Source organism: Capricornis sumatraensis, chromosome 10 (genome assembly GCF_032405125.1).
Source record: "Capricornis sumatraensis isolate serow.1 chromosome 10, serow.2, whole genome shotgun sequence".
NCBI classification, from domain to species: domain Eukaryota; kingdom Metazoa; phylum Chordata; class Mammalia; order Artiodactyla; family Bovidae; genus Capricornis; species Capricornis sumatraensis.
The window spans coordinates 60,908,214-61,160,834 of NC_091078.1; the positions used below are offsets into that span (position 1 = coordinate 60,908,214).

Below are 252,621 nucleotides of genomic sequence, written 5' to 3' on the forward strand. Positions count from 1 at the left end.
AGCACTAAGAGGAACAAACCAGAATCTTGGTCCTTGTGAGTTCATGATGCCCTTGGGGAAGAAACAGGGCTTTCAGTTAGCACCAGACGCCCATCTGAGATGGTGACGGGTCTCAGGGCGCTGCTGTGAGGTCCTCCTGAGAGTTCCAGGGACGGGGGAGTTGGGGAGGAGGTGCGGGAGGCAGAGGGGAGGAGTGTGGGGAGTGCAGAAGAGGAGCTGGGCAGCATTCGAGCCCAGGGTTCCTGTGTGCGCCACGGGGGAGAGAACAACAACCCATTGTTCTCCTTGACTGCTTTATCTCTTCACAGGGACTCCAGAAATTGTGGATTGGGGACCTGGAAGAATCGGAGGACCTGGGGGCACGGCTAGGAGTGTTTCTGGCTGAAACACCAGCCTTTGGGCGTGCGTGCGGGGCGGTAGTGGCGGGGGCGGTGGGAAGAAGGCGGAGTCAGCGTCCCATTGTCACTCCAGGAGCCCTGCTTATCAGAAAAGCCCTGTCTGGGTTTAATGCTCTGCTCTTAGTTGTCTTGAGAGTCTTGACACTTTTTAAGAGGGCCTGTGCATTCATTTTGCCCTGAGCCCTGCAGGCTATGCACCAGGCCGAGGGGTTAGGTCTGTATTCTGCAGGTATGAAGGAGGGGGTCTCTGCCGCGAGGATGGGAGGCTTTGGCGAGAGCAGAGGCCCACAGAGAGCAGCCAAGGCTAGAGACAGAAGCCCGGGTGCCGCCTCCCGTGTGGGGCTGAGGAAGCCCGAGGACGCCAGGAGTGGAGGCCGCAGAGCGGGGAGCAGCAGGTGAGCGCCGAGGCCGCAGCCGGCACTGGGGTGTGCCCGAGGCGAGCAGAGCTAGCGCGGGGCGGGGTGGAACAGCGAGCGTGTGGGCGTTACTCTGAGCGCCCCCAGAAAGGGAGGGGCAGGCCGGCCGTGGGGGCCCGGGGTCTGCCATTGGGCACGACACTGATCTCACCCCGGAGCCCGCCCTTGGGGCGCCTCCTACACGGGAACAGATGAGACGGTGGTTGACCTCTGACCTTCCAGAAGGCTAGGCCAAGCCCTATTAAACCTCTGGGCTATGGGGTCCACTGTGAACCGCACTAGAGCTCTTACACAGCAGATTTCTGTGCATCTCGTCGCCTCTCTCATTCCCGAATTGCCCCAAATTCGGTGGCACGTCTGGCCCTGAGGGGAGCACGTCACCCTCGTGAAGAGAAGGATCTAGACGCTGGAGGAGACCTGGTCTCACAACACGTCCTGGGGGTTCCAGTGGCTAAGGCTCCCCTGGGCCCCGCCATCTGGGAGCAGGTGGCTGAGGAGTGGGCCTGGGCCCGGGAGCCTGTGGTGCTGAGAACGCAGCGCCTTGTTTTGGAGTTGTGTTCTGGGGTTGGAGGGGCAGCGGCCACTGTCATTGGCCCGTCAGCCCCCCTTAGGGTGGAAGCCCTTGTTTTCCATGTTTATAGCCAGACAGCTATGTAAAGGGCGGCGTGGAGCTGTCTGCACCGTGCTTTTCCTGGTACTGAGCGAATGCCCGTCTTCACACCCTGGGCTGGCCGTGCAGGCCTGTGCCTGTGCTGGGGGCGGGGGTGTCGTGCTCCCCCCGGAGCGTCCGCAGACCTGGACTTGGCTGGCTGTGCCTTCCCTGCGTCCTCCCACAGGAGGTGATGGGTAGTGGCAGGAGCCGTGTCTTCCTGTCCCCGAGGGAGTTCACCAGCACCCAGGAAGGTCTGGAGACGAGGCCACATGTGGTCCACGTGATCTGTGCTGCAGCTCAAGGAAAAGCACCACCGTCCCTCTTCCTGGTCAGTTGGTGGCTAAGGTTCACAGACCCCTGAGCAAGGAGCCCAGCACCCCCTCTCTCCTGGGCTCCGCCTCTGACCCGCCCAGATAGCCAGGGGCTCCTGAGGGGTCGTGGGCAGTGTGGGTCATCCAGTGGCAGAAAGTGAACGGAAAGTCTCTTTGGTCGGAGAATCCCAGGCCAAACTGCTGAAACCCCGTTCCTCAGGCCTGGGTGGTGGCACCAAGCGTCGCTCTGATCAGGGGTGGGTTGTCTTGGGGGGTCTGCAGCTAAAGGCTGAGGCCCAGCTGCTGATGCCGGCCACACTAACCCCCAAGTGCCGGCCCTGGCTGGGGCTCCTCACTTGCTAGGCCTCCTGACTTGACTCTTAGAAAGCTGGGATGAGCAGCGGGCCCACCCTCCCCCAGTGCCTACTCCTGCACATTGGAGTAGGCAATGAGCAGCTCACCGTTGCTGTCCTTGTGGGGCTGTGAGTTAAACCGGGTCAGGAGGCGTCTGGAGCCCAGGGTTCCTGTTCTCGTTGCTCATTTCCTGCCGGAAGTGGGGCTGGAGCTTGGGGTCAGGACTGAGGAGAGAGCTGGGCTGTGCACCGTCCTGGCCACGGCTGCTGAGGTCGGGGAGGTCACTGAGGTCCCTGTGCCCCAGCTTCATCTATAAACACAGATGGGAGGAGGAAACTGGAGCTCGGGGGGCATACTGGGGATGGCAGAGGCTCCAGGCTGCCAGCTTCAGGGGAGTGCTCGGTGTGCCTAACTGTTTGCTGCTGGTTTCGAGCCTAAAACCAGAGGATAAAGGTTTGTTCTCAGATCTTCGTTCTGTTTTGGAGCTGCTAGAGGGGAGTGAGTGAGTGTGGCCACCAGGGGGAGGGACCGGGCCACTGCCTGCCCCCCACCCCACCCAGGCCTGACCATGGAGAGCATGGGGGCGCCCATGGGGGGGGGAATGTTGGCCCAGCCCCCACCCAGTGGCCCCAGCGGATGTCAGTGGCACAGAACTGAGTGTGCTGCTGGTGGCGTGAGAGGACAGCTGGGCTGAGCAGTGAATCCGGCCAGGGCCCACAGGCAGTGTGTAGACTCAGTGAGTCTACAGCTCACGCCTGAGGGAGGCGGGCGGTAGGGTGGCAGTCGGGAGAGGCTGCGGTGGGCTCTGCCTGGTCTCCCAGGGGCCTCTGTGCGGCTGCGCACGCCTCATTTGGCTGGGACCCTCCCAGCAGGGCGTGGACGGCGTCATCTCCATGTCCGGGCTCCTCCCCAGGGACCTGCCCACGCGGAGCCGTCTGGTGACCTGGCTGGGGTCCGGAGACCCCAGGTCACCACCGCATGGACAGGGCCTCGCACGCCCTCTGAGAGCCGAGGGGGCTGCGCACACGGGGGCTCTGCTTCCTGTCCGCCTGGTCCCTGCTTGGTCTGGACCCACTGTTGTGTCACCTCCTGGCACCGTCTCTTTCTGCGCCTTTTCTTCCGTGGCTCGGGCTCCAACTCGGGGGGTCTTCCCTGTTTCAGGCGGGCGATGCCTCAGCTCCTGTCAGCCCTGTGAGAAGACGCGGGCTAGGAGAAGCGGGAGGAGGCTCTCACCAGTGGGTGCTGGGGAGGACTGGGGCGCATGGGCGACGACCTGTGGGTCACCCCGGGGGCCGGAAGCAGCAGAGCCGGGTGGGGGGAGCACGAGGACCCCGACGCTAGCGAGGGGGGGGCTGGATCCGAGGCTGGGGTGGGGCCCCACTGGGAGAGGACGGGAGGAGACAGTGGCCTCGGGGGCTGAGGGTTCATCCGCTTCACACATAGGAGCCCAGTGTGCTGCGGGACAGCGTCACTGGGTCTGTCTCAGGTCAGTTACGGTGACAAGACCATAACTTGGGAGGGACACCGTGGTTTGTTCCAGCCCTGCTCCCGGGCACCTGCCAGGAGCCAGATGCTGCCCTCTCTGGGCACAGGACAGACGAGTTCCGGGGGCCTGGCAGGCCCACGTGGGTCCGCTTCCTGCCAGCCCCCGTGGACAGCACCTGAGCAGCTCCCACATCCGTCCTCTCCGCAGCCCAGAACGCACCCCAGTGGAGGTACGTCCTGTGCTTCCAGGCTGACCCCCGGGTCCCCTGCTCCCCGAGCAGGACTGCCTTAGTGCTGGCTGAGTGATGGGGTTCTGCCAGGTCAGGCTGAGGAAGGGCAGGGCGGCTTCTGGGAAGGACAGTCAGGCGAGCAGGGAACCTGGGTCCGCGCTGATGTGGGGCGCGGAGGGGATCTGCCAGGAGCAGCTAGGAGCCCACAGGCAGGAGATGAGCCCATGGGGTCCATGCCCAGAACCCACTGCCCCCCCACCTGTGCTTGTGTGACTGTCACCAAAGCCTACTCTGGGGGAGACAGAGTCGGGTCCAAGGACCCACCTGAACTTCTTCCTTTCCCAGGAAACACAGGCGCCTCGCCTGGGACTGGAGCCCACTACAGTGGAAGCTATCAGTCCCTGGTGTTCTGAGCCGGGAGCATGTTCTAGAAAGTATCCACCAGGGAGTACTTGTGCCGTGGAGGGGGCTGAGACCAGGGTGGGCAGGGCAAGGCTGACCACAGGTGTCCACACTGGAAAAGGTGGGCTGGCAGAACCCCCAGAACAGCCACACATGGCAGACAGGAGTCAGGCTTCTGAAAACCTGTGTGAAGCAGGTCTGCTGTGGGCACCCTGCCTTGATGAGAAGGAGGGGATCGAGGGGCTTGGCCCACAACAAGGGAGACTGGTTGAGACCGCCCACCCTCCCTGTCTTCCCCGACCGACCGGCTGCAGCGCCTGCAGCTTCCCACAGGAAGGTCCTGCTGGCCGTGACGCCCGGCTCTGCGGGCCCCGTGGGGCAGGGCGGGCTGGGCCCTCGGGTGGTTTGAGCAGCCATTGGTGGGAAAGGAGGCCAGGCCGGGTGTCCCAGGCAGGCTGGGGGCCGCTACGCCTGTGAGAGCGCCGCAGCCCCTCGGGCATGGCCAGGGGACCCCTGCCCCCACGCAGGTGTGTCCCGAGCACCCGGGGGCTTCCGCAGGCTCTAGGAGGGGCCCGGCCTCCAGGCAGGCCCGGCCCTTGGCTCCCCCAGGGCCCCCCGTTCCACAACCGGGCCCAGAGCAGAGAGGCTGCTCTGTCTACACACACGGAAGGAGGCGTCAGACGTGCACGTGGCCTTTAATAGCTCGGTGGGCACTGTTTCCGTCGATGAAGGGTTTGTGAACTTATTGCAGGACAGAGCCAGGAGTGTGGAAACGCCCGTCACTCAGCGGGGGCTCGGCTGAGGCCACCCCCGTTGGCCAGCCGTCACCATGAGGGTAGCGTGGGGAGCTGGTGGTCAGTCCATATGCGAGGCTCCGGAGCGAGGTCAGGCGGCCGGAGTGGGCATGGAGCTCAGGCAGGAGCCTGGAAGCGGGTCGGCCTGCCCTCAGGGCACCGTCTCCTTCCCGCCTTCCCTGCATTCCTCTTTCAGGTTCTCCGCGGTGAGCTTCATCTGCTGTTGAGAGAACACAGGACGCGCTGAGCCACGCGAGCCTGGGTGGAGGCACCTCAGGGGCGCCCCCGACATGCTCTGGGAGACGCCTGGCGCTGCTCCTTGAGGTCCGGGGATGCGCACTTGGAACCGAGGAGCCGGGTCCACTGATGGGGCCCTGAGGCTGCCCGTGGGTCCGGAGCCTGTTTCTGACCCAGTGGAGCGGGAAGCGGTGGGTGTGGGTGGAATGTGCTGAGTGCGCCCAGCTCGGTGGGGGTTTACAGACGATGAAGTGAGAAGCAGCTGGCACCTCTTCCTCCCTGGACCTCCAGTAGAAGGCGGGAAACCACAGGGCTGGGTGCTGGGGCCTGATCTGGGGCCAAGTCCTTGCTCTGCTCCTGCACACCAAGTGACCTCGGAAGTGTGACCGCTGAGCCTCCTGTCACACCTGCTCTGTGGGTGAGAGGTGTACACCCTGCAGGCTGATGCTGGGGTTACCGCCCCTGAAGTCCCTGGCCCAGAGCAGAGGCCCCAGAAGAGCGGACGTCTCACCACCCATCTGTCCCAACAGCCACATCCAGGAGCATTGGGGACATCCTGTGAAGGCTCAGAGGAAGGGGCCCGCACCCAGGACCACGGCCTGTGAGGAGGGAGTGCTCCAGCTCCAGTCCTGGGGCCCCACCACCTCTGCCATGGGCGCTGGAACACGTGAGTACAGCTGTGCACTGTTGACTGAATCAATTACGCCTTTGGAATTTGACTTCACGCACACACACAGATTTTTGATAACAGCTATTTACTTATGGAGCAAACACAACTCTGAGCACAAACACGGCTAGGGCCGGGTCCCTGGCTGCCCTCCTGGGAGCCCCAAGTGCCACACGGCTGGACAGGACACACACTCCCTCCGCTTTTGGGGAAGAGACCCCTCTGCAGACTGTAAGTCAGAGTCTGTGCCTCCTGCTCCACTCTGAAGGCCGCTCTAGATCTCCAGTAACTCAGGAGGCCCCCTTCACTTCAGACAGCCCTCATCTCTCTCGCCCTGGGTTTAGGAGACCTTTTCAAACGTCTTTTCATGAGAGAGAAAAGGGGTTGGGGGACAGAATTTGACAAGTAGCTATCAGAAATTGAAATCTAAACTGATGAGGATAAAATGTTCCCTGGTTTCTCACAGAATCATACAGCCAGGAGTCCTCCTCCACATGGAAAGGAAAATCATAATGAGGTTTTTTAAGTCTTTATTGAGTTTGTTACAATATTGCTTCTGTTTCTATGTTGTGGGTTTTCGGCCAAAAGGCATGTGACCTTAGGTCCCTGACCAGGGATCGAACCTGCATGCCCTACACTGGAAGGCGAAGTCTTAACCACTGGACCACCAGGGAAATATCCACAATGGGTTTTGATGAAACGAATTTTGATTTAAAGGTGCCTCTGAGGTTCAGACAGCCCCCCTCCCTCTGTGTGTGTGGCTGTAGATAGGCCCTCTCCCGTGAACGACCCTGCTCCAAGTGACCTAATTCTGGAGATGAGACTCTGAACCCACCAGGCTGGATGACTCCCACCTGCAGTGCCGGCCCCGCTGAGGGCAGCTCCTAAGGGCAGGGGTCTGTACTGGACTGTGTGGCTGGAATCAAAGGTAGGGACCTCAGCCAGGACTCTCCATCCCCTTGGCCTCTGGGTTGGGCCAACCCTCCCCTGATCCCCCCTTCCCACCCTGGGTCCCACAGGGCTCCATCTGTCTCATGGAGCTTTGTGATCCCCCAAAGGGCACATTGCCCACAGTGGGTGAGGAGCTGGGGCTCAGCCTGTCTCCCCCTTGTCTTCCACACCCCCAGCTGGCTATGCTGAGCAGAGAGCAGGGCCAGACCTTAAGACCCTAGAGAAAAACCTAAGAGGGAACAAACTGCCACAGCCCGCCTGCCCGAGGTGAAGTGAAACCGCATGTGAGGTCGGTGAGCAACGCACCAACCTTTCCCGCACAATCGGGGCGGGTCTCCACGGGGCAGGTCTGCTACCTGAGAGATGGGGTTGGAGGCCATCTGGCCCTGGGTCACCCAGTTGCTTTCCACTGCTCACAGGTCTGCATTCCCTCACAGTGTGCGGTCATGGAACTCGTCATGAAACTGCGCACATCCTCCTCGCCTTCCAGCAAAATGGGAGGCTTTAGCAGAACTAACTCCAGAAGCATGAAAGTTCTGATCTGAAGGAACCCTGGTGATTATCTGGTGCCATGGTCCCTGGACCTTGTTAAATGCAGACTCTTGGTCCCTCCCTGAGATGATAAAATGCCATCATGCTGGTGTGTAGAGGGAGCCAGGACTCTCTTGAACTTTTACCAGGCCCCCCAAGTTCCTCCACGGACAAACCTAGGCCTGGCAGTCTGGTTTGTGGTCTGCCATCTTTTACCAGAAAGCAAACTGGATCACTGGGCAGGTCCAGACCACAATCTGTGCTGAGGGTGCTGGGGTGGACCCCAGGCTGCCTCCCACAGCTCAGCTCTTTGGTTGAGGGCACTTCAGCTGCCCTGCTGAAGAGGGTGGGGTGGGAAGGAGCAACCTTATTCCCTTAAAAAAAAAAAATAGCTGGCTTCTTTGAGGACTTTAGCATCAAAACCTTTAAAAATATAAGCAGGATAATAATGCTGACTTCTTTCCCATTAAGAAGCATCAGAATGAAGAACAAATGAAATTTTCCTCAACTCATGAGTCATTAAAACACTCATGTTCCAAATTATTCTTTAAAAAGCACAGACTGATTTTTGGCATCATTATTAGCAATGATTATACAGGCAGACCCTTTACTGTGCTTCGTAGGTTTTTTTTTTTTACAAACTGAAGGTTTGTGGGCAGTCCTGTGTTGAATGAACAATTCTATCAGTGGCATTTCTTGAACAGCATTATTTTTTAAGGTTATGTACATTGTTTTTTTTAAAACATAATGCAATTACACACTTAATAGACTATAGTACAGTATAAACATTACTTTTATATACAGGAGAAAGAGAAAAATTCACAACTTGCTTTAACTGCAGTGGTCTGGAACCAAACCCACAGTATCTCGGAGGCCTGCCTCTTAACAGGAACCAACTTGCTAAGTGTGTTGGCCAAACATGCACCTTAACCTGAGACAAGGTGAGTGACAGGATCCCTTTTCCCTGTGGAGAAGTAGAGAAGCGCTGTCTGAGACCTGCCCTGCTCCGCACCTCCACAGACACGGCCTTCCCCTCCCAGACTCGGGGCTGCAGAGACTCCCTCGCTGAGCCCGCAGTCACTTTTGGGACCCTTCTCTTCACCTGACTCAGGAAGTCAGCTGACGACACCCTACCGGTTTCCAGTTTGGTGGCAGCTGCTCTGTTACCCCTTCCCCCAGAAGGACCCTGTGCATTCCTCTCCCCGGTATGCTGCAGGCTGTCTCAGGGCCGAGCACCTCCCCTGCCCCCTCCATTCTAATTTAATGGAAGGCTCCCTGGGTGATTTTCCCGTGCAGCTAGGGTGGAGAAGCACTGCCTGGAAGGAAGCCACTCGGCGGTTAAGGTGGGGGGTGGCGCGGGCAGGAGGAGCAGGACTGGGGCCTCGGTTGCCCACAGCTCTGCCTGCGCTTGCTGTCCAGCCTGACAAGCACGCACCTGTCTCCTCTGCCCATGTCACTAGCTTGAGATCATGTAGTTAGAGTCAGGGCAGACTAAGCAAGGGTCTGCCATTCCTTGAAAAAAGGAAAGGAGAGAGCAGGCCTTCTGACGTGCACCACTTTTTCACAAAGGTGAGCTTTGTCTGAGACCTAGAGAGAATTCCCTCCAACGAGCAGCACCTCCCCGTGCCCCGCTGCCAGCTCTCTCCCAGTCTTCCCCGCGCAGCCCCAAACTTGGGACATCATCACAGATGGCTCCCTGTCCCTCCCCGTCAGGTCCTGTGGCCTCCGCCTGCCAAGCACACCGCCTCCTCCCACCTTAGGACTGTTGCCCCTCCTGCCCTGAAACCACCTCCCAGAATCCCCACCCGTCTCCAAAGGCAGCCTGAGCCGTGTTTAGAACAGGGGACCAGAAACATGCTACTCGAGGGGCTTCCCGAAGACTCAGGGCTAAGGCTCAAGTCCCCCTTTTCTCTCTCACCCTGCAGCCTTGGCTTTGCCCCTCAGCCTGGCTCCTCCTGGAGGATGCGTCTCCTGTAACTCCTAGACTGTACTCGGGCTGTTGGGCTCTCCGTTCTCTGTGGAATGTCCAGCTCTCCTCTCCTGACTCCCCGGGGCCTCCAGCAGCTGCACCCCCAGTTCCTGCTCCGGAACTACCTGTGGGGGGAGCCCCCAGCACACTTCCAGCAGCAGCCCGAGAGAGGACAGCGCAGCCTCCAGGAGAGCAGCATGGGTGAGTGAGATACACCCGTCTTCCTGAAGTTAGCATCATTTTCTGAACCCAGCCACATGTCCGGTACCAGTGAGTACACGCTGTGATACGGCCTGCACGTCGAGTGCCAGGGCTTCCGAGTCCAGATGGTGACCTGGCCTGGTACCAGTGCAGACCTGGGTCCAGCCCCTCAGGCCTTCAGGGCTGGCTCTGGCCAAGGGAAGGGGGCTCTGCAGGTAGAGCTGGGGGAAGAGGAGGATGGAAAGACACCCGAAAGCAGCTGGGTCCCTGCTGGAAACCAAGACGGTCCAAACCCAGCTCCCCCACCCTGTGAGGTGTGGTGGCCACAAGTTCAGTAACTGCACGAGCTGACCCTGGGGAACGTAAGTGTCAGTTTGACTTAAAAAAGAAAACTAATGTCTACTTAAATCTTGGAAGGAGGTGATTGAAGTGGTGAAGTAGAAGAACGCAGAGTCCACTCCGCCCACAAATACATCAAAACTACACTTAAAACTGGAACAGTTTTCACAGAACACCAGCTGAGAGCAGCTGGGTATCTCAAATACCTGGCGCTGAAAGAAAGATCCCCAGTTAACCTGGTAAGACTAAAGGCAAAAACCAGGGCAGGGAGAATCCAGGTGGGGCCTGTGCCCCAAGGGAGGGAGCTGCGAAAGAGGAACCTCCTGTGCCAGGACAGAGGGAGGCTGCAGGGGCCTGGACTTTGCCCACGAGGAGAGTGCACTGGCCACCAGCAGAGAGAGAGGAGCCGAAACTGACAGCAGTCACATCCCCATGCTTCCCAGCCCACAACATGCGCCTGCTGTTACATGCCTGGTACTGAAACTCGGGCTTTGGCGGACACACCCGAGGAGGGGACTTGCTTTGGTGGTGTGGTCCAGAGCACAAGTGTGCGCATGCCAAAGGCAGATGGAGCTGATGCGCAACCTCTTGCAGTGAAGACGAGGTCAGTTTTGTGGCTGTGCATCGTGGGTGGCGGGCAGCGTCTCAGAGTTGCCTATCCCAGCAGGAGCGCTGCAGTCCCACCTCCCTCTCACTGCAGCTTAGACCCGAGTCTGGGGGCTTCTACTCCAACAACTGGGGAGCAACCCCTAACCCCCAACGGGGCAGTGACAAGCACCGAGCAAAGAGGAGGCCGTGATCATCACGGCACCGCCCCCACCCAAGGGGACAGTGGCCAGCACAGCCTGAGCCAAACACATGGCTGGTGTCCACAGCAAATACAGGCTTTGCACCAGAAATACTAGAGTGACATAGTTCTACAGAGGGGTGTGCCCACATAAAAACAGTCTTTCAGGACTATAGTACATCATGGTTTCTCCTAAATTTATAGAGAAAAAGAAATACATGTAAGTAGAGGAACCACTCCTGCCTAAGAGAATCCCCTGAAAGAGCAAACAGGCCCTTCCAGTCTGGCAGGCCCCAAGTTCCAAAGGGAGGTGTAAAAACGCTGAAGTGATTAAGAAGGCCATCAGTAGAAATGCAGATCCCTGTAACAAGGAACTGGAAACCATAAGGAAGAGCCAGTCAAAATCAGACAACTCAATTGCCAAGGTGAAAAACCAGCAAACTAAGTAATTCAGAAGAACCATTAAGTGACCTGTAACAGAAATCACCCAATCAAAACAGCAGACAGAAAGACAGAAGAAAAAATACTAAAGCATGCCAACCTATGCATTATAGGAATTTCAGGAGGAGGAGAAAGGGAAAAGTAGATCAAAAATGTATTTGAAGAAATTACGGCTCAAAAGAGTGAAGAAGGAAAAATGTATCCATAGGTGAAAGAAACAGAACACCAAACAGACCCACACCAAGATGTGTCATAATTAAAATGCCAAAAGTTAAACAGGATTCTAAAGGCAGCAAGAGAAAAAGTCAGTTACAAGGGAATCCCCCTAAGGCTACCAGCTGATTTCTCTGCAGAAGCGCTGAATGTGTCTTACCACTCTCTGGCCTACAAAGTCCCGAAAGGGAAAAATCTGCAACCTAGGACACTATTCAGAAGGATTATCGTTTAGAATAGAAGGAGATGGAAAGAATTTCTCAGATAAGCAAAAACTGAAAGGAGGTCTCTAGATAGAAAAAAGCAAGAACCTAGAGGAAAGGGAAAGTCACATTAGGAAAGGCAGATACATAAAAGGATTGAAGATCAATAATATATGCCAGCACATAATCATTTGCACACACAAAAAAATATCAACTACGAGATGTAATTTTGTGATTTTCTGTGATTCTGATGAATCACAAAATGAGGAGGGGAGTAGGAGAATGTACATCTTTTAGAATGTAGAGCAAAGAGTGCGCATGACTGTCAGTCAAGCAGATATAATAATTACTGTTATAATAATAAACTTGAGTTAATAAATTTGAAAACCAGGGTAACCACAAATCACCTCTCAAAAATCATTAAGAAATCAAGCATAATACAAAAGAAAATTATCAAGCCACAAAAGGAAGAAAAGAACAAAAAAGAAATTTAAAATGTCAGTAAATACTCATATATCAGTGGGCTAAATGCTTTGATCAAAAAACACGGAGTGACGGACTGAATAATAAAACGAGAACCTACAGCATGCTGCCTCCAGGAGACCCACTTTAGAACGAAAGACACATAGGTTAAAAGTGAGGGTGTCTTCTTCGGAGAAATGGCTATTTAGGCCCATTTTTTTCATTGGGTTGTTTGGTTTTTTTGATACTGAGTTGCATGAGCTGTTTGTGTGTTCTGAATATTAATCCTTGTTCGTTGCTTCATTTGCAAATATTTCTCCAAAGAAGACATACAGATGACCAATAGACACATGAAAAGATGCTCACCATCACTAATTGTTAGAGAAATGCAGATCAAAACTACAGTGAAGTATCACCTGACACCAGTCAGAATGGCCGTCATAAAAAAAAAAATCTACAAACAAGAAATGCTGGAGAGGATATGGAGAAAAAGAAACCCTCCTACAATTTGTACCAATTTACATTCCTACTACCACTACATAGAACAGTATGGAAGTTCCTCAAACTAAAAACAGAACTACCATGTGACCCAGAAGTCTTGCCCCCCCGGGCATATACCTGGAAAAAACCATAATTCAAAAAGATAGATACACCCCAATGTTCACTGCAGCACTTCTTAAAATAGCCAGGACATGGAAGCAACCTAAATGTCATCTACAGGGGTGGATAAAGATGTGGTACGTATGCACAAGAGGGTATTACTCAGCCTTAAAAGGAACAAAACAGTGCCATTTGCAGAGATGGAGATACGCCTGGAGACCGTCATACAGAATGAGTAAGTCAGAAATAGAAAAAAGTTGTATAATATGGATTCTATGTGGAATCCAGAAAAACTGTACAGATGAACCTATCTGCAAAGCAGAAACGGACAGTGCAGAGAACAAACTTACAGATTCTAAGGGGATGGAGTGGCATGAACTGTGAGATTGGCATGGACTTATACACTCTACTGTGTATAAAGTAGGTAACTAATGAGAACCTACTGTATACCACAGGAAACTGTATGCAGTAATATCCTGTGATAAACCATAATGGAAAGGAACATGAAGAAGAATATATATACAGCTGAATCACTCTGCTGTACACCAGGAACTACCATTGTAAATTAACTACACTCCAATAACGTTAAGAACAAAACAAAACGTGGTTACCAAAGGGTAAGGTGGGTGAGATGGATAAATTCGGAGTATGGGATTAATAGATACACATCACTATATATAAAAAAAGACAACAAGAATTTACTGTATGGGACAGGGAACTACATTCAATATCTTACAATAACCTATAATGGAAAAGAATTTGTGGCTGTACCCTTGAAACTAACACAATATTGTAAATCAGCTGTAGTGTAACAGAATTTTTAAAAAGTCATATTTTGAGCCTGTGTTCTCTGCATATTTGAATTTCAGAGCAAAATTCCCAGGAGCTAAAGCCATTTCAAACAGAAACCTCACAGATAACATCTTCCAGGTGAGAGCGGGGGCTCACAGAAGCCCGAGGCCTGGTTCTCAGCCGCCCTGGGTGTGCGCGGCACTGATGCTGCTGCAGCCAGGAACCCGAGCCACACGCGTTATCAGCCACAGGCGATCAGAGCTGTTCATCACTCTAGACCTGCCAGGGCTGCGGGCCTTGGGGTTCCACAGGTGGCGGCAAGGCACTGGTTGCGAAGATGGCGAAGTGCCACCAGGGAGAGTCTGCCCCACCTCCCTGGGTTTGGGAAACGTTAGGAACGAAAAGCCCTCATCAGAGCTGCTCTCTTGCTGGGCTCCCTTCCCACTCCACCAATATTTTCTTCAAGTTAAGTGATCCTTGGTTAAGTGACCACTTACCCAAAATCCGTATGAAATCACTAAGGGAGAAGTCTTAACAGACGCCTCCGTGGGTGCCCGGGCCTCCGCGTAGGGCAAACACACTCCGTATAGACTGTTTCCCTCAGGCAGTGGGGCTCAGGCAGCGTCCAAGTCCTCGTGCTTCACACATGCTCCTCTGTGCCAGCTGCATGGGCGTCTCGGCTACTGACATCCCTGCTCCTCCCCGTTTCCTGCATTTCTAACTGTGCTTCTATGTCAAAACCTCTTTTCCTCTTGCTTTGCTGACATAACTTTTAATGTCTATTACAATCTGTCACCCACTTGTAACTTAACAGTGACCACTGGCCACTTGATGTGAACAGCCAACTTAGTGGAAAAGACCCCGATACTGGGAAAAGATTGAGGGCAAAAGGAAGAGGGGAGCAGAGGATGAGCTGGTTGGATGGCATCACTGACTCAATGGACATGAATCTGAGCGGACTCCGGGAGATGGCGAAGGGCAGGGCGGCCTGGTGTGCTGCAGTCCACGGGGCAGCAGAGTCAGACCGAGGGACTGAACAACAAGCAACACTTAGGTTAACAGCAGGTGCTGATATTTTCCCCAAATTAAGTGATCCTGAACACTTATCCAAAAATCCACGCGAAATCACTAAGTGAGAAATCTTAACAGACACCTCTGTGGGCGCCTGGGCCTCAGTGTAGGGCGAACACACTCTGTATACATTGTTTTCCGCGGGCAGTGGGGCTCAGGCTTACTTACATTCCATACAAGGTACATATACTATTTGTTCCTCGTAACTGCCCTATGAGAGGCACACTGTTATCAACATTTTAAACATGAGACACAGGGAAGTTAAAATCCTGCCCGAGGTTGCACAGTTCAGAGGGGGTCTGCACCCAGTCCTGGCTCCAGGGCCCGCACTGTGGGCCTGAGCTGCTCGGCTCCTGCTTGATAACATGCCAGCTCTGGGCTGCTTTTGGACCACCTAGAACATCACCCCACTATCCACAGGGTTCACCCATGCTGTTTTGAGATTCTGACTCCAACGAATCACACTTCCATCCTGTGAAGGTTTGCCTGTATTTTGGAAATGCTAGGTGAGGCTGAAATTTTGTCCTGTCCCACCTGGCCCAGATTTTTTTCTGCTTTGGCTAAATCTCTCTAAACCAAGGAGTCCAGCTCTAGAACACACCATGGTTACCCTACCCTGACCTTTAAGCACAAATTGAATCAAGATTTTTAAAAGTTGCTTAAAATTCTGGAAAGTTTAAGAGTTAATAAAAAGCACAGAAATCCATTTGAGTATGTTTCAAAGAAAGGCTTCTAAAGGGCACAAGAACAAGAAAGTGTGGAAAATGTGGTGGGGAAGTTAATTGGCAAAGCACGAGCACTTGAGTCACTAAAACTTGGAAAAGAAAACTAGTGACAGGCAAACTGCTTGAGGGGGCATCCCCAACGGAGGGGGCATCCCCAACGGAGGGAAACGTAAAGAACGGCAAACCTAATGCTGGCAGCAAAGTGCCACTCAGCACCTGCAGCGGGGAGTCAAACTGTTCAGGAATCATCCGGGCACAGGAAAGGCTAAGATAAGCCATGTCTCCTTTGCTGGATAATGAGAAAAGCAATAACAGATGCTTAAAAGGCCACCAAGTGGAATGGATGTAATGTGGACACGCCCAGACATCAGAGTGGAGAATAAGAGCTCTGGGCTCTGGCAGGCCTCGAGGACATGCACAAGGGAGACAGCAGAGTGGTGGGGTGAGGCCAGCTGAGGTGGACCATGCCTTAGCCCTGCCCACTCGGGCCCGGAGCAGTGGGCCCCACCGTGTGGGCTAAGGTCAGAATGCAGATGGCGTCTATAAGAGAGGAGGGTATCGAAACAAAAAGAACCAGTGTCCATAAGATCAAAAACAAGCCACGACTAATCATGAAGAAATAATATATATAAAAACCATGATGAATACTTCTGGAACATCGCATCATGTAATGTGCATCGTGGCCGTTATCAGAGGCAAGGGACATCACAGGGATGGCCCCAAATGGCAGGACAGAAAAGTCAAAGGTGACGCCAATTCTGTGTAAGAAAGGGAAAAGAGCATTTTGTATTTTGGCAAGTAATGATGTAAAACTAATACAGTGACTCCCAAATCAGGGGACTAATGACCAAGTTTCTTGTAAAAAATGGAGTTCCTTTTTTAAAGGCAACACTCATTGTAGTAACTAGATCTCTGGGTGTGATGTTATCCTGCAAACTGAAGTGCAGGAGGAAATCATTCAGGCTCTGCTACAACACGATTCTGGGCTGTTTATCAGAAGAGAGAGGTCGCCAGTCTGATCTGTCACCATCAGCCCACAGCACCAACACTTCCACAATGCTGCCAGGACACTGACCCAGTTGTCCAGGCCATCCAGGTGACCCAGAGCATCTGGTCTGCAGGAGGCACTTCCTGGACAAGAGGTGCACAGGAAGTAGCTGCCTCTTGATCTGGACACAGGCCTGGGAGGAAGGGTATGCCCTTCCAGTCTGGAAGCCTGATGGCAGACGATGGGCAGGGGGCTCTCCTCCTGCAGCACGAGTTTGTTGAGGTCAGGAACCCCCTGTGGAGTTGCCAGGTCACTCAGGTTCCTGGGGACACGAGACCCAAGGAGTCTGGAACCAGCCAAGGCCGTGGCATGATCTCTCAGTCCTCATCTTTAATGGGCAGTAACACCCCCAGCTCAGGGTTCAGGCCGGGGGGCAAGGCATGGATGGGGGAGGACACAGGGGTAACAGCACCCGCCCACAAGGGGCTGCACCAAAGAAGCCTCCCTGTCCACCGGCTCCTTCCATGAGTCCCAAGTCTCATGAGATGCGACTTGGGGATGGGTCTTCACTGTGGCAGGAAGGAAAAACCCAGAGCTCAGAAAACAAAAGCCTGAAGTAAACAGTCCACTAAACCACACGTAGGAGACTGTCCACTGCCCACACCAGGGCTTCAACCAAGAATTTAAAAAACCTTAAGCATTCTTCCTAAATATCAAGGGGGAGTTGCGCTCCATCTAAGGAGACAAGGCTGGTCACCACCAGGAGAGAGTGAGGGGCTGCCTCTGTGCCCGTGGCAGCAGCACCCCTTTCTGGCCCCATCCCCGCTGCAGACGCTCCTCCCCCGTCACAGGCGTGACTTCAGGCCACAAGGCACCAGAGCACCCATCACCCATGGCAGCGCCCCTGGCACTGCTGGGCTTCTCCCATCTACATGGGGTGTGGCCCTTTGATCAACACAACATCTATATCCTCCATTCATGTCAAGGTAATATCTAAAAGTCAACATGATGACTAAAACCAAGGCCGTAATCACTGTTGACTCTGATTTTATTGCCTCCACCCCCAGGGCTAGGAATGGCCAGCTGGTGCCTGTTGATGAGCGGTGCTGCCGGCACTGACGCCCCTTCTGAAGCGCCTGGTCAAGGTGGGGCCAGAAATGGCTGATGCTTGATCTCTTTCTGCAAGAAAAACAACCCCTATTAGGCAGACACGTGAGTGTTCATTCTCTTGACTTCCTTTTTTTCAAAACAGCTACTTCCCACCTCCAAACCTCTTGAACAAGGACGAGGCCCCATGTTGTCTCTACGTCTTCACTGCACTTGAATTCCCCGTCACCTGCATCCCTCGGGGGGCAGGGGGGTGGCAGGAGGTGCTGGAACTGATGGCACTGGCCCAGCCCGGCCCCCACTGCTCTGTCCTCTAGAGCTGCAGCAGCACACCGCCGTGACATGCATCCCAAGAACCCACAGCATCCAACCGCAGGGGACACGTCTGTGGCTTCCCACTTCCTCTTTCATACTGATGCCCAGAACTGACCTTTCTTAGAGGAACCAGCTTAACAGTGTGTGTACACGGCAGAAACACCTGCCTCGGGACACAGCACAGCTTTGTTCATGAAGAAGAAATGACTTCTCTGCAGACCTGTACTCTAGGTGTTTGAGAGCGAAGAACCCAAGACCCCAGTGTGATCAGAGCATCCAGTCCATGTGGTCAGTGCTCTCTTTAGTGCGGCCTTTGGAAAAAGAGATCATGGTCCCCTCTGAGGTTAATCCATCAGCCAGCACAATCCTGCTTATGCCTTGGACTTTGGTTCTGACAAAAGTTCTAACCAAAAATCACGTGGTCTGGAGTGGGTCAGAACTCAGCCTCCTTACTTTGTCATTTAGAAACATGAGCTGCTACATACAATACATGTTGAATTAAACATGTCTTCACCTATTCAGTTCTTCCTCTACCATCGTCAGTTTTCTTGTGTGAAGCCAAGAAGAGCAGAGAGCATAAGAGAGAAGCTATTTGCTAACAGGGACTCCCCTGGTAGAAGTCATAAAATACAGATGATTTCTGCCTGTTACCCTGAATGACCTGCAAGTCATTTTGTTAAGACAGGATCAATGTTTTAGGAGCACTTGGCCAGGTTTGGGTGGAGTGATATCTGTTGTCTCCAGCAAAGCCCACGGCTGATTCACAGGTAAGTTATGCGGCTCTACAAGAGGCAATCAAACCAGTGTTTTCATAAGCTGTTTTGGACAATCAGAACAAACCAGCTTGTATCAAACAGTCATGCAGTTGTTCAGGTTGTGGGCATATATGTTTTTACCCTTTGAACCAAGCATTCCAGGTAAGTAAGTGGCAAGCCACGCAGATAAATGGCTGTTATTCATATAGGCTTAATTAGACAGGCATGAAATGACTAGAAGGGAAGAGGATAACATCCATAATGACTAATAAAATAAGCTTGGGGTCAAGGCCTCAGCATTCCTGATTTCACAAAGGAACTGGTGTCAGTAGGAAGGCTTCCCCTGGTGGGCTAGAAAGCTAGTGACGCCCTGGGTACACGCCTGGCCACGTGTCCTGAGCTGGGAGGAAGTGATGGCGACCGCAAGAGGAACGCACGTGCTGAAAGGAAATGGAACAAAACCAACAGCAGGTGAGTCGGGGCCCAGTGGCCTCGACCCAAGGAGATGATAGCTCTTTTCAAACATGCTGCACACTCAAGCTCGCCCCACAGCACCAGAGCCCCGCCCTCCTGGGACTGCTCCTCACCCTCCGGGAAGCCGAGTCCCACTGACCCACTGACGGTCTCCAACCCGGCTTGGCATGCTCTGTGCTGGGAAGAACTTGCAGCTCCTGGAAGAGGGTGGGAGACTCCTGGGCTTCTGGCCAGGCTGGCACACTGGACTGGCCCGTGAACCCGCCTCTCGGGTCTTCTCTCCGGGTCCTCTAGTCCCCTCCTCGCCTCCTTCTCCCCCACCCTCAACGCCAAGGACAGGGCGGCAGGCCGTGCTCGTTTCTCACCTCCCAGACTAGCACCTGGCAGCTGGTGGCCAGTCTCCAGGTCCCACCGCTTGACAGGAACCTGTGAGTTCCTGCTGCTCTTCAAAGACACACATGTGCTGCCCCTTCCACAAAGCCCCCTGGCTGCTAATGGAAGGTGCCAGCCCACACCCTGTGCTCCTGCTTCGCCATGCCCGGGCGCAGAGGCAGGCCCAGACGGCAGGCTCCCAGGGCAGGGTCCCCGCAAGGTGGGTGATCGAGGTGTCCCGCTCTGTAGGTGAGCCCGAGGGGCAGATGGAGCAGACGCACAATTCTGTGCTGAGACCAACAGCTCCTGCCCTTCATGGTGACCGCAAACGCCTCGCAGGGCACACTTTTATTCCCGAGGCTTCAGCATCAGAATCCCTGTGCCTTCAAAGGGCCATTTCTATGGCTCGGGGAGAGCTGAAGCTCTGGCAAGGGGATGAACAGCTTGTGGACGACCTCCTTTAGCACAGAAGCAGAAGCCCACTTACAACCACAGAGATTTGACAGCCCCTTTGGAGCAAAGTGTGGTGGGTTCTCAGGCAGTGAGACCCAAACCTGGACGGCCAGTCAGCATCAGTCTGTACCTGATGATCTTCCATAAAATGAGTTCTCACTTGCAGTGTTCATCTAGCAGATTTGGGAATTTCTTTTTACAAACTCTAAAATTTGCTGTTATTTCAAACTGACAGAAAAAATCACAAGCAGACTAAAGAGATCTTAAGTAAAATACCCTTACTCGAATTTACCAACTAGTTCCGCTTTGCACTCTGCTTTACCATATAATTACCTTTTTCTTAATCATTTGAGAGTAAGTTGTAGACAAGACACCCCTTGCCCCTAAGCACATCCATATATATTTCCTAAAAACAAAGTCTTTTTCTTACATAGTACAGGAGAATGTTCCCTGATGATTTTGAAGGGTGAGGTGATTGTTATTTCCTATTTTATCAAACTTTCCAGATGTTATCAAGTTGACAGAATTCAGAAAGTATAAAAACAGCTGGGAGCCCCTAAAGCTTCACCGCAGGATGATGAGACAGCAGCTGGCTCTTCTGAGGAAAAGCAGACAGTGATGCCCACACACTTCCCTCATGTTCACGGCAGATGTGATTTTGATGAGCTGGGGTACAACAGGACCATGTCAACAAGCGTTCCACTGAGCCAGGATCGACGGCCAGCAGCCTGTGAGAGCCCTGTGACAGCCCCTGCCTGCGCAAACCCCTCCCTTGGAGTGTTGGCTGGACCCAGGACTTGCCTGACCACAGAGCATAGCACCCCTCTGGGGTGAGGGGACGTCACTCCAGAGATGAGACTGCAGCGAGGCTGTGCTTCCGTCCTGGGGGCCCCTCTCTCACTCGCTGGCTCTGATGGGAGCCGGCAGCCGGGTACACACAGCCCCGTGGAGGGGCCCACACAGTGAGGGATGATGTCCCGGCCCTGAGGCTGGGAGCCTGGGAGGGGACCCCCGCTCCGGTCAGCCGTGAGATGCCTGCAGGCCTTGCCGACTCCTGGATTACAGCCTTGAGGGGCACGCTGGTGAGCCTGTGCAGAGACACGGACACTGTGAGGGGGCCAGTGTCTGTTTTGGGGTCACTTGCTATCCAGCAATAGATGCAGGGGATGGTCATGATGGAATATCACCAAATCTCATCTGAAGTAAAAATATGCTTGATTTCATGAAGCTCCGGTCGGTGGTGTAATCAAGGGTCTAGGAGTCCTGGCCACAGAGGAGGGAGGCGGTCACTTCGCTCTCTCCTCTTCTGACTACTCAGCCTCTCAAATGAATCCTTTTGAATGACTTTTAAGTTTATTTTTAAAATACAAAAATAGATAAAAACTTGCTGTATAACACAGGGAACTCTACTCAATACTCAGCAATGACCCATATGGGAAAAGAATCTGAAAAATAGAGTGGATATATGTATATGTGTAACTGACTCACTTTGCTGTACACCTGAAACCAAGAGAACACTGTTGAACAACCACACTCCAATAAAATTTAAAAAGAAACATAGAATACGAGGGCCAGCAGAAGAGGTGGGATGGTTTGCCTGTTTTGGTAACAGGTATAGATGCATAAGTGCTAGGACTGGTTTGTTTTTTTCTCTGTATCTTGCTAAGTAACAAAAAAAATGTTGGCCTGATTAATCATAAAAAAATACATGTTTACAGTTTAAAAGACTCAGGCATTAAGGGAAAAATACTGTGAAAAAAATTCATTCCATCTTGTGCCCCAGTCCCTCACCTTAGAGGCAATTTCTCAATAATTACCACTTTCATGATCATTCTCTCAAAAGTTCTCCCCCACACCAGAAAAAAAAAATATGTCAGCATATGTTACTATTGAAATATCTATCTCCTTGTTTTTAATACAAAGTGCAGCATAAAATACCCTATTTTGCATTTCCCAAAATAAATCTTGGGATGGCCTGATAACAGGAGTTGCAGAAAGTTCTTATTCTTTTGACTATCTGCGAGAACTCTAGTGTATGGACAGGACAATTCACTTAACCAGTCTCCCCAAACCAGGATATTTAGGTTACAGCCGTGTGGGTGTCCTTATGAACATATGCATACAGTGTTGGTCGCTCAGTCGTGTCTGACTCTGCGGCCTCATGGACTATAGCCCACCAGGCTCCTCTGTCCATGGGATTCTCCAGGCAAGAATACTGGAGTGGGTTGCCTAGCCCTTCTCCAATATGCATATATCTGGGACATAAATCCCTAGAAGTCTTCTCAGGCTACTAAACACCCTAGTTTCTCTCATTAAACAAAGCTCTCCCCTTCACCTCATATCCAAATGCTGACACTGTAGGTAGCACCCCCCTTTCCTGCCACATTTAGTCACGTGTCTATCCTGATTGTTTTCTCTCACTTCCCAACCATTTCAAGTAGCTCCCAGTTCTGTGAACTCACTGCAGCAGTCCCACTGAGGTCACCCTTGCATGCCATACCACTCAATCCAGGGGCATGCCCTGACCTTCATCTAGTGTTTTCACAGCCGCATCTGACATGGTGCAACTACCCTCTTCCTAACACTTCTGCCCTTGACTCTGAGACATGACAGCTCACCTGGCCTCCTGGCCTCCCACATCTCAATCTGGTCTTCTTCTGGCCTGCCTTCAAGAGCTGGCATTCTCAAAACTCAATTCTAGGCTCTCTCTCCATTCTAGATCAGCGCTGTCCAACAGAACTCTCACTGAGGATAGCAATGTTTTATTAAGCACTCCATGTGGTCAATGCAACTGAGGACCTGAGTTTTTTTTATCTGATTTAATATGAACCAATTTAAATGTCAGTAGCCACTGGTTATGAAATTAAAAGACATTTGCTCCTTGGAAGAAAAGCTATGACAAACCTAGACAGCATATTAAAAAGGAGACTACTTTGCTGACAAATATCCATCTAGTCAAAGCTATGGTTTTCCCAGTAGTCATGTATGGATGTTGAGAACTGGACCATAAAGAAGGCTGAGCACTGAGGAATTGATTTCAAACTGTGGTGTTGGAGAAGATTCTTGAGAATCCCTTGGACTGCAAGGTGACCAAACCAGTCAATTCTAAAGGAAATCAACCCTGAATACTCATTGGAAGAACTGATGTTGAAGCTGAAGCTCCAATACTTTGGCCAAAGACCTTGATGCTGGGAAAGATCGAGGGCAGGAGGAGAAGGGGATGACAGAGGATGAGATGGTTGGAGGGCATCACTGACTCAATGGACATGAGCTTGAGCAAGCTCTGGGAGTTGGTGAAGGACAGGGAAGCCTGGCATGCTGCAGTCCATGAGGCTGCAAAGAGTCCGACATGAGTGAGCAACTGAACAAGCCACCGGTGGCTAAAGGCTACCATGGACAGCGCAGTTTGACATGCTCTCCCTAAGAGAGATCATGTATACCATGGCCTCGGCTATTGGCTCTGGGCAGAGCACACACACAGCTCTATCTCCAGCCTGGATTTTCCCCTAAACTCATGTAACACACATAACCGAAGTCCACTTGACAGCTTCCTTTGGATGGTACTAAACTGACAGATTAAATTCAAGATCCTCTTCTGAAGCTAGGTTAGCTTCCCAATTAGGGAAATGCATGGATAAAGGAGTCTGGTTGACTCCATCCTCTAATCATTCCTCAGCTTGGTCTACCTCTCCACATCTTGACTCCCTTCCCATGAACCCACCATGGAAACTGGTGGAACATGCTCTTTACTGGACCACTGGTAACCTCTCTGGCTCCACCTCCCAGTCTGCCCTCTATGATGTCACATAATGTAACTAAGAAGATGCTCAGGCCCCTGCAGTGGCTTCCTGTCCTTTGGGGATAAGTGGGGAGTCCACTGTGCAAGGGTCAATGCTGCCAACCACTGGCCAGCTCTCGGTGGCCCTCCGCCCTTCCCTGCAGCCACCCTGGGCTTCTGTCTTCTGCAGTTACCCTGAGGGGAAGATACCATTTCTTGCTGATCCTTTTCCTTGTTTTCGACACCACCTTCTCTAACTCTGGGACGCAAACAAACAAAACCCCTCTGTTAGTCACACCATGAAGATTCCCGAAGAGCCTGCTCCTGAGTCCATGTCCCTTCCATAGCAATGCACAACTGGAAGGGACTGTGCTGGTTGGCCCTTCACCCGCCCTCTTGCCAGTTGGGCAGCAAAGTCTGCTTAGACATGCCCAGTCAGAGGGAGGGCACCCCTCATAAAGCAGAGCCTTCCTCCCCCTCCCAGGGCTAGCTCACGCTGATAGTTAGAAAGGTCTTCTTTATACTTTCCACATCTGCCCCATCACCCCTTCTGGCCTGATCCTAGGTCCCCCTGTTGGAGTCATAACAGAAGCGACAACAGTGCGAGTGGCTGCCACTACCACGCGCCTGCACCGCCAGCCTCGCGACCTCTCCACGAGCTGGTACTATCACTGCCGCTAGTTGCGAACACAAGAACCTAAAATGCAGAGCGACCAGCGATCCTTCCCCAGGATCAGAGCATTCTGATGGCTCCTGAACTCTTCCGTGTCTTTTCTGCAGTGCCTGGAATTTAACGACACTCTGGTCCTTGCCACGCCAAGTGTGGTCCAAGGAGCAGCAGCAGCAGCTTCACCTAGGAGCCTGTCCGGACACAGAATCTGGGGCTTATTCCCAGACCAGCTGGATCAGAATCTGCATTTTAACAAGATTTAGAGCTTGAGAGACACTAGTCTTTGTGTGCCCAGGACACACTGGAATGTTGTGCCTGGCACCATATAGGCGCCAGGATCCTCTCAGCCCTTCACAGCTGAGCTTGTGTCCAGCAGAGAGATGGGAGGCTAAGGGAGGGAGGAAGTGTCAGGCAGGAGTGTGGTGGGGGAAACAAGGTGTCAATGGGCCTGGGGGCCATGTGTCAGGGAGGACTGAAGGAGCTTGCACCTGATCAAGTGTTACATGAAGGAAGGAACTGGCTGGGCTGTCACTGAGATGGGCTGTCTGAGCAACGGGAGGGTGACACCAAACAATGAAGGTGGCAGAGAAATCCAGGGAAAGAGAGTGGGCAGAGACAGGGATGGGCCCAGGAGGCCTTGAGGTCGCACCCCCTTGTCCTGGAAATTATTCTCTTCCTGCAGCCTCTGGTTATGTAATCTTCTCTGGCCGCCTCACCTCTAGCTTATTTGAACTTGCAGCTAAGAAGACAGGCCTGCTTTTCCACATGTACTTGATCTGGTCAGATTTTTTTTCGGCCTGTACTTTTGTGATTTATTTTTTTTCTTTTAAAGCAAGACCTTCAGTTGATCCTGATTAACTTTTAACTTGTCCTTTCTGGCCATCATCACTGAAGCCTGCTATGATCTTTTTGATCGCCTTCATCCAGTACATCCCCCCAACTTTTCTCCCATCTTTCCTTTTTATCTTTGTTTCTTACAGCTCCCTTTGGCTATGCATTTTCCTAATACTCAGAGCTTCTGGCCGACTTTAATCTATCAGAGGAAACTATAGGCCAATATCCCTGATGAACACACACACAAATATCCTCAATAAAACACTAGCAAACTGAAGTCAACAATACATTAAAAGGATCATACACTGTGATCAAGTGGGCTTTATCCTAGGGATTCTTAAACATATACAAGTCAGTCAATGTGATACAACATATTAACAAACTGAGAATAAAAACCATATGGTCCTCTCTATAGACAGAGAAAAAGCTTTTAACAAAATGCAACACCCATTTATGATAAAAACTCTACAGAAAGTAGGCACAGAGGGGACCTATCTCAACATAAAAAGGTCATCTATGATAAATCCACAGCTAACGTCATTCTTAACAGTGAAAAGCTGAAAGCCTTTCCTCTAAGATCAGGAACAAGACAAAAATGTCTATTTTGCCACTTTTATTCAACATAGTTTTGGAAGACCTAGCCTTGGCAATCAAAGAAGAGAGAGAGAAAAAAAGAGGAATCCAAATTGGAAAGCAAGTAAAGCTGTTAGCATCTGCAGATGACATGGTACTAAACATAGAGAATTCCAAAGATGCTGCCAGAAAACTACTGGAGCATCAGTGAATCCAGTAAAGTTGCAGGATACAAAGTTAACACACAAATTTCTTGCATTTCTATACACTAACAACACAAGCTCAGAAAGAGAAATTAAGGAAACAATCCCATTTACCACCACATCAAAAATAACAAAATACCTAGGAATAAACCTATCTAAGGAGGCAAAAGACCCATAGTCTGAAAACTGTTTGAGACACTGATGAAAAAAATCACAGATGATACAAACAGATGGAAAGATACACCACGTTCTTAGACTGGAATAGTCAGTATTCTCAAAATGACTATTTTACCCAAGGCAATCTACAGATTCAGTGTAATCCCCATCAAATTACCAATGGCATTTTTCACAGAACTAGAACAAAAAATTGTACAATTTGTATGGAAACAACAACAACCCCTCAGTAGCCAAAACAATCTTGAGAAAAAAAAATGAAGCTGGAGGAATCAGGCTCCCTGACTTCAGACTACACTACAGAAACTACAATCATTAAAACAGTATGATACTGGAACAAAAACAGAAATATGTATCACTGAAACAGGACAGAAAGCTCAGAAATAAACACACAAACCTATGATCAATTAATTTATGACAAAGAAGGCAAGAATATACAATGGAGAATAAGGGGTGCTGGAAAAACTGGACAACTACATGTAAAAGAATGAAATTAGAACATTCTCAAACACCATTCACAGAAATAAACTCAAAATGGATTAAAGACCCAAATATAAGGCCACATTCTATAAAATTCTTATAGAAGAATATCATCAGAACACTCTTTGACATAAACTGCAGCAATATATTTTTGGATCCATCTTCTACAGTAATATAAACAAAAACAAAAATAAACAAATGGAACCTAATTAAACTTAAGTTTTTGCACAGCAAAGGAAATCATGAACAAAATGACAACCCACAGAATGGAAGAAAATATTTGCAAATTATGTGACCAAGGGATTAATCTCCAAAATATACAAACAGCTCATGCAACTCAATATCAAAAACACATACCACCCAATCAAAAAATGGGCCAAAGGTCTAAATAGACATTTTTCCAAAAAAGACAAAGGGATGTCCAAAAAGCACATGAAAAGAAGCTCAGCATCACTAATCATTGGAGAAATGAAAATCAAAACTACAATGAGGTATCACTTCACACCAGTCAGACTGGTAATCATCAGAAAGTCTACAAACAATAAATGCTGGAGAGGGTGTAGAGAAGAGGGAACCATCCTGCACTGCTGGGGAGAATGCAAACTGGTAACAGCCACGGTGGAGAACAGTATAGAGGTCCCTTAACAGATGACCGAAAACAGAGCTGCCACATGATCTGGCAGTCCCACTCCTGGGCCTATATCCAGAGAAAACTGTAACTGGAAAAAATCCATGCACCCCCGTTTTCACTGCAGCACTATTTACAACAGCCAGTACATGGACGCAATCTAGACGCTTATTAACCGAGCAGCGGAGAAAGAAGACATGGACACGCACACACAGGATGGAATATTACTCAGCCGTAAGAAAGAATGGAATAATGCCGTTTGCAACAACTGAGACGGCTCCAAAAGATGATCGTACAAAGTGAGGTAAGTCAGACAAAGACAAATATCACATGGTATCACTCACATGTGAAATCTAAAAAAAAAAGATACAAATGAACTTACTTACGAAACAGGTAAGTCTGTGAAGATAAGTAAACATAAACAAGTCTGTTATTTATCTCACAGACTTATTTATCTAACAGAAAAGATTTACAGGGCACATGTACACCCGTGCCTGATTCATGTCAATGTATGGCAAAAACCACAATATTGTAAAGTAATTAGCTTCCAATTAAAAACAAAAAAAAGGACTCAGACTTCAGAAACAAACTTATGGGAGTTCCCTGGTGGCCCAGTGGTTAAGAATCCACCTGCCATTAGAAAGAAAAAAAAGAATCCGCCTGCCAATGTAGGAGACACGGGTTTGATCCCCGGTCCAGAACTAAGAACCCACATACCTCAGGGCAACCAAGCCTTGTGCACCGAAACTGCTGAGCCCGTCCACTCCAAATACTGTAGCCTGCATGCCCTAGAGTCCACACTCTGCAACAAGAGAAGCCCACACACTAGAGAGTAGCCCCTGCTCGCTGCAATAGGGAAAAGCCTGCGTGCAGCAACGAAGACCAGTGCAGCCAAAAATAAATAAACAAATTTATGGTCACCAAAGGGGAAACGTGGGAGAGGGTGATAAATTAGGAGTTTAAGATAAACAAGCACACTACTTTACATAATCAATAAGGTCCTACTGTATAGCACAGGCAACTCTGTTCACTACTCCGTAAAAACCTGTATGGGAAAAGAATCTGGAAAAGAATGGATATAGGTATAACTGATACACTCTGCTGAAAGCCTGAAATTAACATAGCTTTATAAATCAACTCTAAAATAACATAAACCTTTAATCTATCAAAACAAGGTGCCTTCCCTTCTACTGCTGCTCAGCATTGTCCCTTCCCAGCCAGTCTTTACTTCTTCCTTCCTACCAGAGCCTGTCTTTGCCTTTAGAACCTGAAGATGCCAGGTGCTTCCAGTCTCCCCATTGGTCAGGGCATGAACCAGTAACCGAATTCTGGCCAGTGGGGCTTGAGGATGAGTCTGCTGGAGGACTTTTGGGTAACGTTTTCTTCCTTAAAATAAAGAGGCTCTGAAGAGCAGCACCGTTTTCTCCCTTGCCTTTGGATGCAGGTGTGAAGCCTTGATGCCTGGAGCTGTGGCAGCTGCCCTGCGACCATGAGGAAAGTCAATGCCCTGAGGGTGGCTGGACTGGAAGACGGAGAAGGCTTCCCTAGTTCCTTAATGATGTCACTGGCTGTTCCCAAAACCCTGGACCAGACCCACTTAGGGATCTACTGTTGTATTACACTTTGAATCCATTTAATAATATTTATTATTTATAAATAATATTTATACTTTATATGGGAACAAACCAGAAATATCCCAGGTTATGAAAGTTTCAAAATCTCATCATTCTTACATTCTCCTGTAAATTACTGGGCACTTTCTCAACTAAATGTGTCATCTGTACTGTTTATAATTCCACCTCATCTGAAGGCTCTGTCTGGGCACGTTTTTCTCCCTTAAATTATAATATACAGTTCTCTTAACTGCACCAGTCAATTTTCTGACAAGTTCATTCTTCTGGTGTATGTTGAGGTACTGTCTATGGTTCTTAGTTATACTATATTTTATATATTTCATACTGTGATATTTTAAGGTTTGTTCAGAAATCCAAATAATGTTCTTTGACATTCCAGGCAGCTATTATTTCCCTTTCTCTTTGGTTACAAGCTCTTAACCTCTCTCTGCACAGGGAAGCAGTTCTAGGCCCCTCTCTGCACACAGGGCTCCAACACAGTCCAGAAGCACCTTGAGGCGCTTCCTGTGAGCTGACCCCGGTGGCCCATCTCACTCTGCCCCACAACACAGCCCACCTCGGGCATCCCCAAGTCCCCCTCGGCCCAGTGAGTGTGCCCCGGCTCTGGTCTCTGCTCCCTCGTCCATTTTCAGATCTCCTTCTTCCTCGTCTGCTCTCATCGGTGAAGCAACCTGGCCATCGCCTCGGTCCTCTCTCCACCACACTGTTCTGCTCTGCACACAAGCCAGTGCCAAGCTGGCAGAGACAGGACCCTCCTGCAGGAGCTAAGGTGTGGACGCACAGGTATGACAACTGTTTTTTCGATCACACTTCATTTTCACAAGAATCAAGGGGAGTTTAGGGTGACGGGCAGGGTGAGAGGTGTTGGCGGATTTGCTTCTGCATCTTGGAAACACATTCCAAAGAGACTACATCCTTCCCACTTGGCAGTGCGGGCCTTATGCTCAGGTCCTCTGGTCCCACTTGGGCCAGTGGCCTGTGTGGTCAGTACCAGGCGTCCTCTGATGAGGCTGACGCTTCTTCTTGTTCCTGGGCCCGGCGTGCTGTTGCCTCTCAAGCCAGCCAGAATCTCCCGCCACGGGAACAGCATCTGCTGTAAATACTCTTACCAGTAGCTCTGCATTTTTCCTTTTCCCTCGTGTCAAATTCTTCCACCCTCACCTCTTGACTCTAAGCCTCCTCGGGATACTTGTTTTCCTGGCTTCCTTCTTGAATTTTTCCATCCTGCACAGGAATGTTTAATCCCTTCTGAAATGTTAGAGCCTCGACCTTCTCTTCTAACAAGGAGATCAGTGAGAATTTATAGGAAACAAATCACCTTTCACTTGCATGCACGTTCCACATGTGATGGGACTTGTTCTCAGGCTGGCCAGGAGACCCAGAAGCGTCCCTGTCACTCGGCACACCTGAGTGAAGAGGGGTTCGCTGAGGGCCACTGGTGCTGGTGTAGGGGCACGTGGCCTCCCCTTCTCTAAGTCTCACCAGGCTTCCCGCTTCACAGGTCGGGTAACTGTGCTGAGGTCACACGTCTGCAGCTAATGAGCTTAGCAGGCTATAACGCAGGGCTGCCTGGCACCAAACCACTACTTTCCCAGTCCCCTCCATTCCCACATTTTCTGTCACTCAAGGGAAGTATACATTTCTCTGTGACTTTTCCTAAAAACCGTTGTTTTGATTTCAGGAAACTGCGGTTTTTCTAGACTTGTCTGCCACTCTATTTCTGCTCCTACCCTGTGGAGCAGGGCTTGGGCTGTGTAGCTCAACTCTGACACAGCACATTTCCAGCTCTGAGTAACCATCAGTGTTTCAGAGCACTCCCCCAACCCAACACAAGATCATCTTCCAGAAGATTCTCCTGCTTTTTTCTTTTAGCTTTCTCACTGCACAAATGACAGATTTGGAAAAGCATGTTTTCAAGTTTGAGGACGTGCCATTTATCCATTTGTCCTTTTATGGATTATGCTTTAGGAGGGTGAGAAATCTTAATGCCTAATGCAAGAGACTCTTGAGAGTCCCCTGGACTACAAGGAGATCAAACCAGTAAACCCTAAAGGAAATCAACTCTTGAATATTCATTGGAAGAACTGATGCTGAAGCTGATGCTCCAATACTTTGGCCACCTGATGCGAAGAGCCAACTCATTGGAAAAGACCCTGATGCTGGTAAAGACTGAGGGCAGGAGGAGAAGGGGACAACAGAGGATGACTGGATGGTATTACTGATTCAATGGACATGAGTCTGAGCAAACTTTGGCACATGGTGAAGGACAGGGAAGCCTGGCGTGCTGCAGTCCATGGGGTCACAGTCAACGCTACTGAGCAACAGAACAACAAATGCAAGGTCATGAAGATTTTGTCCTATTTTCTCTCCCAGATTTATAGTTCTGGGTTTTACCTTTAGGTTTGTGGGCCACGGTGATGTGAAGTACGGGTCTGTGTTCATTTTGTTGCATATGGAAGCCCAATTGCTCCAGCACCATTTGTTGAAAAGACTACACCTTCTCTCCTGCCCTGTCTTTGCATCTTTGTCAAACACCAGTAGTACAGCCTGGTGTCTGTCTCATACTATTGGTTTTCCTCACATTTCTGTTGCTCCTTGGTGGTTCCTTTGCATTTCTGAAAGAAGGCGCCGGGTGATCTCTGGGGAAGGAGGACTCGGTGACAAGACGGGGGAGCCTCCTAGGTTTCCTCTCTCCTGGCCCCATGCCCCCACCTCGTCCTCTCCTCTGGGGGAGGGGTGTGGGCTCCGAGGATGCAGACTACATCACCCCCAGCCTTTTGCTCTTTGGGGTGTGCGTGCAGGCGGCAGGAAGGGACCTGCAGCCGCAAGGAGTGCAGGGTTTGCATGTTCCAGCCCCAGGTACAGGGCCTTCCCTGCGGCCCCTGCCTGTGGGTCACGGAAGTCCAGAATGACTTGGAGATCCCTCACAGTTCCAAAGCTCCTGGCCTGCCTCACCCGCTCCCCAGCTTTTCTCCGTCTGGGGAAGAGGAGCTCCCGTAATGACACTGGCCTGCTCCCCAACGCCCTCCCCACAGTGCCGCCCCCAGCTCCCAGCAGTCGGCTACAGCCTCTTGGCTCCACTTCCCTGTCAGCCTTTCCTAGTCTGCTTTCTATTCTACAGAAATCTCTCCCATCTTCTGAGGTTAGCTGAGGGTGCTCTTTCTTATTTTCCCATGTTTTTAATGCATTATGCTTTTTTCCTTTTGTTTGAAATGGTCTTTGGAGGAGGCAGAAGGACACGGGCTATTTTGAGCTCAGAAGTCCTACTGAATGGTCACAAGGGTTGGGGACACACGAACTCACTGTCCCACAGGCTGTCCATCAAGTCATCCCCAGAGACAGAGGGCGGGCTGGGCAGATCACCAGGCTGACTGGATGCACCGTGTGCAGAAATCGGGCTGGCCGGGAAGTCTGGGAGAGTCTGGAGCTTGTGTGGTCTCACTTGCCACCTGGGAAACACTGCATCTTCTAAACAAAGGCTCCTCTCAGCCTCCAGCTCTGTGGCAGGGAGCCAGAGAGCAGGGCGTGGGAGGGATGCTGGAAACCGCAAGTCACATGCGACTGACCGGCCAAATCAAGCCCATGGTCTGTGACATCAACAACTTTCCTTCTTTCCCTTAGTCATCTTTCACGAGTCTGCCTCTGTTTTCTGGAAGAAAAGTACATCAACCCAGTACTCAGTCGTACTAGGCTTTTAAAAATGATATTGAGAGATTCTCTGTTGTCCTTAAAAGCACCAATACCCTTGGTCCCACAGACTGTTTTTTTAAGTTTCTGTAGCATTTTCTTCTGTGGTAAGGCCGGCTAGTCACACCACTTATCAAGGACCTGCAGGGTGAAGGATCAGGGACCAGGATTGCCAAACATGCGATTTCCATCATGTTCACAACCCAAAGAAGGACACAGTTTAGTCTACAATTTTTCAGGTTCCCATACAGATTGAAGTTCTCTCATTAAGTCACTGTGTAAAAAATACATTAAATTTTTTAAAAGGGGGAAAAAAGTAAACAGAAAAACACACCACAGATATCTTTCAAGACTCACTTCATTTGTTAACAGGTTCCTGCTTCTTCTGCTGGTTCTCTTGTTAATTTTGTGTGTTTACACACATTTTTAATTCATTCAATGATTTCACACACCAGCAGTTTCAATTTGTTTCAGGCAAAATTGGACTGCTAAAAAAAAGATCCAGGCTATTTTCAGGTTGGAAAAATAATAAATTGAAATTGGGGTGATTCTATGGGATTGATATTTTTTTGTTCTAATTACAGAATGGAGTCCTTTCCGTAAAAGTAAAAATGTTCAGTTCTTGTATAACACGTATAACGTGCTCAGTCATGTCTGACTCTTCGCGACTCCATGGGCGGTAGTTCGCCAGGTTCTGATGTCCACTGGATTTTCCAGGCAAGAATACTAGAGTGGGTGCCATTTTCTCCTCCAGGGATCTTCTCAACCCAGGGATCGAACTTGTATCTCCTGCGGCTCCTGCACTGGCAGGTGGGTTCTTTACCACTGAGTCATCTGGGAAGCCCATAGTACAGATAGCAAACAGGATCAATTCAAACATCCTCCTATATTTCCTCATCTTTCCCTTGCATTTTTTTCTGGTTTGTTTGCTTTTTGGCTACAACACACAGCAGGCGGGATCTTAGTTCCCCAGCCAGGGACAGAACCCACGTTTCCCGCAGTGGAAGAGCGGAGTCTGAGCCACTGGACAACCAGGGCAGTCCCTCCCATGCATTCTCAGAAGCATCCAGAAGTCATCACGTTTGTGGAGGCACGTTTGACCAATGCTCACTCAGTGGTAAGTGCCAGGTGTGGGCACTGCTGTTTCTTCTTCATCTGCACAACGGTTCTTATAAGTGGAACGACCACCTCACCCTCCTGATGAGGAAGTTCAGCTCTGACAGAGAGGTTGCTGTGCCCAGAGTCAGAGCAGTGCTGGGGGCGTGGACCGCCCCCCCACCAAACTTTTCCCTCAGCTCGGTGGTCAGAGAACTCAGTAACCACAGCCGGAGGGGCCCTGTACCTGCTCCTTGGCTAGTTTTCCTCAAATTAAGGACACAAACAGAGCAACTTAATTCTCACAATCATGTGAACTATCACTCTTCCTATTAAAAGTTATACAGTATTTCACAAAGACATTGCATGGGAAAGAATTCCGTACAATCTCCGCCCCTCCTCACCCAACTTCTTTAAAAAGTGAGCATTGTTTACACAACCCCTCCTGTCCTGGCAGCCACTTGGAGCTCATCCTTCACCCTCCACCCCCAGCAGGGTCCACTTCCCTGGATCTGGTGTTTATATTCCCACGTGGTGGTTCCCCCCAAATGTATTGTGCCTAAGCAATATATAGAATTACTCTGAATGTTTCAAAGCTTTACATCAGCGGTAGAGTGGCCCACATGGGGCTCCATGGTGAACGGTTACTAATGTGCCAACTCCTGCACCTCCTGGAGAGAGGTCTCCCCTCCCAGCAGCCCACTCTGTGTGTAGTAGAGATGCCTTCACCTTGCTGGATGCTGGGGGAGTCCTGGTCCTTGCTGTCGCCTCCACCTGTGCCCTCCACCCCACAGCTGTCCTGCATCCTGGCCCCATCAGCACAACACTTGGCCGCCAGCAACCAGGACCTCTTGGCCAGCCCAAGGGTGAGTGCTGAGGTGGGACAAGTGACTAGAGTTCCTGTCTTCTCCTCAAGCCAATGAAAAAACCCACCTCGATGTCCTCACAGGGTAAGATCAGACAGCTTACATCTCAACGGAAAAAATGAAGGTATTAGTGACCACAAATCAGCAGCTCACCAAGGCTGACCCACTGTCGGCCAAGGGTGTCAGCTCTGCTCCAGGCACATGAGAAGGGCATGCTTTCAGGAACCATCCTGCTGTGGCTGACACTTGTTTTGTCCTAAGGCAAATGGCCCCTTTCCATGCCAACCAGGATTAACCATGCCTCCTCTGTCCTCCCCAGAGGGAGGGCCTGGGAAGCCTCTAATCCATCCTGCTCAGTGTTCAAGTCCATGGTTGACATATTCCTTCCTCTGCTGCCCACTGAGCCCCAGACACTGGACCTTGCAAACAGTGAGTGCTCAGCAGAGGAGTTGGGGTTGGGGGTCCCCTGCCAGAGTAGAGTCCCAGCTCTCAGTGATGCACAGGGCACCCAGAGCACTGCACTGCACTCACAGAAGCACCACAGACACTTCAAATTTTCCAGGGAAACAATAACACCCAGCATCAGCTGTCAGAGAGGAGCCAAGGATGTCAGTCTTTCTCCCCAGGTTAGACACAACATGGCAGAGTAGAAGGACTTGAGCTCATCTCCTCTCACGAAAATACCGAAGATCACAACTACCTGCTGAACAACCACTGACACAAAAAGACTGGAGCCTATCAAACAGACATTCTACATCCAAAGACAGGAAGCCACAGCGAGACGAGAGCAGACACCAGAAGCACGAGGAACTACAATTCTGCAACCTGCAGAACAGAGCCCACAGACACAAGAAGCTAGACAAAACGAGACGGCAGAGGAATATGTTCCAGATGATGCAACAAGAGAAAACCCCCAAAGAGCAGTTAAGTGAAGTGGAGACAGGCGATCTACCCAGTAAAAGAAGGCTTAGGTTCTTCATTGCCAACGCTGCAGAAGTAACTGCCAGCTTGTGAGAGGCCAATGGAGAGGGCTACCTACACAGGAAGGAGCTGTGGGTGGCCCCCAGGAGCCAAGAGTAGCCCCCAGCAGACAGCCAGCAAGAGGACAGGGAGCCCACGGTCTTACTGCCACAAGAGATAAATTCTGTGCATCTCAGAAAATTGAAACCAGACCTCTCTCAACTTAAGCCTCTGATGAGCCCAAAGCCCTGGCCTGCATCTTGACTGCAAGGTGGTAAGACCCTAAGCAAGGGACCCAGAGAAACTGTGAGATGATAAAAGTATGTTGTTTTAAGCCACTAAGTTTGTACTCAAGGTTGCAAAGCAATATAAAACACAGTACCCAAGCTATAAGCTATTTATGCTACGTTCTTGATGCACTGAATACATGAAATAGTTAAGCAGAAATTATCTCCAAAATTTTTATGGTCTTAAATAAAAGAAAATTGAGAAAATGTCTCAAACACGGGCCATAATTTTCATCCGTAAATTGACCTAATATCCTTTCAGTCTTAGGCAAAGTCATAAAATTCCTGTGTGTTGTCTGTGTGTAGCTCTTCTGGAAAACTCTTCCTAGTTTTGCAGGATTTTGGCAGCTCTATACTTTTTAGAAATGCTACCCTTTGGTCACGTCTAAACACTATAGTTTATTGATGAAAATGAAGGAGGAGAGTGAAAAAGTTGGCTTAAAGCTCAACATTCAGAAAACGAAGATCATGGCATCCGGTCCCATCACTTCATGGGAAATAGATGGGGAAACAGTGGAAACAGTGTCAGACTTTATTTTTCTGGGCTCCAAAATCACTGCAGATGGTGACTGCAGCCATGAAATTAAAAGACGCTTACTCCTTGGAAGGAAAGTTATGACCAACCTAGATAGCATATTGAAAAGCAGAGACATTACTTTGTCAACAAAGGTCCGTCTAGTCAAGGCTATGGTTTTTCCAATAGTCAGGTATGGATGTGAGAGTTGGACAGTGAAGAAAGCTGAGCGCCGAAAAATTGATGCTTTTGAACTGCGGTGTTGGAGACTCTTGAGAGTCCCTTGGACTGCACGGAGATCCAACCAGTCCATCCTAAAGAAGATCAGTCCTGGGTGTTCACTGGAAGGACTGATGCTGAAGCTGAAACTCCAATACTTTGGCCACCTCATGCAAAGAGTTGACTCATTGGAAAAGACCCTGATGCTGGGACGGATTGTGGGCAGGAGGAGAAGGGGACAACGGAGGATGAGATGGCTGGACGGCATCACCGACTTGATGGACATGGGTTTGGATAGACTCTGGGAGTTGGCGATGGACAGGGAGGCCTGGCGTGCTGCGGTTCATGGGGTTGCAAAGAGTCAGACATGACCGAGCCACTGAACTGAAATGAACTGAAACACTACAGTTCCAAGCAATCCAATCTGGAGAAATCTTGGGGTAAACAGGATACTGTATCTTTTTTTTTTTCAATTTGGCCATGCTGCAAGGCATGAGGTATCTTAGTTTCCCGACTAGGGATCGAACCCTTGGTCTCTGCATTAGAAGCATGGAGTCCCAACCACTGTATTGCAGGGAAGTCCTGGCATGCTGCATCTTAATTAGAGGAAGGACTCATGAATTCCTGAAGCAGTTTACAGGGAGGAGGCAGATACGATGTGAGACTGATCACCTTGACCCAGGAAGTTCCAATGACCTTCTGTAAACTCAGTGTTAGGACTTTATCAAGATTCGAAACTTTGTGTTAACTTATGAGAAATTGGAAAACCTCATAAACCTTTTTTAAACTGTAGGGTTTTCCCAAAGAACCTAAAATGTATCCGCATGTGTGCACGTGTGTGTGTGCGTGAGTCGCTCAGTCGTGTCCGACTCTTTGTGACCCCATGGACTATAGCCTGCAGCTCCTATATTCATGGAATTCTCCAGGCAAGAATACTGGAGTGGAGTGGGTAGCCATGCCCTTCTCTAGAAAATGTATACTTATTACTACCTAACCATTAATAGATTTATCTGATATTGCTATATTTTCATCAGCTACTTTGTCAAACGTAAATTACCTAGTTCTGGCCGGAAGAGAAAAACAATTTTCCTCTAATTTATTTCAGGTGGCACCGTAGGTAAGGTAAAATAATGTTAACTGTTCCTGAAAGTGTACTGTGGAGAAGGAGAAAGAAAAGAAAGAAATCAGGACAATGGAGGGGGCCCTGTCAGCATCTGAGGGAGCTGATCACACAGAGCTACGGCGATGAACACACATCAGTCACAGTGGATCAGGAGTGACCCCACCTGCCACGGCAATGGCTCAGTGCTGCCCTCAGGCCCCTTCGAAACAGGGCTCCAGATGGAGATGGGCCTGGGTGCAGGACGACGTAAGACTCCTGCTCCTGAGGGCTGCGCCCACCCCCTGGAAGGCTGGAGGCCCCTGGAGTGCTGGCGTGGTGCTTGCTGAGGGGAAGTCCGCACGACCCAGAGACAAGAAGGAAACACCAAAGCCACACAGTCTGCAAATGTGTCCACTCACCACTCGACTCATTTCCAAGTCGGCAGGATATTTACTTAAAACTATCATGACCACATTTTTCAAGGCCAATCTTTAAATCCTGCAATACTGAGATCTGGGAGGTTTAAAAAAAAAAATGGAGCTATCATCACCTGTTTATTGCAAAGTCTGAAACAAAAGTTGTATTGTTATGCTCATAATGTACCAGTACTTGCAGAATTGTGTCTTGCACACATATCCCGCTGACAGGAACATCAAGTATTAATGACACTAGAGGGCTTATACCATGAATTGTGTGACAACCAACTCCTGGCAGCCAAAACATGCAGAATGCACTCTAAAGACATGTGTGCTGGACGTCTCTCCCCAAAGCAAACTGCTGCTTCATATCCCTCGTTACCCACAAAGCAAGAAAGAAGTAGTGAACGCTAAATCCCAGGTACTGTTCTCTCTCCATCCATGGGCCCACAGGCAGCTTTGGACAACGGTGCAGCTGGCCACATGACTACTGTCTGAACACCTGAGGGGGAGCCCAGTGGCTCACCCTACCACACAGTGTGCAGGCCAAATCTCCGTAAGAGCTGATGCCCTGTAGCAACAGGGACACCTGGGCGATCGCATGGCCCAGTCATCAGTTTAGTGGTGGGAACACAGAAGCCAAGGCTGGGAGACTCAGCCAAGCTTCCACCATGCCTTCTCCACTCAGAGCTCAGACCAGAATCCAGGCTTCAGCATCATAAACCCCTAGAAGGCTGCTGGTTAAGGTCCCTTGACCCAGGGGTCCCTAACCTCTGGGCCACACAGCAGGAAGTAAGCAGTGGGTGAGTGAGAGACACTTCATCTCTATTTACAGCCACTCCCCATCATTCTCATTACCACCTGGGTTTCCAATGATTCTGCATTATGGCAAGTTCTAGAGTTATTTCATTATTTATCCAATGTAATAATAATAGAAATAAAGTGCACAATAAATGTAATATGCTTAAAAAAAATACAGTCACAAGTCAGGGATGTGAGTTCCTAACTCTAGCAAAGGAAACCCTGAGACAGCATTGCTTGTTACCGTCATGAGCAGTTCTTGGTCAGAGAGACTTCCCCAGTGATGGAAAAGGAGAATCTTAGTTCATCTAAAAACTGATTTATAAGCATAGTTAATTTATTAAGTATACCTTAGAGGTCTGGGTTATTTTATTATAGTCCTTAGAAATGATAATTTCTGTACTTTTTAAGGCACCAAATGAAAATAGAGACATAAGGAAAACCAGCAGTATATACTACGATTTTAAAAATGGGTTTGATTTTCAACCCAAGTGCTTCCTCCTTTGAGGAATTCAAAGGCATAATTTAAGGGTCTGGCAAGTGAAGAATTTTAACCAGCACTTAAGAGATGTAACGAATATATACCATGTCCCGATCAGCTCCTCTCACTCTGCCCCATGTTTAAGGCGCCTCAAAGGTGCACAGCATGTCCGCTGAGTGAGTGAGTCAAACCGCAGTGCTCCCCACCCCACCCAGTGAACAGACCCACGCGGGCACCTGGCCCTGGGGGCAAGACTGGGTCGCCCTCTTGCTGGCTCTTCTCCAGGGATTTCCTGACTGGTTACAGTATTTGTCCAACATCAACCTCTTCTTGCTTTCAAGTTACCTTAACTATGAAGTATTCAGCACTATCTGATGATGCCGATTTAAACACACACATCACCACCACCAGTGCCCAGATGGCCAGCATCCATGGGAGAGGACTAGACATGGAACAGCTGGGGCTGAGGCCACCAGCAAAAAGAGGAAGCACCACTCTTACTTCCTCTGTAGTTGAGCATCTGTATCTTTCAGAATCCTGTTTCCTCAGATACAAAACATAGTTTGTGTTACTTTTCATTAACTGCTGCCGGGAAAGAGAAGGAATTTTACCAGTTGATTTTAATATACAATAGAAGAACACTTAATAACAAACAAGAAAACCATTCAAGAGCATATGCATACAACATTACTAAACTGAGTCAGATCAAAACCAACTAACCCATATAATTTGTATCTCGTACGCAGGGTGAATGTCGTGTTAACAAAAAGCACTATCAAAGCTAAGTATCTTTAAGTGGGGGCTGACTTTTTACAACTTTTTACATTACATACGAATATTATTTGTTGTCAGCATTATTACCCCTGAGGATCCATCCTTTGAGAAGAAGATTGAAAGGAGGAATAGAGTGATTTGTGTCCTTCATTTGTGTTAGATGAGAAGCTGGGATACCACCACACTATTTGCTTTGGAAAATGAACAATAAAATATATTCCACTCTGTGAGATGATCTAACCTTTTCCTGCCTCACAAAGACTTCCATATTTAGCATATATTGAGAAAAAGGTAAAAACAAAGGGAATGAGAATGTTGCACAAGTTGTGGTTTTCAACTGTATTTACTACAAAGTTATATCAAGATTTTCCCTCCAAGTAATTTCAAATACATAGTATTACTGTCATTTTAAAATATATTTTAAAATATTAATATCTTCTTGCTGGCCCCTTATCTGATTCTGCTGGGCGATACTACTTGAATTCCATTACCTAGATGGTAATGAAACATTCTATGGCTGCAATATTCTGAGTCCTTCTGCATTTAAATTTTCTTAAAAAAAAACATAGACATTCTAAGCCGGCAGTATAGTAAACTATTTTTGATGTGCTCTTAAAATCCGTAAGGAAGCACAATGTACCTTTTCTAAGACTAATGGAGACAGGAACATTTCCAAGCCCACTGCATCCTATTAGCCTCACCCAACTGAACAGGCAGAGAAATCTGCGCCAGCCCTCTGCACTGAGCTGCATTAGGACATCTACTCTGACTACAACGGTGCTATACTTGCGAAAAAGATGTTTTCTGTGACCGTTTCCAGGTGGAGAATATGACCGCAAGCGGTCTGAAGGATCACTTTCCTCTGATAACTCTTGATAAATGATCGCAGTTCTGGGGATATGACAGATAGAAGCTAACACCTTCCTCACTGGTTCACCTATAAAAAACATTCCATGACGAGGTTCTGGTGTGTGCACTGAAAACTAATGATTACCTCAACTGTCACATCTACGGCCTTGGCAATAAGCGCTGTGATTTGCTATTACACATGAATGTAGTTACCCTGGAAGAGAGCTGGTGCTGAATAACTGGACAGGCTCCGATGCCATCTGACTGACATATTAATCCAGGATGCACTGGGTGCTACACAAGGGATCAGAGGGCAACCCAGCCCACTCTGGTGCCACACTTCATACCACCTTGGTGTCTTGTAATTTTCCCATGAGGGAAACTTGCCTCCCCATTCACATTCCTTCAAAAGCAGATCATACTGATTTCGGCCACTGTCTTCCAGCTGAAGACTCTTGACTCTGTGTGTCTGAAAGCAAACACTGATGTCTCTGATGAAGGAAGCCCAGGGGGCTGGCAGAGGAGTGGAGCTGTTTTGAAAAGACATTCTATTTTCCTTTGGTTCTTTGTCCCCTAATCAAATCGATGGAAACACACTTGAAGTAACTCAGAGAGCAGGCTGGTGGGAGTCTCCATGAGGCTCCCGTTCGTCCTGACTCTATGGAGTGATGCCATCGTCACGGTGCCCAGAACAGTGGAAAGTGTATGCCTGGGCTGCAAACAAGCAGGAGGCTTCACGCCTCGTGGAGGCCCATTGAAAGATACCTCCATCTGTACTGCAGCGCCAGGAATGAGAGCATCCTGGAGTCGAGTCACTGCTTCTCAGAAAACTTAGTTTCAAGGGGATTATTTATGGGCTAACCAACCATTTCTTCCCAAGATTTGGGAAGTGGCAGACTTCTTCCCAAGACTGCCACTGTGTTAAGATGTAATTAACTCTCAGGAACTTCGATGTTTTCTCTCTACAGTGAAACTGTTTGATTTGAGTGCCCTGCGTCTGTCTACAGCATAGGCCCAGGTACTAGAAGGGTGATGTGTACACGTATTTTATTCATTTTTTTAATATCTTTTTTTTTTTAGGCCACACTGTGCAGCCTGTGGGACCTTAGTTCCCCAACTCTGGATTGAACCTGCACTCTCAGAAGTGAAAGTGCCAAGTCCTGACAACTGGACTACCAGGGAATTCTCACGTGCATGTATTTTAAACTGACAAGTCCAAATAACAGACACATCTGAACTGTCACAAGCTCATGACTTAAATTTAAGATTCCTGAAGCCAGGGGTGGAAAAACAACCCGGTCACACAAGCACACATGAATGAAAACCAAACCCACTCTGCCCTCCGAGTTAGTAATACTAACTCAGTGACACTAACTAGTTATACTAGAGTACTATACTAGTACTAGTTAACTAGTTATACTAGTATCAATGAGCTGGTGATACTAACTAGTTATACTAGATAGTGATACTAACTAGTTATCACTCATCCACCCTCTAACCAAGAACACAGGGCTCAAATGGGAATCTGAAGAAGGCTGAAGAATGGTGGGCAAAAATGTGGCAAATCGGAAATGCCAGAGCAGAGAGTTGTAAGAGAACGTGGAAAGGAGGTCATGAGAGCTGTCAGCCCAGACCCCTGGTGGCACCGTCGTCCCCGGTGTGACTGCTGACAGTGGCTGACAATAGGCAATGGCTGAGGCACCAGCCCACTTAGCAGCCAGCCCTGTGGCGCGCCCGGTTCCCACTCTGGATGGCCCTCGGCCCTTCTCAATCAAATGCTCATCTTTATAGCGAAGCGTTCCAGTACCACTTCTCAGTCAGAGAGAGTACTCCCTTTTGATCAAATGAAAGAAACCATACACAAGGCAAACAATGGCCTTTATTCCCTGCCTTGTTTGAACAATGAAAATGATGCGCACTATGATCTCAAACAAAATCTTGGCTATGATAGAGCCACAAAGACAGCCTGTACTTGGGATTACAACAGTCCAGATACGTCTGGAGGCCACAGCTGGGGGAGACCTCAAACGCTCCACTTTTTGTTTCCTGTTCAGTCCTACTTTCCACTTTTCTGTGCCTACGTCTGACTATAAAAGAGGCCACAGGAGAGGATGAACAGAGAGTTTTCTCCACCCTAGAATGTGTGAACCTTTCTGGTTCCAGTTCAGTTAAAGGCACGTTCCTTGTTTGCATCTAGTGGGGCAACCCTTACAAGTGAAAAATTTTACAATCACCCATGGAGGCAGAGCATTTTCTTCAGAGAACAGGCAATTAAGTGGGTGGCAGGGCTGCATCCCTGACAGCAGGGTCTGAATCAGATCCATTTTCACCTCACCTGCTCTTACCAGGAAAGCAGCCTGTGTGTCCCCTGGGGCACCCGCAGGGATTAGTGGCACTGAGAGGGCTTCACCCAGCCCGCCTGGCCAGCGTGGGCCACTTGCAGCTGAAAGGGCAGGGCTCTGAAGCCCCCAACCACACAACACCGCCCCCCTCCACCACAACCATTCAGAGAAGCCAGGCCTTGTGAGGGACATACTCCTCAACAGCTTCATAGCAGGAAGGCTGGCTGGCAGCACAGACCTCTGGGCCTGAGCTCATCCCTGGAAAGGGTGTGAGACTAATTCCTGGGAGGTTGAAAGACAGAAACAGCAGAACAAAAGGGATGCACGAGCCCCTGCAAAGATAAATAGAAGGAAAAACAGGATAATTTGCTAAAAGGAAATGAAGCCAAAAAAAGAGGATCCAGCTAGTAACCCAAAGACAAAGAATGAACGTTAAGAGGAAGGCTTTCGGACATCAACAAATTCAGAGTGGCTACTCTGTCCTTCTCCTTTCCTGGAAAACTGAAAAAGAAAGAAGAGATAAAGATGAGGAGTGGGAGGAGGGGGCAAAAGAAAGGAGAGCAGTGACTGACTTGCACACAAAGATTCTATAGAATTTCATACCTGAGGCTCAGCTCTCTCATGGTGAATTAATATCATTATTCTTACGACGAACTCTAGGCTCTAATTCATTTCTACCACTCAGTGAATTCTGCCACTGAATGAGCAAAGACTTCCAAGCACGAGCCCAAGAAGAACCATCCATCAAGACCCCCACTGTGATTTCTGAAGGAAGGGCTGCCGTCTGGAGACCTGCCACCACTCTTCACTTTTAGAATCCACTTGAAGTCCAAATTAATTTTGCTTGATTAGCATTTCAAGAGGGCTTGTTAGGGGTTAAAATACAGCTGGACAGCAACAATTTTTAAGGAATCCCAGGGCTTGGAGGGATCCAAGACTGCTCATTGCCAGAAAGCAGGGCAATTTTCAAAGTAAGTAGTTATTTCTCTTCGGCAGGCTCTCCATAGATGGACTACTAAAAGGAGGACTTTACTTCCTAGTGGCCAAAAGTTTCTTGTGGCACTCCACTGAGACGTCTGTTACCTACCCTGAGAAAACCATAAGTAAAAATTATACATAGCTCCCAATGTTCACTGCAACACTCTGTACAATAGCCAAGACATGGAAACAACTCAGATGTCCATTAACATGGATATAGAATGGATAATGGATAAAGGAATGGGTAAAGAAGATGTGGTACATATATATAATGGAATATTATTCAGTCATAAAAAGGAACAAAATTGGATCATTTTTAGAGATGTATATGGACCCAGAGTCTGTCATACAGAGTAAAGTACATCAGAAAGAGCAAAGCAAGCATCATGTATTAACACATATAGGTGGAATCTAGAAAAATGGTACAGAAGAACCTATTTGCAGGGCAGGAATAGAGACGCAGATGTAGAGAATGGACACAGAGCAGGAAGGGGAGGGTGGGATGAATTGGGAAACTGGGACGTCTGACCACTACCATGTGTAAAACAGACAGCTAGTGGGAACCTGCTGCAAACCACACGGGGCTCAGCCTCGTGTTCTGTGACAACCTAGAGGGCTAGGATGGGAGGGGGGCTCAAGAGGGATGGGATATATGCATACATATAGCTGATCACTTCACTGCACAGCAGAAACTAACACAACATTGTAAAGCAACTGTACTCCAATTTTCAAAAAAGTCTGTTCTTTATACCCATTTGTTCTGTGGTAGAAAACAGTAGAAAAGCCACAGATTTAGAGGCTCTGATTTGTGCCTCCATCTGCTTGCTTACCCCATGTGTTTGTTCCTGACATTATGCCCATTTTACAGAGGGTGAAACTGAGGCCCAGAGAGGTTTTGGAACTTGTTCACAGTTACTCAGTAATGGTAAAGCTGGAATTCCTGAGACACCTGTACCTGATGCCAAAAGCCACTTGCAAACCACCCACCCAGTTCCTGGCACAATGTACATTCTCAGAGGATCTACACACTTCCTTTAAGGTCAGTGTTTCGGTAGACTGTGAGAATTACAATTCCTTAGTAAACTGTTCTGATTGTAATTGTTTAATCATAGATCATTTTCACAGAAATGATTTGTGCACGCTATCCTGCATACAGTTTAAATAAACCAGATTCAAGTTTTTGCAAATGGTTTTCTACAACATACCTTAAAAAATGGTGAATCCATTAGTCCAAGCAGGTTAAAAAAAACCAATCTGGATTTTTCTGTCTCTACTCAAAGCAGTATTTATCACATGTGAAAGTAGAGGAGGTTGGAGTTGTGTTTTCCAGACATTTGGCAGCTCATTTTTCTCTCGTGCCTATGACTAAAACCAGACTTGCAAATTTAAAATATGATTATCATTTTTTTCCCAAAACAACTTAAACAAAAGAAGCTGCAAATCTACCACAAAAACACTGCTTCAAGCAACCTGAATGAAGAACTGGAGAGAAACTTAAGATTCAAAATAACAAATAAAATAACAATATAAGATTCCAAACAAATGAGATTTTTTTCCCCAAATTTGCTTTAGGGTTGGGGGAAGAATGAAGGATATAAAGCTATAGCCCTGATAACAAAGTTACCTGGTCAGTAGTAAGTGCCTTGTAGACTTTATCTAAAAGGACTGCCACCAATAGGAAGGAAAGAAATGAAAACTCAAAAATGTTTGATGGAAAAATTCATCTCCTCCTAACCACATGCTAAGGATAGGAACACACAACATTATTTAAACAGATCTCTGAAAGAAAAAAGGAAAGAGATGATGCCCTGGTGAACTGAGTTTTGGCATTCAGAGGCATTTTTTCACATTTGGCATTTTGCTCTCTGCTCTCCCACTACCTTCTTCGCCTGTTCTCAAAGTTGTATCTCATTTGTAAATGTCATCACCAAGGACATTTGGTTAAGTGTACAGAAAGCATGAGCTGTTCAAAACCTAACACTAAATCTTATTTCATGATTGTCCTGGGGAACTACAAGGGCAGGATAATCCAGACCTGTTCTCTGAATCAAACACAAGAACCCTTTTCGGGATCAGTGCCATCAATCAAAAGATAGGTTATTTCAAACATCTATTTCATGCACCTAACAATGAACACACTATCATTTATATTGCCAATTAAAACCCTGTCAAGGTGATTTCCAATTTCAAAGGTGTTTTAAAGGGAATGTAAACACACTGATTGAGAACCTATGTGCCAAGCACTGTGTGAGGTATTTCACAGTCATTTCATTTGAAGTCAAATTCTACCTGCTTCTCCTCAAGCCCGGGAGAGGTGGTAAGGGAGGAAGAAAGAGCACTGGACCAGGGGCTAGATTCTGGACCCTGCTGAACACCAGAGTGGGTAGCCACTCCCATCTCCAGCAGATCTTCCCGACCCAAGGATCGAACCCAGGTCTCCTGCATTGTAGTTGATTTCATTACCGTCTGAGCCACCAGGGAAGGCCATTTAAACTCCGAGTCTCCAAATTTCTCATCCATAAAATGCTAGAGTGAAACCCACCAGACCTCCCGTCCCAGGCTGTGTAAGAATTCATTAAGGTATTGGATTTGCTAGTATCCTCCTGAGAGCCAAGATCAGTAAAAATGTAAACTATTATTATACCCCAGGTCACATCAAGGCTGGACTCTGTAGATCTTTGAACAGGGCTCCATCTCTTGGTAATGACTGTTTTTTACAGTCTACAGTGTAAAGAGGGGCTTCCCAGGTGGCTCAGAGGTAGAGAATATGCCTGCCAAAGCAGGAGACGTAGGTTCGTTCCCTCGTCCAGGAAGGTCCCCTGGAGAAGGAAATGACAACCCACTCTAGTACTCATGCCTGGAAAACACTCCATGGACAGAGGAGACAGAGGAGCCTGGAGGGCTACAGTCCGCAGGGTCGCAAAGGGTCAGACACAACTTAGTGATTGAACAGCAACAACAGTGTAGAGGGATAAAGAAGTGGAAAAGCCCCAAAGATGGTTCAACAGCAGCAATGGCATCAAAGTTCAAAGAACTGTCTTGGATATTAAGTTGAAAGTATTAATGTGGCAATGAATCGATGGAAAAATACAGGCAAACAGCCGAGGCTTTGCTAGAAGAGGGGCCAAGAGAACACAGGGTTCAGAGCCAGACACATGGGTGAGCAGCACAAGCATCAGGATTTATTGACGCTCTGACTTTAGATAATTCTCTAGTAGTTTCTTTTCCTGTTTTTTTTTTTTTGGGTTCCTTTTAACCTTTTATTACACAGAAGTAGAGATAATAATATAATGAACCTCTATGGACCTACCCACCACCTAGCTTCAATAGTTATCAACTCACAGCCAAGCTTGGTTCATCTGTCAGCCAGCCTCCTTTCCTGGATTAGTTACCTATTATTGCATTAGTTATCTACTATTGTGTGACAAAATACTTCAAAACTTAGTGGCTTAAACATTAAGTATTTATTCTCAAGAATCTGGAAGCAGCTGGGTGGCTCTGGCTCAGGGACTCTCAGGAAGCTTCAGTCATAACACAGGCAGTGACTGCAGTCTTCTGAAGGCTTGACAGGCTACAGGAGGGGTGATAAGCTGCAGTCCTCAGGCCAAATCTGGCCTACTGCCTGTTCTTGTAAATAAAGTTTTATTGGAACACATACTGGGCATGGCAGCTTTTGCTCTATAACAGCAGGACTGAGTAGGTTCAAGAGAGACTCTATGGCCCACACACCTAAACTATTTACTATATTTTTATAGAAAAAGTCTGCCAACCCCTGGATTAGACTATGTGCTTCCAAGATGGTTCGTTCACATGGCTACTGGTGGTCAATCACGTTCCTCGTCATGTGGGCCTCTCCACTGGTGGCCTGAGGGTTGGTCTGCAACCTCAGGAATCCCCCAGATGACTGGCCCCCTTACATGGCGGGCAAAAAGAGACCAAAGAAAGGGGAAGACCACTCCAGACTGCTAGGGGGAAGTTCTAATAAACAAAAGAAATTATGTACAAGGCTTGTCTTGGGTGGCTGCAAGATACGCAGATCTCTGCATCCACCCACCAAAACCTTAAAAGTTAATATAAAAGCTTTCACTGGGTTCGGTCACAGGCACAAGACATGACTCCCTCAAGGCTGCGTCTTTGAAACCACTCCCAGTGTGGGAATGGTGGGCAGACGGGGGAGGGCTGAGGAGCCTCGACTGCCTACATCCACCTCGGGGCCAACTAGCAGTTGTGTCCTCTGGATGACCTACTTAATGTAGAGTGTTCTCATAACATGGCAGCTAACTTCCCAAAAGCAAATGACCCACGAGGGAGAAGGCAGAAGCCACAATGTCTGTCTTATGACCTAGCCCCAGAAGAGACATACCAACACTTCGGCAGTAGTCTACTGATTATACACAGACCAACCAGAGTGGAGGGTTGGTGGGGACTCCCAGGGTATAGACACCAGGAGGCAGGGGTCACTGGAGACCACTTTGGAAGGTAACCACCGTGGCTAATGATCCTTTCCTTAGGCCATACAGTCAGCCTTTGGGACAGGGTCTTTTCTATGGGCTTTTCAATAAGGCCATTTGACATTCATATGAGTTAAGGGACTTTCTGATGCTCCACATTTTTGTGCTTTGACCATACCATGTCCTTGACATTTGCTGCTGAATTTTAATGTCTGTACTTTAATTTTGACTTATTATGGATTCGGTAGAATTAACTACTTATATTCTTAGAGCTGTTATCAACAGGAAATGGCTACCTTTCTTTAGTTAAATATTTCAGGAAGTCCTTAAATCTAAATATTTCCTGTTTTCTGCATTCTATTCTTAGGAGAAAGAAGCAAATCACTATATATCCTGCTCTTAGGGATTTACTTAAAAGGCTCAATTTCCAAGGCTCTCAATCACTGTATTTCCAGCCCAATCTCAGGTTTACATTCCCTATATGATACGATATTCAATCATATCCCTGAGGTTCTGTAGCATTGAAAATCCATGCAAAATAATACTATTTATTATCTTTAAAAACAGGTTTTCCATTTTAACAGTTTACTAGTAATTAAAAACAAAAGTAATTTTTTAAAAAGCCTGTGGCTTCCTGACACAGTAAGAACTCAATGATGATTTCCTAAATCCCAAATCTAACACACAGAGGGCAACTTCAAAGCCAAAGGACTACAATTTAATAACAGAAAAAGGCACAAAGGGATGAGGCTGTGGCCCATCATCTAATTATTGACTCATTCATTCAACAGATGTGAATTCTGTGTCTGAAGTAATCCTGTCTCTAAGATGCTTCTAGTCTGGTAGTCACAGAAATATATCTTTGATCTTAATGAAGCCAATAATACAGTCTTTTAATATCTTAGAACAACAAAGCTATAGTAATAAAGACAGTACGGTACTGGCACAAAACCCAGAAATATCCTTTAAGGGAACAGGATAGAAGGCCCAGAGATAAACCCACACATCTTTGGTCACCTAATCTATGATGAGAGAGGCAAGAGCATATAGGGGAGAAAAGATAGTCTCTTCCACATGCGGTGCTGGGAAAACTGGATAGCTACATGTAAAAGAATGAAATTAGAACACTCTCTAACATCATAAACAGAAGTAAACTCAAAAATGGATTAAAGACCTAAATGTAAGTCTGGACACTCTTATGTAACTCTTAGAGGAATACATAAACAGAACACTCTTTTACGTAAATAGTGGCAAGATCTTTTCTGATCCAGTTTCTAGAATGACAAAACATAAAAACAAAAACAAACAAATCGGACCTAATGAGACTTAAAAGCTTTTGCACAGCAAAGAAAACCATAAACAAGAAGAAAGACAACCCACAGAATGGGAGAAAATATTTGCAAATGAAGCAATGGACAAAGGATACATCTCTAAAATACACAAAGAGCTCATGCAGCTTAATATCAAAAACAAACAAACAAACCAATCAAAAAATGGGTAAAGACCTAAATAGATATTTCTCCAAAGAAGACATACAGATGGCCAAAAGGCACATGAAAACATGCTTAACATCACTAATTATTAGAGAAACGCAAATCAAAATTACAAGATATCACCTCACTCCAGTCAGAATAACCATCATCAAAAATAACTATAAACAATAAATACTGCAGAGGGTGTGGAGAAAAGGGAACCCTCTTACACTGTTGGTGGGAATGTAATTGATGCAATCACTATGGAGAACAGTATGGAGGTTCCTTCAAAAACTAAAACTAGAACTACCATATGGCCCAGCAATCCCAGTCCTGGGCCATACCTGGAGAAAATCATAATTCAGAAAGACACATGCACCCCAGTGTATACTGCAGCTCTGTTTACAACAGCCAGGACATGGAAGCAGCCTAAATGTCCATCAACAGAGGGATGGATAAAGAAGGTGTGGTACATAGACACAATGGCATATTTCTTAGCCACAAGAAGGAATAGAACTGTACCATTTGCAGGGATGTGGATGGACCTAGAAGTGAAGTAGGACCTAGAAGGGAAGTAAGTCAGAAAGAGAAAAACAAATATTGTGTATTCAGGCATATATGTGGAATCTAGAAAAATGGTACAAATTAACCTATGTGCAAAGCAGAAATAAGACAGAGATGTAGAGAACAAACATATGGTCACCAAGAAGGGGGAAGCAAGGTGAGATGAACTGGGAGATTGGGAATGACATACATACGCTACTACGTATAAAAAGGATAACTAATGAGAACCTTGGAGAAGGAAATGGCAATCCACTCCAGCGTTCTTACCTGGAGAAGCCCAGGGACAGAGGAGCCTGGTGGGCTGCCGTCTATGGGGTCACACAGAGTCGGACATGACTGAAGTGACTCAGCAGCAGCAGCATTGAGAACCTACTGTATGGCACACGGAACCCTACTCAGTGCTCCTGGTGACCTACATGGGAAGGAAATCCAAGAAAGAGGGAATATATGTCTGCATATAACTGATTCACTTTGCTGTACAGCTGAAAATAACAGAACACTGTAAAGCAATTATACTCTAATACATTTTTAAAAAAATACATCTTAGAACATTTGGTTAAAAAAAAAAAGCATACTAGATGCATTCCTAACAGCCCATGCATTTATGTGGAGAAGGAAGACCTGCTCTCACACATGGGGGCCCTCAAGGCAGTATAATTACTAATCTAGTATAAAAGCTGAGACTGGAACTCTAAGAACTTTTAATACCTCACCAGAAAACATCTTTCTTTTCTTTTTAAACATACAGTTTTAAGCATTCTGAAATTTCTAGAATAATTTATGATAGGGTGAATTTTTTTCTTTACAAACACAGACATATTTTCACGACATATGGTCCAAAGCACAGGGCATCACTGTTCCACAGTACAGTGAACCTGAGGCCCTTCTCTGTGGAGGAATCTCTGCTTCCAGGCCCTTTCTGCCCTCACTGCGGCTCATCAACTCATATGGTGACTAGGAAGATGCTACATTTTATTCTGTTTCATGGCTTACTCAGTAATTTCCAGAAGAAAAAATAAATCTGGTTTTGATTTAGCCATGTCTTTTACATCTGGGGGAATAATTAAATATACAAATGTTAAATTTTTCCCAGAGGACTAGGAAATGAGAGTAAGTAGCAATTTATATAGATTGTTTACTAGGGAGACAGAAATGATCAGAGGCTTTCTTGGGCTTTCGCGAAGCATCTTATTCTAGTGTCTGGATGCCTTCATGCACTTTAAACTGTTTTTTTCTTCAGTCAGAGCAAAAACTGCAGAGGGGAAAAAAAAAAAAAACCCTAACCAACAGAGGTAGGGACAGGATTATTCCAGAGTCAAGTACAAACTACTTTAGAATTCTATCTGGCTTGGTGTACAGGGTTATTTTATGGTCTCTTTGGGAGCTACCCTTTTTACTGATATCAACCATAGTCAGTCCTTTCAGAAAAAGTAGGATTTGGGCTTCATCAAGGCTAGGCATGGAGTCCTTCTAAAGTGCTCTCATGTAATTCCTCAGAATGTATTCCCTTCCCCAGTGATCCCAGAAAGGCATATGACCTAACTGTTTCCATTTTTGCCCGAGCACCTATTTTAAGATTCCTCTTTTTTTGTCCAAGGACATCATTTGTCATTTACCTAATGTATTAGCTTCTGAACTACGTATGAGTCAACAAACTCAGTTTGATTAAGTGGAGATTTAGTCAGAGCTGGCTGAGGGGACTTGGGTATGAAAGGCATCACCTGGCCAAGGGCTGAGGGGTAGATACACAAAAGTGGGCGGCAGGCCCCTCTGTCACATGCCAGAGGGGGCTCTCCGGGGAGGGAGGGTCTGAGCAGCTGGCGGTGGCTGGGGTCCCTGGGTGTTCAGGGTTACGATACAGGTAGGGTGCTTGGGGATCCATGAGCAGTGTGACTCTGTGAGACCCAAAAGTAAGAGGAGACCTACTCTGGGGTCTCAATAAGAGGTACATGAGCCAGTGTTTGTTAGTGCACTAGTTACTTTGAAGACAGTTATAAGTTATGAATTAGAGAACAATGTACCATGTGAAAAATCAAGTGCAAATGGCTAACAGACCCCACCTCCAAGCGCTGCTATTGGGAGTCGTGGCCCATGTGGAAGGCTTAGGAGAGTGCCCGGCTCAGCTGTCCTCCCATTGCTTGCTGTCTGCTACCACCCTTGGTCGTGGTCACTGCCCGGCTGTGCTTATCATGAAAACAGGCGGGGCTGCTGCAAAGGTGGAATTGACTCGCCATTCCCTCTGGTTTCACGGCACCGTTTCACTCCTGGTTTGCCCGGTGAGTCAGGGCACCCAAGCCTGAGGTGGTCCTCCTCCATCACCAAGCGCGTCTCCCTGCCACTGCCCTGCTTCACATGGGCGTCTCACACTGTGTCACTGCTGCCCCACTCTGCCCGTGTGTGCGAGGACCATCTGTGGAGACTCCAAAACAGGGGGTCAACCCACTTGTCCCGAAGCTGCACAAGGCTGTGAGACAAACTCCTGACGTGGGAGAGAGGGAGAAGCCAGCTCAGAGGGGTCTGCTGGAACTGTGGACTTCAGTTTACCTTTAGGTCGCTTGGGCTCATGAAGCTGGGGCTGACTCGGTGCCCAGGGAAATGGACCGTCCCCTCCCCAATGATGGAGGCTTCGGCACCAACTGCCTCCACAACTGGCTCCTCAGCAGCCAATTCTTTATCTGGATTCAGTAATCCCTTCTGAACAACACGTTGGCAGACTAATACGTGATTATGTATCCAATTGTCAAATACTTTAACATCCTCATTCTATGTTGTGAAACTCTTAACTTTCCATTAAGAATGCAGATCTCGCTTCCACACCTTGAAAGCATAAACAGGCAGGGAAAGGAAAGTTCAGAAGCTCCTGGGAAATGTCAGAAATGGCTTAAATACAGTTAACCCTAGAAAACAAAAATGTACTTCACGCAGGCTGGCCCAGAAGGCCAGCTGGTCAAGGTCTCACATCTGGTTAGAACCCTGGAGGGCCATACTTCACATCGTGGCATCTTCTTCAAGTCCTTATTTGTTCTTTCAACTGATTTCTGAGGCTGTTCTCTTTCTCAGAGGCTCCACTGGACCAGCTCCCAGGTTTTCCGCGGGCGCTCGGCTCCTGAGAGGGCGGTCTGCCCAGAAGGATGACTGTACTGAGGATGTTGTGTCCTTGTGCTCCAGGCCAGCCAGGGAGCAAACGGTACCTGGATAAGACTTCTTTCTATTTTTAACTGGATCTTAAAAATTACTGAGAGTTGAATACATCAATTTGAAAAGAAATAAAAGGGCATCACTAGGCTGATATTTACTGTCTAGAATTCTCTGTAAAGGTCTCACCAACTGAAGTCTAATCATTTCAAGATGCCCTTTGCAAAGCAAACAATTTTATTTTCCCCAGTTTGCCTCTCACCTTCAAGTATATCTCATTTGCTTATGTATTTAGAAATGCCACAGTTTCCTATCTGATGCTGAGAAAAGAACTGCTCTGGGTACCCTTCTTCTCCACGCACACTCTCCTACTCCCTGCAGCCCCTATCCCATGAGCTGGAGGAACAGCCAGGTCCATAGAGCACAGTGGGTCCCCTGGTGGGTTCACATCTCCCACACTGGAATCACTTGGGTGTTGGCTAAAACATGCACATTTCTGGACCATGAGTCCAGCCTTTTATTTTATAAAACAAAAATCTAAGGTGTGAATATGCTACCTGACTTATTCCTGGGGCAGAACCTGACTCAGAATTTGCTCCTTCTCAACATTCACCTGTGGAGAAGGCAATGGCACCCCACTCCAGTACTATTGCCTGGAAAATCCCATGGACGGAGGAGCCTGGTAGGCTGCAGTCCACGAGGTCACTAAGAGTCGGATACAGCTAAGCAACTTCACTTTCACTTTTCACTTTTATGCATTGGAGGAGGAAATGGCAACCCACTCCAGTGTTCTTGCCTGGAGAATCCCAAGGACAGGGGAGCCTGGTGGGCTGCCGTCTATGGGGTCGCACAGAGTCAGACACAACTGAAGCGACTTAGCAGCAGCAGCATTATTCACCTGATGGTACTTGGGATACAGCTTTGCTGAGGGCCGGGGTTGAGCAGAGGGTTCCTGGAGCAATAGGAAGGGTCTTTTAAATGTAAGTAATCTGGGTCCACCTTAGATTTAGGGGAACAGAATCTTCATGGTGTGATGCCTAAAAATATGTTTGTTTGTTTGTTTTTGCTGCACCACACAGCTTTCAGGATCTTAGTTATCCTACCAGGGGCTGAACCCTAGGCAGTGAAAGCTCGGAGTCCTAACCACTGGACCACCAGGGAATTCCTAACACGTGCAGTTTTGAAAGTTTTACTTTCAAGATGTACAGCCCAATGTAAGAACTTTCCAGGGCTTCCCTGGTGGCTCAGTGGTAAAGAATCTGCCTGCCAGTGCAGGAGACACAGGTTTGATCTCTGATCCATATAGACCCCGCCTTCTACAGAGCAATGAAGCCTGTGTGCCACAACTATTGACCCCGTGCTCCAGAATCTGAGAGCTGCAACTGCTGAGCCCACATGCGGCAACCACTGAAGCCCGTGCACCCGAGCGTCCATGCTCAACAATGAGAGAAGCCACTGGAATGAGAACCCCGCACACTACAATTACAGAGTAGGGCCTGCTCTCCACAACTAGAGTCTGTGCAGCAAGAAAGACCTAGCACAGCCAAAAATAAAATAAATAAACTTTATAAAAAAAAGAACTGTCCAATGACTTAAATTTCTCAATCATGTTTTGTCCATAGAATGGAAATGGAAGAGAAAAGTAGCAATTCAAATATAAGTTAAACACAATATACTAATTATTCATGAATAATCTTTCCTATTGACAAGTCTGTTGTCAATTTCTGGTCACTTGACAGTGAAAGAGTCTGGGGACAGGCTAGGCATTAATGAGACTTATTCTTAAATATGTTTTCCATAACTCCACTTCTGATCAGGGCCCAAATGACCAGAAGATATGGCAGAAGCCCTCCTCTCTGCCTTTAGTCCACGGGAAGAGCCCAGTGAGGTGAAGCTCCACTTGTTTACAAAACACACAGGTAAACATCAGAGTGAAAAAGAAAAAGAAAAACTCTATATCCTAGAAATGACACTAGTTGGGCAAGTAAACTAAAGATATGCCACTGAATTAGTTTTTGAAAAGCAGAAAATGGGTGACCTTCCACACCTATGGCCTTTCAGAACCTCTGCACAGTGAGACTAACAAGGAAACGTGATGGAAATCCTTGTCTCCAACTGCAGCAGCGTGAGCTTGGGTGACCCAGGCAGCGGCGTCAGCCACACAGCGAAGCCCTGGGCCAGAGAGACAAGACAGCAAGAGAGGACCTTCTGCCCAGGTTGTACTCTGGATGGTTTTTAGTCTCAGATTATAATTTTAACGAAAACCAGCAGGGCTGGGAGGTGAGGGGAAGGATGCTTTTCCTGGGTTTGCAGTCAAGGCCCTAGGAAACCACAAGTACTCAACATGGCTCTCTCCCTACTTGGATCCAAGACACTGGAGCTGCATCTGCACAAATTAGGTCACCTCCAGGGCAAGCCAGAACACCTTCTACGGAGGCATTTGATACATATACTGAGTCAACAGGCTTCCCAGGTGGCTCAGTGGTAAAGAATCCATCCTGCCGACGCAGGAGACGCAGGAGGTGGGGGTTCAATCCTTGGGTCAGAAAGATCCCAAAGGACAGAGGAGCCTGGAGGGCTACAGTCCGTGGGACTGCAAAGAGTGGGGCACAACTGAGCACGTGCACGCACACACACACGGAGCCAGCACCTCCTGGATCTCTCTGTTCCTCCAGAGACCTAACAGTAAAATCAACACCAAAATCACGTTTTCCGAGGGCTGTCAATCAGAGGATCATGTCTATGCCCTCTGGAGAGAAGACCTCAGAGAGACTTAAAACCACTTAGAGTTTTTCATCTTTTAAAAAAATAGACAGACTTTAGGGTAATGTTTCACTTCTCAGTGAAGATGAGCATAAACCAAACTCATCTTGGACTTTTTTTACTGTCAGCTAGGGAGTATTTAGAGAGGACTGCCAGGCATTATACTCTCACAGGTTCTTAGGAAATTTTGTGGAATGTTTAAGAGTTACTGAAATTCAATTATGGAATATTTTCATGGAGAAGGAAATGGCAGCCCACTCCAGTGTTCTTGCCTGGAGAATCCCAGGGACGGGGGAGCCTGGTGGGCTGCCGTCTGTGGGGGTGCACAGAGTCGGACACGACTGACGTGACTCAGCTTAGCTCAGGGAGTATCTGAAGATGAATCCAGGAGCCGAGAGGACTGGGGACATTACTTAGTCACATCCATAGTAACACTAATATCCATCAACCCCTCCAAAGCAAATATGACAGATCTGAAGTAGGACTTTCAGGTAAGTATGTTTAGTAACATGAAATGTGCTAGTCACCTCCAGCATTGAGAAAGACCCTTTGCTTTTTAGAACAAATTCACGGCAGGGTAAAACCCTAAGTGAGAGGAGAAGAAACCTTAACTAACATGAAATAAGACCTCCTTGACCTGGAGGAAAGGTGTGTACACAGCCAGCCTGCCCCAGTCTATAAAACTTCACTAGAAATGGAATCGGTGGAGAAACATGATTTACCAAAACTCTTCCATAGATAATGCTGTTCAATTAAAACAATTTCTGCTTACATCACCCCTAAAAGTTTTGAGTGCCAAATGCCCTCCCATACAATTTTAAGCTGACATCTAATATTTCATCATAAATTAAAATAGCTGCAAAATATATTTTCTAGCATACTGTGAATATTGACATTTTAAAAGTAAACTCTAAGGTCACTCTTTTAAAGATATCCAAGAAATGCTTAACATTATAGTGATGTGATATCCACCATCATCCATTCAAGAGACACAAATATACTCCTAATGATAAGTAAAAATTTTGTTTTTCCTTTTCTCCTTCCTTGAAGTACTATTTTCTTTTCACTTCTTCCAAAGAATCTTACCCTAATCAAATATTTTTTTGCTTGAAAGTCTTTATCAATCACTTTTTAATACTTTGCTATAATAATTTTATGCACAAAATGGAAACTTCAGAAGACTTTAAAATTTCCTGTGAACAGAAGTATCAAATATTTAAATTTTCTTCCGGTCTGACTGATCAGACCAGATTATTATTAGCCAACCCTCAGAATGAGAGAAAATAATAGCAAATGAAACAACTGACCAAGGATTAATCTCCAAAACACATAAGCAGCTCATTCGGCTCAATACCAGAAAAACAAACAACCCAGTCAAGGAGTGGGCAGAAGGCTGAAACAAACATTTCTCCAAAGAAGACGTACGGATGGCTAATAAACGCATGAAAAGGTGTTCAACATCGCTCGTTATTAGAGACATGCAAGTCAAAACAACAATGAGGTATTACTACCTCACACGGGTCAGAATGACCATCATTGAAAAATCTACAAACAATAAATGCTGGAAAGGGTGTGGAGAAAAGGGAACCCTCTTGCACTGCTGGTGGGAATGCAAAATGATACAGCCACTATGGAAGACGGTATGGAGATTCCTTTAAAAACTAGGAATGAAATCACCACATGACCCAACAATCCCACTGCTGGGCATATACCCTGAGAAAACCACAACTGAAAAAGACACATGTACCCCAGTGTTCATAGCAGCACTACTCACAGTAGCTAGGAATGGAAGCAACCTAGACATCCATTGGCAAATGAATGGATAAAGAAGTTGAGGTACACATACACAATGGAATATTACTTAGCCATTAAAAAGAATGAAGTAATGCCACTTGCAGCAACATGGATTGACCTGGAGATTATCGTTCTGAGTGAAGAAAGTGAGACAAAGACAAATATCATGTGGTATCACTTATATGTGTAATCTAAAAAAAAAAAAAAAGATTCAAGTGAACTTATTTGTAAAAACGAGAAAAAGACTCATAGCTGTAGAAAACAAACTGACGGTTCCCAAAGGGAAAGGTATGGGGAGAGGGGTGAACAGGGAGTTTGGGACTGAAATATGTTCATTACTATATTTGAAATACATAACCAACAGGGACCTATACTGCGTAGCACAGGGAGGTGTGCTCAATATTCTGCAAGAACTTAAAGAATTTGAGAAAGAACAGATGCATGTGCATGTATAACTGAATCACTTTGCTGTGCACCTGAAATGAATGCAACATAGTTAGTCAACTATATCCAAAAGCAAATTATAAAGAAAATCAACTGGAACCTTCTATACTTACTTAAACTGGTTAACTTCAAGGTTGCAGGAAGCGCTGAGCAGCAATTCTCCGATTTATGTCTCCTGGCATTTGCTAAAGAAATACATTCTTATTTTCAGGACAGCTGCCCTTACCTGCTGCTTGAGTGCCTCCAAAGATTCAAATTCCAATCTGGCCAGTTTCATCTGGATATGCCGTGGCTTATCAGGTATGGCAAATGCAAGGATGAACTTCAAAGCCAGGAGCATGTGCTGAAAAGAAGAAAGAGCACACGTTGCCGGGACACACTGGACCATGTGGGCAAGGAGACAAACTAGCACTGCAATCCTGCTCATTAACCTTGGGTCACTTCTAACTACTGGCCTGTGATGAATCACAGATCAACCAGGTCCTTAACTTATATTTAATTCACCCTACTGTGGCCACTGAATCGTTACTGACTGACTGTGCTTTCTTCTTTTAAAATCAGTTATTCCCTTAAAATGATACCATATGCTAGGCTCAATGAAAAATAAAGTTTGTTCTAAAAAGTCTACCACAAAATGCGTTTTTCTACTTGTGTCTTAATTCCCAGTGTATTTAGGGTGCCCCATGTACAGTCAAATGTTTCTCTTTGTGCAACCACACCCTCCTCTGTGCTGTGCTTCAGGCTGAGTTACATGAAACATGCATGCGCCTTAAATAGCAGGGGCCTGGAATCCTCTGCTTCCCCAATAGTGTCTGGTCCAGTGTCTTTCATGGAATGACAATCAATAAGTATTGATGAGCTGACTGACTAATGTACTACTTTATGCTGCAGACTCCACATATTGTGAGGCAGAATACAGACAGAGTATGTCCTCTCCCTTTATAACATGAGAAACTTAGAACCTAGCTATTTTATTTCTCTTCTCTACCAACGCCATAGAGAGGTTCTCTAAAATAATCATATGAGGTTTGTGATCATGCTCCTTTCTCTGCAGAAATAAGCCAGCAGGGACCGCTTCCTCGGCTAAGTCTGCTGCTCAGACACGCAGCCTCGACTCAGTGTTTCTCTAATGCTGCCATCATCTTGTGACCCAGGGTCAGCACCCACAGAAACCCGAATGGTCGTAAGAATAAAGTTGCCTCTTTGATGATGGCATGAATTAGTAAATATCAAAGGCCGTAAAATAAAAATTCAAGGTAAGTATTAGGCATGAAGAAAATCAGTGAAGGAGAGGGAACAGCCTGTAAGATATGTTGCACTGAATAATTAGCAGAAAAGACGGTTAAAAAAAAATAAGTGATTTCTTTACTGTGATATTTTCAAATGAGGGATGAAGGATAAATAACATGTGGATATCTCCTGGGAGAAGTATGAAATAATGGAGGAAATCAGCATCACGCCAGAACAAGCAATAATTCAATACAAAGACTTGAAAACCGGCAGAAGGCCAGGGCAGGCCAGGGACTGCCTGGCATTAACAGGAGGTCTGGAGTGGACTAGGGAAGGGTAATCTTCTCTAAAATGTGAATGTCATGACCAAAAAAGGCATTGGAAGACACTGACTAGGTGTCTGCCATGTGAAAACAAGGAAATAAAACAGATGACATCATGTGTTGCAATTCTGAACTAAGTGAATTAACAGGAACCTGGATATAATCTACAAATAAGAAATAAATAATTCAGAAAGAGCTATACTGTGTCATTATTTCATTCCACTGGACTACTGAGATATAATTTCATGTAAGACTTAACCTCTTTCGCAGAAGAGTTAAGACAGGAAATCGCCTCATTTTCTATAAATGGTGTGGTGTGCCCTCAGGTTGCCAGAGCCCCACGATGATCCAGGCATGGGCCCTGTTCCATTTCTCCTAACAGATCTGTCCCCATCTTCTCTTCTTTGGAGTCTCAGTAGGAATTACTGAGAAAGAAGACCCTGCCGAGATTTTCTCTTGCACACAGGGGACTTGTGAGATGTGTCAACTCTTCTTTGGGAACCAGGACCAGCTACTGGGAGACCGGGAAAGGCAGCCACAGACCTTGCTCCTCATGGTTTCCATATGCTGCTGCTGCTGCTAAGTCGCTTCAGTCATGTCCGACTCTGTGCAACCCCACAGACGGCAGCCCACCAGTCTCCCCCATCCCTAGGATTCTCCACGCAAGAACACTGGAGTTGGTTGCCATTTCCTTCTCCAATGCATGAAAGTGAAAAGTGAAAGTGAAGTTGCTCAGTCGTGTCTGACTCTTTAGCAACCCCATGGACTGCAGCCCACCAGGCTCCTCCGCCCATGGGATTCTCCAGGCAAGAGTACTGGAGTGGGGTGCCATCGCCTTCTCCGGGTTTCCATATGAAATGTCCATAAAACTCTCTTGAATTGAAAAGAACTTGATATTGATTAGACAATACTAGCTAAAATGGGAGGTCATTTTAACATGGTTAACACACTTACATAGCAACAACCTTTGGGGTTCTCTATAGTGAATCACTCAAAGGAGAAAGCGAAAGATATACCCATCTGAAAGCAGAGTTCCAAAGAATAGCAAGGAGAGATAAGATGGCTTTCTTAAATGGACAATGCAAGGAGAGATAAGAAAGCCTTCCTAAGTGAAAAATGCAAAGAAACAGGAAAACAATAGAATGGGAAAGACTGAAGATCTCTTCAGGAAAATTAGAGATACCAAGGGAACATTTCATGTAAAGATGGGCACAATAAAGTACAGAAATGGTATGGACTTAACAGAAGCAGAAGAGATGAAGAAGAGGTGGCGAGAATACACAGAAGAACTAAACAGAAAAGGTCTTAATGACTCGGATAAACATGATGGTGTGGTCACTCACCTACAGCCAGACGTTCTGGAGCATGAAGTCAAGTGAGCCTTAGAAAGTATTACTACAAACAAAGCTAGTGGAGATGATGGAATTCCAGTCGAGAGATTTCAAATCCTAAATTTGGAAAACTCAGCAGTGGCCAAAGGACTGGAAAAGTTCAGTTTTCATTCCAAGCCCAAAGAAGGGCAATGCCAAAGAATGTTCAAACTACTGCACAATTGCACTCCTTTTACATGCTAGCAAGATAATGTTCAAAATCCTTCAAGCTAGGCTTCAACATGTCCTATCTTTTTGTCTTTTCATACTGTAAAGCTATGACCAACCTAGACAGCATGTTAAAAAGCAGAGACATTACTTTGCCAACAAAGGTCCATCTAGTCAGAGCTATGGTTCTTCCAGCAGTCATGTATGGATTGAGAGTTGGACTATAAAGAAAGCTGAGCACTGAAGAATTGATGCTTTTGAACTGCGGTGTTGGAGAAGACTCTTGAGAGTCCCTTGGACTGAAAGGAGATCCAACCAGTCTATCCTAAGGGAAATCAGTCCTGAATATTCATTGGAAGGACTGATGCTGAAGCTGAAACTCCAATACTTTGGCCACCTGATGTGAAGAACTGACTCATTGGAAAAGACCCTGATGCTGGGAAAGATTGAAGACAGAAAAGGGGATGACAGAGGAGGAGATGGTTGGATGGCATCACCAACTCAATGGACGTGAGTTTGAGTAAGCTCTGGGAGTTGGTGATGGACAGGGAGGCCTGGAGTGCTGTAGTCCATGGGATCACAAACAGTCAGACTGAACTGAACTGAGGCTTCAACAGTACATGAACTGAGAACTTCCAGATGTACAAGGTGGATTTTGAAAAGGCAGAAGAATTAGAGATCAAACTGCCAACGTCTGTTGGATTACAGAAAAATAAAGAGAATTTCAGAAAAACATCTACTTTTGCTTCACTGACTAAGCTAAATCTTTGACTGTATGAATCACAACAAACTGTAGACAGTTCTGAAAGAGATGAGAATACCAGACCACCTTACCTGCCTCCTGAGAAACATGTTTGCAGGTCAAGAAGCAACAGTTAGAACCGGACATGGAACAAAGGACTGGTTCAAAATTGGGAAAGGAGTATGTCAAGGCTGTATATTGTCATTTTGCTTATTTAACTAATACGCAGAGTTTATGATGTGAAATGCCAGGCTGGATGAATTATAAGCGGGAATCAAGATTGCTGGGAGAAATATCAATAACCTCAGATATGCAGATGACACCACCTTAATGCCAGAAAGCGAACAGGAACAAAAGAGCCTCGATGAAAGTGAAAGAGGAGAGTGAAAAAGGTGGCTTAAAACTCACCTCAAAAAATTAAGATCACGGCAATCTGGTGCCTTCACTTCATGGCATATAGATAGGGTAAAAATGGAAACAGTAACAGACTTTTTTTTTTTGGACCCCCAAAATCACTGTGAACTGACTGCAGCCATGAAATTAAGAGATGCTTGCTCCTTGAAAGAAAAGCTATAACAAACCTAGACAGCATATTAAAAGCAGAGACATCACTTTGCTGACGAAGGTCCATATAGTCAAAGCTATGGTTTTTCCAGAAGTCATGTATGGATGTGAGAGTAGGGCAGTAAAGAAGGTTGAACACCAAAGATTTGCTGCTTTCAAATTGGAGAAAGCTCTTGAGAGTCCCTTGGACTGCAAGGAAATCCAACCAGTCAATCCTAAAGGAATTCAACCCTGAATATTGGGCAGATGCTGAAGCTCCAGTACTTTGGCCACCTGATGTGAAGGGCTGACTCACTGGAAAAGACCCTGATGCTGGGAAAGGCAGGAGCAGAGGGCAGCAGAGGATATGGTTGGATGGCATCACAGACCCAATGGACATGAGTTTGAGCAAGCTCCAGGAGTTGGTGATGGACAGGGAACCCTGGTGTGGTGCAGTCCATGGGGTCACAAAGAGTCAGACACGACTGAGCGACTGAACAACAACTCTACAGTTTACTTTCCTAAAAATACCCTATTTAAAAAAATGCTTTTAAAAGCCCATATGCAGAGAAATCATTTTCTTTGGAATTATATTTTCAGCACAGGTTCCCAGTAGACCTACTTATTTCAAGCTTTTAACTTCCCACAGAACAGCTCTAGGGTCATGCTCTTGAGGAGCCTCCACAAGCCACACAGCTGAGCATTCTTCACTGGCCCCAGACACCACCAAAAGCCAGAAGGGAAGCAGCCCTGGGTTCATTCCCTCTGTTCACGACTAGTGTCCTTAACACTGCAGCAAAAGAGCAGATGTTCTGGCTCCCAGTCTAGGTGGGTAGATGAGTAAAGACAGGCCACAACGTTGCCACGTGGGAGTATTACTGCTGGGTCTACACTGGGACCAGGGGCACGTGGACCAGCAGGAATCCCAACTTTCACTAGGTCAGAGAGGGTTCCCTGAAGGAAGTGAATTTGAGCAGAGACCCAATGGATGAGGAGGAATTATCTCGGCAAGGAGAAGGGGGCTGACGTGTTTCCAGAGAGAAGATACACACACAAAGGGCTGGGGTTACTGAGGAGAGAGGGGCTGCAGAGGCAACAGGAAGCCAAATGACATAGGGGCTGCATAACCTGGCAGAGGAGTGAGGCGGCGCTGAAGGCATGAACGCGATGACTCCATCAGACTTCTCTGTCTGCGGTGGGGGGAGTGAACAAGTGTGCAAGTGCAGGCAAGTCAGCAGGGAGACTGGAGTATGCGGGAGAGCAGTGCGGCTGCACCTCCACGAATCACTGGGGGGCTCGTCAGCAGAAGACTCACCAGGCCCCCTTGACTGGTACACTCAAATGACAAGCCCAGGACCCGGGGCAGTTGAAGGGAAGGAGGGGTCTGCATGGGCTATACATTTTAAGCTATCTGGGAGAGTGTCTAAATGCAGACAGTCATCAGCACGCGGTGTGACAGACGGGGCTCAAGTTCGTGGGAGGGCTGGAGGCAGAGACCTGGGATCGCTGCTGTGTGTGCAAGTGGGCAATGAAGCCAGGGGAGAGGACGAACTGCCCAAGGCTGTGCGGTGAGGGAGAACAGACGAGATGCAGCGGGACGGTGGCGGAGGATGGAAGCGGAACCGAAACCTGAATGACAGGCAGAGGGGAGGGGCCAGCAAGAAGCCTGAGCCGCAGCAGGGGGGCAGGCAGAAACCAGGAGGCTCTGGAAAGACGCAAGCAAAGCGGAGAGAAAGAAGCCAGTCAAGGTGGGTGTGAGAAGGCCAAGTTTACATGAAGCCTGAGGAGGAACGTTTGGGGGTACCCAGCAGCAGCCTCTGGTGACCCTGGTGGGAGGCAGGGCTCAGAGGGCTGAGAAGAGCCTGGCGGCGAGGCTGGAGGAAGGAGGGACCAGCAACAGGCTTCAGTGAGTCTGCCTGCCAAGGAGGGCTGAGGGCTGACGGCCCATCTGGAGGGAGACCTGGGCTGGCCCCGTGTTTGCTCTTCAAAGATGTAAGTCTTCAACATGAGAGATGCTTTGGGGGCAGAGGAGAGAACAGCCAAAGCTGAAGATCCTGGAAGAAGCCCCAGGGAACAGAGCCAGGATGAGTGCCAGGTGAAGGCTGGCCATAAACAGGGGGTCTGCACGGTCCCTGGCAAGGAGGGATGGGTGACTCATGAGTGTGAACAGCACGGAAGGGAACACATCTGAGACCACAGAAATTTGAAAGACATTTATTACTTAGAATATGCAATTTAATACTTAAAACGAGGACAGACAGGTGAGAATCACATGTAGGGTCCTCACTTTTCTTTCACAGAATTGGAAATCATCAGTAAGCATCCTTTCCTCAAAACAGGTAATCACAGTCCTCAGCAGGGGGGAAAAAGTGTCTCAAAGAACAAAATAAAATTGCCAACTCTTTTAGCTAGATTGGAAAAAATATCAACATTCCATAATGAAAGTTTGTTTAGATGGTGGCACTTTGGGTGATCTCTTTATCTTTAGTCTTTAACAGACATGCATTATTTTTATACAGGAAAAAATACTTATATTGAAAAGAACACAGGGATTCTACTCCTCATGAAACAGATGAACTACATGGGCCCCACCCGGCTCCTAACCCACCTGGTCACCACTGCCCACGTGCCCAGTAAACAGGCCCAAACCACACAACCTGTAGCTCAGAGTCTGGCTTTTAATCTCAAGCCCAGGAAGCTGGAGACAGCAATCACTGTGCATTCGTACAGCCTGCAAATACACAGAGTGCACTGCTGCAGGGCCAGATTGCTTTGATGGTGGCCGTCTTTCACCTTATCTCAAAACCTTCTGAACATCGATTATTCCCCCACTTGGCTACAGTTTCAGAAGTTCCACCTATTATAGATTTATTTAGATTAATGCGTATCATCTTTAAAAAGTGAAAATACTCTGGGAGGGTTAAGAAGCATCACCATTCACAAATTAACTTAACTGGCTGGAGTTAGCAGACATTCTGGGCTTCCCTGGTGGCTCAGCTGGTAAAGAATCTGCCTGCAAAGTGGGAGACCTGGGTTTGATCCCTGGGTTGGGGACACTCCCTGGAGAAGGGCATGGCAATCCACTCCAGTATTCTTGCCTAGAAAATCCCCACAGAGGAGACTGGCGAGCTACTGTCCATGGGGTTTCAAAGAGTCGGCCTAAGTACAACTAAGTGTGACTAAGCACAGCACAGCAAACATTCTCTCTCACTGTATACTCCCCCACCCACCAAACCAAGAGTACTAGGAAGTGAGATGGGGAAGGCACCACCACAGTAGGTTCAACACAGGGAACCAGCTTCAAGGAAGAGGGGTAAAGAGAAGCAGAGACAGTTATGTGGCAGCCTGGATGGGAGGGGAGTTTGGGGGAGAATGGCTACATGTACATGTATAGCTGAGTCCCTTTGCTGTCCACCTGGAACTATCACAACACTGTTAATTGTTTATATTTCAATATAAAATAAAAAGTTTAAAAAATTCATTGTGGGGAAGAGAGAAAAGCAAATCATTCCTTATTGGAAAAATAAATAGAAAAAGAGAGAGAGAAAAGCAGAGAGGAACCAACATTGTCTGAATGATCAGCAAAGGACAAATTAGACCCCACTTTCTTCTTATTGAGTTCTTATACCAGGATCCAGAATTCAAGATGAGCATCGTGATAGATTTTGTAGTCTAACCTAGAAATCTAAATAACATTTGTAGCACTGTGTTTCAAAAGATCAATTTTTAAAATCTCATTTATATTTTTCCCACAGAAAATGTGTTTCAACGCTGGGAACTATTTTATGCTAACTGAACAGAGGAAAAAAATTGTAAGAAAACATTTTAGCTATTTTTACTTGTTTTCATTAATAAAAGAAAGCCTAAGATAAAATACAAATCTGCTCAGATTTGAAGAAAAACACCTTCAAAATGAATAGCTGGGCTGGATTTTCATAGCCTGTCTGTGAAAAGAGAAGACATTTTGTGGGCCATGATTGTGATTCTTTGCCAACTATTTTCCTTTAAAGTGAAATTCACAAACTTTATTCTAAACAAAGTAAAGGAGAAAAGAAAAAGTGAGGGGTAGGGTGGGGAGATGGTAGAATGCTGAAACTAACCAATACAAAGAAGTTGGCGACCCATAACAACACGCTTCAAATAGTGATTACAGCGTGTCTTAGCCGGGAAACGGAAAAGGACCAAGAGGACCAGAGACAGTCGGCACTCAGAAGCTACGTGCTATCTGGCACCAGCAGTCAAGTACTGCCATCACCGCGTCGCCCACCTGTGGTCACTGCAGGGCTGTCAGACTCTGGGGAGTCTAGTACCCAGGTGCACAGTGAGCAAGTGGAACCATTTTTACAAAAACTAGAAAATTCATAATATGATCGGCAGTAGCAGCTGTGTTTGTAGCAGTGTGCCCCAAACCCTGTCTCTGCTGAAATAGAAAATGCAAATAGAGATAAATTCTTGGAACTCTGTAAAGCTAATTTGATTTCTACAGAGATAGGTCTGCCAGGTTACCTCTTTTCATTCAGAGCCCACTGAATAAAATAAAGTCCTTCAAAAAAGCATCCTCTCCTCATCATCAGATAAATTAACTGCCAAGTGCCAATTAATGAATGATTAATGAAACTGAGACTGAAAAAATTACTGAATCAAGCCCTTAAGGGAAAAAAATCAGGGATTTTCATTTTAAAATGGTAGATCAAGCATGCACATGTCTTATCCTACCTCCCCAGGGTCTCCTGAAATGACAAAACATAAAATCTAAAAAGAACAAGACTGGAAAGCAAGAGAATTTGACAGAACTGGATATAGGGCTTATGGAGTGGAAAGTGCTGCTCAAGTCTCCTGAGACAAAGGCAGGTCCTCCCAAAGGAGACTCAGAAGAAAACCAATGTGGGATTCAGCCTCACAAAAGGAAAGGATTGAGGCAGGGAGTTAGCACCAAAGTGAATGCATTGAAGAACTGCCTTCAGAAAAGCTGGGGCCATAGGAGGGCCTTTCTCATGCCACCCTGTGAGACTGGTTCAAGATGCAGAGTAGAAAGATGTGTGCTCATCTTCTCCTGCAAGAGCACCAAAACCATGCCACCTGGTAACAGAAAGACCGCAAGTTCTACTGTGGAACTAAAGCCAAAGATGTGCGCTTTAAAGAAAACATGTTGTCTTCTGGGAGAGCTCCTTGGGTGGGGTTGCCAGGCCCAAGAAAGTTGAGACCAAGGTCATACCAGACTCCCACTAAAGACTTGGCACAAGTGGGAGAAAATATCCACTCTTGGCTTCTCCTTCAAGAGTAGAGAAATGAAACATACATTCAATGTTCCACCTTATCGAAGGACTTCCCTAGGAACTGGTTACTGTCTCACTAGACTCAGAGCACTGGAGAGGATCCTTCATACTTTGCATGCCTGGCAGGGGCGGGGGCAATGAGAACAAGAGAGATTGTTGAAAATACCAGAGAAGCTGCAATACTAAAATTAGACACCAGAGGGAGCAAGAGATTACAAACCCTTTTTTCAAAAGAGAAAAAGCAAACTTCTCTAACTGGGACACTTTATGAACAAATCCAGCAAAGACGCCATCTCCAGAAAAGGTTTGAGACATTCCCAGAATCTCTAGCTGGGCCGCCTAATGGAGGTCTCTGCCTGTACAAAGCTAGTCTGTAAATATTGGGAGAAGTGGCTGTTTTTTCAAGTGCCCAAATCTCAGCAAAATTTAACAGGAACACAAACAGGGAAATATGACACAATAAAGAAAAATAATAAATCTCAAAAAAGACCCAAAAGAAACAGAAATCTATATATGACAAAGAATGCAAAACAATCATCTTAAGCTTAATGAATTACAAGAGAACACAGATAAAAAACTAATCACAATCAGGAAAATGATAAATAAACAAAGTGAAAATATCAACAAAGAGATAGAAACTATTAAAAAAATAGAGAACTAAACCAATTCTGGAGCTGAAGAATGCAATAACTAAATTGAGAAGTTCACTAGATGGGTTCAACATCAAACTTGCTCAAGGAGAAGAAAATAACCATGAACCCTAAGACAGGTTATCTGAAATTACTGAGTCAGAGGAGCAAAAAGAAAGAAGAAAGATGAAGAAAGCTTAAGATACTCAGTGGAGGGACTTCCCAGGTGGTCCAGTGATTGAGAATCCACCTTCCAATGCAGGGGATGCAAGTTCTTTCTCTGGTTGGGAAACTAAGATCCCTTATGCCATGGTGCATAAGCCCACACACCACAACTGATGAGCCCACATAACACAACCAGAAAGAAGCGCGTGTGCCTCAATGAAACCCTGCAAGCTGCAACAAAGATCCCATGTGCCTCAACTAGGATCTGACGCAGCCAAAAATAAAGCAAATAAGTATTTACCAAAAAATGATACTTAATGTACATTGGCCAGGTTTCATATTCTCCAAACCAGGCTTCAACAGTGTGAACCAAGAATTTCCAGATGTACAATCTGGATTTTGAAGAGGCAGAAGAACCAGAGATCAAATTGCCAACATCCGTTGGATCATAGAAAAAGCATGAAAATTCCAGAAAAACATCTACTTCTGCTTCACTGACTACACTAAAGCCTTTGACTGAGTGGATTACAACAAACTGAACAATTCTTTTTCTTTTTTTTTTTTAACAACTTAAAGAGATGGGAATAAGAGACCACCTTACCTACCTCTTGAGAAATCTGTATGCAGGTCAAGAGGCAACAGTTAGAACTGGACATGGAACAAAAGACTGGTTCAGAATTGGGAAAGGAATTATGTCAAGGCTGTATATTGCCACCTTACTTAACTTACATGCAGAGTACATCATGCGAAATGCCAGGCTGGATGAAGCACAAGCTGGTATCAAGATTGCAAGAAGTATCGATAACCTCAGATATGCAGATGACAGCACCCTTATGGCAGTGAAGGGTGAAAGCAAAGAGGAACTAAAGAGCCTCTTGATTAAAGTGAAAGAGGAGAATGAAAAAACTGGCTTAAAACTCAACGTTCAAAAAACTAAGATCATGGCATCTGGTCCCATCACTGCATGGGAAATAGATGAGCAAACAATGGAAACAGGGAAAGACTTTATTTTTGGGGGCTCCAAAATCACTGCAGATGGTGACTGAAGTCACAAATATGACAAACATAGACAGCATATTAAAAAGCAGAGACATTACTTTGTCAACAAAGGGCCGTCTAGTCAAAGCTATGGTTTTTCCAGTAGTCATGTATGGATGTGGAGTTGGACCATAAAGAAGGCTGAATGGCAAAAAAATGCTTTCAAACTGTGGTGCTGGAGAAGACTCTTGAGAGTCCCTTGGACAGCAAGGAGATCAAACCAGTCAATTCTAAAGGAAATCAATTCTGAATATTCATTAGAAAGACTGATGCTGAAGCTCCAATATTTTGTCCACCTGATGCAAAGAGCCAACTCACTGGAAAAGACCCTGCTGCTGGGAAAGACTGAAGGCAGAAGGAGAAGGGGACAACAGAGGATGAAGTGGTTGAATGGCATCACTGACTCAGTGGACATGAGTTTGAGCAAGTTCTGGGAGATGGTGAAGGATGGGGAAGTCTGGCGTGCTGCAGTCCATGGGGTTGCAAAGAGTTGGACACGACTGAGAGACTGAACAACAATGTACCTCAGCAAGCAGAACAATATATGCATCGTGGGAATCTCAGAAAGAGGAGAGCAAGAAAGGCAGAGAGCTTATTTGAAGAAATAATGGTCAAAAACTTTCCAAATCTGAGGAATACAATGGACATCCAGACTCAAGAAATTTAAAAGACTTCAACTAGGATGAACCCAAAGAATCTGATACTGAGATACACTGTAATAAAACTGTCAAAGGACAAAGAGAGATTCTTGAAAGTACCAAGACACGTGTCATGTTCAAGGAAGATCCCATAAGATTATGAGAGGAGTTCTTAGCAGAAAAAAATACAGGCCAAAAGGGAGTAAAATGACATATTTAAAGGGCTGAAAGTAAAAATCTGCCAACCAAGAATACTATATCCTGCAAAACTATCTTTCAAAAGTGATAGAGAAGTAAGACCTTTCCAGCTAAACAAAAGCTAAGGGAATTCATCACCAACATCTTCCTTACAGGCAATGCTAAAGAGTGTCCATCAAGTTAAAATGAAAGAATGCTAGACAGCAACACGATAGCATATAAAAATATAAAACTTTCTGGTGAAGCTTACATTGACAAATACATTGACAAAAACAGTACACAATAATGGTGTATCACTTTTGACTCTGGTGTAGAATTTAAAGGGTAAATTCATTAAAATAACTACAACTATAAAATTGTGTAATGAGGGGAAACATAAAAGAGTAGAGATTTTGTACATGACTGAATTTTATCATTTTTAGAATAGACTATTGTAAGATTTTTAATGTATTATCCATGTTAACCACAAAGAAATACCCATAGAAAATAGATAAAAGAAAAATGAGAAAGAAATCAAACCAAGACGCTACCAAAAAAGTCAGCAAAACACAAAGGAGTACATCAAGAGAGGAAAAGGACAAAATAACTGTAACTATACAGAAAACAATGAATAAGATGGCAATAATAATTTTGCTACCACAAGTAATTACTTTAAAGGTAAGCAGACATTCCCCGATCAAAAGACATAGAGAAGCTGAGTGGGATAAAAAAGATCCAACTACAAGCTAGCTCTAAGTGTGTCACTTTAGATATAAGAACACATATGATGAAAGTGAAAGGACAGAGAAAGATTCTCCATGCAAATGGTAACAAGCAAAATGAACAAAGACAAACAAACAAAAAAATAGGTGGCCATACTTACAAAACAGATTTTAAAGACTGAGATAGACAAAGAAGGGCATTATACAAATATAAAGGGTCAATTAACCAGAAACAATAATTATATATTGTTCACATCATAGTACCCACATCTATGATGCAAAAATTGACCAAACTGAAAGAAAAAGTAGGCAGTAACATAATAATAGTAGGCGATTTAAATACTCTGCTCTCAATAAGGGTTAGCGTAACAAGACATTAGAGCAAAGAAAATAAGAGGACCTGAACAACATGTAGACCAACTGGACCTCACGTGGGCGGAACACTCTGCTCAGCAAGAGCAGAACACACATTCTTCTAAAGCACACGTGGAATGTTCTCCAGGATAGATCACCTGTTGGGCCACAAAACACATCTTAACAAATTTAAGAAAAATGAAATTCTATCAATTATCTTTTTAGACAACAGTGGAATGAGTCTAGAAATCAACAGCAAAAGGAAAGCTGAAAAGTGAACAAATGTTAAGCAAAAATTAAATAGCACACTCTTCAACAACCAACAATGGGCCAAGGAAGAAATCACAAGAGAAATTAGAAAAAATTTTGAGGTAAATGAAAATACAATATACCAACACTTATGGGATTCTGCAAAAGTAGAACTAATAGGGAAATTTATAGTCTTAAATGCCTTCATTGAAAGGGGAAATATCTCAAATCAACAACCCACTTTATGGCTCAAGGAACTAGAAAAAGAAGACCAAACTAAATCCAAAGTTATCAGAAGGAAGGAAATAATAAAGATTAGAGCAGAAACAAATGAATTAGAAAATAGAAGGCAATAGGAAAAAAAAATCAATGAAACTAAGAGTTGGTTTTTTGAAAAGACCAACAAATCAACAAACTTTTAGTTTGACTAACAAAGAAGAAAAGCTCAAATAACAAAAATAAGAAATGAAAGAGGAGACACTATAACTGATGCCAGAAATAAAAAGGATTATAAGAAACTACTACCAACAATTAGATGCCGAAGAATCTAGGGGGAAAAAATGGATCAACTTCTAAAAACATAAAACCAACAAAGACTGAATCACGAAGAAATTTTAAAAGCCTGAACAAATATAGAACTAGTAAAAAGACTTAATCAGTGATTAAAAAAACTTCCCAGCAAAGAAAAGCCCAGAACCAGATGGCTTTACTAAAGAAATCTACCAAATATATAAAGAGAAATGAACACCAATCCTTCTCAAATTGTCCCCCAAAAACTCAAGATAAACGAACACTTGCAAATTCATTCTCTGAAGTCAGCATTACTTTAATACCCAAACCAGACAAACATACTGCAAGAAAACTGTAGACTAATATTCCTGATAAATATTGATGCCAAAATCCTCAACAAAATGCTAGCAAAGTGAGTTTAGCAGCACACTGAAAGGATTATATGCCTTTATTTTTAGCCAAGCAGTTTTTATTTCTGGAACACAAGGATAGTACAACATATGAAAGGAAATCAATGTAATATAACACATCAACAGAATGAAGGGGGAAATGATCATTTCAACTGAAAGAAAAAAGCATTTGACAAAATTCAACTCTTTTTCATGATATATTTATCATATATCATATTGACTGTATTCAATCAATAAAAAGAAAATAAGGAAAGTACCTAAACATAGTAATGGCCAGATATGAAAATCCTACAGCTAACATCACTCAATGGTGAAAAGCTGAAAGCATTTCCTCAAAGATCATGAACAGGGCAAGGATGACTTCTCCCACTCCTTCTGTTCAACGTATTACTAGAAATCCTCGCCAAAGTAGGCAGCTGCTATAGAACACAGTATGGACGTTAAAAACAGAATTACAATATGATCCAGGAATCCCACTTCCAGGTACATATTCCAGAAGAAAAGAAAATAGGGTGTTGAAGAGATATTTGCATATCCACGTTCAGTGCAGCACTAATCACTGCAATAGCCAAGGGACAGAAGCAACCTAAATATCCATGGGTGGATGAATGGATAAAGAAAATGTGGTGCATATACATAGGGGATTATTACTCAGTCATTTAAAAAGAAGGCAGAGAGTTTCAGTTTAGCAAGCTAAAAAAGCTCTACAGAGATCTATTTTACAAAACATGCACACTGTTAACATCACTGTACTGCACACTTAAAAATGGTTATAGTTAGTTCATAGTTCAGTCACTCAGTCGTGTCCAACTCTTTGCGACCCCATGAATCGCAGCACGCCAGGCCTCCCTGTCCATCACCATCTCCCGGAGTTCACTCAGACTCACGTCCATCGAGTCCGTGATGCCATCCAGCCATCTCATCCTCGGTCGTCCCCTTCTCCTCCTGCCCCCAATCCCTCCCAGCATCAGAGTCTTTTCCAATGAGTCAACTCTTCGCATGACGTGGCCAAAGTACTGGAGTTTCAGCTTTAGCATCATTCCTTCCAAAGAAATCCCAGGGCTGATCTCCTTCAGAATGGACTGGGTGGATCTCCTTGCAGTCCAAGGGACTCTCTAGAGTCTTCTCCAACACCACAGTTCAAAAGCATCAATTCTTCGGCGCTCAGCCTTCTTCACAGTCCAACTCTCACATCCATACATGACCACTGGAAAAACCATAGCCTTGACTAGACGGACCTTAGTCGGCAAAGTAATGTCTCTGCTTTTGAATATACTATCTAGGTTGGTCATAACTTTTCTTCCAAGGAGTAAGCGTCTTTTAATTTCATGGCTGCAGTCACCATCTGCAGTGATTTTGGAGCCCCCAAAAATAAAGTCTGACACTGTTTCCACTGTTTCCCCATCTATTTCCCATGAAGTGATGGGACCGGATGCCATGATCTTCGTTTTCTGAATGTTGAGCTTTAAGCTAACTTTTTTACTCTCCTCTTTCACTTTCATCAAGAGGCTTTTGAGTTCCTCTTCACTTTCTGCCATAAGGGTGGTGTCATCTGCATATCTGAGGTTATTGATATTTCAAGATGCCAAATTTTATGTTAGGTGCTTTATGCACAGTTAAAAGACCCAAAGGCCAAAAATCCCAATGGTTCCCCCCTCCCCTGCTAAACAAAGCCAAACAAGGAGCAGTGCAGGATGGCAGACACTCAAGTTCTTCAGACAGAGTGAGGCCAGTCAAATCCTCGGGTGGCCAGTCTGTTCCCTGCTCCTGAGCCTTCCGGAACTCTGCTCATGTAGAATCCCCTACCAGGAGAGCCCTTCAGGGGAACAGACCTGCACACCCACACTGGCAGAGGGAAGCCACGGCAGCTCCTGTCTCACCATCCCAGCCACCAGAGGTCTACAAGGCTGAGGACCACCCATGCAAAGAGCAAGATGAACAAGCAGAGTTAGCCCTTGAGGACAAAAGCAGACAGCTGGGGAGCACTTAAGAACTCGAAGTTTACTGTCCAAAGTGCTGCATGAAAAACAAAAATTATTCAAGGAGTTACTCCAGGAGAACGAAAATGGAATCTAAGAGGACAACATGGAAAATGAGAAACAGCAGCATCTGACCGTGACCTACAAGAGACTAAAAGAAAACAGGCGACGACCCTTTGGAGTTGAATGCTTAGAGGTTCTTTGTTTAGAAGCAAATTATTAATCCTAGGGTTATATTTCCTTCTCTTCAGGTTCAATAACATGATTGGTTAAACAGTATATAATATTCATAACATTATAAATTTTCATTCTGTTTTTATAATCAACTGGGAGACAGATCATAGCCAATTATAATTATAATCTAGAGTATAAAAATAATAAAGGAGCCAGCAAAAATTGGGAGAGAAGAGGGCAGTGGAAGTCAAAGGAAGATTACCTAAGTTAATAGCCTCATATTCAAGGAGAGGACACAGTACTGCCTAAAGTTGACATATTAAGAGACATAGCTTTTAATGAAATTTTTAAAGGTGTAACATAATCTCTATAATAATTTATAAAATAATACTATAATAAAAATTGAGAGGATAAAGTGGGAGATGAGATAAGTGGGCTAAATAATTCTTTTATAGCAACCAATATTGTCTAAGTTGATAGATCAGAAAAGGAAGTATATTACTGAAAGTTGTAATGATGAATACAGGAGGAACCCAAACCAGAAACTGGTAGCAGTGACTGCTTCTGGGTAGAAAGAACAGGAATGGTGCAGGAGCTATTCACAGTAGTCAAGACACAGAAGCAAGCTAAGTGTCCACTGACATATGAACGGATAAAGAAGATGTAGTACATACATATAATGGAGTATTACTCAGCCACAAAAAAGAATGAAACAATGCCGTCTGCAGCAACATGGATGGCCCTAGACACTGTCATACTTAGTGAAGTAGGTCAGAGAAAGGTAACACAGGGTACTGCTTATACATGGAATCCAAAACCAAAAAAAGATTACAAATGAACTTATATACAAAACAGAAATAGAGTTACAGATGTAGCAAATAAATGTATGGTTACCACGGGGTAAGAGGTGGGGAGCGATACATTGGAAGATTAGGATTGACATATACATACTATTAATATGTAAAAAACTGCTGAATAATAAGGACCTACTGCACAGCACAGGGAAGTCTACTCAATACTTTGTAATGGCCTATATGGGAAAATAATCTAAAAAAGAGTGGATATATGTTTACGTGTAACTGATTTACTTTGCTGTACACCTGAAACTAAGACAACACTGTATATCAACTATACCCACCCCCTCCCCCCGCCCCCACCAAAAAAAACAGCCAAAAAACGATGATGATTTCTTTCAGGGTCTTCAGGCCCTAACCCTGGTGAGTGGCTGCCAGAAGCTGAGAGGCACGGTGCCCAGGACCCCAGCACACTGCTCTCTCGACCAGAGTCTCTGCCAGGCACATGGAGATGCGCGCACAGGGCAGGACTGGGAGCTGCCACCATCAGAGACAGCCTGGGCCTCTGCTCGCCCACACGGTCAAGCGAGGGAGCAGGGTGTAAAAGGCTGAATCTAAGGGAAGTGGACAGGGTAAAAAGCAACAGGAAAATGTTAGGAGAACCAATTAAAACAAAGAGAGATAAAAGTAGTTGATTACTATAAAAACACGAATAGTAATCTCCCTCTGTCTCATCCCTTAACATATTATTGACCAGAGATGTATGAACATCACAGGCATTAGTTTCCACAAAAATCTCCTGGTCAATCACATGTTAATAAAACAGTGGTTTGAAAAAAAACATGCCAATTAAATTAAAATTTAGAATAAAAGGAAATAATTTTAAGGGTTACAAATAAATTGAGCTGAATACTGCATCAGCTTTTCCCTTTAAAAATATAATCTCCATTGTAGGGACCTACAAACAGAAGAGGCTCCTCGTGGGTGAAGGACACAGACTGCTGAGACTGTCATTCTTTGCTGGGGTGAAGAAGCTGGCTTTCCAGGCTTTGGCAATCCCTGTGTCACCAAAGAACACATCCACCCAGCGTGAAAGCTTGTTGCCCTTGAAGTGATTAATTTATAGGCTCTCTGAGTTTCTCTCAGCTCTAAAGCCTGTGCGTTTCCATATAGAGCTCGTAAAGCTTGTTCTCTTCCCGATCAGAGGTACACTTCATGCACAAAGCCGGTTCTAGGCCAGATTTGGTGATTCTCAAAGGAAGTGGAATCTGCAGGAGGGTTATGTTTTATTTGGAGTTTGCTTTGTTTTTTCAACAATTATTTCCATCACTTGACAAGTAAAAAAATTCAAGCAACAGTTAACAACTGTGTGCCAGCAAATGCTAACCAAGGCCTGTGAAGCAAAGCGATACCCTGAGATTGTGGTTTCATTTCACTATATACTTACTTCATCTACATTAAGTGGGCCATCAAGTGAGAAATTGAGTCACGCTGGAGAGACACACACTGTGTGTCTCTCGACATGAGACACAGGGGCAGCCTCGGTGCACTCGACCACAGGGTGGTGGCTCTGCCACAGCACAAAGAAGTGGAATCAGCCTCCTGGAGTCACCTGCCTGATGCCTGGCTGGTTGGCGAGAGCTGACCCAGCAGCCCTGACTGCTCACCTGGTCCCCCAGGCAAGGAGGGCAGGCTCAGGAGATCAGGCGGTGCCAAGTCTGGCAGGAAACTAGGAGCCAATCGGGCCATCCCTTCCTTCCGGGGCTCCCCAACACTGCTCATGCTCAGATACACACAGGTACAGTGGACACTGGAAGAATCTCGAAACAGTGGAGTGGGGGGACGTCTCTAAGGCCCGATGGCAGGCGGGATTTCAAGCCACAGGTACAAGAGGGGAAAACAGTTCTTCCCCTTCACTGAGGGGGTGGCAGGATGTGTTCACAGCTACAGCACATACGTGACATGAGCCTGTGACCTGAGATGGGTCTTCATTCAGACTTTTTCTTCTTTCTTCTCTTTTGTTGTCTTCCTAGTTTTTTCCCCCCTCTAACACATATGCTGTAGCCTTGGGGGCAGTTTGTTCAGTGCAGAACTAAAATGAATTAATAACTAGTTATATTTAATCATGCTTCCTTGAGTCCCAATGTAAAGTGAAGATACATCTTCACTACATACAAGTGAAGATGGCATTTCTTTAACTCTGTTGGGCAAAAGCCCTCTCCCTTCTCATCAGATCCACCTGCCTGCTTTGAACTGGTCTGAATCTGACAAGACCCTGTGTGAACTTGACCTCCGCAACATGCCTCCTCCAGGGGATGAAGCTTCTATATACTCTTGGCCAGGGTCTCTGGAAGGTTCACGCCTCTTCCTTCTTCCCTAAAGCATCACTTTCCTTTACTCCTACCACACTCTGGTCATTATGAAGCTCAATCAGATATGTACGGGAGTAAACAGAAGCTACAGCTTTCATGTAAGGATCCCCTGGTGGACAGTGAGGCCTGTTGCCATATCAGGTATGCAAAGACTTTAGAGCTGAAACCATCTGCAAGAGTTTTTAAAGTCACTTCAAGGGCCAGAAACTGACCTTCAGTGACTCTGTGTCACAGCTGAGAGCAAAATTCTAGATATTCCTTTCTACAAGACACTTCTTCTCCCCATGGGACCCTCCTGGTGGTGCTCTGTGAACGCACAGCGGCCACGGCAGAGCACATGCTTGGGGACCGGGCAGACCTACATCCAGACACCTCCCGCAGGCTGTTGTGCACGTCAGAGCTCCGTGGGAGCCTTGCTCTCCTCAAGCAACAGAGCACCTTCACACCCAGTGTGTGCTGAGTAGTCAACATATAGAAATGCCAATTCTTGGGGACTTCCCTGATGGTCCAAAATTGGGAAAGGAGTATGACAAGGGAGTATACTGTCACTCTGTTTATTTAACTTCTATGCAGAGTAAACATGCGAAATGCCAGGCTGGATGAATCATAAGCTGGAATCAAGCTACCCAGGAGAAATACCAATAACCTCAGATATGCAGATGATCCCACTCTAATGGCAGAAAGTGAAGAGGAACTAAAGAGTCAATAGGAATGAAAGAGGAGAGTGAAAAAGCTGGTTTAAAACTCAATATTAAAAAAACTAAGATCGTGGCATGCACTATCAATTCTCAACAAATATAAGGGTAGAAAGTGGAGGCAGTGACAGATTTTTCTTGGACTCCAAAATCACTGTGGGTGGTGACTACAGTCATGAAATTAAAAGATGTTTGATCCCTGGAAGGAAAGCTATGACAAACCTAGACAGTGTATTAAAAAGCAGAGACATCACTTTGCTGACAAAGGTCCGTCTAGTCAAAGCTATGGTTTTTCCAGTAGTCATGTACAGATGTGCAAATGGGACCATAAGAAGGCTGAGCACCAAAGAATTGATGCTTTTGAACTGTGATGCTAGAGAAGACTTTTGAGAGTCCCTTGGACTTCAAGGAGATCAAACCAGTCAATCCTAAAGCAAATCAACTCTGAATATTCATTGGAAGGACTGATGCTGAAGCTAAAGCTCTAATACTTTGGCCACCTGAGGCAAAGAGCCAACTCAATGGAAAAGACCCTGATGCTGGGAAAGACTGAGGGCAGGAGGAGAAGGGATGACAGAGGATGAGATGGTTGGATGGTATCACCAACTTAATAGACATGAGTTTGAGCAAGCTCCAGGAGGCAGTGGAGGCCAGAGGAGCCTGGCGTGCTGCAGTCCACGGGATCGCAACGAGTCGGACATAGTGACTGAACACTGGTAGTCTAGTGAGGAAGACTGTGCTGCTTGGACATCCTTGGTGGTATAAGAATCTGTGTGCTTCCACTAGAGGGGGGTACTGGTTTGATCCTTGCTCAGGAAACTAAGATCTCACATGCTGTGGGGGGCAGTCATAAATGAATAAATAAATAGGGCTTCTTTGGTGGCTGGGTGGTAAAGAATTCACCTGCTAACGCAGGACACTTTTGAGTTCAATCCCTGGGTTGGGAAGATCCCACATGCTGCAGAACAGCTAAGGCCGTGGACCACAAGTACTAAGCCTGTGCTCTAAAGCCCAGGAGCTGCAACTACTGAAGCCGACCCACTCTAGAGCCTGTGTTCAAGAGAGGCCACCAAGATGAGAAGCTCTCACATTGCAACTACCGAGTAGCCCCCACTCACCACAACTAGAGCAAAGCCAGCACAGCAATGAAGACCCAGCACATCCATAAATAAATGAATAAATAAAATTATTAATAAATAAATAAAACAGAGCTCAGTTTTGGCCATTTAGAAAAAAAGAAATGCTAATTCTTTCACTGAGGTATAATTGATATATAACATTAGTTTCAGTGTACAACAAGTGACTCAATATTTGTATACACTGCAAAATGATCACCACAGTAAGTCTAGTTACCATCATCACCATACATAGTAATGAAATGTTTTTCTTATGCTGGGAACTTGTAAGATTTACTCTCTTATGCAATACAGTATTATTAACTATTGCCACTACCCTGTACATTACATCCCCATGACTGACTGCTTTTACACCTGGAATTTCTTGCCTTTTGACCCCTTCAACCTGCCTCTTCGGCAACTACCAGCCTCTACAGTTCTCTACATCTGGGAGCTTGGTTTTTGTTAGTTAGATTCCACATACAAGTGAAACCATACAGTATTTCTCTCTCTTTGACTTATTTCACTTAGCATAATGCTATCAAGGTCCATCCATGTTGTCACAAGTGGTAAGATTCCATTCTTTTTTATGGCTAAGAGTATTCCATTCGTGCACGTGTGTGTGTTCTTTACTCACTCATCTGCTGACAGACACAGGTCATTTCCATATCTTGGCTACTGTAAATAATGTTGCAATGAACACAGGAAGGCATATATCTGAATTAGAATTTGTTTTCTTTGGAAAACTGTACAGAAGTGAAACTGCTGGATCATATGACAGTTCTATTTAAAAGTTTTTGAAGAATCTCCATACTGTTTTCCATAGTAGTTGCACCAGTATACATTCCTACCAACAATACAAGAAGGTTCCCTTTTCTTCACACCCTCTCTAGCAATTTTTATTTGTAGAGCTTTTGATGATGGTCATTCTGACCAGTGTGAGGTAATATCTCATTGTGGTTTTGCTTTGCATTTCTCTGATAATTAGTAATGTTGAGAAAGAACCTTTTAGTGTGTCTATTGGCCATCTGTTTGTCTTCTTTGGAATTTATATCTTCTGTCCAATTTTTAAACTGTTTATTTTTTGCTATTGAGTCATATGAGATTTTTATATATTTTGGATCTTAGCCTCTTATCAGATATATGATTTGCAAATATCTTCTCCCATTCAGTAAGTTCCCCATTCATTTTGTTGATAGTTTCTGATGCTGTGCAGAAACTTTTTAGTCTGAAGTAGTCCAATTTGTTAATTTTTGCTTTTGGTGTCAGATCCAAAAGATTCTTGACATTACCAAGACTGATGTCAAGAAGTTCACCGCCTGTCTTTCCTTCTAGGAGGATGCAACTCTCTTTTACAGCTTCAGGTCTTGGATTCAAGCCTCTGATCCATTCTGAATTAACTTTTGTGTATGGTATAAGATAATAGTCTTGTTTTATTCTTTTGAATGTGGCTGTCTAGTTTTTCCAACACCATTTATCTGAAGAGATTGCCTTTCCCCATTGAATATTCTTGCCTCTTTTAAAAAGAATGATCTTATTTATTTTTGGTTGTGCAGGGTCTTCATCTGCTGTTCAGGCTTTTCTCATGTTATAGTGTGTGGGGGTTACTCTCTAGTTTGAGTGTCTGGGCTGGGGGCTTCTGTTACAGAAAACGGTCTCTAGGGCATGCAGGCTTCAGCAGTTGAGGCACATGGGCTCAGGGCTCAGCAGCTGTGGCTCCTGGGCTCTAGAGCACAGGCTCAACAGTTGTAACGCATGGGGTGAGCTGCTCCACAGCACGTGGGATCTCCCCAGATCAGGGGCTGGACCCTTGTCTCCTGCACTGGCAGGTGGATTCTTTACCACTGAGCCACCAGGGAAGCCCTGTTCTTGCCTCTTTGTCATAAATTAATTAAACACATATGCATGGATTTATTTCAAGGCTCTCTATTTTGTTCCACTGATATGTCTGTTTTTAATGCCAATACCATACTGTTTGATTACCACAGCCTTGAAATATAGTGTCAAACCAGGGACTACGTAATGGCTCCAGCTTTGTTCTTCTTTCTCAAGATCGCTTTGGCTAGAGCCTGTGAGATAATAGAAAATATATATTTGGTCTCTACCCCTAGTTCCTGGCACAGAGATCCTGTAATTTCCTATATTTTAAGAAAACTAGGAACATCTCTTTTTCAAATATTGATCTTTGACCTGTTTTTGACACAGCTCCTAAAGCCCTTGTAATTTCCTGGGTGGTAGGAGTGTCCTTTGCTCTCTTGAGATAATTCTGGATGAGCTGTTAGATGGCTCCTGGGTGAGGACTGGTCACCAGAAGGACCAGGCTAATATTATAAGATTGGAATTTTCAGTCCCACCTCCCATGCTCTTGAGAAGGGAGAAGGGCTGAAATGGAGTTAATGATCTATCATGCCGACGTGATGAAGCCTTCCTAAAAGTACAGGGTTTGGAGAGCTTCCAGGTTGCTGAACATACAGAGAGACTGGGAGGGCAAAGTAGCCCACCAGGCTCCTCTGTCCATGGAATTCTCCAGGCAAGAACACCAGAGTGGGTTGCCATTTCCTTCTCCAGACTAGTGTCTGAAGTGTGCGTTAATAGGAAGTTTTGATGGAATGAGCTGTAACTAGAGTCTTTAGTGGTTCCATACAAATTTTAACATTCACCCCTTTCCCACATACCCTGCACTGTGCATCTCTTCCACCTGGATGTCCATCTGTATTCTTTACTACAGCCTTTCATAAGAAACCAGTAAATGTAAGGAGACTTTTCCTGAGTTCTGTGAGTCACTCTACCAATTAATCAAACTTGTGGAGGGGCTGGTGGGCACCTCCAATTTATAGCAAGTAATTCAAAGGTACAGGCATGAAGCTGGATTTGAAGCTGGCACCTGAAGTTTGAATGTCCAACCTGTAGCTTATTGGTCAGAAACATAGGTGATATCCTGGGCTTTTGATTAGCATCTTGTTGTTGCTGTTGTCCAGTAGCTCAGTCGTGTATGACTCTTTGCGACCCCATGGACTGTAGCCCACCAGGCTCCTCTGTCCATGGAATTCTCCAGGCAAGAACACCAGAGTGGGTTGCCATTTCCTTCTCCAGACTAGTGTCTGAAGTGTGCGTTAATAGAAAGTTTTGATGGAATGAGCTGTAACTAGAGTCTTTAGTGGTTCCATACAAATTTTAACATTTTGTTCTATTTCTGTGAAAATGTCATTGATATTCTGATAGGGGTTGCACTGAATCTGTAAATTGCTTTGGGCAGTATTGAGACAGGCTGGGACCTGGGACCCTTTGCCAAAGTTCTCCAATGCTTACACCTGGACAAACATTTCAAGCAATGAAATACAAAGAAACTATAAGGGACTAAAAACAACTGGATACATGTGCAGTTGGGGCAAATTATGGACAAAAAGATACACAAAGACCAAAAAAACCCAACTGCCACTTCTGAAGAGCCCTGAGCAAAAACAGGGTGTCAAAAGCAAAAGCAGGGTACTGCGCAAGCCCCTTGCACACAGCACCACCAACGGGGTGGGCAAAACACCTAAGCCACCTCTGCAGCCCAACGCCTGGACACATCCTTACCCTCACCCCATATAAGGAAACACTTGCCCCACCTCTGGGAGGGAGCAAGGGAACATGTTGTTTTTACTCCCTCCTGAAGCTACAGGAGCCCCAATAAAGTGTCCTGTGAATTTCCTGTCTGGCCTCTAGTCAATTTCTATTGATTGGGGAACGCCAAGAACCCTGGTAGGGATCAGAATGGACGTTTTAACAATATAAATTCTTCCAATCCAAAAGCATGAAATAGCTTTCCATTTATATTTTCTTCCGTTTCTTTCATCACTGTTTTATAATGTTTCAGTTCAGTTCAGTTGCTCAGTCGTGTCCAACTCTTTGCGACCCCATGCAACACGCCAGTCTTCCCTGTCCTACTCAAACTCATGTCCATTGTGTCGGTGATGCCATCCAACCATCTCATCCTCTGTCATCCCCTTCTCCTCCTGCCTTCAATCTTTCCCAGCATCAGAGTCTTTTCCAATAAGTCAGTTCTTCGCATCAGGTGGCCAAACTATTGGGAGTTTCAGCTTCAGCATCAGTCCTTCCAATGAATATTCAGGACTGATTTCCTTTAGGATTGACTGGTTGGATCTCCTTGCACTCCAAGGGACTCTCAAGAGTCTTCTCCAACACCATAGTTTAAAAGCATAAATTCTTCGGTGCTCAGCTTTCTTTACTGTCCAACTCTCACATCCACACATGACCACTAGAAAAATAGTTATAGTGTTTAGTGTATAGGTGTTTCACCTCTTTGGTTATAGTTTTTCTTTTTGATGCACTTGTCTATGGGATTGTTTTCTTAATTTCTCAGATAGTTCATTGTTAGTATACACACATGCAATGTATTTTTGTATATTTACTTTGTATACAGCAACTATACTGAATTCATTTGAATTCATTTATTAGTTCTAATAGTTTTTTTTTGATAGAGTCTTAAGGTTTTCTATATATAAAATCATGTCATCTGCAAATAGTGACAGTTTTACTTCCTCCTTTCCAATTTGGATTCCTTTGATTTCTTTTTCTTGCCTAACTGCTCTGGCTAGGGCTTTCAATACTAAATTGAATAAAAGTGGTGATAGTTGGTTGTCTTCCTTGATTTGTCCTGTCACCATTCAATATGATATTGGTTGTAGGCTAGTCATATATGACCTTTATTGCGTTGAGATGTGTTTCTTCTATATCCACTTTGTTGAGAGTTTCTACACAAATGTTGAGAATTCATCCACTCATCCATTCATCCACAAATGGAAGCTGAATTTTGTCCAATGCTCTTTCTGCATCTACTGAGATTATCACAGGGTTCTATCTTTCATTTTGTTAATGCGCTGAGTGATCTGAACCAACCATGCGTACTGCAGTACATCCCGCTGAAGCAGGGTGTGTGCTCCTTTTAATGTATCACTGAATTTGGTTTGGGACAAGGATTTCTGCATCTATGTTCACTGAGGATATTGGCCTGTCATTTTCTTTTTTTGTGGTGTCCTTGTTTAATTTTGGTATCAGGGTAAAGCTGGTGTTGTAAAACAAGTCTGAACCATTCCCTCCTCTTTACTTTTTAGGAAGAGGTTGAGGACTGGCATTAAATCTTCTTTGAGTATTTGGTAGAATTCACCAGGGAAGCCACCTGGTCCTAGACTTTAGTTTTTTGGGGACGGTATTTCATTACTGATTAGTATTCTAGTAACTGGCCTCCTCAGATTTTCTATTTTCTCATGATTCTGTCTTGGAAGGTTGTATTTTTCTAGGCATTTATCCACTTCTTTGAGGTTGTCTGATTTGTTGGGAGTACTGGGGATGGAATTTTGATGAGACTGTAGCCCTTCCTACCAACCTCAACGTCATCCTTTTCTTATCTGATATGAAGGGGCTGTTCAGCTATTTTTCAGGTCTTTTTCAGAGGGAATTGTTTCATATGTAGCTATAGATTTGGTGTGTCCATGGTAAGAGGTGAGTTCAGGATTTTCAAAGTTGATATTCTTGAACCACACTCTATAAATGTTAATTCCTAAAGTAAGTATTCTACGATTTTGTCAGATTGGACTCTCTGACCATCTTCAACTCGGTTTGGGACTGAAGACTTCAATGGTAGCAATTTAACTAGCTATTTTTTTGAAGACATAAACTACTACAAAGAATGTTAGTGTCCTACAATGGAGCCTCCTAAAAATCATACGGTATCTATATATAAATGAAAAGAGAAAGTAACTCCACTTAATTTTGTTCTTTTATAAGTCTTCATCCCAATTCAATTAATATTGCTTATATGGGTAGCTCAAATGGTAAAGAACCTGCCTGCAATGTGGGAGGCCCAGGTTCAATCCCTGGATTGGGAAGATCCCCTGAAGAAGGGCATGGCAACCCACTCCAGTATTCTCTTGCCTGGAGAATTCCATGGGTAGAGAAGCCTGGAAGCTACAGTCCAAGGGGTCGCAAGGAGCTGGACACGACAACTGAGCAACCAACACATACATACGTGCACATACACAAATGTTCTACAGAAGGCCACAATGTCACTGTCTGCAATGTTTCTAACCAAAATTAAACTTCTAAATCAAGAATCTGTGCCAGGATATACTGGGCTTCACATTTCAGGCACCGAACTGTGCCAGTGGCATCAGATAATTAACTGGGTGATGCATGACAGAAAGATCCTAACCTGCTTCTCAGAATCTGCAGGCAAGAAAAACCTGAAAGATTGGGCAGGAATGGTGTGGGGGTGGGGGAGGGGTGGGGGGCGCACGCCAGATTTCTGCCTACCCCACTGTGGATCTTTCACTTATGGTATCACTGAACAAATAATTGGCTTGCTTAATTATTAAAACATTCTACTTTATATGTTTCCCTGAAGCAAAATGTTATCATATTTACTAATGAACATATGCTTCAATTTACTATTTCTGTCACTGACAAATTTTATAAAACCAAATAAAAATTCCTCAAAAAAGACTTACAAGCATTTCTGGTTTCAGCTCTAACAACATGTAAAGAGCTTGGAAGATGTCACTCCTGTCAATTCAACAAGAAAAAGCTGGACAGCCTTAAAATGAATGATTTTCTTGACCTGTCTGAGAAGTGAGGACAAACCACCACCATAAAAACGTGGAGAGACAAGTGCATCTACAGAACTCTATCAACCAAGACCCACCTAGCTAGAGCAGAAGCTGCAGGAGCAGTAAACAAGCAGGAACCATCAACTGGTAATCTGGATGAATTGCTGCCAGTGGTGGAGTGTGACTAGCATGAGTCAGAAAGCCCTAAGGGTTGCTGTCTTGTTGAGGGGGGCACACTTTCACAGGCTTTCATTCCAGGAACTCAATTAGGTTCCCTTAGCGAAGGTACATGTAGGATCCCCTCATGGGTCTTGCAGGAGCAGAGGAGTAGGCAGGAGGAAATACTGTTCAGAACCTTCTCCATAACAATGGCTTACTCTCCAGGGGTAAGCACTTAGCTGGGGAAAATTCTGAAACTTGATTTCAATCGGAATACGGAAATTCCTCCCTGCTCCAGCCCCCTCCAGCCTTCCTGCCTCACTGCTGCTGCTGCTGCTAAGTCACTTCAGTCGTGTCCGACTCTGTGCGACCCCATAGATGGCAGTCCAACAGGCTCACCCGTCCCTGGGATTCTCCAGGCAAGAACACTGGAGTGGGTTGCCATTTCCTTCTCCAATGCATGAAAGTGCAAAGTGAAAGTGAAGTCGCTCAGTCGCGTGCGACTCTTAGCGACCCCATGGCCTGCAGCCTACCAGGCTCCTCCGTCCATGGGATTTTCCAGGCAAGAGTACTGGAGTGGGGTGCCATTGCCTCACTGAGGGAGAAATAAAAACAAAAGCATAACACAGTCAACAAAGGTCACGGTTTCAAGAAAATAGACTGGGAACTCTGCAGGCAGGGAAGGGGAAGGAAGTGGATGGAAAAGCTATACTTGTCCTGAAAGAGTGCCCCCCTAAAAGACATATTTAATCAGAAGATTACAGAATGCATCCCCACCCCAACATGTTATCACACATCAACAGGGTTCCAGCATAACCACAGTGAATTATAGTTACATGGGCTGCAAGACACAGACTCTCCAAGAAGAAACACAGGGAAGCCCAAAGTAAAGAGGGGAGACCAACACAAGGCTATTAGAGAAACATAGAGCCTGTGGCACCTATAGCCACAGTAAACAAGGAATACAGCCCAACTCCTACCCAGACTAACACATGTTCTTAGACTAAAGGCCTACCGACCGCCTCTGATGCCTGACTAAAGCGTGTCTGGCTTTCAACACCAAATTACAAAGCATGCCAAAAGGAAAGGAAAACACTCTGAAGAAACCATCAGAACCAGCCATAACAGATTTTGGAATCATCAGGCAGGGAACTTAAAATAACTATGATTAATATGCTAAGGGCTCTAATGGTAAAAGTAGGCAAAATGCAAGGATAGGTGGATGATGTAAGCAAAGAAATGGAAAATCTAAGGAATAAACTGAAATGCTAAAAATCAAAAACACTAACAGAAATGAAGAATGCCTTCGATATGCTCATAAGTAGACAGGAGATAGCTGAGGAAAACCCAGCAATCTTGAAGATAGGTCAAAAGAAACTTTCCACGCTGAAATGCTAAGAGAAAAAGGATGGGGAGAAAAAGGAAAATAGTCATTCCCTGGGGGACAATATTAAAAGGTGTATCATGTGCATAACTGTGACATCAGAAGGAGAATAAGGAGGGAATGGAGAAAAACAAATAGTTGAGGAAATAATGGCTGAGAACTTTCCAAAATTAATGACAGACTCCAAAGGTCTGGGAAGCTCATAAAACATGAAGCTGGTAATTACTACAATATCTACACCTAGTCATATCGTATACAAACTGCAGAAGACTGCAAACAAAGAGAAAATCTTGAGGGGAAAAAACCCCAGCTTTCCCTTAAAGGAACAAGAATAAAAGAGCACACCCTTCTCATCAGAAACAATGAAAGCAAGAAGAGAAAAAAGCTAAATATTCAAAGTGTGGTGGTCCTGCGGTTAGGAATTCATGCTCTTACTGCCCAGAGTCCAGGTTCAAGTCCTGTTGGGGGAATTAAGGTCCCACAGGTTGTGTGGGCAAAAAATAAAGTGTGGAAAGAAATCCCCACTAAGCTAGCATTTACATCCAGTGAAACTATCTTTCAAAAGTGAAGGAGAAGTAAAAACTTTCCGTTATTTCAGAAGTTACTACTCTAGAAGTCTGAGAGAAAGGGAGAGAGATGGAATATGAACAACAACGCACTGCCACCAGACCTGCCCTGCAGCCAGTGTTAAAGGAAGTTCTTCTGGCAGAAGGAAAACGACTGTAGGTCAGAAACATGGATCTACAGAAAGACAGAGAGTCAGAGAAGGAATACATGAAGGTAAAATATAACACTTTATTTTTCTAATTCTTAATTCATCTCGAGATAACTGTTTGTTTAAAGCAGTAACTGTTACTGGATGATTATAGAACATGGATAAGTTAAACGAGTGACAGCTATGTTTTAGGGGACAAGAGGGATGAATTGGGAAGACTTTATTATAAGATATATATGTACTACACCACATAGGAGGTGGTATTGTACTATTTGAAGGTGGACTTAGATGAGTTTAAACTCTATGGCGATCACTACAATGTTTTCTTTAAAAAAGAAGTACAGTTGACAGACTAAGAGAGGAGATAAAATGGAATCATATAAAATGCTTAAGTATTAAAACCACAGAACGCCGAAAAAATAACACCTGTAGCAAAGAGAAAACTGAACAACATGGTAGATATTAGTCCAACTACGTCAATAATCATTTTTAAAATGTACAATCTAAATACACAAGTTAACAGACAGAGGATATCAGAGAGGATACAAAGTAAGGCTTAACTATATGCTATCTGCAAGAAAACCATCTTACATGCAGGGACTCAAGAAAGGTTAAAAATACAGGGATGCATGCTGTTCCTAATGTGTAATACCATTCTCCAATTTTTTAAAAAAACCTTGAGTCTCTTGGTGAACTGGTTGATTCTAAGACTGGGCAAGAGATACATAAAATGAGACTGGAACATCTTTTAGTGGCAGAAAATAAGGGGAGTGCTCAAAAAGAAAACACACACACACACACACACACAATGGGTGCATATGGAAAGGACTCAGGAGCCAACCAAGAGAGCCCCCAGTGGCCAAAGCTGGAACTACGTGAGCAACAGAATAAAGTAGTATTGCAAGACAACCCAAAATACAAAATAAAAATCCAGGAACCTGGGTTTCTCAGGTGGCACAGTGGTAAAGAGCACACCTGCCAGTGCAGGTGATGCTGGTTTAATCCCTGGGTCGGGAAGATCCCCTGGAGGAGGTCATGGCAACCCACTCCAGTATTCTTGCCTAGAGAATCCCATGGACAGAGGAGCCTGGTGGGCTACAAAGTCCAGGCAGGTCGCAAAGAGTCAGACAGGACCGAGCACAGACACACGCATGCATCCAAGAGCCTCTACTAATACATATAAATGACCAAATAACTAAATGGAGAGAAGAGGCAGATCTCCCTTGTGGAGAACTCCAAATAATTCATATAGATAGCCCTCAAGATCACTACACATTAGGGCTCAAGACTGCAAGTGGCTTCATGAAGCAAGGAATGCTTCCCCTCTTCCGTTTCCCAAGGCTCATTAGGATATAGCATCAATGCCTACTCCTTGTAGAACTTACCAGCAATATCCTATTGTTTGATAATGTTGCCTTAACAGAACATTTTATATCTTTGCCAGAGCAAGGAAAATAGAAAAGCAATTGCATAGAGGCAGTGGATGTAGAAGAAAGAGGAGGGGGAAAAAAAATAAAGTCTGCTTTAAAAGAGAAATAACTTCATAGGACTGAACAGGGAGTTGATGTGAAAAAAAAGGGCTAGAACTTTTTATAGTTACCCATTTAAAAAACAGACCAAAGATAAAATTTTACATTTTCCACTGACACACTTTCTTGGAGGAAATATTAGCTTGCTACTTTTTCTCTTAATGAACATTGTTGTTAGAAAAGTTTAAAAAAATTGAACTTACTTTTTCGGCAAAGTCAGATTTTCACTGGGAATATTAAAGTCCCCTCACAATTAAAAAATAACTTCAACAGCTTTCCCAAGAGAGGAATTTTCATATGCAAATAATAATAATGGAAATGGCAACCCACTCCAGTATTCTTGCCTGGAGAATCCCAGGGACAGAGGAGCCTAGTGGGCTTCAGTCTATGGGGTTGCACAGAGTCGGACATGACTGATGTGACTTAGCAGCAGCAGCAGCAGCAGCAAGCTTTGATAATAGCAAAAAGCAATTTTTCCTGGCTATTCTGAGTTTACCATAAATGTGAACATTTTAACTTTTTTTTTTGTCTTTTGAAATACCTATTTGAAAGTAATACAGTTCTATGCTTGGGGGTGGAGATGTATATAGTGAAAAATTTCCTTCTTGCTCTTGCCTGTCTGCCAAGGGTCATGTTGTGCTCAGGGGCCACTGATAAAGTGCCAACTACAGAAGGTCACTCACCACCCTGTTCTATAAGAATGAATTCATTTGCCACTGCAGTCACTGACCTTCAAAACACCCTGAAAAGAATGGCACAGAACAGACCTTCAGATAGATATTTTCAGGAGGAATTTTTTAAAAACTTGGATTCTTGCATTTTCCCACACTTAGACAAGCATTAAAACCATGAACTAAAATATATGTTCCCTGTGACTAGCAGCAACTTTGTTAACAAGATGTGTGCTTGATTACACATATCCATAGCCAAGATCGCCTATATGCTTAAGACAGGCTGAGACCTGTGACCTGAGACCCTTTGCTGCAATATTTGCACCTGAACAAATATTTCCAAGCAACAAAATACAAAGAATCCATAAGGGCTTAAAAATAACTGTATGAATGTGCAGCTGGGGCAACTTATGGACAATAAGATACAAGAAGACCAAAAAAACCCATATGCCACTTATGAAGAAATAGGAGCAAAAACAGGATGTTGGGAGCAAAAGCAGGGTACTGCCCATTCCCCCTGCACTCAACACCACCAACGGGGTGGGCAAACCTCTCTGGCCCAACTCCTGGGCATAACACTACCCTTATCCCACACAAGGAATCGGATCTCCTCCCAGCCTCAGGGAGTAAGCAAGGGAACCTGTTATGTGCTTTTGCTATCCCCCTCTACTGCAGTATGAGTTCCAATAAAGCCTTGCCTGAATTTCTTGTCTGCCTTCTAGTCAATTTCTATTGATTGAAAAAGGCCAAGAACTCTGGTTGGTATCATGCTGACCTCCTCCCTTACTTCTTCAGAACAGTTTCTCAGGGCTATTCCAGAGCCTATCCCTGGGCCATAGTTCTCAATAAGACACTGGATAATCTCAGCTCACAGCTCTTACGTTGTTAGTCGCTTTTTTTCCCCAAGTCAACACAAGTAAATAGGACTATATTATCGTTATTCTTAATCTTAACAAAAAAGGAGTATACAGCAATAGCATTCTGCATTTTTATTTTTATACATATTATTATTGGAGCTCTTTCATATTCCTACATAGAAAGCATCCTTAATTTACTGAACATAAATGGACATTTATGTTATTTTCAGTATTTTGTTATCATTAGGGATACTGCAATGAATATCCCCATATATTTATCATTTTGTACATATGCAAGTATACTTGTGGGATAAATTCCTAAATGTAGAATAGTTTTTCAAAGGATATATGTTATTGTAGTTTAAGTAGATTGTTCCAAACTGCTCCCTGTGTGGTGCTGAGCCAGTACGCACTTCCAGAAGCTGAGTATGAGGGTGCCTGCTCCTCTGCAGCAGGCTGACACAGGATAATATCCCTCTTGAGGATTTCCAGCAGTCTGATAGGTGACAACCTATGTTTCAGTTTAGTTTCACTTTGCATTTCTTACTCAGTAGTGTTAAGTATCTATTTATATGCTTAACAGTCATTTGCATTTTATTTGTGAACTTTCTGTTCAAATTGAAAAGCATCTGAAAAGACAGGGATTGAAGAAAAAGGAAAAAGGAAGGAGAGGAAGAACAAAGTACACCAAGTTGTGTACAAGCACAAAGAACTTGACTTCTGGCTTAAATTTAATGTAATTGATATTAGAACATGTTAAATTATAATGATTTTTTTTTACTATCGTTCTTTATTAACAGATCTTATTTTTAGAGCAATTTTAGCTTTGCAAAGTAATTGCATGGAAAGTACAGAAAGCTTCTATGTCCCCTTCACTGCCCCCAAAGGTTTCCTCTATTATTAACATCTTATGTTACTGTGGCCACAGGACTGGAAAACGTCAGTTTTCATTCCAATTCCAAAGAAAGGCAATGCCAAAGAATGCTCAAACTACTGCACAATTGCACTCATCTCACATGCTAGTAAAGTAATGCTCAAAATTCTCCAAGCCAGGCTTCAGCAATACGTGAACCGTGAACTCCCTGATGTTCAAGCTGGTTTTAGAAAAGGCAGAGGAACCAGAGATCCAATTGCCAACATCCACTGGATCATGGAAAAAGCAAGAGAGTTCCAGAAAAACATCTACTTCTGCTTTATTGACTATGCCAAAGCCTTTGACTGTGTGGATCACAATAAACTGGAAAATTCTGAAAGAGATGGGAATACCAGACCACCTGACCTGCCTCTTGAGAAATCTGTATGCAGGCCAGGAAGCAACAGTTAGAACTGGACATGGAACAACAGACTGGTTCCAAATAGGAAAAGGAGTGCGTCAAGGCTGTACATTGTCAGCCTGCTTATTTAACTTATATGCAGAGTACATCATGAGAAACGCTGGACTGGATGAAGCACAAGATGGAATCAAGATTGCTGGGAGAAATATCAATAACCTCAGATATGCAGATGACACCACCCTTATGGCAGAAAGTGAAGAGGAACTAAAAAGCCTCTTGATGAAAGTGAAAGAGGACAGTGAAAAAGTTGGCTTAAAGCTCAACATTCAGAAAACGAAGATCATGGCATCTGGTCCCATCACTTCATGGAAAATAGATGGGGAAACAGTGGAAACAGTGTCAGACTTTATTTTTGGGGGCTCCAAAATCACTGCAGATGGTGACTGCAGCCATGAAATTAAAAGACGCTTACTCCTTGGAAGAGAAGTTATGACCAACCTAGACGGTATATTCAAAAGCAGAGACATTACTTTGCTGACTAAGGTCTGTCTAGTCAAGGCTATGGTTTTTCCTGTGGTCATGTATGGATGTGAGTTGGACTGTGAAGAAGGCTGAGCATGAATATAGCGGACATAAACATTCACATGGAAGTTTTTGTGTAGACATAAATTGGGTAAATATCTAGGAGGGTAATTGCTGGAATGTATGGTAAACCTATATTTAGTTCTGTAAGAAACTGCTAAACTGTTCTCCAAGAGGCTATACCATTTTGCATTTCCCACTAGCCATGAATAAACTGTTGGGTTTATTTATGGGTTGTTATGTTAATTTATGGGTTGTTATGTTGAGTTTTAGGAATTCTTTGTGTATTTTGTATACAAGTCCTTCAGGAGATATGTCTACTGAAAATATTTTCTCCTAGTCTGTGGCCTAGTGTCTTGTCATTACCTTTTGAAGAGAAGTTTTGTAATTAAAAAAATTTTAAGTTCATCTTATTTCTTTCATGCTTTTGGAACTGTATAAAAATTCATTGCTAAACACTAGGTCACCTAGATTTTCTATATTACCTTCTATAAGTTTTATAGTTTTTTGTTTCACATTTAGGTTTCTGATCCATTTTGGGTTAATTTTGTGAATGATGTAAGGCCTGTTAAATATATATACATTTGCGTGTAGATGTTCAGTTGTTCTAGCACCCTTGCATCCTCGGTTGAAAAGACTATCCTTTCTCCACTAAATTGCCTTTGCTCCTTAAAGATCAGTTCACTGTTTATTTGAGTCCATTCTGTTCAACTGATACGTTTATTTCTTCTTTCACCAATACTGCACCATCTTGATTTCTATAGCTTTATGGTAAGTCTTGAAATCAAGAAGTGTCAGTCTTCCGACTTTGTTCTTTCTTTTTCAGTACTGTGTTGACTATTCTGGGTGTTGTGCCATTCCACAAAAATCTTTAGAATCAGTTTGTCAAGATACAGAAAATACCTTGCTGGGATTCTGATTGGGACTGCAGAGAATATATAGATTAAGTTAGGGAAAAATTGATATTTTAACAACATTGAGTCTCTTCAGCCATGAACATGGACTATCCAGACAGATTTTTACTTTATTTCATCAGAGTTTTACACTTTTCCTTATTAAGACCTTGCATGTATTTTGCTAAATTTATACTTAATTCAACTTTTATTTTGGTACTAAGGTAAGTGGTGATGTGTTTGTGTTTTTTATTTCAAATTCTAATTTTTACTGCTAGTATATAGGAAAGCAATTGACTTGATCTATTAATTTTTACCACTGTTTTTAGAGACGAGTAGAAAAAAGTTGTCTATATGTTGGTGAATGCAAGATAAAAATATAGAAAATCGGATCCCTGAGTCTGTGAAAAATAACATATTTGGCTCTCTACTCACACCAGAATCAGAAATCTTAGAGAGTGCCCATAATGATAAAGAAATTTTATTTAATAACTTTTCCATTTGTGATACATTTTTAAAACTCAAGCAGCAAACTTGAAATAAGATTCCTGAACAAATACTCAAGCCACATGAACTAAAGTCATATTAAGAACACCCTGTGCACTAGAAAATGTTGATGAGAAGAACATGCATGTAGTCTCGTGACGCAACAAAGCAATAGGTTAAAAAAACACTTCTATTAAACTGTGCTACAGTTCAGAAAACTACATCATGGTCATAAATTCTTTAAGCTTCTAATCCAGTCACAGATGAACTTCCATGAGTGGATTAGATATCTGACAAGTCCAGGTACAGTCATCTTTTTTACTACTTTTACTTAGGCTTATAATATATAGTATTAGAAGTAGATATATTATTCCAGGGAACTAAAATTACAAAATCATAAAGGGTTTTGGAACTCTTAGCTGTTCAGTCAGAGTGAGTGAATGGAAGTAGCTTTCAGTTGTTGGTGGTTTTCTACTCCCAACTGTATAAGGCAGTTTGGCCATCTGGTAAACTCTCAAGATTTGGTACTAAATTATTTTTTCTATTTAAATATCCACCCTCAAAAGCTAAAAAGTCAACTGCACAGCAATTCTAAAACAAACTTACCCAACAGTCTCTAAACAGTTTCTCCTTTAAAAAAAAAAACAAACAGCTCTGATATATGATGTATTATCATCCATTTGAAGTGTAAAGTTCAGTAGCTTTTAGTATATTCACAGAAGTGTGCAACCATTACCACAATCAAACATTGTCCTCACACCTCTAGTGACTTCCCTGGTGGTTCAGTGGCTAAGAATCCACGCTTGCAATGCAAGGGGCCCCCTTTCAACCCTTGGCCACAGAACTAGATCCCACACGCTGCAACTGAAGATCCTGTGTGCCACAACACAGACCTGGTGCAGACAAATACGTATTTTTTAAAAATGTTACTTCCTTACACCTCCAGAAACATCCATTCCCTTCAGCCATCACTGCTTCATGATCCCCATCTCCTGGGGCCCTAGGTAATCATGTCTACTTTCTGCATCTATAGATTTGTCTCTTCTGGACATTTTATATAAATGGAACCATACAATAGATGGTCCTTTGTGATTGGCTTTCCATTTAGCATAATGTTTTCCAGTTTCAACCATACTGTACAGCATGTATTAGTAGTTCATTCCTTTTTTCCATCTAATAATACTCAATTGTATGGACTAACCACATCTTACTTATCCACTGGTTAGTGGATGGACATTGGGGTTGTTCCCATTTGGGGTCTGTTATAAAAAAACACTGCTATGAACACTGATGTACAAATGTTTCTGTGGACACATATTTTTGTTTCTACTGGGCACACACATAGGAGTGGAACTGCCACACTAAAGAGAAGTGGCAGGAGGAAAAGCAGGTGATATAGGGCCCTGGGAGCCAAATGAAACAAGTGTTTCCAGGAGACGGGAGTCAAGTCAAAGTAGAAATGAATGGTCAAAAAAAAGATCACGAAAGAGGTGACTGTGTGTTAGCACTAGGGACCTTGCGAGTGGCATCTGGTGGAATGATGGTTCAAGAGAAAATGAAGAAGAATAACCGGAGGCAGTGATCACGGCCAACTTTTTTTTAAAAAGGAGTTTGTTTAAAGAAAAATGGGGCAAAAATAGGAAGGAGATGTGAGGTTGAGGTGGGAGAAACACCGGTATGTTAGTGTTCCGACAGGAATGATCCCATAAGAGAGGGAATGAGATGATGCAGGCGAGAGCGGGGGACTGCTGGGCCGCCTGCTGAAGGGACGAGAGAATGGGACCTGCTCACAAGTGGGGAGCTGCCATTCGTGGGGTGCAGACATGGTTCTCCTGTAGTTACTGGAGAGGTGGGTCCACACGGGCACAGGTGCGAGTAGCACAGGGGGTGGGAGTTTTCATCTGATACCTCTGTTTTCTCAGCAAGGTGAGAAGCGAGGTCATCAGCCAAGGGCGAGCGAGGGGAAGGAGGTAATGGAGGACTGAGAAAGGAGAAGGCATGGAGTTGTCATCTCGGTGAGCAGGAAAGATTACAGGCCACGAAAAAACACAAGACCTGCCAGGCAGCGTTGAGGGCCACTGAGGTCAGCAACTGGGGGTTTAAACTGAGGCCAGTCACATGGCTGTATGGCAGGAGAGGGGTCAAGGGTATGACTGGAGGTGAGGGGCTGAGGTCAGGGGAGAGGTTAAAGAAGCTGGTTGCTATGGCAGTGAAGGAGGGCCAGGAACATTTATTAGAGAGAGCAGTCAACAGCCAGACCCTTGAGGGCTCAAGGAGTTGGAGGGAGTGACCTGGGGAGGTACGACGCATACAGTTGGCTGGATGTCAGGGCCTTCTCCCTGGGCCTATTCCCTCCACTGATCCCTCTGAGGACCAGCTGAGTTAGCTCACTGCTCAGACTGGCTGGTTCGTCTTTCCCCCTTCTACCATCCTGAGGGCACCTCCTAGAACCGCTTGGGCACAGCCTGCTTGATCTTCTCAGAGTCTCCAAGTAAGCTGAGTGTGCAAAATTTCCAACCATAACAACATGATTCACCATGTGCTGGTTCCGAATGCTTTTTTTCATTTTTGGTACCAGACTTGTCTCTAGGTCTTAGGGCACAAAGATAAAAATGACATCTATAAACCAAGTTATAAAATCCGTAGAGTGGTGTGCTCCAGTACTGTCATTCCAGAGCAAGGGCCAGCTGCAACAGGAACAAAGAATTGTGTTCACTCTAATTTCTATTGTATGGAGAATTTTTAACGTTAAGAAAAAAAAAGCTTAAATACCTGCTATATGATGAAATACTTAATTTCTTTAAATAGAACTCAATGTACTACTTTGCCCACTCCTTAGATAACTCAGCTTAGTTCCTCCCTGGGAACTGAGCACCCAGTAAGGAGTGATAGTCACCAACACCTGCGCAGAGCCATTAGGAGGAAAGGAAAAGCTGCTGGAAAAACACTCTTCAGATTCCTAACAGGAATTTCAACTGCACATCTGAACATCGTCTTTTATACAAAATGTGCATATCTTAAAGCTCCAAAAGTTCAGTATTACACTGGCGGCACTAATTTTTACCTTTGGGATGCTAAACATCTGCTAAACGTGGGCACTGTCTCCACCTGTGCTTCAGTGTAAGCTTGTGTACACATCCACGAGGGAGCACACTGCAGGCCGCGCAGGCTCATGTAGCGACGGCTTTAGAAGCAAGGAGCTGAGGCAGGTGTCCATCACTAGGAGCATGGATATGTAAATTCTGGTACATTCAAACCATGGAAATACATGCAGAAGACAATGAACCAGATTTATATCCGCTTTCCAGGTGGCACAGTGGTGAAGAATCTGCCTGCCACTGCAGGAGACCTAAGAGACATGGGCTCGATCCCTGGGTTGGGAAGATCCCCTGAAGAAGGAAATGGCAACCCACTCCAGTATTCTTCCCTAGAAAATCCCATGGACAGAGGAGCCTGGTGGGCTACAGTCCATGGCGTCGCAGAGAGCACACAGATTTATATATGGCCACATAGACGAGTATCATAAACATAACACTGAGCAAAAAAGAATCAGGTAGACATTCGGAGCCCAAATCCATGCACATACATTACAAAACAAAAACAGGCAACACAATTAACAAAAATGAGTAAGAAAAATGAGAAATATACCAGCATGGGTGCCTATGCTGGGCAAGGGCCACAGAAGTGGAAATTTAAATAAAATACAAACAAAGATGCCTGTGCCGTGAATCAAAGAGTAGCAACAACTTGATGTTATGTGTCTGAGGTCGTGGTGGTCATAGGGAAGGGGAACAGCCGTTAGTAAGTATGGATTTTGTGTACTTGCAGATTTCCAGTATGTCTAGTCCTTGTAAATCATGCTCCGGAGACATCTACAATGTGCCGTGACCTGCACCCAACAGTCTATCACAAAGATAAGATAATTCTATCACCATGCCATGTTTTGCTACAATCGTCATCTCGATGTAAGGATGGTATTTAATAGGAACTAGAAAGCTAAATTAGCTCATGCTCAATCTAATGCAGAGTAAAGCTTTGAAATAAATTCAGAAAGAATGGTAGATGAAAAGACTCCTATAGAACTGAACTTGACACCGTGATGAGTGACTTAGCACACGAAATACCGCACAGCAGACCCTGTTAACCACGTGTCCAAGCTCATCCTGACAGCTGGAGCTGACTTTAAAAATGTGTGTGTGCTTCACATTAGAATAAATACATGCTTCCTACAGGCTTCTGGTTTCTAACACACTTTCTGTTCTCTATCTCTAAACTAAAAATTATAGCCTAAAATAAAACCAGCTACAAGGAGGAGACCAGCACAGGTGGAAATCAAATGAACTCGTGTGTCGTGAGAAATTGCCATTCACGAGGCTCCGGCTCCAGGGAGATGATACAATGCAAAGCTTGGGGCCGGAACAGCTCCCGGTCTGATCAACCAAGACTCATGGCCCCCATTCCTACTCTAGGGGGAGGTTTTGTGTGATCCTGGAACAATTGCTCAGATTTCTTTGCCTCCCTTTCCCTGAGTGACACTGAGCTCCTGGCAACAAAGACAGCCGATGAATGAGCGCTGGAAGAAGGGTCAGGAGTTCTTGTTTCGTTCCCAGCTTATTACCTATAAAAGGGGCGATTACAACCAATCCCCACTGGGCTACATACGACCTCTGTTACTTGGAAAATAAAAATATGAAAACCCTGGAGACCTGTTTTAAATGCTGATCCTGGAGTCCTTGTCAAGAGACCCCTTACAATGGAGACTATTGTTCAACAAGATCCATATAGCGGGCAAATCTCCTCAAAGGGCTAAGACAGACACACTTTAGAAAAAACTGTTCTAAGGAGAAGTTGAACAAAGATTCTTCTAAACCTGTTTTCCTGTTCTGAGGATGTTCTTAGCACAAGACAAGGCGGCCCTGAAAAGCTTTTGAATTTAAGCTGAAATAATTTGATTTGCTCCACAAAATTCCTTCACATCCTTCTTTTGCTTACTGTAACAATAAAATATCCTGAAAATATTTCTACATAGAAAATATTTCTATGTGAATTCTCTCATGAAAATTATGAATCCCATTAACAACAAATGAAGAAGTATACAGGAAACACTAAGTATTAAATCTCCCATCAGTCTTAAACCAATTTCTTGCATTCCATGAACTTCTCAGTCCCTGCAATGCTGAGAAAAGTCCCTGAGCATCTGAGTTGCACGGAACACGGCGGGACCTAAGGACACGCGGGTACAGTGGCAGCACCGTTCAGTGCAAGGTAGGCGAACTCCACCTAAAGGCATATGGCAGCTCCAAGAGCGAGGGCGGGCTGACCCTGTCACCGTTCACCTTCCCTGACCCACTTCTGCCATGGTGTCACTTCATCTCTGTTCTATTCTCCTGGAAGCTACCCCTTCAGGAGGCAGTGTGGGTGTGCACTTGGATCCCAGTCCCATCCTGCATGCTTCCCATTAAGGGGAGGGTAACAAACCTGAGCGCCACCCGTTCGGTGGGTAACAGATGAGGTGGTGTTACTAGGGAGAGGCCACGTTTACACAGACAGAGTTATCCGTGAGGAGGGTGAGGCTTGTTGGTGACTGAATGTGGTTCCAGAGGGCCCAGGGGAATACCCGTGTGGGGGCCGCTGTGGAAGAATGACCTGTGGGAGAAGCTCAGAGCAGGGAGTGGCGAGTGAGGGTGAAGGGAAGGGGTTGTCAGAACCACTAGGTCCCATCTGGGACCGTCCTGAGGACGATGCTTCTCAGCTGGCCCCAGAGGCTGGGGAGAGCTTCCCGTCAGTGCCTGTCAGGAGCTTCTACTCAGTCTTCCAATCTCAGTGAGTGAAAACCTGCCTTTTGCCTTGGAAAAGCTCTGCGCTGGATGGTGGGCACTAAGGGGGCAGGGGGCCCTCAACGAGGACAGGAGGGACAGGGCTCCAGGCCAGTGGACTGGTTCTAATTCAGCCACTGCCATGGTTTACTCCGTGAGCACACTCCATGTGGGTGAGGGGAGCACCCACTCCATGCCTCAAAACCAGTAAGAATTCTAAATACAAAGAAATGTAAGTTAATGTTTTTAGTTATTACTACATCTCTGTAGCTGAGGGATGCAAGTATATTGTCCATCCCCATTTGTCATCACCTTGGAGAAAAGATGAAAACCACTGAGAATCTTCACATCCATAGCTACTAGGCAGGTAAAGAGCAAGAAAGTTATATGGTCTCTCTGTGAAAATCTGGAGCATGTGGGTGCGGCCCTCCCCCACCACCAGCAATGCCCACCTTCTGCAGAATGACTCTCCCAACATTCCCAGAGCACGGCATGAAGCTGGGACCCCCATCACAGCACTGTCATGACACACAGAGAATCTGGAGCCAGCCAGTGAGGGCGTGTACAAACAACGAGCCACAACTGAAAAATAACACAGAAATATTTACACAGGGCCTACGGATGCTAATTTGTTCTAAGAATTGACATGTAGTAATTCATTTAGTGCTGACAACCATCCTGTGAAGTAGGTACTCTTATTTTCTCTGTTTGAAAAAACCAAGGCACAGAGAAGTTAAACAAATTTCCCAGGATCACAGAGCCAAGGAAATGGCAGCATGTGATTAGAAATCAGGCACGCCACAGACTACAGTGTAGAGCAGTTAAAAAGAGAAGGAAGCACACTGATTTAGGATGGGAGACTGAAGATTCCGATTTCTCTCTGATATCAAAAGAGTATCAAAACAACAAAGAAATTAAAAAGGCACAACTCATAATAATGAAGGAAATGGGAAGGAGACCGTTAAGAACATGGGATATTTCTACAAACTTCTGGAAATCCAAAAATAGATGAAAGAGTAGAAGACGAGGAAACTGAGTGGAGGAAACTGGGTCCAGAGCCTCAAAGCAGGGAGCTTCAGCTATGAAGGAAGCTGACCAGTTAGAAACTGGGAAAGTCTCCAGACCTGCACACTCCCTCATGACGGTGGACACAGTGACAGGGGGGCTCCTCCCCTCCCCACAGCCTCGTGTGCAAATGTTTTACAGCTAAGTAACAACCCTTATGCACGTACACATGTGCAAGACATGGGCCACACAAGCACACACAAAACACACACACAGAAGACCTATTTACTAAACACAGGAAGGGAACTTTCTTGGGGTGAGGAGACTAAGGAGCTGAGCAACATGGTCTGTATTCAGGTCATGGGGCATGGGCAGCACATTCTGCCCGTCAGAGTCGTCTATCACAGAGCTAAGCCTCTGTTAGCAGGAAAACGTCACTTTTATGACGATATCCTGAGCCAGCCGTGCTAGAAACAGACAGCCAAGAATCACCAGACACTTGAGAAAAGCCATCATAAAAACAGAGAAAGACAGACACACTGCCATGCACACATACCCCAGGGTGAAAGAAAGAAAATGAACCTCAGAGGAAACAATTCAGGTAACTCAAACAATTCAAGGAGCAGAAGATATGCTTGTTTGTTTTTTTAAAAAAGATGATAGCCTCAGAGAGAACTAAGAAAATTTTGCATTCATACAGACAGTGTAGACTCTCATGAGAAAGGAAAAGCTAGAAAACCAGAAAGAATTCATAGGAATTACCAAATGTTTGTCAAAAGGAAAACTTCAACAGGAGAGTGAGGGAATCCAGTCTAAGAAATTTACAAAATAGAATTAAGAGATGCTAGAAAAAAACAAGTTTCCCAGGGACTCAGCCATCAAGAATCCGCCTGTAATACAGGAGACACAGGAGACGCGGGTTTGATCCCTGGGTCCGTAAGATCCCCGGAGGAGGGCATGGTAACTCACTCTAGTATTCTCGCCTGGGGAATCCCATGGACAGGGGAGCCTGGAGGGCTATAGTCCATAAGGCTGCAGAGTCGAACACGACTGAAGCAACTGAGCACACACAGCTCAGAAAAGGAACAAATTAAACCAAATTAAACAGAATGAAGAAAACACTAACAGAAAGTAAACAAATAAGTAAAACAGAAAACAAAAATACAGAAAAAGTAAAACCAAAAATTAGTTCTTTGAAAGATCTAGGAAATTGATAAACCTCTAGCTAAACAGATTAAGAACCCAATGGAGTATTACTCAGCCACTAAAAAGAATACATTTGAATCAGTTCTAATGAGGTGGATGAAACTGGAGCTGATTATACAGAGTGAAGTAAGCCAGAAAGAAAAACACCAATACAGTATACTAACACATATATATGGAATCTAGAAAGATGGTACGATAACCCTGTATGTGAGACAGCAAAAGAGACACAGATGTATAGAACAGTCTTTTGGACTCTGTGGAAGAGGGAGAGGGTGGGATGATTTGGGAGAATGGCATTGAAACATGTATAATATCATATGTGAAACGAATCGCCAGTCCAGCTTCGATGCATGATACAGGATGCTTGGGGCTGGTGCACTGGGATGACCCAGAAGGATGGTATGGGGAGGGAGGTGGGAGGGGGGTTCAGGATGGGGAACACGTGTACACCTGTGGCAGATTCATACTGATGTATGGCAAAACCAATAAATATTGTAAAGTAAAAATAATAATAAATAATAAAAGAAAAAAAAGATTAAAAAAAAAGAAAAAAAAAACACAATAAAAAGGAAGACACAAATACCAGTATCAGGAAGAAACAAAATCTGAACAGCTTTCTGTATCTATTGAAGACACAATGCATAATTTAAGAATTTCTCAGGCCCAGATTGTTTTACTGAGAAATTATGTCAGACATACAGGGACAAATAATACCAACCCTATATGACCTCTTGGGCTTCCCAGGTAGCTCTGTAGTAAAGAATCCACCTGTCAGTACAGGAGACACAGGTTCAATCCCTGGGTCGGGAAGGTCCCCTGGAGGAGGAAATGGCAACCCACTCCAGTATTCTTGCCTGGAAAATCCCACAGATGGGGGAGCCTTTGGGGCCACGGAGTGGAGACTCAGACACAACTCAGCAACTGAGCGTGCACACATACGACCTATCTCAGAAAAACAGGGGAGAGGCTTCCCTGGGGGTCCAGTGGTTAAGAATTTACCTTGCAGCGCAGGAGATACCACTTCAGCCCCTGGTCCAGGAAGACTCCATATGCTGCAGGGCGACTAAGCTTGTGTGCCACAATTACTGAGTCCATGTGCCACAACTACTGACGCCCAGACACCTAGAGCCTATGTTCCACAACAAGAGAAGCCACTGAAGGCAGAAGCCTGAGCCCTGGAACTACAGAGTAGCCCCAACTCGCTGCAACTGGAGAAAATCCTCTGCAGCAGGCAAGACCCAACATACCCAAAGATAAAAAATGAAAGAAAACCTCTTAAAAAAGACTCAGCAATTTCACTATGAGGAATTCACCCAAGAAAAATGAAGACATATACACATGAAAAAGCATGTACAAGAGTGTTCACTGCAGCTTCATTCATAATAGTAATAATACAGAAATGACCAAAATGTTCATCAACTAGTGAATGGATAAGAAAATTGTGGTATGTTCATACCATGGAATACTATTAAGCAATGTAAAGAAAGACACTATATACAGTGACATGGATGAACCTCAAAAGCATTATGTTGAATTTAAAAAGTCAGACACAAAGAATACTCACTGTGTTGTTCCATTTATATGAATACAAAAGACAATTCAATTTACAGTGATAGAAAGCATTTCAATGATAGTCTCTGACTGGGAGTAGGAGGGACTAGCAATGGCACCCCACTCCGGTACTCTTGCCTGGAAAATCCCATGGATGGAGGAGCCTGGTAGACTGCAGTCCATGGGGTCGCTAAGGGTCAGACACGACTGAGCGACTTCCCTTTCACTTTTCACTTTCATGCATTGGAGAAGGAAATGGCAACCCACTCCAGTGTTCTTGCCTGGAGAATCCCAGGGACGGGGAAGCCTGGTGGGCTTCCATCTCTGGGGTTGCACAGAGTCGGACATGACTGAAGCGACTCAGCAGCAGCAGCAGGAGGGACTAGGGCTTCCCTGGCAGCTCAGCTGGTAAAGAATCTGCTTGCAATGCAGGAGACCCTGGTTCAAATCCTGGGTTGGGAAGATCCCCTGGAGAAGGGATAGGTGACCCACTCCAGCATTCACGGGCTTCCCTGGTGGCTCAGACAGTAGAGACTCTACCTGCAATGTGGGAGACCTGGGTTCAATCCCTGGGTTGGGAAGATCCTGTGGAGGAGGGCATGGCAATCCACTCCAGTATCCTTGCCTGGAGAATCCCATGGGCAGAGGAGCCTGGAGGGCTACAGTTCACGGGGTCACAAAAAGTAGGCTATGACGGAGCAACTAAGCACAGCACAGGAGGGACTAATTGCAGAGGGAAAGGAGGGAACTTTCTGGAGTTATGGAAATAGTTTTAGTCGCTTTGTGGTGGTTCTTACATGGGTGCATACAAATATGAATTTTGAACATTTAAAATGGGTGCATTTGTGGTATGCAATTCACACATCAATAAAATTGATTTAAAACCATGTACAAAATGATGCAGAGAATCCTTGCCTCGTTCAATTTTATCTGCAATATTAATTGTGTCAGATTGAGATTTGCACAAACCAAACTGTAAAGATACAGAGGAATTCAGAGTTTTCCGTCAATATACAAATATGGAACTACGTGGGAAAACCCTGACACTTCATTTTGCTTTCATCATAGTGAAGGACTTCTTAGGATTGAGCATAAGTCTTTTAGTTGCCTGAGGAAGCATAATGCAAGTATTCTGGGTCATATTTTACGTTTTAATTATAAATCCTTTTACTCTACGAGTTTACTTCAAGCAAAATTATTTTCCTGCCTTAGCTATGATGTCATAACTTTTAGCAGTGCCTTCTCATAAACATTATGCAAATATCACTGTTTAAACATATATATGGAATTTAGAAAGATGTTAATGATAACCCTGTATGCGAGACAGCAAAAGAGACACAGATGTATAGAACAGACTTTTGGACTCTGTGGGAGAAGGAGAGGGTGGGATGATTTGGGAGACTGGCATTGAAACATGTATACTATCATGTAAGAAACGAATCACCAGTCTAGGTTCAATACAGGATACAGGATGCTTGGGGCTGGTGCGCTGGGATGACCCAGAGAGATGACAAGGGGAGGGAGGTGGGACGGGGGTTCAGGATTGTGAACTCATGTACACCAGTGGCGGATTCATGTCAATGTATGGCAAAACCAATACAGTAAAATAAAATAAAGTAAAATTTAAAAAATAAAAAATAAACTGACAGAATTGACCTTCATAAAAAAAAAAAAAAAGATTAGCTCTGGGCACTAGCTGATGGGCGGGTAATTCCAAAGGATTCCACACTGGTCTATTCCACTTGTTGGTTTCATCGTTCCCACAGATAATTCAGTCACCACTGTATCCCCAGTGTGCAGCACAGCACAGGCACACAGGCCCCTGGGAAATGCTGAAAGGATGAATGAAGGAACCCTCTCTAACCTAGATATATTCTTGCAACAGGAAATGCCCTGGAGGAATGGCAGGTTCTTGTGCAGGAGCTAAACAGAATGACCGAGCCCAGGAGATGGCAGAGACCAGAGAAAGATCAGCCCCATAGCACCCAGCATGTCTATACATGGTTCATCATGGAACCAGGACTGTAGAAAAGAGCGACCTTATGGGTTTTCCAGCCCTAGCACAAACTGTGAATATTAATCAAGCTTTGCAAAGCTCCAAGAGCACCTGTGTGCAATCTCAGGCAGTCAGCCTGTGGTGATTGGTATGGAAATCTCTAAAATCTCTAGGTAGGTTTTCAATTCTCTATCAAATGGCTTTTCATGTTTTCACCCTCCTTGACAATCTTTCAGGTTGATACTGGCTTCATCTATTGATTCATCAAATCAATCCGACTTGATGCCCAGAGAGGGATCTGTTCCTACCCTCTTTTATAATATTCCAGGTCTGATGTTAAGATCGTCATTTCATTACTTGTACTGGTGGAGGAGTGAAAACTTGAAATGTTTCTGCAAGTGCCAAGAACCATAACTTTTATATTTAGAAATGAAACCACTAGAAGTAAGAGATGCATGATGGTCACAGTCAGAGGCCTCTTCTCCAGGACCTCTTCAAGGAAACGCAAGGCTGTGGGTCTCCAACTATTCCTTAAATCTTTTAATGACTAAAAGCATTTAAAAATTCTTGTAAGCATTCACATGTCTGTGTATATATTTAAGTCCTTAGACATCTTTTTTACATCATCTAGCTTTCCCTAGTTAGACTGCAAGTTCCGTGAGGCAAGGGGCTTAACTGCTTGTGTGATGGTGAGTGCCACCTGGAAATATTGTTGGACCCACTGTGGGTGATCAGTCAGTGTAAGGTCTAGCAGATGTCGTTGTTGCTTAGTCACTAAGTCATGTCCAATTCTTTGTGATCCCATGGGCTGTAGTCCACCAGGCTCCTCTGCCCATGGGATTTCCTCGGCAGAAATACTGGAGTGGGCTGCCATTTCCTTCTCCAGAGGATCGCTCCAACCCAGGGATCGAACTTGCATCTCCTACATTGGCAGGCGGATTCTTTACCATGAGGCTACAGGGAAGCCCAATAGCAAACGGAGATACTGCTTAACCTAAAAGGACGGTCAGCAATTACAGCTGTCTTTTTAAAATTACGTTGTAGTTTGTAGCCACTTTATTTACAACTCCCCCAAATTGAAAGAAACCAAGACTCCTTCGGTAGATGACTGGATAAACGGATTATGAGGAACAGCTATACAATGCAATATTATTCAGTTTGAGAAGAAATGAGCTGTCAATTCATGAAATGACTGGGAGGGGATGTCCCTGGTGGTCCAGTGCCTGGGATTCTGCACTCCCAATGTAGGGCACAAGGGTTTAAATCCCTGGTCAGGGCACTAGATTCCTCATGCCCCAACTAAAAAGAGACTGCATGCCACAAATAAGACCTGGCACAGTCAAATACATAAATATTTTTTAAAGAAAAGACAAGGAGGAACTTAGATGCATATTACTAAGAACTCAATCTGATAAAGCTACATATTATATGATTCCAATTCTGTGACATTCAGGAAAAGACAAAAGTATAGAGACAGCATAAGGATCAGTGGTGGGAGGGAGGAAGGGCATGATAGAGAACTGAGGTGCAGCAGAGTTCTGCAGATGCTGGAACTATTCTCTATGATACTATAATGGTGGCATCGTGTATTTGTCAAAACCCACAGACTGTACAACACAGAGTGAACCCTAATGTCAACTGTGGAACTTAGTTAATAATACTGTATCAATATTAGTTCATCAACAGTAACAAATGTACTAAACTAATGAAAGATGTTAATAATACTGGAAACTGTTTTGAGGAACTGGAGTTAACTCTGTACTTTCAATATAATTTTTCTTCAAACAAAAACTGATCTAAAAAGTAAAGTCTGTTAATTTAAAAATTATACTCTGAAATCAAGATTTCAGAGTTTTTAATATTACATCTTTCAACAGATATATTCTGATTGCAAAATTATTTTCCACTAAAATATTTTTAGAAGGATGTTGTAATGATTTCCTCTCTTGCATAACACTGCTGTAATGGCCCAGAAAAAATACACAGAAAACACTTTTCCCCAGTTGGAAACCTATTTAAACATTCAATTAAACATCAAACATACAATCCCATGAATATGGGGATGGGGAAACAATGGAAACAGTGAGAAACTTTATTTTGGGGGGCTCCAAAATCACTGCAGGTGGTGACTGCAGCCATGAAATTAAGACGCTTGCTCCTTGGCAGAAAAGCTATGACCAACCTAGACAGCATATTAAAGAGCAGAGACGTTACTCTGACAGCAGAGGTCCGTCTAGTCAAAGCTATGGTGTTTGCAGTCGTCATGTATTGATGTGAGAGTTGGACTATAAATAAAGCTGAGCGCCAAAGAACTGATGCTTCTGAACTGTGGTGTTGGAGAAGACTCTTTAGAGTCCCTTGGAGTACAAGGAGATCCAACCAGTCAATCCTAAAGGAAGTGAAAATGAAGTGAAGTCGCTCAGTTGTGTCTGACTCATTGCGACCCCGTGGACTGAAACCCTCCAGGATCCTCCGTCCATGGGATTCTCCAGGCAAGAATACTGGAGTGGGTTGCCATTTCCTTCTCCAGGGGATCTTCCTGACCCAGGGATCGAACCCAGGTCTCCTGCATTGCAGGCAGATGCTTTAACCTCTGAGCCACCATCGAACCAGTCAATCCTAAAGTAAATCAGTCCTAAATATTCATTGGAAGGACTGATGCTGAAGCTGAAGCTCCAATATTTTGGCTACCTGATTCGAAGAACTGACTCACTGGAAAAGACCCTGATGCTGGGAAAGATTGAAAGCAGGAAGACAAGGGGACGACAGGGGATGAGGTGGTTGGATGGCATCACCGACTCAATGGACATGAGACTGAGCAAGCTCCAGGAGTTGGTGATGGACAGGGAAGCCTGGCATGCTGCAATCCATGGGGTCTCAAAGAGTCAGACACGACTGAGCAACTGAACTGAACTGATTCAATCTCAAGTTTAACTAACAGAAAAAGTGTATCCAATTTAAAAAGAAATATTAATGGGAAAAAAATCAAGTATAAATAAAGCAGTTACTTTTCTCCTTACTCACATATTTTGAGAAAACTAAGTTCCAAAATTTCAAAATTCTATGCTGAGGAAATGGAATATTCCTTGCAAGTCTAGATTTTCTACTTTGGTCTGAAACCGCCTAATGCCTGTCTCCTACAGAGGATGGGTATTCAGGGTATCTGGAGGAACATCAAGGATGTCACAATTCTGCACTGTAACCAGTCTGAATGATATACTCCATGGGTATCCCCACACTGATAAAATCCCCCAAAGTAAAGGCCTGTGATTAATTAATACGGCTCTAATTATTAACAATACACTTACAACAATGGCTTCAGGAAGAAACACAACTCCAACTGACCCCACTTTAAATTCATGCCCTCAGGAGGGGTCTTAGGGCCTGGCATGTGCTCTTTTTGCCTGGTCCATTCAATCTCCCACTCTCCTATCCAACTCCACATATCTCCAACTCCAAATCCAACATCTAATACCTCTCTCCACTTCCTTGCTTTTGGCACCGACCTTGCAATTGTATGGAGAGAAGAGAAGCTTTCAGAAGAGAATACGTGTGAGTTCCCAGCATCACTTACCCCACGAGCTGCCTGGACCCTCCACTGCTCACTCTGGATTGAGGTCGAACCTGTCCACTTGCGTTTGATCCCATTTGTCGCTCTCACACAGTCAAAGGCATCAGTCTAGCTCTTCTCACCCTTGAAGAAGCTGCCACAATATTGTGAGTGACAGCATCAAGGTGTGACTCTGAATCTGCTCCAATTCACTTTTTAAAAGCCCTCACATATACATCATTCATGAAATATTCTTACAAAATTGTTTAAACTTAATTAAGTCAATCCTCCAGCTCTAATTTCCAATATAATATAGGAACAGAGGAACTAAGGTTTTTAAAAAGAAACAAGGAAGAAAGGAAAGCAGGAAGGAAGAGAGTGAGGGAGGGGAGAAGAAAGGGAAAAAATGACAGACCTACACTGTGAAACAGCCTATAGGAAGCTGACCTGGATGCTTCGTAAGTCAACAGCACAGTCACTTCATCAAAGAAAATACGAGATCACAAATGAACACCTAAAAACATTAGTCAACAGAGAAACACAAGGGCAGATAACGCAACACGCTTATTAGAATGGATAAAGCAAACACAAAACAAAAGCTGTCAATACCAAGTGCTGACAAGGATGTGGAGTAACTGGAAATCACACATTGCTGATGAGAATGCAAAATGTTATAGTCATTGTGAAAGACAACTGGTGGTTCCTTATAATTTCAAATATTCCCTTAACATATCACACAGCAATCCCACTCCTAGGCATTTTATTCAAGTGAAATGAAAACCTATATTCACACAAAATACTCTGGGCAAATGCTTATACTAGCTCTACCCAAAATTGCAAAGACTGGAAACAATGGAAATATTCCTTTTCTACAGAAGAACAAACTGTGGTGCATCCATACAATGAAATACTACTCAGCAACACAAAGGAACTATTAATAAGCCAATAACATGGATGGATTTCAAATGCCTTATGCTAAGAGAAAGAAAACAGACCCAAAAGGCTATATGCTATATGATTCCATGTGTATGATATTCTGGAAAAGGCAAGACTGTAGTGAAGAACAGATCAGTGACTTCCAGGGGTTAAGGATGGGGGAGGTTTGAGTAGAGTAAATCTGAGCTCTCTTTTTTTCTAATCTCTTCATTTCTCTTAATGGAAGACTGTCAACACATTGGCTCATGAGAAAAAGCCAGTGGGCTCAAAAGATCCACCAGACTTAATTATCGAAAAATAAGACTGTTTCTCCAAGTCAATAAATGGAGGACTCCAAGCAGGAGGGGAAACATTTCTCCAGAAATGAGGGTTTTCTTATTGGCAGTTGAAAGCTCCTTGGTTGGCAATGAACCAAAACAACCTCTCTTCGATTACTGTTTTAACTTATTAACATTTTAAGTTGGCTAAACCAAAGCTTTCACTAAGAGGCACCTTCACTAACTTTGGTGTTTCACAGTATGTTTATATGTTAAAAACTGTTCTTTGTATAATTCAGAGAAACTAAACAAAGACTGGTTAAAGGGAATGAATGTATATAGAAACAAATATCAACTACAGTAAGAGAAATCACCAGTTAAAAACACTATCTTTTAGAGTTATTTTAGAAGGAATGCAGACATTTGGCTTTTACGCTTAAAGAAATGTGCATTTATGGTCATGATAGATTTAAGTTGCCATGTAATGAAATGCTGTTATCATGCAATAAAAGATGATTCCCAAGATCCTTCTAAGAAATCTGTCTAGTCTAGGCAAGTGAAAGTGTTAGTTGTTCAGTCATGTTCGACTCTTTGCAACAGAACGGGCGTAGCCTGCCAGGCTCCTCTGTCCATGGAATTCTCTAGGCAAGAATACTGGAGTGGGTTGCCACTTCCTCCAGGGGAATCTTCCTGAGCTAGGGATCAAACCCAGGTCTTCCACATTGCAGGCAGATTCTTTACCATCTGAGCCACCAGGGAAGGGAAGTTTAAACCTCTGTTTTCTCTCCAATTTTATTATCACCAGTTATTTTGCAAAATTTTTTTTGTCCTTTGGTTTTTAGATTAATATATAATCATGATTTTTAAAAATGTAAAGAAACAGAAAATTCAAAGGAAAAGAAATGACCCAGATCTTAAAAGCCAAAGAAAAACCAGTGATGTTAACATTTGGATTACAACCATCCAGACCTTTTCCTATATAAATGCATACATGTAAACACACATTTATAAGTTTTTCACTTAGCATTATATCAAGGTTCTCTTCCCAACGATAAGGCTTTATATACAGTTTCATTTTCGTAGTGGCAAGGTATACCATTATAAGGAGAGGCTAACATTTAATATCAGACAAACAGCAGCTTTTCAGTCTTAAACCTTACATTCAACATTGTGAAAAACTTGTGAGTCTCCACTGTTAGTTTCTTCCTTTGGTGTCATTCTTAGAGTAAAAGGTTTCCCCATTCAAAGATCAACTAAATATTCATTTGTAATTCTTTCTAGTATTTTAATGATTTTCATTTTTATATTTATATCTTTAATTTTTTTGAATCTATATTTAAATGCTTAATTCAAAGAGGGGATTTAACTTTAATCACCCCCCACAAATAGCTAGCCAGTTGTCCTAACACCATTCAATAATCAATTTATCTTTTTCTTTGGACAGGAAATACCTATAACATACATCAAAAATATGTATATGTACACTTTTGATTGGCTTCCCTGATGGCTCAGTTGGTAAAGAATCCTCCTGCAATGCAGGAGACTGGGGTTCAATCCCTTGGTTGGGAAAATCCCCTGGAGAAGGGAAAGGCTACCCACTCCAGTACTCTGGCCTAGAGAATTCCATGGACTATATGTCCATGGGGTCTCAAAGAGTTGGACACAACTGAGTGACTTTCACTTTCACAGCTTTTACAGCTCCTAAAAACTTTCTATTCTGTTCTATTTATCTGTCTGTCTATTCTGGTGCCAATACCACAGTTTTCAGTGGCTGTAGCTTTATAACACATGATAAGGCAATCCCCTTCCCCTGCATTATTTTTTCCAAAACTCTTCATAGTCATTATCTCAGCATTTATTTGACCTGACTTACTAGACAGCATATTAAAAAGCAGAGACATTACTTGCCAACAAAAGTCCATCTAGTCAAAGCTATGGTTTTTCCAGTAGTCGGGTATGGATGTGAGAGTTGGACTATAAAGAAAGCTGAGCACTGAAGAACTGATGCTTTTGAACTGTGGTGTTGGAGAAGACTCTTGAGAGTCCCTTGGAGTGCAAGGAGATCCAACCAGTCCATCCTAAAGGAGATCAGTCCTAGGTGTTCATTGGAAGGACTGATGTTGAAGCTGAAACTCCAATACTTTGGCCACCTGATGCAAAGAGCTGACTCATTTGAAAAGACCCTGATGCTGGGAAAGATTGAAGGCAGGAGGAGAAGGGGATGACTGAGGATGAGATGGTTGGATGGCATCACCAACTCAATGGACATGAGTTCGGGTAAGCTCCAGGAGTTGGTGACAGACAGGGAGGCCTGGTGTGCTGTGGTCCATGGGGTCGCAAAGAGTAGGACACGATTGAGTGACTGAACTGAACAGACTTCAGAATCAGATGTTTTGATATGCTGTTTATTCACTGTTATTTTATGTTAACTAGTCTCCTCTGGTGTTAGATTTGAGTGATGTATTTTCTTTTTGGCTATTTATTTTTTTCCATATAACTGTCATGTACTTAATGACATTTAACTAAGAACCCAAAGGAAACAGAAGCAACTCAATAAAAATAACTGTTGGGAGACCTGATGGCTGTCCCTAAATTTTTGTTTTATCACAGCAGTATCCTGTGCCAAGTCTCTGAGTGTTATTGAATCCTGGGGTAGACACAGCCCCTGCTTCTCCCAGGCCAGCTGTTATCTCTTCGGTTAGCAGGGTTTGCAGTGATTTGCTGGAATTTGTGGAATTTAATCCTCATGACATTGCACCAATCTTCTCAAGAGAGGGAAGTCACAGATTGATTCCAGGCAATTTTCCTGAAGTTGATCTGTCCTTCTTTCCCTCCCATGTCACATCAGGTGAAAACTCTGTGCTTACAGGATGCAGTGGGCACCAATTCCCTGCCAGCTCCCTGTTTCTGTACCAGTGGAGTTTCCCCCCTTTCTTTTTCTTTGTAAGCTTCTCCCCTTACCTCACCATCTTATCAGGAAATCCTGAGTTAGATCACGTTGTAAAAATCTGTATAAGCAAACGGTACCACCAATAAACATTAAAATAATTAGAGAACCTAAGATTAACTGTTATCTTCCCTGGTGGCTCAGAGGTTAAAGCATCTGCCTCCAATGCGGGAGACCCAGGTTTGATCCCTGGGTCGGGAAGATCCCCTGGAGAAGGAAATGGTAACCCACTCCAGTATTCTTGCCTGGAGAATCCCATGGACAGAGAAGCCTGGTAGGCCACAGTCCACGGGGTTGCAAAGAGTCGGACATGACTGAGTGGCTTCACTCACTCAAGATTAACTGTTAAAGGGGCCTTTTGCAAAGAATAGTCAAGGGTTAAGAAAAAAAAAAAATTAGTACTGGGATTTCAGAGGCTTTTGAAACAAACTGATTAATTTTTATTTATATTCTTCAAAACCTCACTAAAATGACAGACCACAGCTTCCAGACTCCAGCACAGCTCAGGAGGAAGGGCTCTGGGATCTCTGTAGGGCCAGCTGAAGGTCTGCAGGAGGACAGAGCCTCCCCTGAGCCCCTCTCTCCCAACTTTGAGAGCCAGGCCTCCAGCCCAGAGGACGACAACAGACTGTCTCTCCAGCAACCCCAACCGTGAAAATGCCCCTACCCTGCAAGAGAGGGCCGGAGACAGGGATAAGGCAGGGGGCAGAAGAAAACTTCAGAGACCACACTGCCTTCATGACACAAAGTACAGAATATTAGTTTTAAATGGGAGTGGGAAGGGGTATTCCCTGGCAGTGTCGTCTTCCAGTGTAGGGGGTGAGGGTTCAATCCCCGCTTGGGGAACTAAAATCCCACATGTCTTGTGGCCAAAACACCAAAACATAAAACAGAAGCAAATTTGTTACAAAAATTTGTAACAAATTAAATAAAGACTTTAAAAATAGTCCATGTCAAAAATCTCTTAAAAAAAAATGAGGGTGAGTGAACAAAGAAGAGCTCTTGGATGCTAAACATCTCCTAGCAGAAATAAATTCGATAGAAGAATTAGCGAATATTGCTGAAGACATCTTTGCAAATAGACAAAAACAAAGCAAAACAAACCAAAAAAGGAGACAGGAATTGAGGGTGGGGGAGAAAACGCACAACAAACGATAAGTCCAGATGATGCAAAAGAGGCCCAGACATAAAGAAGTGAGATGATGGGGAAGAGAAGATTTTCAAAGAGATAAACCAAGACATTTCACAGAACTGAACAACAAGACTGCAAATGTCAAATTCAACTGATGGTAAAGAAAACAAAAACACCAACCCACAGAGGCATATTATTATGAATTTCGAACCACCAGGGCTAAGAGATGACTGTGGAAGCTTCTAGAGAGGATGAACAGGTCACATACAAAAGACTAGGGGTAAGACTGGCATCAGTCTGTCAACAGCAGTGCTGGAGGCAACCAAGCAACGTCTTCCAAATTTGGAAGGAAACCAGGCATGACGCTGTTTTCTGACATACAAGACTCCAAAATTTCTTGAATGCTCTTGCCAGCACAGGAAGGGGACTAATAAAAGGTGTGGGATGAAGAAGAGTAAATTCTTAAGACGTTGGAAGTGAGGGTGAGAACTGGTGAGCATATTCAAGGAGTAGCCTGACCAGGAGGAACAGGATGACATGGATCACAGGAACACCCTCTACAAAGAAAAGAACATTGACTGCTCACTTATCAGCTCAATTACGTTTAAGAAAACTTGATCACCACACGCTACATGCTCATCTATAAACAATATCTGCACAGTAACATAATCATTTAAAGATTAATTTAAGCAAAAGCAGTGATGTAAAACTACACAAGGAGGATGGAGTAACAAAAGTATATGGTGGGTATAAAAGCATTCATATCACATAGCAGGAAATCAGTAACACTGGAAAACATTTGGAAATGTACAGGTAACATGCAGAAGAAGAAAGGGCTAAAATGTTGAGTCACCGACTCCAGGATATTAGAAACGGGCAGTGACCTCTTATTTTGTTATCACTTTCAAAAGAATATTCAGTTTTTATGATTATGAGTATGTGTTACTTGCAAAAGTAAAGTATGATTAGAAAAGGAAAAGGACTGTGTGGTCAATTATAAGCTGGAAAATGTGTAAAATCTAGCTTCTAAATTACAATGAGTACTACGGTTGACCCTTAGAGAACCATGGGAACTCAGGGCCGCAAGCACATGATCAGTTATCTGATTCAGGCCACCTACCCCCAAGAGGGAAACCCACCAGTTCATGAGCATCTGCTCCAGGAACTGCTCTCAGGACAGCCATGCCCTCCGGAGGGGGCATCTCAGTGAACGACACACTCAGCTGAACGTGCTCACAACAAGCCCTGGCCCCCGAGTCTCTCCCTTTTCTGCGTTCCTACTTCTGACTGCTCTCTGCCTCCTGAGGGGCTCTCTCCACTTTCCAAAATGTGCAACCTAAGCGGCCAAGAACAACAGTTCCAGACTTAACCCCCCTCACCAGGAGGGCAGCCAGACCAACACAGGCATCCCTGGCCAGTGATTCCAAACCCTCCAAGGAAGGCTGCACAGTGGAGGCTGGGCTGTGCACTCACACGCTCACCACAGGGCAGGGAATGGGGTAGGCTGTGGCAGGGCAGCTCCCACCAGGAGCCCTGGCTGCACCCACTGCAGTCAGGGAGCAGGGAGACCAGCTTCCAGAAGAAAGGGGTAACGGGCAGGCAATCCAATAAATAAGACATCGGCGTTAGAGCAAGAGACTGTTTATTGAATTTATGCCTTACGAGATTCAATTTGGGGCCATGTTCAAGAATTATTTAATTATATCTCCTCTTAGGAACAAATGATTGCACGCTCTAAGCTTCCTGTGCTCTGGGCACTGATGAGTGATCAGCACCAAATGCTACAAAGCAGAAATTCAACAAGATGATCATTCTTCAGGAAAAAAAAAATCCATTCTCTTCTTTGTTAAGGTTTGTCCATTTGTACTGGAAAGTGACTCAACACAGAGAGAAGGTCTGTTTCCTGCTCTTGGCCTTTTTCTCAGTGAGTTTAATAACCAGATATTTTTACAGTGTTTGGAAGAAATCTTGCAATTTTTCCTTCACATGACAGGTTTTGTTCTTTTCATTCACATTTCATCAAAGGGACCATACTTCTGCCACTAGATTTGCGTTAATAGTCCCTACAGATGCACCCTGGGGTGACACTCAACACAAGGCCTGGTTCCCAACCAAGCTGAAGACACAAATGACTAAAGTGAATGACCCCAGCACCTCGTCTGGCTCTACGGACTCATCAGGCAGGATTGTGTATGGAGGGGCGCAGTGTGAGGACCCTGAAGACTCCAGGGGCAGGGAGGAGGCGGCGGGTGTTCACAGTGACACTAGAGATCACACAGGCCGGCAGGATGGACTCTTTGACCATTTCCATTTCAGGTGTTCAGAGCATTCTGTGATTCAGTTAGCGAATAGTACTGGTACATGCTAGAGAAAATGATTTTTTCCTTTTTTTGTGTGCTAAAGAAGCATTTTGCTACTAAAAAGGGGGAGTCTATTTCCAGGTGACTAAATAAGAGGGCACATACACAAAAAATCTTCCTCTGTGAGCACAAGAAAAGTACAGTGACATCCACAAAATTAATGAGGTAATGTTTTGTTCACTTTCTTAATATTGCTAATGGTGCCAGAAAATTAAAGTGTTACTTGGTGTTACTTGGCCTAGCTCATTAGTATACAGTACGTAACATCTTTAAAATTGATATTACGTAACAAAATTAAAAACTGTTTTTATATTCTCTCAAGGTCATTAGTGGTCCTAATTTTAAAAAAAAGATGGTCTCACAATAAATAAACAACTACTTAAACATTTACAAATAAAAATCTCCTTTTGTTGAAGAGCTCTTCTATTATAACTAATCATAATTCCATTAAGTACCTTCTGGATCAATACGGAGCTTTTAAGATTTTGGAAGGCCTATTTTTCTGATCTTCACAGAAATTATATTAAGTAGACACACAGATGAGCTTCAAGTTGAAACTCAGAGAAGGCCTGCTTAATGTCACCCAGTTTTCAGGGAGTTGGGGCTAGAACCAGGCTTTTGACAACCAGTCCTGTTCTCCTTTCCTTTCTAAGTCTACTGACATCTCCAACAGCAAAAGCCTTAGCTGGTGTATGCACAGTTCTTCCCTCCTTTGTTCCTTCCTGTTGCAATATCCATTCAGCCTGAAAATTACTGCAACTCTAAAACTTTTCCTATAAACACCAGCAAAATAAAAAGCGAAACATCAAAAGAACCCATATCCTAGCAGTTTGGAAGACAGAGGGAATAAGAATCTGCCTGAGGGATGGGATGGGGAGGGAAGTGGGAGGGGGGTTCAAGATGGGGAACACATGTACACCCATGGCTGATTCATGTTAATATATGGCAAAATTCACTATAATATTGTAAAGTAATTAGTGTCCAATTAAAATAAATAAATAAATAATTTTTAAAAAAAGAGAGAGAGAGAATCCACCTGCCAAAGCAAGGGACACAGGTTCGATCCCTGGCTGGGAAGATTCCACATACCACAGAGAATGTAAGCCAGAACCACTGGACCATGCCCTAGAGTCATCAAACTGCAACTATTGAAGTCCACGAGCCTAGAGGCTTGGCTTTGCAACAAGAGAAGCTACCGCAATGAGAAACCCAAGCACCACAATGACGAGTAGCCCCTACTCGCCGCAACTAGAGAAAGCCCACAGAAAGCAACAACGACTCAGCACCGTCATGACATAATAAAAAAAAACAAAATCATAATGGTAAAGATTAAAAGCCTGGTAACGCTTATTATCATTGGGCAGTAGATACTATCAGAGAAAAGACACTTACTATATACTCAAACCAGTCTAAACCATGGAGAAGGATGAAATGTTGCCCCAATTCATTCAAAGAAGCTAGAACCTATGTAATACCAAAACCTGATATTTAAAAAAGACCAAATTCACTTATACATATATATGTAAAACTTCTAAATCTATATATAGTATTGATAAATAGAATCCAGATGTGAATTAACTGAATAATATAAAATGACCAAGCAGGTTTAATTTCAAGAATGCAGAAATGCTCAACATTAGGAAAGCTGTCATTATAACTTATTACATTTTTTAAAGTAAAAAAATATACAAACCATATCAATAAAACATAGGAGCTAAAAAATCATTTGGTAAAATTCAAGTAATTCTGAACTAAACAAGCAAGCAAACAGCTACCTAAAACAGAAGGTGAAAAGATACATAAATAAGATCAAGACCATTACTACAAACCTATAACAACTTATTAAATGGTGAAACACTTAGGCTATTACCATTTAAGTCAAGACTAAGACAGAGATATTTACTATTCAATATCGTTATGGAGTCCCTAGCTAATGCAATAAAAGAAGATGCAAAATAGTGTAAGTGTTAGCAGAGAAGAGAAAATATCATATGTATTTGTAGCTTTGAGTAAAAACCTAAGAAACAACTAACAACCAGTTATTACTATGAAGAGAGCCTAGTAGTTGTTGGATACAAATATACATATATATATATATATTTATATGCAGAGTACATCAGGAGAAACTCTGGGCTGGAAGAAGCGCAAGCTGGAATCAAGATTGCTGGGAGAAATATCAATAACCTCAGATATGCAGATGACACCACCCTTATGGCAGAAAGCGAAGAGGAACTAAAAAGCCTCTTGATGAAAGTGAAAGAGGAGAGCTCAACATTCAGAAAACTAAGATCATGGCACCTGGTCCCATCACTTCATGGGAAGTAGATGGGGAAACAGTGGAAGCAACGTCAGACTTTATTTTTTGGGCTCCAAAATCACTGCAGATGGTGACTGCAGCCATGAAATTAAAAGACGCTTACTCTTTGGAAGGAAAGTTATGACCAACCTAGACAGCATATTAAAAAGCAGAGACATCACTTTGTTAACAAAGGTCCATCTAGTCAAGGCTATGGTTTTTCCAGTGGTCATATATGGGTGTGAGAGTTGGACTGTGAAGGAAGCTGAGCACCGAAGAATTGATGCTTTTGAACTGTGGTGTTGGAGAAGGCTCCTGAGAGTCCCTTGGACTGCAAGGAGATCCAACCAGTCCATCCTAAAGGAGATCAGTCCTGGGTGTTCATTGGAAGGATGGATGCTGAAGCTGAAACTCCAATACTTTGGCCACCTGATGCGAAGAGTTGACTCATTGGAGAAGACTCTGATGCTGGAAGGGATTGGGGGCAGGAGGAGAAGGGGACGACAGAGGATGAGATAGCTGGATAGCATCACTGACTTGATGGACATGAGTTTGAGTAGACTCTGGGAGTTGGTGATGGACAGGGAGGCCTGGCGTGCTACGGTTCATGGGGTTGCAAAGAGTTGGACATGACCGAGCAACTGAACTGAACTAAATATATATTTAAGTTTCTCTTTATACTAGTGAGGTATTCAGCATCACTCATTTTCCCTCAAGGCCTCATTTTCCCTTTCAAAGAGTCTTTAATAGCTTTCTGGCTGCAGCCATGACAAGGTATGGTTGCCAAATCACTCTACTGGCAGTAAGATTCAATTTGCCCGTGTACTGATAGTGGCAACTATTTCACGGCAGCCACCTGATAACAGACACTGTAACAGGCAGTCAATTTCAGAGGTGTTAAAATGTGGGGAAAATGTGCCCTTAGAATCAATCAAACGAGGTGGGGTAATCTGTTGAGCATTTATTCTAAGCTATAACTTTATAGACAAATGCAAAAAGTTATAAAGTTATATACAGTTTGTAAAGCTTTATATAGTTATAATGATATATAATTTATAAAGCTTATAGTTTATATAGTTATAAAGATATAACTTTACTCACCAAACCCACTCTTGAATGTAACTAATCTGAAGATGAGATTTGTCTTTTAAATCCCAGACAGACATGGGCACACACACACGTACACAGCCACACACACACACATGTACACAGGCACAAACATACACAACCCTATAGATAAGTTTTCAGATTTATATGACTTTCTTCTAGGTCAACCTAGAATGGGGACCAAAGAAACAAAAGATGAAGCGTGCATAAAAGATTTATGGAGGGTGGAGGGGCTGATATGACAAACTGAATCACCTCGTATTTTTCAGCAAAGAACTTTGTCATACACTAGGGTAAGGAAGTATAAAATGTTATAAATTCCAGACATGTTTTAAAAGGTGAACAGAGTCTTACTATGATAAGGCCCTGCCTGTGAGATGGGCTCAATGAACTGTGGCTTTGGTAGAAAAACTAAAAGCATTCCCAGCCCTGGGTCAGCCTCACTGAGTTGGCAATCCCAGCTGCTGAATGGGTTACAGCAGAGACAGCAATTCTGTTCCCTTCAGATAGGTGAGGAACCCGAGATGAAGAGGCAGATAGAATAACTTTAGGTAAGTCTTATCATAAAGGTGCAACAACATTTTTAAAAATCACTAGGCTATTTTGTGCTTCCTTCTTTCCACACATTTAAAATGCTTAACAGAATTTCATCTACTACTTTTGTGGGTTATATATGTGAGCTGCCTGATGCTCACAAGATTCTCCTTGTGAGCTGCAAGGATGTTTTATCAAGCTTTTGACAGGTTTGAGTCGGATACATGAAGTCTACAAGTAAAGTCTGTGTGTGTTGTTAGCTGCTCAGTTGCATCCGACTCTTGCGACCCATGGACCGCAGCCCTCCAGGCTCCTCTGTCCATGGGGTTCTCCAGACAAAGTTTGAATGTTAACTAATTTTGTATTGGGGATAATAGTTTAAGGAATCCTAATGTGTTTGTTTATAAGTTTATTGGGTATTAATCAAAATATAAATAAAAGTGATGATCTCATGTAAAATTTACTAGGTTTACAAATAAAATAAGCTTAATAACCTGAGTGTTAAGAAACATAAAAAAAAATATTCACAGTTTTTACTCACTTTAGTGTTAAAACACAAGTATTTTGAGCAGTTCTTTCCATGCACTCAGACAGTGAAACACAAACAAAACTCCACTGATGGAAAGACAGAAAATCGAAAGGACTGAAGAGGTGAAGGGGTCTAAGAAATCTTGAGGACGGAGCTCTTCAGAGGTGAGAGGGGAGGAGAGGTTGAAAGAAGCCATGCCACAATACCTTAGACTAAGATTCCTTCCCTGATGAGATTATTCAGCTCCTGACTGGCCAGAGCCCAGCATGATACCTCCCCGTGACTGCTACATCTGCCTGGGGGTTGGTGGAAGGAAAGAGGTAGAAGCTGACAGTGAGTGTTATGGGGAAGATGTGGGAGGAGAGCCAGGGACCCCTTCCCAAAAAGCCACACAAGGTCCTCGCTCAAATTACTTCCCCCACTTCACGCTCGGTGACATGGAGCATAAGGAGGACAAAAACACCGGTGCAGACAGAAGTTCTGACCTGGCGATTTCTCCTTTCCATCTTAAAAGCAAACCGAAGATCATTAAAATTACGCATGTGTAAACCCCTGATTGGAGGTATCCTTCTCTACAGCCAATAAAATCAAACTGTTATCTGCTAGAGGATTCAGAAATCAGAACAATACGGGCTCCCTCTAGTGGTGTAAAAACCCTTAAATACCCTCAGATACGGATGTTCCCACTTTATTTTAGTCATTTTTATATTTTTGTATCGCCTAGTCCTTTTCCTCTTGGAAAATCCAAAATCAAACAAACAGTTCGCTGCAAATAGTCATCCCAGCAGATGAGGAGAGGAAAGTAGGCTCAGAGGCCAAATGTGACAGCTCCCGTCACAAAGCAAGTTTATTTGCTCCTTTCAGGATCAATCAGAAGCTTAAGCAGCCATGAATGAAGAGGTGGGAACAGGCAGAGCTAAGCCATGTGACGTGGGGGGACTGGACAAAGAGACCTGTATTAAGCAAACAGAAGTGAGCTGTACCATGACATAAAAAATTAATTTTCTCATACAGCTACAAAATCATCTCTTAAGAAAGCAGAAAGGATTCGTTCCTAACAGGCTTTGGGCCAATCTGAAGGCTGCTCTAACAGCTAAGTCGGCTTGATTTTCTTCAGTTCTGTCATGTACAGAAAGCTCTCATCACTGCCCAGTCATGCATCTTATCAAAGACTGTACTCCACTGAGGTGGTTTTATGGCGGAGGCAGAAGGATTTTTTTTTTTCTTTTTTAGCAAAACTGAGCATGGCTGCCATTTGCATTGAAGCTTTGAGTCTTGTTACATAATGATGCAGCAAAGTTCTGCGGAGTTACAGGTGCAAAAAAAAAAAAATCAACACAAAGAGAGGAACTGAGGAAAAGGCATGAAACACCTCCACTAAGAATGTAAATAACAATTATGAAACAGATGGGCAATGTAATTGGTACCTAACAGATTACAGCTCTGGCTGTGATGGTATCTATTTTCTGCCACTGCTATGGGACATAGTCTTTTTTAAAAATAAGGTTATTTCACCTAGATGAGAGGAGAAAGTCTTTTTAGAGAAGTATTCTTGAATCAGTTTCTCAAAAAATTACCAACTAGTCCAAAGCCTCTTTCAAAGATGATGGTAAAAATCTGAGTGAGGTTCTTCTGAATTCTCTAAGTACAATGATAGTTTCTCTGATTTTAGTAAAACTAAGGAAGAAAACATGAAATCAAAAGCAACTTTCTGGCACAGTATGAGACAGTATCGGCATAAGTAAGATCCTGTGACTGGTAACTGGGTTTCTGAATACTGTATAAGGTTTATACTAAAAAGTGCCATTTATAGTTGAAAATAAATACAATTAAATTCCAATGTGTCTGGTAATTTCTATAAAATGCTGAACACTGGATGCCTGGTCAGAATAAAATTCTCTCTTGTGAGACTTGTTCTATGGGAAAATCAGAATGAAATTAGAACTGCTTTAATTACCAGAGCACTTCTCTGGCTGAGCTTGAGCACTACCTACAGGCTGGTTCCCCTTGATATTATTTCACTCGTGGACTGACTGAGGCGCATGCATTTTCTCAAGATGTCGTCATCGCTGAGGGTTTACTTGTGTACAGTGACACCCCAAATTATGTCACATCAAGGCCCTTTAATTGTGGTGTGCTGCAAAACCTCAGCCAGCCCTCTTAGTCACTAGGAGTGAGCTAAGACGTTATCTTCACATTCTCTTTTCAGCCAGTCATCTCTCAAGTCATAGAACCCAAACACTGTCACTCTGTGACAGGTACTCCAGAGGAGCAGGTGACACACACACACAGTCAAGACACCAAAACTGTCAAGTCAGCGGCGTTTGCTTCTATCTGGTTATTTATTCTGCAGTTTTCACATCTGGGTTTTTTTTTTTTTTTTTTCCCATGTTTAACAAAATAATATGGTCCCTCGGGGCAGAGGTTACACCTTTTTGATTCGTCTCAAAGGGCCAGGATATTATGAGCATGTGTAACAGGAATAAAAGATACTTACAGAACAAATGAATTTTATGTTTCAGTTTGTAGCAGAGACAGATGTATCTTGTTTCTCAGAAGAGCCAAAAAAGGTAAAGAACTGAACATGTAAATGACTGAAGGAAAAACCCTTCCCTCCAAACATTTTTGTGATGAATATTAATAAAATATATTTAGGAGACAGTGTTCCTGCAAAACTACAATTTAAGACGAGCACACTTTGGACTTCCCTGGTGGCCCAATGGTTGGGAATCCTCCTGCCAATGCAGGGGTCACAGGTTCGATCCCTAGTCTGGGAAGATTCCACATGCCGCAGAGCAGCTAAGCCCATGTGCCGTAACGACTGAGTCTGTGCTCTGGAGCCCATGCTCTGCAACAAGAGAAGCCAGTGCAATGAGAAGCCTGCACACCACAGCTAGACAGTAGCCCCTGCTCACTGCAACTAGACAAAGCCTGCATGCAGCAATGAAGACCTAGTGCAGCCAAAAATAAATGAAATGAGCACACTTTAATACACTTCACCATATGCTTGTTAATCCTCACTTTTCAAAAAGAGAAAATGCTATTACAGTATTATCTAGATCTTATTCGCCAAAACTCATTTATAATGCTGTTCTCATCTCAGAAATGACAATTCCATTCTCTAAGCTCTCAGGTCACATCAGGTCCTTGATGTCTTTTTTTTTTTCTCCCACCTGCAGCCTAATATCAAATCCTTTTGGCTCTGCCTTGAAAATATATCCAGGACCTGCCCACTTCTGCCACCTCCACATTTACTATCCTGGCTGAGGGTCAAAGGTCACTGCCTGCCATGGGCTCCTAACTGGTCCCTCTGCCTTTACCCTTATCCCATTACCGTCACCACAGCAACCAGAGTGACCCCGTTAACACATGGCCCCAACCACTCATCCCCTGCCAAGAACCTCTGGAAGCTCTCATGTCACCCGAAGTTAAGATAGTCTTTCCGTTGACCTGAAAAGCCCTATATGACCAGTCTTCCCACCCTCTCTACTCTATTTCTGGACTCATCTCCTTCCACACTTTCCCTCGCTCACTATGATCCAGCCACGTGTGCGTCTTTGCTTATCTTGAACAGAGCAGGCTGAGGCCCACCCCCGGGGTCCTATACGAGGTCCTGCCTCCATGTCATCCTCTCTGGGCAGCCTTCTCAGACCGAAATCCTAAAACTGGATTGCCACTCCCATCACGACACTGCTCACCTCCCTTCCTCACTCAGCCTCTCCCCTTAGCACTTATCACTTACATGTACTGTGTATTTTATTTACTTATTCATTATCTATATTCCCCCCTAATATATACTCCATGAGGGCAGAAATTTTTCTTCTTTTTTTGTGTATTTGATGCTGTATCATCTCTGCCAAGAGAATGCCTGGCACTGAGTAGGTGCTAAGAAATCCTTACTGAATTAACTGAATGAGTTACAATTTCTATTTACTTGAAGACTCTAAAGGTCACCTCAGTTTCATATGAAGACAAGTTACGTCAGTGCTTTTTTTGCTAATAGACTTGACATTGTTACTTTTTCACCCAAGAGTTGATGAACAGTTTCTCTCTGCATCCCCAATATCAGGATAAAATCACTAGATACCTTCTTCCTCTTACCAGAGTTCACAGAAGGTGGGGAAAAGACAACAGAACTTTTCTGAAGCCTTGTTTGAAGCAGGGTGGGTGTTATAGAGTCCTCTCAGCTCTGCTTCACAGGAGGGAGGGACAGAGGCTTGGCGAGGCTCAGTGGTCCCCACCATCACGGTGCAGGGTCACAGGGTACCTGGGCACCCTCCTCGCCCAGGACGCTTCCTCACCCAGCACTGCACATAGACAATTACATGCGGGAGGGACCCCACCAAGAGCCTGCCACTGCCGGCCCCTCCCTGCAAGCTCAGCCCTGCCTGGAGGGTCTCACAGCTGAGACTGAGCCCTTCACAGACAGCCTAGGACAGGAAACACTGCAAAGCTCTGGCAGTAGCTGGACTGTGGCAGAGGCACTGGTGGCTCAGCGGCCTGGGAAACTCAGGCTGATCTCTAGGTCCCAGTGGATGGGGATGGCCTTCTCTAGGGTGGAGAGGGTGGACATGTTAAACTTAGGGATCTCTGCTATGGGCTCCAGGGAGCCTCTCTGTTACGACTGACAGATAAAAATGGAAGCCACCAGCACATGAGTGTGGTTTTGAAAAGAAAGCGAAGATTCTACAGTTAGGATGTGAATACTGAAGCGAATAAACCACCACCAACAAATGCTTACAAATAACATGGTCACACGAGAAAGAGACATCCTAGGTGGCTGTGAAGGGTAGGAGGAAAACGGAAAGGTACTTATTTTAGAACAGTGGAAATAAATTAGAGTTGGAATAATTTACAGTATTTTCACAACCAAGAGAAAGCTGCTGATGTTTAAGAGAAAACAAAAGTGGGAGAAAAGAAGGGAATAAAAAATAAAATATAACAGAAAAATGTTCGAATCCTACTAAAGGTACACCTCCATATTTTTCAACTGTTCATTTTAAAAACCACCAAACTACAAAGCCATGAATGGGACCTCATCAAAATGGAAAACTACTTTCCCGTGAAAGCTTATCTGAAGCTACAGATGGGCAGAAAATATTTGCAAACTACACGTTCAACAAAGGACTACCTTCTAAGGACACACAACAAACATTTAAAACTCAACTGTTCGGAAAGAAATTCAGTTAGAAAATGGGCAAAAGTCATGAACAGATAGTCCACTTTAGAGGATACAGAGGTGGCGAATAAGTACCCCGAAAGATTTTCAACATCATTAGCCATCAGAAAAATGTAAATTAAAACCAAAATGAGGTATCAATACAAACCTGTGAGCGTGACTAAAATAAAAACCTGTGATAACACCACTCCGACAAGGATGTGGAGAAACTGGAGCTCTCATACATTGCTGGAGGGGATGTAAAAGTCTATAGACACTCAAACAGGTTGGCAGTTGCCAATACAACTAAACATGCAGTGATCATACAGCCCAGCAATGTTACTCTTAAGACATCTATCCAGAGACATGAAACATGTTCACACTAAATCTGAACCAACATGCCACGGCAGCTTGATCTGTAGTAGCTACAAACCCAAATCAGCACAGTTGTCCTTCAGTGGGTAAATGGCTGCACAAGTTGTGGTGCGTCCACACCACGGAAAACTACTGACACTCAAAAATAAAAAGGAAAAGCTATTGGTACACATAATCACTTGGATCACTCTCCAGGGAGCTGTGCTGAGTGGAAAAAGCCAATCTCAAAAGGGTCTGCACTGTATGATTTAAGTTACCTAACGTTTTTTAAAAGACGAATTCTGGACGTAGAGAACAGATTGGTGGTTTTCAGGGTTAAGAGATGAGGGTGGAGGGAAGGATGGTGCGGTTACACAAGGATAAGATGCTTATGGTGACAGAACTGTTGTAACTAGACTATGATGGTTTATACACAAACCTCCCCAGGTGATAAAACTGCATGGAACTGAACACACACACACAACTGCAAATAAAACTGGGGAAATCTGAACACGATCAGAGGGTTGTCTCAATGTCAGTATCCTAACCTGTGACATGACTATAGTTCTACAAAACAGTGCCATTGGAGTAAAGTGAGAGAAAGGTTCACAGGGTCTCTTCCTATTATTTCTTACAACTGCATGTGAACCTACCATTATCTTGGTACAAACTTTAATGAGAAAAATCATGAAGTCATTACTTCGACATGGTCTGATTAGGTGCCTTCTTCTAAGTGCCTTGGCCCTAAATAAATTTGTCACTATGTGCAAGAGAGCAAGCTTGTAGAGTTGGAAAATGTATTTGATTCACTTGACAGCTAATTAAACTCACTAGATTTACACTTAAAACTTGCCAATTATTCTAAGTCAGCTAGAGACTTCATTCTTCACACTATACACATCTCCAGCTAGACAGGAAAAAAAGGTTACCTTTTTACACGGTAGGACACAATCATATTTAGTTTCAGTGCAATCATACTGTTTTCAAGATGACAAAAATTAACTACGTACTGTTTATTTCATTGCATAGTTAATTAAAATCATTAATGAGCAAGAATGGTAGTGTTGATTGTGACCAATTAGGGAATTTCTATAAGCAATATTCAAAATTTCATGGTCACTTTAATGATTTTATTTTTTTAAAGACTACAGCTTTAAGGGATACAAAGACAGTTAATGCAAAAAGAGTTAATGGCAATAAAATAATGGAGTGCAACATGCACAAAATAAAAAGTATTATTATATTTCCAACATAATTTACTTATACAGTATGGTTCTTTAGCTTTTTTTTAAACTGCTGCTCTTGTAACACAAATTAGATTTCTTAAATCCACAAAATATAGCCTACATATTAATCTATTGATTTGAGAGTATCTGCTAAATCTCAGAAAAATGTTTTAACAAGGTCCTAGCTCTAGACTGACATTCCCAATTCTATTTAGTCTGAGAGTGGAGTCTGCATAAACTCTTCCATATTGAATCAATGTCTAACATCTCATTCCTATCTCTGCCTGAAAACAATCTTTTATAACATAACCCTAAGCATCTCTCTTCACCTGCAAACAATGACTGCAGACACAGAGTCAGGATTTTGCTCGTGTCTCCCTGCATCACCGGTCTTCCTATGTGGGCTGCCACCTTAGCTCCAACTTTTAGTTTTTGGATGTGCAGTCTGAATCGGCCCTAAAACCCCAGAGGATCAGAGAAGCTCACGTCTGTGGTCTGACAAGAACAAGACCTGCAGGTTTCTCTGGAGAGAGAAAATGCCTTCCTGAATTCAGAAGCCTCTCACAAAGTGTGCCTGCAGGAGTCAGGGCACCAGCTTCCTGAGGCCCCTGGGGCCCTGCCTGCCTCTGGGGTGTGTTTCTGGGCAGCACAGGACAGTGAGGTCCTTGGGGCAAGGGCTGAATTATAAAGAAGCTCAGTCTTGTCACATAAACCCAGGGATCACAAGCTCCTTCTGTGCTTCCTTAGAGAAGGGTCCTGGCTGTAAGCTGGGGTGGGTGTGGGGAGAAGGGTGAGCACCCCCAAGGGGGGATAACCTCGCTGTTAGAAGTGGCTGCAGCCCACGGCAGCTCACTCACATCAGTGCATGATTCTACCAGACTCACTGCTGGCTTCATGCCTCTGGGCTCTGCTCTGTCACCCAATTATCTAGCCAGACTCCTTCTGAGAGAGGGGTCCACCCTCTCTCAGCCCTTCCTGAGTCAGGGTGAGAGTCCTGGGAGAGCACAGCACCAAATGTCTGCAGGCTGAGTACAAAAGGGGAGAGCCTGGCACAGTAACAGACCTCTCTTGAGGTGGGCAGCCAGTGCCCCACTACGTGTTCAGGAGACAACTTACCACCAACACGAGAACGTGAGGAAACCACCTGAGGACCAGGAAAGCGACAAGCGACCAGGCTGGAGGGAGCACGGGACTCAGGTCACTGTCTGTCCCCACCCGCCAGAAAACCTAACAGGACTCAGACTACTCAAGAGAGTCCTGATTCAGGGCCAGGAAATAATTAAGGGAAGAAGTTAGAAGCAGACATGGAACAACGGATTGGTTTCAAATCGAGAAAGGAGTACGTCAAGGCTGTATATTGTCACCCTGCTTATTTAACTTCTATGCAGAGTACATCATGAGAAATGCTGGGCTGGAAGAAGCACAAGCTGGAATCAAGATTGCTGGGAGAAATAACAATAACCTCAGATATGCAGATGACACCACCCTTATGGCAGAAGGCAAAGAGGAACTAAAAAACCTCTTGATGAAAGTGAAAGAGGAGAGTGAAAAGGTTGGCTTAAAACTCACCATTCAGAAAACTAAGATCATGGCATCCAGTCCCATCACTTCATGGCAAACAGATGGGGAAACAATGGAAACAGTGACAGACTTTATTTGGTGGGGTAGGGAGGCTCTAAAATCACTGCAGATAGTGACTGCAGCCATGAAATCAAAAGACGTTTGCTCCTTGGAAGAAAAGCTATGACCAACCTTGACAGCATATTAAAAAGGAGACACATTACTTTACCAACAAAGGTGCTTGTCTAGTCAAAGCTTTGGTTTTTCCAGTAGTCATGTATAGATGTGAGAGTTGGACTATAAAGAAAGCTGAGCACCAAAGAATTGATGCTTTTGAACTGTGGTGTTGGAGAAGACTCTTGAGGGTCCCTTGGACTGCAGGGTGATCCAACGTGTCTATCCCACAGGAAATCAGTCCTGAATATTCATTGGAAGGACTGATGCTGAAGCTGAAACTCCAATACTTTCACCATCTGATATGAAGAATCTACTCATTGGAAAAGACCTAATGCTGGGAAAGACTGAAGGTGGGAGGAGAAGGGGATGACAGAGGATGAGATGGTTGGATGGCATCACCAACACAATGGACATGAGTTTGAGCAAGCTCCTGGAGTTGGTGATGGACAGGGAAGCCTGGCGTGCTGAAGTTCAAGGGATCACAAAGAGTTGGACCCGACTGAACAACTGAACTGAAACAAGCTAAAAGGATTAAAAAAAAAAAAAGGATACCATGTAACAGTAGTTAAAAGAAAGCAGGAGTTACTATATTAGAATCAGACAAGGTAGATTTCAAAACAAAGAACACTAGGGTAAAGAGATCATAGCATAAAAATAAAGGAGCCAGTTCATGAAGAGGAGAAAAGAATTATGTGCCTAATAACTGAGCTTTAGATAAAAATAAAAAACAGGGAATAGTGATAGAATTATGAGGAGACACAGACACACAATTTCAATAGGAATTTCAAAACTGTTCTCAATAACTGATAGAAGAGGTAGGTAGAAAATTGGCATGGATATACACTTCACACCATCAGCCAACTCACCCACTTGACGTTTAAGAGACTATTCCCCCTAACAACAGCAGAATACATATTCCTTTCAGGTGCATGAGGAACGTTTACCAAGAGAGACCATATTACGGGACACTGAAGTCTCAATAAATTTCAAAAATTCAAATCAGACAATGTGTATCCTCTGACTACAATGAACAAGAAATCAATAGCAAAAGATCTGTGAAGAACCCCACGAACATCTGGAAGTGAAATAACACAGTTCTAAATAATTTATGGATCAAAGAAGAAGTCAAAAGGAAAATCAGAAAAGGCTTTGAACCAAGTAAAAATGAAAACAGCATCTGCCAGAGTTTGTGGGATGCCTCTAAAGCACCTGAGAAAACAGCTTTCATCTGAAGAAACCAGAAAGACAAGAACAAACTAAACCCAATTTTAACAGAAGAAACAATAAAAAGCAGAGCAAAAATCAAAGAAACAGAAGAGTAAAACATACAGAAAATCAATGAAAAGCAAAGTTTTATTGATCTTTAAGAATATCAATAAAACTGATACCTTTCTAGCCAGACTGAGGAGGAAGAAGAGAAGATGCAAATCATGTCTCAGGGATAAGAAAGGCACCTCTTGGTGATGGAGAAAGAGAAAGCATGCTGCTGAAACTGGAATCCTGTCCTGGAATCAGGGCAACACTGCATTAGACCATGACTGGCAACGTGAGCACATTAGTCATTGACCCTAAATGGGGAGGCCAGGGGAACCTGTGGGAAAGATCGGGTCTGAACTGAACCTTGAAGGACAAGGGGTCCTATGACAAGCAGATGCTGGATGGGAGGAAAATCCAGAAGAAAGGAAGCCCCAGGCAAACACTCAGAGGCAGGGTGGTGTGGTGTGGTTGGTGTGGTATGTATGCTGAAAGGCTGGGGTGATGGTGCCATGGGGAGGAAGGAGCACAGCTCAGAGGCAGATTACAAAGGATCTTAAACTCCTTACTAATGAGGCTAAACTTTATTTCTTAAGAAAGGGAAATAGGCAAAAACTTTTCAGCTTCTAAGTGACAGAGTCAGAACTCTGCTTTTCAAAGGTGAGGTTGGAAGGGAAGAGCCTGAAGTCAAGGACTGCAGTGAGGGGCTCGCTGAATGACCCCAGCAAGGCATGACCACAGTGGCCTGGTGCAAGGTGGCCATCACCTCAGGAAGGAGACCAATGGAGGCAACTTCTGGAGGCAGAATCAGCAGGTGGGAGACAAAAGAGATCTCCAAAGGGAAACTGAAAAAGGTTCCCTGGTTTCAAAGTGAGTTACCATGAAGGGAACAATTTGTTGAGATCTAAAATCATGAGAGACAAGGAAGCACGAGGGTGGGGGCCGGGGGAGGCGGCTCTGCTCTCTCCTGGAGGGCTGAGATGGGGATGAGGGTAGAATGGCCCTGGGGAGATGTCCTCAGACGGCCAGAGGCCAGCGCCAGCAAGTGGGGGCACAGATTTATGAGTCAGCTGCTCAGACAAAGACAGCTATGCTACAAGAGCAGTGGCCATGCTCTAATGACATCAAGCCCAGGCTTCTGTAGGAGTTAACTACCCAATCCATCTTTTCCAGTTTTTAATCTAATCTCTTCTAAAGACCTGACATTTCACACAAAATGATTTTACTGCATGTCAAGATACAGCCCATAAATATTCCAACATTTTTAAGCTAAAGCGAGTACACTTAAATTGGGGTTTGGTTAACTAGCCCCCATTTAGGTCTCCTGCAGAGCTTCTCCAACATCCGTGAAGGACCAACTTAGTAAATTCACAGTCCATGATGGTCCTATCTACAGTCCTATGTGCTCAGACTGAAGTGTGTCCGACCCAAATTCATACGTTGAAACCCTGGCCACCCTCCCACCCCAAAGGGACTGTTTTTGGAGACAGACAGGGTTTACAAGGAGGTAACCAGAGTTAAATGCAGTCACAAGAGTGGGGCCTGATAAACAGAGCTAGCCTCTTGACACAGAAGCGGGTAGTGGGGTGGGGATACTCTCCCCTCTCCATTCTCTCAATGTACTCAAAGAAGAGGCCATGTGAGCACATGGTGACATGACAGTCACCTGCAAGCTGAACGGAAGTGGCCTCAGAATAAAATTCTACCTTGCTGATGCGTTGAGCTTGGCATTCCCAGCCTCGAGAACTGTGGGAAATCAATTTCTGATGTTTAAGCCACACAGTCTGCAGCACTGAGCTACACAGCCAGAGCAGACTAACCCACACTGCCTGCCTTGCACAACACACAGCTCGTGGCACGAGCTGAACACTACTCTAATTGACCTATGCCTCTGTCAACAAGATGAGCTGCAAGGAACTGCAATGTCAAACTGCCTTGTGTGTGTGCTTAGTCGCTCAGTCATGTCTGACTCTTTGCAACCCTATGGACTGTACAGCCTGCTAGGCTCCTCTGTCCATGGGGATTCTCCAGGCAAGAATACTGGAGTGGGTTGCCATGCCCTTCTCTGGGGGATCTTCCAACCCAGGGATCAAGCAAACATCTCCCGCATTGTAGGTGGATTCTTTACCATTTGAGCCCTCAAAGTGCCTTAGAAGTTTCTAAATGCTTTCCTTCTGTTTCTGTGCTTATCTCACTATGGAGCAGAAATGAACATTTTGTGGACTCACATCAGTGCTGCAGACCGGTGTGAAGACTGTGCTACAACCAACACTGACCTGGAGTCTATGATTTTTTATTTTTCATGCAACATTTAGCTTAAACATAGAAAAAAAAAGGCATAACTTTTAAACACATTTAGAAACCAGATGTATGCCTTGGTGAGGGGACTAACAGAGCAGCTCAGGATTCTATTGTATCATATGCAGGCAAGACCCCTCAAGACACTGCAGAGCGCAGCTTCCTAAAAATGAAGAGCACTGAGCCTTGTTTATGATGCCCCTGGAATCCTGTTTCTCTTTAGCTCGTCCATCAGTCTCTGTAATCATATTTACAGAGCACATTACAATTTGATTACAAACTCACAGCTGGAGTATTACTTCTTCTTCAATTGACAATACATATATCAAACCCACAAAACAGATGTCCTCAACAGACTCCAACTTAGACAGACGAGCAAATTAACTCCCATGATCCTGATGATGAGGTGAGGGCCCCCTGGTTCCAATGCAGAGATATCTAACTTTCTGATGGCCATTCCAGAGGATCTTCAATGAAGTCTAATTTATTTATTTGGTTTTCATTCCAAACCATTATTGGTTTGTTTTTCCTATAAAGTGCTGTTTGCTTATCTGAATTTCAAAGCCTCAGACAGCTTTTATACCTCAAATGAGAACCATGTTCACCCTTTCTGTTCACATGGCAACAGGCTGGAGATGAAGAGAGATAATCATGGTCTCAAGCTTGCATCAAGCCTTCGCAAATACACAGGTGCATGAGATCACAGAACACATATTTTTGCAAACTGGACTTCTGCGAAAAGCTTTGCTAGCTGAACTTGACTTTTTTTATATTCAAGAAAAAGAGAATCGAGTGCTACTTTTCTTACTTCTTTTTAGTTCTTACAACTGTAGGACTCAGGTGAGGTAGACCCAATTGGAAGAGAAATTCAAAATGGTAAAGATCCCAACAAATAACCAATGGCAATCTCCTCCTAACAGAGAGGGATACCTGTTCACCTAAATCACCTCCTCATCCTCTGGACACAGAGTTCCTAGCCTCCCAGTGGCCACGTTGTTTCCTAATGGCCGTGGGCAATTTTCACAGCCAACAGAATGTGAAGAAGTGAAGGCATGATCTGTCCAAGCCTGGCCCATAAAATCCTCTCTCTTGCCATCCTGCAGTTCCCTCCTCCCAGCTCCTACATTTAGGCCATTGGTCCACTTTGAGTTGGTTGTTGAATATGGTGTTAAGTGGGAGACATTCTTTGGTATGTGGATATCCAGCTGACTCAGCACTATTCTTTGACAAGACTGTTCTTTCCCCAATTGAATAATCCTAGCAATCTTGTCAGAAAACAACTGATTATAAATGTGTGAGCTGATTTCTTGTCTCTCAATTCCATTTTATATGTATATATATGTATATTATATATGTATATATAGTATACTATATACATATATACATCTATATGTATTTTCTCATGACACAGACTTGATTACTTGACTTTAAAGAAATCTGCTTTGAAATTGTGAGGTGTGAGTTCTCCCACTTATTCTTTTTCAAGATTGCTTTGACTCCCTTGCATTTTCATATGGATTTTAGGATCAAATTCTGCAAATAAATTATCTGAAATATTAATATGGCTCATGTTGAATCTGTAGATCAAATGGGGAATAGTGCCATCTTCATAGTATTAAGTCTTCCATTTTATTCTTCTTTATACTATTGTAAATGGAACTGTGTCCTTAATTCATTTTTGGTTTGTTCATTGCAACTGTATAGAAATACAAATTTGTTGAATTAATAAATATAGTAGTTCAAATAGTTTTTAAAGTAGATTCCTTAGGAATTTCTATTTACTAGATCACGTCATCTGCAAACAGACAGTCTTTCACCATTAAGTATGATGTTAGCTGTAGGTTTTACATAGCAGCCCTTTTCAGCTTGAAAAAAGGGATAATTTTTAAAATGCTGCTGTTAAGGCTTTACTAATACTCACAGGGGACAGTTATGTTTGAGAGCTTGGTCTGGTCATAAAATGATATATGGTTGGGAACTCATATACTTATTTCTAGGAAAAAGGCAAGTATGGAAATGGATTAGCTGATCAAGATGGCCTTGATACAACTGAGACAGCTGAGATGCTCCACAACCACGAAAAGACACTGAACATCACTAGTCATCAGGGAAATGAAATTCCAAACCACAATGAGACACCACTTCACACCCACTAGAATGGTGGTAGTTAAAAAGAAGCCAAAAAAAAAAAGAAAAAAAAAGGCCATAAAACAAACAGAAAATAAGTGTTGGTGAGGATACAGAGAAACTGGAATCCTCATGCACTGCTGGGAGCAATGTAAAATAGCACAGGTGCTGTGGGAAATAGTTTGGTAGATCCTCAAAAAATTAAAAATAGAATTACCATATGATCCACAATTCCACTCCTAGATAAATACTCAAGAGGAACTGAAAGCAGGGACTCAAATACTTCCTTGCTGATGTTCACTGCAGCATTATTTACAATTATGCAAAATAAGCCAGAGAAAAAGGGACAAATAATTACACCAATTCACTTATATGAAATACCTAGAATTGGCAACTTCAGAGCAAATAAAGGTGAGGTTGGGGGGACTGCGTGACCAGGGACTGGGGGGTTACTGCTTATGGGATAGTACTTCTGTTTGGGGTGATTTAAAGTTTTGGAAATTGAAAGTGGTGATGGCTGCAGAACACTGTGAATGTAATTAATGTCGCTAAGTTGTATACTTAAAATGGTAAATTTTGTGATATATATTTCACCACAAAATATATACACACAAACATATACTTTAAAACTAGGTCCACAGTTATCAGTACACACACACCTGAACCACTTTCAGTACCAGTGTTGCTGGTGTTCTTATCTAGGCAAAGCCCTGTGACCTTAACTATGCCACTGCATACAGAGCACAAGCTCCTTCTGTTCAGTATTGTGACCACTCACTCATATGCAAGCCAAGAGCTTTCTACGATTCATATGCAACAGGGATGTGTCACCCCGTGACAGGATGATGCCATTCTGCACTCTCTCCTTACAGGTACTGATGCTGGAAATCTACCTCCATCAAGCAGCGTTCTTATTTGCAAGCCACAAACACCAATTTTGTTTTACTTGGGCAAAGAAAAGATTTGTTAAAAGGCTATTGTGCAGCTCACATATCCTCCAAAAGATCTAAAAAACCAGGCGTGGCTGTCACACGGCAGGAACAATGTTCACGACCATGCATACAGCTTCTCCAGCAAAGGAGCCAGGGCTGCAGCTGCTGGGCACAGACCTAACACCCTTGACAACAGCCACCACTGCAGTCTCCCTCTCCACAGTGGATTCTGCATGGTCCCTGCTTCGGGGGGTCACTGGCTTCCAGTTCAAAGTCTGGAGTGGCAAGGTTATAACCAACTGAATATAGATCATGGGCTGTGCCCATGCACTGGAGCAAAGGAGGCCAGGAAGGGAGCAGCTGGCACTGTCTGCTTCAAGACTGTGAGGGGTCTTCGGCCTCATGAGGTCGGTCGTTCTTTGGACACAGGACGGAGCCTTAGAAATGAATGATGAAAGAAAATGACATGCTCACTGCACCATGTCTTCAGGCCAACCAATGTGCAAAAGTAACAATTTAGGCTAAATCTGCCCGAAGTGGGTTCTCAGTGGAGGAAGCAGCACTGTAAGTATCAGGCAAGCAAGAGCTCAGTCCTTTGGAAGAGCCAGGAGGAGCTGAATATGATTAGGGCGTGCAGAGGAGAGCGGGGGCAGGGCTGCAAGCTTCTCCATCCGGGGCCTGCAAAACTCAATCTGAACTTGAATCCAGAAGATGGTGGACAGCCAGAGAAGGCTTTCAAGGAGAGAATGAGATCAGACTTGTGTTTCAGAACAAGCATTTGGCAACGGAATGGACTAGAGAGCCCCAAGCCAGGATGCCAGTTAAGAACTTGCTGTAGCTCAGGCAAGAAATGGCGAGGACCTGCTCTAAGGCTGTGCACAAGGCGATGAGTGGAGGGGACTTTAGTCCAGATGAAATGACTGCCGGACTGACGGGGAGTGAGGGAGAATCAACTCCACCTTCCAGCTGACAGCAGGTGGATGTGTCAGACAATGCAGTTTTGGAAGCACACTGGGTGACATTCAGCTGGAGGCAGTCTGGGGGCAGAGATGCCCAGGTGGGTGGTCAACAGGGGGCGCTGCAGCGGAAGAAGACTGCTCACCAGGGCCACAGGGAATGCCCGGGGAGTGAGGAGGGGCAGGAGAGGAGGAATGGATGAGTCGTCCAGAGGAGGCGAAGTCCTGGGAGAAGGTCGAAAACAGCTGAAGAGGTGGGAAGAATCTCTCAGAGCAAAGAATGAGTTTCTAGGATGAACTGAGTCATTCATCTCAAATGAGTGCCGTGCTGTGTGTGCCACGTTTAGCCATCCTCCTAGGCCACTGTTTAAGCAGTTCACCACACAGCTAACGATGAAACTTCAAGTTTCTATAGTGGTTGTATGAGTGCGTTTCTAATTAAGAATACATTTTCTACCTAGTTCTGAAGACCTGGGTTCTTGGGAGGAGAAAAAAAAAATCCCAAGCAAATTTGAGGAAGCAGTTTGGTCAAGTTTCTAACTCAGTGCTCCAACTTCCTTAACAGCACCCTCTTCTGCGTATGTTCTGAGACGTGACTTCAAAGTGGTCATACCAGCAGCTATAGTCCACCGCTTACCACATTCTAGCCTGGCTGCAGTTCTTCTGGAGTCCAAGAGACCAGGAAGGTCTCCCTAACATACATCTTTTCTTCTCCAAGAGCCCTGTGCACAGCCCACGTGCACAGCTGGGCCAGGGGAGCAAGCATGACAGAAAAGGGAACATGGATTCCCTATGGGGGCAATTCACAGACATGGATTTCTAGCTCATCAAACTGCCTACTGGCCTCCTCCTGCCTGTCATACAAATGCTCGAGATTCTGCAGAACCCAAAAACAAATTCAGGATCTTCTGCCAAAACACAGTCCCCTTTTAGCATTGCCTGGCTCAGTGAGTGGCTCTCCAACCAGTATCCAAGCTGGACACCTCTGGTCACTCAGACAACCCCTCTACCCTAACACACTCCACATCCAACACGTCACTGAAGCCTTTGAATACTGCTTCCCACATGTGCCACTCCAGAAGAGCTGCTGCCCACTACGGTCCAGCCTACCAGGAGCCCTGCCTGGCACCCTGCAGCCAGTTTCACTCTTGACCCCCTGAAACCTCCTCCATCTGAGCATGAGTGAGAACCACCCTCTATTCTGCCCCTCAGCCATTCTTCATTTATCTGTATGAGCATTTGGCATTTTGAATCCATACTACCTAAGGCTCCAAGAGGCCAAGGACCAAGTCTGACTCTGCTCTGGGCCTGGCACAAGGTGTGTAAGCCCCCAAATCTGCTAGGTGAACAGATGTCCCCTCAAGGGACATGGTCAACACCACAGTCAGAGGTCAATGAACCTACCCTTTCTGACACCACAAAGAGCTTTAACCACATTTGCTGAGGAGGAAGTAATGGAAAGAAAGTAGAATTATTAAGTAAGAAAAAATGTTTTGCTTTCTCTCCGCTTTCCAAGTTCTTAAAATAAACCTGTAAATGGCAGAGAAAGGGAGCTGATGCATTTAGGAAGAGCAGGGACCGGGTTTTCAAATTTGCTCCTCTCCATTCCAAACTTTTCTTCTTCTGTTTTCAATATCAACATGCCAGCAGTTCATGAGGAATTTAATGGAGATTGGTCACTCCAAACCTTGGGTTGTCTGGAAACCACTCCTTTCAAACCCAAGTATCCGCTGCCACTACAATGTGCCAACCATCATCTCTGCGCTTTGGATTTATTTAGTTTGTTTGTTTTGCAACGGAGTTATCACTTCTGTCTTCAAATGACAACATTCAATATACTCTAGCATAGTCACATAATATACTTAGAAAGCATTATGTTAAAAAAAAATCACTGAAATCAGCACATTTCAGGGAAGTAAAACCAATTGAATGATGAAAACGATGAAGCTTTAAAAAGACTGCCAACTGATCTCTTCAGTTAGGGATATGACTAACATACGAAGTGTAACATTATCTTTCCCATTTTAGGCTCACTTTTGGAATTAGCAACACACTAATTGTCTTGTTCCATCACCAAATCCTTAAATATCCTCATATTTTATTAATCTCTCTAATAAACCATCAACTCTTGACAATTTCTTTCCTGGATTTAGAGATGTAATGTTGATGATTATATGTATAAAGCTAGAAACGGCATGTCTGTGGGGCACTGCAGCTCACTGCCAGCCAAATGGAAACGTCACAGTGCATACCAGCACAGTCATTCTAGATGATTAATTAACAGGTCGGAGGGAAAAACTGCTAAAAAGAGCCATCGCTGGCAAACGACTTCAACAGACTGAGATAATTGGAAAAGTATACTGAGAGAACATGGCATGCGATGCAATTTACACAAAATGTTAAACGAGACAAAAATAAATGGCAGCAGAAGTCAGGGAAGGTGTTGCTGTTGGGTGGTAGTGAGTAGAAAGGGCAAGAAGAGGCTTCTGGGAAAATGCTCAACGTCTTAGGAGTATGTTCACTTCCGGAAACTCATGTAGCTTGCTACTCATAACCAGTAACTATATGTATGTTACATTTTAATAAAAAGTTCCCCAGAATATTCTGAATATTGACTTAAAATATCCTACAAATATTACAGAAGGTAGTAGCATCTACATTCTTATTTCAACCCCACTTTCAGCAGAGGATCTTCAAATTCTCTTTGGGTCTAAAATAACTTCTAACTTGTTTTTATTTTACTTCAACAAGAGTGGAAAAACAGTGTATGCTTATAAAATACATACATATAATGGATATAACACACACACACACCATGCTACTTTTTAATGGCTTGGGGAAAAGTTACAAAGGATTTAATTCACAAATTTAAGACTGATAAGTGTGGTGAATTTCTGAGAAACTTTTTCACATTTTGTTCAATGACTACATATTTATAAAAATTAAATTAAAAACGCCCCTTATCCAATTAAACTATTACAATAAGTCCAGCATGCTCCTTATAGATGATATATTAGATATAACCTATTAAGATAGATATATTAACAGGAATATATTTTGTAGTAATAAGGTACAAATTCGAATAAGTATAGTGATAATCGCAATAATATAAAACATGCTGTAAACTAAATAGAAAATGAAGTAATCTTCTTTAGTTCATAAATTAATTATCATATGTTATGTGTCCAAAAATACCAAACTAAATTTGATTTTTTTAAAAGATGTAAAGTATTATTAGAGAATGCTGGTTTCTCACAAAATAATGTAGCCACCTAGGTCCAAATCTGTCCATACAGTCTCAAAATAATAATAAATCAGATGAATGAGGAGAGAATAAATGAAACCATCCATTATTCATGCCTGCAATATAACTAGGAGATAGGGAATGCTGTGAACTTCATGGTACATGAAAATAGGGAAAAATCCATATCTAGTAAGACCAGCTGAAGAGCTCACAACTGTGTGGGAAGTCAAGACAAGGACTCTGAAAAAAATGTTGAGAGAAATAGAGTTGGAATGGTACTGGAATAAGATCATCCCCAGAAAAATAAAAAAAATCTACTGTGAGTGAGGAACCACTGAGAACAGGTTTGATCAGAGGTTTCCTGTAGAATCAAAGGAATGGGGCTTCAAAATGAACAGAACCAGAAATGTAGTCTTAGGAAGGCACTATTTCTTGGAGAAAGATTACATGGAAGGATCCGGCACAGGGAAAATGGTGATTATGGGCAAGAAGAAAGTAAAAATTACAGTCCTTCAGAAATACTTCAGAGCAATGCTCGCACTTCTCACCACAAAGAAGGTACTCATTTTAAAAATGGCATTTTACCAAGAAAAGGAAGCACTCGTTAACCAAGGAACTGAGTACACCACTCAAACCTCTTATCCTGGCCAACCAGAACTACTATTGCTAGCCCAGGGAAATTAATCATTTTCAAAATGAACAAACAGCAGATAATATCTATACAAAATTACTATGAGAATAAAACAAACAGTGAGTTGTGGTATTTCAGTTTTTCATTTTGTTTCCCTCACAAAATAAAAAAGAAACAAGAGCCAATCAACAAACAAAACGTGAACTAGATGAAAATTATAACTTAATATTTGAATCTAAATGAAATAGTCTTAAACAAACACTTATAAATGTGGAAGAAAACCTGTAAGTAAGAAATTTTAAAACTCATAACAGAAATATCAAACAAATGAACAAACAGAAAGATACAAAATAAGAGTGACAACCCAGTAAACAATTAAATAAAGAAGACAAATTCATCTTAGAAATGGTGATTAAATTAAAAAAGGGCCCAGGGAGAATGGATAGAAATGCAAATAGAATAAGGAGCATTGAAGAAAGGCTTAAAAAACCTATGGGACAAAAATGAAACAGATGTAGAATGAAAGAAAGTGATTGATAGGCAAAGAAGATTTCACATAAATGTAACTGGAAAAATAACAGAACACAATTAATATTGAAAATTATTTAAAAAGAAGACAGAAATGAGAGACATGAAATGGCACTGAAACAACCACCACGTCTGTGATCTGGACTAATCACCTCTGAGAAACATACCTATAGAGTGATCAGATTTTAAAGATAAATTTAAAAAATAATACTAAACTCCCAGGCCTCAAAGCAAAATGACTAGGTCACACACAAAAGGAGAAAAAATCAGACTGGCTTCAGTATTTGACAGCAATAAATCAAAATAATAATGCAGCAGCATTTTCAAGAAACATTCAGAAATAGTGACCAGAAGATGTTGGATCCAGCCAAGCTGTCCTTCAAATATAGATGCTATGGCAGAATAGTCTTGCTGCTAAGTTGCTTCGGTCGTGTCCGACTCCGTGCAACGCCATAGACGGCAGCCTGCCAGGCTCCCCAGTCCCTGGGATTCTCCAGGCAAGAATACTGGAGTGGGTTGCCATTTCCTTCTCCAATGCATGAAAGTGAAAAGTGAAAGTGAAGTTGCTCAGTCGTCTCCGACTCTTAGCGACCCCATGGACTGTGGCCCACCAGGCTCCTCCATCCATGGGACTCTTCAGGCAAGAGTACTGGAGTGGGGTGCCATTGCCTTCTCCAGAATAGTCTTAAACAGTCAAAAAATTAAACACTCTTCTCAGAATATTTGGCTACTCAAAGTAGGGTTCATGGCCCACAGCATTGGCATTACCTGGGACTTCGTAAAGAATAAGAATCTAGGCTCCCCCTGAGAGGTCCAAATGACTAGCATGCCCAGTATTGTTTCAAAAGCACCATACTAGAGAACAAGGGTCATAGAAAAAGAGGTGAATCAGAAAACTCTGCCAAGATAGCTGATAGCAAGCACGGACGGGATTTAACTGCTTAACCATGGACTAAAATAAGATATATGTAATTGCTGAATATTCTGACAAAGTAGGAACAATATAACTGAAATAATGAGAGGATAAAGAAGAATACACTAACAGTCAAACAGATAATACAAAATCAAAGGATGTTACTTAAAATCGACAAACCCAACAGTAGAAATCTAAGTAAAGGCAAAGAGAATTAAGGACGTTATAGGAGGTAAAACTATAAAGCTGTAAGATAAATCTTTCTAAATACCTCCCATGAAAAATGAAAGTAAGGAAACAGATGATATAGAGAAAGAAACACAGTAAATATAACGTAACATAATACCACAGTATACGTAAGTAAAATAACATGACCATGTTTAGACCAAACGTATGCATCTCAATTAATGCAAATAGACTGAACACACCAATTAAAAGCAAAATAGTTCAAACTTCCTTGCAAACGAAAACCCAATTCGAGGCTGTATACGAGACGTACCTAAATCAATGTAATTCAGGAAGGCTAAAAATAAAATAGACTAGATAAAATGGAAATCTTAAGAAAATAGGATATACAATTTAAATATCAGACAAAGTAGAATTTAGGTCAAAAATTACTAGAAGTTACAAAGAAATATTTCTATGATATTAAAGGTCACAATTCAAAATGAAAACACACCAGTTATAAATCTCAGTGTACCAAATAACACAGGACTACATTCATAAGCCAGAAACTATAGTAGATGCTTTGTAACAGGAACATACTACTTAAGAGAACACTTTAACACCACTCTTGAACCAAGAAAAGTGGATGAAGGGTAAGTAATTGTTTAGGAGATCTAAATAATATGTTTAACAGAGTGGAGTTTTTGGAAAAACGGACAAAGATATTAATAACATTACATACGTACTAAGAGAGACTATATCTTTTTCTCAAGCACAGACGGAACATTCAAAAATCATGGTGGTAGGTTAGGTCATAGAAAAAGTCTCAAACTCAAGTAGGAGGGATGTTTCTAAAAGATAAAATCTGAATATTCTTTTAATTAAAACATAAATGTGCAATACTACTAATAAACTCTAGGCAAAAAGATTAAAAAAATAAATTTTAGTCACAAATATGGGTGCTCTGTTTACTTCAGCCACATGCTGTCTAACTAATATTCAACTATTTTGAAGACAAAATGATAGATTCTCAAGAACCAACAAACATTTTTTAAGCAAATGCCATTTTACTTTGGAAAATAATTTTAACATTTTTAAAAAATGTTAAATCCTGTCTTAATCTTTGTTCAAAGAATACACCAAAGTCTACTTTATTGTAATCTTAGATCTGTAAATTATTCCAGATTTTCCAAACTGTTTTATGAGGATGAAGGTAAAATAAGGGTCTGTCCATGAGTCATAAAAAAATCTCTATCTTCGGATGTCTGTGGCAGAGTTTTTTCTTGCATAAATATTTTAAAATAAAAATGTTAACATTATATCCTTTGTAACTGCTATAAAAATATATACTATATAGGTCTCAAAAATAAAAATGTGTGATCTCACAATACTATTTTTTATTGTAGTTAATTAAAAAATATTAGTGAGAGAGCCTACAGCACTATCACAAGTCCAGTGATGTTCTGCTCAATAAATAGAAACCCTTAGTACTGACAGTCACCACAGCTACGTCTCCAGCTAGAAATCCACTGATTCATTTGGCAGCCCCATAGGTGACATCAACTGTATCTTGCCAGCCAGAAAAGTAGAATCACCGACAGCTATAGGATGAAAGTCTCAAATACTCCCAAAGATACTAACAGTGCAAAGGTCTGAGAGTCCTAGGGCCGAGGACTCAGTCTTTCTAAATAAACAGGCAATATAGAAACTGATGCTTTAATGACTGCAAATGCTTTTTCTTAACTTTAACTTTGCATATAAAATTTCAAAATGTGTATTATGTTTAAAATAGCTCAAAATTCCTCCTAAGGATTTAGGGGGGAAATTCGAGCAGCCATCATCCCTGACGTGCTATTCTCACTCAGTTTGGAACTGATTTTATACTAAATGTGAACATACAGGCTGGTGTTTCTATGGAGAGAAGGGTAGGTTGGACTGAGAAATAGTCTAACTAGGTCCTTGGAAATCCCAGTGTTTATAATAGCCATGCAACAGTTCATACAGTATAAAACTGATTCCTTAATTAATGACATCCACAGTTATACCTCTACTTGCAAGAATACATAAAATTCTTTAAACAAAGTTATTTTGTTTTTAAATTTTACTTTATGTCATATAATAAAATTCACTTTTTTAGCATACAGTTTCATGAGTTTTAACATGTGCACAGATTTATGTAAACCACCACCACAATCAGGTACAGATCAGTTTCATTACCCTCAGAAATCCCACAAGCTTTATCTTCATAGTCACACAAAGCAAAATTAATTTAATTCACATTATTGTAATGTTTTCTCCCCCACAAAAGAATAAAACAAAACAATCTCTCTGAAACATCTGGGAATCCCTGACCCAAAAAACACAGTGATAAGGAAAGGTTTACATGTGTTCAGGTCTTTTTTTAGTCCTCATGAAAAGAATTCACAAAATGTATATGCCCTGCTCTAGAGGCATCGCTCTCTGATTAGGAACTTAGTGATCCTTGTTCCACAACAGACAGACATTCTCTGTTCTATCTTTGTGGCCTGTGGCTAAAACGGAGCCCCATCAAAAAGGGGTTTATTACACCTCTGCTTGCTCCCAGCCCCAACACTCAGCTCAACACCTCGGCGAAACAGGTGGAGAACAGTTCAACAAGGAAGAGGCCTGAAATAGGGGGATGCCAGCAGAAAAGGGGTGGCAACACATTCCAGAGGATGCAAGTAAGAGATGAAGGGTAGAAGAAAGCTGAGGAATAGGAGGGGGTGAGGAAGAAAGAGGAACACAGTAGAAAATGAGACTGAAAGGGGGTTGAAAACCCAGAAGGTTAAGGCAAGTTCATTCAAAGAACTGGATCACTGAGGCTCTAAGTCACCCTACTCTCAAACGCTCTCTCCTGAGGAAAAATTATTTGAGGTAGGATTTCTAGGTCAAAGAGTATACCTATCTCACATTTGTTTAAAAGTCATGAAGCTTATTTAAAGAAAGAAAAACCCCCCAAAACTCCCTAATCTAGTGCATTTTTGTTGAATTATACTGATTCTTTTCTCATAGTTGCACAATGATCTATTTGAAATTCATTCCTATTTTTAAAATGATAAAAAATGCACAAACCACATAGACTGCTCCTTTGCTTTGGCCCCAATCCAGTCCTGGCACTATCCTTGGCAAAAAGCAGGTCAAAATATTTGTTATTAATAATCAGCTTTTGCTGTTCCTCAACTGTAGGTGAAACTGATCTGAACCTGAAATAACAAGCACGTCAGTCATGGTCCTTCAGCCTGTCATGTCCTCATGAGGCAAAGATTTCTACTCTCCTGAAAAGGTCAACACTGCTTAGTAAAATACGATTCAAATCATGAATTCTAAAGTTCAATAACATTGGCTGTCCTCTTACATATGCACTCCTTTACACAAAAAATTTTTTAAAATACCAATAGCATTCTTATTTGTACTAAACCACTAGGTGTAAAACAAACTCATTAACTTCTGCTCATGAATCCTTATTCTTACATACATATTTGTTTATCTGAATATTAAATATTCCTCGAAGCCTATATAGAAACCTACCACACCGGCTGCCCCCATGAAAGAGAATTTGTGGATTGGGAGAAAGAGGTAGAAAGATTTTTTTTTTCCACTGTGCTTTTGACCTTACACGTTCTGAATCTTATATATGCATTTCTATTCAGAGAATCTACTGCTGCTGCTGCTAAGTCCGATTCTGTGCGACCCCACAGACGGCAGCCCACCAGGCTCCCCTGTCCCTGGGATCCTCCAGGCAAGAACACTGGAGTAGGTTGCCATTTCCTTCTCCAATGCATGAAAGTGAAAAGTGAAAGTGAAGTCGCTCAGTCGTGTCCGACTCTTAGGGACCCCATGGACTGCAGCCTACCAGGCTCCTCCGTCCATGGGATTTCCCAGGCAAGAGTACTGGAGTGGGGTGCCACTGCCTTCTCCGATTCAAAGAATAAACACCAACAATTTAAAATAAAGATCATTACTTCTGTAAGAAAATGGCTTTCTAGTTTCCACACTGCCAGCTAACAGAAGTGAAACCGTATCAATAAATATTGTCAGGTATCAAGCCACATGGAAGATGAGACCAGCTACTACTGTCAAAACAAAAGATGCAAATGAGAGAGAACGACTTCTCCAAAAAACTGATTAGAAGTTATACAAATATGGAGAAGGAAATGGCAACCCACTCCAGTATTTTTGCCTGCGAAATACTATGGATAGAGGAGCCTGGCGGGCTACAGTCCACAGGGTTAACAACTAAACAACTTAGCAACTAAACATCAATCTAATAATATAAGTAGAAATGTTTTATTTCCTTATAAATCAAAATATAATAGGTAATTTGACTCATTAATAAGAATTCAAAAAAAAATTTAAAGTTATACAAATAAAAAGAGCATAGAAGGAATGCTTGGAGCTGGTTCTTTCTCTCAAAGGTAGCAATGCCCAACTGAATACCTTCTGGTGTTTTCAAAATTCTGTTCACTTGTGTGTGTGTGCGTGCCTGCGCGTGTGTGCATGCACGCCACAAAACAATGTAGCTGAAGTCATAAACAGTACAGTCGCTAAAGAGTATAATCCCCTAACCCAGACAACCCTCCAGACAATTCCAACATGCAGAGCCAAATGACGAGGTGACCTCTCTGCAGGACAATCCTCCACCCCTCGCCACTGTCCCAGGATCCACCTGGAAACAGACAGCAACAGAGAAGGACTCTGGAACACCAGAGCTCCAGAGTCAAGAATGGGAACAACAAAACGGGCACTGTTCCTCCTCAGAAGCACGAACGTTATTCGAATCCAATGACTCTTAGAAAGGAAAGAATTAAGTACTCAACTGCCATGCTGCAAACCACAACAGGTCAGAGCACTGTTTCTAGTCCACAAGGAGAGGACTTGCTCCAGAAGGCAAATCAACTGTCAGTAGCACACTTTGAGCTCAACTGACAGTTTTTCCATAGCTAGACACTTTCAAGGAAGGAAGCAGCCTGCTGACTTACATTTTGGTATGAGCTCCTATCTATCTTTCTGCAAACTACTAACTGACAGTTCTCAGACCAGTCCAGTGTGAGTTCCACATGGAGTATTATCACTGTAAACTACGATGAGTACAAAGGACAGGAAGTCTTACATGGCCCAAAACAACAGAGAGAAAAATCCTCTGTGTGAATGAATAACTATGATATCAGTTGACAAAGGCTTGACAAAGTTCCTTCCCGAAGACTTTAGATTATAAACCTTTTCTTTCTCCCAAAAGAATAAACAAACAGGGCTTGGCACCCTAGTCATAAAAAGTCAATGAACCTTATTTTAAAGCGTAAAAACTACAAGATAAGCACTCAATAAATATCTGTTACCTAACTGATCAATCAGCTTTCAACTGGACTATAGTCACATACTATTTAGTCTTTTATATTTTAAAAACTGTTCTACAGGCTAAATCTTTAACCAGCCTCTTGGCTCAGAATATTTTATAGGCTATTTAAAAAGTCCTCAGAAAAACTAAACTCAGGAGTAAGTTTATTATTCTGAGTTGTTTAAAATGTTTTTAGTCTGAAATGACTTATTTAAAAACCACCAAATGCTAACTTGATGGTTTCCAGTGACTCAGCTAACATTGATCTTGATCCCTCACTGAACCCTTCCCACTGTGCTGCTTCCTATTTGTCCTAGAATCCCGCTGATTCTAGAAGCACATGAAGGGCACCTTATGCCTCTAAAAGGCTTAACAGCAGTGCGTATCCCTTTCCACACAATTATTTGCATTTCTGTACATGACCTCCATGCAGAAAACAGAGTCTGAATACAATAAAATATAAAGACAGTTGACTCTTTGTGCTCTTGGCATGACCAGTGAATTCTCCAAAGTCTGAGAATTGTGGCTCACCTCTCACAAGCAAAACAATACTCAAGGTGAGCGGCTCCTTTTATGTTGAAACAAAGTTATGAGGGCTCAAAAAGGAAAAGCCAAAGAAGCCGACTTTTCTCATTCCTTCTATTATTACTGCACTGTCTCTAAAAATTCAGCTATAAAATGTCACTTGGAGTTTGAAGAGAGCCACTTGATAGGTAAAATCAAGTGATAGGAAAATTTTAGATTAACTGGTATTAGGTTGTTTCATTCTTAATTTTGAAAGAAAAACATCTCTTTCATCTTGTAGAGGACTGGGTTAAGTAAACATATTCTGAGCCACAGACAAAAGGTTTCCCAAAGCATGTTTTTCAATATTTTCACACATTTTAAATTTTATCTTTTTAATTATATGTGGATTAAAAATCACTCATTTTGGGGGACAGCTCTTTAAGTTTTAACAAATGCACTGAGCTGTGAGACTATTATAATAATCAGGATAAAGAACAACTCCATCACTCCAAAAAATGCCCCTTGTGCTATATACCTCTGTAGTCAAATACACTCCTTACTTCTAATCCCTGACAATCACTTTCAGTAAATTTTCATGTTTGAATTGAGACAGGGTGCAAATCTCTGCGACAAATTTAACTGCACAAGGAAGATAATGCAATGAGCTCTCCCCACAGTCCTGCTCCTCTGTCCTTTCTGAGCCTTCAGTGGAAGAATAGCACTGACCCAAATGAAAGCCGCTCTTTTTCCCTGCGGTTCCTTTTCTACAACTGACTGTGAAAGACTATTAATAAATTTTATTCTTTCTGCTCCAATCCCATCACCTTTCTGATGTGAAATACTCCCTCAACTTGAGTTCCTTGTGCACCAATGACCATATCATAGACTTAATTATTAGCACAGGTGGTAACCAATTAGTTTTCCTCTGAAGCGCTGAAGCAGAAAGAATAATGCGAGTGCTACAGCCTTCATGCACATGGAGAAATGGTTCTTGCCAGGGCCCACTAACATCGGCACAGAGATAATCATCTCTCTCTGTTCCGCAGCTCACCCTCCACCCTGTGCTCAAGCTGCCAGAGGAGAAACTTGATCTTTAGGCTGAGAATTGTATCTTATTTTAAAGAAATACACACACACATGTGTGTGCATGCATACATATGTATAGATGAATATGTGTATGTAAAACACAGCATTTACATTTTTTCAATTGGCATAGAAGAGTTTTTAACTAAAATATGTAAGGTAAAAAGACATTTTCTTACAAAATCATCAAAATTCAAAATCTTTCTTTCCCTTCCTTTCATGGTTCTTAACCATCTTTGTAAATAGTCCATTTTTAGTAACATTTATAACATAATGGGATTGGGAACATATTGTATTAACTAGGAAGAAATTACAGTGGTAATATTAACGTCTTACATTTATAAGCACCTTGGAGTCTATAAAAACACTCTCACAGAGTGTCTAATTTAATCAGTCTTTACCACATGGCCCCTTGGGGGAGATACAAAAGACGCTAAAGCCCCTCTGAACCTTTTAGGCTACAGACCAAAGGGAGGAAGGGAGGAGGAAAACAGAAGGAACAGCAACATAAAACAACACTGCAACATACCAAAATAACTACAAAAATCAGGAACTGGCGAAACTGGTATCATTGCACCACATCCAATTAATATATCAATTTCTATGACACTAAAAAAATAACATTCAAGCTTGGTTCAATCTTTAATTCAGAATTCCAGTGCAAAGAAACAGTGAAGGGTTTCTCGAAGTGAGATTTGACCTAGATGACTAACATTTTGGGTTTGAGTACTGCTCACATGGGAAAACTTTTCTAAAGAAAAGGGATGATTAAGTAGGGTTTGGATGCTGAGAAGAGCTCCCCTGGTGGCTTAGTGGTAGAGAATATGCCTGCAATGCAGGAGATGTGGATTTGATTCCCGGGTGGGAAGATCCCCTGGAGGAGGAAATGGCAATCCATTCCAGTATTCCTACTTGGGAAATCCCGTGGACAGAGGAGCCTGGCAAGCTACAGTTCACGGGATCGCAAAAGAGTTGGACACAGGTTAGCAGCTAACCAACAACAACAGATACTGAGAAACATGAATGTCAAGGCACTATTTTCACTGAGGGGAAAAGCAAGAAGATAAACATCAAAAATGACAACTTAAATGCTTTGTCCGTGGGTCAAGATCTTATTTCAGAGCAGGAGCGTGGTTTCTCTTCTATGTATCAATACTTTCAATGTAGACCAGAAACAGTTGGTTAAATGGAAGTCAAACAGTAACTTATATGAAAGCACAGGCAGAAAGCTTAAAGATTGGGTCCTTAAGAACAACTGTTCCAACACATTTCTGTTCCTGACAGAAGAAATAAACTACCAGGATGCAAGCATAAAGCACTGGGACCTAACCAACAGGACCACAGGAACCCAAAACACAAGGCGGATTGGAGGATAATGGAAAGAAGATGTGGCAGACCCCAGCTCCTCTTTGGACCTTTGCGGAAAGAGCAGAGAAACCTGGAGGCTGCAGAGATAGGGGAGGGTGTGGGTGTGGTCCAGGTCGGAGGACAGCCAAAGCTGTCTACATCCACAAGGCCAGGCTTCTGAGGCATGAACCCACTTCACCCCCTTCATACTTCCATGAAGCAGCTACCCCCTCATAAGGAAAGGAGCAGAGACATGATAAGTTCAATTCTTAATCTATTCATTTTCAGGTATCATTGGGAATGGCCAGGTAGAGTTGACATTAACAAGGGGAAATGACTAGTGTGGCTCTGCCTCTGAGCATATGAAAAGGGACCAATTTGTAATGAAATGTACATGCAATGTGAAGTTTTCCTCATGAGCTCTGAGCCCTCCATCCAATTCTCCACCCATTACCCCACATCCCCCCAGTCATGCTCTTCACTCTAAGCAAACCCACATGGTGTGACGGCACCATTCCCGTGTCACTCCTGCCTCAGGAGCTGCCCCAGTGTCCCACTCTTCCTTCAAAGAGGTCCTCTGCCATACAAGGCCTCCCCAGATGAACTCCCCTTGGACTGGCTCTTCTCAACATCCCATCTGATACTATAAAGAGTGGAGATTTCTTACACTCTCAAAATCTACTTTCAATTTTCTGAAGCACAACTTGCTGGCCATCTTAGGGGGGAAAAATTAAGCCCAAATGCTTTCTTATCTCCCCATTCTCCAAAGAATAAAATAGAAAAGCAGAGAAAGGAGGCAGATTTGACTCTGAATTGGTTTATGTATCTGAAGGGGAAGTCTGCTGTCATGTAAGGAGGTGGTTGGCAGGCAGATAAAGCCAAGAGGAAGCCAATGAACTGAGCAGGTCTGTGGCTGAGAGTGGGGAGCACAGGCTGGGATGTAATAGGAGATACCTGAGGGAACAGGTAATTGACAGGAGGCTCTGAAGGCACTTAGAGGGGACCAGAGTGACAGTTGTCAAAGATGAATAACCCAAGTCATTTTCTTTATCTGTGGATATACTGAGTATTTGCATTTGAATATACAGGGCATTTTCCAATTTCACTTTAAAGAAAATAATGTAGCTAGACTTTGAAATTATGACTTAAGAGAGTACAGAAACTGTCGAGTTTTCTAATTCTTAACCCTTGCAAAATTCTTCTTCTGAAAGCAGCTCCATTCTGAGTAAAAACTGATCTCTTTCAGAGGTGTGAGACCTGCCTTTTCCTAAACTTGCCAGGGTAAGAAATAGGTTAGGTTACCAGTGTTAATATCTTAAAAGAATGCAAAGCAATTTACAAACACTGGACATCAACAAAGTCATATTTAAACAGATTATGTACTAACATTCAATTTGGAGGGCACTGGGTCCTTCAACAAAACAAATATTTCCCATTAACTGACAAACTTAAAGGCCAGGCTGCTAATCCCACATTCCCCAAGGACAGAAGCTCTTTCAGGCGGTTCACCTAGGTCAAAATTGCTCAGCTAATACAAAAAGTTAGTCAGAATAAGGATCTATTAAAAATGCCAACCATTAATGTTAGATTTTAGCAAGCATTTAAATGTACATTTATTTGCAAATCTTTTAATGTGGAGCCAAGGCCTTTTCTTTGAGGAGGATCCAGTGATAGAGTTTGTCGTGGTCTTCTAGGCATAAATAACACCCATGAGACAATGACAAAGATTCCTAGGTTTGTTTTCTTTCAAGAAGAGTGCAAATTTTAAGACACTCGTGAAGCAGTATGAAAACAGAATCTGGAAGCTGCCCACATTTTTATGATTTTCCCTAATCTTTTATAATTGACTCATCTTTATCCAATCTGATAGTCATTTGTCTTCATGGAGTCTTTCCAAAGGTTTTCATGAAAATGATGGCTCTCTCTATTTTAGCACACACATTTCATCAGTTTTCATTCCATTTAATTAATTTATGCCAATCACAGTTGCGAGAATACCACACAAAAACAGACTTGGGAACTAAATGCCTCTTGGTGAGTACTTCACTCAGTGAGTGGACATCCTGCCCGTGGACCCCCACCAGCAGGCTGGGAGAGCCTATGCCAGTGGGAGGACTGTCAGGAGGGGATGGGAAGAGCTGGTTCACAAGGGGGAGGTTAGGAAAGTGGCCTTCTACTTACTGCACTGTGATTTAGCTCTTGGAGGATTCTATCTGTGAGAATTTCTAAAGCCAGGACTACATCTTGGTATGTGAGTGTGTGTTAGTCATTTAGTCGTGTCCGACTCTTTGCGGTCCCATGGAATGCAGCCCGCCAGGCTCCTCTCTCCATGGAGTTCTCCAGGCAAGAATACTGGAGAGGGTAGCCACTCCCTTCACCAGGAGATCTTCCCAACCTAGGGATCAAACCCAGGTCTCCCACATTGCAGGCAGATTCTTTACCGTTTGAGCCACCTTGATAATGCCTGCCATATTATAAGCACACAATAATTAATATAGCCAATGAAAGAATTTACCTTGACTGTCTTTAATTATTCCCACACTGTTAAGAGAACACAGAGCAATGTTTCATTTTGATAATACTGAAGAGGGGGACAGTGCATTAAAAGACCAGAAAATTACCAAGATTATATGAAGAAAAAGGAAGAAGGAAAACCCCCAGTTCAATAATTCCATCCCAAAGGACTCTAACCCAAAGGTCAAAAACCTTTACCTTCCTAGGAGCCCAACACATGCTCTGACACTGGGAAGTGGAGATCAGATGAAGAGTTGGTTGTGGGTTCCTTCCTAGGCAAGTTTCAAAACTGAAATCCAAAAATTTAATCAGACCTTTCATCCAGGTGAAAAGATTGTTATGGGAGCAGGTATTTTCCTCTGAGACAACAATAATAACTAACAAATATGAATACTTAATCTTGCCAAGCACTGTGGTAAGCATACCAAGTGCTTTTATTCATTTGTAAGCATAACAATTGTACTGAATTGTTCAAATTTATTCAAAGACACATAACTTGTCAAACTGGAGTCAGGATTTGAATCCAGAGCTTATGTTCTTTAATCACTGTACCATACAGAAAAGTCAGTTCACCTTTTCTTATAAATAATATAATTTTAATATTTTGCTCAGGGATTTTTGTTAGTGTATTTCCCAAACGTACAGCAAAGTCTTTCATTAAAAAGTTGATGTTAGGGACTTCCCTGGTGCCCCATGGATAAGAATCTGCCTTGCAATGCAGAGGACGTGGGTTCGAGCTCTGGTTGAAGAACTAAGATCCCACATGTTGCAGAGCAACTAAGCCCATGCGCCCCCACTACTGAGCTAGGGTGCTTCAACTAGCAAGTCTGAGGGCTGCAAAGAAAGATACTGCATGACAGAATGAAGATCCTGCATGCAGCAATTAAGACCTGATAAAGATAACAAAAGTTTTATTCTGCTAATGCAGAGATGGTTAGAACTGCAGTTCATATCCCCTGCGCCTTGACCAGGTGCCCAGCTCTGTGTCTGGCATTTCACATGCACAATATCTTGCCTTGTAAAGGTGGTAACAAGACCTGCATTACGTTCAGTACCTGCTCCATGCCAGACGCTTCTGATCAGGGATACACACGTTTCATTTCTTGCTCTACTCCTCAGAGCATTCCTGGGGAGGATGCTGCACTGGCTTCAGGCAGTCAAGGAGATGAGCTTTTGAGACAGGGTGACTGGCCCAGGGCAACAACGCATTAAAAGGCAGTGCAGAAATAGAACCTCTGTAGTGTGAAAGATCTCGGTGTATCAGTAGATAGAGATGTAAATCAGTCAAGAGACAGACAGAGCAAGCACACACATGGCAAAATGTTGCAAATTAGTAACCCTAATAAAGGGATACATAGGAATTAACCGCACTATGTTTGCAACTTTTCTTTAAGTCCGAAACTAATTATTTTTTTTAAAGAGGAAAATGAAGCCTGAGTCAGAGCATAAAAGTATCCTAAAGGTTCGGTTCCCGTTAGTCATTACAAAGAGATGAGAATCAACTGTTTCCTTCGCTGTTGTTTAGTCACCAAGTTGTGTCCCATGGACTGCAGCACACCAGGCTTCCCTGTCCTTCACTATCTCCCGGAGTTTGCTCAAACTCATGTCCACTAAGTCAGTGATGCTATCCAACCATCTCATCCTCTGTCACCCCCTTCTCCTCCTGCCTGCACTAGAAAAAAAAAAACAACTTAACTTACATTCTTTAAAAAAAAAAGTGAGAGAAGAAGAAGAAACTGCAATAAAGTGATCTTTTAAAAACTATCAATTAAACATGCATGGTGCAGACTGGCTTGCTGGTCACCAGAACCTAACCATCAGAAATGCAGTGTAATTTCTAACCTGAAACTATCACAACATTGTTAACTGGCTATACTCCAATATAAAGAAAAAGTTTTTTAAAAAAAGAAATGCAGTGTAACTTGTAGGTGAAAAGTTAATTCATTTCAGCACTGAAAAAGAACAGCATTTAGTAGGTGAATTGTTAGCATTCAATATGTTTGAAGCATCTTGCCAAGTTTAGAATTAAAAGAAAACTGTGAGCGCATTTAACACTAAAGTAAAAGTTTATCAAACATTTGATATTTAAAGGAATTTAGGTCATTTCTATCTTTTAGGAATTGGAGATCTTTGTATAACTCTGCATTTAAAACAGTGATCCTTCAATAAAAAGTGAGCTAAATTTGTCTCAGAAGTGAGAATAATGATGATTATTTAAGAGAGACTATTTAGGTACTAATTTAATGCTGTGGGATGAACTTGATGAAGTTCCCAGCATTTTACTATTTTAACCTAGAAAATGGTATTTTTATATGATTCCATGATATAGTTTCATATATTAGTTGGCTATTCTCTTAGTCTGTAATAAATTTCTGCAACTATTATACAAACAAAAATGTCATGATTTTTTACAACACTAGATGGCAGTAAATACACAAAAGTTGTAACACGATACAGCTACCAACATAAAATGAAGATTATTTTTGTTTTTTATTCAATTTTACATTGCACACTCAATCAAGTTAAAAAAAAAGAAAGAAAGAAACACAGGATTTTTTAATCCAAGACATCCCTGGTAGTCCAGAGGCTAAGATTCTGCATTCCCAATGCAGCCTGTGTTTGATCATTTGTCAGGGAACTAGATCCCACATGCCTTGCAACTAAGACCTGGTACAGCCAAATAAATAAATAATTTTTAAAAACTCTGAAGAGTCAAAAACCTAAATAAAAATTAAAGTTTCCTGGATTTGAAAATGTGAACCAGAAAAGATGCTGAAATGACCAATTAATCCACAATTTAAATATGAGAACACTAACTCTCAACATCAACTATATTAAATTGTTGCATTTTCTATGTCTTCTTTGTTAACAGATTCTCATCACATAAATGTATTTAAATGTTACTTAATTTGGAGGAAAAAACCTTTAAAATGTCTTAAATTTCTTTTCCCATGAAGACGTTAAAAATTATATAAGAATCCACTTTACATATACTTATGGCTTATTTATTATAGCCTTTCCAAATTAGTGAAATTTCTACTTTTCCATGGGCCATGAATGTATATATAAAAGTACACCATGTTGTTTATTTAATATACTACTAACAAAATATCTTTTTAAATTTTTAACTCAATAGTAACATTTTACCTAAACTATAGGAAAAATAGGAAATAAAATATAATTTTAAGACTTGAATTTGGAAACATATTTGTGATCAAACAGAGAAATCTTAGAAATATTAATCTGATCCATTAATTCTTTTGATGGGCTTTTCGTAATATTCTGAATTTAGAATTTCAGTTTTTTAAATGTATATGATAAGAAACCAAAAACTTACATTTTCTAATTTATTTGTAAACTTTCCACTTTTTGGATTCATTACAAGACCAGATGGCATTCAGCTCAGGTCTCAGCAACACTGAAATAAAATTAGCTAACGTACTCAATTTTTTTGGTTACTTATAACACTTTCTCTGAGCTTGATTTTGTTCTGACACACAAAATTCTCTATTATTTGAAATTTCACATTTTGGCCACACATGGATTCCATGCAGCTTGTGGGATCTTAGATCCCCAACCAGGAACTGAACCTGCACCCTCATCAGTGAAACACAGAGTCCTAACCACTCGACCGCCAGGGAATTCCCTAAAATTCCCAGTTTAGAAACCAAAGCTAGATCCACTCAATTATATGAAAGTAAATAAAATAAAAACAAATAAACCTTCAAATACAATACTGTGGCAGAAGAGGAGGACTTATTTCAATGCCAATCTGTGCCAATATAACCCAGCTTTTGAACAATAGTTTTAAAACATCAGAAACTACGTAACTATAGTTACTAAAAGCATGCAAACGCACACCCAAATGGCCAAAACAATCTTGAAAAAGAAGAACAAAGTTGGGCAGTTTCATATTTTCTTACTTCAAAGTTATAGTAATCAAAGCAGTGTGGTACTGGCATAAAGAGAGCTATTATTTGTCTCCAAACTCATCAAGTTGTATACATTAAATATGCACAGCTTTTTGTATGTCAATCATACCACAATAAAGTGGCTTACAGAAGAAAGACAGATATACAGACCAATGGCATAAAGAGCAAAGAAATAAACCCCACATATATGGTCAAATGATTTTTGACAAGAGTGCCAAGACCATTCACTGGGGGGAAAGACAGTCTTTTCAACAAATGATTGTGGGAAAACTAGATATTCCAATGCAAAAGAATGAATCTGGACCCTTTTCATATACAAGTTTAGTTATACAAAAATTAAATCAAAGATCTAGACTTAATATCTAAAACCATTAAACTCCTAGAAGACAACATAGGGCAAAAGCATCATGCCATTAGAGTTGGTAATGAATTCTTGGATATGACACCAAAAGCAAAAGCAAAAAAAAGGAAAAAAATAGCTAAGTTGGACTTCTGTGTATCCAAGGATAGTATCAATCAAGTGAAAAAGCAACCCACAGCATGGGACAAAGTATTTGCAAATCATATATCTAATAGGATATTGACATCTAGAATATATAAAGGATTCCTACAACTGAAAAATCAACAACACAATTAAAAAACGGGCAAAGGACTTGAATAGACATTTCCCTGGAAAAGATAGACAAATGGCCAATAAGCACATGAAAAGATGCTCAACTACCTCACACCATTAGGATGACTTATCCAAAAAAACAGAAAATATCAGTGTTGTCAAGGATATGAAGAAGCTGGACCCCTGTGCATTGCTAGTGGGATATACATGATGCGGCTGCTATGACAAACGGTACAGCAGAGGTTACGACGGGAGGGTCCTCAAAACAGTGAGCCTAGAATCACCACGCAATCCAGCAGCAACTCTCTGGCTATATACATACAAGAAGTGAAAGCACAGAACTCAAACAGACACCGGAACGCCCATGTTTGTAGCAGCATTATTCACAACAGACAAAAGGCGGAAGTGGCAGTGTGTCTGTCCATTGATGGATCAAGAGATAAATAAAATGTGATATACAGGTATACATGAATAGCATTTTCAATCTTAAAAAGAAATGAAATTCATAACATAAATGAACCTTGAAGACATTATGCTAAGATAAATAAGTCAGAGGATAAATACTGTGATTCCACCTACATCAGGTTTCTAGAGGTTACTACAGGCTAGAGGGGGGTAGAATGTGGAGTTGGCATTTAATGGGTACAGCACTTCAGTTGGGGAAGGTGAAAAAGTTCTGGAGACAGACAGTGGTGATGACTGCTTAACAATATCAAGGTACTTCATGCTACAGAACTATACACTTAAAAATGGTTAAGAAGGTAACTTTCACATAATGTGTTTATTAATACAACTAAAAATTTAGAAGAGGTTAAAATGGTAAATTTATGTTATTTATGCTTTACTACAATAAAAGAAAAAGAAAGAAAGAAAGTGAAAGAGCAGTACACATTTATCTATTACAACCTCCTCATACCTCCTGGCCCTTTGACTTATTCTGGGTGATTGCCACATTAGTAACGATCTCCATATTAGTAAATATTGGTAACATTACAGTTATATCCTCATCAAAACAAGCACACACCAAACACAATCATTCTCTTATAGGAAGTTAGCCTTGGCAACCAAAGGAAGTATTTCTTATTTAGAGGTGTAAATGAAGAAGAAACAGAACAGCCTAAGACACTGCTGGCATTCTGGCCTATGTAGATTAATTTTAAATACCTTTCTTCTATGTTGTGACTGACTCTAAGTGAGCCCATGGCTGTGCTTTTGTCTCCTATGCTTCAGGTCATCAGGAACACCTAACTGACATCCTCAGAGTAGATTAAAATAGGGTCAGAATTCTGAGTCAGATGTCTCCACCAGCATGGAGGAAGGTGCTTTTCAAACTGCTCTGGGAAATCAGAATGAAGTGACATCCAGGACTTTTCAAAACAGGCTACAGAGGCCCCAAGAGCTCACCACAGGAAAAAAAGATACAGACAGGAAAGGGTCTGCTGTCTTTGAATGAAATTCATGGGTTTCTGCCCCACAGACCATTTACTTAGCATGTCCTTCTCCTGCCCAGCTGCATCTCTGGTAAATGTACTAAACTAAAGATATCTGTGGGTGTGTACAGAGTGGTTTTAGATATCCATTTCTTCTTGACTACATTAAGAAGCAGAATTCTTCACAACACTGTAAATCAACTATATTTCAATGAAAAAAGACAAAACAGAAGGAGCAGAATCCCTGAAGACAAAAATAAAAAGATGGCTTAGTCTTCTCTTAGCACCAGATTCAGTGAAATATACATAGAGCAGAGTTAGCTGCTCAGATGTGTCCAACTGTTTGTGATCCTGTGGACTATAGCCCACCAGGCTCTTCTGTCCATGGGATTTCCCAGGCAAGAATACTGGAGTGGGTTGCTACTTCCTCCTCCAGGGGATCTTCCTGATCGAACCCACATCTCTTACATCTCCTGCATTGGCAGGCAGGTTCTTTACCACTAGTGGCACCTGGGAAGCCACGCTCAGTACCGAGTGTAATTTAATTAAGGAGTGAAAAGGATGAGCACTGGCCATCCTTATGTGTTGTACAGGCAGGACTCAGAAAATGTTATACATTAACAAATACAGATATATAACTAATACCGAAAATAAATTTATCCCAAAATACCCATTTTCCCTTTTTAAATAAACAATGAAATTCCCAGCTTCCTTTAAAAAACCCCATTAATTCAACAGTCATCTAAACACTGAACTGGATCCCTATAGTGTCTTAGTCACTCATCTAGGGAGTAGCCTATTTTCTGAGATAGAAAAGCAGACATCATTCTGTTCTCATGAAGCCAGTGGTGCACAGGAGGGTTGAGATGAGGTCCTGAAGGTGCAACCCCATGATGGGATTAGTGACCTTAAAAAAAAAAAAAAAAAAGACACCAGAGAGTAAGAAGGCAGCTCTCAACAAGCCAAGAAGGCCCTTACAAGCACAAAATCTGCCAGCACCTTGATTGTGGACTTCCAGACTTCAAAGCTGTGAGAAATACACGTCTTATTTAGGCCAGCCAGTCTACAGAATTTTGTTAGAGCAGCCTGAGTGAATATAAGTCATTGTAAAAAAAAGTTTCAACAATCAAGTACAAATCCTCTTGGAACAAATGGAAAAACGGAAAATCTCAGCAAAACGAACAAAACTCAGATGTTACAATTACAACACAGAACTAAATGGAACTTTTAGAACTGAAAAATGTAATCACAGAAACTTTAAAAAACTCAGTGGATGGGGTCAACAGTAGTGGAAATGACATAGGAAAGAATCAGTGAACTTGAGGAATATGAAAAGAAGCAGCTGAACATAACCTTAGCAATCTGTAGGAAAATACAAAAAACAAACAAACAAACAACATTCAGATCATCAGAATCCCAGATGGAGAAAAGAATGAAGAGAGAGTATCTGAAGAAACAAGGTCTGAAATTTTCCCAAATTTGGTGAAAGAATAAGCCTAAAGATCTAAGAAGTGAAGTAAACCCCAAACAAATCAATCACTCCACACCAAGACCCATTATAACTCAATTTGGGGAAACTAAAAGTAAAGAAAAAACTTTGAAAGCAACCAGAGGAGAAGTGCAACAGTAGCTACCATCAGTCTGAATGAAAACAGATTCCTCACCTAAACCTTGGAGAAGAAGTGCCAGAATATTTTGCAAGTAGCTGAAAGAAAAGAATTGTAATCCACAAATTCCATACCTTATGAAACTATCCTTCAGGAATCAAAGAGGGGGGAAAAAAGTGATCAGATAAAGAAAAGCTAAGAGAATTTGGTGCTAGCACTGGTTAAAGGAAGTTCTCCAAACAGAAAGGTTACAACAGTTTTCCAGGCCTGCCACGACAAAGTATCAGGAACCAGGTGGTCTGAACAACAGAAATGTATTGTCTCACAGTCTGGAGACTAGGAGTCTGAAGTCATGGCTTCAGGGGCCCTGCTCCCTCTGAAACCTGGATGGTAGACTCCTCCCTTGGTGCTGCCTGGGTTCTGGCGGTTGGTGGCAGTCCTTGGGGTTCTGTGGCCTGGAGCTAAAGCACTTCCATCTCTGTCTCCCTCATCACAGAGCACCCTCCCCTGGGTTTCTGTGTCTCTTCTCTTCTTGTCAGGACAATGGTCATACTGGATAAGGGTCTCCTCTACTCCAATACGACCGCACTGGAACTACTTAGAGCTGTAGCAACTCCATTTCCAAATCAGGTCACATTCTGAGGTGCTGGGGGTCAGGAATTCAACAGACTTTTGGGGGAGACACAATTTACTAATAACAAGTTACCAAAGAAAAGTTTACAGACTATAGGTTGCCATTCATATAACATAACATATAATGTTATATTATAACATTCTCAAAATGAGAAAATTATAGAGATGGAGAAGAGATTCATGACCACTGATGCTCACAGAGGTGAGCTGAGGGACCAGAATACCAGTGTGACTATAAGGGAGTAGGAGGAGGGAAACCTTTGTGATGACGGAAATGCACATATCTTGACTGTAGGGGTTTAATGAATCAATACATGTTATAAAATGACAACCACACACACACACTATACCAGTGTCAAGGTCTCCGTTTTGAAATCATGTTACAGTTATGTAAGTTGTAACCATTGGGACGAACTGGGTGAAGGGTGCATGGGCCCTCTGTACTATCTTTCCAGCTTCCTTTGAATTATAATTATTTCAAAATAAAAGGCTTAAAAATGTAACAAAGTAAAAATTAAAGTCACAATTAAAGAATAATAAGTTTCCTATAGAAAACAAGGTTTTCCCTCACAAGAGTTTTTAATCGAGGCTTTTATTTCTGTTGTACTCTAAAGAACCAACTTAGATAATGACAGTAAAATAGTTGCTTGAATACTACAGGAAGAGACTAAAATGGTTAAGAGGAGGCATAAGGGTTAGAACCTCAGGACAACAACAAAGTTCCTGTTAAAACTGATTAAGAGATCAGTTCCTGCTATCTGATTAAGAGATCACGGATACAAAAGAAAACACTGGCCTAATGAACGGGAATATATAGGAAGACTGGGCCAGCCAGGAGTCTAGAAAAAGTGACGGCAAAATCAAGAAGTGGGAAGTGCTGAAATCATCCATCACTGCTTAGAAGCTGATGCGGGACACTGTGACTCGGCTCAGACAGAGGGAGGGAATGACTTTTAGGTTTTCTGCATCTCTTAAGACTATTACACTCCTCTTTCTCTGCCACTAAATTCACTAAGAAACTATCTAATAACCAGCTCCACTTCTACTTGAACATGGACTGTTATAAGCATTGGAAAAGTCTCCTTATGGCAAATTAACTACCTGGTATTCTGGTCAGTTCCTTGTGAGTCTCATGATTTTTAAGTGAAAGCCAGCCCCAAAGCTGAAAGCACCTAATGAGCTCCAGACGTGCTGACAAAGACAACCTCCAAGATCTGCAGAGTTAAGGGCCATGTCTTAAATCAAGAAGATGCACTGTGAGCCTGGTCGTTTGGCCATCCTGTCTGAGGGACCTCTGTCTTGTTCTTTCACTGCCACAGGTGGTAAGTCACCTTGCAAATAGCTCTCCAAAATCCTGTTCAGCCAACAAAATTCACAACAGGCTTACTTTTATCTGCAAAACATTTTCTTTCTCTTCCTACTTGCTGCTGTCTAAAATCCTTCTCCGAAATGCATACTCTACACACAACTTCTATCATGAACACAGATTCCTATCAAACATGCTAAAAGAACCAACAGAACAAAGCAGAATCTCTTTCTTCTACTCCCAGAAACATACAAGTTCATAATTTCATTTCTTAGGGTTAGCCCTAAGTCCTGAATCACCGCTCTGTGACCCTACTAAGTTCTGCTTTGACAAACTTTTAACTACGATTCTATTTTTTTTAGTGTCTAAAAATGAAAGATCACAGTATCCTTGACAACTATAATCACAACAAGAAAATTCCTGCAAATTCGTCGATTTGTTATTGATTAGAGTTTCATTTTCAAGATGTACAGTAATCTGTATTCAGAAATATGATAAACAAGTTAAATATCAAAGAAATACACAGACAGCCAACTTATACTTTGTATGTGATACTGTGAGTCTTCCTATTCTTTACATCTTGGAGTTTTAGAGTGTTTTACGATGAATCCCATACCTGCTGCAAATGAGACTTTAAACAAGTCATGATCAAAAAGTATTTCTTAGGATTTATTCGCTCAAGAAAGTAGAAGTTACAGATTCCCTAAAACTGACTAAAAAAAAAAACCAAAATAATAAGTCCACAGAATTCTGTTTCAAATAGGATTTATCTCCTTAGCACTAGACACACCAGCAAAATGGATGGAACAGTAACAGTCCTGTTTGTACCATGGTGACTATTTTGTACGTAGACAACAACCAGGAATGCACAGCCTGGATCCTCATGTGTTCCCATTACCTGAACTGCTTTGCCTTCTAACTAGTTAGTGCAAGTCACTGAACTGCCCATCAGTGACAGGCAGAGACACCACTTCCTTAGAAAAACATAGGCATCTGACGTAGAGACTATTTAAAATAGACTTAAATGTTCACTTACCTCCACGGCTACTACGATCAAAATGAGGTCTGTTTTTGACTCTGAGAAGAGTGCATTCACTTGTGGTGACATTCCAATCAGAGCACAGTTGGTGACCACAGATATAACACTCATTGTTTCAAAAGCCAACTGAAAGAAAAAAAATGTGAAATGAAAAATCACAATTGCGTGTGTGCTCAGTCGTGTCCGACGCTTTGAGACCCCGTCGACTGTAGCATGCCAGGTTTCTCTGCCTATGGAAATTTTCCTGGCAAGAATACTGAAGACGGTTGCCATTCCCTTCTCCAGGGGATCTTCCTGGCCCAGGGATCAAACCCACGCCTCCTGCATTGGCAGGCAGATTCTTTACCACCTGAGAAGCCCAAAAACCACAATGACTGTGTCCGTGTTTCCTCCTTCTTTTTCATATTGTTTAAAGTCAAAGAAAAAGTCTTTCCTTAGTTCTAAACATTCCAACAACATGCAAAACTTTTCTCTATAATGCCATGATTTTCTTTAGGTCAAAAAAGACATACTGTTAGAAGGTATTCCAGATACTTTAGGCTTGAATATCCCAAACAATATGTTCTATCTTTCCAGCTGGAGGTGGCCAGGGACCTGAATTTGGAACACATCCAAGAAAAATACACTATTAAAGTTACTTGACTCTATGCATATCTGAAGGGAAACTAAAGTAGTGCAATCAGAGGGGATGTTTTACATTCAAAAACAAAGATGACTTTAAATAGAATTCATTTTGTAAAACTGTCCTACTTAACAGACCACACATCACATCTGGTTCAGCCATACCCAAGGCACCAGTTACAATGATTCCTTTCTAGTGGCATTTACCAAATCACCTGTAGAACTTTAGAAAAACACAGATACCAGGCCCCACTGAGACCTACTAAGACCTCTGTGATCCAGGGTCCCACGAGGAGACCAGTACACATTACTGAGTGTGGACCGGGGAAACATTGTGACCACTGTTCTTTCTTTTTTGTGTGCACAGCACTTGGTGATCACTACTTCAGAACTTACTAATTCTAAGAAATGCAATTACCACTAGAAATATAGAAGCAAAACATGACTGAAGCTCAACTTAATGAAATCTTGTCCCATGAAGATTATCTACCATCTTGTATTTTAAAAAATCCTTTGTGTAATCTTATTGTTTTTTGACAGTTTTCTTTATAACAAATCTACATAGGACTTTACCTTCTCTTAAAATAGCTTTAAATATCTATTTATTTAATTATTATAAATTCAGTCAAAAATCAAATGTTACCAGTGTACAGGGAAGAGTCTCCTTGTCCCCTTTCTCCCCCTTGTCAGTTTCTGTTCTTTCCACAGGATAACCACTATTATTAATTTCTTATATAACTTTCCAGACACTTTGTTTGCAAACAAATAAAACCAAACTTGCACAAATACTTTCTTATTCTCCTCTCAGCATAATACACATTGTCAAGTCCCTTGCTTTGGTCACTTAAAATGCTGTGTAAGTTATTTCGTGTCAGGACACAGAGATCATCATTCTTAAGTCACAACTTAAGCCTGAAGTCACAACTGCTTAAGTATTTTATCGCATGAATGTACCAAGGTTTATTTAATCATTTCCTTCTTGGTTATTATTACAAACAATGCTATAATTAGAAACCTTGCAAACACATCCTTTAAGAAGTGTGGAAGTAGGATAAATTCCTGAAAGTGGAATAGTTGAGCCAAAGGTGCCACTGTGTTCGTTATTCTGACAGTACCAAGCTGAACTCAGGGTTGACCAGTTCACCTTCCCATCGGCAGCACAGGACAGTGTCTGGCTTCCTGCATTTTTAATACATTTCTATCTAAACTTTTATTTTAAAATATCACTTATCATGAGTTATAATTTACATACAATAAATTTCACTTATTTATGACGTACACTTTATTAAGCTATACTCACCTGGGAAACCACCATCACAAACAGGATATTTCCATTTTCCCCCAAAGATTCCTCATAGTGCTTTGCACTCCACCCTTCTCTTTATACCTGGCACCAAGCAAACTTTGATCTATTTTTTCGTCGCTATATATTAGTTTGTTGTTTCAGAATTTTATATAGATTCACACAGTATATATGCTTTTATGTCTCCTCCTTTCATTCAACATGATTTTGAGGTTGATCCATATTATATGTTATCAGTACTTTATTCTTTTTATTGCTGAGTACTGCTCCATTGTATGACTATATCATGATTTTTTTACCCATTTAGCTAGTGGGTTATTTGGCAAATTGGGTTGTTTCCAGTCTTGAACTATTCTGAATAAAGTTACTATGGACACTCCTGTATAGTCTTTGCAAGGATATGTTCTTTCCCCTGGATTTCTAAGAACAGAGGTGCTGGGGTATGGTAGGTATATGTTGAACTATTTTTTTTTTACAAATTACAATTTAGTTTTGCAAGCATACACACCGAGGAAACTAGAATTGAAAGAGACATGTGTACCCCAATGATCATCGCAGCACTGTTTATAATATCCAGGAAATGGAAGCAACCTAGATGTCCGTCAGCAGATGAATGGATAAGAAAGCTGTAGTCTTCATTTTAAAACAGGTATATAGTGCGATCTCACTGTGGTTTTCTTGTGCATTTCCCCGGTAGCTAATTCTAAATCTTTCCTTGAGCTCATTGATCATTTACATACATTCTTTGGTGAAGCATTTCTTCAAATCTTGTACATGTTTTTATTTAATTGTCTTATTACTGAGTTGCAGGAGTCCTTCACATAATCTGAACACAAGTTCTCTGGTAGACGTATGTGTTGTGAATATCTTCTCTCCTTCTGTGTCTTGCCTTTTTTTCCCTCTTAACTTTTGAAGCACAAACTCCCTTACCCCCTCATTTGGAGATTTAATTACCCCAATACTATCAGTAGATAGTCGATGATTTTCTCCATTTAACAGATTTTAACCTGTATCACATACTGAATTTCTGGACTTTCTATTTTGTTCCACTGATCTGTCTGAATAATGCAGCAGCACCACTCTACTTTAACAACTGAGGTTATGTAACACATTTTAATACGTAGGAAGGCGTGCCCCTGACCTTCCTTAGAGTTTTCCTGCTATTCTACTTCATTTCTTTTCCCCTGTGAACTTGACAGTAAGTTTATCTAATTAAAAGAAGAACTTCCATGGGGATAGTGCTACATTTATAAGCTAATTTGTAGATTACTTTATTTGTAAATTAAAGGAGAATCGATACATTTAGGATATTGAGTCTTCCTATATTAGTTAGATATTGCTGTGTAACAAATCATCTCAAACTCTGTAACTTAAAAACAATAATCATTTCATTATTCTGCAGGTAGACAACTTAGACTATGCTTACCTAGGCAATATTTTTGGTCTAGCTGACCTTGACTGGGCTTCCTCATGTACGTGTGGTCAGTGGGTGGGTAAACTGGAGACATAATTGGCCTGAGGAGGCTAGTTAGAATTTCTAGAACAATATTCAATAAGAGTAGGGACAGTGGACATTCTTGCATTGTTCCTAATCTTAGAAACCATTCAATCTTTCACTAACAAGTATGGTTGTTAGCTTTAAGCTTTTTGAAATAGATGTTCCTTATCAAGTTGAAGCAATATCCTTCTATTCCTATGTTTCTGAGAGTTTCAAAAATGAATGAGTATTGGATGTTGCCAAATGCTTTATATATACTGACTGATACAATCATGAGATTTTTTTTCTTCTTTGGAATATTAGTACGGTAGACTACACTGGTTGATTTTGAATACTGAACCAGAGCTTGCATCCCTGGACAAAATTCCACTTGTCATGGTACATAATTCTCCTCATATACTGCTAAATCTTATTAGCTAAGATATTATTAAGCTGTTCTTAAAGAGATGGGAATACCATACCACCTTGACCTGCCTCCTGAGAAATCTGTATGCAGGTCAAGAAGCAACAGTTAGAACTGAACATGGAACAACAGACTGGTTCCAAATTGGGAAAGGAGTACATCAAGGCTGCATATTGTCACCCTGCTTATTTAACTTATGTGCAGAGTACATCATGTGAAATGCTGGGCTGGATGAAGCACAAGCTGGAATCAAAATTGCCAGAAATATCAATAACCTCAGATACGCAGATGATACCACCCTTATGGCAGAAAGTGAAGAACTAAAGAGCCTCTTGATGAAAGTGAAAGAAGAGAGAAACTTGGCTTAAAACTCAACATTCAGAAAATTAAGATCAAGGCATCCAGTCCCATCACTTCATGGCAAATAGATGGGGAAACAATGGAAACAGCGAGAAACTTTATTTTTTTGGCTCCAAAATCACTGCAGATAGTGACTGCAGCCATGAAATTAAAAGACACTTCTCCTTGGAAGAAAAGTTATGATCAATCTAGATAACATATTAAAAAGCAGAGACATTACTTTGCCAACAAAGGTCTGTCTAGTCAAAGCTATGGTTTTTTCAGTAGTCACGTATGGATGTGAGAATTGGAGTATAAAGAAAGCTGAGAGCAGAAAATTGATGCTTCTGAACTGTGGTGTTGGAGAAGACTCTTGAGAGTCCCTTGGACTTCAAGGAGATTCAACCAGTCTATCCTAAAGGAAATCAGTCTTGAATATTCACTGGAAGGACTGATGCTGAAGCTGAAACTCCAATACCTCGGCCACCTGATGCAAAGAACTGACTCACTAGAAAACACCGATGCTGGGAAAGATTGAGGGCGGGAAGAGAAGGGGACAACGGAGGATGAGATGGTTGGATGGCATCACCGACACGATGGACAGGAGTTTGAGTAGGCTCCTGGAGTTGGTGATGGACAGGGAAGCCTGGCATGCTGCACTCCATGCGGTTGCAAACAGTTGGACACGACTGAATGACTACACGAAACTGAAAGCTGTTCCGTGTATTTATTCACAACAGATATTAGTTTGTTATCTTCTTTTATACTCTGTCCTGATTTAGTACCATACTGACACTAAATTCATAGAATGAACTGGAAAATATTCCTTCCTCCTCTGTTTTCTGGGACAAATTATGTAAAATTGATGTTAATTTCCCTTTAAATGTTAGAATCTGCCAGTAAAACCATTTAGGCCAGGATATTTCTTTTTTGGGGAATTTTTAATAGCATATTCAATTTCCTTGTAATTCTGAGGATACTCAAATTACCTATTTCACATTGAGTGAGTTGTGGTAGTTTGTACTTTTGGAGAAACTGGTCTATTTCATTTACGATGATACGTAGCCAAAAGATACAAAGAACTGATTGAAAGCGAAAACAGCATATCAAACTTTTGGGGATACAAGTAAAGCAGTGCTAACAAAGAAATTTGTAGAACTAAAGGCATATACCAGCAAAGAGGAAAAATCTCAAATCAATAGTCTAAGCTCCTACTCAAGAAACTAGAAACAAGAAGAAAATAAACACAAAAGAATCAGAAAGAAGGAAATAATAAAGATAAGAGTACAAATCAATGAAATTGAAAGCAGTAAAATAACAGAGAAGATCAATGAAACAAAGAGTTGCTCCTTGGAAAAGATCAATACAATTGTCACACCTTTAACAAGACTAATAAGAAAAAAGAGACAATTCTCACACTTCACACTTGCTCTTTCACTCATGATTATTTACAAATGTGTTGTTTAGTTTTTAAGTGTTTGGTGATTTCCCTAAGATCTTTCTGTTACTGATTTTCAATTTGGTTCCACCACGGTCAGAGAGCACATTATGTATAAGGTCAATTCTTAAAAATTTTTAAGTTTGTTTTATGCCCCAGGAGATGGTACATATTGTTGCAAGTTCTATAAACACTTGAAAAGAAAGTATATTCTATTATTGTTGAGTAGAAAGTTCCATAACATGGATTAGATTCTATTATTGCACAGTATTTTTCCAAAACTCTCCATAGAGCTTTTATTTAAAATCACAATGCTTCATTTTTTAATTTTTTTTAAAATAATTTTTTCTCAAATAATTACCTGCCATACACCAATACTGGCTGAGGGTTCTGAGAATGGACGTTTGAAGACTCTGCACATTTTTAAGGCATCTGAATTAACTTCAGTGAGATTATTTAGCACAGCGAAGGCAGCTGCCAGTGGGTAAACACAGGAGAAAAGGCTCACATAACCGAACTGCAGGAATAATTCCAAGTAATCATCAAAGGTGCCCTGAAAATGTAAACAAGAAGAAAACAGGCATTGTTTTAATATCACTTAATAAGAGCAGTCTTTCGCAATACTGTTCAAGGCAGGAGCCTCTAAGAACAGCAATAACAAAAATCTTAAGAGTTTCTCCCAATTCCTTCTTCTCAACAACAGAATTTAAATTCAAAGACCATTTTATCTTAAAGTCCCTGAAATAAAAAATAAAAAATGATTTTGCTGCTCATATCACATCAAATCACTGAAATATTACATTTTTTTCCTAATATAAACAACAGCAAAGCTAAAGCATTTGCTCCTGACCAAGTAAAAAGAAGGCAATGGAACCCCACTCCAGTACTCCTGCCTGGAAAATCCCATGGGCGGAGGAGCCTGGTGGGCTGCAGTCCACGGGGTTGCTAACAGTCAGACACGACTGAGCGACTTCACTTTCACTTTCATGCACTGGAGAAGGACATGGCGACCCACTCCAGTATTCTTGCCTGGAGAATCCCAAGGACGGGGGAGCCTGGTGGGCTGCCATCTATGGGGTCACATAGAGTCGGACATGACTGAAGCGACTTAGCAGCAGCAGCAAGTAAAAAGAAATGATCCCGTATCACTATTAGAAATCTTACATGATGGTCCCTTCACATCAGGGGCAAATCTCTGCCCCTGAACTTCCATTAAAAACTTGACGGTGGTGATGCCAGCGAAAATGGCAAAGTAAGAACATCCAAAAGTTTTCCTCTCCATAAAAGCAAACAGAAACTAACTATAAAATTTGTCAAAATTCACTGTTAGTATTCTGGAAATTAACCAAAGGCTTGTATCAATTATGGAAACATTTAGTCAAGAATAACAGCTTGATTTTGAGTCTCACCTTCTGCACCCCAGTTCTGTAGCAGCTTCAAAAAATAAGAATAGCATGCATTTCCATACCAAAGGGAGGAGAATGTGGCTGCAGATCTTTGAAAGTCTCATCCGAAAGGAAAGCATTATCTGGCCTGGCTCTAGAAGACTCCACTCATTATCTGGCCTGGCTCTAGAAGACTCCACTCAAAAGAATTCTCCCCATTTAACCTCACTGAGTCTTCGGGTGCTAAAGGTCCTCCCCCACAGATGTTAATTGAACTTTTTAACATCAGACTTGACCTGCATACAGATTTCTCAGGAGGCAGCTCAGGTGGTCTGGTATTCCCATCTCTTTCAGAATTTTCCACAGTTTGTTGTGATCCACACAGTCAAAGGCTTTGGCATAGTCAATAAAGCAGATGTTTTTCTGGAACTCTCTTGCTTTTTTGATGATCCATCAGATGTTGGAAATTTGATCTCTGGTTCCTCTGCCTTTTCTAAAACCAGCTTGAACATCTGGAAATTAATGGTTCACATATTGTCAAAGCCTGACTTGGAGAATTTTGAGCTTTATTAGCATGTGAGATGAGTGCAATTGTGCAGTAGTTTGAACATTTCTTTGGCATTGTCTTTCTTTGGGATTGAAATGAAAACTGACCATTTCCAGTCCTGTGGCCACTGCTGAGTTTTCCATGTTTGCTGGCATACTGAGTGAAACACTTTCACAGCATCATCTTTTAGGATTTGAAATAGCTCAACTGGAATTCCATCACCTACACTAGCTTTGTTTGTAGTGATGCTTATTAAGGCCCACTTGACTTCACATTCCAGGATGTCTGTTTCTAGGTCTGGGTCATGAAGATCTTTTTTGTATAGTTCTTCTGTGTATTCTTGCCACCTCTTCTTAATATCTTCTGCTTCGGTTAGGTCCATACCATTTCTGTCCTTTATTGAGCCCATCTTCAATGAAATGTTCCCTTGGTATCTCTAATTTTCTTAAAGAGATCTCTAGTCTTTCCCATTCTATTGTTTTCCTCTATTTCTTTGCACTGATCACTGAGGAAGGCTTTCTTATCTCTCCTTGCTATTCTTTGGAACTCTGCATTCAAATGGGTATATCTTTCCTTTTCTCCTTTGTTTTTTGCTTCTCTTCTTTTCACAGCTATTTTTATAAGGTCTCTTCAGACAGTCATTTTGCTTTTTTGCATTTCTTTTTCTTGGGGATGGTCTTGATCCCTGTCTCCTTAGTTCATCAGGTATTCTGTCTATCAGATCTAGTCTCTTAAATCTATTTCCCACTTCCACTGTATAATCATAAGGGATTTGATTTAGGTCATACCTGAATGATCTAGTGGTTTTCCCCACTTTCTTCAATTTAAGTCTGAATTTGGCAATAAGGAGTTCATGATCTGAGCAACAGTCAGCTCCCGGTCTTGTTTTTGCTGACTGGAAAGAGCTTCTCCATCTTTGGCTGCAAAGAATATAATCAATCTGATTTTGGTATTGGCCACCTGGTGATGTCCATGTGTACAGTCTTCTCTTATGCTGTTTGAAGAGGGTATTTGCTATGACCAATGTGTTCTCTTGTCAAAACTCGATTAGCCTTTGCCCTGCTTCATTCCATACTCCAAGGCCAAATTTGTCTGTTACTCCAGGTGTTTCTTGACTTCCTACTTTTGCATTCCAGTCCCCTATCATGAAAAGGACATCTTTTTTGTGTGTTAATTCTAAAAGGTCTTGTGAGTCTACATGCTGCTGCTGCTGCTAAGTTGCTTCAGTCATGTCTGACTCTGTGCAACCCCATAGATGGCAGCCCACCAGGCTTCCCCATCCCTGGGATTCTCTAGGCAAGAATACTGGAGTGGGTTGTCATTTCCTTCTCCAATAAGTCTACATAGAACTGTTCAACTTCAGCTTCTTCAGCATTACTAGTCAGGGCATAGACTTGGATTACCGTGATATTGAATGGTTTTGCCTTGGAAACGAACAGACACCATTCTGTCGTTTTTGAGATTATATCCAAGTTCTGCATTTCGGACTTTTCTGTTGACTATGATGGCTACTCCATTTCCTCTAAGGGATTCTTGCGAGAGGCGAGTGATCTTTAACAACTGGAAATAGGCACCTGCATTGAAGTGGGATGCCTGGACACTGGTGACTCTGACTTATCACCTGAGCAACATCACCACTCCTCCACAGGACCCAGAGGCCTGCTGCTCACACAGTTACCCCAGAGGGGCCAAGCAGGGCTCGACATGGTGCAGTGATGGGGTGAGGGAACCATCCATGCCAGCTTCCAGCCTTCTCACTCTCATGATCGTTCAGTGCACATGCAAACATGGCAGTTTAAGAAAAACATTCACTGCAGTATTTTAAAGCAACATGAAACAATCACTATAAATTCAAATTTTAAGTATTATTACTGTATTTCACACAGTCTTTCACCAAGATACACATGCCAGATTCAATAGATGAGAGCTTTAGTAGAAGTCAGATTCTACTTCTAGTCAGTCTATTTTTTATTTTACTAAAATATGAAATAAATACCCAAACAAAATTACTGGGGAATTATAGAGTACTGGGGATAGCAGAAAGTGCTTCTTCCAGATGTTCTGGATATTTGGATGAAAAATGAACCCAGGGATTTTGAGTGAGTTTCACTGACTGTCTGCAAGCCTTGCCAAAGAGTAATGCCAACCGCATGTGTTTTGAGAGCTGGCAGGTTGACACTCAGCTGGGGATTCAGTGCTGAACAGTTTATAAACAACTCTTTGGTTGCATTTGGCTCTAGAAAGAATGTCCTTATGTTCTGTTGCAGCATTGAGATGTGATTTTTAAATACACCCAGCAATATAGCATCGATTTATTTCTCTGAAGAGTGAAGAAATCAAGCGTTGGGAAAGAGTGAAAATCTCAGCAATCAAGCCATTGTTACCACAATTCGTTCTTAAGAAATCCTGATGGCCTACGCTTGGCTTTCAAAATTGTGTTGTTTCAGTTCGTAAAATAAAAGGTTGAGGCTCTGCAGGGATGTGTCGATGACACTTTCTCTCCGATGCACCACAGGGCAGCCTCCACAAGTCACATAAACATCATCTGGCCTTTCTAGCATCCAGAACCCAGGGAGCCCCTTCCCCACAGAGCAACACGCCCCACATTCTGCATTTCCATCTCACAACAGGCTTTGCAGTGGTAGTAGTTACATGGTAACACTATCAGTACTTTGACACTTCTGAGTACTTTTGGTTCAGTCAGTTCAGCAGACCAGGGACATATCTTTCAGCAAGAAGCAAAAAAAAAAAAAAAAAGCAAATTTAACAAAGTAAACAATCAGATGTTAAAAAAATACACTAACCAAGATACATGCTACTCTTAACAGCTGCAAGTTAGCAAAAGAACAACTTGCTAAGATGATTCTGAGGACCTATTCACAAACTTTAAGAACAAAGCAATTATTTATAATGCTATGGTATATCTGTGACATAGTAATTTTACATATCTAATTTATTACATGTATGAAAACCAAGTTTCAGGTTCCAGGGGATCCATCCCACCAGCCCCTCACACTGTCCCTGGAGAAACATCACGTCTCAGAGTTTCCCACCCAGAGTACGTGAGAAGGAAAGAAAGTACAGGGTGAAGGCAACAGGCAGCACACAGCAGGGGCTGAGCCGCTCTTTTCCGGAAGCTGTCCTTTATTCAACATTGAACTGAGTGCCTGCTGAATGCCAGGCTCTCTGTTAGCAACAGAGTTTGCACAATAAATAACATGGAGACCCTATCCCAGTGACTGAGAAAGGAAAATTGCTAGCAAATGGCACAAACCCTAACGAATATTAGCATATTCAACATCACAATGTGGAATACTGAGCAAGTGAAGCTAATCACTTAAATGCAAACATGGTAGAAACTTATGAAAATACAAATTAAAGGAGGTAAGATGATTGCAACAGAAGCAAAAAAATATTTTTTGATAAAAGTCAACATTATTCATGATAAAAATTCTTCTCAAATATGGAAGAGAAAAAACTTCTTAAACTGATAAAGTTACTGCCTAAAACATGGAACAAACATAATACTTAATGGTCAGGGGAAAAAAAATAATCAGGAACAAGATAAAGATTCCTGTTATAACTGTTTGTGTCCAAATTGTATTGAACATATTAGTGAGTCAAATAATAAAAAGTTTAAGGACTGAAGGAAGAAAGAAAATAGCCATTAGTGAAGGGAGGAGGGTTAAGAGTTTGGAATCAGCAGACACAAGCCATATTATTATATATAGGATGGAGAAACAACAAAGTCCAAGTAAACGTATTCAATATCCTGTAACAAACCACGTTAGATAAACCATGTATATATATGTATTCCTTTTCATATATATATGAAGGACTGGAAGGACTGAAGCTAAAGCTAAAACTTCAATACTTTGGCCACTTGATGTGAAGAGCTGACTGGTTGGAAAAGACTTTGATGCTGGGAAAGAATGAAGGCAGGAGGAGAAGGGGACAAAAGAAGACAAAATGGTTGGATGGCATCACCAAATCAACAAATATGCGTTTGAGCAAACTCTGGCAGATAATGAAGGATAGAGAAGCCTGGCATGCTGCAGATTACGGAGTCTCGAAGAGTCAGACACAACTTAGCAACTAAATAACAACAACAAAATAACTGAATTACTTTGATGTACAGCAGAGATTAACACTGTGAATCAACCACACTTAATAAAGTTAAAATTGAAAAAGAAAATATCAGGGGACATATGTATGCCTATGACTGAATCATGTTGCTGTTCAGCAGAAACCAACACAATACTGTAAAGCAATTATTCAATTAAAATTAATAAATTTAAAATTAAAAAAGAAAATGTCCATTTTTTTATTTGTAGCTGAAGTAACTGTCTACATACAAAAATCCAATAAAATTTTTAAAAGTTGGAAATAATAGAATTCTGCAAAGTTTCTGGATAAAAGATATAAAAACCAATGAGCATTCCTGTATGCCACCAACAATTAGAAATTATTTTTAAAGACCTATCATTTATAGGGAACACAGTAGTCTCAGTATCTATCACAGATAATCTATTCAACACAAAGCGAAAAAGAACCTAAGCAAAAAAGAGGCTTTGCAAACTGTCTGTCACTCGATCAGTCATGTGATCTAACAAGGCAGCCCTATACATGGAGCAACCCCTTTCCCCCACTGCCCCGTCGACGCCTCCTGATGGGGTATAGTGGAGGCCCACCTCCAGAACTGCTGAACCTGAATCTCAGGGGGAAACAACGGGACAAACTGGCTTCACAAAAATTGACGCTCTAAAAACCAAAAAGGTGTGGGGATTACTCTAGCAGTTTCCAAACCTTCAGGTCTCCAAAGCCCTAAACTCTTTCAAATCACTGATGATATCAAGGACTTTTTCTTCCTAAAAGTTATTACACCTAGCATTATTTACTGTGTTAGAAATTAAAAAGCAGAACTGAAAAAATATTTCTCATTGACTCACTTCAAAAATAAAAAGCATATTAACATAAATAAAATATTGTTTGAAAAATAATTACATTTTCCAAAATACAAAAATGTTGAGTGTGGAGGATGGTACTCACTTACATCTTTGACACACATTTTTGATGCCTAGCTCATGAGAAGGCATCTCTCATTTGCTGTGTGTCAATACAGTATTCCAGTTGGAATACTCACCATGAAAACTCAGCCACACACAGCTATGCGGTTGGATATGAGCCGCTCCCAGGACTGGGACAGCAGTGCTCAGTGAGATCTGAGGGGGTACAGAGCCCTGGTCCTGTTCCTGGAAGAACTGGGTCAGCAGACCCCAGTGGATGGCCTCTGGTAGAGACATTATGGAGAATTTCTTTTTCCTTATACTCTGTCTCTCACTTTCCAAGCTTTCTACAGTGAGTAAGCAAGTATTACTCTTTGGAATAATGCTTTAGTCTCAGTCAAACTCCTTTTCCCCAAAGCTTGGCAACACTGTTTTAGATTCATAATGTAGCACTCAGGATGAATTTACAGAAAATACCATTCTAAGCTCACTGGCTTCAGTGAGCAAACAATGTTCCTGGAGGTAAGGATGAGTGCATAGCAAACAGCGATCCAGAACAAATGCATCCCCAAAGCACAACCCCATTCCCAAATAAATGGAGAGAGTTAGAACAGTAATAACTCGTGCTGATCTTGTGAAAAGAGTGAAGGAGGAACTTACAGGAGATGAGGAGGGAAGAATGGTCAGATAACGCAGGACCCTGTCAGCAAGTTAAGTTACTACGGAGAGAGACATTTAAGCCCAGCGTTCACTCATAGACCCATCGCCTGTGAGGGAAATTAGTACACTGCTTCCTTTACTTCACATCAGAGAACCCATGCTGAATAACACAAAGACTCTGAATAGAAAAATCTTGAATCCTATTTCTGATTTAGGCACCAAGTGATTAACAACACAGAGCTTTATCTACCTATTATTAACTTGAGAAAAGTGCCCTTCCATTGTTAGCGATGGGCTTCCATTTTTTTGAGTATAAAGTGTACAGAGCACACAATGGCTCCACGGCCGTCTCGCCTCTCCCCTGCTCTGCCGTCTCTGAAACAGCCCCGCCACCCTCAGCAGAGCAGTCTCACAATTCATGGGACTCATCCTTTGGGTGTTAGGCATAAACTCCAGGCTCAAGACAGCAGCATCTTGACACACTGTTCCTTTTTAACTGTAAAGTACTTCATGGTAAGGAAACTGGCTGGAAAGCAGTCATACCTGAGATGATGAATATGTACATATTTGTCGTATACAGTCTGCACATGACTATTATTATTCACTTTCAATGTTTAATTAGGCAATATCCAAACTTACCAAGTAAGTTCCCATTTCCTTTTCCAGAACGACCTGTTCATATAATGTAGCATCAATGTCTGCCTTTAAAGCTTCCACCTTCTTCTTTACCCGCACATGGTGCTTCTTTTGGAGCCAATAAGGAAGAAGAGACTCTACAATTTGGTTAAGGATCTGGGAGGTAATCAGGAGAGTAGCCAAGCTCTAAAGAGAAGCACATAAATGATATTTGGCAATCTGACTTAACAAAACCAAAGCATGAGTACAATTATGCAGTTAAAAAAAAAAAAGGAATCTAACAAATAATGTATTACTATGTTATAAAAACTAGTATCAGAAAAGCTAGGTATAAAAAAAAATTAGGAGCTAAGTGTTAGAATGATGTTTCTAATTTACTGGTTCTTCACAAGACAGACTAAAATACAAAAAGAGTATAATACAAATAAGATTATAATAGAAAACTGGTTATGATTTGGGAGGACAACAAATTAAACTGAAATTGTGTTTTTTACAATCTCATATGAGTCTAAATGATGTCACCAACTTTGAAAGTTTAGTCAGAACTTACTACAAAATTAATATATGCTCCCTCACTGTATAAAAACTTAAAAACAGAAAAAAAGTCAGCCTTAACTTAACAACCATGTCAGAACTACTGCTAACATCTTACTTAAGTATTTCTTCCTAATGATATGTAAAAACAAAAGTAGAAACATCTGTATGTATACAGCTTTGTAGATTTCTTTTCTCACTATCCTGTGAGCACTTTCCCATGTCATGAATAATTCTTTTTTGCAAGCCCATGCACTGTGGTTGAATATAAGTACTATTTTCAACTGCCACTGTTGTAAGTGCTACTCCTCACCTATGTGCATGAATCTTCATCCCACCTTTGATGACTTACTAGGAATGGAATAAGGTTCTTAGGAAAGTTACTCAAGTAGTTTCCAGAGGTATTGTGTCAATTTCCACTCTTCCCAGGTAGGCATCAGGGTTTCCATCACAAACCACCTTTGCTGATATTAAAATTCTTTGTTTCAAAGAGTTCTTCCCTGCCCCTCATCCCCTGTTAAATAAAGGAGACTCTCAAAAGTATAAGAAATGAGGGGCCATATCTCACTAACACACTAATGGTGGGACTGGAGAGGTATGTATGTCTAACCTATTGATTTCAAATGTATTATTTTAAAAAATAATTTGTAAAAGTAGCATTGTATCTAGTTTAGTTACTAGGAACACAGTATTTTACTTTTATGTCAGCTTTTAGAACTGTAACTACAAAATCTTTTTAACTTTCTGTTATACAAATTTTTTAATTTCTTGAAAAATGATCCCAAGCTCTCATATAAAGCCTAAACTTTGAGACATTAACAATCACAGTATATCAAAACCAGAAAAGAATAGCCATTACTGGTAGGTGGCTCAAGTATTAAAAAGAAAGAGAGAATTTAGAAAGCAATAGTTTATACTTCACTATGATTATGAGATCCAGAAATGGTAACACAACAAAATATGTCAGACTTTCATAAATATCTCAGAAATGTGACAACACTGCATAGCATCTGCTGGTCTGCAAGTTTAACAACTTACTAGTTTAAAAATGAAAAGTGTAAGACCATTATACCAATCAGCCCCACCCTGAGCACACAAAAGTTCAATTGATGAATTCATTTTTTGCTGTTAAAGTTGCTTTTACAAACTTTGGTATGAACTATATATTTGATTTTAGTGCCCTAAATGATTAATTTTGCATTTTGGTTAGCTTCAACTAATTTCTTTCCAGTTGAGTACAATACCTAGTGCAATTGCTAATGGTTTGTGTTTTTTTTTTTTTAGAACTGGGCTTAGAAATACACAAAATTTAATAATTTTCTCAAGATAATAATGGGAAGACCATTACATTACTATACTATAGGAAAGCACCTTGCAAATAAAAAAAATTGACACCTGTTTTTCACACTCACCTGACGCAAAAGCTTCATATCCCTCAAGACAAAGGCAATGTAGAAAAGTGAGGCAAAGCAATTCAGAAAGTTGAACTGCCAAAAAAAAAGAGAGCAATATTTAATATTGTGTCACTGAACTTTATTACAATTTGTGGAGCCTCATACCAAGGTCATCTCTGGAATTCAGAGAGCCCCATAAGCAACCATTGTCATGAGCCCTCCTGATCTAAACTGGTCAGCTACCTGACCCCTTATTAGGTAAAAATACCCACCCTAACCAATCACCTAATGCCACCCTTCTAGCAGGAATTTTCTTTGTCTTGAGGCTATTAAAACTGGCTACCAACCCAGGAAAATCATATGCTCTCCCTTAAGCCGACCTGCTGTTCCTGTTCTAATAAACTCTATTCTCCTCTCATTCTGTCTCGTTTGGACATTCTTTTCCAACCCACATACAGACCATGACACAATTGTAAATATCACATTTAAAGATGTCATGAGGGACTTCTGGTCCCAACAAGATGGCAAAGACTTGTTTCTCCTACACCGCACCTCCCCCCGCCACGTCAGGAAGCACACCTACGAACTCCAGAAATACCAGGAGAGGCAACCAAAGCGGAACTCAGAAAGGCGCTGAGAGGACTGCACAGCACCAGCACATCTTAGGGCCCTACCACTTTCTTACAAAAGAGAGAGTCCAGTATCTCCCACCCCCAACCTGGTAATCTGGGCAGCCCAGGAGGCACAGTGCCTGCCCACCCTGCTTAGAATAGGAGTCCTACAACAGGCAGGCCCAGCGTCACTAACAGCGAGCTGCCAGGGCACATGCTCTTTCCTCTCTGCCCTGCCGGGCCTGCCACTCCCTGCCCCACAGAGAAGATGCCTGGATGGAGGGGTCAGCACCCAGTAAAAAGGGACCCAACCCAACTAGCAGCCCAGCCCTGGAAGCCTCTCTGTGCCCAGGAATCTGAGGCTCCCTACCCTCCCAGAGACACACCTAGGAAGGCGGGTGGCAAGAGCAAGAGAGATGAGCCACAGCAACCAGCCGGGTAGCATCTTTGTCACTGTTAGGGACCAAACGACGGGCTCTAGGACCTGAGTCATGTTTACCAGAAAGAGACAGGACATCCGCTCATCCTGCCTGGCCAATCATGTAACGCCAGCTACACTGTGCTGGAAGAGACTTGGGCCCTAGCGCGCTAGAAATAAACTCCCTTCTTGCCTTTGCATTACTGTGGTGGACTTGCTCTCTCGGTCGGTTCGGAGATACAGGCTCGGTGCATAACATTTGGGGGCTCGTCCGGGATCTCCGTCCCACCGGGGAGGACAACTCTCCTGGTAGAAGGGAGTAACCTCGTTAGGAGATAAGAGCTCTGAGCACCGGTGCTAACATTGCAGAAGCCCAGATTAAGTCCGGGGTCCAGTATAGTACTGGGGAGGCATCGGGGTGTAAAGTGCAGAGGCAAGTCCGGCGTAAGGCCGAAGCCCGGTATTGTGCTGGGCAGGCGGCTGGCTCTGGTTACTGGATTAGGTCCAGCGTAAGGCCAAGGCCCGGTATTGTGCCGGGGAGGCGGCTGGCTCTGTGAACATCCTGCAGGTAAGATTGAGTGCATTGTCGGTGGCCACCTTGCGTTTGTTATCTGTTTGTCTATTTGTGGTGTCTGCATTGCTCTTTGTGTGCTCGGTTGGCTCCCAGTGTACTTTTCTGTGATCATGGGACAAACAACTTCTACTCCTTTATCTCTTATGATTAACCACTTCTGATTTCAAGTCTAGAGCTCAGAATCTTTCGTTACTGGTGAAGAAGAGCAAACTGGTGATTTTCTGTTCCGCCGAGTGGCACACCTTTGACGTCGGATGGCCACAAGAGGGAACCTTCAACCCCCAAATTATCCAGGCAGTTAAAGAGAGGGTGCTTACTCCTAGTCCTGCCGGGCACCCAGATCAGACTCCCTACATTCTGGTCTGGCAGGATCTAGTGAGAAACCTGCCAGAATGGCTTAAACCCTTTGTTCTCGCTCCTTCTAAATCTCCTAAAGCTCCCTGTCCCTCTTTCCCAACTCCAACCTCGCCAAGCCCACAGGTGCTAGTCATGAAGGCTTCCGAAGAAAAAGAAGGAAAAAAGGACGAGAATCGACCAAAGCCGGTCTTCCAGGAATCTTCTCTGTATCCTAATCTGATAGATCTGGAGACCAAATTGTTCCCACCTCCGTGTGCGGATCCACATCTGCCCTTGCTTCCACAGGTTCCACAGGTTTCATCAGGAGAAGCCAGGAGGAGAACCGAGCCTTCAGCTCCTCCCAGAGAAGGGGGCCCCGCCCAGGGAACTGGGGGAATAACAAGGGAAATGGCCAGCATAGCGGAAAAAGAAGACCCAGAAGTCCCCTCCTCCGCCATTCACGCATTTCCGGTCCGGGCGGGGCGAGCCAGAGAGGGTGGAGAGCGGACATATCAGTACTGGCCCTTCTCCACTAGTGATTTGTACAATTTGAAAACCCAGACTCCTGCCTTCTCTGAAAAACCGCAGGGTCTTATTGATCTTTTAGAATCTATCCTTTTTGCTCACAATCCCACTTGGGATGATTGTCAGCAACTGTTACAGGTGCTTTTCACTACAGAGGAGAGCGAGCAGATCCTGTCAGAAGCTCGGAAGAATGTGCCAGGGGTGGATGGGAGGCCCACAATACAGCCTAACCTCATTGAGGAGGGGTTCCTCTTGGTATGACCCAACTGGGACTTCGAACGCGCTGAAGGTAGGGAGCATCTCCGAGTGTACCGCCAGACTCTTATGGCTGGCCTTAGAGCGGCCACCAGGAAGCCAACTAATTTGGCCAAAATAAATTCAGTGAGGCAGGAGCCAAATAAGAGCCCAGCAGCCTTCCTTGAAAGGATAATGGAAGCTTGTAGACAGTATACCCCTATGGACCCACAGGCAGATGAGTCACGAGCGGCAGTTATGTTAGGATTTGTAAATCAAGCAGCCCCTGATATTAAAAGAAAGTTACAAAAGATAGAGAGGTTAAGTGAACAATCCTTGCAAGATCTAGTGAGGGCAGCTGAAAGAGTTTTTAATCATAGAGAGACCCCAGAAGAGAGAGAGGACCGCATTAGAAGAGAAGAAAGAGAATTTAGAGCTGAAGAAAACCGTAAAAATCAAAAAGAGCTGGCCCAGATATTTTTTTGCTGGGGCTGAAAACAAAAACAGGTTCCAAAAAGGGAAAAAATTGGACTCAAAAACTGAAGAAAAAACGACAAGGCGTAAGCTTGAGAAAAACCAATGTGCGTTTTGTAAAGAGTTTGGACATTAGAAAGATAAATGCCCCCAAAAAAATCTAAAAGAGGGGCCCAAGAACCCCAAGAACGAGACTCCCTCTCCAGACAGTCATATCCTCTACGCGGGTGAGGATAGCGACTAGGGGGGTCAGGGCTCGAAGCCCCTCCCCGAGTCCTGGGTAACATAAATGTGGAGGGGAAACCTGTTGGCTTCATGGTGGACACGGGAGCCCAATACTCAGTCTTAAACCAAAAAGATGGACCCATGTCTAAGAAAAGTAGCTGGGTGCAGGGAGCAACCGAGACTAAACGATACGGATGGACTACAAAACAGCACGTGAACTTGGGGGCCCACCAGGTAACCCATTCTTTTATGGTGATACCTGAGTGTCCAGCGCCCTTGTTGGGAAGGGATTTACTGTCTAAAGTGAATGCCCAAATTCATTTCGACCATGGACAAGTGTTGGTTCTAGATGGGACCGGGCATCCTCTTCAGGTCCTGTCTCTGGCATTAAAAGATGAATACAGACTCTACTTGCCAGAGGCCCCAGCAACAATAAGCCCCAAAGTACAACCATGGGTTCAAAGACACCCTCAGGCCTGGGCTGAAACAGCAGGAATGGGACTGGCCAAACAGAGGCCCCCTATCATTGTGGAACTGAAAGCCAATGCTTCCCCGGTGAGGGTACAGCAGTATCCCATGAGTCAAGAGGCTCGACAAAGAATTACTCCTCATATACAACGCCTCATAGACGCTGGGGTCCTGAAAAGGTGCCAGTCCCCATGGAACACTCCCCTGTTGCCTGTGAAAAAGCCTGGGGGAACTGATTTTAGACCGGTTCAAGATCTACAAGAAGTCAACAAACGGGTGAGTGATATTCATCCTACGGTTCCTAACCCTTATACATTGCTAAGCAACTTGCCTTCAAACTACATTTGGTATACTGTTTCAGATTTAAAAGATGCCTGTTTCAGTTTGCCTCTTGCCCCCGCAAGCCAAGAGATCTTTGCCTTCGAATGGCAGGAAGATGGTGGTCAGACCCCTGTGCAGCTGACATGGACTCGCTTACCACAGGGTTTCAAAAACTCACCCACGTTATTTAATGAGGCCCTGGATGAAGACCTCCGTGAGTATCGGGTTGAACACCCTACCATTGTTTTATTACAATATGTTGATGACCTTATGCTGGCAGCGGCTACAGAGAAAGAGTGCCAAGAGGCAACAGGTGACCTTCTCCAAACCTTGGAGACTTTAGGTTACAGGGCCAGTGCCAAAAAGGCCCAGATTGCCAAGCGAGAGGTTACATACCTCGGTTATAAGATAAAGCAGGGCCAGAGGTGGCTAACACAGGCTATGAAAGAAACCATCCTCCAGATCCCTGAGCCGACTAACCCTAGACAAGTGAGAGAATTTCTGGGAACTGTGGGATATTGCCGGTTATAGATATTGCGGTTTGTAAAAAAGGCCAGGCCCCTATATAAAGGGACCAAAGAAAACAAGGACTGGAAATGGACTGAGCCAATGAAAGAGGCCTTCTAAGAGCTCAGGCGAGCCTTGCTAGAAGCTCCTGCCCTTGTCCTCCCTGATCCATCTAAGCCTGTCCAATTATTTGTAGATGAAAAGCGGGAGATAGGAAAAGGGGTACTAACACAGAGATGGAGACTATGGAAGCGACCTGTAGCTTACCTTTCCAAGAGACTGGACCCAGTGGCAGCCGGATGGCCACCTTGCCTCCGTATCATCGCGGCCACCGCGCTCTTAGTCCACGATGCTGATAAACTGACTTATGGACAGAGACTCTTGGTCTACACTCCTCATGCCATAGAGAGTTTTAAAGCAACCCCCAGGTAAATGGATTTCTAATGCCTGCTTGACGCCAGGCCTTGCTACTCGACACCCCACGGATTCATTTCCAAACGCCCTGCACTCTAAATCCGGCCACTCTTTTGCCCAATCCAGAGGAAAATAGCCCCCTCCATGATTGTGATGAGATACTGGCCGGGGTAACAGCAATACGAAAGGACTTAACCGATACTCCACTGGATAACAGTGAGCTAAATGGTTCACAGATGGCAGCAGTTATGTGAAAGATGGACAGAGACGGGTGGGAGCCGCAGTAGTAGATGACTCTGGACAGACGATATGGGCAGAGGCCCTTCCCCCGGATACCTCAGCACAAAAGGCAGAGTTAATTGCCCTGATTCAAGCATTAGAGAGAGCCAAAAGAAAAAAAATAACTATTTTCACTGACAGTCGCTATGCTTTTGGCACGGTACACATCCAGGGCCCGATATATCGAGAACGGGGGTTTTGGACAGCTGAAAGAAAAAAAAAATTAAAAATTTGCCTGAAATCTGTAGACTTTTAGAGGCTGTACAGATGCCTCGGGCTGTGTCAACAGTACACGTACCTGGACATCAAAAGGGTGACAGCCCCACAGCATGAGGGAATCATGCCGCAGACCTGGCAGCTCGAAAAGTAGCTGATGAAGATTTCATCACCCCTGTGTTGGCGATCGGACTTCCACCTCCAGGTATGGGAACTCTGCCCCCAACCCCTGAGTATTCATCCACAGACCTTGCTTGGATCCAAGAACACATCAACCTTCAAAAAGGTAAAGATGGATGGTACCGAGACTCAGACGGCTACTTGATACTCCCTGCTCAGTTGGGACGGCAACTATGTGAGCATTTGCACTTGTCTACTCATCTGAGAAAAAAGAAGACTCTGATGCTCTTTCAAACTGCGCGCCTACGATTTCCCCGGCACCAGACAACTGTAAAAAACATAGTGCATGCTTGTAAGGCGTGTCAACAGATGAGGCCAGGGAAAGGACAACATGCAGGACTGAGGTATTGGGGAGAAGGACCAGGGCAACACTGGGAAATAGATTTCACCGAGGTAAGGCCAGGCAAGTATGGTTACCGGTACTTGTTACTGTTGGTGAATACCTTCTCAGGGTGGGTGGAGGCTTTTCCTACAAAGGGAAAAACCCCGATGATAGTGGCGAAAAAGATTTTAGAAGATATAGTTCCCAGGTTTGGCCTGCCAGTGACCATCGGCTCTGATAATGGACCTGCTTTTGTGAGTCAAATAGTTCAGAGCCTTGCCCTATCCCTGGGGACTAAATGGAAGTTACATTGTGAATACAGTCCACAGAGCTCAGGGCAAGTAGAAAGAATGAATCAGACCCTAAAAGAAACTTTAACTAAATTGGCTATAGAGACTGGCGGGGACTGGGTGACCCTCCTTCCCTTCGCCCGGGGACTGGGTGACCCTCCTTCCCTTCGCCCTCTTCTGTGCGCGTAATACTCCTTATCAACTTAATCTGACCCCATTTAAAATTCTGTATGGGAGACCTCCCCCTGTATGTCCAATATTTGAAGGGAAAAAACTACCGCCTCCCACGTTGGGACAATTCCAAGAGGCCTTGATGGCCTTAAGCAAGGTGCACTCTTGTGTCTGGAAACTGCTCCGGGAAATACATGTGGGTCAAAATAAGGGAACTATTCCCTCACATGACATTGGCCCAGGAGATTGGGTATGGGTCAAAAGGCACCAAACCAAGGCACTAGAACCCAAATGGAAGGGTCCTTATGTTGTTCTTCTCACCACCCCAACTGCCCTAAAGGTCGACGGTATCGGGCCTTGGGTGCATTGCAACCACGTACGCCGAGCTACTTCAGCAGAGCAAGAAGACGCTAAAAAAGAATGCGAAGCGTCTCTGCCCCCTTCCAACCCCCTGAGGCTGAAGCTCCGGCGTTGTCAACAGGACCAAGACAACTCGTCTGGACCATCTTATAGATGACCATGTTACTCTGCTCCGAAGCTGCCAGCGTGAACCCGCACCAATCCGTCAGAATCACCTGGAAACTGCAAAATGGACTAACACGTGAGATGCTTAACTCCACCACCGCAATACATCCACCAAATACTTGGTGGCCAGACTTATACTTTGACCTTAAGCCGGTGGTAAATGTACCCTGGAAGAGGGGCAAGCTCCGGAATCATGCATTCTGGGCATGTCCAGGTGGGCCCAGGCATAACTGGAAGATCTGTGGGGGGATACAGGACTCTTATTGTAAATCTTGGGACTGCGTAACTTCCAGTGATGGGTCGGAGACTCCAGAGTATAGACGGTGGGATGTAGGAAATCGGGACTTGCTTAACTTCTCATTTGTAGGACCCGTACCTCCATACTCCGATTGGGAAAAGGATCATAACTTTGCCCAGGTAAAAATAAGGTTTAACATTGACAAAGCAAAAAAAGAAAAGGCCTGGGTCAACGGGATATCATGGGGGCTTCAGACCAGAACTGACGGGTTCCCATACCGGGAATATTATAATGGGATCATTGTTGTGAGTCAAGTTTTAGAACCGGTACAAATGTATAGTATCGGTCCAAACCCCGTTGAACAGGTCCATGCAACTCTCTACCCGACAACCTCCCTACCTACATCCCAGGGGCCAACAAAAGACCCAGAGGCGGGCCCCCTTGCTAAACTCGGACAAACAGATCCACTATGGAAATTAGAAAAGGCAGCTTATGCTACCTTAAATCAAACCCATCCTGAGGCAACTAAATCCTGTTGGTTATGTTACAACTTAATTCCCCCTTATTACGAGGCAGTAGGGTAGGCCTCAACGCCTCTTATGACCTGGCCAACAGCACCAATCCTCCTCAATGTCAATGGGGAGACCAGAAAGTAGGCCTTACAATGAGAGAGGTATGGAAAAAAGGGTTATATATGGGCAAGGTATTATCAGAGAGGTCTTCACTGTGTGCGCATGTCGTTGAGCCTACGGACTTGCCCATAGCCAGGTGGCTAATATCATGGATGGGAGGATGGGGGGTCTGTTTACACACGGGGCTGACTCCATGCTTACACAGCTCAATCTTTGATCCCAAAGAAAAATTCTGTGTTATGGTAGCAGTCGTGCCAAAAATTCTGTACCGACCAGAGAAAACAATAAATGATTACTGGGCCCAAAAGTTGACCCTAAATCCTCAAAAAAAAAACTTACAAAGTCAAGAGGGAACCTCTTACTGCCATAACCATAGCAACTATGTTCGGTCTTGGAATAGCCGGGGCCGGAACAGGAATAACAGCTTTGTCCCTGCAAAGCCAAAGATTTAACTCCCTGAGAGCAGCCATAGATGAGGACATCACCCGTATAGAGCAATCTATTAGTCATTTAGAATCGTCTTTAACTTCCCTATCTGAAGTAGTTCTGCAAAACAGAAGAAAATTAGATCTGCTCTTTCTGCAACAGGGGGGACTCTGTGCTGCCCTAGAAAAAGAGTGTTGTTTTTCTGCTGATCACACAGAAATAGTTAGAAAATCTATGGCCAAAGTAAGAGAGGGACTAGCCCAACGTAAACAAGAACGTGAGGCTCAACAAGGATGGTTTGAGTCTTGGTTTCAACAATCCCCTTGGTTGACCACCCTAATCTCCACCTTGCTGGGACCCCTGCTAATACTACTGATGCTTACCTTTGGCCCATGTATTATCAATAGACTTGTAGCCTTTATAAAAGAATGCATAAATACAGTACAGCTGTTTGTGCTTCGACAACAATATCAAACTGTGTCTCAGGACCGAGAGGAAGATTCCTCTATATGATCTAAGGACAGGGGGGAATGTTAGGGACCAAACGACGGTCTCTAGGACCTGAGTCATGTTTACCAGAAAGAGACAGGACATGCGCTCATCCTGCCTGGCCAATCATGTAACGCCAGCTACTCCTGTAACTGAGACAAAGAACTGCCTGTATATAAGCCGCCATACTCCTTTGTTCGGGGCTCTTGTCGGATTCCACTGTGCTGGAAGAGACTTGGGCCCTAGCGCGCTAGAAATAAACTCCCTTCTTGCCTTTGCGTTACTGTGGTGGACTTGCTCTCTCGGTCGGTTCGGAGATACGGGCTCGGTGCATAACAGTCACCATGGGCCTGATTGCCCTGCCCAGACACATGGTTCAGGGGCTGGGGGTGTAGACGTGGGGGTGGGGATCCCACCATAACAACTGCCATTTCTTTTCTTTTTTGGTGGCGCCATGCGGGCATGTGGGATCTTGGTTCCCTGAACAGGGATGGAACCCATGCCCCCTGCATTGTAAGCGTGGAGTCTTAACCATTGGACCACCAGGGAAGTCCCCCAACACGTGCCATTTCTTCCTTTAGTTCACCTGCTCAAGAACCTGCAACTACCTCTGGGACACAGGAGATTCCTTCCTGTCCCCCAGCCCCACGCTAGCTACTTCCGGCTTTTCAACTACTTCCGGCTTTTCAACACTGACAGGAGACTGCTGCGTGCACAGTGTGCGCACTTCATCAGTGACGGAAGGGCGCACTTCATCAGTGACGGAAGGGGGAGTCGCTGGAGGGAGTGAGCAGTAACATAATGTGGGGCAGGGGTAGGGATGGGGGTGTTAAGTTACAGTAGAAGAGCAAAAGCTCAGAAGGCTGAGAAACACCCTCCCCACAAGACTAAAAAGAAGGGAGAGTTGAGACTTTTCTGAAGGTCCAGTGGTTAAGACTCCATGCTGCCAATGCAAGGGGCCTAAGTTTGATCCTTGGTCGGGAAACAGGAAACCAAGATTTCACATGTAAAGTGGCATGGACCAACCAAAAAAAATTTTTTTTAATTAAAAAGGAAGGGAGAGACCTAACACACACAGGAGAGGATGAGCAGACTCTCAGCAATGAGTCTTTTTACACGACAGTCACTTGACACTGTATCTGGCACCAGCAGAGAATAATCCAGTCTTAAAAATGGCTAAATTCTTTAAGACAAATGGAGTGTTCTACCTCTAAGGGCAAGAGCTCTATTTTGTGATCTTTTTCAAAGAATCTTTTAATGTATCACACATTCCCCTGCTCACTTTCTCACACAGACAACACAGAACATAACATCCTTGCTGACTCAGCACCAACATTTTGAATATAAATTATTTTACAGGGCTAGAATGAGGCCCTCAGAGCCTTTTTAGATACAGATGGCTGCTTGCCCCTTTTCCAATGTCCAAATTGCTAAAGCTGTTGAAGTCTCATTACTTATTTATGACAGGTTTTCTATTTCCTTCCCTACTCTTGCTTCTATAAATGTACCTACCTGCAGAAACCTAATCACCTTCCTAATGATGGTTTCTGATCCTTTAAGGATGGAAAAACCAGATAAATAAGCTTCTCAGAATGACTTCTGGAACTGGAACAAAGGTTCTTTCTAAGCGAGGGCCTGGATTCCTCTCTCAGGAGTAAAGTACATGGACTGTGTTAAATCAATTCCAGTGCAGAACTGCAGAGTTCAGAGGACTCTTTATGCACCTTTCTCGATTCTCAGCTGTGTTACAGATGGCTGAGGTAATCTCCTTTTACACAAGGTGCTTTCAAGCCACCTCTTTGTTATTTCTAATAATGGTGGGACGAGGCATACTTCTGAGCTTTTACATAAGCAGCAAGCAGGTTACACAGTACTTACCTCCATCCCTTCCCTTCTGCCCCTCAAAACATGCTAGAAACCTCTTGAACTTTGGAAATTCCTTAGACAAAATTTTAAAAAATAATTTAACACTTCATTACTAAACAGTAGGTAAGTAACTGGAAGGATTGGTGAATAATGAAACATTCAAACCTGAGTCACCAAAAGGAAAATAACAGAAACGTGTCTACAGTGCTTCAAACAACTGGAAATTGGCTATAATACTAATTCTTATATTTAAAGTCTTATATCATGGACACATTTGTAATAACACTGCTGAGTGTGTATGTAAATACATTTATTAATCAATCCTTGCCTTCTTGGACAAAGTATATTAACTACTATTACCTGATATTTTAAATTACAATCAAGTCTTCATATTTATAGTCCTAAATGTTACACAGTATACACTAGTTTCATAATTACAATGAGTCTGTATATAAAAGTTCTACTTACCACTAACACTTTCAGAATTAGGTGATTCTGGTAGGCAGATTCCAATCTGTGATTCTCTAAAATATTAAAAGGGAGAAGTAAGGTGTCTCAGATAAGAAAGCAGAATGGGAGTTGTCGTGAGGTGAGGTGAAGCCTGTGCTAAGGGCAGCCGTGTCCAGCCACAGAGCCTCAGTCAGTAACCATGCGAGACAGTGCATCACGGCTACCGCTTCCCACCAAGAACATCAAACAGCAAAGAAACTGAAGACACATTTTTCAAGGTACTGAAATAGCACTGTGATCTGAAATTATTTTTTAAAATATTAATGCAACAAAGAAATGATTCCACAGCCAGCCACCAGAAAAAGACTGTGTGAGCAGTAACAGTAAAATTGAGAGCAACCTCTGAAGAGTAGTAGGGCCAGAAATCAAATTTACAAGGATTAATTTAAAAGGAAATTCAAGTTTCCATCCTCACTCAGCAAAGGAGACACTGTGTATGTCCCAACTTGATATTATTGTTTAGTCGTGTCCGACTCTTTGCGACCCCATGGACTGTAGCCTGCCAGGCTCCTCTGTCCACAGGATTCTCCAAGCAAGAATACTAGAGTGGGTTGCCACTTCCTTCTCCAGGAAATCTTCCAGACCCAGGGCACGAACCTGCATCTCCAGCATTGGCAGGCGGATTCTTTACTGCTGAGACACCACAGCAGGGCAAAAGGACAAAAAAGGCAGATCCTGAACAGAAGTATCACCTTGCACAGAGAGGTAATGTTAGGCTGACCTGGATTTGAACCTAAACTCAGTCAGTCAGTCACTGTGTGACCTTGGGCAAATTACTTAACCTCCTGACACTCAGCTTCCCTGCCTACACAACAGGCCTGACACTACCCTTCCCCCAGGGTTACTGTCAGCATTAGAAATACTACAAAAACCATAGCTCAGCTCAAGGAAAGCACTCAGCAAATAGTAGCTAGCAACCATGCTCCAATAAAAATTTAAAAAAAAATCTTATGAGACCAAAAACAAATGAATGGTATGTGTTAGTCACTTAGTCATGTCTAACTCTTTGTGACCCCGTGGACTGTAGCCTGCAAGGCTCCTCTGTCCGTGGGATTTCCCAGGCAAGAATACTGGAGTGGGTTGCTGTTTCCTTCTCCAGGGGATCTTCCTGACCCAGGGATCAAACCCAGGTCTCCCACATTGCAGGAAGATTCTTTGCAGGCAAATTCTTTACCGTCTGAGCCACCAGCGAAGTCCCAAATAAATGGTATCTGTTGTTATATAACTAATATAAAGAATTTTAAATATCTGTATGGTCCAGAAGTTCAGGCCTAGACTTCTTCCTAGTGGTTAATATACTAATAGCATATTTATTTGTCTGACTGAATAAATTAATTAATAAGAAAACTGCTTATCAAGACCCTTTTTAAACTATAACCAAGTTCATCTTTTACCACAGAGACAGACAAGAACACCCTCCTTCACTGAGTTCAATGGCAGGCCTCCGCCCCACACAATTACACAAGTGGTTTACAGATCCTAGACACAGAGTATGGTGATGATTCAGTCAATCTTATCCCTAGCATAAAACACAATATAGTATGAGAAGCACAGGATGGATAAGCCTGGCTCTGCCATTTGCTGTCTGAACCTTGAGAATGCTCAGTATCTTTCTCCATAAAAATTGTAAAATAACTTCTATTTCAAGGTGCCCTGAGGAGGGGAAAATGAGGAACTATGGATAAAGTGCTTAGCAGGGCACCTGCTGCTGCTGCTGCTAAGTCGCTTCAGTCGTGTCCGACTCTGTGCGACCCCATAGATGGCAGCCCACCAGGCTCCCCCATCCCTGCGATTCTCCAGGCAAGAACACTGGAGTGGGTTGCCATTTCCTTCTCCAATGCATGGAAGTGAAAAGTGAAAGTGAAGTCGCTCAGTCATGCCTGACTCTTAGCGACCCTATGGACTGTACCAGGCTCCTCCATCCATGGAATTTTCCAGGCAAGAGTACTGGAGTGGGGTGCCATCGCCTTCTCCAGCAGGGCACCTAGAACATAGCAACTACAAAAATACATCGGAGCTGTGAGAATCGTGACCTGGAGATCATGGGAGTTCCCAGAGCCCGTGAACTTCTCCTTATGTCTCCACAACGAGCCCAGAGCAACATCTATCTGCTTTGCCAGGTAGCGGTTCTAAGAATCCTATGATCGAAGCAATGTTTCTTATAGGCAGATACAGACATAAACACAAAGCATCAAGTCTTACCCCATGAGGTTAAAAATTCAGCGGCATATCGATAGAGGCGGTTCATGATCTCTATCACGATGGCGTAGATTATGCTGGGCACGTACAACAAGATGCTGGTCCACTCGGACCCACTGTCCTCGTGCAGGCCCAAGGCCCAGGCCTCCATGTCGAAGTAAATCATCATGACAAACAGAGAGAAATAGAGACAGAGGCACACGAAGGGCAGGGAGACCAGGTAAATGCGCAGCTGTCTCTTGTAGCTGGGGTAGAGTGGCTCCTCCCGGCCAGTGACTGGGTTGATACCCAGGACTCCATGATACCCTGGCCGGGGCTCCTCGAACTTCCTCTTCATGACCAGGGTACCCCACCGGTAGGTCATGCTGGCACAGCCTCGCTTCCACACTTCCAAGATCACCGTGGACCAGATCAGGTTGAACGAGGCGAAGATCACGTACTTGTCATAGTCCTCCCATGCAAACAAGTAGTAAGGTAACCCAATGATGGCCATGGGGATTAAGGCAAACGTGAAATACTCCAGAAATCCAAAGTAAAGAGCGATGGTTTCTCCAAAGTAGCCACGAATTCTATCTACAATCAAAGGGGGAAAAAGAGACCTTTAGCACAGGCTGCCGAAGACTTTTTTTTTAATCATTTCAAGTAAGCTTACTCACTTTACTTAACTGGGTATCATTTAACAACCTATTTCCCAATCAGTGTATAATAGTAAATTCATCCTCCATCAAGTACAAAAGTCCTGCTTGTGTGCAGAGCAAGCGGGACACCTCCCTGGGCTTCGGGCTCAGGCCACAGCTCCCGGGGCTGCTCTGCAAGGCATCCTGGGGCTGCTTCTCTTTACCTCCTCACTGATGGATGCCCTCTCCACAAGGGAAAACTCACCTTGGGCTCATCCCAAATCTCCAAGGTTCCTAGTTTAAATTCAGCCATGGCCAATGAACCATCTTTTTATTTTTTTTACTGGCCATACCTCTCAGAATGCAGAACTTCCCCAACCAGGGATGGAACCCATGGCCCCTGCAGTGGATGCATGGAGTCTTAACCACTAGACCACCAGGACGTCTCACAGCCAATGAACCATCTTAATTTGGGGGTTTACTTTATGGTCCCCATTTTTATCTCACTTTAATACTTTAGAGTAATAGGGGTTATTTTCAAAGACTCCCCATCCATAGCATCCTGCTCCCCCACTACCCAAAGCTATATATTTTCACCAATGTGTCATGGCAAACTTTTCAATACCCTAAAGAAAAATTATTCAAAAGCACAAACAATATTCTACATGTTAACTTCTAGAACAGCCATGGAACACATTTATCTAAACTTTCATACACCCACTGGGCAGAAGAAGGGCCAACCAACATCACTGTTAATTGTCTGTGAACTTGATACCAGCTAACTAATGCAAAAGAGGTCATAAACACTGTGTCCTTTGTCAGCCACATCTACATGGGCCAGTTCTTAGACTGCAAAAGCAGCCTGCCTTGGGACGAGGGTGGGATGCAGGCGGTAAGGGAGGTGTAATAGTCAGAATTAGTACTTCTTGATTAATTACATGCAGTTTTAAAAAAAGAAAAACACAGTGTTTTAAGATAATGCATCAGATCAGTCTATAGGGATGGTTCAGATTAAACAGATACTATTTTCCTCTATCTTTAATTCCTCTATTAACTCAGGAGCATGCTAAAATTAAAAAAACAAAAAAAAACCAGAGGGTATGACAAACTAACCTCAAATGAGAATTACAAGCAATTTAAAAAAAAAGAAAAAGACACTCATGGGCCTTGGCTCCAAATCAAACCACCTCTCTTTTGATCTCAGGGCAAGTTCAAGATCGTCCTGAGCCCCAGCTCTCCCAGAGGCCTGAAGACCACTACTACACCCGTGCTCAGCCTTCACCATCAACTCGCTTTTCCCCACTCGCTTTCTAAGATATAGCTACTGGAGACTGTCACTTTCAAGATCTAGAAGTAATATTTAAATTTACAGCCACCTAAAGGCTAAACAAAGTGAAATAATGTCATATAAGTGAAACAAATGATTTTTACATCACCTAGAACTATCAACATTTTTCTTTTCAAAGAATTCAAGTAAAAATTCAAAATGCAATTTCAAAATTGGACCCTAAAATGATTTTTTGCTCATTATGACAATATTATAATGACCATTTTCAGAAATGGAAACTTAAAGAAAATTTTAGAGGAATTCCTTTAAACAAAGTCAAAAAGGTAATGTTCATTAAAGAAAAACTGACAGTAATACTTATGGTGAAAACTATCAGCTTAAATATAATCTTTATGCTTAAAAAAATCACTAAACCAAAAAACTTGAACATCCATATTGACATAAGTTTACACAGAATAATGTTCAACATCCACTGAATAAATTAATGGTTATTCTAAGTGTCTTCGGAGAAAATGGACAGATCCAGTAATGCACACCAAGATCCTTATGAATTATCTCAAAAGATGCCTAGGCCTGCTAGTCTGCTGCTAAGAATGAGCAGAGCTTGGCCTACTCCAAATAATTAGCTCTAAAGAAACAGCAATTTTCAAATACGAAATATTCATGGTCAAAGTGGATTCTTACAAACTATGTTCTACAACAAATCAGACACACACTCAGGATGGCCACTCTGGATTGTCTGTGTCACCGGTGACATTTAATAAAAGCCTGTAATTCACTTCATCTAAAATGATATTAAGAATAAAATAAATAGATCATGCAACCCACCTTATCCTCCTCACCATTTTTTTTTTTTTTGCCCCCACACAGCTGGTAAATCCTGCCTATCAGAGAATTAAATATGCACCCAAGAAGGACATCACCACTGCTGTGTCCTCCTCTAAGACAGCTGGCACTGACACGTACCTATGGGCTGAAACTTCAAGGTAAATCGAGTATACCAGGTGTCCTCAAGCTTCTTCAGGGCCTCGTTGTCATGCAGCGGGAATACCTGAACCACAATGCCAGACGTGAGCAGCCTCCTCACTGTGGAAGGAAAGTATGAGATGGGTTTGAGATTTCTCATGACATACTTTCATCAAAGGCTACTCAGACTCTCCAGGAAGAGAAAAGGGCTACATAAAGACCAGTCCTGTCCTGCCTGCTCCCAAGGGATATTCTTCAGTTCTTCAGGATGTCAACATCTTTACTATTTTCTTTGACTATGAAAGCAATACAAGTTGATGTAAAATTTTCAATCTTACAGAAATGCACAGATTAGAACTAGAGAGGCCCTGATTATTCTCTCCCTTCCACAAAAAAAATAACCACTGTAAATAGCAATTAAGTATATAAGCTGACTTCAAAATAAACACCCATAAATATTTATTTTAGATACAAAAGGAACCATTCGCTACATATCATTCTGTAATCTCATGGAGTGGTAGTAAATGATGAATGTTTCTCAATGCCAATGTAAACAGAACATGAATATCCTTTTACATAGTGTCATAAGCTTCCCTTCCATGAAATGCAATAATTGAACTAACCCTCTATTGAAAAATATTTATTTCTTTTTTTGGCTATTAGAAATAATGTTAAAATTCTTGTAGATATAACTTATCCCACGTGCCTATGATTTCCTTGTTATATATACTTAGAAGTGCTAGGTCCAAGAGCAGAACATATGTGTATTAAACTTAGATACATATTACAAAACAGCCTCTAGAAAAATTTTACTCATCTGTCTTCCCACTACAGTGAAAATAAGATGTTCAATTCATGCTCACTGATATGGGGTATTTTCAAAACCATTTTTCTCTTTTCTAATCTGCTAACAAAGGCTTACATTCACAGCCAGCAAATACCAAAAAAAAAAAAAAAAGACTTCCTGCTTTCAGCAATCATTTGGTATGATCCTAACACTTGTGCACATATCTAGGCGATGAGACAGGCTGGGACCTGGGACCCTTCACAGAAGTGTTTGCACCTGGACAAAAGTCTCTTGCAGCAACAGAATATAAGGGACTAAAACGTACCTTACACAGGCCAGGTGCAGTTGGAGCAAATTATGAACAGTGAGATTGAAAAAGGCCACAAACAACTGCTACTTCTGAGGCGCTGAGAGCAGAAGCAGGGTACTGCCATGATCCCTGCACACAGCACCACTGAGTGGGTGGAGAGAGCAGGTAACGCCGCCCTCCATCCTGACCCACCAATCCTCGCCCACCCTCATACCTGACCCCGTCCCCTGCCCTGCACCCCCAGGAGCGAGCAAGGGTATGGGTTACTGCTTTCCCATGTGCTGCAGCATGAGTCCCGGTAAAGCCCTGCATGAATTTCACCTGGCCTCTTATCAATTCTGTTGAATAAAGAGGCCAAAAACCCAGGTCAGTTACAGAAAGACAAACACATTTAACCGAAGACAATGTCCCCCAGTGATAATAAATGAACACGGGGTAATCTTTCACCCATAATTATTTAGAGTGATTCTGGGTGGGCGGGTCTTCGGGTCTTTCTGAGGAAACGTGTTCTGTTCACGGAGAACTCAGATGCACTGCCTTATGCCCTATCTGGGCACATGGGGTACTTTTCACACGAGTTCCCAGCAGTCTCTTCCTAAAGACTACAGCCGCTTATAAAATGGAACTCATCAAGCAAGAAAAGCCTGCTGTTTGCATCCGTGGATAAGCTCCGAGTACTTTAAGGTTTATCAGCTCATCTCTACTGAGGGCTGCCTTCTTTCTCTCCAATCTAACTTGTTCCCACAGACAAGTGATGAGCATATCAGGCAGCAGGCCCCTCAAGGAGGACAGCAAGTAAGGATCTGCAGCATGGAAGAGAAACACGATATAAGTTCTCCATGTAGATATACTATGTGTGACAGAGAGATGGCATCTCAGGACAGAGGTCCTATTACAAACCCTTCAGTGTAATTTTAAAGAAAACCTAACTTCTTAGAAATGAGGGGGGAAAAAGGATGATAAAGAGGAGATATTTGATACTAACAATAGGAAAAATTATCAAGATGACCACGAAGGATACTGTCTTTGGTTAAATTTGTTTGTCTCAGGTACGTGTAGAAGTATTAAAATCATACTGGTCAAAGGACTGCTGGAAGCAGGAAGAGTTTTTCTGATTTTGATACTTGCTGCTGGTGAACGTAGGCCTTTGTTATCAAGTTAGGAAAGATAAAACTGATTTTGAAGATATAAGAAAAAGTACAGATCTCAAAAACAAAAAGGATTCTTAATAGCTGATTCTCCTTACATCTCATGCGTAAGTTATACAGAGGGGAAAAGTCTTGAAAAGCTAGGGATGTGATAAAAAGCCTCGTTCTCTATGACTAAAAAAGGTATATACCCAAAATATTAACAACTAGAGCAAAAAAGCATATGGTTTAAGTTATATCAGCTCTGGTGCTGTCAAACCCATTTTTAAAACATTTTTATTCTAAAGTGTTTCAGTGAATTGTTTTCTTCAGCTAACAGGAGTGAAAGTCAATCACCCACATCAGTTCTCATTCTTAGCTCTTACTGAGGGAGGCACAGCTGTATCTTATTGTTCTATCACTATCCTTTTCAACTACTACATCAAGTTTAACTTTGAACTGACTTATGGCATCTAAATTACTATTTTACTATTTCTAAGCTCTTTTTAAAGGAATTGTTCCATTCTGCTATAGAAGACATTCAAGGCCTGCATAAAAAGCCACTTGTAAACCTCTAAAAATAGGGTTGCAAACTAAGGGACTCAGAGAGACTATAAAGCTTCAAGTCCTAAAGTACTGGGCTTCTCTTCACCACCAGTGCCAAAAGCATGGTTCTGGTTTCAGCTTCTAAAAATAGAGGAGGTGTTTTGTTTTGGTTTTTTCCTTCAGTCAGTCCTTGGACTTTTCTCTTGTCAGCTAAAAATGTAATTAACATGAGCCTTACCGTCAAAGGAAAATATAATGCTGTCTGTGCCTATTTAAAGAAAGGAACAGTTTAGGACTTCCCGGGAGGTCCAGGGGCTGACTCTCTGTGTTCCCAATGTAGGGGGCCCAGGTTCAATCCCTGGTCTCTCTCTGGTCGGGCAACTAGATCCCACATGCTGCAACTAAGATCCCATGTGCCGAAATCAAGACCCGGTCCAGCCAAACAAACAAAAATAAATATTTAAAAATAAAGAAAGGAACAATTTAAACCAAGATTCCTTTAAGAATGCTGAATGATCCACTGTCAAGCACTAGGACTATTACCTATTACAGACGTTTAAGAATGAGTCACACTAACCATAATCTAATTTAAGGGAGACTGTAACTTGGCTTATACTAGGACTCTCTAAATAAAATAACGCAATGACAATACCAACACAGCCTTCAGTTAATGTGACATAAAAGTAAACACAGAAGTCCCTCTCACAATTCCTTACAGTGTTTCTTTGTGACAGGGAGGAACAGGTGACGCTGCCTGCAATCCAGCAGAGGGGTGATGAGCACCCAGTACCCACAGGGAGAGGAGGCTGCACGGGGAACACAGGGCCCCTGCCGCCCCTGCCACTGGCCCCCGTACCAGGCCCTGCCTGCATCTAGCGCTCAGATGTGAACAGACCCCTCCTGTCTTAAAGAGGAACAAACTGCTTCTCAGGAATACCTGTGTTTTCAAAATGCATTTTTATATTCCGGTATTGCTTTCATCCCTGCTTAACATAATAACTGCAAATATGTATGTGGCAAAACACAGTGTGTGTAGAGACATACAGATATAGATACACAGATATATGGTACGATACCCAGCAATACACACAAACACACACATCAACGGTTTGTCTTATATGCATGCCTGCTACAGCATATTTACTTGACATTCTCTCTATTATTCTCATAAGGCAATAATTTTAGAAGCAGAATATATCTGACCACTCTAATTTATCCATCTGTATACGCTAAGAGTCGGACACGACTAAGCGACTTCACTTTCACACATTGGAGAAGGAAATGGCAACCCACTCCAGTATTCTTGCCTAGAGAATCCCAGGGATGGGGGAGCCTGGTGGGCTCTATGGGGTCGCACAGAGTCGGACACAACTGAAGCGACTTAGCAGCAGCAACAGCATACATAAGATATTCAGAGGTAGTTATTATCCTAAAAAAGAATAACAATATTTAAAAACTTCACAAGAGATTGCCACACTCCATCCATCAAAACATGGCAATCATCTGATAGACATTTTGAGACAGAGCTTTACCTAAACTAAATAATAGCCCTTAGGATAAAGTTAATATATAAGAAAGTCTCCATTCTCTCAACGCCTCTTTAAAAAGAAAAGTTTTCGCTAGGTTACCTGCAAGACTGTTAATTACTAGGAATCAACAGGCAAAGGCAGTCAGAGAGTCTGAGATCTCAGCTCACAGAGACAAATAGAAGAGGGATGCCCCCAGATGGCCGCTGATGACCAAGACACACGTATAACCAGTAACAGAATGTGGCCCTCCTGGTGACAAGTGGTGGCAGGGGGCAGGGTTCTCCTGCACACTGAGGGGTGAGAAACTATTGTCCCCATACCCAGAATGCAGGCTAAGGGGGTGCTCCCTGCCTGGGACCACAGCCAGACCAGAGATACAAGGCTGGAGGAGGGAAAGGGCACGTCTGCCATCTTGGGAAAAGCGCTGCCTACTGGCACGGAGGGATGGACATAGGCAGCACAGCAGCTGTGGTCTTGGTTGGCCAAAGATAGACGGAAAGGTCAAACCCAGCAACACTCCTCTTAAGAACAGGGCTCCGGGGATTTAACCCTCCCTGGTGGTCCAGTGGTTAAGAGTCCACCTTCTAAGGCAGGGGATGAGGGTTCCATCCCTGGTCCGGGAACGAACACCCCACATGCCACAGAGCAGCTAAACCCATACACCACAACTACTGAGGCCAAGCACCGCAACAGAAACATCCTGCATGAGGCAATTAAGACCCAACACAGTCAAATAAATGAAGGAATAAAGAAAAGGGCTCCACAGAGGCTCTACGATGACCCAAGGAGAACACACTGTCAGGCAGAATCCCAGTTCCTGACCACCACCGTTCCTGACTGGAGGCCCCCCAACATCCCCTCTTTCCAATATACACACTTCCTTCCCAGAACAGCTGGTCTGGAAAAAATAGGGGTTCATTAAAAAAATAAGCAAATGCCACAAAGAAACTGACATCAAACTATGCAAGAATACTATAAGAGAAAAGAGGAAAGTCATTTTTTTTAAATGCAGAGAAGAAACACAGCAAAAAAGTTACAGCGTAGAGCAAAGAAAAATTATGGAATTCTTCAAGGAGTTCATGAAATTAAAGCAAGCCACCCCTCTGAAATTAAAATCAAGAAAAACCTATGAGAGCTGAAGGTGGGAGCCTGGAAAAGCAAAATATCAGAAAAATAAAACTATTACAGATACAAAGAAAGTCACAGTAAAAGCTACTGAAAAAGTAAAGATTCAAAGAACAAAGCTGGAAAATGGTGGACATGCCTAAAAAATTACATAAAAACTTCAAAATATTTCAAGAATATATAACACATATATATATAAGTATATACATTACATACATATACACACACACACACACATACACAAATGCCATTCTTAAAGACAAGAACAGAAAATAAAACCAAATAACTCTTCAAAGGTAACTGAAGAAAATGTTTTTGAAATCATGGTAATCTTTAATCTGCACAGCAAAGACGATATGTCCAACAAAATACTGCTACAAGATAATTAATATCAAGACATACACAGATAACTGGAAATGCAGACAAAGAGGAATGATAAGCATCTACATTCAAGTTTCTAGACACTTCCCAAAAGTCATACAGGTCCACAAGGAGGGCAAGCAAAAGCATCTATGCCACATCACTAACTCAGAGACATAGGAAAGTACATAACGCAGTTTACAGGGAAGCCAGGCAGCAGAGAGTGAACACACTCTTGGTTCCCGAGCGCACATGGGACATTTTCCAAGACAGACCATATGTTAGGCCTCAACAGATTTAAAAAGATATGGATTATAAAAAGTATCCTCTGACCACGGTGGGATAAAGTTGGAAATCAATAACAGAAGGAAAACTGAGGAATTCACAAATGTGTGTAAAGTAAACATCACATTCTGAAACAGCCAGTGGGTCAAGGAAGAAACTACAGAGGAAATTAGCAAATACCTAGAAATGAATGAAAACCAAACACAATATACCAAAACATATGGGACATAGAGAAAGCAAGTCTAACGGGGCAGTTAATAGCAATAAATGCTTATATTTAAAAACAAGAAAGATCTCAAATGACAACCTAATTTTACTATTAAGGAATCAGAAGAAGAGCAATTTAAACCCAAAACTAGCAGAAGGAAGAAAATAAAAAAGATTGGAGCAGAGATAAACAGGATAGAAAGATAACAGAGAAAATTACAAAAACCAAAAGTTGGTTCTCTGAAAAGATCAACAAAACTGACAAATATTCAGCTAGATGAACTGAGAAAAACAGATAACATAAAACTACTAAAATCAGAGATGAAAATGGGTATGTTACTATTGATTCTAAAGAAATCAGAAAGATTGTAAGAGTATACTATGAATACTTGTACACCAACAAACTGGCTAGCCTAGATGAAATGGACAAATTCCTACAAACACAATACATAGCAAAACTAAATCAAGAAGGAAGAGAAAATGTGAACAGATTTATAATTATAAAGCAGCAACTAAAAAATCTCATGACAAAGAAAAAACCAGAACTTGATACCTTTACTAGTGAATTTCACCACTATTTAAAGGAAAACTAATACCAATCCTTCTCCAATTTTCCTCAAAAATTTAAGAGGAAGGAACACTACTAACTCACTCTATGAGGCCAGAATTACCCTGACACAAAGTCAGACAAAAGCACTACAAGAAGAGAAAACTATAGACCAATATCCCTTATAAATAATAATGCAAAAATCCTCAGCAAAATACTAGCAAAGTCAATTCGGCAACATGTTAAAAGGATTATATACCATGACAAGTGGGATTTATTCTGAGAATTCAAGGATAGTTCAATATACTAAAATCAACCTATGTAATACATCACATTAACAGAATGAAGGGGAGAGAAAAAAAAAAACAACTCACATCATGCTGAATGGTGAAAGAATGAAAGCTTTCCTCTAAAATCAGAAATAAGACAAAGATGACCACTTTCATCACTTTTATTCAAATGCTATTGGAAGTTTTAGCCTGAGCAAATAGGCAAGTAAAAGAAATAAAAGACATAAACACTGAAAAGTTAGAAGTAAAACTGTCTCTGTTCACAGATGATATCATCTTATATGTAGAAAACCCTAAAATTTCCACAAAAATACTATCAAAGCCAATAAATGAAGTCAGTAAAGTAGCAGGACACAAAGTCAGCACCTAAAAATCAGTTTCATCTCTATACACTAACAATGAACTATCTGAAAAGATAATTATGAAAACAATTCTATTTTCAATAACATCATGAAGAATAAAATACTTAGGAATTAACTAAGAAGGTGATGGGCTTCCCTGGTGGCTCAGATGGTAAAAAATCTGTCTCCAGTGTGGGAGACTCAGGTGGAATCCCTGGGTGAGGAAGATTCCCTGAAGAAGGGAATGGCAGCCCACTCCAGTATTCTCGCCTGGAGAATCCCATGGATGGAGGAGCCTGGAAGGCTAAGTCCGTGGCGTCACAAAGAGTCAGACATGACTGAGCTACTGACACATGACACACAAGGAGATGAAAGATTATACAAATAAAAGCTATAAAACAATGCTAAAGGAAATTAAAACATATATAGAGACATATCCTACATCCCATAGGAGTTTATCTTGTGAAAATGTCAATACTATCCAAAGTAATCTACAGATTCAATGCAATTCCTACCAAAATCCCAATGATGTCTTCTGCAAAATTAGAAACACCCATCCTAAAACACATATCCAGTTTCATGGAAACTCAAACAGCCAGAACAACTTTAAAGAAGAAAAACAAAACTTCCTGATTTCAAAACTTACCACAAAGCCATAATAATCAAAACAGTGTCATACTAGCATACAGACAGACTATACAGGCCAAAGGAACAGAATAGAGAGCTCAGAAATGAACCCTCACATATGTGGTCAAATGATTTTTACAAGAGTACCAGGGGGACTCAATGAGTGAAGAACAGTTTTTGACAGGTGGATGCTAGGAAAACTGGATATCCACATGCAAAAGAATGAAGTTGCTTAACACCATACACAAAAATTAACTCAAAATGGATTAAAAACCTAAACATAAAATCCAAAACTATAAAGTTCCTAACATAAAACACAGAGAATAAGCTTCAGGATGGTGTCTTTGGCAATAATTTCTTAGATATGAACCAAAGGTACAGGAAAATGTTAAAATTTTGTGTATCAAAAGACAGTATCACCAAAGTCAAAATTGGCAGTCCACAGAATGGGAGAAAACATCAGGGGAAAAACATTTGCATATCATATATCTCATAAGGGATTAATATCCAGAATACATAGAGAATGCCTAAAACTCAACAATCACAACAAAAACTTGATTCAAAAATAGGCAAAGGACATACATAGACATTTTTCCAAAGAAGACATATACTCAGTATCAACAGTCACTGCTAAGTCATTTCAGTCATGTCCAACTCTGTGCGACCCCACAGACGGCAGTCCACCAGGCTCCCCCATCCCTGGGATTCTCCAGGCAATAACACTGGAGTGGCTGCCATTTCCTTCTCCAATGCATGAAAGTGAAAAGTGAAAGTGAAAAGTAAAATTGAAGTCACTCAGTCATGTCCGACCCTCAGCGACCCCATGGACTGCAGCCTTCCAGGCTTCTCCATCCATGGGATCTTCCAGGTAAGAGTACTGGAGTGGGGTGCCATTGCCTTCTCCTCAACAGTCACTAGGTTAAGTGCAAGTCAAAAACTACAATGAGATAGCACCTCATACCTGTTAGGATGGCTACTATCAAAATATCAGAACATTGGGCAACTGTGGGCAAGGAAGTGGAGAAACTGCAATGCTGTACACTGTTGGCGGGAATCTGAAATGGTACAGTCCCTGTGGAAAACAGGATGCAACTACTCCGAAAAAGTTAAAAACAGAATTACCATATGATCCAGGAAGTCATTTCTTGTTATACACCAAAAAGAACTGAAAGCAGGATCTCAAAGAAATATGTGTATACCCATGGTCATTACATCATTACGCACAATAACCAAAAAGTGGAGGCAACCCAAGCAGTCACTGATGAAGGAGTGAATAAACAATATGCGGTACACACATACAATGGAACACTGCTGCTGCTGCTGCTAAGTCGCTTCAGTCGTGTCCGACCCTGTGCAACCCCAGAGACGGCAGCCCACCAGTCTCTGCCATCCTTGGGATTCTCCAGGCAAGAACACTGGAGTGGGTTGCCATTTCCTTCTCCAATGCATGAAAGTGAAAAGTGAAAGTGAAGTCGCTCAGTTGTGTCCGACTCTTAGCCACCCCATGGACCGCAGCCTACCAGGCTCCTCCGTCCATGGGATTTTCTAGGCAAGAGTACTGGAGTGGGGTGCCATTGCCTTCTCCACAATGGAACATTGTGTAGTCAGTCTTAAACAGAAGGGAATTCTGACACCTGCTACAACAAAGATAAACCTGGAGGACATTACACCAAGTGAAATATGCCAGTCACAAAAAGAGAAACACTGTGTGATTTCACTTATTTGAGATACATAGAACAGTCAAAATGGTCAAGACAAAAGTAAAATGGCGGTTGCCAGGTCTTAGACCAAGACAAGGTGGGAGAGTGATTATTTAATGGATACAGAGTGTCAGTTTCACAAGACGGAAAGAACTATGGAGATGGATGGTGTTGATGGCTGTAAAACATTATGAATGTATTTAATACCAATGAACCGTACATTTAAAAGTTTTGGAAATGGTAAATTTTATGTTATATGTACTTCAGCACATTAAAGAAAAAAGAGAGAAACTTAAGAGATATAATAACAACAACAAAAAAAACGAGTGATCTATGATTGAATCTTGGTTTAAACAAACTATTTGGTGACAAGTGAGAAAGTCTGAATATGGACTGACTTGGGCACCTGTCCTCCTGGATGACACTGATTATTACAAGGAAATGAGACTGGGGACACAAAAACCAATATGTTTAAAGAATTTCTTAGGCAGCAAAAATGCTCTGGGCCTTGCTATTATCTGGGTTTAGGGAAAATTTGGAATTACATGTCATAAATACTTTCAGTCTACAAACTGATATTTTCATTCAAACGGAATTATACAAAATCAGAAAGTTACAAACTGCTAATTTGCATTCAGGTATGATGTCCCACTGCGACTCTTCTTAAGCCTTTCTATGTTTGTATCTGTTCATACCCAGTGAGATGAGAGGAGATGGGAGGAAGGCTCCAGGAGAAGACCATGTGTCTAGTTTTTATTCCTCCACAGATTTTCATTACACTATAATGTCTGGGCATACGGTAAACTTGGCTAATTTTAACTGAGTAATATGCAAATGCATTCACACTGAATTTTAAGCTTACTGAATGCTGTGAACCTTGATAAAGAAGAAGTTGAGAACCATAAAGAATAAATAAGTTGATCTAAAGCTACAATATCATGAAGGTCTAAAGGCAAAATATATAATGGTGAAAAAATAAACTATTGTAAAGTTGTGTAAGTTTTTCAGTAAGGGTGGAAAAAGTCATTATAATTTGTTATTTACATATACTAAGCAAAATATAATTGCATCAGAATGTATATTCGTGAAATTAGTTGATACAATAACTTACATAATGATTTTCCTGGGTACAATTTTGCCTGGGGATAACCAGGGATCATTTTTTCATCTCTGGCTCGAAGATTTTCAAGTTCATGTTTGATAATGAATTGACGTTCTGCCATGCTGAGAAAATCATCATTATCATCTAAAACAAAACAAAAACTCACAGTTATTTTCTCAGTATTAGCCAAAACAAAATCTAAAATATTCAAATAACCTGGGATTATGAAATAATGGTATAGACAATAAGTAATTACCATAAAGAGTAATCCAAGTAATAAAAATTACATAGAAAAGGATATAAGAATAAAAATATTCTGTAATGCCTTCACATAATACAGTTCTTCAATCATTACGCTGATGATCATATGGCTCAAACAACCAAATGCAGGGCAACAACTTGCTTGCCCTCATTTAACTGAAAGGAACAGAAAGTAATATATTCTTTAACAATATTTTTAATTAGGAATGGATCTGAAGTTTGCCTACAAGGCAAATACTCTTCAAAACTCTCAAGCCCAGGCCGATTTCCTTGTGGAATCCAACATCCCTCACATAAAAGAAGGAGAAGAAAGTCTGATAAGAAAATAGTGTCATCTTTTGACAGGTGAATCCCCTCAAATGTGGTGAATTCCACCTCAATCATTTATTTACCAATATATAAAAATCCAGAGTGACTGAGTCTGAAGAAGTCCAATTGTATCTTCTAACTCTGAAAGGCCTTGGAAGGACCAGCTAGTTTGGTTCTGAAAGCAACCTCCCACTCTGCTTTCACAGCCATCCTGGATTTCACAGTTCTTTCCAGAAATCACTCTCTTCTGAAACCCCCTTTGAGGCCAGAACAGAAGCAAGATAGGGGATTACAGGATATGAAATACTACTGTGCTTCTTACTTATATCAATCTAATGAGCACCACCATTCTAAGACTTAGAATTATATAAATAAGTGACATATGTCATCTTAGTTTATGATCATCTATTCAGAGGCTATCAAGTAAATCTGCAACCCCAAACCTGATCCCACATGGTTTGATAAATAAAATTTTATTGGTACATAGCTTCATTCATTTGCTTCTTATGGCTGCAGGCTGCTTTTGCTTGACAAAGGTTGTGCTGAATAACTCTGAGAGATCATAGCGTCCACACAGCCTAAAATATTTACTATCAGGCCCTTTACTGGAAAACTTCGCTGACCCCTGATCTATTCATCAAAGACTTCATTTTGATAAACTGACTCTGATAGAAACAATCTTGGAACTTACCATCAAAATCTTTGAAGTTGTGTCGGGTTCCATACGTGAAGGCTCTCATGGTGTTATCGCTGCACTCTTTCACCATTCCCACTGCTTCTGCCCCCAGCAGCAGTCGAATCTTGGAGGCACCGACAAGATATAAGTTCTGATTTTCTAGTGTTTCTTTCTCATATTTATTTAACAACGGTCTAAACAACAGCTGAGCACCTTCGGAAACAAAAGATGAGCACAATCTCAGAAACTGATAAACATAAAAGTTTCAAATATGAAAGCCTTTTAAATAAGTATTCTGTTTCTAGTTTGGCAGAAGGCAAATAAATTACATTAACAATTTAAATCCATCTCCCAAATAAATAACAAATAAAAGTAAGTTGGGGAAGGTAGTTCTTTATAGCTTTTTGAAATAAATGCCAAAACTGGAAAATGTAATAAGTGGCCTGTCAGTTACTCAAATTAGAAGTAGATATTAGACAAGAATCAAATATTTGTTAGCTCTAAATATAAAACTGCACTAAGTAAAAATATGAAGCAAAAGGATATAATATAAAAAATACAAAAACTTAAGAAAATTAGTTTGAAATAAAATATCCCAATAAAAATGCAACAAATGTAACACAATTATAGAAGACTGCAGATTGTGTGAATGTTAAATACTGAATAATAAAGAGTGAAATAATTTTCCAATGATTATTCCCATAAATATTAATATATTCAATTAGGTTTAAAGTAGATATTGTTATTTGATAATGTATATATAATTATTTCACTTAGAAGACTGTAGAAAAAGGAATTTTTCCTAATTTTTAATTTCTATCTACATCAGACTTTTTAAGGTGTGTTTATATCTTTACTATTTATCCTCTATGAAGTGTTGACAGGAGTTATAAAAATACCAATCAGATGGATAATGAGCAGAATTTATATTTTACTTATCCAGTAAGGTTAACTTGCTATGGCATTATTATTTAGGTACTTTACAACAGAGGCGTTAAAGGCTTTAATTAAAAAATAAATAAAAGATATGTTCAATTTAAAGAAAACACAAATGGCTCTTAAACAGAAAATCCTTAATATTATCCATATTAAGATAAATGCAAAACAACACCAATATGTAATTTTTCAATTCTCACACTACAAAAATCAAGTTAGATTGAAAAAATAGATGGTGGGGGTGTTAGCCACGAAAGGGCTCCACCCCACCCAGATCTCCCCTCCAAAGAACCTGCTGTGAGAAGCAGAGCTGACTGACACCATCTGCCTGTCCCCCTTTGGCTGCAGCACCCCCACACCTAGGCCATGGGCTGAACCCCACGGGACAGTGGAATGAAGCCATTGTGCAATGCTGAGCCTGGCTAATATGTTCTCAGAACCATGCTGTAGTCTGAGGCTTTTCCTATCCAAGTCTCCTTCCTTCCCTCTCTCCTTTCACAAGCTTCAGACACGTACCAAAGTCAGAAGCCTATCACTGTCTAAGCCTGCTCCTTCCTACTTTATCTTTCTACAGATGATCCTCTCTACAAACCTCCTGTGCAATAAATCCCACTTGGCATCTCTTGCTTGAAAGACCCAAATGACCCAGCATGTAGGGAGGGTACTCTCAGACATGGCTAGGGGAACAAAAACTGCTATAACCTTCATGGAGAACCATTAGCCAGAATGTTGTTCTGAAAAAGAGCACTCTCTCATCGCAACCCCCTGACACCTGAAGCAATGACTTGCTCATGTGATTCCTTTAGGATTTGTTTTCATGCCACCAGACAACATGCTTTTAGAGCTATTCTTTTTTAACTTTGGCAAATGAGGATTAAACTCTCTTTCCAACCCACCTCCCTCATTTCTACCCACCATTCTCACAATATCATTATATCATCCTTTTCATTCCGTCAACAGTACTTTCATTATTACGACTACATACAGTTGAGCCTCACAACATGCTATGATTTTCCTTTCCTACAATTTACCATTTTCCCAAAAGTTGGTATCTATCTTGTTTCATAATGTGCTTAGTTTATTATATACTTACTGATAATTCAATCCCCCAAGCTAACTGATTAAGTCTTCCCTCAATACACTGCCATGAGAAAGAGTCTGACAACATTATCTTTCCAGAGATCTTATCTTTACTCTACCCTCACATGTTGTTGGCAGCTGGGTGAGTTCAGAATTCTAGACTGAAACCATTTTCCTTCAGAAATGAAGATATTACTTCACTGCCTTCTAGCTTCCAGTGTTTCTGACCTATTTTCTATTTTTGGAAGTCTGTAGTGTCTTCCTGTCCCCAGGATTCTGAAACGTTCCAATCATATGCGCCAGTTTCAGCCAGTCTGGGCATTACATGGGCCCATTCAACCTGAAAAAGCATACACCAGTCCTGAGATTTTTTTTGATCATTTCTTCCTCTCCTTTTTCTCTGTTTCCTTTCTAGAACTCCTTTTATATACCTCCTGGACATTTTTAGGGGGTGTTTTGTGTGGTTTTATGAAGTGTCTGATGAAGGACTGATGCTAAGGCTGAAGCTCCAATACTCTGGCCACCTGATGTGAAGAGACGATTCACTGGAAAAGACCTTGATGCTAGGAAAGATTGAGGGCAAGAAGAGAAGGGGACGACAGAGGATGAGATGGTTGGATGGCATCACTGACTTGACGGACATGAGTTTGAGCAGACTCAGGGAGATAGTGAAGGACAGGGAAGCCTGGTGTGCTGCAGTTCATGGGGTTGCCGAGACACAACTTGGCAACTGAACAATGACAACAAAGTGTCTGCTCGTGTAAAATGCCCTCCACCTCTTTCCCAGGTCCAGCCCCCTTTCTGCCAGAGAGCTGAGGGTTAAACTTTGGCTTCCTCCATGAAGTCATCCCTTACCACCTGAAAAGCATCATCAAGCATCACTTCTTCCTTCCCTTTACTTTCATAGCAAGCACACATACAAGACTCATTTTTAAGTATCCTGCGCTGTTTTCTAACAGCTTTTTCATTAGCTTTTTTCCTATTCCTTTGACTTCCTGGATCTAGCATTCAGTCTCCTTACCCTGACAGTAATATCTTTGCTGTCGGAGACACGTTTCTGTCCCTCTTAGCATCACAACCAACACGTAAAGAATACTCAAAGATATTCGTACATTTGACAAATTTTTATTAAGTACCTACTATGCACCAGGTACTGTACACAGGTGCAGAGTTTACAGCTGTGAACAAAATCACTCAGGTTGTTTACGGTCTAAGAGAGACTTACAACCTAACGTTGACCTAAGACCTCCTTTCAAGTCCTAGGTATAGAACAATGAGCAAAGAAATGAACATCAATTTTAAAAATAGATCAACCAGAAAACTGTGAAACACATTTGTAAATACAGTTTTACTCAAGTGGGCATGACTAACTCGGAGTAATATTCATTTACTCACCTCCATCCTTCTTTTTAGTGATGATCCTGGCTTTCAGCCATTCTTTGGTTTCCTCCTTGACATCCTGAGCAAGTTCTATGACGACCAAAGGCAGGAAAGAACTCTCATGAGTATCCAGAGCGGATAAGGTCACTTTCATCTTTGACAAACTTGCTGAAAATAAGAAGTAAACATGGGTTCTCACAGGAAAAAAACAAACATAGACTATATCTGTATTTTCTCTTAATGAAAATTAACCACAATTCACCACAAGTCTGGCTTCTTAGACAAAAGGAATTTTCCCATGATCCAGATGGGTTACATGCCAGGCTCACCCAACGGTTCACAGCATTTGTGGGGGCCAGGCACTGCACAAAAACAAGGAAACAACACCCTTGTTTGTAAGCAGATCAGAATATGGTGGAGGGGACATTCAGGTAAGTGATGAGATAACAGTGTGAAAGGTACTCTCACAAGAGGACTAAGAAAGGATTTACAGAGGGTATGACTGACCTGAACAGGACTTAGAAGGATGAACGAGAGTTTGCCAGATGGACAATGGATGGCAATCCAGGTAGAGGAAATAGAGTGCCCCCTACAAAATGATGATGACAAATAGCCAAGAGACTCAGAGAAATACAAGTGATTAGTTACGGCTGGAGCATGAACTATGTTTTAAGGGAGGGAGGATGGGAGTGGACTGGAACCCAATGAGGGCTCCTGACTATTACAAAGCAACTGCGCCTTGTCAACATACAACAGAAGTCATCAGTTCATCATGAGCAGGGGGCTGACACAGTCCAGCTTCATGTTGCAGTATGCAGTCTATGTCCCCAGCATCAGCTGCCCCTCACAGTGTCCCTAACTTTCTCAGAGGGATCATCTTTATCTCTGTTACCAAGCCTGAAAACTGTCACAGTCAATCTGGAGACCCACTGATGGTATCAGTCACTAAGGCCTAATGACCTCTCCTAAAGTGTTTCTCATGTCAATCTCTCTAACTCAGTGATTCTCATCAGGGGCAATTTTCAGACTTTGGACTCCTTTATTCTAACTTTGTACTTAATGGAAGTTTTAATGACTCCAAAGCACAAGTGCAAATAGATTACTGGGTACAATCACAGAAGGAGTGACCAACAACACAGGGCATCTTTCCTTTCTTTGGAGGAACTCACGGTCTTGCAGCAAGCTGATCAAACAGACCAAGACTGGCCTGGACTCAAGCTTTTGTTTTTCACTAACAGAGCATAAGTTTTGTTTGGGGCAACACAGGTATTATAAGTTAATGTTGGATGCAAATTATACTACAGATACACCAGGAATGCTATTTCCAGGTATCAGCCAAATGAGAGTCAGCAGGCTAGGCTGCCAGGTCAAAATAGGACTGAGTTCTCACCTTCAAATAGCTGATAATGTGGTCAGGAATTATATAGAATGACAAAAGAGTTAGCAATTAGAGCTATGGGAACTCAGAATACCTCATATACAAAAGTTAATGGTCCAGCAAAGAGGGAAGCATGTTCTATGCAAGGAGCAACACGTGTAAAGTCAATGAAGTGAGGGTGAAGTCCTGACCAGAGCAGGGTGATAACATGTTTGTAAGCTGCAACCATATGGGAAAGTCTGCTGCCATTTACATCTGACTCAATAGTCAGTAAGAAGTCACAGGAGGTTTATGAGCAGACGACTGACTATGTGCCAGGGTGATATAAATCCCAACAGGTACATTTAGGGGGCTTTGTCCTGGTATTCTTTCAATTCCTTTGAATCTCTGAAATTCCTCGTAACAAAAAGTTTGGGAAAAGGTTAATTTACCAATAGACTATAGGGGCTTACCATCATCATCTTTTACATGGAAATATCAAATACAACAAACATTAATCATGGGGTTACTATGGGCCAGGTCATGATGGAGTCTAAAGGTACAGAAGTAAATAAGATCAATATCTTACTTTTGAGAAGCGAGAGTACATCAAATCATTCTAACACACAGACTCAGTGCTGGGTTGACGAAAAAGTTCATTCGGGTTTTTCTATTGCACCTTATGGAAAACGTGAAAGAACTTATTGGCCAACCCAATATAATAGCAATAACCAGAAGGGCAGGGGCAAACTGAGGAGGGAAAAGGACTTTCTGGGAAAGGAGCCTGAGAACTAGAAAGCCTTCAACTTGGAAAAGATACACAGATGACTCCAAGGTTTCTAACCAGGGACATGGGAAGAATGGCTGTATATGAGCAAACAGCAAAGACGGAAGGAATGGTGAGGTTAAGGACAATAAAGAAAGGGTTCAAAAGGGCATATGTGCACAGGCATCAAAGGTCAAAGCTTTTTCGCCTTTATGCACTGCCTAATGTATGGCAGAAAGTGAAGAGGAACTAAAAAGCCTCTTGATGAAAGTGAAAGAGGAGAGTGAAAAAGTTGGCTTAAAGCTCAACATTCAGAAAACGAAGATCATGGCATCTGGTCCCATCACTTCATGGCAAATAGATGGCGAAACAGTGGAAACAGTGTCAGACTTTAATTTTGTGAGCTCCAAAATCACTGCAGATGGTGACTGCAGCCATGAAATTAAGACGCTTACTCCTTGGAAGAAAAGTTATGACCAACCTAGATAGCATATTCAAAAGCAGAGACATTACTTTGCCAACAAAGGCTCATCTAGTCAAGGCTATGGTTTTTCCAGGGGTCATGTATGGATGTGAGAGTTGGACTGTGAAGAAAGCTGAGTGCCAAAGAATTGATGCTTTTGAACTGTGGTGTTGGAGAAGACTCTTGAGAGTCCCTTGGACTGCAAGGAGATCCAACCAGTCCACTCTAAAGGAGATCAGTCCTGGGTGTTCTTTGGAAGGAATGATGCTAAAGCTGAAACTCCAGTACTTTGGCCACCTCATGCGAAGAGTTGACTCACTGGAAAAGACTCTGATGCTGGGAGGGATTGGGGGCAGGAGGAGAAGGGGACGACCGAGGATGAGATGGCTGGATGGCATCACCGATTTGATGGACATGAGTTTGGGTAAACTCCGGGAGCTGGTGATGGACAGGGAGGCCTGGTGTGCTGTGATTCATGGGGTCGCAAAGAGTCAGACATGACTGAGTGACTGTACTGAACTGAACTGAATTTAAGTGAAAGAAATGGCAACCCACTCCAGTATTCTTGCCTGTAGAATCCCATGGACAGAGTGGCCTGGTAGGCTACAGCCCATGGGCTCGCAAGAGTTAGACACAGTGATTAAACCACCACCAAAGTGAGTGAGAATTATTCACAATCAACAAGTCATAAAACAATCTTTCTGAGAAACTAGAGGCAGGTTTCAGTTCTCAACAAGCATATGGGCTCTATCTAGAAATTCACAGTAAATACTTGCTCCTTTCAGTTTTGAAACATGACCTTAACCTTAAAAAGATGTCCCATATGTTACAGACAAAAATGTCACAATCTCTGATATACAAAGAATTCTTACAAATCAACAATAGCACAATAGAAGGAAAACTGAATTGACAAGTCACAAAGAAGAAATAAAGAGGACAACACACTTGAAAAGATGTTCAAAGTTACTAAGAAAAGAATGCAAAGTAACAATGAGATGTTTTCCCTTTCCAGATTTGTTGAAAGGTAGACAGAACCCAGATGGTCTGGCACAAGAGCAGAAAAGTTGGCATTTTCACATATTGCTGTCAGATGTTGTAACTTGAGTCCACCTTCCCATAAAGAACAGTAGCAATCTGAAACACGGTATTAAATACACCATTCAAGAAAACATTGCCAGTTCTAGGAATTTATGTTGTTGTCCAGTTTTTCAGTCATGTCCGACTCAGATCACTCCAGGCTTCCCTGTCCTTCACTATCTCCAGGAGTTTGCTCAGTTTCATGCCCATTGAGTCAATAATGCCATCCAATCATCTCTTCTCCTGTGGCCCCCTTCCCCTCTTGCCTTCAATCTTTCCTAGCATCAGGGTCTTTTCCAAAGAGTTGACTCCTTCACATCAGGTGGCCAAAGTACTGGAGCTTCAGCATCAGTCCTTGTAATGAATATTCAGGAATTTATACCAAAAATAAAAAATGTACACAGAAGAAGTTCATTACAACTCTTTTGTCTATCTTTCCTATAATGTCAAACAGGAAGGCGGCTAACTAAAGTCTAACTATACAACAGAATCATTAATACCAGGATACAGCTCCAACTCCATTAACGTGAGAATGTTTCATAACACTATAAGGTAAAAATGCAGAATGTGACCCCATTTATGAATATATATTATCCATAGTAATTGTAAAATGACAACACTAGCTACTGCATTCAAAGCACTGGGCTATGTTTTTCTTTTTCTTTTCTGCCTGTGCTGCTCTGCATGCAGGAACCTAAGCTTCCTGACCAGGGATGAACCCATGGCCCCTACAGGAGAAGCGCAAAGTCCTAAACATTGGATCACCAGGGAATTACCCAGGGCTATACACTTTTTGGCTCAGTCAGTAAAGAATCTGCCTGTAACACAGGAGACCTGGGATGATCTCTGGGTTGGGAAGATCCCCTGAAGGAGGGCATGGCAACCCACTCTGGTATTCTTGCCTGAAGAATTCCCATGGACAGAGGAGTCTGGTGAGCAATAGTCTATGGGGTCACAAAGAGTCAGACACGACTGAGTGGCTAAGCACACAAGAGTCCCACACCAACCTCGTGAAGAAGGAACTTCGATGATTTCACTTTACAGAAGAGGAAACTGAGGTGAAAGAAGTAAAACAGTCCACATCACAGTCACAAAGAGGGGAACTGGGCTTCAAAACCAGACAGCCTGATGCCAGAGCTCACAACCTTAACCACAAGTGTGTATATATACCTACTCATCACATATGACAGACTTTGTACTACACACACTTGCGTTAGTCACATGTGGGTATGTGTATTTAACAAAAATTCCATCAATGATTAGGCAGCTATATTTTTCCTTGGCCATTTTCAGGTAGTAGGATTCATGATCATTTTTATTTTCTTTACACTTTTCTAATTTGAATTTTAGTGAGCACGTGTTTCTTATGATTAGAAACAAATACCTTCTATGTTCATAAAATAGAAAACTCAACTTTTCAATAACAGGTGTAAAATATACACTGCAATAAAGACCAAAAGATACTTCCGAAATGACATATGCAATATTTTGCTTTACTCCTAAGATTAAAAACATATTAACTTTGAACACAAGAAGTTGCCCGGCTTCAAAAGGTTCTTTTGTTTAGTTTTGGGTAAAAGCATATAAACTGAAAGAACTTGTTACCTATTCAGGAGACTGGCAAAACCACTGCAGAAGCTGGACTAGGATAGAACTTTTAGAACAAAAGGAGCCTTAGGCATCAATTAGTCCCAAGACCACATACTATTTCACGTTAATAAAACCTGAAGTTACACATGCCAAGAGGAGCAACCCCACGTCCAAGGAGCGGTGGCTGCACAGGTGCAGGAGGGCCAAGAGGAGCTACTCCATGTTCAAGTTCAGGAGGGAAGGCTGTGAGGAAATACCCCTCGTCCAAGGTAAGGAGCATCGGCTGCGCTTTGCTGGAGCAGCTGTGAAGAGATACCCCAAATCCAAGGTAAGAGAAACCCAAGTAAGACAGTAGGTGTTGCGAGAGGCAAGAGGGCAGACACACAAACCATAATCACAGAAAACTAGTCAATCTAATCCCACGGACCACAGCCTTGTCTAACTCAATGAAACTAAGCCATGCACAGTGTGAAAAGGCAAAATGATAGATACTAAAGAGGAACTCTCCAGGTCGGTAGGTGCCCAATATGCTATTGGAGATCAGTGGAGAAATAACTCCAGAAAGAAGGAAGGGATGGAGCCAAAGCAAAAACAATACCCAGTTGTGGATGTGACTGGTGATAGAAGCAAGGTCCGATGCTGTAAAGAGCAATATTGCATAGGAACCTGGAATGTCAGGTCCATGAATCAAGGCAAATTGGAAGCGGTCAAACAGGAGATGGCAAGAGTGAACATTGACATTCTAGGAATCAGCGAACTAAAACGGACTGGGATGGGTGAATTTAACTCAGATGACCATTATATCTACTACTGTGGGCAGGAATCCATTAGAAGAAATGGAGTAGCCATCATGGTCAACAAGAGTCCAAAATGCAGTACTTGGATGCAATCTCAAAAACGACAGAATGATCTCTGTTCATCTCCAAGGCAAACCATTCAATATCACAGTAATCCAAGTCTACGCCCCAACCAGTAACACTGAAGAAGCTGAAGCTGAACGGTTCTATGAAGACCTCCAAGACCTTTTAGAACTAACACCCAAAAAAGATGTCCTTTTCATTATAGGGGACTGGAATGCAAAAATAGGAAGTCAAGAAACACCTGGGGTAACAGGCAAATTTGGCCTTGGAATACAGAATGAAGCAAGGCAAAGGCTAATAGAGTTTTGCCAAGAGAACACACTGGTCATAGCAAACACCCTCTTCCAACAACTCTACACATGGACATCACCAGATGGTTAACACCGAAATCAGATTGATTATATTCTTTGCAGCCAAAGATGGAGAAGCTCTATACAGTCAGCAAAAACAAGACCAGGAGCTGACTGTGGCTCAGATCATGAACTCCTTAATGCCAAATTCAGACTTAAATTGAAGAAAGTAGGGAAAACCACTAGACCATTCAGGTATGACCTAAATCAAATCCCTTATGATTATACAGTGGAAGTGAGAAATAGATTTAAGGGCCTAGATCTGATAGATAGAGTGCCTGATGAACTATGGATGGAGGTTTGTGACATTGTACAGGAGACAGGGATCAAGACCATCCCCATGGAAAAGAAATGCAAAAAAGCAAAATGGCTGTCTAGGGAGGCCTTAGAAATAGCTGTGAAAAGAAGAGAGGCAAAACGCAAAGGAGAAAAGGAAAGACATAAGCATCTGAATGCAGAGTTCCAAAGAATAGCAAGGAGAGATAAGAAAGCCTTCCTCAGCAATCAATGCAAAGAAATGGAAAACAACAGAATGGGAAAGACTAGAGATCTCTTCAAGAAAATTACAGATACCAAGGCAACATTTCATGCAAAGAAGGGCTCGATAAAGGACAGAAATGGTATGGACCTAACAGAAGCACAGCCCTGGGATTTCTTTGGAAGGAATGATGCTAAAGCTGAAACTCCAGTACTTTGGCCACATCATGTGAAGAGTTGACTCACTGGAAAAGACTGATGCTGGGAGGGATTGGGGGCAGGAGGAGAAGGGGACGACAGAGGATGAGATGGCTGGATGGCATCACTGACTCGATGGACGTGAGTCTGAGTGAACTCTGGGAGTTGGTGATGGACAGGGAGGCCTGGCGTGCTGCGATGCATGGGGTCGCAGAGTCGGACACTACTGAGCGACTGAACTGAACTGACTGAAGTTAAACAACCATTGTAGCAGAAAGAGGACTGAAATCCAGCACTCTTTCAATGATACCATGCCGTATGCAAAGAACCTTTTTCCCCCTTTTTATGAACTTAGCCAATAATGTTGGTTTATAGTCTCACCACAGCAGTGGCCTTACCACAGCTGTGTAGCCAGCCACGCACTTTTGATCATTAAGAGACCCACAGACTAACACAAGTGCCAGTGCTGCTTAGGCTCTGCTCTGAGCAGTTCAGTGGAGCTTGGTAAGCTTTGACCCCTCCAAGGCTCCAGTACATAAGATGCTCTTGGAGCATCTTTCAACACTGCTTGTTTTCAGGTGCTTCCACTGGGATGGCACTTACAGGCTGGGTGACCTAAGAGACAGGAACCTCTCTTAAATGACCATGGTCCTGTCCCTGAAGCCCTGTGCCCTCCTTCCCGGGCCCTCTACTCAGGGAATTTCCATCATGGCATGGTATCACCCCTGGGGATGCTCTCTCCTCAGGCAGTCCTGCCCCTCTCTGGGCTCTGCATGCAACATCACTCTTGTGGTTCACTGACCAGTGCAATCCAGGCCTGTCCCAAACCCACCTCTCCACATGGGTGGGCCCAACAGAGTGGATATCAAGTGTAAGGTGGTAAAAATAAGAAACCTCACGGCGGCCAGGACTAAGCCGAGTTCTGCAATCCACTTTCACCAGAGGGTCTTAATAGGAGCTGGTTTCACCACTGGGGCTTCCCTGGTGGCTCAGAGGTTAAAGCGTCTGCCTGGCATGCAGGAGACCTGGGTTCAATCCCTGGGTCGGGAAGATCCCCTGGAGAAGGAAATGGCAACCCACTCCAGTACTCTTGCCTGGAGAATCCCATGGGGGGAGGAGCCTGGTAGGCTACAGTCCATGGGGTCGCAAAGAGTCGGACACGACTGAGCGACTTCACTTCACCATTACCATCCACACTAGATTAGTGTGTGTGTTAGTCACTCAATTGTGTCCAACTCTTTGCGACCCCACAAACTGTAGCCTGTCAGGCTTCTCTGTCCATGGAATTCTTCAGGCAAGAGTACTGGAGTGGATTGCCATTTCCTTCTCCACAGACTCTTCCCAATTCAGGGACTGAACCCTGGTCTCCTGCATCTCAGGCAGATTCTTTACCACTTGAGTAGTACGTGGAACCAAAAAACCAGGTGGGGGGACCTGGTGGGTTTAAGTGTGGGCATGGCAGAGGGCCTCACAGTTCCTGTTGGGGCCAATCTGAAAACAGGCAATGATTCAACACATAGATTTCCTGGACACAAGGGAGTAGAATGATTCTGCTACCATAGCCAGTGTCCCCTTTTATCCAGAAAGTTGGCCAGGCCAGCACCCAGGAATAACTACACGACACAGAGCAGCTAGGTTCCACATACCCTTCGCACAGGGTCAGTAGACAGCCATCCCAAACTCCTTCTCCTTTATCATGTATTGAATTGCACACAGGGCTAAAGGAGACCTACAAAGGAACTGGCTCCTGGTTGCTTTTATGTTAGCTATTGGAATCACCCGCCTATAATAAGAGTGAAATCCTGACCACGTGGTGGCCGAAACACACGTGCACAAAGAAACTCACTGTGAGTTCAACCAAGAGGGTGGGGGGTGTTCACATATTTTATCAAGGATCAAAAAAAATAAGAGTAACAACCTCTTACTTCTCTTCTTGAGTTTGGGTAAAGAAGAAAAGTCAATGGAATTATCATAAATTCAAAGATTAATAATAAGTAAATGGACAAGCCTGTCTTTAGGAATCACCTTACATCAGACTCAAGGAGAAGCTCTGATCAAAATGACAAAAATACTTTCAGTCATAAAGTAGAGCAGGAACACGTCAGTGAGAGAAAACTGAAGGGCTACACTGATCAAGCTGGAAGACAAGAGAGATTTCCTAGGAGAAAAGTTGCAATTTTAATGGCTGGTGTTAGAAGGAAAAGGGACAGGACCTCTCCTAGGGCTCCCGAGGTCTAAGACAACTTAGAGACAGCCTCTAAAACCTCGGCAGGTAGTTAATTATGAGACAGTCCCCCCCGCTCAGAGTCACCTAAGATGTGGGCAGATCTGAGAATGGAATTTGAGCACCGCACACCCCCACCCTTCACTAGAGTTCCACAGGGACACCCCCAACACAGGGAAGATGCTGAGGCCCATTCCCTGAGGCACATATCTGGGGACCTCCCGGCCTCAAGACTCCACAAAAAGGTGTGGGAGAGTTGAGACATGATGCCATAAAGACGACCTGGTCACAGCAGCCCAGACCTGATTACATGCTGCACTCAATAGTCTGTCTACATTTAGCACCCCAGACACTGTCAAGATTTCTGCTTCTTTGGGCTGGAATAATGTCTGAGAACCTAGAGCAACAATGAATCTCCTAAGCACAAGACCTGGCACACAGCTGAACCCCTCCGAAGTGATAAAAGAATGAATTCACCTGATGAACTCACCACCATTTATGAAGATGTTTAGGGAGAATTTTCAATGATCCAGGAAAATGCTAAAAATACAAAAGGAAAAAAGCAAAACACAAAGTAATACAACAATATGACCCCAATTATGTACTATGTACATTTAGTTATTTAGAATTCCCTGGTAGCTCAGTTGGTAAAGAATCTGCCTGCAGTGCAGGACACCCGGGTTCAGTTCCTGGGTTGGGAAGATCCCCTGGAGAAGAAATGGCAACCCACTTAAGTATTCTTGCCTGGAAAATCCAAAGGACAGAGGAGCCTGGCGGGCTACGGTCCATGGGGTCACAAGAGTCAGACATGACTTAGTGACGAAACCACCACAACATTTAGTTATGCAAAAAAAACAAAAATAAAGAAGTTGGTGATGGACAGGGAGGCCTGGCATGCTGCGATTCATGGGGTCGCAAAAAGTCAGACACGACTGAGCGACTGAACTGAACTGAACTGCACCAAAAGAGTTGGTGAAATAACATGGAGTTTTAATGTTCATCCTTTATACTTTTCTCTATCTTCTGAGTTTTCTTACAATGAAGAAAAGTTTCACTGAGCTTGTTGGTTTGTTTTTTTAAGTGGGCACACTTTCCAATTTACCAGGACTCTTCCTTCCCTTTCCAATATTTTAGGGCCTTTTCAATTTCATTCTTCATCTGCAGTTCTACAATATCTGGTCATAACAGATAAGATCTACTTTCCACAGTTAATTTGCAATTGTCTGTCATACTCACAGAATGGGCTGTTAGAAAACACCTAGTTCTCTAGCTCCATGTAACTTTAAGTTGAAAGTAATCACAAAAGAAAGATTTAAATATTTTTTAAAACCCCACAGGATTCGATTTTTAAACATTAAAACTCCACACGATTTAAAATATGTTAAATATCTGTGATGTTTTTCAATCCGAATAAACCTCAACTCTGAAAGGGTGGGACCTCCATACACCGTCTGGATTGCTGAAATGGGGTTTTTACAGAAGACAGCGCCCACCAGCCCTGGCGCGGCCACAGCTCCAGGTAAATTAGGAGAAGCACCCGGTCCAGTCACAGCTCTCAGGTGTCCCAGGCACTACCCTTGATTTGCATCTATTATTTAAGCTACACGATGTGTCCCTGTTGAAAGCCTGGAAACTCGATCGCCCCAATGTGAGAAACAGGAGAACTCACGAGCTGGCTGGGGTCACACGCGTTCCGACTGTCCACGGAAGCGTGAATCACCGGCCCCCGTGAGCTGGTCCTTCCCCAAAACGCCCTTCCCTGGGCTTCGCCGACTTCGCCATCCCGAATCACCTCATTGCCCACAGGTCTGGAACACCTCAAGCCCCCGCATCCTGCCTCCACAAGCCACGAGAGTTCACCCTCACCAGATTTCTTCTATGAACCCTCCACCTCAGACCAACCGTGGCCCTCTGCAGCGTCCAAACCTGCGAATGCCACTCCCACCTGCGCTGCTCCCCGCTCCGCCCCCCGCCTCGAAAAATACCCGACCTCGGCGTCCCTCCGGGTCCCATCTCCCCATTCCCGGATTGCCAGCCCCGGAAGGTACACGGGAAGGAAGCGTCGCGCCGCCGCAGGGCAGCCCAGACTCAACGACCCGCAGCGACCTGGGCTCTGGCCGCCGAGTGTCAGGGGTCGCAGGCCCCCTACCTCACTCACCCGCCGCCTCAGCGCTCCACGTCTTCGGGGGCGGGCCCGAGAGCCGGCGAGTCCCCGAAAGCCCGGCGAGCAACTCTCGGGGCTGGAGGGGGCAGGGGCCTGCGGGGCGGGCGCTGCTGAGCGCTGGGCGTGGCAGGCGTAGCGGGGCCAAGACGCAATCTCGCGCAGGCGGGGCGGGGCCGCGGGGGTGGCGGGGCCGCGGTGGGGGTGGGCGGGGCCGCGGTGGGGTGGGCGGGGCTTGGTGCTGGGGCCTAGCGGTGAGTCACCCCCGGCGGAGAGACCTAGCTGCCCCAGAGAAACGCCAGACGAGCCAAACCCCGCTGTCGCCTGCAATGAGAGCTGAGGCTGCTAAGGAAAAGGGTTGCCTTTGGGGCTGGCACTTCGCGTGTGGGCGGGACCACGGTAGGAGAGGCGGGGTTTCCCAAGGCTGTCCAGCAGGACGGGGGCAGGACCAAAATGGAGAGGCGGGGCCTCCTAGGACTGGGCTGTCACTCCAAGAGTCCAAAGGCGACCCATAAAGAAATATGGCCCTTTCACATTTTCCTCTTTTCCTGTCTCTTAAGGCCCAAACTGGGGTTTTCCGGGTGGCTCAGTGATAAAGAATTCTCCTGTCAATGCAGGAGACGCGGAATCGAGCCACCGATTGGGAAGATCCCCTGGCAAAGGAAATGGCAACCTTCTCCAGTATTATCTGTAAAATCCCATGGACAAGAGCAGCCTCGCAGGCTGTGGTCCAGGAGGTTGCAAGGAGTCGGACACGACTGAGTGAGCACAGAAGGTCCAGAATCCAACTTTCTTGTCACTTTCAAATATAAGAACAAGTCTCATTTTAGTTGTAATTCACTTTCAGGTAATGAAAAGTCCAAATCCAGTATATTATTAAAACTTCATATCCAATATAGCCAAATATCTTATAGATTATAGCCTCCTAGCCCCGCCGTCCCCTACCTCGGAGAAAACCTCTTCAGTTCAGTTCAGTCGCTCAGTCGTGTCCAACTCTCTACGACCCCATGAATCGTAGCATGCCAGGCCTCCCTGTCCATCACCAACTCCCGGAGTTCACTCAGACTCAACGTCCATCGAGTCAGTGATGCCATCCAGCCATCTCATCCTCTGTCGTCCCCTTCTCCTCCTGCCCCCAATCCCTCCCATCATCAGTCTTTTCCAATGAGTCAACTCTTCACATGACGTGGCCCAAGTATTGGAGTTTCAGCTTTAGCATCATTCCTTCCAAAGAAATCCCAGGGCTGATCTCCTTGCAGTCCAAGGGACTCTTAAGAGTCTTCTCCAACACCACAGTTCAAAAGCATCAATTCTTCGGCACTCAGCTTTCTTCACAGTCCAACTCTCACACCCATACATGACCACAGGAAAAACCATAGCCTTGACTAGACAGACCTTAGTCGGCAAAGTAATGTCTCTACTTTTGAATATGCTATCTAGGTTAGTCATAACTTTCCTTCCAAGGAGTAAGCGTCTTTTAATTTCATGGCTGCAGTCACCATTTGCAGTGATTTTGGAGCCCCCCAAAATAAAGTCTGACACTGTTTCCACTGTTTCGCCATCTATTTGCCATGAAGTGATGGAAGCAGATGCCATGATCTTCGTTTTCTGAATGTTGAGCATTAAGCCAACTTTTTCACTCTCCACTTTCACTTTCATCAAGAAGCTTTTTAGTTCTTCTTCACTTTCTGCCATAAGGGTGGTGTCATCTGCATATCTGAGGTTATTGATATTTCTCCTGGCAATCTTGATTCCAGCTTGTGCTTCTTTCAGCCCAGCGTTTCTCATGATGTACTCTGCATATAAGTTAAATAAAGCTCTTACTCTCCCCTTTTTTCTCCATCCTAGCTATGTTAGTCTCCCTGCTCTGTCAGGAATTCACCAGCCACCCTCTACCATCTTTGCCACCTCCCACCTCGGGATCTGTGCCCTGGGGTTTTGTTCTCTCTGCTTTCAAAGCTCTTTGTTAATTAAGGAGATGATTTATTTCCTTCCTTCCCTCACAGGAATCTGGAATCAAATCCCATCTTCTCACCGAGGCCCTTTCTAGGTGAAGGTAAAGTTGCTCAGTCGTGTCTGACTCTTTGCAACCCCGTGGACTGTAACCTACTAGGCTTCTCCGTCCATGGGATTCTCCAGGCAAGAATACTGGAGTGGATTGCCATTTCCTTCTCCAGGGTATCTTCCCGACCCAGGGATCAAACCCGGGTCTCCCGCATTGGAGGCAGACGCTTTAACCTCTGAGCCACCAGGGAAACCACTTTCTAACTATTCTTTAATACCTGCTCTCCAGTCCATCTCACCATCTTAACATACTTCTTTTTTCCTTAGCGCTCATCACCTTCTAGCGCTTTATATTGTTTTTTGTCAATCTTTCACTAGGATGTAAGCTTCACAGGGGCAGAGATTTTTCAGTTTTATCCACGATACATCCCCAGTTAAGGATCCCAGTAGGCATGCAATAACTCTTAAAAGGAATAAGAGAAACAGTGAATGGTCACTTTCTCCCTCAGTTCATTGCAGACAGATGCCTGAAGTCCTACAGTGCCTGAGAGGCTGGGTCTGCTTTTCTGTCCCCTGACCCTGCTTTGTGTTTTCCAGGTTCAAGACAGGACAGAGGGAGACCAGAGATAGAGCACAGAAGCCTAATTACTTGGAAGGGACTGTGTGTTGATCTTTCTAGACTCCTAATGCTCTGTCATAGCAGCTCACAGCTTATTGATCAGTTCTCCTGTGGCCATCATGGTAGGGGGCCAGAAGTTCTTTTCTCTTCTGAAAATCAGGACAAATTGTTTATGAGGTTCTATAGGTTTAGACATTGATTACTCAATAGACCTTTTTTTTTTCAACTGCACACTTCCTATTTTCTCATTCCGTGAATTTATGGCCATCTCTCCATATAACATCTTCTGATATTTATATGCTGGAAGGAATGGAAAAATAAAAATTGAATGGAAATATTAAAAATGCCTTTCACAAAGAGGGTCTCCTTTCATCTCTACAATTAACACATTAAAACTGTAAATATGACAAATTAGTTGTTGGAAAACACAAATGGTAGACTTCAGTAAATTATATGGACTCCTGTATCAGTTAGCTGTGGCTGCGTAACAAACCACTACACAGAATTAGGGATTCCCTTCTCCACCACTCTCCTTTGGGACATTTCTTTCATAAGCTCTGGCACCCAGAACATCCTTTATCCAGTTCTGCTGGCCAGAAAGATACGAGTTCCTCTGGAGTTTGCTACCCTTTATATCTGTTGTGCTGCTCTGTGCAGCTGGGGCAGCCCTCAGGGCAATGTTGAGGGGAGAGAGAGAAAAACTGACAGAGATCCTCCCCCTACTTCATACAAGTGTCCCTCTTCCCATCTCCTCTGACCAGAGGGACAGGTTTTCTATCAGGGTCTAATTATTCATGTTACTGTACTATAGTAATGAAGTACTGTGACCAAGGAAGCTCCAGGACAGAGAAGGGAGAAGAAAAAACAATCATGAATTTTCACCCCTTTCTCCACCTTGTAGCATCCTTTTCCTATTTTGTCCAGAGGTTTAAGTAGTAATCAGTGGCAGACATAGGCTGCAGTGGAGTTACTCCATTTTGGCCAGAACCAGAACTGATCAATTTAATAAATGAAAAAATGTATTAATTTATATTTCTGTTATTATGAATGATGAGATATATGCATTTCATTTGCTACAAATTATTTATGTATTTTGTTTACTTTTCTACTGGATATAGAAATACTTCATATAATCATAAAAATAATTCCTTTCTTAGAAATGAATATCAAAACTTTTCTCAGTTTGACATGCCTTTTGAGTTCTCTTATGCTATTTTACTTGCTTTGGTTTTTTCCCTTTGATTGTTTTGGTTTTATTGGTCATGCAGACTTTTCCCATTAGTCAATTTTTACCAAACTTCTGTTTTACTACTTACTACGTTTAGTTACATTATACTTAGACCTACACCTCTCTTGTATCACTCTGAAAATCCTTCTATGGTTTCTTCTTCTTCTTTTTGGAAGAAGAACTTTTTATTACTTTTATGTACAGAAAACTCAGTAATGTGCACTTGACCAAGTTTGGTGGCTAGTTCTTTGATCTTTGCTTTCTCCGGCTTAGCAATATGAGCTACTGATTTTGAACCCAGGACACTGCCTCCCCAGTGATGGTAGATCTCACCATATCTGTCATTGTAATTGGTCCTGATGACTTCCACCAGTTTGGCCAGTGTGCCCTGGTCTTCTGAGTTGACTTGCGTGAAGGCCACAGTGTGTATAGGTCTTCCCGTGGACCAGACGCTCCAGCCTGGCCTTCTCCTTAATTATGAAATAGGGAACCCTATCTTACAGTGCAAGGCAGGCAGGAAGACCACGATCTGGAAAACAACATTAACTCTACAGTGTATTTTGAGCAAAAACAGTAACTTAAAAGCCAATGTAGAGAACCTACTGTTTAGCAAAGAGAACTCTACTCAAGGATCTGTGGTAACCTAAATGGGAAGAAAATCTAAAAAAGAGTGGATATATGTATATGTATAATGGATTCACTTTACTGTACAGCAGAAACTAACACAATGGTGTAAAGCAACTATATTCCAATAATTTTTTTTGAAAAAAGCTAACATGGTAGCAATTGCTCAGGGTTAAAAAGCTCATGTATTTCCACTTGAAGGTTTAATTGAGAAATTCACATGATTGCAATATGGTTTCTTCCTAATGTTTCATGATTTCACTTTTTTTCCTTTAAAAAATGGACCCATCAGGAATTTATTTTTGATGCAAGTTACATAGTGTAGATCCGACTTTACTTGATATCTTGATAGCTATGCATCTGCTCTACTTCATTTACTAACTAATCCATCTTTCCCTGATAGATTTTAAATGTCACTGTTACCATATATTAAATTTACTTCTGTATTTTCTGACTTTCACAATACATCATTTTGTTTCTTCAAACTCTCCAATATAACACACCCCGTCAGTTCTTGAATCCCTCATTCCCATCATGACTGTCTAGGAGAGCAGCCACTGAAGCCTCCCCTTCAGTAAACTTTTTCATTCCAGGCAACCATGCTGCTGCTGCTGCTGCTGCTAAGTCGCTTCAGTAGTGTCCGACTCTGTGCAACCCCATAGACAGCAGCCCACCAGGCTCCTCTGTCCCTGGGATTCTCCAGGCAAGAATACTGGAGTGGGTTGCCATTTCTTTCTCCACCAGGCAACCATAGCGGATTATTTATGGTACTTTTTCCACTGCATGCCCTAGATTTGCTATAACCCATTTCCTCTGGTAGCTCAGCTGGTGAAGAATCCACCTGCAGTGCAGGAGATCCTGGTTTGATTCCTGGGTCGGGAAGATCCCCTGGAGAAGGGATAGGCTACCCACTCCAGTATTCTTGGACTTCCCTGGGGGCTCAGATGGTGAAGAATATGCCTGCAATGTGGGAGACGTGGGTTCAATCCCTGGGTTGGGAAGATTCCCTGGAGAAGGGAACAACTACCCGCTCCAGTATTCTGGCCTGGAGAATTCCATGGACAGGGGAGCCTGGTGGGCTACAGTCCACGGGGTTGAAAAGAGTCAGACGGGACTGAATGACTTTGACTTTCACTTTTTGGGCTTCCCTGGTAGCTCAGCTGGTAAAGAGTCCACCTGCAATGCAGGAGCCCCTGGGTGGATTCCTGAGTTGGGAAGATCTCTTGGAGAAGGGATAGACTACCCACTCCAGTGTTCTTAGGCTTCCCCGGTGGCTCAGTCAGTAAAGAATCCGCTTGCAATGTGGGACACCTGAGTTTGATCCCTAAGTTGGGAAGATTCCCCTGGAGGAAGGCATGGCAACCCACTCCAGTATTCTCTGGAGAATCCACATGGACAGAGGAGCCTTGTGGGCTACAGTCCATGGTGTTGCAAAGAATAAGACACGATTGAGCACAGCACAGCATATTTTCCCCCAGTGACAAGTTCACCATTATCTTCAAACCTAGCCAGGTCAGACCCAATCCCAGATTCCCATCTTGAGGGTCTCATTTCTGCAATCACTTCCAATATCAAATATGTCAGACAAATTTCAATACAGAAAACAGAAATCACCCTGTGTATTTTACACAGGAAGAGATTGAATAAAGAGAATTAAGTCCTTACCAAATCATTGGGAGGCCTGGAGAAGCACTTCTAGGCTAGATATCTTGGAGTGAGTAACACTGCCAAACTGGTCCACCATGGGAGCTGCTACTTCTGAGGCTACTGGAGCCACAGCCTCTGCCTGAGTGTAGGAAAGGGGTATCTTATCCTGTGATCCCAGATCTCAGATTTGGATCAAAAAGCTGCCACAACCACTGCTGCTTCTTGACACCTGGGAAGCTTGAGAATAAAGAAGGAACTAGCTGCAATGAAACCACATCCTTCTCCTCCTGTGGCAGGGCCAGGAGCCACAGGAGGATGGTTTCCTAACTTCCACCTTCCTGATCTCAAGTGAATACATCTAACCGGATGCTATTTTTAGGCTTCCAATCCCTCAGCTAGCGCTTCTTCATATAAATCTTTCCCATTTCTTATGAAGTTTATTCCCAGGTAATTTACCTTTCTCATCACTAGTATAAATAAGATCTTTTCTTCCATTATAGCTTCTATTTGGTTGTTGTTGCTTGTTACATGAATATTATGCCTATTAATTTTATGCTCTGAATAAAATCTTTTACAGTTTATAAGTGGTTTATTCCGTGACAATCTCCAATTTTAGTCACACCATCTGAAAATTATACTTTTCCTTCTTTCCTTCTTGTCTGATTTCTGACATTAATACGCTCACTCTTCCCTACAGCATGGGATTCCCAGATGACTCAGTGGTAAAGAATCCAACTGCTAACTCAGGAGATGCAGGTTTGATCCCTGGGTCAAGAAGATCCCCTGGGGGAGGAAATGTCAACCTACTCCAATATTCTTACCAGGAGAATCCCATGGACAGAGGAGCCTGGCGGACTACAGTCCACAGGGTCGCAAAGCATTGGACATGACTAAGCAACTGAGCATATCCCTAGAGTACAACTAACCCCCGCACTCCTGTTAAGACTTTGTTTAAGATGGCATTTTCTCAGTAAGTCCTACTCTGATCTCCCTATTGAAAAGTGTAACCTACTCTCTAATCTTTTTTTTTTTTTTTTCTCTCTCTCTAATCTTTTGAAACTCTATCTTGCTGTTTTCATTCCTGCTCTCCATGGTCCTTCCTGAGTTTTCTTTAGTGTCTGTTCTTTCATGGACAGCTTCCAGTTTAATTCTTTGATGACTTTTTCTCTCCCCCTTCACTTCTTTCTGAAGTGCTACCAGCTCCTGTTTTATCTTATGTCTCACCTTCTCTCACGTGAGCTGCTTGCAGGCTTTGGATGTTGGTAGGGTTCACGCTCCTGGCTGGAAGGAGTTTTGCTCATGGGTTGGCATTAAGCGAGTGAATTTGGCCTTTATTTCTTCTCAGTGAAAAAATAGGCAGCTGGAGGGCTGCTCATCGCACAGTCTTCCTCTCTCCGAGCTCGCTGGCAGGCTTTCTCCTGAAAATACATGTTATTTCTGCCTGCGCCTTCCCTGAGCTTTGCCCTCTTTGCTTCCGTGCCGGGGTCCAGCCCCGGTGGATCCAGGGAATTCGAAGGGTGGACGGCGCTGGCGTGGAAAGACTTGTTTATTTATTAATATAAGATTAGATTAAGAAACTATAGTGCAGTAGGAAGATTAAGTGGAGAAAGAGGGCTGAATAGCTTGGTTTACGCGGAAGACCAATAAAATTCCAGACAAGGAATTTGCACCATCTACGTTGGGCCACCGGTGCCCGCTTGAATATCTAAGGGTGCCTCGCCTTAAGCTCCCTTTCTCGCAGATCTTAATAACCAGGGCAAATAAGTAGACCTGGCGAGCCTCCGCGCCCCAGATGGAAATTCAGCCTGAAATTAAAGTAAAGAGCAGAGGGAAGAAAAGGGAGAGAAAAAGAGAGAGAGAGAGAGACACGGGGGGAGCCAGATTTCCGAGAAACCAGGCCGAGACTAGTCCGAGAAACTGGTCTGAGAATCTGGTCCCGTCCTTTATTGTTCAGAAGGCCTTTTATACTTTTGATAAAACATGGAGATCAATGGGTAACACAAAGTTATGCAGCGTTAGCAGTCCAGACTCTTATCAAAACCAGGCTTTTCTCTCTGCATACCTAATTGTATACACAAGTCTTAGGTAATTTACATCATCTTCCAACCAAAAGGGCCAATTAACATTTTACAGCCTTTTTTCTGATAAGGGTTTGTCAACCACAAGACTTATTTGTGTTGATCTTCCCAAGGTCTGGTGCCACTCTCGGAAAGCACTAAAGAAAGTTACATTCTTAGACAGCAAGGATACAGCAACTTATAACAAGTAGAGGGAGTGCAGTGATTTATAGCAAAAGAGAAGCAATTAACTCAAAAGTCTAGTGTTGCTAACATCAAAACTACTATGTATCTTTTTCTACATCCTGCTTACATTAACATCCTTCCAGGTGCCTAAAAGATAAAGAATAAGGAGGTCTGGCAGCAATCCTTGAGTCAACAGTGAAAACCCTCTACCAATATAATTTTTAACTCTTTAGAAAAGGCTCTGTATCTTTAAGATGCTTTTAAGCTTTGTGCCTCCCGCGGTTGGGGGGCTGTAAGCAATTCACAAGCTGTAAGAGGTCTGGGGAACCTGTTAGGCAGGCTAGAGAGCTATCAGAGGGGTTTAACTGAAACATCCCTTTCAAATGCAGAAGACTAAAACCCTGAATTGACTTTTTCCCAGAGAATACCAGAAAAGCAGAAAAGCAGAGCACAAAAGCCGGCAGATTTTTGTTGGGGTACATGCTTAGGAATTTCCAGAGGGGTCCCTGAAGTCTGAGCACGCCTTGCGTATGTCAGCTTCCTTCCTCATGACCTTGTCACGGGCGGGATTCCTCACACTGGCTCCCGGCACTTCCGCCTTCATTCTCTGCATGCTGCTCTTCGAGCTGAGGTTTGTCTTTGTTCACTGCCTGTTCTGAGCCCTCTGCCTCGGAGGGTCCACCTGAGATCTGCTCCCATGACATGGGTGTGCTGACTCCACTTCCGCCCGTGTCCTTACTGACCCTCACTGCCCTGGGGGTCACTGCCGTCAGTTTTGTATGGTTTGGAGCCTCAGATGTCTCCTTGTTTTGTCAAAGATGAGTGTTTTAGTCAGTTCTGGCTACCATGTGTGTGCATGCTCAGTCATGTCCGACTCTTTTGTGACCCCATGGACTGTGGCCCATCAGGCTCCTCTGTCCACAGGACTTCCCAGGCAAGAATACTCCAGTGGGTTGCCATTTTTTCTTCCAGGGGATCTTCCCAACCCAGGGATTGAACCCATGTCTCCTACATCTCACTCTGGCTACTGTAACAGCAGCAAAAAAATCATAGATGAGTGACTTAAATAAAAAACAATTTTGAGGTTTTCCATATTGACATCTAAAAATAAAAAGCAGAAATTTACTTTCACATATTAAAAGACCCATCTCATCCTCCTAGAAAGAAATATGTAAACTGTTTCCTTCCTCCCTGTAAGTGTTGAATACAAGCACCTATTTGCTAGAGTAGATGAAATATTATACATATATATATATTTAGTACCTTGGGGAAAGTAATTGTTTTATTTCTACCATGTTTTTACTGGAAACATATAACAGAGAAATGACCATTTGACATCTGCCAAATAACCAAGGACACAATATGGCTCCCAGTGTTATTTCAATTTATTGTCTTAGCAGGGAGCAGGCTAAATGGCTCATGGCTCTTTTCTGCGTCTTCTGTGTATCTAACACGTTCCTGAAATAAAGCCGCTGAAATAACAGAATTCCTCTGTGATACTGTTCACCTGAGGAGAACTGCTCATCCTAAATATTTGGATTTTGATTAAGATGAGTATCTTCAACAATCGAAACCTCTATCATTAGTGTCAAGAACTATAAAGGGTATGACATCGTACTGTACTTGTGAGCTAGTAAGTTAACCCATCAGTTTCACAGACGCCAACAGAGGACAACAGGCCCCTGGGTCAGAGACAGAGGACTTCATTACTCATTGCACAGCGGTCAGTCTGGGCTCCATGCTTCTGTCGGCTCACTTTGTCCCCATGGGAAGAATTTGTGGAGCAGTCCAGATAGATTCAACACACACACACACCCATGGCTAAGAAACTCTGGGTTTAGGTAACTTCTAATGGGGCAGTAGTAAGCCTGCTCAACCTTGACCCCTGAGGGAGATATTATCTTTATTATTCTAGACAGAAAACAAACCTGCCCTTTGCTCCACGGGGAGAAACCAGCTCCATTTCAAGGCTGTTTGCTATACAATCCATCCTTCAAAACATAGTTTGGAACCAACATGTCAGTACCTTTACTCAGAAGACCTGTGTGGAACTTTCTCCCAACAATTACGAGTAGCCTTGCCACCAGCTCGACTCAGGAGCTTTTCCAACAGAAGTGTATTCTGCAGCCTGGAAAGGCAGCCAAACCTCAGAGTCACAGACACTCTGTCAAAGGACAAAGTTTACTGGATATCTTCTCTCTGTGTTTTTCAATCTTAAACTACATAACACAGGTACTTAGTACAAAAGTAAAAACTAGAAGGGAGTAGGCAGTATAAAATATAGGTCTTTCTCTCTATGCCCCAGTGAGTCAGTTTCTCCCCCCAGAAGAAATCAGGTGATTTTGAGTTTCCTGGAAATTTCCCTTCCGTCTGCCCTTTCTTCTTTCCTTTTGTCTTTCTAACTTCCTTTCTCTCTCTCCCCGCTTTCTCTTCCTTTTCCTCTTTCTTTCCCTTTCTCTCTTCCTTCCTTCCTTCCTTCCTCTCCATCATTCTTTCCACAGACACACACGCACAAGGGTTGGATGTGTGTGTATACTCATGTTTTGCCTCTGCCTGGAATTCTTGTTTACTCCTCTGCACAACCCAACCCACCAAAAACAATTAAAATTAAGACAGATGAAAAATCTATAACCCAAACACTCCAGTTCCATACAGTGACTTTCAAAATTCCTGCATTCCCTTATTGCTGCATTCCACACTGACTCACTGAGCTCACACATGCAGGGCAGTTAGGATCTAACCACACAGTTCTAAGCTAAAGAATACAGCTTCCCTTTGAACACTGCTGGGATTAGGGGCACTGGCCACTGGCAGTCAAAATATCTGTGAACAGCTTTACAGCAGGCCCTCTACTGTAGTACGTTCCACTCTGCAGACTCAACCAACCAGATCATGTAGTACTCTAGTACATATTTATTGGGAAATAAATCACATGAAGGTGACCTGTGAAGCTTATACCTATGTTGTTCAAGGCTCAACTGAAGACTTCCCTGGTGGCTCAGACAGTAAAAGAATTTCCCTGCATTGTAGAAGACCTGAGTTTGATCCCTGGGTTGGGAAGATCCCCTGGAGAAGGGACTGGCAACCCACTCCGCTATTCTTGCCTGGAGAATTCCATGGACAGAGGAGCCTGGCAGGTTACAGTCCGTGGAATCACAAAGAGTCAGACACAGCTGAGTGACTAGCACTTTCCCTTTCAACTGCAGTTAGAGCAGGAAACATAAATGCACTACAGACGATCAGAAGAGGGTCACACACTCAGAGCTGGAGGGACTGCTGGGAGGATCAACAGCAGATGTGACATCCCAGGTGGCTTTGAGGAAAGGAACAGGGATGCATGTGAGCTGGGTGGCAGCTGGGGAGTGGGGGAGTAGACAGGCATTAGGGAAGAAGAGGATGTGAGCAAAGGTACGGGAGGCAGGGGAGTGAAGCACACACTGGAGAAAGAAGGAGCAGTCCATGGAGCTGGGCAGCAGGCTGGTGAGGAAAGAGGGGTCGTTCATGGTGAGGGTTCAAATGTGATATTGCTGCCAATGTTGTTCTTCCTGGGCATGATGAGTGCAGCAAAAATGACTGCGTTGGTCCCACCACAAGACGAGGTTCCTGAAGCCACGTGGAACAACTCATGCATCATTCAGGACACCTTCCTGCTGCAATCCACTTCTGTCATGGCAAGCAAAGCCTTCTGAGCCTAACTTGAGCTCCCGAGCCCCGACTGCTGCTCATTACTCACGTCAGAAGTTGGTGCTCTGAACCCTGGAAAGCCCTACGCATCTCCTTGTCTTCTTTCATGGACCCTGGACATAATTTAAAATCATTCAGGGACTTCCCTAGTGGTCCAGGGACTATGACTTTGCAGTCCCAATGTAGGGGGCCCCGAGTTTGATCCCTGGTCAGGGAACTAGATCCCACATGCTACGGTGAAGACCCAGTGCAGCCTAATAAATAAATACTTTTTAAGAAAGAAACTTCTGTTGTTTATAAAATAAAATCCTTCCATCTGACATCTTCCAGGATATCCTACAGATATTACTCTGCTATTGAAGTGTTGTCCAGTACACCTAAGTCCATAGATGAAAATGAATTGTGACTTTTATAAAGTCACACAGTTCATTAACCTATAGAGAGAGAAATGAGCAATCAAACAGATGAAATAGAAAAAGGGAATGTGTTAGAGGTCTGTGACTTACTGTGACTCATAGTTTGGGTTTATTTTGTTCCCATAATTTGGAAGTTCTGACAGGTTCTTTTTGAGGAGCCCAGTGAGTGAGAGGTAAATATTCTCATATGGTGAATCCTTAACAAAAAAGCAAAAAACATACACCCAAATCAGTGTTGTCTTAGTGTGGTTTTCCTCATGAGAAGACCCTGAGACAAGGATTCGCAGCAAGCAGTTCATCTGGGAGGACAGCCAGGGGCCACTGGTGGGGGAGTGAAGGAGGGAAGTGGGGAGTGGAGGGTCCGGCAGGCTGTGTGTGGGTGAAGGGGACTGAACCCACCCTGGGCAACTCTGGGAGCCAGTGGAGAACACACTACAGTTTCCTGCCTGAGAGGTGAGGCAGGTGGCTGAGAGCTGTTGGCTGGAAGAGGTTTGTGTGCATGTGTGCGTGCTAAGTCACTTCAGTTGGGTCTGATTCTTTGCGACCCTATGGACTATAGCCTGCCAGACTCCTCTGTCCATGGGATTCTCCAGGCAAGAAGACTGGAGTGGGTTGCCATGCCCTCCTCCAGGGGATCTTCCTGACCCAGGGATCACACTGGCATCTCATACGTTTGTTCTCTGGTAATTTTGGCTGCAATTCCTGTTGGAAGCACCACAGGCACCCTCAAGCGTCCAGATACAGTGCTGGCCGCTAAACAGTCAGGAGGGGATACAGGTGGGTTATAGCTGAATCTGCTACAGGGGTCATTACAGGGCCAAGGGAGTCCTTTGATGCATGTTCTACATTCACAAATGCTTCCAGATTTAAGTGAAAACATCATCTCCACGGGTACAGAAGTAGTTATAGAGACATACACACAGGATTGAAGGAAGGTGTCTATCAAGCAAATTTCACTTTGTTTCCCTTCAACAGACATGGTAGTGGTTATATATGATGAATTTAATATTTGTCATTGTCCTGTAATTAGTATAACTATATTGTCTTGCACTTTTGTGTTAAAAGATGTACTTCATTAAATGTGGATGTTTGAAATATTTAATTAACAATTTAAACATTTTATATCCTTGCTTTGACTTTTTTTATTCTTTAATATATTTGGAACCTTGAAAATTTAACCTGAGCCTCTGTCTCCATTGGAATGGTCTCCATTAAAACCAAGAGAATCATGGAGAAGTTAGGAGTCTTTAGGGCCCTCTCTCTATACTATATGTCGTCTGAAAATAGTGATAGTTCTTCTCCTTCCTTTCTGATTTGGATAACTTTTATTTCTTTTTCTTGCTTAATTACTGGGTTAGGACATCTTTTCATACAGTTTTTAGCCTAGAATCATGTAACTTTTATATATTCAAAAGACTTTTTTAAAAAGACAAAAATAAATCCCTAAAGTAGAAAACAGTTTGGGACAAATGAGCCTAACTTTATTTGAAATGTGGCAACATAGCTACACAGAGAACAGAATTATTTCAGTACTCTGATAATTTACCCTTTGTGGGAGCTGATCTAAGGATAAAGGAAGAGAATGAAATCTCAGACTTCACTCCAAAACGTGTTATTAATATAGTGTTATAATTCTAATCTAGGAGAAAACAAATATATCGTTGGAATTAGGACAAAGCAAAAATTACAAATCAAGATTTTCAGTATAAGAAATGCAAAAACAAATATTTAGTCACAGAAGTTAAAACACTGTAAAGTTAAAATGTCTATATGGACTCATCCTTTAAGAGTATGTATGTCTTTCCTAGATCTGTAACTGGACAGTCACTCCAAGATGATATCACTTTACAACACACTGCTTGAAGAACTGGTATTTGAACATATCAGTCATTTGACACATTTACATTCAATGGGTTTAAAGTTCACAGTTCTCACTAGTCGTTGCATGTTTTCTGGATTGGGAAGAAATGGTTGGAAAGTACACTCCCAGTTCATACTGTGGAAAGAGTTTACTGAAGCTGCTCCTCTCAACCATATCTGCGCTGATGATACTTTCAGATGAGCATAAAGCATAGTAAAGAGAAGGCATCTGGATTAATGTTGGCTGAAGAAGAAAAACTATTGGCGGCAAAGCATCGTCCCATCCAGTAGAGAACTTGCCGTCTCTGACTAGCACCAGTTCATCCCCTCTCCCTACACCACCACCCCAGTTAGCACGCACCCTCGACTTCCAGGCCCCTGCAAACCAAACAGACTCTGCAAGGTTCGCTTCTAGTATTCCCATTTTTCTCATCATATAGCAGAAGGGGAGACTTATACATACCCAATAGAAGGATGACTTCTTTCACTTGCAATATTCTACTAAACAAAACTCTTTTAAAATACACATTTCCATTGCCACGTTACAGTGATAACCAATATTGATAATAATGACCTTGAGGGTCCGTCAGACTCTGAGGAAACTAATGAATAATTAAGAAAAGGAGACAGGTTTTCAATAGGATTTCATGCTTAGTGCTTTTTGTATTCTAACAGTTTTAATAGATGGTCACGGTTGAGTGTCTAATTCCCCAGTCATGTGAGTAAACAAAGGCTTTATTGTGTTTCAATGGCCCTGCCATGGAAAGTTTTTGTGGTTGTGTTAAACCAAAATCTGAGATGTGTTACCAATCCTTAGCCAACTCGAGCGCAGCCATGCAGGCTGCCACGTGAGCTGCAGCCAGGGGGAACTGCAGATAGCTGGAACCACTCAGAATTCATCCTTTTCCTTCTGGATTAAAAAATAGTAATAATTGTGGGAATTAAGGATTACTATAAATGAAATCATATGCCAAGATATTGTTCTTATTGAGGAACTTTTTGTTACCCTTGATTGATACCCAGGATTGATAAAATCTGTTAGAACTAATAAACAAATTTGGTAAAGTCACAGAATACTACATCAATATACAGCAATCTGTGGCCTTTCTATATACTGATAACATGCTATCAAAAAAAGAAATTTAGAAAACAATTCCATTTGCAATTGCATCAAAAAGAATAAAATACTTATTTTATATATAGTAGTATGTATCTGTTAATCCCAAACCCCTTATTTATCCCTCCTCCTCTTTCCCCTTGAATAATCAGACGTTTGTTTTCTATGTCTGTGACTCTGTTTCATAAATAAGCTCTTTTATGTCATTTTTCAGATTCCACCTATAAGTGATATCATATGTTTGTCTTTCTCTGACTTACTTCACTTAGTATGATCATCTCTAGGTCTGTCATGTTGCTGCAAATGGTATTATTTCACCTTTTTATAACAAATATTACATAAACACATCTTTATCCATTCATCTGTTGGTGGGCACTTGGGTCGTTTCCATGTCTTGGCTACCGTAAACAGTGCTGCTATGAACATTGGGGTGCGGGATCTTTTCTTTTTTTCTTATCGAAGTAGCGTTGATTTACAATATTGTGTTACTTTCAACTGTACAGCAACATGATTCATTTTTTAGATTCAGATTCATTCCTTTTATGGCTTATTATTAAGTACAGTTTCCTGAGCTATAGAGCATGTATCTTTTTGGGTTAGAGTTTTCATCTTTTCACGGTTTCTCCATGTTTAAGAGCTCTTTGTGTACTTGCCCTCATTTGTGAAATAACTTGCAAATATTCTCTCCCAGTTTGTCATTTGCCTTTTGATTTTGTTGATGGCGTTTCATCCTGTTTGTTTTTAGCAGTAGAATTTATTAATGTCTTCCTCCTTTATGTTATTTCTCCTTTTGAGAGGCTTTCCTTACTTCCAAGTTATAAAGTAATTTACTTGTTTGGTTTCATGTTCTACATTTGGGTCTCCGATCCATTTGGAGTTTATTTCAAATAGTGTGAAGTTTAGACTCATTTTCATTCTTTTCCAGATGGCTTTTTCTCTGTCTCAACACCATTTATTAAAAAGCCCATATTTTCCTCAGACAGGAATAACTTGATTAATTTTAGACATCAACTTAAGATAAAGGAGCATACAGAGACTAAGGAACAAACATCAGTGAGAAATGAAATCCACAAATAGACACTTTAACTCTAGGGGGAATTGAACCTCTCCTTCACTATTTGGAACAACGCTCACCATGGTAGACAAGTGGTGTCCTCCACTGGCCGCCCAGAAACATGCTCTATCCTGCCCAGTGCCTCAGTCCTGCCCACACCACTGTAAAAAGGCCCTCCTAAACCCTTTTCACTTATACCTCTCTGCCTTTGAGCATGCAGCCTGTGCCTGCCAGAGCCTGATATGCCGACAGCATCACGAATACACACCAACCTATCAGCAGAAAGGTAGGCAGTAATGGTTCCATTCTATCACCACCAAATTAGAAAGTTTACAGAGTGAAGCTGAAAAACACTCAATTCTCCTGGGTTCCCTTACCCTACTGCTCTCCATCCGGGTGGTCTTTCCCAATAAAATCTCTTGCTTTGTCAGCACATGTGTCTCCTCAGACAATTCATTTCCAAGTGTTAGACAAGAGCCCAGTTTCAGGCCCTGGAAGGGGTCCGCCTTCCCGCAACAAATGTCGACTCTGGCAGGGACTCTTCTTTGCTGAGACTGACATCCTGACCACTTGGGGTACTCAGGGGCCAGCTTGCCTGCCAATGGACCAGACCCAGAGGCCACAACTGGGACCCTTTTGTCCCTGGTCTCCTCCTGACGCGGACAACTGGCCAGAGTGCCCCGACCGGTAAGGAACAAGAGACTTTATTGACCTCTCTCCCCTTCCCTCTCTCTTTCCTCTCCTTAACCCTTCATATCCATCCCTGTTTTTCTAGTCCCCCGGTCCTGGGCACAGGAATCTGGTCGAAGGGCCCTCAGGCTGAGCTGAGGATTGGAGACTCATCATCTCCTCTTGGCAGAGAACTCGAATTCTGGTTCTGGTCTGGTCTGACTTCTGGTAAGGCCAAGTTCCAGTCCTCCCTTCTCTGGAGGCCCAGGGAAAAGTCCCATAATGCCTGGGTATCTGTAGGTGGCAGGAAATGTCTGTAAGGCCACCCCTTTCACCGCCCCCCCCCGCTCCCGCCTCTTCCCCCTTCTTCTTTCAACCTGGCTTCCTTTCCTCCCTTGAAATTTTTGATGTTAGTACTTGGATCTGCAGTTCTGTGTCTCTATAGGAGGTTTTCTGAGAGACTATATTCTTGTATTTAAGGGCTTCCCTGGTGGTGCAGAGGTTAAAGCATCTGCCTGCAACGTGGGAGACCTGGGTTCAATCCCTGGGTCGGGAAGATCCCCTGGAAATGGCAACCCACTCCAGTATTCTTGCCTGGAGAATCCCATGGACAGAGGAGCTTGGTGGGCTACAGTCCACGGGTCGAAAACAGTCGGACACGACTGAGCGACTTCACTTTCACTTTCAATGGTTCCATTCCATCACTGCCAAATTAGAAAGTTTACAGAGTGAAGCTGAAAAACATCAATTAGGTCTCACTTCATTTAAAAGTTCAGTGAGGTGGGATTTGCCTGGTGGTCCAGAGGATAAGACCCCATGCTCCCAGCGTTCAGTGCCTATTTTGGGAACTAGATCCACATGCCACTAAGAGTTCACATGCTGCAACTAATACCCAGGGCAAGCAAATAAATGAATTTAAAATATGTATTTTTTTAAAAGGAAAGAAATTCAGTGTGGTATTATTTATCTTGATCATCTTCCTTATTTACTATACAAGGCTCTGGTTTAATTTGTAACTGGTTTCACAAATCAAGTCCACCTTCAAAGGCTTAAGGTCAATCTCCTAGGACACTAAAGAGAGTATTCTCTGCCTTTGAAGAAGATTCCACTAAAAGCATTATGCTTTGTGCTGGAATTTTCTCTGGCGTGATTGCTTTGAAGTCAGATGGGAGAAGGCAATGGCACCCCACTCCAGTACTCTTGCCTGGAGAATCCCATGGATGGAGGAGCCTGGTAGGCTGCAGTCCATGGGGTCGCTAAGAGTCGGACACGACTGAGCGACTTCACTTTCACTTTTCACTTTCATGCATTGGAGAAAGAAATGGCAACCCACTCCAGTGTTCTTGCCTGGAGGATCCCAGGGACGGGGGAGCCTGGTGGGCTGCCATCTATGGGGTCGCACGACTTCAGTTGGACATGACTGAAGCGACTTAGCAGCAGTAGCAGCAGGAAGTACAGGCTCTGGTGCATGCGCATGTGCTCAGTCACTCAGTCATGTCTGATTCTTTGTGACCCCATGGACTAGCCCGCCGGGCTCCTCTGTTCATGGAATTTTCCAGGCAAGAACACTGGAGCAGGGTGCCATTTCCTACTCTGGCAGATCTTCCCAGCCCAGGGATGGAACTCAAGCCTTTTGCATCTCCTGCATTGGCAAGCAGATTCTTTATCACTGCAGCACCTGAGAAGCACACAGGCTCTGGTATGTTTGCTTAAAAACAAAATCCCTTGATTTACAGTCAAACCCCAAATGCTACTTCCTGAGTTCATTTCTTCACCCTGATATTTCTGTTCTTAGCTTTTAGAAGGCTCTAGCAAAGGTTTTTAAACAGCTCTGCTGGTTACAAGTTGCTTAGTTGACCACTAGCAAAACTTCCATGGGAGGTTTATTATTCTACTGCTGAGTCATGTTCAAAGTTATGACTTAACCTTTGGTTCAGTAAATAGTGGCCTTGGGAATAAATCTTAATTGTCTCGCTACTATGTAAAGTAAAAACAAAAGCTACCAGGAGTTCTATTTCCTATGCTTATAAAAGGGACACTTCCCAGTCCCCTATTTTGAGCAGGGATGACAGGGAAGGGGAGAGAGCAGAGACTGCACCCTCATCTGGTACCTGTCCTGCTCCTCTATACTCTTGTCTTACAGCAGGTGTCACTCTGATTCTGAATTTGTCTGTGAGTTAAATGAGTAGCATATCAATGAAACAGGAGGGAAGTGAGCAGGGCACAACCTTTAAAAGAATGACATAGCCCAAGGACACGACATAAATGTGTCCTTAGAACCAAGAGGGTCCAAGATGGCAGCCGAGTCAACTTCCTCTAGACCTTGAGCCTCAAATACACTTATTGTAACATATCAGCAAGCTAAGTGACACACCCACAGGCACCATGACAGTTCCAAGACTGACTATGAAGGTCAAATAGTGGGCAGTGGCCCAATTCCTAGAAATTTCCATCCTCTTCCCCAAAATAGATGGAATAGTCTTCGCATTCATTAGCCAACCCATCACTATAAAAACTGACAATCCATACCCTTGGGCCACTGTCACCTTCTGAGATGGCCCAAACACTGTAGAGTGTGTTTCTTCCACTTAGGCCTCTTTCTTATCACTTTGTCTCTCACTGAATTATTTCTGTGATGAGATGTCAAAAACATGAGCTTCAGTAAGTCCTGAGACCAGCTGTGTGATGTCAGTTAAAAGACTATTGGTTCCAGACCCAGTGGGGGTTTGACTGGGTTTGAGTCCTAATCCATGGATTCAAGTCCCAATCTGAGTTACACAGTTTCAGCAATGTTATGGTGAAAGGGACTTCAGAAGTCATCTAATCCGACCTCCATATTTTACAGGGAGGAAACTGTAGCCCTAAAAGAATGATATTCAGAGAGCCATAGTCATGCTGAGTCAGAGGTCTCTGTGTTCTTTACATGGATCATTAGGAGTGTTTAGTTCCAGCTCAGTTCCAAAATGACAAATTGGTATTGGTTACGCAAAATCCTCCCTTTCAAATATTGCAGTCATCCCTGTCATGAAGGTAAACACTAACTTGTTGCAAAAGGTGAGAAAGAGGGAAAGCACCCTCTCTTCCCAAAGGAGAAAACTGCTTTCTGCCTTCCAACCACTGATGTCTAGAATTCTGTCATTAGAGCATCATTCCTTCACCTATTGAGTCCAGTCCAAGAGACTGGGTTACTTAGTATTCAAAGTACTCAGATCTGTCTAATTCCAAATTACTTTCCAGTCATATTCCCTTGGGCTCTGGAAGGAGACAGACTTCAGGGTTTCAGATTTTTTTATGCAATCACTGTGCTACAGTGTGACATATGCATAGACTTGACTCTTTGGGACCTCATCTTCTTCATTTGTACATAGGGATAACACTAGCTCAGAACTCAGAGGTTTATATAGAGATTAAACAAGCTTACTACATGAACAGTGGTAACTGTTTAACATTAAAGCTGCCTGAGGTCATTTACAGCTAACCAGAGGCTGACCAAAAAACTTAAAAAACTGGGAAGTGCAATATTTACTGGGGGTTTTGTGAAGCTCGGACATACTCCTGAGAATCTAGATGCCACACGCACACACAGGACAGTGTTCATCTTTCATCTCTGCCTGAGCTTGAAGTTCTAAGCAAGTAGGAAATGAAGACTAAGACCAACACATAAATTGCCTGCCCCAACACACACATAAAACCTCTAAGGAAAGGCAGGGAGACTTATTGGACACAAGAGTATAAGGAAACTACTGCCCAGTTATTAGCTTACCACCAAACTAAGTAAGCAGTACTTTGGCAGCCACACAAGGCAAAGCATATAGACTTTAAGAATTAGATCAGGAAAATCACAAAGCCAACCAAACAGCAGCAGCAGCAGCAATAACAAAAGTGAACAGTGAGAACCATAGCAAACCCTGGGGAGGGAGGGAAAAATAATCTGATTTCCAGAGTTACCATGTTATATGAAATGTTGTTTTCAACAAAAATTATGTTATCCAAAAGTAAAAAATCCCAAGCAAAAGACTCAGTAAAGTATGATCCATACACAGAAGAAAGGACAAAAAAAAAAAGAAGCAGTCCAGAGAATCTGTGCCTGAGGAAGCACAGCTGTTGGACTTACTGGACAAAGACTTTAAAACCAACTATTATTATAAAAAATTCTTAAAGACATGGGAGTACCTGTCTCCTGTCTCCTGAGAATCACCTTACCTGTCTCCTGAGAAACCTGTATGTGGGTCAAGAAGCAACAGTCAGAGACAGACATGGAACAATGGCCTGGTTCCAGATTGGGAAAGGAATATATTGTCAGCCTGCTTATTTAATTTCTATGCAGAGTACATCACACAGAATGCCAGGCTGGATGAATCCCAAGCTGGAATCAAGATTGCCAGGAGAAATATCAACAACCTCAGATATGCAGATGATACCACTCTAATGGCAGAAAGTGAAGAGGAATTTTTTAAAGTCTTTTAATGAGGGTGAAAGAGGAGAGTGAAAAAGCTGGCTTGAAATTCAACATTCAAAAAACTAAGATCATGGCATATAGTTCCATTACTTCATGGCAAACAAAAGGAGAAAAAGTGGAAGCAGTGACAGATTTTCTTTTCTTGGGCTCCAAAATCACTGTGGACAGTGACTGTAGCTACGAAATTAAGACACTTGCTCCTTGGAAGAAAAGCTATGACAAACCTAGACAGCTTATGATAAAGCACAGACATCGCTTTGCTAACAAAAGTCCATCTAGTCAAAGCTATGGTTTTTCCAGTAGTCATGTATAGATGTGAGAGTTGGACCGTAAAGAAGGCTGAGCACCAAAAAATTTATGCTTTTGAACTGTGGTGCTGAAGAAGACTCTTGAGAGTCCCTTGGGCTGTAAGGAGATCAAACAAGTCAATTCGAAAGGAATTCAACCCTGAATATTCATTGGAAGGACTGATGTTGAAGCTGAAACTCCAATACTTTGGCCATCTGATGTGAAGAGTTGGTTCACTGGAAAAGACTATGATGCTGGGAAAGACTGAAGGAAAAAGGAGGCGGGTGGCAGAGGATGAGATGGTTAGACAGCATCACCAACTGAATGAACATGAATTTGAGCAAGCTCTCAGAGATAGTGGAGGACAGGGAAGCCTGGAGTGCTGTAGTCCATGGAGTTGCAAACAGTCAGATACAACTTAGAGACTCAGCAACAACAAATTATTATTAAAATATTCAAAGAAGTTAAGGAAGTCATGTCTAAAGAATTAAGTGTGAAGAAGATGTCAACCAAGTAGAAAATTCATAAAGAAATAGAAATTATTAAAAAATAATCAAGTGGAATTTTTGGAGTTGAAAAGTAAAATAACTGAAATTGAAAAAAAAATTCACTACATGGACTCAATATTTGAATTGGCCAAGAAGAATCAACCAATTGAGATTATCTAGTTTGAGGACCAGAATGAAAAAAATGAGCAAAAATAAACAGAGTATCAGAGACCTGCAGGAAAACATCAGTCATACCAAAATATACATAATTGAAGTCCTAGAGGAGAGAATAGAGAAAAAAAGAGGAAAAAAGGATAGTATTTAATAAAAAATATGGTCCAAAATGTCACAAATTAGATGAAAACAATTTGCATATCAAAGCAACACAACCAGTTTCAATTACAGCAAACTCAAAGAGGTTCACAACTAGACACATCAGTTAAACTGTGAAAAGCCAAAGAGAAAACCTTGAAGTAGCAAGTGAAAAGCAACTCAGGTGCAAAAGACCCTCAGAAAGATTAGCAGTTGACTTCTCATCAAAAACCATGGAAGCCAAAAGACAGTGTGATGAATGATATATTTGAAATACTGGAAAAAAGACTGCTAATTAAGTCTATATTCAGCAAAACTACCCTATAATAATGAAGGAGAAATTAAGACGTTCTCAGGTACACAAAAGCTAAGAGAATTAATCACAAGCAGACCTACCTTAGAAGGATACTAAAGGGAGCCCTCAGGCTGAAATGAAAGGATACTAGACAGGAACCTGGATTCCCATGAAACAATAAAGAGCACCAGTAAAGGTAAATAAACACATATGTAAACATAAAAGACAGTATAAACGTACCTTTCTTCTATCTGATTTAAAAGATAACTGCTGAAGCAATCATTATAAGACTGGGCTGGTGAGCTTATATTTATATTAAAAAGCAGAGACATTACTTTGCTAACAAAGGTCCATCTAGTCAAGGCTATGGTTTTTCCAGGGGTCATGTATGGATGTGAGAGTTGGACTGTGAAGAAATCTGAGCACCGAAGAATTGATGCTTTTGAACTGTGGTGTTGGAGAAGACTCTTGAGAGTCCCTTGGACTGCAAGGAGGTCCAACCAGTCCATCCTAAAGGAGATCAGTCCTGGGTGTTCATTGGAAGGACTGATGCTAAAGCTGAAACTCCAGTACTTTGGCCACCTCATGCGAAGAGTTGACTCATTGGAAAAGACCCTGATGCTGGATCGGATTGGGGCAGGAGGAAAAGGGGACGACAGAAGATGAGATGGCTGGATGGCATCACTGACTCGATGGATATGAGTTTGGGTAAACTCCAGGAGTTGGTGATGGACAGGGAGGCCTGGTGTGCTCCCTGTCTCACAAAGAGTGGGACATGACTGAGCGACTGAACTGAACTGAACTGGTGTGCTTATAATGTATAAAGATGTAATTTATCTGACAATAATAGACAATGGAGGGAGCAGAGAATGGAGCCATGCTGGAGTTTTGTTCAACATTTAGTTGGAGTTATGTTGTAATTTTGTATACTATTAAAATTAAATTGGTATTAATCCAAACTAGATAGTTTTAAGTTACAACATTAATTTTAATTCCCAGGAAATCTATGGGAAAAATGGCACCAAAATACAGTAAAATAAATAGGGAATTAAAACAATACATTATAAATGTTTATTTAATACAAAAGAAGACAGTAATGATGTAACAGGGGAACAAAAAAGACATCAGAAATGCAGAAGAAAAAAAATTAGTGACAGATGCAATTCCTATTGTATCAATGGAATACACTGGAATACATTTTGGAATTGTATGGAACACAAAGGGAATACACATCCCACTCAAAAGGCACAAACTGGCATACAAACAGGATCCAACTAAATTGAAAGACATAAATAGGCGGAAAGTAAAAAGATGGAAAGACACATAGCATGTCAACAATACCAAAAGGAGAGCTGAAATGGCTATACTAATATCAGAAAAAATAGGTTTTAAGTCTCAAATCATTACTAGTGCAAAAGAAGGACATTTTACAATGATAAAGGATTCAGTTCTTCTGGAAGACATATCACGTACAAACATGTATGGAGCTAATAAGAGAGCCACCAAACACAAAATTGAAGGGGGAAAATTCAACAGTTCAGAGACTTCAATATCCCACTTTCAGTAATAAATAGAAAAATCAGAGAGAAGATAAACAAGGAAACAGAAAACTTGAATAGCACTATAAATCAAAGAGACCTAACAGATACTACAGAATACTCCACCCAGCAACAGCAGAGTACACATTATTCTCAAGTGCACATGTAACATTCTCCAAGATTTACTCTATGCCAGGTCATAAAACAAGCCTCAGTACATTTAAAATAACTTAAAACATACAAAGAATGTTCTGTGACAACAATGTAATAAAAATAGAAGTCAACAATAAAAAAGAAAATCTGGCAAAGTCTCAAATATGTGGAAATTAAGCAACCACTCCTAAATAACTATAGGTAAAAGAAAAGAAATCATAAGGAAAATGAGAAAATAACATGAGTGAAAATGAAACATGAAATAGTAAAACATATAGAATAAAGCATTTTACAGTTGTAAATGTCTGTATTTAAGAAGTAACAGTTTATATCAGCAACCTAATTTTCCACCTTAAGAAATTTTAAAAAATAAGAGCGAACCAAACAATAATCAAATGAAAGGAAAAAAATAAATACTGGAGTGGAAATAAATAAAATAGATAATAGAAAAACGATGGAGAATATCAAAGAAACAAAAAATTGGCTCTCTGGAAAGATCAATTGAATTGACAAACCATTACCTGGCCTATATAAGAAAAAGAGAGAAAATGCAAAGTACTAATACCAAGAATGAAAGAGGGATAAGCACTATTAGCCTTTCAGAAATAAAAAAGAATATTGAAATACTAAGAGCAATTACACGACAACAAATTAGAAAGCCTAGATAAAATGTACAAATTACTAGAAAGACAAAAACTAACTCAAGAAGACATTAAACACCTGTATCAGTAAGAAGTAAAGAGACTGATTTAGTAATTTTTAAAAAATTCCCATGTCCAGATAGCTTCACTGTTAAATTCTGTGTAACTCTGAAAGAAGTTTTGGCACCAATCCTTTACAAATTCCTTCAAAACTATGAAGAACAACAATTCTTAACTAAACATATAAGACCAATATTACCAGGATACCAGAAACAGACAAAGGCATCACAAAAGACACTAGACCTACTTCCCTTATAAATGTGTTGTTGCCATTCAGTTGGCTCAGGCGTGTCCAACTCTTTGCGACCCCATGGACTATAGCACGCCAGGCTTCCCTGTCCTTCAGCATCTCCCAGAGACTGCTCAAACTTATGTCCATTGAGTCGGGGATGCCATCCAACTATCTCATCTTCTGTTGTCCCCTTCTCCTGCCTTCAATCTTTCCCAGCATAAAAATCCCTTACAAATAAGCCAAATGCAGCAACATATCAAAGGGAATATATACTACAAGGAAGTACAATTTATCTCAGGATTATAAAGGTGGTTTAACCTGTAAAATATACATACCTACATAAAATATATATATATACATACACATAATATTAATAGATTAAAGGAAAAATCCACATGACTATTTCAACGGATGCAGAAAAAGCATTTGGCAAAAGCCAACATCCTTTATGAACAAAAACACTTCCCAAATTAAAAATACAAAAGGATTTCCTTATCGTTATAAAGGACATCTAAGAAACATTCACAGCTACTATCACACTGATGGTGAAACACTGGGTGATTTCACTCTTAGATCAGGAATAAGACAAGAAAGTCTACTCTCGACACTTCTACTCAATACCGTATTAGAATTTCTAACCAGGGGCAATTAGGCAAGAGAAGGAAATAAAAGACATCAACTTTGAAATGGAAGAATTAAAGCTATCTCTATTCACAGATGACATGACCTTATACATTGAACATCTTAAAGAATTCACAGTAAAACTATCAGAATTAATATAAGACTTTTACTAGTTAGGAGGGAACAAGGTCACAAGATATAAGATCAATATACAGAAATCAATTGTATAAATATATGCTATCAATGAACAATCTGAAAAGGAAATTAAAAACACAACTTTGTATGCTGCTGCTAAGTTGCTTCAGTCATGTCCGACTCTGTGCGACCCCACAGATGGCAGCCCACCAGGCTCCCCTGTCCCTGGGATTTTCTAGGCAAGAATACTGGAGTGGGTTGCCATTTCCTTCTCCAAAGCATGAAAGTGAAAAGTCAAAGTGAAGTAGCTCAGTTGTGTCCGACTCTTAGCGACCCCATGGACTGCAGCCTCCCAGGCTCCTCCATCCATGGGATTTTCCAGGCAAGAACACTGGAGTGGGGTGCCATTGCCTTCTCCAACTTTGTATACAGCTTTGTACACAACTTTGTATGCAGCTTAATAAAAAAATAAAATACTTAGGCAATTTTACAAAAGAAGTTCAATACATGGACTCTAAAAGTCATAAAATATCATTGAGAAAAATTAAACAAGCCCTAACTAAATGGAAATACATCTCATTTCACATTTTACTCCTTGAAGTGACCATAGATATGAACGATGTCTGTCAGAATTCCACCTGCCTTTTTCCACAGCATTTGACAACTGATCTTAAAATTCACATGGAAATGCAATGAACCCTGGAGAGTCAAAACTATCTTGCAAAAGAACAAACTTATTTTATTTACACATCCACATTTCAAATTTACTAAAAAGCTACAGTAATCAAGACATCATGATACTGACATAAGGATAGACAAAGCAATGGAACAGGGTTGAGTCTAAGGCTATACACCTACATTTATGGTCAATTAATTTTTGGCAAAGGAGCTAATGGGGAAAAATAGTTTTTTCAACAAATGATGTAAGGACCACTAGATATCTACATGCAAAAGAATGAAGTTGGACCCCTACTTCATACCATACTTAAAAAATTAACTAAAAATGTATCAAAGACATGAATGGAAGGGTAAAATCATAAAACACTTAGAAGGAAACACAGGATTAAAATGTCATGATCTTGGGTTAGGTAATGGTTTCTTAAATATGACACCAAAAGCACAAACAATCAAAGAAAAAAACAGATGTTCATAACAATTTTTAAAGTTTTTGGGATAAATGATACCATCATTGAAACTCTCACTCAGAATGGGAGAAAGTATTTGCAAGAAATTTATCTGATAAGAGGCTTACATCCAGAATTTATGAAGAACTCTTGCAACTCACAATATAAAGAAGACAAATAATTTAAAAACAGACAAAAAAAGAAAAAAAGACAAAGACAAAAAAAGAAGAAAGTAAAAACAGACAAATGACTTCCTGGGTGGGCCAGTAGTTAAGAACCCACCTGCCAATGCAGGGGACACAGGTTTGATCCCTGCTCTGAGAAGATTCCACGTGCCTTGGAGCAACTAAGCCTGCGCACCACAACTACTG

General features: G+C 42.9%; 1 protein-coding gene and 1 non-coding gene across 2 annotated transcripts; both read right to left on the reverse strand.

The window, feature by feature from the left end:
• Positions 1–4,951: 4,951 nt before the first annotated feature.
• ANO10 (anoctamin 10) lies at positions 4,952–224,833 on the reverse strand. The gene is made up of 13 exons (XM_068982198.1): positions 224,737–224,833; positions 213,232–213,384; positions 209,836–210,033; positions 208,584–208,718; positions 197,692–197,811; positions 194,824–195,393; positions 192,580–192,635; positions 181,389–181,463; positions 179,446–179,628; positions 171,570–171,761; positions 165,604–165,732; positions 58,890–59,006; positions 4,952–5,262 (listed from the first exon to the last, which is right to left on the reverse strand). The coding sequence occupies exons 2-13, from the start codon at positions 213,368–213,370 to the stop codon at positions 5,194–5,196; spliced, it is 1,983 nt and encodes a 660-aa protein (XP_068838299.1). The 5' UTR covers positions 213,371–213,384; positions 224,737–224,833; the 3' UTR covers positions 4,952–5,193.
• A 4,542-nt stretch (positions 224,834–229,375) lies between these two features.
• Positions 229,376–229,444, reverse strand: LOC138088079 (small nucleolar RNA SNORD36). Its single transcript, XR_011145665.1, has one exon. It is a non-coding gene; the product is annotated as a small nucleolar RNA SNORD36 (small nucleolar RNA).
• Positions 229,445–252,621: the final 23,177 nt, after the last annotated feature.

Excerpts from the sequence above, each read along its gene's own strand:
- ANO10 (XM_068982198.1), bottom strand. The coding sequence starts at position 213,370 with ATGAAAGTGACCTTATCCGCTCTGGATACTCATGAGAGTTCTTTCCTG. Across the intron at positions 181,464-192,579 it reads TAATTCTGAAAGTGTTAGTG|TTCAACTTTCTGAATTGCTT; the intron begins GTAAGTAGAACT and ends TTTTTTTGGCAG. Across the intron at positions 179,629-181,388 it reads ATATGAAGCTTTTGCGTCAG|AGCTTGGCTACTCTCCTGAT; the intron begins GTGAGTGTGAAA and ends GCTTCTCTTTAG.